Source organism: Suncus etruscus, chromosome 1 (assembly GCF_024139225.1).
Source record: "Suncus etruscus isolate mSunEtr1 chromosome 1, mSunEtr1.pri.cur, whole genome shotgun sequence".
NCBI lineage: Eukaryota > Metazoa > Chordata > Mammalia > Eulipotyphla > Soricidae > Suncus > Suncus etruscus.
In genome coordinates, this window is record NC_064848.1 from 83,930,664 (window position 1) to 84,219,021 (window position 288,358).

Genomic DNA, 288,358 nt, shown 5'->3' on the forward strand with positions numbered 1-288,358 from the left:
AGAACTTTAAGTATGCTTTAGAAGTATAAGCAGGAGCATTATCTGTCTTGATACTGCTAGGCATGCCTAATATAGAGAAGCAGGTTACTAGGTGCTGAATTACGTCTTTAACTGCTTCCCCCGACCTCACAGTAGCTACCATTGTGTGTGAACATGTATCAATAGTGACATGCACAAATGACAAGCGGCCAAATTTCTTAATATGTGTGACATCCATTTGCCACAACACATTAGGTTTCAACTCCCGGGGATTTACTCCCATTTGGGGTGAAGGTAATATTAGGACAGCTATTGCATTCTCTTACTATTTGCTGAGCCTGCTCTCTAGTGATGCCAAACATTATTTTTAAGGCTAAAGCATTCTGATGATGTATTTGGTGACTTTGTTGTGCTGCATCAATAATATTTCAAATATAATCCTTAGTATAGACATCTGCCAACCGATTTCCTTCAGCAAGATGTCCGGGAAGATTAGAGTGACCTTTAGTGCGTCCAATGAAAAACTTTTCCTGCCTAGAATGAATCAAGGTTTGTAACTGTAACAGTAAGTCAGAGACCATAGAACCAGCAGAGATTACTGCTGTTTCCACTCCCGGAAAAAGATTAAAAACATATAAAGAGTCAATATATAAATTAAATTTTAGGGGACACAATTTAAAAGCCTCTATTACAGCAATAAGTTCTGCCTTTTGGGCGGAGATGTCAGGGGTGTTTACAATAACAGGAGTTTGTCCTTCTATGATGACTGCGGAACATCCATTTGAGGAGCTGTCAGTAAAGGTAAGTGTGGCACCATCTGGAGGTGAGCGGCTAATCTTAGTAAGAAAAATAAAGTCTGCCTCTTTAAGAAAACTCAATAGGGGATATCTTGGTAAATGGAAAAGCACTTCCCCAGTAAAACCTTAAAAAGCTATGCCCATTGATCCTCTGTTTGCATTAATAGTTCAAGTTGCTGTTTTGTATTAGGAATAATGATATTTGCAACTTCGTAGCCTGTAAGATCTATACTTCTTAACCTTCCCTTGTTTATCACCAAGGCTACCATGTATGGATAAGAACAATTTGTCTTATGCGACGAACCAACCACCTTAGGTCCTGGGTCGACTGCTTGCAAGACAAAGGCCACTATGCTATCTCTCTGCCCCCTCTGGTTCCATTATTTTTATAGCAGTTTTGGTTGGTCTGTTCTCTCCCTTGATTTGTTTGGCCACTGGAATGTAGATGAGCTACTGTGGTCTAGAGATACCCATAAAGAGGTTTTTCTCTCTTTCCATGATACTCAGAAACCTCTGCAAGCCCATCTGCTCTAGGTCCAATTTTGTTCTATATTATTATTATTATTATTATTATTATTATTATTATTATTATTATTATGTCTTGATTTTTATTTTTTGGTTGGGGCAGGAAGTTACACTGGGATATTCAAAGTTTACTCCTGGCTTTCTGTGTTCAGTGTTACTCCTGGCAGTGCTCAGAGGAACTTATGAGGTACTGGGAAAATGGAACTAGGGTTGGCAGCATGCAAGGTAGTTCCTAAAGCTCTATATTATCTCTCATACCTTAGTAATTATATATATATATATATATATATGGTTTTTGGGTTGCACCCGGCTGTGCTCAGGGGTTCCTCCTGGCTCTGCACTCAGAAATCGCTCCTGGCAGGCTCGGGGGACCATATGGCATGCCTGGATTCAAACCACCATCCTTCTGTAGACAAGGCAAATGCCCTATCTTCGTGCCATCTTTCCAGCTCCAGTAATAATATTTTTATAAATGAAAGAGTTCCTTAATATTTGTAGGACACTGTTTGGCAAGAGGCTGCCACCTGGTAGATGTAGCACTAAGGAGTGGTACTCTAAAATAAATTTGATATCAAGCATTGTTAGGGTCTAGTCCAGAGTCGAAAGATGACACTCACAATTGGAGTAAAGTTAAAAAAGAAACTTTATTTCATCAGCCACAAGCCCCATACCGAATTGATCAGGGCCATCTCCCAGAGAAAAGGAAGGACTATGCCCTACATCATGTATGAGATTACATAGGGAGGGTCTAACTTCTGACAATCTTTAAAATGATTGTCTGTTGTCTAGGGTACTTTCCTACTGTTCTGGCACCAACTTGCACCAGTTTTGGTTTGACATCCTGACAATGAGGAAACGACAACAATTTGATCTAAGAACAGGTTACCCTATCTCATCACCTAGCAGTAGGATGAAATCAGAAGACACATTGTCCTTTGATCTGTGCAAAAACCAATATCGCTAACTACAGAAGACTGACTTTGACAACTGCTATTAAGCAGAACTTCTAGAGCCATAATTTAAAGACTATCTTAGGCTTTGGCCTAGGATCTGAGCAAAAATCAAAACCACTAATTACAGAAGATTGATTACAACAACAGTGATGTAACAGAACTTCTAGAACTGTAAGAGAGTCTCTATCCTAGACTTCGTCCTATGACCTGTGCAAATACCAAGATCACCAGCTACAGAGACCTGTACTGAGCAGAATGGAAAGTTGAACGGAAAGTTTACTGGCACCATAAAAAGACCTTGGGGTATGAAAAATGCGTGTATGAAGCCAGCAATGTGAGGCCTGCTGAGAGCTGAGACTCCTCCTCTCCTTGGCCCAAGTACTGGGGCTGCCCTAGGAGTGCAGCAAAGGGCGCTGGAGTGGGGCTCCTGCTTGCTTTTGTAGGGGAGCCTTTGGGTCGAGGGCCCGAGGGCCAGAGCTCTCCGACTGTGTCCAAAACCACAACCAACAGCCGCTGTCCACAGCTCACCAGGCCTATAGGACCTGCTGGAGTTTGTGACTTCTGCCTGGACACAAATGGGATAATCCCCATCACCTTCATAGATGCAAGGCTCTGAAGAGGATGTGAGGGGGCTCAAGAACTCTACAGGGTGGAACTGAGGCCCTTAGGCCCAGTGAGACCAGGCCAGGTATCAGCTGTCACTCACCCACTGTGGCTGTGTTGTGGCCAGTTTCTTTGGTAGCCTTTCTATTTTTGTTTGGGGGCCAGACAAGGTGGCCCTCAGGGGTTACTCCTGGCTCTGTGCTCATAAATTACTCCTGGCAGGCTCAGGGGATTATACAAGATCATGCATACCTGGGTAGGCTGCAACTTGCTCGCTTTAGTATTGCTCCAGCCCTTAGAGTCAGCAGCACCTTTGCTGCTGATTCCACCTTTCTCCTCCTGTCTTTCTATTTCATTTGTCCTGGGGGAGCTCAAGTGTCCGTCAAACAAGGGAGGGCAGAGCTGGGTGTGACCCCTGATTTATCCTGGGTGCTTCTCCCTCTTGGGGACCCTCTACTCACACTTCTCAGCACTCAGAAATGTGTTCCACTGGCCAAGGAGCTGTGATTCTCAGCCTGTTGTTTTTTTCAGAATTTTCTAAAGATGAGGAAGCAGCAAAGAAGAGAGGGAGTCCTACAGGCCTTTCTGCCCAGGAGCCTGCCCTCCTTGGGTCCTTTTTCAGTTTCTGGATGAGGCCTCTAAAAGCTTAAAAGCTTGTGGGCTCTTGGAAGAATATCTCTTAAGGAAGAAAGGGGTACGATACCAAGCGAACTTTTATTTTAATATCTATAAAAATCGATGCATTGCCTGGTTAGCAAACCTTTGATTTGTTGGGGCCAGAGAAGATATCACAGCAGGGAGGGTGTTTTTGCCTTTCATACTGCTTGCCCTAGTTTGATCCGTAGCATTCCATATGGTCCTGAGCACCACCAGGAGTAATTTCTTTGTTTTGGGTCACGCCCAGAGGCACTCAGGTATTACTACTGACTCTGCACTCAGAAATCACTTCTGACAGGCTAGGGGGACCATATGGTATGCCAAGGATAGAAGCTGGTCAGCCACATGCAAGGAAATGCCCTACCCACTGTGCTATTGCACACACACCTAACAGGAATAATTTCTGAGTGAATAGCCAGGAGTAACCTCTGAGCACCACTAGGGATAGCCCCAAATAAACAAACAAAAATTCACATTTCTTCAAGCAGCAGCTACCTTTTGTAATCCACCTATTGTTTCCCATAACTACCCTGCATCTACCATGATCTAGCTTGTGCCTGCTGCAGTTTCTTTTTTTTATTAATTTTTTATTTTTAATTATTAGAACAAAGATGCAAAGAAAGAGGACAAGGTAAAGTTACAGTGGAAGGACAATCACCTATAAACAGAATTCTCAGTAGACCCATTGCTGATATCTTAACTTTAAACTTAAAACCAAAGAACATTAAGAAAAATAAAACAGAACCCATATACAATTATTTTGTCCCTCAAGTCCCCAGATTGTAGTACATAATATTTCTTAGCAGCACACAAAGCAATCTAAAGACATAAAACTTATGTAACTCCTTAAACATGTAAGGCAAAGTACTTTTTTACATTTCCATGCACATGCATATTAGTTTAAGTTAACCTCAAAAGCTTAAGTGGGTTGTTTTCTTAAGGATTAGAGTCAAAGGAACACAGTGTATTACTGCTTTTCCCCAAATGTAAAGTAGTCTATTGCATCAAAAAAAAAAAACCACGGTGTTAGAGTGGCAATTATTGTTTGCATAGGCCCACCAAAATATGAGGGACATGGAAAGGAAAAGCCTTGGCCTAAATACAAGGAGACCCAACCCCTGAAGTTTCCTGGCATAAGACCAACTCTAGGCTCCAGGCAAACTAGTTTGTCCAATCCAAGTCATTGTCTGTAGTGCCAATACACTTTTATTTTTCACACAGACTCTTGTTGGTATCATGTTTCTGTATTAAAGATCCTGGAATCTGCATATTCTACATTGCAGTCAGGATGGTGCAGAGTGTCCTCTCGTTTCTCCTCACAATTAAAGGGCAATGCAGAGAACCTTGTCCTGTAAGCAGGTCGTTGTTGTTGTCAAGTCTTCTTTTTTTTTTTTTTTGGTTTTTGGCCCACACCCGTTTGACGCTCAGGGGTTACTCCTGGCTATGTGCTCAGAAATCGCCCCTGGCTTGGGGGGACCATATGGTATGCCGGGGGATCGAACCGAGGTCCTTCCTTGGCTAGCGCTTGCAAGGCAGACACCTTACCTCCAGCGCCACCTACCCGGCCCCTGTTGTCAAGTCTTCTTAGTGTTAAGGGAAGTCTCTTTTGAGCAGGTTGATGTCAGAGCAGTGGTAGGGTCTTCTCTGGTAGAGGATTGCTTCCAGGTGTTGTTATAAAAAACCTTGGATGTTTCGTAAATAGCTTCCCTGGTTCAGGAGTGAATGGAGGATGCCCAATCTTCTGAGGCCTGTGCCAGGTCATTATATCAATGTTCAGGATATAAGGTCCCATTGCACTACGAGATTTGTGTTTCCAATATCTATTAGATAAGAACTTATATGTATTTATTATATTTTCCCATTTTAATGTGCCTACGCAAACAAGGAACAATGCACGTGGCATTATCGGTGCTATGGGGGCCATAAGAACAAGTCCAACAATCCCTGTGACATGGTTCAATCATAAGCATTAAACTGAGGGAGTCTTCCACCAAAATTCCTTATTGAACAGCTCACAAATCGTCACAGTAAAAGAATATTTAGAAAGAGTTATAGCTGTTAAAGAAAATACACAAAATATTCAAAAGACATATGTGTCAATTTTATGTCTTTTGACATAGTTGGGGGTTGTTAAATCCAATGCACGACTTTGGTCTGTGATTAGGACTGTGTAGTACTGAAGTTAAAAAGGGTAAATGTGGGGTACTCATGATTGGGGCTGAGAGAGTTAAGGAGTAATAATGAGCTTTGTAGGGGTGTGCAAAAGGGCAGAATCTGTTGGGGCAGGAGGCTGGTCTTGGTGCCTAACAAATTAAAGAACTGGGGGTAAAGAGGGTTAATTAAGGGGAAGATAACAAATCCGGATTGGGAGATGAGGGAGTAGAAGGGGCTCTGGTGTGGGGGAGGGGAAATATATCAGAGGGGCTATATACATTGTATAGCTAAATTGTTTATGGATTAGACTTGGCAATCAGAGAGGACCACTGTATAGAAAGTCACGTCTACATATACACTGATTTTAGAGACCTATTTGAATATTATCCTCCAAATCTAGGGAATTCCATTTTTTTCCCTAGAAACAGTCAAGAATTAAGAATATGTTTGCTTTTGAAAATGAATATTAGTAAGAAAAGAATTATTGAATGGGGCCCAGTATGCATAGAAGAAGAATTTCTCTTCCCCACCCTCCCCCCAGGGCCCGATTTACCAGACATGGCCCTGAAGACCAGTCTGGCGTGGGGGGATCTCAGTTCCCTGGACTAAGTGGTCAGCCCAGGGGGGCCTATAACTAGCTGTCCTGCCCAGAGCCCCCAGCATACCAGCTGAAGAGAAACAGAAGAACTGGCATGTGAAGTCTTCTGGGTGCAGCCCCTGCCTCTATAGTTTATGTATGCATAGGGGAGGAATTTCTCTCTTCTACCCTCCCCCCCCCCAGGGTTCGATTTACCAGGCATGGCCCTGAAGACCAGTCTGGCATGGGGGGATCTCAGTATCCTGGACTAAGAGCCTAGGGGGCCTATGGCTAGCTGTCCTGCCCAGAGCCCCCAACATACCAGCTGAAGAGAAACAGAAGAACTGGCATGTGGAGTCTTCTGGGTGCACCTGCTGCTGGGACAGCTGTTTCTTCTTAGAGCCAAATGCAGGAAGGTGACCAGCTGTTTCAGGAAGGTGCCCCTGTTCTTCTGTGTTTGGCTAAGATACTGGTCCTTTGGCTCTAGAGACTGTGCCTTGGTTTTCTGCATTTCTATGTGTTGGCAGGATGCTGGCCATGAGCACAGGTGGCAGAGTCAATAAGTTCAAAGCCAGGAGATGTGAGGGTCAAGCACTGACTCAGAGACCCAAGGCAGGCAGAACCTTGGCCCTGTGTTCCCTACACAGACCCCAAGTGGTCTCACTCCCAAAACCTATGATATGGAGCCCCAGCCTGCCTCATGTCCCCACATTAATGGGGCCCAGTGCTGAGGTTAGGGGAGATCCTAGATATATGCTCGTCCTCATCTAGACACTAGAGGGATGGCACCCAAACAGCAAGGATAAGGGCAAGGTAGAAACTGTCATGGTGGGTACTGCAGAGGGGGCACAGGAAGAACAGGGGAAGGAAATGCCATGGAAGTGCCTGACTGGTAGGAAATGTTTAGGGCTACTATCACCCGACTCTCCCTCTTGAGACACTCGGCAGTTTGTGAGACTTATAACCAATAGTGTAGACTCTTCTGGGGCCCCACTATCAGGCTTCACCTGGGAGTGTGACACCACTCTCCCAAATCCTCAGAGTGTTTGGTATGAAACACAGACCCAGAACCAGCCCCCTCCTATTAGGAAGTAAATAATCAAACCCATATGTGGGTTTCAATATGGAATGTCTCAGATTTAAGAAAGTGTGTGAGACCAGAGTGGTGGCACAGCTGTAAGGTGTCTACTTTGCCCCACTCTAGCCTAGAACAGACTGCAGTTTGATAAGTCCCATATGGTCCAACAAACCAGGAACGATTTCTGAGCACATAGACAGAAGTAACTCCTGAGCATCACCCTGTGTGGCCAAAAATCAAAAACAAACAAACAAACAACAAAAAGTGTTCTCAGAGTATGGTCCACTTTCTCCATTTTGTGTTGAATTTCTTACAGCCTGGAGTGATGGTGGGTGGTGGACCCATAATAGTTGTGGCTAAGACCTGCCTGAATGCTTCCCAACTTTTATAGTGGAAAATGTGGTTGGATGAAGGACCTAAAATTAAGCTTAATAGCCTATAGATCACTCTGGAAGGATGGTTGCAGGGGTTACATTGTATTATGGGCTGTTAACAGGGCAAGGGGATTTCTCAGATACAAGCAAGCAGGTGAAATTACCCCATGCTGTTTTGGGATTCCTTAGAGAGATTGCATTGAAAGCTTGGGGGAAAAGCTGATGCATATGCCAAATTCAAGGGCAGCTTTACAAAAATCTTTCAGGCAAAGAGCCATATGCAGAATTTCTGGGGAAACTGACAGAGGCTATACAGAGGGAAATTAAAGACAAGAAAGCACAACAGGTCTGGATAAAAATGCTAGCCTTTGAAAATGCAAATGAAAATGGTCAGGCTATATTATGTCCCACTAGTAAGAAAGAAGATGTCATGGTATTTTACATGCTTGTAGAAATATTGGAACATGCATTCCTAACTCCCTTTTACCAGCTGTGGGGAGAGAGGCCGGGAAATAAGGAGATTTCTGTACGCTTGACTTGAATATAAAAGGAAGTCTCTGTTTAGAGACTTGTGTCCAAGCTGTTTTGAGTACAGGAGAAAGTCATCCAGGTCAAACAACCTGTCTAGGCTAATAATGCCACAAGCATTGTAACCGCTATCTTTACATACTTCCTGATTTAATGATGCCATGGGCATTGTAAATGCTATCTTTGCATATCATTCAAATCAATGATGCCATGTACCTGTGACTGTTGTCTCTGCATACCATCTTGTTGCTGTAATGTCTAAGCTGTATTACCCACATTCTGTTTCCTGCCTAAAATTTACCCTTAAAAGCCTTGTCCCTAACTTAAATAAATGAAGTCCATTGCTTTGACAATACTTCTCTGTGAGTGGTCTGTGGCTCACGGTCTTCTCTCTCTTTCCCGAGTCTGGCCTAGAGGCCACAGGCTGGAAGAGACCCTTACCCACCCTTGCATCGGCCTTGTTGGGGGACCTGGTGCCAGAACCCTACGCCCAGCCTATGTAATACAGAGGCAAACTCCAGGGAACCAGACAGAATACAATTATCCTGTTAGAGGATATGGTGGACTCCACCCAAGGAGAACACCTGGACTTTGCCCAAGATGTGGCAAAGGATTTCATTGGGTTAGAGATCGTTTCTCATTTTCTATATCTTTTTTTGTTTTGTTTTGTTTTTTGTTTTTTTGGCCACACCCGGCGGTGCTCAGGGGTTACTCCTGGCTGTCTGCTCAGAAATAGCTCCTGGCAGGCACGGGGGACCATATGGGACACCGGGATTCGAACCAACCACCTTAGGTCCTGGATCGGCTGCTTGCAAGGCAAACACCGCTGTGCTATCTCTCTGGGCCCCGTTTCTCATTTTCTTATTATGTCTTGAGCAACTGGGGAAGGGTGTAAATCCAGCCCCATGAGTTCAGGTCAGATGCTGTACTGGCTGCAAAATGGGACATTTACGTAGAGACTGTAAGATACTACAGTCTGCTCTGGCTTTTCTTCTCTGGCTTCCAGAGCCACCCCCTCAAGGCCAAGACTTAACCATCTCTTAATCATCCAGTCTTGGAAAACTGGGCCAGGAGTCAATTTCAGGCCCCACAAAAATCAGGGAACATTTTCATCAACAATTCAGCTCCCCAGACAATAAACACCTCAGAGACAGAGAACAATGAAGACCAAGACACCATTACATACTGGTTGGCATCAAGAGAATCTGGCATGAATGACCAGGTGACCAAAAGATGATTTCTAGTTTATGATTATACTTTTTTATCATATAAAACACACCCACCTGCTCCATGATGATTAAAAATTGTCACAGTTATGACTAAGTATAGTTAGAATCTGGATTACACTTTTGATTTTAGGAAATTTCCGCCCTACTGTCCACTTTATTGGCTTATATATCAAATACCTTACCCCTACTATACCTATATAAAGTAGAACATTGCATCAACATGACATGACTTTTTCTGGTATATTCCACTTCTGAATTTCAGATTAGATTATACTTTGAGGAAATTGTCTCACTTTGAATATGGCTGACTCAACAATTGCCTGTATACTGTTTCTTGAGTGTACACTATTTTTAATAATGGATTTTGGTTTGATCAGTGTGTGTGTGTGTGTGTGTGTGTGTGTGTGTGTGTGTGTGTGTGTGTGAGATACCTAACAGCCCTCAGGGGTTACTCCTGGCTCTAAACTCAGAAATCACTCCTGGCAGGCTCGGGGGACCAAATGGGATGCTGGGATTCGAACCACTGTCCTTCTGCATGCAAGGCAAATGCCCTACCTCCATGCTATCTCTCCAGCCCCTGAGTGTACACTATTTTTTTTTCTTTCTTTTGGGCCACACCCGTTTGACGCTCAGGGGTTACTCCTGGCTATGTGCTCAGAAATCGCCCCTGGCTTGGGGGGACCATATGGGATGCCGGGGGATCGAACAGTGGTCCGTTCCTTGGCTAGCGCTTGTAAGGCAGACACCTTACCTCCAGCGCCACCTTCCCGGCCCCCTCTTTTTTTTTTTTTCCTTTTTTTTTCTTTTTTTTTTTTTGGTTTTTGGGCCACACCCAGTAACGCTCAGGAGTTACTCCTGGCTATGCGCTCAGAAGTTGCTCCTGGCTTGGGGGACCATATGGGACACCGGGGGATCGAACCGAGGTCCGTCCAAGGCTAGCGCAGGCAAGGCAGGCACCTTACCTTTAGCACCACTGCCCGGCCCTGTGTACACTATTTTTAATACATCTTTTTCATTCTTTATTTCTCTAACTGAGGCTTAAATATTTTCTTCTGGTTCAAAGGAATATGGCTCTTGGATAAGGACCAAACAGCCATGATTCTGACTGTGTATATTCTGCATCTCATTTTTTTCTTTTTCAAAGCAGCCAGGAGGATGTCATTTACCTAGGTACCTGGCCTGCCTCAGTATCCAACACTTGGAGTAGTCAGTTTTGGACACACAGTAAACTAATTAACCCAACTTGGAATAACTTTGGGGGCTGGAGAAGGGTTGCAACTCCAGGAAAACTTCATCACTGTTTCCATTGTCCCCATACCTGTCTGCCTAATGCAGATCCTGAGTCTGGAGGTGGTGAGAGCTGGCTTCATACTGTGTTGAAGGAAGATACTATCTGACTAGTGACTTTGAAGAAGCAAGGCAGGATCCTTAGCATAGTCCTTCAGACTCTGGTATTCTCCTTAACTAACTTTCTCTCTTAACCCTCTCACCACTTGTGAGAGGTTCACCCAAACAACCTTGCACAACACTGAGTTCATTCTCTCTTCTCCTCCCCTCTCTCCCTCTTTTCTCTGATCCAGGACAAGTTGGATACAATACAATGGGTATTAGGATCTTTCTGACTAACTCGCTCATGAACCTGCTTGTGGAGGAGATGGACTAGTCACTGAGGTTTGTCCTGCCTACAAGATCAGTTCCTGGCAGTGACTGCCAAGATATTCTCTTAGAGGATTATTTTTTTAGCTGGTGCGTGGGACTTTCTTTGTGTTATCATTCCTCCCCTCATCTTTTCATACTAGTCTCTCCATTGCACTCTCTTGATGTTTGTGTTTCTGGTTTTTGGGCCACACCTTAGTGACACTCAGGGACTATCTCTGATCTGCACTTAAGAGTGATCTTGGAGTTGTCCAAGGGACCCTCTGTGGTACAGGGGATGAACCAGGATTACAGTTGATACATCCCCATGTATTACCATCTGTACCTTTTCTCTGGACTCGTGGATTTTGCTCAAAATAATCCATGAGAATTTGCTCAAAAATTCTTCATGAAAATTCTTTAAATTTTTTCCTTTTTTTTTTTTTTTTCTGGTTTTTGGGTCACACCCAGCAGCACTCAGGGGTTATTCCTGGCTTTACACTTAGAAGTCACTCCTGGCAGGCTCGGGGACCATATGGGTTGCCGGGATTTGAACCACCGTCCTTCTGCATGCAAGGCAAACACCTTACCTCTATGTTATCTCTCCGGCCCCGAATTCTTTAATTTTCACATAAATTTTTTTGTTTTTTGTTTTTTTTTGTTTTTTGTTTTTTTTTGGTTTTTGGGCCACACCCGGTGACGCTCAGGGGTTACTCCTGGCTATGCGCTCAGAAGTCGCTCCTGGCTTGGGGGACCATATGGGACGCCGGGGGATCGAACCGCGGTCCGTCTCCTAGGCTAGCGCAGGTAAGGCAGGCACCTTACCTCGAGCGCCACCGCCCGGCCCCTTGTTTTGTTTTTTTGGGCCACATCCGTTTGATGCTCAGGGGTTACTCCTGGCTAAGTGCTCAGAAATTACCCCTGGCTTGGGGGGACCATATGGGACGCCGGGGGATCGAACCGTGGTCCTTCCTTGCAAGGCAGACACCTTACCTCTAGCACCACCTCGCTGGCCCCCACATAAAATTTTTAAGTGTGGGCCGGGAAGGTGGCGCTAGAGGTAAGGTGTCTGCCTTGCAAGCGCTAGCATAGGACGGACCACGGTTCGATTCCCCGGCGTCCCATATGGTCCCCCAAGCCAGGGGTAATTTCTGAGCGCATAGCCAGGAGTAACCCCTGAGCATCAAACGGGTGTGGCCCAAAAAAAAAATTTTTTTTTTAAGTGAGTCCATCATCACTGTGACTATTTGTCTGCCAAATACCCTGGTCTTTTGGGTGGTTTGAAATACAATCTTTCATGTTATTTTACTTCCCCAAGTAAAGCTTCTCTTCTCGGGTCCCCATTCTAGCTACCATAATGTGACTAGGCAGTAGGTGATTTAAATCAATTTATTATTCTCCTTAAAAGTTGTTTTCAAAGGCCAGAGAGATAGCATGGAGGTAAGACGTTTGCCTTGCATGCAGAAGGAGGGTGGTTCAAATCCTGACATCCCATATGGTCGTGAGCCTGCCAGGAGCGATTTCTGAGCATAGAACCAGGAGTAACCCATGAGCACTGACGAGTGTGACTCAAAACAAACAAACAAAAAAAGAAAGTTGATTTCTTTTCTTTTCTTTTTTTTTTTTGGTTTTTGGGCCACACCCGGCGCTGCTCAGGGGTTACTCCTGGCTGTCTGCTCAGAAATAGCTCCTGGCAGGCACGGGGGACCATATGGGACACCGGGATTCGAACCAACCACCTTTGGTCCTGGATCGGCTGCTTGCAAGGCAAACGCCGCTGTGCTATCTCTCCGGGCCCAAGAAAGTTGATTTCATTGATACATGTTTGCGATGAGATACCAGAGCAATTAGATCACATCAGGCTGTAGGACAGCAAATTCCATTTGCCTTTACTTTTTGCACACAAGACAAGCATCAATTAATGAAAGCTTGAAGAAAAATATGCAGGAACCAGGGAGATAATGCAGATATTAAGGCACTTGCCATGTATGTGGTTGGACCCTGGACATTGCATATGGTCTCTCAAACATCTCCAGGCATGATCCCTGAGCACAAAGCCAGGAGTAAACCTGAGCAGTCAGAACCATATACATAACAAATCAATCCAGAATCTTCAGAGGAATCAGCTCTCTTGGGAACTGATTTCATTATCCAATCAACCCTTCATGATTTATAGATATTATGAATTTACAATGAGGTAAAAACTTTTTCACCCCCCAGCCACCTCAACTTTTGGGGGGGGTCACATCTGGCAGTGCTCAGTGGTTACTCCTGACCCTACACTCAGAATTGGCTCCTGGCTGGCTTGGGGGACCATATGGGATGCCGGGATTCGAACCACCATCCCTCTGCATGCAAGGCAAATGCCTTACCTCCATGCTATTTCTCCATCCCCCATCTCAACTTTTTTTTCTTTTTTTTTATTGTAAGAATTTATTCAAGAGACAAAATTGATTAACATAATGAGGTAAGCTAACATAACATAATATAGTGACATAACATAACATATAATATAATTGATATAATAATAATACATGTAAGTCAAAGAAAGTTTCTAATTAAAAACATATTTTTTTCCATAATGGCTTACATATCTTTCACAGTAGTGTTTTAGGTACATATTAACATTGAATCAGGGGAATACCCATCACCAACTATGTCCTCCCCCCTTCCAGTTCCCTTTCTACAACCCATATACCCCACCATCACCCCCCGGGCTGCTAGAGTAGGTGGACCCCTCTTTGTCTGGCTAACTATTAGTGATCTCATATCTGTTTGGTCCTGGAACCCTCGTTTCCCCTTCTATTTAAGAGGCAGAGCTAGAAAAATTGAGGTATGTGGTTTTGTTTGAAGGCAAGAAAAGCAATAGAATGGGGTACAAAATAAGAGGAAAAAAGAAAAAAGAAGAAGTCAAAAGTCAAATACGCTGAAAATGGGCTGAGTCTCTCCAGAGGCTTCCAACCTCAGTTTGAGAGTGGATGTGAAAAAGGTAATTGAAATACCACAAAAATACAGAAAAAAATTATCAAATTAAATAACCGGTGAGCACTACAGCAATAAAGATAGGCACCACACAATAGTCTCGGTTCTGAAATCAACTCATGCTCGAATGCAAAAAGAAAGAGAAAGACAAGACAAACACCTCAACTTTTTTATTTCTATTTAAACACCAGACTTTACAAAATTGTTTATAATACAGTTTTTTTTACATTCAATGTTATAACACCATTCCCATCACCAGAATAACATTCTCCCCATCACTGCCCCCAGTTTCCCACTGCCCCCTAAACTTGACCCCTTGGCAAGCACAAAATAATGTATTTAATATTGCCTATTACGGGACCGGAGAGATAGCATGGAGGTAGTGAGTTTAAAACTTTTTTGTTTTAAAAAAACCTTCCATAGGTGAGCAAATTTACGGGATAATAATATTTTTCTTATTATTTTTACTTAATAAAAACTGTCATTGAAAAAGTTCTCTAAGGTTGAAGAGTTAGCATGGAGGTAAGGCTTTTGCCTTGCATGCAGAAGGATGGTGGTTTGAATCCCAGCATCCTATATGGTCCCCCGAACCTGCCAGGAGCGATTTCTGAGCATAGTGCCAGGAGTAACCCCTGATCGCTACCGGGTGTGACCCAAAAAACCAATATATATATATTGCCTATTACAACTAAGTGCTCCTGAAATTATTGAAAAATACTTCACTAAAAGAACATTTGAGAGGCCGGCATGGTGGCGCTAGAGGTAAGGTGCCTGCCTTGCCTGCGCTAGCCTAGGACGGACCTAGGTTCCCATATGGTCCCCCAAGCCAGGCGTGATTTCTGAGCTCATAGCCAGGAGTAACCCCTGAGCGTCACCGGGTGTGGCCCCCCCAAAAAAAAAGAACATTTGAGAGGGGCCAGAAGATAGCACAGCAGTAGGGCGTTTGCCTTGCATGCAGCCAATGCAGGATGGATGATGGTTCGAATCCGGCATCCCATATGTTCTCACGTGGTTGCCAGGGGTGATTTCTGGATGCAAAGCACAGCGAGGAGTAACCTGAGTGCCACGGTGTGTGACCCAAAAACCACCGCCCCTCAAGAAAAGAATATTTGAGAAGATTATTATACAATGAGGTCAATAAATCATTTCCTGAGAGTTTACTAAGCTATTTGCTGTTAGCTGAGCCTTTTGTGTTATTGTTTTTGTTTATTGAGTTTAGTTGGCTTCTATGCTACTTTCCCATCTAATTTGCTTATACTCCTATTGGGTGTCAGTATTGAAGAATTTGGAAGTGTTGCATAGTCACTGTCACATGGCCACTGCATGACAGCAGGGCAGGGACCACGCTATCCCAAGTGAACCCCAGAGCTTTCAGCCAGAAGATCCGCATTCCTGAATTTTTGCGGCTTGGTTTGCATCTCTTTTGAGACTAGTCTTCAGTCTGTGGAGCTAGGCTGATGAGCTTATTGGATGGCAGCTGTGGGATGTGGGTGTGTCACAAACTTCTTTAAAACAACTCTCAAGAGTCACAGAGTTTTTGACAACAGGGATAAAGTTGAAAAGAATGAAAGAAGGATGCTGACAGGAAACAAAAGATCTCAATATTTAGCAGTGGCCGTGAACTCCCCATAATCTTGGGGATGAGACTCTGAGTTAGAATAACTCGAGCACACACCTACTTAAAAATTAGAGCTAGAATATTACCAGGCAACTCCACTTTTCACCATTAGAAAAACATGAAAACAGTAATGTGAATCAACACCAATATTTATTGAAGCTATATATATATATATATATTTGTTGTTTTGGGGGTAATTCCAGGCAATTATGCTATTTCTCTGTCCCCTGATGCTTGATTTATAATAATTAATATATGAAATCCACTAAAGTGTCTGTCAGTAGTCACTGGATAAAGAAGACACTTTACATTTAGACAAGGGATAAAAATGTGGCCATTTACAGCAAAATGAAGGAACTGGCTTTGTGGACATAAATTATACAAATTTATATATGCAGTGGAATACGTTAAAGAGAAAAGAACAAGTATTGAGGATAAATGTTGTTATAAAAAATAAATAAAATCAATGAACAAACAAAAAAATAAAAGTAAACCAGCGGGCATTAATAGCAAAACTATGGTTGTCTGAAATGTAGGCTGGAGGAAACAGTATGAGAAGTGTAAGGGATGGTAATTGGCTTGAAATTCAACAAGATATATAGATAGGCGGTATTACCCTTCTATCTATTACATAAAAACTGAAATCTCATACACCAAATAATTATTTTCTTTCTTTCTTTCCTTTTTTTTTTTTTATTTTATTTTATTTTTTTTATTTTTGGGCCACACCTGACGGCGCTCAAGGGTTACTCCTGGTTCTTTGGGATGCCGGGATTTGAACCACTGTTGGTCCTGGGTCGACTGCTTGCAAGGCAAACATCTTACCGCTGTGCTATCTTTTCGGCCCCCAAATAATTATTTTCAAAGAAAAGTGAAACCTACAAGTAAACCAAAACTGTCTAAAATTGCTTAGTCATCAGACATCTGTAACTGGTTGGGGTATAGCACCCTCTCTTGGATAAATTTGGAATGAGCATACATTCGGTTAGGATGAGAAGTGGATGAGGCATCTGTGCTGAGTCCTGCCTGGAAAAGTCTGTCTCCTTATGCTAGTAGGTTGAGGATATATATGTATTCGGAGTACACTGTGATCAGTGAGATTTTCTACTCACCCTAATTACAAATGTCAGAGAAGTGGAAAATCAGCCACATGGTACATCTTTGCAGAAGTAAAACATGTCCAAACAGTTAAGAGCGGTAAATATTAAAAATGGAACTATTCCCATTGGAAACCTCCCATCTTCCTACAATTCTTCAACAAGAGATTGTTCTTTCAGAATAAAGAAGCAGGTTGTTTTTGTTTTTGTTTTTGTTGTTGTTGATTTTTGGTTTGGGGATCACATTTGATGGCACTCGGGTTATTCCTGGCTCTGCACTCAGAAATCACTCCTGACAGGCTCGGGGGACCTTATGGGAATCTGGGATTCAAACCACCATCTGTCCTGGGTCTGCTGCATGCGAGGCAAATGCCTTACCGTTGTGCTATCTCTCTGGCCTCAAAGAAGCAGCTTTTTAAAAAAATAATTATCTTTATTTAAACAACGTGATTACAAATAGGATTATAGTTGTATGATTACAGTCATGTAAAGAACACCCCCCTTCACCAGTGCAACATTCCTACCACCAATTTCCCAGATCTCCCTCCCACCCCACCCCCCCACACACACCTGTACTCGAGACAGGCTTTCTACTTCCCTCATTCATTCACATTGTTATGATAGTTTTCAGTGTAGTCATCTCTCCAATTGCACTCATCACTCTATGTGATGAGCTTCAAAAGAAGCAGCTTTGAACAGTTTTTGTTGTCATTGTTGCTGTTGCTTTTTATTTGGTTTGTTTTGGGGTTTGTTTTCTTTTTTTAATTTTATTTATTTATTTTAAATGAATATATTTTTCTTTTTTTCAATAACTTCTTTATTTAAACACCCTGATTACAAACATGATTGTAGTTGGGTTTCAGTCATAAATAGTACACTCCCCTTCACCACTGCCACATCCCATCACCAATGCTCCCCATCTCCCTTTTCCTTCTCTCCCCTGTATTAGACACAGGCTTTCTATTTCCCTCATTCAATGACATTATTATGATAGTTCTCAATGTAGTTATTTCTCTAATTGCATTCATCAGTCTTTGTGATGAGCTTCATATCTTGAACTGGTCCTTCTGGTCCTCATCTCTGGGCATTATTACAATAATGTCTTTTATGTTTTTTAAACCCCATAGATGAGTGACACTATTCTGTGTGTGTCTCTCCCTCCTTCTGACTTATTTCACTCAGCATAATAAATTCCATATACATCCATATATAGGAAAATTTCATGACTTCATCTTTTCTGATGGCTGCATAATATTCCATTGTGTTGATGTACCACAGTTTCTTTAGCCATTCATCTGCTGAAGAGCATCTTGATTGTTTCCAGAGTCTGGCTATTGTAAATAGTGCTGCAATGAATATAGGTGTGAGGAAGGGATTTTTGAATTGTATTTTTGTGTTCCTAGGATATATCCCTAGGAGTGGTATAGCTGGATCGAATGGGAGGTCAATTTCCAGTTTTTGGAGGAATCTCCATATTGTTTTTCATAAGTGCTGGACTAGATGGCATTCTTACTAGCAATGAATGAGAGTTCCTTCTCTCCACATCCCTGCCAGCACTGCTTGTTCTTGTTCTTTGTGATGTGTGCCAGTCTCTATGGTTCAAGATCATTCTGGTTCAGCCTTTGGAGGTTGTAGGTGTTCAAAAATTTATCTATTTCTTCTAAGTTCTCTTGTTTTGTAGCACAAAGATTCTCAAATTAATCGCTGATTACCCTTTGTATTTCTGTAGGATTTGTAGGAGTATCCCCCTTTCATTTCTAATTCTGTTTATTATTAAGTTTCTTTCTTTCTCTTTGTGAGTTTTAAAAATGGTTTAGTAAGCTTGTTTATTTTTTTCAAAAACCAAATTTTTCATTGATCTTTTTGATTATTTTATGGAATCTAGTTCATCAATTTCTGCTCTCAGTTTTATTATTTCCTTCTGCCTGCCTACCTTTGGCTCCTTTTGTTGATCAGTTTCCGATTTCCTAAGCTGTGCCATTAAGTTATTTATGTAGGCCTTTTCTTCCTTCCTGATGAATGCTTGTAAAGCTATCCATTTTCCTCTTCATACCATTTTTGCTGTGTTCCACAAGTTCTGATAATTCATGCCTTCAGCTTTTTGTTTCCAGGAAACTTTTTTTTCCTCCTTGATTTCATCTTTGACCTGCTATTTTTTTTTTTCAAGTAAGTATGAGACAGAGGTAAAGAGAATAAAGAAAAAGACTAAAATACAGATACATTGGGGGCTGGACAGATAGCACAGCGGTAGGGCGTTTGCCTTGCACACAGCCAATCCATGACAGAAGGTGGTTCGAATCCCAGCATCCCATATGGTCCTCCATGCCTGGTAGGAGTGACTTCTGAGTGCAGAGCCAGGAATAACCCCTAAGCTCCGCCGGGTGTGACCCAAAAGCCAAAAACAAACCAAATCAAACAAAAATAACCAGATACAAGCAAAAGGAAGATACAAAGCAGATAGAAGTAAAAGTAAAGCGCAATGCTGGTTTTGATTTAGTTTCTGCTGCCCCTCCTTTATAGTCTTTATAAAAAAAAGTCTTGGGGCTGGAATGATAGCACAGCAGGTAGGGTGTTGCATGAAGCTAACCTGCATGGCCAGATGGTCCCCTGAACCATCCAGGAGTGATTTTTGAGCACAGAGCCAGGAGTAACTCATGAGCACCGCCTGCTGTGGTCAAAAAAAGACACTGGTGGAGGATCTTGAACACTTCAGAGGTGGTAAAGTTGCAAGAACTTTTCACATCAAAACCAAAAGGAAGGGAGAGATAAAGGAAGGAAAGGGAGAAGGGAGAAAGAAAGGGGGAAGGGAGGAAGATGGAAAGGAAAGGAAAAGGAAAGGAAAGGAAAGGAAAGGAAAGGAAAGGAAAGGAAAGGAAAGGAAAGGAAAGGAAAGGAAAGGAAAGGAAAGGAAAGGAAAGGAAAGGAAAGGAAAGGAAAGGAAAGGAAAGGAAAGGAAAGGAAAGGAAAGGAAATGAAAGGAAAGGAAAGGAAAGGAAAGGAAAAGGGAAAGGAAAGGAAAGGAAAAGGGAAAGAAAGAAGGGAAAACAAGGAACTAAGTAAGAAAAGAGAGGAGGGAGAGAGGAGGAAGGTAGGGAGGAAGGAGGAAAGGAGGAAGAAGGAAAGGAGGAAGAGAGGAAGAGAGGGAGGTAGGAATGGGAGAAAGAAGGAACAGGGGAGGAAGGAGTGGAGGGAAAGAAAAAAGGGAAGGGAAGAGAAGGGAAGGAAGGAAAGGAAGAAGAGAGCATTACTGCTATGCTGAATCACTACAGGTTTATCTAACTAATCTGTCTGTCTATAGTTTCCATAAAATATCAGAAGACTCATGATTTCTGGTAGTATAAATTTTAAAAGGCCTCCCACTTAAACAGAATATATTTCCTTCTCCCTCCCTCCCTCCCTCCCTTCCCCTTCCTTCCTTCATTCCTTCCTTCTTTTCTTCCTTCCTTCCTTCTTTCCTTCCTTCCTTCCTTCCTCTCTTCCTCCCTTCCTTCATTCCTCCCTCCCTCTCTTCCGTCTCCTTTTTGTTTTTATCTAATCTCCTTCCTCCTTCCCTCCTCTTCCTCCCATTCTTCCTTTCTTCTTTCCAACACAAGAAACTGCTTTGGGTTTCTCCTGGCTCTGTTACTGGGGCTGTGTCTTCATGGTGCTCAGAAACAACGTGGTACTGAGGACTGACCTAGTGCCTTTAGCATTTAAGGCATACACAGAGTCTTTAGGTGGCTATCTTCCTGGCTCTCTGAAATTTGTTGTTGTTCAGGTGGCATGAGTTGGGATCATGCCAGGCCGTGCTGAGGGGCATTAAAGTCTCCTCCTCCTACTGTATTGCAGTAAATGCCATCAGGCTTGTAGTAGTTACTTTATATTTTTTATGCTTTTTCATTTGGTGCATATGTTAATGTATATTAAGTCTTCTTTTTTTTTTTTTTTTTTTTTTTTTTTTTTTTTTTTTTGGGTCACACCTGGCAGTGCTCAGGGGTTATTCCTGGCTCCAGGCTCAGAAATTGCTCCTGGCAGGCACAGGGGACCATATGGGACGCCAGGATTCGAACTGATGACCTTCTGCATGAAAGGCAAACGCCTTACCTCCATGCTATCTCTCCGGCCCCATATTAAGTCTTCTTGACTAAGATCTTAATCATTACAGTCATTTACCTTTTGTTATATCTATTTTTTTTGTTTGTTTTTGTTTTTGTTTTGGGGCCACACCTGGCGGTGCTCAGGGGTTACTCCTGGCTGTCTGCTCAGAAATCGCTCCTGGCAGGCATGGGGGACCATATGGGACACCGGGATTTGAACCAACCACCTTTGGTCCTGGATTGGCTGCTTGCAAGGCAAACAGCGCTGTGCCATCTCTCTGGGCCCTATATCTATTTTTTTCTGACATTTCTAGGCTACCTCATTATATTTTACCTGCATGATTGTCTTTAAATCTCATGCTTTGAGCCTATATTTATTCATGGAGCTCAAATAAATCTCCTGTGGTCCACAGAGAAGGTTGGGTTTTGTTTCCTGCTCCATTCTGCCATTCTGTGCCTTTTTTATTGGTGAGTTCAGGATACTGATGTTTATGAAAGCTATAAAAGAAATTGCATCTGGAGCAAAAGTACAGTGGGTGAACAGGGCATTTGTCTTGCATGGATTTAATTTCTAGCACCCCATAGAGGCCCCTGAACACTGCCAGGAGGGATCCCCTGAGTACAGAGCTGGGAGTAAGCCCTGAGCATAAAAGCAAAAACCTAGATATATAAAATAAATAATATATAATAGACGTATATATTAAATATAATATACAACATTGTATATGACATACAATCTGTGGTATATGATAACTTTTATATATTAAATATATAATATAAAGTATTATATAGTATATACAATATATGGTATACAATGTATAATAATCATTATATAAACAAAACTTGTCATTTTCCTATATGATTCTTTGTGCTAATGCAATTTGTCTTTATTCCTTTGCTCTCCTCCTGTACAGTTTTAACTGTCTTATGTAGTGATTAGGTTTCATTTGCCTTTCTTTATTCATTTCTTCAAAGTTTTTTTTTTTTTTCTTTTGAAGTGAACAAGAAGTTTATATTTAGGGCTTATATCCCAATTTGAATTAAAAACAAGTAAATCTTGAGTTAGTTCTCAAAGTCCCCAATATTAAATTCCTTTCTCTTTCATTGCAGCATGTTTTTTAAAGGTGTCTTTCTATTTTTAAGTGCGGTTTCCTTTCCATTTAGAGAAAACTTATTTTTTCAGTTAGTTTAATGGCAATAAAGTTCTTAGCCTTTGTTTATCTGAAAGGCTTTCTATAACAAATAGAATATTCATTATTCTAAAGCATTTGAAAACACTTCAAATCTAAGTGAAAAAATTCTCACTATCATATTCTCAGTTGAACATTTTTGTCATTCAGCACTAAATATATCACACCATTCTCATCCTGCCTGTAGAATTCCAGTTGAATTCTACTGTGAATTCTAGCAATGTTCCTTTTAATGTTGAGTTGTTGTCTTTTTCCTTGCTTCTTTGAGGATTTTTTTTTACATGTCATTTAAGTTATAATATATCTTGGTGTATGTCTATATGGATTTTGGGTTTGTTTGGAAGTTTTGGGGCTCTTTCCTCAAGATGGGCAACCCCTTGATGATGATTTTTTCAATGAAATAATTTTTCCCCTTTCTCATTTTTTTCTCTAGAATCCTAATGATGCAAGTGTTATTTCTCCTGATGCTATCCCATAAAGTTGTTTTATTTAAAACAATCTCTCCCCATGCTAATTCTTTGGTGATGCTCAGGGGTTTTTCCAGGCTATGCACTCAAAAATCGCTTCTAGCTTGGGGGACCATATGGGATGCTGGGGGATTGAACCGCTGTCCGTCCTACGTTAGTGTGTGCAAGGCAGATGCCCTACTGCTTGCACCATCGCTCCAGCTTCATTCGCCAATTTTTTGTTTTGTTTTATTTGTTTTTGGCAAATTTCCAGGGTTCCTTGTGGCCCCTTATGGTCATATATTCTTAGGTTGTGTAGATCAGTGCTAGGGCCTGGTGATGTAGTGCTGGTTCTGTTGTGCTGAGAGCTACCCAACAGCAGTATGGCCTTCCAGAGATACATCCAGTGGTGTTTGGGGGTCATTTGGATTGGGAAATGAATTCAGGTTCTTGTACATTCAAGACAATTTGACCCCTGTATTAGATTGCAGACCACATTTCTACTCTTCTTTGATAATTTCCTCTATGTTAACCTTAAGTTCACTGATTTGATTTTCAGTTCTGTCATCTCTAGTTAAGTCTCATTATTCATTTTTTTTTTTACAATCCAGCTATTGTATATTTTTAGTGCAGTCATTTTAGTTTTTCAGTATTTTTCTACCCATATTAAATTTCTCTTCTGTAGGTTTCCTTGTTTCAGTGTTTATCAGTAGGATGGTTGCTTTGAATATGTATCAGCTATGACTCAACCGGGGGTTTTAACAGCTGTAACATCCAAGGAGGTCCTTCTCAGACTTTTATCTTCATCTACTAATGTGGGGTGAGAGCCTCTTTTTTCTCATTATACTTTATATGTAATGATCAGAAGTGTACATCCCTGTTTTATTTTATGGTGGTGGGGTGGGGTGGTTGTGGTTGTGGCGGTGAAGTCCTTGTTTTAGTGATCATGGGTGGCATAAGGTTTCATGACTGCAGCTGCAGATTACCTGGGCAGTGAACAGGAGTTTGAGCTCTTGAAGTGCCCTGGGGCACTTTGTGCACCAATATTGAGTGAACCTGATGGCTACATAGGATTCACTGTCCTGATCGCCCAGTGGTGGTTAGGCATCAAGTTTGAACAGGTCTGGTGAACGACTTAGGATTCAGGATCTCACATACCAGGAACCTCCAATGCACCAGAATTGGGAGGCTTTTGGTGGCAATCAGGAATTCAAGGTTACCAGTGCCTGGCAACCACAGACTGCCAAGGTTGCACAGATCAGGGTATGAGTGAGGAATCCATGCTACAGTGGAATAAGAGGAAGCTGAAACTGCCATAGAGCATGTCTTTGGAAGTTGGCAGGGAACATTGGCAGTAGTGGGGCTCCTTTGTTAATGGTCTGTGCTTTTCTGGTTTGTTTTGCTTTATAATTTTTTGGGCCAGACAAGAAATGCTTTGAGCTTACTCCTGGCTCTACACTCAGGGATCATTCCTGGTAGGTTCTGGGTACCATGTGGTATTCCAGGGAGCAATCCCAGGTTGGTTGAGTGCAAGGCAAGTACTCTACAAGCTATGACTCCAATCCATGTTGCTGTTTTGCTTTTTTTGTTTTGTTATCACATCTGAGATGTCCAGAACTTAATTCCAGATGTTCAGGGGTCCATATGGGCCTATATAAATTGCTGGCTATTAAAGATGGGTCATATACATGCAAGGCAAGTGTCTTATACTGTGTACTCTCTCTCCAGCCCCAAACTCACTGTGCTTTGGGAAGTCTAAAGAGAGCTTACTGACTGGTGTGTGAAAATAGTCATGGAAATTATCTCAGTCTCTAGCTAACAGAACTATTTCCTAGAAGTAGAAGAAGCTCTCTTCTGAATTTAACTTTGGGACTCTGTTGCAATGGAGAGGGAGATTCAAATCATTGACCAGAAAGGTTGTAAGATGTTTCCACAATAGTATCTACTGGTGATAATGACCCTTGAAAATAACCTATAATTTCTTGCTCTTGTTCCAGTAAATCCAGGATTGTAGGATCAAGTATCATTTGGTATCATCTCTTTTCCCAAGTCCCCAGGGTAGATAGAATTCCACACCTTAGAAATCTCTTCCCGAGCCTGGAGAGATAGCACAGCGGCGTTTGCCTTGCAAGCAGCCGATCCAGGACCGAAGGTCGTTGGTTCAAATCCCGGTGTCGCATATGGTCCCCCGTGCCTGCCAGGAACTATTTCTGAGCAGACAGCCAAGAGTAACCCCTGAGCACCGCCGGGTGTGCCCCCCCCCAAAAAAAAACCACAAAAAAAACAGAAATCTCTTCCCAATAGCAGTTCTCTGCTCAATGGTGACATTTCTTTTAATGATGAGGCTCCTCCTCTCCAATCCATGCATATGCTCTTCCTTTGTCCTTAACTATTAAGGCTGAGAGCTCAGGGGGCTTCTGTACAGATGAATCCAAGTTTTGGTAGGTATTTTGCCATTATCACAGTCAAGTACAAACATAGGTGTGCCTGATCTGGTCATCTTCAAGTTATTTATTCTTATCCTTCTTTTTTTGGGAGGATATGACTTTTATTGATCTTATCCGTATTCTTTTTGGGGGGCACACCCAGTGACACTCAGGGGTTACTCCTGGATATGCACTCAGAAGTCGCTCCTGGCTAGGGGGACCACTCAGAAATCGCTCTGGCTGGGGGACCTTATGGGACTTGGGATTGAACCAGGTCCATACTGGATCTTCTGAAGTGTGCAAGGCAAACGTCCTACCACTGTGCTATCACTCCAGCCCCCATATTTTTATCCTTTTAAGTCAATTGAGATGTTCCCCATCTAGATTGATATTAACAATCTAGTGGATTCTTTTTTTGTTTGATTGTTTTTGGGTCACACCTGACAGCGCTCAGGGTTTTCTCCTGGCTCTGCACTAAGAAATTGATCCTGGCAGGCTCTGGGGACCATATGGGATGTCGGGATTCAAACTGTTGCATAAAAGCCCTTTGGATGGGGCTGGATGGTGGTGGATGGTGATGGAGGGACGACAGGCCTTTCTCCTCCAGCCCAGAGCCATGTGTCTCCAACTCCCTTTGGCCAGCGGGTCCCCAACTTCTGGATAGCAGCTGGGAGAAAACTCACAGGCAGTCAGGCTTCTGAAGATATCATCTTTATTCAGTCGCCAACAAGTGTGGCCCATTATCTTAAACCTATTTAAGCAAGCTCTCCTCAGCTTGCCATGCATTTTAGCTTCTTTCAGCCATCTCTGCTCAGGTTCCTTCAATCCTCCAAAATCTTCTAATCCCCTCCTGGCCTTCCGGCCAAATCTTTTGAGACCTACCCAGGACTCCTCCCAGAAATAGGCAGGTCTTACTCTAAGGTAAAGTTATGTAGAAGATGGGGATGGGGTGATACAAACCACCCTCCATCATGGATTGGCTGCCTGCAAGGCAAATGCCCTACTGCTGTGCTATCTCTCTGGGTCCAATCCAATCCAAGAATTAAGTGGATTCTTAATAGGTTAGTTGAGTCTTTTCTGTTTCCATTAATTTTATTTCTCTTTGATGTATAGTACTTATTTTCATATATATATATATATTTTGTGATATAAAACAGACAATATATCTAAATATATAAAAAGGTACATATTTATATTAAAAAAGATAAATAATTTATATTTTTAAAAGAATTATATAAAAAAGATTATATATATATTAAACCTTGTTTCTTTTTTAGTTTTGTTTTTTTTTTAATTTTGGGTCAGCCTGGGTATGAGTGCTCAGGGGCTACTTCTGATTCTGTGCTCAAGAATGATCCCTGGAAGTGTTCATGAGGACCATGTGACGTCAGATAAGGTCAGATATGCACAGAGCAAGAAACTTACCTCCTAGCTTCCAGTCCCCTTTTCCATTTTCTTAATGTATTGTATCTTAAAGTTTATTTGCTTGCCACCAACCACCAGGATAGATGTTCTCTGAAGAAGAAGAGCACATGTTGCTCACTCTCATGCCCCCTATATCAACAATAATGACTTAAACTATATACCCAACAAATATTTATGGAGAAAAATGATAGGTACAATTTATTTGAGGCAGTGTTACAGCTCTTTCAGAATTTGTCCAGCAGTCCTTCTGGTTTCCACCGGAAGGCCCCAAGAAAAAGAAAAAGAAACAAAAACAAAAACAATTTATTTGAGGTAAGTTTCTTCGTGTTGTTGAATAGGACCACACACTACTTGAGACATTATACTGGAAAACATTTTCTAAAATTCAGATTATTTATTAATATTTTTATTTAATCACCATGGTTACAAACATGTTTGCAGTTGGGTTTCAGTCATTAAAAAATGTACATCCCCCTTCACCAGTGCAATCTTCCCACCCCCAATGATACCCATCTCATCTCAGATTTAACTGAGCAATGTATATTTTTTCTGGTAACCCTCAAGAGAACACATTTGTCAACAATCTGGAGTTCTTTTGTTTGTTTTGGTTTTTTAATGGTCATGGCTGTGGCAGTCGTATTTCTGGCACCTGGTGTGTACACCTTGGGGAGCTATGAAACAGTTTACAATGCAGGGAAGACACAACGTATTTTCCCATTAGAAATGGCAACAGCAGGGGCCGGACAGATAGCATGGAGGTAAGGCATTTGCCTTGCATGCAGAAGGCCAGCGGTTCGAATCCCGCCATTCCATATGGTCCCCTGAGCCTGCCAGGAGCGATTTCTGAGCGCAGAGTCAGGAATAGCCCTTGAGCGCTGCCGGGTGTGACCCCCAAACCATAAATGAATAAATAAATAAATAAATAAATAACTGAATAAATAAATGAAGGAAAGGAAAAAGAAAGGAAGAAAAGAAAGGCAAAAGAAAAGAAAGAAAAGAAGGAAAGGAAGGAAGGAAGGAAGGAAGGAAGAAAAGAAGGAAGGAAAGAAAGCAAGAAAGCGAGCAACAGTATCTCCCTCCTGGACCCACTGAGCCACGTCGTCGGTCCACGCTGCTTAGAACACTTTATTTCCTTGCCTTTTGCCTACTTTCTTTTAAGTTTTATTTTATTTAAACAATCGTGATCTACACAATGATATTTCCCTGCCTTTTGGAATTCAGAACCGAGCTGCAAGAAAAAGGAAGGCATCGCCCCTCTCCAGTCGCTCAGCATCACCAGCTGTCAAGCGCAGCCAGGCACAACCAGAAAAGAAAAGGATGCCTATACAGGGAATGGCATCCGCTCCTTCAGCTACGGAAGCCGCCCGGGGCCAAACCGGAAGCGGGACTCGGCGAGGCGTCCGTCTCCCTAGCAACGGAGGCGGGGCAAGTGGCGGCGGCCGCCTCCGAGCCCAGTGCGCCTGCGCGGAAGCGTCGCCCGCGACTCGGAGCTGGGCCGGCGTGGCCGAGGTGGCCGCGCCCGCCGCTGAGTGCGGGTCAAGCGGCGGCCGAGCTCGGCCGGGATGGCGCCGCCGCTCGCTCCCGGGCGGGGAGCCGGGGCTGCGGGCCGGGGCTGGTGCTGGTGCTGGTGGGCGCTGCTGGCGCTGCCGCTGGCACGGCCCGCGGGCGCGCTGATGGAAGGACTGTACTGCGGCCCGCGGGACTGCTACGAGGTGCTGGGCGTGAGCCGCACGGCCGACAAGGCGGAGATCGCGCGGGCCTACCGCCAGCTGGCCCGGCGCTACCACCCCGACCGCTACCGGGCCGAGCCGGGCGACGAGGGCCCCGGCGGGACGCCGCAGAGCGCCGAGGAGGCTTTCCTGCTCGTGGCCACCGCCTACGAGACGCTCAAGGTGAGCCTGTCGGGCGCGGCTGCACGGGCCGCGAGCATTCCGCCTGGCAGGCTGCAGCCGGGGGTCCCGAGCGAGAGCGAGCCCAGGGGCCAAGGTGGGCACCATCTCCTTGGGCCTGCTCCCCCTGGGACCCCCCTCTTTTGCTCACCCCCAAGCCCCTCCTGTTATTTTGCCCCCTCGTGTGAAGCTTTGGACACTGACACTTGGGGAAAGCATGTTAGAAGCATGTTGCGAGAAAGCAAGGTGGCTCGCAGTGGCAGTGGCAGGATCTGTCAGAAAAAGATAAGGCTGGGTTACGTGAGTGACAGTGTGAGCACGCCCCTTGGACGGGGCTGAAGCTTGATTTCTGGGCGTTCCTGATTGATTGTGACATTTAGCTGGGGCTTAAGGCTCTGAAGCTTACAATGAATCAATGGTTTTTTTTGACCCTTGGCGCCCACATGGCCCTGTAACCTTGGATCATGACTTCATATGGCCCCAAGTGCTTGTTTGTTCGTTAATATCGTGGTACCTCCTCCCAGGGTTATGATGGAGATTAAGTGACAAGTTTTAGGAGCCCCCCACCCCACACACAGAGGACGTGGAAGTGATATGTTTCATGGTTTGGGGGATCAAGATGTAGAAATTTCTGGTAGGAGACGTTTTGTGCTGATACATACTTATTTGACAGGTTTTGAATCCCAGGGATATAGGAGACTTGTTTTTGCCTTTTTTTTTTTTTTTTAATTCTAATCCTATATGCCGACTGCAAAATTCAAACATGTAAAAGATCACAAAGTATAAATCAGATTGGGTTAGATGTATGACATCTCCATGTGGAAAGCAACATTGGTTATAGTTGTATTTCCCACAAGCCTATTTTGTTTGAGCTTGTTTTGTTTAAACATACTCTTGCACTATAGGTCCTGTCCGCTTTTAACGGACTCCTCTGAGTGGGCATGCTATAAATTTAACAATGGATTATTTCTCCAGATTAACTTTCCAGAAATGAAAATACTGAGTCAAGGAGTGGAAGGTCCTTCCTGCATTTTAGGACAGTTTAGGTAACGTGAATTTTTAAAATGAGTGTACATAGAGCACTCATTGCTCACCGGCCATGGTGAGGTGGTGGTTTTGACTGACAGTTAACTCATATTGGCTTGGGGAGTTGGAAAGTGTTGTGGTCAAAGAACTTTTCCCATTTTTAGGATCAGGAGTAACTGGAGAAAAACTTTTAAAAAGGGGGTGGGCAAAGAACTTGATTACACGGGGCTATTCAGCATCTGAAACCCCAATCTGTTTTTCTGCAGTGGAAAAGTATAATGAACCAGACAAGTAGCCAGAAGGCCTGCTGATGGTCTTCTAAGGCCCCCTTGGTGGCACAGAAAGGAACACTGTATAGAGAACTTCCGGGGGTAGAGACAGCAGAAACATGGCAGCTGTTTCCTGTCTCATCCTGGGTTGTAGATGGGCAGGCCTGTGGTAAGAATCATAAGCATGTTAGTAAAATAAGTATCGAAAAATAGACAGTAGATATATTCTTGCTGAGAAGAACCCAAGACGCTAATATATTCTTGCATTTTCTTATGTGAAGAACAGACTGATCTGGCATATACACTAGAGGGTTCTTTCTTTTTTTGTTTTTTGTTTTGGGCCACACCCGGCGGTGCTCAGGGGTTACTCCTGGCTATCTGCTCAGAAATAGCTCTTGGCAGGCACGGGGGACCATATGGGACTCCGGGATTCGAACCAACCACCTTTGGTTCTGGATCAGCTTCTTGCAAGGCAAACAACTCTGCTATCTCTCTGGACCCTTAGAGGGTTCTTTCTAAAGGTTTCTATCTCTACACATTAGCATTGACTTTTCAGCAAATAAACTTGGTCTGCTCAAGAACTAGAAGCTTTTGGGCAATTAAGTATGCAGAAGAAAGTAACTCTGGTTCAACAGGTTTTGTGGTAGCAGTTGGCTTTAAACAGATTTAGCTTCCTAGCCCACCCAGTATGACTATAGGAGAATGAAAAATATTTTGTCAGAGAAAAAGGGTTATTGGAGTATGTATGTCCCTTGAAAATTAACTAGATGACCTCTGCGATTTTCATGTTAAACCTGGTGGAGATGACAGGTTCCAAGTGGCACATCTCCAGAAACATTATTTTGCTTACAAGGAATTTAATTTGTGGTGTGTGGAAAATGTTATGTGTAGCTATGTGACAGAGCATCTGCTTCCTTGCATGAGGCTCCAGGTTCATACATACTCGCCCCACCAACCATAAACATCCTGTTCCCCTGCCCTTCCAAAATCAACAGCAAACAAGTCTTAAATTGGATGGTCTGATATTACTTCTGTCACAGTGAAATTGTGAGGAGATTGTCAGAGAATATAATTTTTGTATATGCAGAGATTTAATGAGCGGAATATAGGCAGTCTCTGAAGGCCTTCCAGATTATTCCAAGAGGCAAGACGGATGCTACTGCTATTTGGTTTAGACTGTTTCTGGTAGGCTGGAATGAGAGCTTATGCAAGATAGGAGGTTCACATAGACTTAGCTAAGAGTCAGAGAGAATTATTTGAGAAGTTGATGAGTTCTAGTGGCTTTAGAATACAATCAGAGGAGCCTGTCTGGAATTCAACGTATCATGCACGAAGGCAGCTCTATGGACCGATATTTCATTTCTCTTTATTCTGTGCTACATCCTTGTATCTGTCTCCACAAAGAACAGTAAATTCTGTTAGAGGTGGCTTTATCCAGGACAGTTGTTTTAAACCTCTTGCATTATTGGCTGCCACTGTTGGATGACAATACCACAGTTCTAGTGTTGAAGAGATAGTACAACATAGGCTTGCTTGCCTTGCATCCTGACACAGTGACCCGAATTCCATTTCCAGCATTTCCTTTGGTCCCCCAAAGCATTCCCAGGAGTAATTCCTGAGTGCAGAGCACTGCAGGTATGTTCCAAAAACCAAAAACTAAAACCAATCAAATAAACAAATAACCTATAAAACTCCCCCCACAGTGCAAGACTGGTGGTTTCAACCCTTTTCTTTTATGGGGACTAAACATTTGGTCTGCAGAACTGTGGTTGAGAACTAATGTTGTACAAGGCAGCTAAAGAGGGAGTAGGAAAAGACCATGTCTTCTTTTGCAGCCAATTTTTCTGTAGCATGGAGGAAAATAGTTCTCCCTTGAAATCTGAAAATAATTAGTTGCAAAATTCACTGTAGTCAGGAGCCTCTCCCCCCACTATATTTTTGAATAACCTCTCTATTTTCTCTTATACTGGTTTGCTCAGTGTTTTTGATTTTTTTTTTTAATGTACCAGTGTCTGTAATATAAGAAGTCACAATCTATCTTCATTTAGCCTTACGGTCTGATGTTCCACCCAAACTTCCATGTTATTCATACATACATCACTGAAAGGGGGACTCAATTTGTGGAAGATACTGGGTTATGTCACTGAGGTTTATTTGGTCAAATAAATTTTATGTAACAAAATTATTAAAAAAATAAACACCATTGGTTAAGACATGGTGATATAGTCACACTTGGTATTGTTTATTTTAGCAACATAGATGCTTCCTGGGTATAGAGAAATATGGGATGGGAGTGGAGAGTAGTGGTTACCAGAAATGATGACAAGTTCGTAGGACCTTGTCAGATGATTTTACCAAATTATGCTTAGTTCATAATCTTAAATAATCTACACTTTCAGATCTCTTGGCAGAACTTCAAATAATTATGATTTTATACTGCTTTGCTCTTTTGCTTTCTAAATTACGAGTGAAAGAGTATTTGCAGCATCCAGCAACCTTGGGATTAAGGGAATTCCTGGACTCTGGGAGTTAAGCGAATACTTCCTCTGTCAACATTGGCTCTCAGAGGTGGGAAAAAATCTCGTCCCACTTCTCTATTTTTCTGTGGCTATAGCACTAGCACATTGTGTTAAAAATGCTGATAATAATAATTAATAATAATAATAATAATAACACTGAGCAAAAACTACTGCCCCCGATCATTTAGCTGTGGTCTTCAGTTTTTGTATGTCTGTCAGTTGTAAAATCACCCTATGCTCTTTATCTCCACCCTAGGTAAAAGAGTCTGAATCAGGGGTTGCACATGAAATAATCCAAACCAGGCGGGAGGTGAAACACGTGTAGTCTGGCAATCTTCTGCGGATCTCCCCTCAGCTGCCTGCCAGAACTGCTGTTTTTTATTGAGTACAGAGACCACCCTTGGGTGGGTCAGTAAGGACAGATAGCTCAAACTATCATAAGCCCAGTCCCACCCAGGTTCACAAGTAAGACAATCTATTTTTGGGGTAAATCTAAGTTGTAAATAAACATTCAAAGAACCAGCAATGATCTTTGTTTTAGGTAAAATAAGGTGTAATCTAACAATCAATGGTACCAAGCACTGTGTCTGGCACATGAGATAATGAATTTTAAATACTTGTATTTAACTTTTATCTAGAGAGTGATTTCAGAGAGAATGGACAGAGAGAATGACGTGGAAGTCAATTTCAGGTGTTTCAACATTGTTACCTGAAATCTTCTGTCATTTTACCCCCACCATTAATTTAGCTTTCAAGTGGCAGATAGAGTGAATGGCTATGAATAAAATATTAATGCAACAGAGGAAAAAAAAACTACACTTGTGTTTTTAGAGAAAGTGTGTTCCAAAGGATTTTAACTTAGAACATCAGTCAATTCTTTTTTTTTTTTTTTTTTTTTTTTTGTTTTTCGGCCACACCCGTTTGATGCTCAGGGATTACTCCTGGCTAAGCGCTCCGAAATCGCCCCTGGCTTTGGGGGACATATGGGACGCCTGGGGATTGAACCACAGTCCTTCCTTGGCTACCGCTTGCAAGGCAGACACCTTACCTCTAGCGCCACCTCACCAGCCCCAACATCAGTCAATTCTAATATGTAGGTATTGGATGGAATCAATGAAATTGAAGAGATGGCATAGAAAATAAGCAGATGAGAATAGATGGAAAGGATGCATTTAAGGAAAACTATTACCAGGAGGCATAGGAAAGCAGAGTTGGGCAGTATTTTGCAAGACTACGAAAGAAGAATATTGAAGAGGTCTTGGCATAAGTTATGTAAGTTGAAGAAGTTACAGAATGGGTCCGGAGCGGTGGCACTTGCCGGGTGCTAGCCCAGGATGGACCACGGTTCGATTCCCGGCATCCCCTTATGATCCCCCAAGCCAGGAGCAATTTCTTGAGCACATAGCCAGGAGTAACCCCTGAAGGTCACTGGGTTTGGGCCCGCCAAAAAAAACAAAAGAAATTACCAGACTTTTTGCCATAGCCATATCTTAGCAAGGAAGTGTCAAGAGAACACTTCGGTTTTTACCAGTTTGATTGATGTATCAGGAATGGAATACTTATGAAGACTTTACCACAGAGGATCCTGAACACCTTGCCCTGTTGTTTACCTTCCTGGTTTTTTGTTCTTTTGTACCTGTTCTCCCTTCATTCTTTGTCTTATCAGTACTGACTAGAGTGCTGTGGGTGGACCAAAACAATGCGAATAGCACAGTTCCTTGCCTCTAAGCTTTTAATATAACAAGTAGACTGATACTCATTGTTCGGTGATTATTTATTTAAACTGTTTAAAGATACGTGTTAGATTATGTTGCAGTACTGAGAGGACTCACATATATTCTTGGGGATTAGAGAATATACTCTTTGATTCGATTTATAACAATGTCATTGAGGTTAACAGGACTGGACATTTCTAGAGGAGGGAGAAGGGAAAACTTACCATCAAAACTAGAATGCCCATCTTTGTGCCAGACTTGTTCTGTAATGAGATACAGTTTGGAGAGGTATTTTAGAAATGAGTATTTCTTTACTAGGATCACTTTTTTTTGGGGGGGGGAGTGTGGGTTGGTTGTTTGGGGGCCATATCTGGTAGTTCTCAAGAGTTATGCTTGAATTTTTACTCAGGAATCACTCCTGCTAGTGTAGAGCATGCACCTTACCCACTGTACTATCTCTGATCCCTTCGAGATCCCTTTTAATTACTCTTACGAGCTTTTCTTAGGTGCAGATAAAATAAAAACTTAGTTACATGGGGTTTGGGGCATCTTGATGATGTTTAAACAAGGTCAGTCTCGGATCAGTTGCTTGCAAATTATATAAGTACTGTACATGCAACTGCTGTACTGTTGCTTATGCCCAATTCTTTTTTTTTCTTCTTGTAAATGGTTTTATTCACTTGAAAGAATCATGCAGCAATCCATAAATATTGCATCCTTGATGTCCCCCAGTCGTAGTCCAGGGATGTGAGGGGGACACGCTCGCATTGCACCTCGCATACACCATCCCATACGGCCATCACATACGGCCATCCCAGGGAGCCGCTTTGTGTGTGGATCTGTGCCACGGGTGTGTGTGCCCTTGTGGGTGGTGGCACGGTGGGGGTGGGACTGAGAGCCAAGGGAGCCCCTTCAGACCTGGGTGAGTTCCTGGGGACAGATAGGCTTTATCTGTCAGTTTGTTCCAAATAGGGGGCTGATTTTGGATAGCCCATTGGGGTTAGTCTGCTAAGACCTAAGGAACACAGGGAGAGTAGGGAGATGCCCAATTCTTATTATAATATTTGGGGGAGAAATTCAACTCTGCTTATTTATATTAGTTTTCCTTTTCTATTATTGGTCCAGATTTTAGTCATTTGTTGGGTAGTCAGAAAAGTAATATAGATGATAAAATAATGAAAGATAAGTGGTATATAAATATTAATTCATTATACTTATTATTTATATATGTAAATAATATATAAATAAATAAAGATAAATGCTGTTTTAGTCATGAATTATAAGAAACAGCCCAAATTCAGTAAACATGCATACCAGAAATGACAGATCATTTTTATACCACATCCCCAGAAATCTCGTAGTTCTGAAGTTCTTGTCTGGGTTTAGTGGGAAAGCTAACATATGACATACTCAGCAGTGATTTTTCTAATATCCCAGAAGGTGTGGGGTAGCTTATGTGCCTATGTATTTGCTGTTTTTTGCTGAGAATTCTGTTGTTTACTTTCCCGATCCCTTCATTTCAACTCTTAGCCCCTACTTATGGCCAAGGGTGATTACGGTATGCATTGAAACCCAGGCTGTGATTAACCAGAAACACGATGTCATCAGCATCTAATTGAGCTTTTGATCAGCACAGAAATTATTGAGCTTATGTAATTCTAAGCCAGAAACTGAGTGCTTGACATTTGGATTCTAGCCATGTTGGCCATTTCTCTTGGTAAAACAGAACATTTGGAGGATTTTCATGGCTCTAAAACCCTATTGCATTTTTCTCAATTTTAGAGAACCCTACTACTTTTAGATTAGGAATTTGTGAGATTCATGATAAGGAAACACTTTGCAGAGTTGGAAAGTTCTTTGAGATTAAATGATGAACCACCATTTCAGACATGCTTAGGAATTGAACTTTATGAAATGAAAAGTTAATAGGGGTTTCTTAAGTGGAGAAATAGAATTAAAAATATTTTTGGAGGCTGGAGAGATAGCATGGAGGTAAGGCATTTGCCTTGCCTAAAGAAGGACGTTGGTTCGAATCCCTGCATCCCATATGGTCCCCCGTGACTGCCAGGGGCGATTTCTGAGTGTAGAGGAGTAGCCCCTGAGCGCTGCTGGGTGTGACCCCCCCAAAAAATTTTTTTTTTGTTTTTTTTTTGGGTCATACCCACCAGTAAGCTAGGCGTTACTCTTGGACTCTGTACTCAGGTTCACTCCTGGCAGGTTCAGGGGACAACATGGGGTGCTCTGGATACAACGTGGATTGGCTGCATGCAAGGCAAGCTTTCTGCCCACTGAGATAGCATTTTAAAAGTTTATTTCAGAAAAAAAAAATTCTGGGATGTTATTGAAAATGGGTTGGGGGAGGCAAAAAGTTTCTCTTTGACTGACTTAGTTTTATTTTCACCTTCCGGGTTCCAGAATCTTCTGGAACTCTTCTGGAACAGACTCTTCATTTCTCACTACCCTTTGTAAACTTTATAAACAAGGAACAGGGCCCTCCCATAATGCTAGACTGAAACCCAGCTATGGGAGCCCTGAAAAGTTTGGTGCTAGGGATCAGCAACTATGTAGTTTGGGAATTCAGGACTGTTCAGTGCTTGAGTGACGTTCTTCAGGCCACCAGGGCCTATGTAGTGACAGGGTGTTGAAACTTGAAGTCTCTGTCGGCAAAGAGGGCACTACAGCTTTTTTAAGTGCCTCTCCCAACCTTTTGAGACTTGATGTTGTGGACAATATAATTCTTTTTTTGTTTGTTTGTTTTTGTTTTTGGACCACACCCGGCGGTGCTCAGGGGTTATTCCTGGCTGTCTGCTCAGAAATAGCTCCTGACAGGGCACGGGGGACTATATGGGACACCGGGATTCGAACCAACCACCTTTGGTCCTGGATTGGCTGCTTGCAAGGCAAACGCTGCTGTGCTATCTCTCCGGGCCCACCGACAATATAATTCTTAAGTTGTTCTCCTTTGATGTCATTCTCTCCCATTTTTTCATTTCTTCTAGTCATTTAATGATTTTTGGGTTCTTTGGTGTATGTGGGGAGTCATCCCAGCATTGCCCAGGTTACTTTCAGTGCCAAAGCCAGGAAACTTGGTCCTTCCACTGTAAAACATGTGCCCTTTGAACTTCTTTGAATCCTTTGAACTATCTCCTTTGGCCCTGTTTGTTGTTTGTTTGTTTGTTTGTTTTGGTACTGGTGTCAAACGAAAGACTTCACACCAGTGAGAGTCCTGTATTCTGCCACAGCCCTGTAGCCATCTCTCTCTCATTCTTACCACCTTCTGTTTCTGTCTGTCTGCATTTTAGATATTGACTTTAAAGTTCATCCCTTGAGTCCTCTTCTTTTCTCTGGGGTAAGCACTTCTTGATTTCAGTCACTACCTTTTCATTGATACCTCTAAAATCTGAATGCTCTCTGGTTCACTAGCTTCTTACCCCTGTCACACAGGTACTCAGAATTAAACATGTGGGACCCAATCTTGTTTTTGGTAAACAATAAGCTTTAAAAGAGGATTAATCAGACGTATGTCTCCTGGACTGATGTGTTGTTACTGTGTAGACGTGTGCGGCTGGCTTGCGCATATGGTGCCCAAGCACTTGTCATCCGCACCTCCTCTCTTGAGATGTGCACTTTCCTACTTACATGTTGGGTACTGGGGCTCCCTCTCTGCCATTGGAGAAAGGAGCCTTTCTTGGTACTTTCTTTCTTTCTTATTCTCCTACCTGTCCTTAGAATAAAGCCTGAAAGAGGGGAAGGAGAGGAGGGAGGGAGAGGGAAGGGGAGAGAGAGAGAGAGAGAGAGAGAGAGAGAGAGAGAGAGAGAGAGGAGAGATGGAGGGAGGAGGGAGGGAGGGAGGGAGAGGAAGAAGGAGAGAGAGGGGAGAGAGAGAGGAGAGAAGGAAGAAGGGAGGGAGGGAGAGGGAGAGGAAGAAGGAGGAGGGAGGGAGAGAGAGAAGAGAGGATGAGAGAGAGAGAGAGATGGAGGGAAGGAGGGAGGGAGGGAGAGAGAGAGAGAGGAGAGAGAGAGGAGAGAAGGAGGAAGGGAGGGAGGGAGAGGGAGAGGAAGAAGGAGGGAGGGAGGGAGAGAGAGAGAGAGGGGAGAGAGAGAGAGAGAGAGAGGAGAGAGAGAGAGAGAGAGAGAGGAGAGATGGAGGGAGGGAGGGAGGGAGGGAGGGAGGGAGAGGAAGAAGGAGAAGAGAGAGGGGATGAGAGGAGAGGAGAGAAGGAAGAAGGGAGGGAGAGGGAGAGGAAGAAGGAGGGAGGGAGGAAGAGAGAGAGAGAGGAGAGAAGAGAGAGAGGAGAGATGGAGGGAAGGAGGGAGGGAGGGAGAGGAAAGAAGGAGAGAGGGGAGAGAGAGAGGAGAGAAGGAGGAAGGGAGGGAGGGAGAGGGAGAGGAAGAAGGAGGGAGGGAGGAGAGAGAGAGAGAGAGAGGGAGAGAGGAGAGAGAGAGAGAGAGAGATGAGATGAGAGAGAGAGAGGAGAGAGAGAGAGAGATGAGAGGAGAGAGAGAGAGAGAGAGCTCTGCTAAGCAGTGAGCCCTGGTTTTGGGAAGGGGATTGAACTGGGTTCTGCTTCAGGAAAGACAAATTGCCTTACCTCTCTGTGTGTCCCAGCCAAGTTCAAATAGTTTTGTCTTTTTGATAAATAAAAACACATCTCTCCTATGATCAAATTATCCCCTCAAACTTCAGGGATTGAAAATATACCCCAGTGGGGGCCGGGCGGGTGGCACTAAGGTAAGGTGCCTGCCTTGCCAGCGCTAGCCTTGGACGGACCGCCGGTTCGATCCCCCGGTGTCCCCATATGGTCCCCCAAGCAGGAGCGACTTCTGAGCGCATAGCCAGGAGTAACCCCTGAGCGTTACCTGGGTATGGCCAAAAACCAAAAAACAAAAAAACAAAACAGAAAATATACCCAGTGGATTTTTTTTCCCATTTCAAAAATCCTCTGCATCTTCTCTAAACTTGTTCTCTCACTCTGTCTTGATGGTAAGAAACTTTGGCACCCATTAACCCTTTTTTTTTGGGTCATACCTGGTGACATTCAGGGTTACTCCTGACTATGCACTCAGAAATCACTCCTGAGTTGGGGAATCATATGGGACGCCAGGGATAGAACCTAGATCTGTCCTGGGTCAGCCTTGAAATGCCCTACCGCTGTGCTATTGCTCCGGCCTCCCACATTAACTTTTTAAATTAATTTTAGGCAACTTACAACCTCTAAAGTTTTAACTGAAAACACAAGAGCAGAATGTATTTTCCACACACATTAAAATTTGAAATAACTTAGAAGTGTTCAGGATATACCTTGGAAATTAGAGATGGAAAATTGTGTGAGAGTATAGGTATCTAATGATAGAGTAATGTTGAACAGATGATAGGGATATATATATATATCACCTATTTATATTAGGGTATATGTGATAAGTATAATGCTTGTTGCCTAAAGGTGAATAAGTGAAAGATCGTTACAAATTCATGTATGATCATGTTATGGGCGTAAGATGAATAGGGTATACTCTATGTGTCTCAGTGATACGATATAATGTATACAGGGGATATTGCACAAAGTATGTGTGTAGCTAATATAAATTATATTATATGGTGAACTAGTGATAAAGAATAGTGTTACAGGTAACAGTGTATAGGTAGGGAGTGTTTAGTATAAACCGGTATATATAGGTATATAGTATATAGGTATCTAGGTGAACAGTGATAGGGTGTAGTGTATCAATTATTATAGAGTAAAACAGGTTATTGTCAGTTAATGCATAGAACTGAGAAGAGAATATACTTGGTTTTAGTCTCTGATGGGCACAAACTAGGAAAGAAAACAAAGGTGAAAGAAGTTTTTTTTTTTCTTTTTAGTAGAATGTAATGGCCTGAAGAAAACCTCAGGGAACATACATATATAGATGTACATACATACATACATATATATATATTTGTATATGTGTATATATATGCTTCACCCAGCAATGCTCCGAGGTTACTCCTGGCTTTGTAGTCAGGAATCACTTTTGGTGGTGCTTGGGGAACCATCTAAGATGTCAGGAAACAAACCTGGGTGAGCCACATGGAAGGCAGGTGCCCTACCCCACTGTATTATCTATACCATTTTAAGAGACTTTTTTTTTTTGGTTTTTGGGCCACACCCGGCAGTGCTCAGGGGTTACTCCTAGCTGTCTGCTCAGAAATAGCTCCTGGCAGGCACGGGGGACCATATGGGACACCGGGATTCGAACCAACCACCTTTGGTCCTGGATTGGCTGCTTGCAAGGCAAAACTCCGCTGTGCTATCTCTCCAGGCTCGAGAACACATTTTAAAAAAACATATATGCCTCTTTTAAATATAAGATTAATACATAGTTTTGAGAATGACCAAAAATAACACTTTTCATGTATCAATGTTTTTCTGGCTTTTTACCATTCTAAATGGTTTCTGCCATATCTGTAATAGAAATTTCTCATGTAACAGCTCTAGGATCAACCAGTGTATTATGATTTATGTCATGAGATCAAACCACTCGTTATTTCAAGGCAAGAACGTGGTCTTTTGGTCCTTGGGAGGGGGCGGTGATCCATTTCCTAAGAGGAGAAAGGGTTCCATGCTTTCTTTGCTTGTGGGTTTCCTCTTGTTCACTTTTGATCTAGATATTGGTGGTTATGTTCCAGTCCTCCTGCACATGCCCGAGAGGATTGGGAATGGAATGGATTCCAGCAGAAGCACCAGTTTTTTCCCGTAGAGATTAGAAACAAGGAGATTATTGCCCTGCTTGCCAAGGTTCAGGGCAGAGAGGAGGAAGAAACGAGTATAAAGGTTATGGTTTTGGAAGAAGTTGGAATCTCCTGACCTTGGGACCTTAAGATCCACAAAATTGCTGAAAGAAAAAGTACTCCCCTTATTGAAAGGTAAGACATTAAACTGTTTTAAGGTTTAAGCCATGTCAGCCACTTCAGTCTATTTTTGTAAGCTCTGAACCCAAGTAATGTTCCTGTTGAGCCACGGTTTCTGTGACATAATCACCCATCCAGTCTTTCTGCTGAGTGGAAACCTGTGTGGCTGGAGAGCTGTTTAGAAAGAGACATTGTTTTTCAGTTGATAGGACATTTGGGGGTGTGGAAGGAAAATGTCAGGCACAATTTAGGCCTTGGATAGATGGAGATCAAGTCACTGCATATGCCTTCTAGAAATTCTCACTCTAGAATTTCTAGGAAAAGAAGAAAACTTAGGCCAGAAGTATAGTACAGAGGGTAGAGCACCCACCTTGCTTGAGGCTGACCTAGGTTCAATCCCTGACATCCCATATGGTCAGCTGGGCCTGCTAGGAGTAACCCTTGAGCATTGCCAGATGTGGCCCAAAAACAAACAAGCTATGATTCCAGTGTGACAAGAGCTATAATAAATTGTAAGAAATAGAAGAATGGGCTAATTGTTGAAGGCCGAAGCCTTTATATCCTAAAGGATTAATAGGAGCTCATAAAGTAGCTCCTATTTATTGGAAATAGGGATGGACATTTTTTATTAATATCTTTATTTAAACACCTTGATTACAAATATGATTATAGTTGGGTTTCAGTCATGTAAAAAACCACCACCCTTCACCAGTGCAACATTCCCATCACCAATAAGGGATAGACATTTTGAGTGAGAAATGATGTGTCTAAGATAGAAATCTGAAGGAACAGGTGCTATTAGGAGAACATACCAAACTCCAGAAATTGCTATTTGAAAATGTTTGCTTTGGGCAAAGGAAGGTGGTTAAGTTTGTGGAGAACAGGAAAATTTAATTCACATTCTGAGAAATTGGGAAGCATTGGTGATAAAACATGAAAGAGGGGAGCCCAGGCTGGAGTGAGAGCACAGCAGGTAGGACTAGGGCACTTGCCCTGCATGCCTGGATTAGATCTCCGGCATCCCTTGTTAGTCCCCTGAGCACTGTCAGGAGAGATTCCTGATTGCAAAGCCAGGAGTAACCTCTGAGTATCATGGGGAGTGGGGCAACTCAGAGTCAAAAGTTCTGCATGGCAAGTGTGAGGCCATGGGTTTAATCCATAACATCGCCCCACAAGTGCTTACTTTGATCCAATGTGACCCCCTGCCTCTCAATAAGTCACTATCACAAAAACGGTTGACAGGGAAACTGGAGCGAGTACAGAGGTAGGGTGCTTCCTCTGTACACACCCAACCCAATTCTCATCTCTAGCATCCCACATGGTCCCTCAAGTTCCACACAAGTGATCACCAAGCTCAGAGCCAGGAGTAAATCCTGAGCACAGTTAGGTGTGCCCCCCAAAAAACGTGGGGGTGCTTAGCAGAGAGGGGACTAAAGTAAAGGGAAAAAACTCGAACCTTAGTTCTTAATGAAGAGAAGAACAAATAAACACATTCTGTATCATTCAGAATATAACTGTTACTCTCTAATGGAGTCTTAAGCTCTCTCTCTTTTTTTTTTTTGGTGCTAATATTCTGAGTATCTTTATGATCTCCCCCCCCCATCTTTATGTTCTTAACTAGGTTAATTCTAGTTAATTCTTAACTAGTTTGATTCTGCACATTGTATAGGTCACTAATGCTCACCTTCAATTCTTGCTTTCTGAAAAACAAATGTTTTTTTTTTTTTTTTTGCATGCTCAACCTAAAGATTCTGTTCTTTTTTTCTTTTTTTTTGGTTTTTGGGCCACACCCGGTAACGCTCAAGGGGTTACTCCTGGCCTATGTGCTCAGAAGTCGCTCCTGGCTTGGGGGACCATATGGGACACCGGGGGATCGAACCGCGGTCCGTCCAAGGCTAGCGCAGGCAAGGCAGGCACCTTACCTCTTGCGCCACCGCCCGGCCCCAAGATTCTGTTCTTGATTATCTGGAAGAAAGCTGTGTGGAGGAGCAGAGATTCTGACTGAGGAAAGGTTCTGTCTAGGAGGGAGCTCAGTGAACTTCTTTCCTTGACCCAAATAGGGTTCTATATTTTTGGTCACTCCAAAGAAAAAAACTTATGAAATATCAGACTTGAACCTGAACCCATTTTCTGGACTGAGATTAGCCCGGCAACACCCTAGAGATCCCATTTCCAGCCCATCCTGGCTCTGGTGGCAGTATTGAGGCCAGACATAAGTTCTGGTGTGGGTTTACCTTGTGCTGGAGTCTTGGTCTAGGAAGCCTTTGAGATCTGTGTGAAAGGCTTGAAGAGGAATGCTTGTATGTTTGTGGATTCAATAAGATAAACACGAGAATAGTGGAAGAGATGGGTAAACCACTGAATGGTTGGTGCCTTTAGAGCGTGTCAGATTTCAGTGACACTTCAAGATCTTGGAGTATACTTGCACACTTGCAGTATACTGGGCACAGCACAATTTTACCAGGCAAAAGGTGCCATGGAGAAGATAGAGCTCCGATGCTGGGTGTTGTGGGAACCTGATCTCAGCTTGGCACTCTCAAAACTGTGTCTAGCTGGATCAAGAAGAACGTGTTTGAAAAAATTTCAAGATTGGAGAGACTGAGTTAGTCAGAGATTTTCAGATCCCAAATCCAAAGCTGAGCAGTTGATAAAAAAAAAAAAAAATCCTCCTCCCCCAAAATAGGAGAATGGAAAAATATTCCCAGATTTATAATTTAGACATTATAGAAGTTTTTCAACATAAGATGATTCAAGAAACTTAATCCGTGAGTCGTTTACATGGGCTACGGAAGTTTTATCCTCTGTAGCTTCAGAGGTCTGTCATATGATGATGGTTACAGAAGAAATAATGGTTGATTTCAAACAAAAAGTGTTCTGTTTTGATAGATGAGAACATCTAAAAAGGGTTTTGGAAAATCATAACCTGAGTTCAATTTTCCGAGTTGTATTTAAGTCTTACAGACAGTTCTCACGTTGGGGTTCAGGTAGTGCTGTGGAACTGACTTTTAATAGACACTGGATGTTAGTTTGTCTAGTTTCAAGTTTTTATCAAAGGTTGAAAAAAGAGTTTGAGTATAATTTAGGGGCCGGAGAGATAGCACAGCAGTAGGGTGTGTTTGTCTTGCCTGCAGCCAATCCAGGACAGATGGTGGTTTGAATCCAGCATTCCATATGGTCCCCTGTGACTGCCAGGAGTGATTTCTGAGCGCAGAGCAGGAGTAACCCTGAGCTCTGCCAGGTGAGTGCTGCTGGGTGTGACCCAAAACCAAAACAAACAGAAAAAGAGTTTGTGAGAGAAACAGAATTGTCACTGAGAGTGTTATCTTTCTTAAGAGTTTTAACACAAAAATACACAGTGATTTTCCTGGGTATAAGATAGATTTCATTATTTGAAAAACTAGTTCTTTTAAAAGCTAAAAAAACTGAGTATTCCAGGACTCAGGAGAAAGCCTAAAACTGACTTCAGATCATCTATTTACAGTGGCAAAGGTAAAGATTTTGGGGGTGTTTGGCCTATGAATCTGTAACTTAATTAATATTGAGTAATTTATTCTTGGCTAAGAAAGGTTTTTGGGGGCCAGAGAGATAGCGTGGAGGTAAGGCATTTACCTTTCATGCAGAAGGACAGGGCTTCGAATCCTGGCATCCCATATGGTCCCCCTGAGCCTGCCAGGAGCAATTTCTGAGCATAGAGCAGGAGTAACCTCTGAGCGCCTGCCGGGTTGTGACCCCCCTCCAAAAAAAAAAAAAAAGAAAGAAAGATTTTTGATTTTCTCATGATTTCTGTTACATTCACAGATGTATTAAGAAATGTGGTAGAGGGGCCGGAGAGATAGCATGGAGGTAAGGCATTTGCCTTTCATGCAGGAGGTCATCGGTTGGAATCCCATATGGTCCCCCGTGCCTGCCAGGAGCAATTTCTGAGCCTGGAGCCAGGAATAACCCCTGAGCACTGCCGGGTGTGACCCAAAAACCACAAAAAAAAAAAATAAATAAAATAAAAAAAATAAAAGAATGTGATAGAGGCTGGAACAATGGCATAGGGCACTGTCTTGCATGCAAGCCAACTCGGGTTCAATCCCTGGCACCCCAGATGGTCCCCCCGAGCACCACCAAGAGTAAGCCCCGAGTATTGTTGGATATGGCCCTTCTCCTCTTCCTTGCAAAAGAAATGTGTTGGTTGTGAACATCAGAGTGATTCTTCAGTGTTCTAATTTTTTTAAGTGCTTGCATGATAAGGAGTACATGTTGTTACCTCATTTTTGAACTGGGAGATGACAGTGTTTTAAAAGTAGATTATTAGATAATTGTTACATGCTTTTGCCTGATGAATGGTCAGTCGATACTGTAGACAATCCTGTAACAACAGCAGGGCAGGAATTAATCGCTCTGTAACACTGCCTGCTGCACACAGCTTGACTTGCACCCTTATTCCGCAGCTGTGGCTGATTGCATCTTCGAGATGAGCATCATTTACACTTCTACAGTCACAAACTGGCCTCATCTACTCTTTTGTGGTCTTAATCTTTGCTTTCAACAAAAATTTTTCTATACAGCTGAAAAAATGATTCTGAATTATATAGCAGAAAGAAACTTCACTTTCTCATAACCATTCTTTCCTTCTCCCTCCATCCCCCAACCTATTTTTTTATCTTCCTATCAGCACTCTCCAGAGGTGGTGTCAACATGCTTCTTAAGACAATCTCCTTGTTAAGCCAAAGCACTGATCAAAGAGACATGATTAATGGTTGTTAAAGTTTTTTTTTTTCCGGAGGGCTAGCAGTATTCCAGTAGTTTGGAGAAGTATTTTTTGTGGTGCTTAATACCTCCTACTAACAATTCTGGGTGCTGTTGAGGAATCAAGAGCTTTTTATTAAAAAAATATATATATATATATATATATATATATATATATATATATTTTTTTTTTTTCCTTCCCCACAGTTCTTTGACTTGGATTGCTCATGTATGATTATAAAAAAAATCTTAAGCCTGACTTAACAAATTGTAGAGCTAGGTCGTTTTGTGAAATGTTTTATGCAGTCGGATGTCTTTTGCAGGATGAAGATACACGGCGTGATTATGACTACATGCTGGATCACCCGGAAGAATACTTTCGACATTACTACCACTACTACAGCTGGCGCTTGGCCCCCAAGGTGGACGTCAGCGTGGTGATTGTGATCAGCGTGTGTGCCATATCCTTGTTTCAGGTACGGCTTGCTGGAACCGCTGGCAGCCACCAGGCAAGAAGACTGAGAGTTTTTTTTTTCCTTTGGTTTTTGGGTCACACCTGGCAGCATTCAGGGGTTACTCCTGTCTCTGTGCTCAGAAATCGCTCCTGGTAGGCTTGGGGGACTATCTACTGGGATTCGAACCACTGTCTATCCTGAATTTGTTGCATGCGAGGCAAATACCCTACTGCTGTGCTATCTCTCTGCCCCTTGGCTTTAGGTATCTTACAATAGAGACAGATTTAATTCAGCTTGATGGTAAAAAATGGAATTTTCTCTGTGGATATGCTGAATCCAAGAAATCGATGCTGAATGTCATTATATAGCTATCAGTATCTCCCCGAACAGGAGTCCCAGGGAGATAGATAGCTTGGGTAGTACTGGTGATGTCTTGGGTTTTTATAGCCCCCCCCCTTTTTTTTTTTTTTGGTTTTTGGGTCACACCCAGCAACACTCAGGGGTTACTTCTGGCTCTGCGCTCAGAAATTGCTCTTGGCAGGCATGGGGGACGATATGAAATGCTGGGATTTGAACCACTATCTGTCCTGGATTGACTGTGTGCAAGGCAAACGCCCTACCGTTGTGCTATCTCTCCGGCTTTTTTGATTTGGTTTTGGAGTCACGGTTCAGTTGTGTTCAGGGCTTACTTCTGGCTTCTGCACTCAAGGATCACTCCTGGAGGGCTCAAGGGACCAACCATATGAGATTCTGGGTGTTGCATTAATTATTAAGTATTGAGTCCTAGTGTGGTTGGTGGAATGGACGGATGGTGAAGCCTTTCCCAACCTGGTCCAGCTTTTGCAGCCCCTTCAGCCTGCAAGTCATAGATATCAGGGTGACGGCGGAAGAAATGATCCACAGCAGTCAAATGAAGTTTCAAGAGTCATCCAGCTTTATTACAAGGCTCTAACCGCCATGTACATATTCCTCACATGGCCCTCTAAGCTAACCAGCCTCTCTGCACCAAATCTGTGTCTTTTCTCTATCTGTTGCATCTTCCTTGCTGACTCTCTCCCTCAACCCCTCCCCTTAGGCCACTCTTAATTAACCACAGACCCCTCCAGCTGTGGGAGGTCTCCCTTCTCCCAGTGAGATAGGCTGGAAATTGGGGGAGGGAATAACACTGGGGAATCAAACCCAGGTGGGATGTGTGTGTATTATTTGATGTATTATCTTTCTGCCTTCCCTTTTTTTCTTTTTAAATAGGTAGTATTTATTGAAGCATTTTAGTAAAATATTTTATGTCCCTTTATAGTGATAAAGAGCCAATAAAATAATTGTGCATAATAGAAGAGGCTCCACTTGCCCTACCAGGGGTCCTCAAACTTTTTAAACAGGGGGCCAGCTCACTGTCCCTTAGACCATTGGAGGGTCTAACTATAGTAAAAACAAAACTTATGAACGAATTCTTATGCACACTGCATATATCTTATTTTGCAATGAAGAAACAAAACAGATACAAATACAGTATGTGGCCCGCGGGCCATAGTTTGAGGAAGCAAAAGAGTCTGAAGCAAGGGTGCTGCAAGGATTAAAACAAGACAGATTTAAGGGGCCAAAGCGATAGCACAGCTGTAGGGCTTTTGCCTTGCATGTGGCCAATCTGAGATGTCCTAGGTTTGATTCCAGGCATCCCAAATGGTCCCCTGAGCCTGCCAGAGTAATTTCTGAGCACAGAGCCAGGAGTAACACCTGAGTGCTGCCTGGTGTGGCCCGCAAAACAAAACACAACAACGAAGACAGATTTTTTTTTTTTTTTTTGGTTTTTGGGCCACACCCATTTGACGCTCAGGGGTTACTCCTGAGCTATGCGCTCAGAAATCGCCCCTGGCTTGGGGGGACCATATGGGACGCCGGGGGATCGAACCATGGTCCAGTTCGTCTTACTCTAGCGCTTGCAAGGCAGACACCTTACCTCTAGCGCCACCTTCCCGGCCCCACGAAGACAGATTTAAGGGAGTAAAGCCAGGGTGTTTTCAGCCTCAGGAATGAGCCCAAACTGTCCTCCTTATCTGGGGGATGCAGAGGTAGTTATCAGACAGACAGAAGTTATCCATCTAATACTAATCAAGCCTGGGTATCCTAGGTCTTTACATCTCAAGGGAAGTGGAAGCTAGGTCAAAGTCTCTGTTTTGGGGAAATCTAAGTGTGTGCTCTTGTGTGTTTAGCTACATACATACTTATAAAACTATTTTTATATATAAAGAGATTTATTATAATGAATTGACTCACAAGATTCAAAAGGTTTGTCAGACCAATCTGTAAAGAGTGAACAGGCAGGCTGGTGACCCAAGGAAGAGCCCTTACTCTGGTTTGATAACCGGCAAGCTGGAGACAAAGGAGAGCTTATGGGACAGCAGATGATTGTGTGCTGTGGAGTTCTCTCACTGTGGGATTGAGTCTTTTTTTCCCAGTTGTCTGGTGAGATGATAACCCCCTGTATCTCTCCCCAGCTCTGCTACATTTGGCCCTGGTGAACCCTGGACACCACTGGAAGTGAGAGCCCCAGGCTGTCACTCCAGCCATTGGTATAATCCCTTTTTTGGTTGTTTTTTGTTTGTTTTTGGGCCATACCCAGAGGCACACAAGTATTACTCCTCACTCTGAGTTCAAAAATTCTCCTGCCTGACTGGAGGGACCAAATGGGATGTCAGGCATCAAACCTGGTTCAGTTCTGTGCAAGGAAAATGCTCTACCTGCTATACTATCACTCTGGCCTATTATAATCCCTATTTAATAAACCCAGGGGCCAGCAAGATTGCTCACAGGGCTGGAACACTCATAGGGGCCAAGGAGATTGCTCACAATGCTGGAATACACATAGAGACCCCAGGTTCCATCCTGGCACTACAAGGCCTCCCCAGGCACTGCCCCACAGAGCAGTGCCACATCACTGGCTGAGCACTGAGCTGCCCAACTGGCACATCTAGGCTAAGTAGTGCCATAGTGGCTCCTGTGCGCCTCGGGGGGGAAATACAAACCCTAAATAGCTTTTTTTTCTCATTTTCCCTACAAAGTAATTTCGATACAGTAGCCAGAGTGAATGTTAACCATATCATATGTTACTTTTATAGTGCTTTTCATTGATTTCCCATTAAACTTGGGACCCATCTGAAATAAATACTCCAAGTCTTGGCACCTGTCCAGCAAATTTCAGTTTGTCATCTTCTCTAGCTTACTTTCAGAAAGGAGATTTAACTTTAATTTTGTTTTTTTAGGCCACACCTGGCAGTCCTCAGGGATTATTCTTGGTATTGCCTGGGGACCATACAGGGTGCTGGGGATTGAATCCTGGTCTGCAATATGCAAAGCATATTACTTGCTGTAATATCTCTCCAGCCTTAAGATTCACTTTATCTAGGCAGATGAATTCCCGTTATAAACTAAAGCTGTATATTTTAACTATATGCTTTTGATGAATATTACATGATGTGATACCCCTAAATGTTTTTGTTATTAGTCATAATAATTGTTACTCTCATATTTGGGGGATAGTTATTATTGGTATAACTTGTATTTATTCATTAAAAGAGCACAATTTGTAAATCCTTTGTAGTTGAGTAAATGTTGTAGAGTCAATGTTTTCCTATCCAAGTAGTTGATAATTCAGACATCTAAATGCTTTGGTTCACAACAGAGGCTCCCAGACTTAAGGTTTCTAAGCTTTGAACCCTTTTCAGAACAGAGGTACTTAGTGCCCCTCTTGGAAGTCAACCTTCTTTAAGTGAACGAGCAGAAAGTGTCCCCCAGTTTTATATACGGTCAGGACCATTCCTTGGATCATTTCTGTATCCCCCAGGTGGGTGGTATCACTCACTTTGGGAAATACTGGTTGAGAACATGACATTACTGTGGTTTATTTAGAGGGCTTTGGACAGAATAGGAATGTATAGAGTGTTTTACTGGACTTTTTGTGGGGAAAAGACACCCCTAGTAGTGCTCAGAGTTCCCACATACAAAGCCTCTGTTCCAACCCTTTGAACTGGCTGTGCTCAGGCTTTACTCCTGGTTCTGTACAAGGCCAGGAGACATTCCTGGTAGTTTTGGAGACCATATGCACTATAGGAGATTGAACTGGATTCAGCTGCATGCAAGGCAAGCACTTTAGGTCCTGTACTATCTCTCAGCCCCTGCCCGTCACTCCTAGATTTTTAAACATCGTATTTCTGCCAGCTAATTCTGTCGTTTAGTTTTTCTTCCAGTAAGTAGATGGTAGTCTTAGATCAAAAGCAAACAGATTTCTTGGTAGTACTCTAGGCAAGAGCCAAATAGTAAAGATGTGGGATTTGTCAGTATGGGCATTTCCAATCGAGCCATGCTCTGATCTTGAGTATTTCTCATTTGCATCAATGATTTGGGGGCTCAGCACAGGATTCCTAAATTATCTAGCCTTGGGATGCCTTGTACACATAGGCATCATGCTTAATTGAATATTTTTATTACAGAATCAGATGCTTCAGATTCCTGTTCTGTTCTTATTATTTCTTTCATTGAGGGGGCCATACTCGCCAGTGCTAGGAAGCCTTTCTGAATCCCCCAATTAAGGCTCTGTTACTCATGACACATCCTTGGCCCTTAAGGTCCCTGTGTTTTAATCAGAATGTATTCAGGCATCCCATATGGTCCCCTAAGCCTGCCAGGAGTGATTTCTGAGCGCAGAGTCAGGAGTAACCCCTGAGTACCACCAGGTGTGGCGTGGCCCAACAACAACAACAACAACAACAACAACAAATGAAAAAAGAGTATGTGTTCAGGCAGATGGTGTTCACCAAGATGACGTGGCCATAAATTGACCCATTTTCTCTAATTCTAGTTTTTCAGCTGGTGGAATAGCTACGATAAGGCCATCAGCTACCTAGCCACAGTGCCTAAGTATCGCATCCAAGCCATGGAGATTGCCAAGCAACAGGGATTGCTGAGAAAAGCCAAAGAGAAAGGCAAGAACAAAAAGTCCAAAGAGGAGATTCGTGGGGAGGAGGAGAACATCATAAAGAACATTATCAAAAGTAAAATAGATATAAAGGGGGGCTACCAGAAACCCCAGATCCGTGACCTTCTGCTGTTTCAGATTCTCTTAGCCCCCTTCCACGTATGCTCATATATAGTGTGGTATTGCCGGTGGATCTACAACTTTAACATCAAAGGCAAAGAATATGGAGAAGAAGAAAGACTATATATTATACGTAAATCTATGAAGATGTCAAAGTCTCAGTTTGATAGTCTAGAAGATCATCAGAAAGAAACTTTCCTTAAACGGGAGCTCTGGATAAAGGAGAATTATGAGGTAAGTAGTTACTTGGGTTATTTTCCTGAGTTAAAATTAGATCTGTGATAAGGCATCACACTATGTGCTCATATTTCTGAGATCTGAGTAAAATACATTTCAATTTATGTTAACTTTTATGAAAGTATGACTGATGATGGGGCAGTGACTTTTTTCTAAAAAAAAACAACAAAAAAACTTCACCAGTGCAACATTCCCATCACCAGTGTCCCAAGTGTCCCTCCGCCCCACCCCACACCAGCCTGTGCGCTAGACAGGCTTTCTACTTCCCTCATTCAGTCACATTTTGTTATGATGGTTCTCAGTGTAATTATTTCTCTAACTGCACCCATCACTCTCTGTGGTGGGCTTCAAGTCGTGAGCTGGACCTTCCAGTCCTCCACTCTTTTGTCTCTGAGAATCATTGCACAAATGTCTTTTATTTTTCTCAAAACCCATAGATGAGTGAGACCATTCTGTGTCTTATCGCTCTCCCTCTGACTTATTTCGCTCAGCATAATAGATTTCATATACATACATGTATAGAAAAATTTCATGACTTCATTTCTTCTGACGGCTGCATAATATTCCATTGTATGTATATAGATGTATATATGTATATATATGTACACACACACATACACACACATACACACACACACACACACACACACACACACACACACACACACATATACACACACACCACCATGTGCTCCCTTTCTGCTGAGCCTAAAGCCAGCACTGCCTTCTTTATTCAAAACAACTTCCAATACCGAGGTGGGAGTCACATAGAAAAGCAACTATCCAGTGGGCTTTTACATACCAAAAGAAGGGGTTAGGGAAAAAAGGGATTTGGGGGAACACCTTTGTTTAGGCTTTTACCTAGGTTCACATTACAGTTTGCAATACTTTTACTGAAAGGCTATTGTGTATCATTGCACCTCATTTCAGCACTCAGAATGATCATAATATGAGTTTTTTATCTCTTTGTAATATTTAGAAGTAAAATTGTTTCTAAAATTTGATGTGGAGCAAAACTGGTTCTGAAAATATATTCCTTTTGCTTCAGTTGCTGTCCACTAAAAGTTATCCTTAACCAATGGTCTTTAACCATCTTTGGAAATGTAATAAGAAAATATTTGGAAAACCAGTAATTATTTTTGAAGATAGAAGTATATAGATATGGGCCCGGAGAGATAGCACAGCGGCGTTTGCCTTGCAAGCAGCCAATCCAAGACCAAAGGTGGTTGGTTCAAATCCCGGTGTCCCATATGGTCCCCCGTGCCTGCCAGGAGCTATTTCTGAGCAGACAGCCAGGAGTAACCCCTGAGCACAGCCGGGTGTGGCCCAAAAACTAAACAAAACAAAACAAAACAAAAGAAATATATAGATATTAATTTGGAAACAATGTATTAATATATATGAATTTATCTGATAATTTTAGTATTGTTGATGTGTCCAACAGAATGACTTATTTATCTGTGTGAGTATATATATATGTACATATACATATTTATACACATTTTTTTTTTAGAAACATTTGCTTAAAAGTTGGATCTGAAAAATATAAATCATGACTGACATAAAACTAATTTTTTTCTCTTGGGCCATAAAGTCAGTTATTGGTATTTGTGCTTACAGATTTACAAACAAGAACAAGAAGAAGAACTTAAGAAAAAATTAGCAAATGACCCTCGCTGGAAGAGATACAGGCGGTGGATGAAGAATGAAGGGCCAGGCCGGCTAACTTTTGTGGATGACTGAGAGGTTAGGGGAGTGCTGGGCCAGGCCTTCCTTGTCATTCCTTTCATTACTCAGCTCTCTTAGACATGTACCAACTGCTCCTCAGCAAGGAATGAAAGTTCCTCAAGTCTGATTAAAACAAAATAACATAAAATTGTAAATTAACACTTAAAAATTTCTAAGACATTTATGATTATCCAGTTTTTATAATCAATTTGTGAATATTGTTAAAAGATTTGACATGAAGATTTTTCAGTTGCCATTAAAAAATATTTGTTTAATTTAAAGATTTGACAAAAAAAAATTGATTAGATATCATTTAAAATTTCTTCGTGTTAAGGTATTCTTCCGAAATGTTTCCTTAATTCTTTGTTATATAGTACATTATTTTTTTGCTTTCATAGCCTCTAATATTTTCACAGAACATAAATTATAGCAGCTTTTAATGATGTGATTGTGTCTTTTTAGACACAAACTTCTTCCTCAAATGATTTTGACTATCAAGCCATCTTCATTCCAGTCAATCTAGGATTGAAATATCTTCAAAAATCTCTCTCTGGGAGAGCTTTCTGCTAGAATATCTTTTACTCTTCCCCCACCAGTCATGAAATTCTTAAATAAGATCAGAAACTCTCCAGGAGAGTGAATCTGCCTTCATGTCCTTGTAGGATGAGCCTGGTTACAGTCATTATAGGACTATAATTGTATCCTCAAATATTTCTCCAGAAGAGATCTTGAGAAAAGACCTTGTGTATACCATAATAATGCTTTCTCTTCTTTCCCCTTGTCCCATTCAATTTCAAATTAAAAAGAAAATGTCGGAGCAGAAATAGCATCCTGAACAGTTGTTCATTATTATGAAGTCCCTGAGCAGTGAAAGATTCACCAAACCCTGAAAGAAGCACAATGGTTGTGTGCTGTGCTTTCAGACAATAAAATAGAAATGTTCTATGTGTGGAAGTAAAAGTAATTCACATAATTTTACTGAAGCAAATATGATACTAAGTACTGTGTCAATATACACTCATGACAGTAAATCAATATTCCTGTCAAAGGTTTGGTCCCATTGCTTCGTAGTAATCAAGTGGTTGCAGTGTCTCCTAGATTTGTTGGTCTGGCAGTTTAAGTCAAAGGTTCATAAAAGATTATTACTATTGTATCACAATTTTATTTTTAAAAATAAAAATTTATTTTTATTAATTACAATTTGATTCGTAACACTTGTTACTATTTGAACATGTATCCTTTACTTTTTATTGTGGTGGTTATGATGTCACATACTCAGCCATGGTACTTTTTATTTGTGCTTCCTGACACACTTACCTGGGACATTGGACATTCATATGACAGTGTTGCTGGGACCACGCTCAGTGTATACCTGGAAGTGCTCTGGCTGAACTCTCAGTCTTATGTTTACAAGGCGGAGCCTTTGCCATTGAGTTCTTCCTGGACCTGCCCTAATTACATCATTTTAAAAGTACTCTTGCATAGGATGGGGCCAGAGCGATAGTGCAGCAGTAGGGCATTTGCCTTGCACACCAATGATCCAGGACCCAGGATGGATCTCGGTTCAATCCCCCATATGGTCCCCAAATCAGGAGCGATTTCTGAGTGCATAGCCAGGAGTAACCCCTGAGTGTCACCAGGTGTAGCCCCAAAACAAAACAAACAAAAACAAAACAACAGTACTCTTTCATAGGAAGTACTTAGTTTATTTTGAACAGAATTAAATTTCTCCTCTTAAGAACTCAATTCAGAGATGTAAATATTAGAAAAAGTCAGGTGGGAAGAATTTTATCTTTGCAAACTTCTCAAAGATCTGAGGAGTTAATTTAATCTGTGAGACCCCAAGGGTCTCAGAAACTCTGGCCAGAATATTGCTTTGGGTTCAACTCTATACTTCTATTTTTGTAAACTTCAGAAGAAAGTATTTTAGGTATCTGCTATTTGTGAGTAGATAGGAACATTACAGCCCCAAATTATAGGAAGCTTTTGTTTCAAACCTCAAATGTTCAACTTTTAACCATAGAAGAATGCCCTTCAAAAGGCCATGATTATATACATATATATATATATATATATATATATATATATATATATATATATATATATATATATATATATATATATCTTGTCAGCAATATATCATAGCAAAAGCGTTGCTGTGTTCAGTATTTAATGTTCAGTAGTGGATATCTAAGAACAAAAGTATGTGTTACATGTTATATTAAGACCAAAAATACTGGGACTTGGCATTCTAAAAATTCCAAAGTAATCTTGATTGACCATATATTTTATTTTCTTTGACCATATTTTTAACCTAGCAATAAGGAAAAGCAATAGGACTGGATATGTTATCATTTTAACAAGTATGATAAGATTGTATCCTCTTGAATATTATTTTGTATAACTACTAGATTACTATATTATTTTGTATAACTACTAGATTACTATATTCCTGTCTTTTTTTTTTTTGGGCCACACCCGTTTGATGATCAGGGGTTACTCTTGGCTAAGTGCTCAGAAATTGCCCCTGGCTTGGGGGGACCATATGGGACACCCGGGGATCGAACCACAGTCCGCAGACACCTTACCTCTAGCGCCACCTCGCCGGCCCTATATTCCTGTCTTTTTAGAAAAATTATTTCTAGCCATGACTCCAGCAGGGCACTCACTGTTAAAAGTTTGGCATCTTGGGGCCGGAGAGATAGCATGGAGGTAGGGTGTTTGCCTTGCATGTAGAAGGACGGTGGTTCAAATCCCGGCATCCCATATGGTCCTCTGAGCCTGCCAGGAGCGATGTCTGGATAACTGAGCATAGAGCTAGGAGTAACCCCAGAGATCTGCCGGATGTGACCCAAAAACCAAAAAAAAAGAGGAAAGGTTTGGCATCTTGGATTAATGCCAAAAATGCATAAGCAATCCCACAAATAATCACAGGTTAAGATGAACTTTCCTTAAAGAGGAGTCCAGAACAATAGTACAGTGGGTAGGGTATTTGGCTGATCTGGGTTTGAAAACCTGCACCCCATACAGTTTCCCATGCACTCTCAAGCATCATAATAGGTCTATATGATTTAAATTCTTACATTAAAATAAGAAAGAGGATTACTATAAACAGAGCCCCAGGCTCCAAAACTAGGATCTGGTGAGACTCTGGCTTGGTTGCAAACATCATTGACTCAGGAAATAATCCATGCAGTGAAAGAGTGCAAGAATGGGTTCAAGAATTCCAATACTCAGGGTAGGAATGCTACCACACAAGCCTTCTAAAAACGGAAAGCAGCCTAGTGGAAGAAGACCTATTCCTTTCTCAAAGCCCAGGATTTTATTTGCAAGAACCAGGCCAACACCCTAGGGTGAAGAATGAGTGATCCAGTAATTCCATCCATAGGTCACACCCTAGGGTGGAATATGAATACTGATTAGGGTAGGACCAATAATCCAACAAATTACCAACCCTTTGATACTATAGATGTTCAGTGTGTGTTCTGCCTAATTAGGGGAGCACTAATGTTTAGAAAACTTTAGTTTGTTTCCTAGGACATTTTAGAGGGGCCTTGATAGGACAGACTTGACATAATACATGGTTAACACTTAACATTGCTTCAGTGAAGCTGCCACCGCACCCAACCAGCTAGTGCCATGGAGCAGTCTGCTGGCCTCACACAAACATTTTGTACAAATGAAAGAGAAATGATTTAAAACACAATAGTATAAACATTAAATTGGACATGGTTTCTGCTGAGTTATAATTATTGCAATTGAGGCAGAGAAATGTTCATTTTGGCACAAAGTGTTGTATATAGGTGAACTATAATCAACCTTATTTGTAAAATGTGATACACTTCATGTTTAAATATAATCTAGAGTCAAGTCTAGAGCCTAAGGAAAATAAATTTAAGTGTATTTATATGTGTGTATATATACATATATAAATACATATATATCTGGTTTCCTCATCATTGAAAAGGAGAGGATCTTTAAGTCAGGATATGAAATGCCATAAGCAGATTCTCATAGGTCTGAATGAAGATTAGCTTGCATCCATTTGAGAAATGTAACATGTATTTCAGTGAATAGACTTCATAGTTGTAAATTTATGAATTGCTGTCTTAGAGGTCTCAGCATCTTTGATAGCTGTGTATGGAAGTGGGAAAGTTCTACCCTGAGTGACATGGAATTCCTCTGATAACTCTAGGTGCCAGTTGAAGAAGTTGCGGTCTTGGCCATTTCCTCCTCTTAAAACTCCAAGGAGAGGGGCCCGGAGAGATAGCACAGCGGCGTTTGCCTTGCAAGCAGCTGAACCAGGACCAAAGGTGGTTGGTTCGAATCCCGGTGTCCCATATGGTCCCCCGTGCCTGCCAGGAGCTATTTCTGAGCAGACAGCCAGGAGTAACCCTTGAGCACCGCCGGATGTGGCCCAAATACAAAAAAAAAAAAAAAAAAAAAAAAAAACTCCAAGGAGAGAGAGCAGGAGGCCATAACAGCTCCAGCTTGATCGAAGTCAGAGAAGTTAAGGTTTGGTTTTTGGTTGCACAACTGCTTGTAGTGGACTGTGGACACAGTTTAATCTCAGAATTGAGTTCCTCATCTTCAATAGCAGGGATGGATACTAACTAGAGTTATGATGTTGAAATGTTCCCTGAAATGAACTTCCTTATCTTCAGCAGGAACAGGACAGAATCTCATTTGTTAAAATCCATGTACTGAAAGTGGTGTTTAGTTTGTGATGGTCAACCCCCTTGTTTGTTCTTTTTATGGGTGTTTGATTCCTTTGTGCAGTAAAAAGTGATTCCCCTTTATCTGGGCTGGAAAGCTACTGGGTATGCCTCCCTTCTTTTTCTTACCTTTTTGGGTTGTACTCCTGGCACTAAATGGGATGCCCAGGATCAGCCGCGTCCAAGGCAAATAAATGTCCTACCCGTAGTATGATCTCTGATTTCTCTTGACTTCAAGGGTGGCTTTTGTTAGCCTGGAATTTGTTAGCCTGGAAGAGGATTTAGTTCAATGCCTCCATTCAAAGGAGAACTTGGGGGGGGGGGGGGCTGTAATTTACCCTACTCCGGAGGCTGAGTCAGGATATCTAATATCTAATAATCTGGTCCTTCGGGCCCTGTCTCAAGGAGGGCTTGGGCTCGTGGCGCCCAGGAAATGTATGCTGATAAGGTAGAAAGCCAGTAGGAACTAGCCTTTTCCTGAGCTCAATCAAAGCAGACTGGCAACTGTGCTTCCCAACACCAGTGATGAAACGCGGCCCAAACTGAGGAACAAAGCCAAGAGTCGTCAGGGAATGGAGAGCCTGGAAGCTATTATTTAAGCAGATTCAACTCCTTAAAAGTCCCTGAGTTTTTCAGCTGCACAAAGCCAACATATTTCCTCTTCGCTGTACCACGCTTGGGCCAGACACAAAGGTCTAGCAGCATAAGGAGGAAGTATTTGGGAGACAGAGTGACCAAGCAAGCATCCACGGACCACTATTTTCTCCCGAGTCACGGTGCCAACCACGTCAACAAACGTGCGCGCAAGTTGCCAACAGAAAAGAAGGGGCGCACGGCCTTGCCCCTCGGCCTTTCGCCCCTAGTCCCTGGCTCACTCGGACTCCATCCAGCCGCTGGAGGGGCGCAGGGCGCGTGGCGGGCGGCCCGGGGCGCGGATCCGTTGGGCGCGGTCGAGTGGCGGGGCGGGCCCTGGCGCTTCCCCGCCCCGGGGCGGTGCCCGAGTTGGCGGCCCTTCGGCGGGGGCTGCCCGGCTCCCCGCGCCCAGAGGGAGCTTCGCCGCCGCCATGTCTTCCGGGGCCAGCTTGAGCGCCCTGCAGCGCCTGGTGGAGCAGCTCAAGCTCGAGGCGGCCGTGGAAAGGATCAAGGTGAGGCCTCGCGCGCCCAGATCGCGCGCTCCGGGGACCAGGGGCGGCCGGGATCACGGATGGAGGCGGCCGGGCCGGGCCGGGCCGGGCCAAACTGAGCACTGGGCAGGCGGCCCGGGCGGGGCGCGACGTCGGCGGGGATGGATCAGCCGGGAGTCCCCGGGGGGCGTGGCCCCTCCGGAAAGCGGCCTCGGGGGTCTCGGGCGGGGGTGGGAGTCGGCCGCGGATCCGGGTGATGGGAAGCGGGAAGATCGGGGAGCCCGGCGACGGATGAGGGGCCTGGATGTGCCAGGGGGAGAGAAGCTGGAGGCCCCACAAGGCGGAGGCGGCTGCCGGGTCGGGCCTGGGCGCGAGGGATAGGGCGCCTGGGCCGGAGGTGTAAGTTCTTTGGGGCCGGGTACGGCGGGATGAGAGCGAAAACAATGTGTGTATTGCAGATCGACACCGGAGTTGGGGAACCCAGGCCCCTCAAATAGCTGGCTGAAGAGAGAATGAGAAAAGGCAAGAGAGGAGGGAGTTTCCCAACTTTGGGGGGGCTTAGCTTGCCCCTGTATTTGTAAGACTAAAAAGGCATCTGCTGTCTGATTGTGTTCAGCAACCAGCATTGCAGTGTGGTGTGTATTGTGGGAATGGGGTTGTGACGACCTGGAACTGCAGTATAGCATAGGGGTGTGCATCCTAAGTGATTCTGGCTGGAAGGAAGATACACCAGAAACATACTAACCGGTGTGCCATAGACTTTTTAAAAAAAAAAAATACACATAGCCTCCAGCACAGTTCCTAACTATTGAGATCGGTCAAAGTGTTCTTCCCCATCTTAAGTGCTGGAAGTTGAAGGCATTGCACAGGAATTGGACTCAGACAACTCTGAGCTGATGGGGTGGAGTGTGGACCTGGAGAAAGCTGGGAAGCTCAACTCGCTTCTCCCACATCTTACTCTTCCCTTCTATTTGACTGTACCAGAATCATATACTTTTCTTTATTTTTACATCAGCGATCTAGCACATTCTTGTGAGTTCTGTGTGCCCATCCCTTCAGCACATTAACCAAACACAAGAAGGTCTCATGGGCCTGAGCCTTTTTATTTTAATTAAAAATATTTTAAATAATTTTTAAATTGAATCACCATGAGATACACAACTACAAAGATGTTCTTGATTGAGGTTCAGTCAAACAGTGTCTTAACACCCATCCCTTCAACCAGTGCACATTTATCCCCACCAATGTCCCTAATTTCTCCCCACCCTACTTCCCATGGCAGACTTTTTCTTGGGGGCCACCCCCAGACTTAAATGCGAGATGTCTCTTTCTCCCTCCGCCCTCCCTGTCCTCTTGTATCAATAAGATAAGTTTAGATAAGTGGTATGAAAATGACTTTTAAAACAGCGAAAAAAGAGCTAAAGAATGTAGAAGAGGTTTCAATAGCAAGGGGCTAAGGAAACTTTAAAAAGTCTACTTTGAGGAGGGCTGAGTCGTAGTACAGTGGCTGGGGAACTTGCCTTGTCCGCTGTCACTGGGCTTTACCTCAGGCATCCTATATAGTCCCCTGAGGCTGCCAGGAGTAACTCCTGAGCATTGCCTGTACCTCCCCACCCCACCCCCCAGTCTAGTGTAAAAGAGGAAACAAACTTAGGAAATGTAAAGTCATATGTTGTAATTAGAGGGAGGGAACAAACTATTTTTAGGCCCAGGGGACAAAACATGGAGAATTGGAAGTAGAGCAATTGGGGAGCCTGTGACTGGAGGGTCAACTTCTGAGAGTAGAAGAGCAGTAGGGAAAGAGAGTGTAAAGATTGATGTTTCTAGATAGGGATTCAGAACATGGTTGGTGTTTTTCTTTGTGAAACAGGAAGCTAAGTTTTCTTGTAGGACAAAGGAAAGGGAACTAACAGTCACAGTAGTGGGAATCACAAGAGGACTGAGCCCGAAAGTAGTAGAGACAGACATACCTTTAGATTAAATTTGTGAGACTGGAAGCTGATGTCCATTGAAGCATATTGTCTTTTACTGGTGACATATATATTCATTCTCTTCTATAGCACTTAGAACTGGGATGGGGGGCTCTTTTTATTTGGGACCCAGACCCAGTGGTGCTTAGGACTTGGCTTAGGAGTCTTGGCTCTGTGTTCCAGAATCACTGCTGCTGCTGCTTGGGAATCATTTGTCTTGTCAAGGATTGAAAGTGCCTTCTGTTCCTTCCTATACTGTCTCCTGGCCCCCATCTAGAACTCTTTTTTGGTTTTTTGGGTCACACCCGGCAGCGCTCAGGGGTTACTCTTGGCTCTACACTCAGAAATCGCTCTTGGCAGGCTCAGGGGACCATATGGGCTGCCGAGATTCGAACCACTGACCTTCTGCATGCAAGGCAAATGCCTTACCTCCATGCTATCTTTCCAGCCAGGAACTCTTGTGCTCAAGATGATGGTTGTTAAACTATGCAGTGGGTTGACAGGGCAAAGAGATGGAAGTTGGAGTGGGAGGAATAGTATAAGGATCTGACCAGAAAGAAGTTCAGTCCAGGTGGGATGGAGAAGCAAGAAAGCCAAAAACACCTGACTCTGGACGAGACACACAGATCCTGAGAGTCAAAGAGCAAGTGTTTTGGGAATAAAAGAATTGAGCCCTGAAAGAGAGGGGAGGTGATCAGGAAAAGAGCAAGTGTAAGATTCTAGCTACCCAGTTAGTTGTTAATGTGGAGGGTTTTTTTTTTTTTGTTTTTTTTTTTTTGGTTTTTGGGCCACACCCGGTAACGCTCAGGGGTTACTCCTGGCTATGCGCTCAGAAGTTGCTCCTGGCTTGGGGGACCATATGGGACACCGGGGGATCGAACCGCGGTCCGTCCAAGGCTAGCGCAGGCAAGGCAGGCACCTTACCTCTTGCGCCACCGCCCGGCCCGTGTGGAGGGTTTTTGAAGAGAAGGTTGGAGAACTGAAACTAGGCTGTTCAACATGCTCATGATATTGGAATTTACGGTGGGAAAGAAAATTGAACCAAATTCCTATCTCCTGTATTAAGTAGCTCGGAAAAGAAACTGAAATGGATAGTTGTGGGCAATGAAGCTGACTGAGACTTCAAGTGAGTTGCTCAAGGTCACAATAATTAATTTGGCGGAATGTAATAAAAACGTATACCTGTTATATATAACTATGATGATAACAAATATGAACATGTAAAGTGTCAAACTTCTGTTGAGGGGAAAACTAATAAAATGTTTTGTTTGTGTTAGGGGCCGGTGAGATAGCATGGAGGTAAGGCATTTGCCTTGCATGCAGAAGGACAGGGCTTCGAATCCTGCCATCCCATATGGTCCCCCGAGCCTGCCAGGAGTAAACCCTGAGCAAAGTTTTGTGTTAGAATATAGGCTAGTGTACATAGAATATAGAATAAACTTTTGGGGGGCCACACCTGGCAATGTTTAGAGACCACTCCTTGTGGGGCTTGGGGGACTATATGGGGTGTTGGGAAACTCACCTGGGTTAGCTTTGTGCCTAGAATAGACTTCTTAAACGAATGCAATCTAAATTTTTAAAGTAGTCTAGAAACTGAATAATTGTAACATGAAGTTAATTTCCTGATGACTGGGAGCTTGGAAATTTAAGACAGCCCAGTGGTAATACCTGAAGAGTAATCGGAGCCATTTTTATACAATATAGTGAGTTTTGAATGCAGAATTCATTTCCAAGGAAAATGAGGAGAGCCTCTACATGAATATGCATCAGTGAAGGCTTAAGAAGAGATGGACTGGGCCTGGAGAGATAGCCGCTCAGCGGCGTTTGCCTTGCAAGCAGCCGATCCAGGACCTAAGGTGGTTGGTTCAAATCCCGGTGTCCCAGATGGTCCCCCGTGCCTGCCATGAGCTAATTCTGAGCAGACAGCCAGGAGTAACCCCTGAGCACCTCCAGGTGTGGCCCAAAAACCAAAAAAAAAAAAAAAAAAATAAGAAGAAAAAAAAAAAGAAATGGACTAATACTGTATCTGTTTTTATTTCTTAACAAAACTCCAAAACTTGTTAAGTCAAGAATTCATAGGTCAACAGTTTGAGCTCGGTTCCATGGTATAGCTGACCTTTGTGAGCTCTTCTTTCTATCTACAATCAAATGGAGAACTGGCTGGAGGCTGATGAATTGGGATGGCCTCACTCAAGTTTGGGGGCATTGGTAGGCAGGTGACTGACTAAGGGCTGGCTGACTGATTCTCCTCCACAAAACCTCCAGGAGGCTAGCTTGGACTCCTTTAGGTGTAATCTTTGGGTTCCAGCTACAAGAGGGCAGAGCTACAATACAGCTTCAGGCTCTTGCTTTGCACACTGCTGACCTGGTATCCCCTATGGCCCCGAGTGTGTCAGGAGCAATTCCTGAGTGCAGAGCCAAGAGTAACCCCTGAGCACCACTAGTTGTGCCCCACAAAAATAAATAAAAAAATAAAAATAAAGGTAACAAGAAATTATTTCTGCCACAATTTTTTAATTTATTGTTTTGTTTTGGTTTTGTGGGTCACATCCAGCAGTGCTTAAAGGTACTCCTTGCTCTGCACTCAGTAATCAATTCTGGTGAGTTCAGTGGATTATATGGGATGCTGGGATCAAAACTGAATCAGAAGTATGCAAGGCAAGCACCCCAGTTGCTATACTGTCCCTCCAACCCCAGTTTTTCCGCTACATTGACATTAGTTCAAAGCAAGTTTAAATTCAATGCAAATCTAAATTCAAAGTGTGTGTTAAGATTCTACCTCTTGGGGCCGGAGGTAATGCATTTGTCTTTCATGCAGAAAGTCATTGGTTCGAATCCCAGCATCCCATATGGTCCCCGAGCCTGCCAGGAGCGATTTCTGAGTGTGGAGTCAGGAGTGACCCCTGAGCGCTGCCAGGTGTGACCCAAAAACCAAAAAGAAACTATTCCTTGGTGGAAAGAACAACAAAGTATTGTGACTTCAATCTGTCATAAATGTATTCATCACTATCAGCTCTATTCTAAATGTATTTCATGTGTCAACTTATTAATCATGTCATTCTTACAAAGAGTGGGTACATTTACTATAAATACATTCCATAGATTAGATAATAGGTAAATTAAGTAATTTACTAAATGCCTTTACAGATAGAAGCAGAGCTGAATTTGAGCAGACTGAATAATGCTCCATCCAACCTTAGAAACATTAAAACTGTGCTCACATGGCAAACTTCAATAGATCACTATATACTTTAAACTTAAATATTGCCGGTAGGGCATTTGCCTCACAAATGGCTGACCTAGGACGTCGCTCCCCTGTCATCCCATATGGTGTCCCCCAAGCCAGGAGTGATTTCTAAGCACAGAGCCAGGAGTATTCCCTGAGCACTGCCAGATGTGCCCCCTTCCAAATCTAAAATTGTAAAGCAAACACTAGAACTAGTAGTCTCAAACTTAGGATTTTAAGACCTTTTCTTTCCTTTGCTAAATAAGCAACTAACTCCCCCCAAATCCTTAATCAAAACTCATAGAAATTGTACTTGTCCCTGGGGCCAGAGCAATAATATAGCGGGTAGGCACTTGCCTTGCTTGCTTGCAGAGCTGGACTCAATTCCCAGTATCCCATATGGTCCCTAAGCACTGCCATCAATAATTCCTGAGTGCAGAACAGGAGTAACCCCTGAGCATCATGTGATGTGACCCTCAAAACAAAACAAACCCCAACAAACTGAAAACAATTTAAAAAATTGTTAACATTGTTAAAACTTTCAACCAAAAGGAAACAGGGGCTTATATCAAAGTATATCCTTTATAAAATTGAAAGACCAATTTCCAGACTATCAAATGCCTGTAAGCAGCTGCCAAGCTTTTTCCCCTTGTTTTAGGTCTCCCAGGCTGCCGCAGAGCTTCAGCAGTACTGCATGCAGAACGCTTGCAAGGATGCCCTGCTAGTTGGTGTTCCAGCTGGAAGTAACCCCTTCCGGGAGCCCAGATCCTGTGTTTTACTCTGAAGACTGGTGAGCAGAGCATTCATCATTCTCATGGGACTCTAGTTACTGAGCTTTGAATACCTACCCTTCTTGGGGTAATTAGAATAAGAAACAAAATGCACATCTTCCTTAAGGGTGGCTTCAGTTTGCCTGCCAGGGGAATACTTCTAATTAGGCAACCTCTTTGGCATTGACTCCTCAGATGTTAATATCTCTTTTGTACTGAGCTCTTTGAGTTGGTAATTTCTTGTATACTTCCAATTAAGTGAATCTCCATCCTCTTTGGCGCTTATTCATGAAATGTTAATATCCTTTTGTACTGAGCTCTTTGAGTTGGTAATTTCTTGTATGTGCATACTAGAATCCCAGGACCCTTTCACACATGTAAATCAAGTGCTCAACCACTGAACTTTAGCCCTGGTGCTGAGGTAATTTCCTTTTTTGTGGGGTGGGATGGTGTCTCTCAAGCAATTTTCAGGAGACCCTGGGGCCTCTCTTGGTGATCTCATTCAGCCAGACCAGTGGTCCTGTATAAGGCTACAGTGCTGTGAGCATTCTGCTAGAAATGCTTGGAGGACTTCAGGGCTGTGCCCAGAGATGTTTGGGAGCCATAGGGTGCTGAACATCAATGAGGTCTGCTACATGCAAGGAAAGCATCTAAGCCTTGTACTTTTCTCTTAACCCCTATTGGTAATTTCTTGACCATAATCCTACTCTCTCTCTCCTACCAACCCAGAGCTGTGATTTGCTAGTTGGTACTTCGAAGTGAATTGCTACTCTTGGAGCAAAAAAAAAAAAAAAAAAAACCACTAAAGAAAAGGAGATTTGTTCTTAATTCCAGTTCTGATTCTCTTGTAAAAAAAAATTGGGGGGGGGACGACGACACACTCTGTGACACTCAGGGGTTACTCCTGGCTTGGGGAACCATATGGGAGATCAAACTGAGGTCTGTCCTGGATCAGTGACGTACAAGGCAAATGCCCTACTGCTGTGCTACCACTCCGGCCCCTCTTCTAAAAATTTTAAAGATAAGTATCTGTTTTAATAAAGGGAGCACTGTAGATACAAGTGGGGGAGTACTTAGGTTAAAATAAGTTTTGACAACCTCTGGTGGCACGTTAAAAATTAATGTTCTAGGGCCCGGAGAGATAGCACAGCGGTGTTTGCCTTGCAAGCAGCCGATCCAGGATCTAAGGAGGTTGGTTCGAATCCCGGTGTCCCATATGGTCCCCTGTACCTGCCAGGAGCTCTTTCTGAGCAGACAGCCAGGAGTAACCCCTGAGCACCACCAGGTGTGGCCCAAAACAAAACAAAACAAAAAAAATTAATGTTCTAAAGAATCCTTTTCCATATACTTATAAAAGGAAATTGTTTACATTAAGGAGAAGGAAATGGTCAAACAGTCAGGTACTGTCATACTTTTAAATGGAAAATGTTACTTGTAGGCTAGGAAGGTGGCACAAAGAACTGGAGTGCCTGCTTTGCAAATGGGGCCCCAGTTTTGATACCCATCACTGCATGGTCCCCCAGGCACTGCTGGTATGATCAAAACAAAAATAGTTTTTTAAATTTACATTACATATATAGTTTTATTTCCATGGGTGCCATTGCTTAGATGTTTTTCTATTAACTTGCTACTTTCTATTTTGAGAATATTAAGGAGCCTATGAAATTACAGCTAGTTAATTTTATGTCTAAATCTTTCTAATATGAAACCTACCAAATTCTCTTTCCAGTACAGAAGAAGTTTGCTGAAGAATGTTTTCCAGTGCATATTATGAATGGCTGCCTCCAAGTTCCAAGAAAACACTTATCTCTCGTCAAATTACTTTAAGATATTTCAGACATTTCCTATGACTTAGACCTAGAGCCAGAATTATACAGAAATTTGCCCTAACCCAAACCCAATAAAACTAGAATAGATTTAAATAATAATGATTTGAATTTTGCGTGGGAGAGGGTGAGAGGCTAATACTCTGTACTTCAGACAAATACTTTATCACCAAAAATTCCAAAATGGACCTCTTTCATTAGTAAATTTGTATTTGTATACCTGGCATATTATGTATGTTTTGTTTACTGTATATTTACATTTTGGGGAATGAATACTTGTTTATTAAAAAATTTTTATCATTTGTTGTTCCTGAATAAGATTTTTGTATCATGGCAAGATTTTTTTTCTAGTGAACTTACAATTTCTAAATGAGACATAAAATTGGAAGAAATAGACTTCAATAATCAAATGATATCTTGAACTTTCTTAATTAAAATTTTGTTTTAATTTAAACACTATGAGAACAGTAAACTTTTTTTAGAAAGACTAGTGTTACAAGATTGTCCATCTGTGTATGAAGCCAAGTTAATCTTTGCCTTTTATAAGTTTCTTTTTTTCTTTTTTTTGGTTTTTGGGCCACACCCGGAGTTACCAGAAATAGCTCCTGACAGGCACGGGGACCATATGGGACACCGGGATTCGAACCAACCACCTTAGGTCCTGGATTGGCTGCTTGCAAGGCAAACACCGCTGTGCTATCTCTCCGGGCCCTTTTATAAGTTTCTTTACATTGTACTTATACTTCAAAAAAGAACTATTATTATCTCATCTTTTAAAAATGTTTAAAATATGACTTAAGGAACATTGCATATTATTAAAATCAAAGTAAAATGAATATCTTACAACATAAATGCATTCTTTTTTTGTTTGTTTTTGTTTTTTGAGCCACACCCTGCTGTGCTCAGGGTTTACTCCTGGCTCTGCTCAGAAATGACTCCTGGCTAGTGGGACCATATGTGATGGTCACAGATCAAACTCCATAAATGCATTCTTGATGGTAGAAGTGTTTGATGATGTGCCTTTAATTTGGGACAACTTTAATGGATATATTGTGTCTATAATCTTTAAAAAGCTTGGAAATAAAATTTGTTTAATTCATTATTTTCTGTCAAAGTAATTTTTTTGTTAAATTGTATGGGGTTTTGTTTGTTTATTTGGGACCACACATGACGGTGCTCAGGACTTAACTCATGGCTCTGCATTCAGGGATTACTTGTGGAGTTGGGTTGGCACACCATATGGGATGCCAGGGATCAAACTTGGGTTGGCCACTTGCAAAAGTCAAGTGCCCTCCCCGTTGAATTATCTATCATTCTGGCCCCCTGTTATGTGTTTTTAAGGCTTTCTGAATTTCTGTTTGCTTATGAGATTGATCTCTGCAGGTAGGTAAAATTTTTGTTTATATAAATATTTGTACAACTTACTTTTTGGTTAAGAAAATAGCTCAGAAATAACTCAATAACTGACAATATTTACTCTTTGAAAGTAGTATATAGGGGCCGGAGAGATAGCATGAAGGTAAGGCGTTTGCCTTTCATGCAGAAGGTCAGTGGTTCGAATCCTGCCATCACATATGGTCCTGAGCCTGCCAAGAGCGATTTCTGAGCATAGAGCCAGGTACCCCAGAGTGCTGCCGGGTGTGACCCAAAAACCAAAAAAAAAAAAAAAAAAAATAGTATATAAGATCATAAATATCCTTTTGTTGGGGAAAGTCAAAGAATCAAGATTGTAGCCAAGGTGATAGAAGAGAAAAATGTTTGTGTGAGAAACAAGATTGTTCAAGTATCCCTGGATACTCTTGGTCCTGAAGAAAGGATACAACCTGTTTTTATTTCCTCAAAAGTGGAAAATTGAACAAGCAAGAAAGCGGGTTTACACAAATAAAATTGAATTTAAGGCTTTTGTGTCTTTGAAGAACACGGGTTTTACACTACAACTAACTTTTGCTTCAATGTTTAACAATTTGGGTGCCTCCCATACATGAATTTTCTTTATCTTGTTTTCTTCTTTTTGTTTGTTTGTTTGGTTTTTGGTTTTTGGGTCACATCCGGCAGTACTCTGGGGTTACTTCTAGCTCTATGCTCAGAAATAGCTCCTGGCAGGCTCAGGGGACCATATGGGACGCCGGGATTCGAACCACCGACCTTCTGCATGAGAGGCAAACACCATAGCTCCATGCTATCTCTCGGCCCTTCTTTTTTTTTTTTAAATTTCTTCCTTTAAAGCAAATGTCTTGTTAAGTTTTAACCTGGTTGATCTATCATAAGGTGACAAAGTAATGTTTAAGTCTCCCAGTATTATTGTGTTGCTATTAATGTCTCCTAGTATATTATCAGGGTTTTTTTTTGTTTTTAATATCTATTTAAGCACCATGTTTGTAGTTGGGTTTTGAATTATAGAAAAGTACACTCCCCTTAACCAATGTAACCTTCCCACCACCAATGCCCCTATTTTCTTCTTCACCCACCCCTGACCTGTCTTCGAGACTGGCATATTCTATTTCTCTCACTCGTACCATCGTCATGAATAGTTGTCAGTGTAGTTATTTTTCTTTTTTTTTTTTTTTTTTTTTGGTTTTTGGTTTTTGGGCCACACCCTGTGATGCTCAGGGGTTACTCCTGGCTATGCGCTCAGAAGTTGCTCCTGGCTTCTTGGGGGACCATATGGGGTGCTGGGGGATCGAACCGCGGTCCGTCCTAGGCTAGCGCAGGCAAGGCAGGCACCTTACCTCCAGCGCCACCGCCCGGCCCCAGTGTAGTTATTTTTCTAACTGAACTCTCCACTCTGGTAAGCTTCATATTGTGGGCTGGTTCTTCCAGCCTTCATCTCTATTGTCTCTGGGCATTATTACAATTGTCTTTTATTTTTCTTAAATCCCATAGATGAGTGGATTATTCTATGTCTATCTCTCTTCCTCTGACTTATTTCACTCAGCATTTCTTCTTTTGACAGAAATCTTCACCACCTGGTTTTTCTCACTCTGATGCTCATAAGTCCTTGTCAGCTATTTTTTTTATGCACCAGTTTTTCTCGTTTCCCTCACATTTCTAGCTGTCACTTCCAAATCTAAATGATACAAATCTCTTCCATCATTATAATTTAGTTATCCCTTTTCCAATCCCTTAGTTCTCTGGATCTGTTTTACTTCTGAAATGTTACACTGTCAATTAGCCTCTCTCCTCTTCAATTTCTCTGTTGGATCCTTTCTTTATCGTGTTTCATTGTGCATCTTAATAATATGCATGTAAAGTGATTACTGTTATATTTTCTGTTTTATAAGATGAGCATATTGGAACCGGAGTGATAGCACAGCAGTAGGCATTACTTTGCATGCTGCTGACCCAGGACCGACCTGGGTTTGATCCCCAGCATCCCATATAGTCCCCTGGAGCCTGCCAGGAGCGATTTCTGAGTGCAGAGCCAGGAGTAATCTCAAAGTGCCATCAGGTGTGCACCTCCCCAAAATAAGACAAGCATATCCTATACCATATACTTAATATTCCTAAGAGGGTAGATTTTATATTGTCCTCTCTCACACCTCCCCTCCACCCCTCTCTCTCTCACTCACATACATAATGAGGAACTTTTGGTGATGATAATATTATAGCATAAATGTGAAGGATAGTTTCAAACATGAAGGATGGTTTATACATCTGTGAAACATTTCCGTGTATCTCAAATTCATCAAGTATTGCCTTAATTATTTATAGCTTTGGGGGGGACAAGGAGTGCATACTCATTGGTGCTCAGGGGTTACTCCTGGTTCTGCTCTGGAATAACTCCTGGTGGTGTTCAGAAATAGAACCCAGATTGGTTTTGTTACAAGACAAATACCCTACCTGCTGTACTATCTATTTGGCTCCTGCATAGCTTTTACTAGTATGTATCAAAAGGAGGGGAAGAAAAAACAACTTCTCTTGATTCACTTTCCCCTTTGGTAAAAACCTGAGAATTCAAAAAAATATATAGAAAGCTCACTTATGAATATGTATTGTGCCTTTCAACATTTTTAGTTGTTTTTCAACAAAAGATAAACTGTTGAGGTGAAATTGGAGATATTTGGACCTGGTTACATTATGCTAATTAGGCTTAAAAGGTGCAAATTACAGGGGAAAAATATGTACTAAGAATTAAAATATAGAAACACTGAAAACTAACAATCAGTTCTTTTACTGTTATCAACAAATATAAGTCTTATCAAAAGCAATGGATTATGATACGTCACACCTTTTTTCTCTTTCAAAAAAATGTTAGACGAGTTTGTCCATCAACTCTACCAGGGACTTTTTCATATATGAGTCGTCGTTTTTTGAATTGTAGTTGTGAGCACATGCCACCTATAAAGGAGAAAAATAAAGATCACTTTATTATTGGTAAAATGATCAAGCTATTTCCCCCAGACATTCAAATGAATCCTTTCATTATCTGTCTCTAAGGTGTTGAATTTTCAAATGAGTCAAATAGTGACTATTAAATATTAAATTTCTTAGTATAAATCATCTATACCTAGTAACCAAATGCTGAGAATTGATGCTAGACACATTCATTTGTATATTTGTGTTTTACACAGATACATCTAATTTTAAGCCTGTAATGTGTTCAAATATGAGCTCTGATAGAGATGGTGGTTATATATGGCATTAACTTATCTGACATTATGTTACATTAGCTTAGAGGACAAAGATGGCAATTTTAAAAACAGAAAGCTAAAATATTTAAAGAAGTTTTAGTAATTATTCCTGGGGTTATATAGTCTCATCATATCAACTGTTGGATGCCATTATTTGCAAATAAGAAAGCAATGTAATGGAAAATCTTAGCATAGGTATAACAAATTTACATCTATAGAATAAATGGAAAATTATCTCGAAATAAATTTTTGAAGAGAATATGAGGGGCCGGAGAGATAGCACAGCGGTGTTCGCCTTGCAAGCAGCCGACCCAGGACCTAAGGTGGTTGGTTTGAATCCCGGTGTCCCATGTGGTCCCCCGTGCATGCCAGGAGCTATTTCTGAGCAGATAGCCAGGAGTAACCCCTGAGTACTGACGGGTGTGGCCCAAAACCAAAAAAAAAGAAGAAGAGAATATGAAATCAAAAAGATGTAAATCTAAAATAACATTTTCTGGGATCTTAGGCTACACAAAAAAGTTTACAGAATAGAATAAAATTAAAGTTTAGCTTCTTTTTCTCATGGTAAGTCTACCTTTGACTATTTTTATCTAGATGCTCTTGCTAATGCAGTAAGAAATAATGTGGAGGGCCCGGAGAGATAGCACAGCGGCATTTGCCTTGCAAGCAGCCGATCTAGGACCAAAGGTGGTTGGTTCGAATCCCGGTGTCCCATATGGTCCCCCGTGCCTGCCAGGAGCTATTTCTGAGCAGATAGCCAGGAGTAACCCCTGAGCACTGCCGGGTGTGGCCCAAAAACCAAAAAAAAAAAAAAAAGAAATAATGTGGAAAGATATAATTACTAATAAAGAGAAAAGTCAAATGTCCTGTAGGAAAAAATATTACAAATAAATGTTCAGAGATGTTAATCTAAGGATTAAGGGTAGTGACTAATTTAATTATAGAAATAGTGGGGGCTGGAGAGATAGCATGGAGGTAGAGCGTTTGCCTTGCATGCAGTAGGACAGTGGTTCAAATCCCAGCATCCCATATGGTCCCCCGAGGCTGCCAGGAGTGATTTCTGAGCGTAGAGCCAGGAATAACTCCTGAGAGCTGCCGGGTGTGACCCCAAAACAAAAATAGTGGGTGGAGCACTAATATAGTGGGTAGGATGCTTGCCTTGCATATGACTGACCCAGGTTTGATCTCTGGCATCCAGATAGTCTCTTTTTTTTCTTTTTGGTTTTTGGGCCACACCCAGTAACGCTCAGGGGTTACTCCTGGCTATGCGCTCAGAAGTTGCTCCTAGCTTGGGGGACCATATGGGACACCGGGGGATTGAACCGCGGTCTGTCCAAGGCTAGCGCAGGCAAGGCAGACACCTTACCTTTAGCGCCACCGCCTGGCCCCCAGATAGTCTCTTGAGCACTGCCAGGATTAATTCCTGAGTGCAGGGCCAGGTGTGACCCAAAACAAAATAGAATTAAGTAATCCACGTAAATGACTCAGACTGGTTTCTAGTGTATTAAGTTCTTAATGTTAGCTATAGTCTAACACAAAGACTGATTTTCAAATGTACTGATTTCTTTGTTTTATTTTGGTAAGTTAGATCTTTTCCATTTTTCCATTTTTAATTTCTTTTTTTGTTTTTGTTTTTGGGTCACACCTGGTGACGCTCAGAGGTTACTCCTGGCTCTATGCTCAGAAATCACCCCCAGCAGGCTCAGGGGACCATATGGGATGCTGGGATTCAAGCCACCGACCTTCTGCATGAAAGGCAAACGCCTTTACCGCTGTGCTATATCTCCGGCTCCCCTTTTTTTAAAAATTTTTTGGGGGGGTTTGGGCCACACCCGGCATTGCTCAGGGGTTACTCCTGGCTGTCTGCTCAGAAATAGCTCCTGGCAGGCACGGGGGAACCATTTGGGACACCGGGATTCGAACCAACCACCTTTGGTCCTGGATCGGCTGCTTGCAAGGCAAATGCCGCCGCTGTGCTATCTCTCCGGGCCCCATTTTTTTAACTTCTTAACTGGAACATTTAGTCCATCCAAAACTACAAGAAATTGATGCCATTTTGATGAATATAATTATTTTTTAATTAAATTAAAATTTTCCTTTGAACTAAGGTATTGAAGATTTTTGAAGTATATTAATTAAGACCAAAATTTTTATTTTTTAAGTTGAAAATGTTGCTTTTCAAATTATATCTGGAAGTGGTTTTTTATCAACTTTTGGATAACTTACCTGTTAATGATTCCTTTTCCCTTGATGTAGATGAAAATTCAGAATGCCTTTTCTGTCCTAACCATTTCTTAGCACTTTGCTTGATATAAGAATTATTGAATTCTTTTTGATTTACGTGAGAATCAGAAGTATGAAATAAATCCAAACTGGAAAGAGATGGCAGTTCTCCACAGACAGACTTTTCAGCTCCACAACTGGAACTTTCATATCTGAAACCTCCCAATTCGTCCAAAACTTGTTTTTGATGGCTGGTGAATAAATTATCTCCCTGGAAGAAACTCTTGTTACTTGTAGTCTGCTCTGTACTGTATGGTAAATTGATTAAGTGATGTTCCTGAACATTCTTTGCGATGTTCCAATGAGAGCATTCTGGGGTTGGAGCAGATGCTTCTTTCTTTATAGATCCTTCTGCTTTATATATTCCCCTTTCCTGATAATTTATAAAATTGGGGATAAATCTCTCCTGAGTATCAGCTGATGATATCGGTTCACTATACAATTGCTTCAGACCCGAAGAAAATAAATCTGTCTCTGAGTTATTCTGATTAAAAAAGGAGTTCTTAGCCATATTTCTTGATTCTCTATTAATCAAAAAAGGATTATTCTGCATTGTGTTGGGATTACAATTGGAGCCTTTCCAGTAGCTAGCCTGATAATAAGTCACAGGTGGTAAAAGGCCTGGTATCTGTTTTAATTCCATATAAGGACTGTTATAATTTGAAGTCATGTTTGTATCTCTCTGTTCTGTGTCTCCTAAGTCTAAATATTGGTAATATTCATTAGATTCTTGAATGACAGAGTTTAAAGGACCAGAAGCTGAACTCTGAGAAGCAAAGTTCTGAATGTTATTTTCTGGAGGTGATGAAGTTTCAGATGGATTTTTCATGGGAGAAGAACTAATCTTGAATAAGGAAGTGATATCACAAAATTGCTAAAAAAAAAAAAAAAAAAGTAAAGACAGATATTTGTCAAGAAAACATAAATACTGGTGCCCATCAAAAAAAGAAATAATAAAAAAATACAAACAATCTATTCATAAGTATTGCAATCATCCATATATTAAGCATAATATAAATAACTTCTATTTATAAAAGTTTATTTTCTGATCCACCATAGCAGTTTTAGTTATACAATTTATTTGAGTTTTTTGTTTACTATAGATTTGAAAGTATTATTAATAAGGCTACAGTTTCTTCACTGTAATGAAAATTGCTTGAAGGATCATGTAAAAAACAAGATTGTGTTAGTGTGAGTGCAGTAACATTTCAAAATTATTTAAGTGTTCTAAACAGAATGCATTGTTTTATCCATATGTAATAGCTTTAAATTGTATATTGTGTTTGAGAATTTGATAAGAATTGTAATTCAAGGGGCCAGAACGGTGGCACAAGCCATAAGGCATCTGCCTTGCATGTGCTAGCCTAGGACGAACCATAGTTCAATCCCCCATTGTTCCATATGGTCCCCCAAGCCAGGAGCAATTTCTGAGTGCATAGCCAGGAGTAAACCCTGTGTGTCTCCAGGTGTGGCCCAAAACCAAAAAAAAAAAAAATTGTAATTTGAATGAATTATTTCTTTGCTACGTGAAGTCTAAAGCCAATGAATAACTTTCATTTTGAGACCCCTTATGTTAAAAATAGATACTCAAGTGGAAAGAAAATTTACTCATAAGCATTTCAAATAACTGACCTTTAACACTTTCTTTGGCACTTCAGGTAAGAGTTCCTGAAGTTGAGAAAGAGTTGCTAATAATATCCAGTGCAGTGAAGGTCCTTTATTTAACATGAGCTGTGCCACCAATGGATTAATACATGGAAAGTCAAGTAAGTATATTTCTTCCTAGATGAGAGGTTAAGGAATAATCAATCAGTGGTGTTTTGAAAGTGACCAAATTTATTATACTTAACACAGTATATCAAATGAATTTAGGCTTCTGCTACACATTTGAGATACCTGGCCAAGTATGGCCAGGATGGCAAGAAACTTCTTTGGGTGTAAAGACATACACTGTCAGAACTAGGAAAATACTAGATTTTAAAGTTCGTTCAATCTAATTATACATTTGAAACAGATTATTATAGTGTATTTTCTTCAAATGACAGTTTTTTATCTAACAGAAGATTCTCTAATGTGAATCCTCTTATGAGATTTAATTTTTATACCTGAACGTTTCTTTATTTAAACTACATACTATCATTGTTTGATTAAGATGAAACATGTTTGTGTTATCTAAGAGATATAGAAATCATTTTAGAAAAGCCTTATGAAGAATATAGAATGCTCTGAATAGGAAATTAACTCAAAAGTCTAAAATGTATGTTCGGAGACTTCTAGAAATAGAGCCATCATTATCTTTTTTGTTTGTTATTTTTTTGTTGTTGTTTGGTTGGTTTGGGGGCCACACCCAGCAATACTCAGGGGTTACTCCTGGCTCTGCACTCAGAAATCGCTTCTGACAGACTCAGTGGACCATACGGGATGCCAGGAATCAAACCCAGGTTTGTCCTGGATCAGCTGCATGCAAGGCAAATGCTCTACCACTGTGCTTTCACTCTGGCCCCCCATTATCATTTATTGCCAAATTCTCACCCCACCACCACCACACCAGATTACATGGTTTTTACATTTTTTGGTTTCATCTAATGGTAGACTTGTGAGTAGACTGGCATACTTTAGTAGGAAGAAAATCATATTCATATATACATATTATATAGGTACCTATACATACTGATAGTATTATGCACAACTTAGCATATAAAATTTCTGTGACTTAATACATGAGTGCTCTTGAGTTATTTTATAATTGCATATTTTTCAGTGATAAAATAGTCATATGTTTCAAAATTTAAAAACTTCTGTTTGTGTTCTTCTACACTGTAAATCTTATGTGGTTGGAGTAAATAAACCCCTAGGGTCTAAAGACAAATGATATCTGGAAAATAGATGTGAGTCATATTAATTTCTTTCTGAACAAGCCATATCTACATGTGGTCATTGATATGTATTCTAGTTTTATTTGGCCAGCCCTATGACATGGGAGAGGGCTAAAGTCATCCATTCTTTTCTTGTTACAATGTTTTCTTCTATGGAAGTTCCAAACACCATCAAAACAGACAATGGACCAGTTTACACCTGCAGAATTTTTCAATCTTTCTGTTATGAGTGGCAAATTAAGCATATTACAGGAATACCTCATAATCCTCAAGAACAAGGTATAGTTGAATGTATGCATAGAACTCTTAAAATCCAGTTAATGAAAAACGTAAAACGGGGAATGCCTCTACTTGATTTTTCTACCCTTATCTTCTTTTTCTCTACATTTTCTACATTTCTACAAGGAGAACCCTATACCACTGTGGAAAAACACTTCCAAGAAGATCTACAATCTCAAAACAATTAATTCACCTATTCAGGTGAAAATTGACAAAAAATGGGTAGCAGGAAACATCATTATAGGAAGAGGCCATGCCTATATTTCTACTGAGGACAGTCCCAAAAAGAAATTTTGGGTTTCACTACATCTTATCAGATATCATCAACCTTGATTACAGGAAACAACAAAAAATAGTTTTTATTTTCTTCTTTTCTTGTCTGTGTGTGTGTGTGTGTGTGTGTGTGTGTGTGTGTGTGTGTGTGTGTGTGTGTGTGTGTGTTTTGGGCCACACCCTGTGGCACTCAGGGGTTATTCCTGGCTATGCACTCAGAAATCTCTCCTGGCTTGGGGACCATATGGGATGCTGGGGGATGAAACTGTGGTCCATCCTAGGTTAGGTGTGCAAGGCAAGCACCCTACTGCTTGAGCCACTGCTCCGGCCCCAGATTTTGTTTCTATTTGTTATTCTTCCCTATCATTTATTAGGTATTAAGAAGTCAAATTCTGACTATTCCACATGCCCCATATCAACAAGAAGTAGCTAGAAGATAATACCTGAATTCCTAATCTTTCAGAGATTTCACTCTTAGTTAAAATTATATTTGAGTGCATTTATTTTCAAAAAAGGATATATAGTAAAAAGTCTCATTTCAACTCCATTATGCCAGATCTTTTGCCTGAGGCTAAATCAATGCTAGTATCATGATTTCTTGCTTTATGTAGATATATTTTACTCTTGTTTTATACATTGGTACATTGTTAGTATATTGCATGCTCTGTGTTGCAAATGTTGGTTTTGAGGGGGGTTGTTTTTGGTTTTTGAGCACACCCGGTACCTCTCAGGCAATACTTTTGGCTCTGCACTCAGAAATCACTCCTGGGGCCCAGAGAGATAGCACAGCGGTGTTTGCCTTGCAAACAGCTGATCCAGGACCAAAGGTGGTTGGTTCAAATCCCGGTGTCCCATATGGTCCTCCGTGCCTGCCAGGAGCTATTTCTGAACAGACAGCCAGGAGTAACCCCTGAGCACCGCCGGGTGTGGCCCAAAAACCAAAAACAAACTAACAAACAAACAAACAAAAAATCACTCCTGGCAGGCCAAGGGACCATATGGAATGCCGGGGATCAAACCTGGATCAATCCCAGGTCTACTTCATGCAATGTGTTATTGTTCCAGCCCACAGCTTTCATTTTTAACTTAATATTTCTTTCTCTTTCTTTTTGGTTTTTAGGCCACACCTGGAAGTGCTCAGGGCTTACTCCTGGCTGAGTTCAGGGATCACTCCTAGTGGGCTGGGGAAATCAGATGGATTCTTGGTATTGAACTTATGCAAGGCAAATGCCCTACTCACTGTACTATCACTCTGATAGTCAGAATCATTTTTTTTATAATGCAATGTATTGTATATAATAATATATTGTATATACATTGTATTCCATTATTGAATAACAATATTTTTTTTCTTAACACCACCCATCACCAGTGCAACATTCCCATCACCAATGTCCCAAGTCTCCCTCCTCCCCACCCGACCCCCGCCTGTACTCTAAACAGGTTCTCAATTTCCCTCATACATTCTCATTATTAGGACAGTTCAAAATGTAGTTATTTATCCAACTAAACTCATCACTCTTTGTGATGAGCTTCCTGAGGTGAGCTGGAACTTCCAGCTCTTTTCTCTTTTGTGTCTGAAAGTTATTATTGCAAGAATGTCTTTCATTTTTCTTAAAACCCATAAATGTGTGAGACCATTCTGCGTTTTTCTCTCTCTCTCTGACTTATTTCACTCAGCATAATAGATTCCGTGTACATCCATGTATAGGAAAATTTCATGACTTCATCTCTCCTGACAGCTGCATAATATTCCATTGTGTATATGTACCACAGTTTCTTTAGCCATTCGTCTGTTGAAGGGCATCTTGGTTGTTTCCAGAGTCTTGCTATGGTAAATAGAGCTGCAATGAATATAGCTGTAAGGAAGGGGTTTTTGTATTGTATTTTTGTGTTCCTAGGGTATATTCCTAGGAGTGGTATAGCTGGATCGTATGGGAGCTCGATTTCCAGTTTTTGGAGGAATCTCCATATCGCTTTCCATAAAGGTTGAACTAGACGGCATTCCCACCAGCAGTGGATAAGAGTTCCTTTCTCCCCACATCCCCGCCAACACTGTTTATTCTCATTCTTTGTGATGTGTGCCATTCTCTGTGGTGTGAGGTGGTATCTCATCGTTGTTTTGATTTGCATCTCCCTGATGATTAGTGATATGGAGCACTTTTTCATGTGTCTTTTGGCCATCTGTATTTCTTCTTTGTCAAAGTGTCTGTTCATTTCTTCTCCCCATTTTTTGATGGGATTAGATGTTTTTTTCTTGTAAAATTCTGTCAGTGCCTTGTATATTTTGGAGATTAGCCCCTTATCTGATGGGTATTGGGTGAATAGTTTCTCCCACTCAGTGGGTGGCTCTTGTATCTTGGGCACTATTTCCTTTGAGGTGCAGAAGCTTCTCAGCTTAATATATTCCCATCTGTTAATTTCTGCTTTCACTTGCTTGGAGAGTGCAGTTTCTTCCTTGAAGATGCCTTTAGCCTCAATGTCCTGGAGTGTTTTACCTACGTATTGTTCTATATATCTTATGGTTTTGGGGCTGATATCGAGGTCTTTAATCCATTTGGATTTTACCTTCGTACATGATGTTAGCTGGGGGTCTAAGTTCAATTTTTTGCAAGTGGCTAGCCAGTTGTGCCAACACCACTTGTTGAAGATGCTTTCTTTGTTCCATTTAGGATTTTTTGCTCCTTTATCAAAAATTAGGTGATTGTATGTCTGGGGAACGTTCTCTGAGTATTCAAGCTTATTCCACTGATCTGAGGGCCTGTCCTTATTCCAATACCATGCTGTTTTGATAACTATTGCTTTGTAGTAAAGTTTAAAGTTGGGGAAAGTAATTCCTCCCATATTCTTTTTCCCAATGATTGCTTTAGCTATCATTGGGTGTTTATTTTTCCAAATAAATTTCAAAAGTGCCTGGTCTACTTCTTTGAAGAATGTCATGGGTATCTTTAGGGGGATTGCATTAAATCTGTACAGTGCTTTGGGGAGTATTGCCATTTTAATGATGTTAATCCTGCCAATCCATGAGCAGGGTATGTGCTTCCATTTCCGCGTGTCCTCTCTTATTTCTTGGAGCAGAGTTTTATAGTTTTCCTTGTATAGGTCCTTCACATTTTTAGTCAAGTTGATTCCAAGATATTTGAGTTTGTGTGACACTATAGTGAATGGAGTTGTTTTCTTTTTTTTTTTTTTTTTTTTTTTTTTTGGTTTTTGGGCCACACCCGTTTGACGCTCAGGGGTTACTCCTGGCTATGTGCTCAGAAATCGCCCCTGGCTTGGGTGGACCATATGGGACTCCGGGGGATCGAACTGCGGTCCTTCCTTGGCTAGCGCTTGCAAGGCAGACACCTTACCTCCAGCGCCACCTACCCGGCCCCTGGAGTTGTTTTCTTAATGTCCATTTCTTCCTTATTAGTATTGGTGTATAGAAAGGCCATTGATTTTTGTGTGTTAATTTTGTAGCCTGCCACCTTGCTATATGAGTCTATTGTTTCTAGAAGCTTTTTGGTAGAGTCTTTGGGGTTTTCTAAGTAGAGTATCATGTCATCTGCAAACAGTGAGAGCTTGACTTCTTCCTTTCCTATCTGGATTCCCTTGATATCCTTTTCTTGCCTAATCGCTATAGCGAGTACTTCCAGTGCTATGTTGAATAGGAGTGGTGAGAGAGGACAGCCTTGTCTTGTGCCAGAATTTAGAGGAAAGGCTTTCAGTTTTTCTCCATTGAGGACAATATTTGCCTCTGGCTTGTGGTAGATGGCCTTAACTATATTGAGAAAGGTTCCTTCCATTCCCATCTTGCTGAGAGTTTTCATCAAGAATGGGTGTTGGACCTTGTCAAATGCTTTCTCTGCGTCGATTGATATGATCATGTGATTTTTATTTTTCTTGCTGTTGATGTTGTGTATTATGTTGATAGATTTACGGATGTTAAACCAGCCTTGCATTCCTGGAATGAAACCTACTTGATCGTAGTGGATGATCTTCTTAATGAGGCATTGAATCCTATTTGCCAGGATTTTGTTGAAGATCTTTGCATCTGCATTCATCAGCGATATTGGTCTGTAATTTTCTTTTTTCGTAGCATCTCTGTCTGGTTTAGGTATCAAGGTAATGTTGGCTTCATAAAAGCTATTTGGAAGTTTTCCTGTTTTTTCAATTTCATGAAAGAGTCTTGCCAGGATTGGTAGTAGTTCCTCTTGAAAGGTTTGAAAGAATTCATTAGTAAATCCATCTGGGCCTGGGCTTTTGTTTTTGGGCAGACATTTGATTACTTTCTTAATTTCCTCAATAGTAATGGGTGTGTTTAGATATGCTACATCCTCTTCATTCAATCGTGGAAGATTATAAGATTCCAAAAATTTATCCATTTCTTCCAGGTTTTCATTTTTAGTGGCATAGAGTTTCTCAAAGTAGTTTCTGATTACCCTTTGAATCTCTACCATATCAGTAGTGATCTCTCCTTTTTCATTCCTAATACGAGTTATCAAGTTTCTCTCTCTTTCTTTCTTTGTTAGTTTTGCCAGTGGTCTATCAATCTTGTTTATTTTTTCAAAGAACCAAATTCTGCTTTCGTTGATCTTTTGGATGGTTTTTCTGGTTTCCACTTCATTGATTTCTGCTCTCAGCTTTGTTATTTCCTTCTGCCTCCCTATTTTTGGATCCTTTTGTTGAGCACTTTCTAATTCTATGAGCTGCGTCATTAAGCTATTCAGGTATGCCCCTTCTTCTTTCCTGATGTGTGCTTGCAAAGCTATAAATTTTCCTCTCAGTACTGCTTTTGCTGTGTCCCATAGGTTCTGATAATTTGTGTCTCCATTGTCATTTGTTTTCAGGAAGGTTTTGATTTCCACTTTGATTTCATCTCGGACCCACTGATTATTCAGTATGAGGCTATTTAACTTCCAGGTGTTAAAATTTTTCTTCTGTGTCCCTTTGTAGTTTATATATAATTTCAGGGCTTTGTGGTCAGCAAAGGCAGCCTGCAAAATTTCTATCCTCTTGATATTATGGAGGTATGTTTTGTGTGCTAACATGTAGTCTATCCTAGAGAATGTCCCATGTACATTGAGAAAAATGTGTATCCAGGCTTCTGGGGGTGGAGTGTCCTTTATATATCTACTAGGCCTCTTTCTTCCATTTCTCTCCTCAGGTCTAGTATATTCTTGTTGGGTTTCAGTCTGGTTGACCTGTCTAGTGTTGACAATGCCGTGTTGAGGTCTCCCACAATTATTGTGTTGTTATTGATATTATTTTTCAGATTTGTCAACAGTTGTATTAAATATTTTGCTGGCCCCTCATTTGGTGCATATATTTTTAGGAGGGTGATTTCTTCCTGCTGTACATATCCCTTGATTAATACAAAATGTCCATCTTTGTCCCTTACAACTTTCCTAAGTATAAAGTTTGCATCATCTGATATTAATATAGCCACTCCTGCTTTTTTTTGGGTGTTGTTTGCTTGGATGATTTTCCTCTAGCCTTTTATTTTGAGTCTATGTTTGTTCTGACTATTCAGGTGCGTTTCTTGTAGGCAGCAGAAGGTTGGATTGAGTTTTTTGATCCATTTAGCCACTCTGTGTCTCTTAACTGGTGCATTTAGTCCATTGACATTGAGAGAAAGAATTGTCCTGGGAGTTAGTGCCATCTTTATATTAAAGTTTGGTGTGTCTGTTGGTAAGCCTTGTCTTAAAGTATGCCGTTCAGTTTTTCTTTTAAGAATGGTTTTGAGTCTGTGAAGTTTTTGAGCTGTTGTTTGTCTGTGAAACTATGTATTGTTCCTTCAAACCTGAAAGTGAGTTTTGCTGGGTGCAGTATTCTAGGCGAAGCATTTATTTCATTGAGTTTTGTCACTATGTCCCACCACTGCCTTCTGGCCTTGAGTGTTTCTGGTGACAGGTCTGCAGTAAATCTCAAGGATGTTCCCTTGAATGTAATTTCTCTTTTCGATCTTGCTGCTTTCAGAATTCTGTCTCTATCTATGGGATTCGTCATTGTGACTAGGATGTGTCTTGGGGTGTTTTTTCTGGGGTCTCTTTTAGTTGGCACTCTTCGGGCATGCAGGATTTGATCACATGTATTCATTATCTCTGGTAGTTTCTCTTTAATGATGTTCTTGACTGTTGATTCTTCCTGGAGATTTTCTTCCTGAGTCTCTGGGACTCCATTGATTCTTAAGTTGTTTCTGTTGAGCTTATCATAGACTTCTATTTTCATCTGTTCCCATTCTTTGAGTAATTTTTCCATTGTTTGATCATTTGCTTTGAGGCTTTTTTCCAATTTCTTCTGCTGTATGTAATTGTTATGTATCTCATCTTCTAGTGTACTGATTCTATCCTCAGCTGCTGTTAACCTGTAGGAAATCTCAAACATGTTTTTCTTCAATTCATCTACTGAGTTTCTCAGACCTGTTATTTGATCTGAAATTTCTGTTTGGAGTTTTCTCATTTCTATCTTCATATTCTCCTGATTCTTTTTAGTTTTCTCTTCTATACTTTGTTTGAGTTCTTTGAACATGTTCCATATTGCAACTCTGAACTCCTTATCTGAGAGACTGACTAGGTGGTTGGTCATGTTCAAGTCATCAGAGTTGCCATCTTCATTCTCTATGTCTGGCACTGGCCCGTGTTGTTTCCCCATTGTCACACTAGTACTGCGTGTTTTTCTACGTGTTGTGATTGTATTCATCGGCTAAATGCTGTGCACCTTCACGAAGGGGAGCGGAGCAACCGTGCTCCTCTGGCTTCTCCCTTTCTGGGCGTGTCGACTCACCTCCACGGAAGGCTCACAGGAAGGCAGGCTGGCAGATGGGCTGCACCCAGAATGAAATCAGGCCAAAAATGCAGGACAGCAGAGTAGAGAGGCAGAAGTGTGCTGGCATCTGAGATCCAGCGAAGTTCAGTCACAGAATCATTTTTATGGACTGTTTGAATTTTATAATTTTGGGGCCACAGACAGTGGGTACCTAGAGCCTACTCCCAACTTGTTGCTTGGTGATTGCTCCCAGGGGTGCTTGGAGACCATGTGGTGCCAGAGATTAACCTGTGCCTTCCCTGTGCAAAACATGTTGTCCTTTGAGATATCTATCCAGCCCCTTTCATATATTTTAAAATAAAGATAACATTAGTTGACTTGCAAACAATGCATTAAATATTATACTTTAACAAAAATATTTCTAAAAATTATCCCACATATATTTACAATTCTACTTTCAATTCAAAAGATTGATTAAGTCATGGAATAATAGAATTTTACTATTCTAAAATACTTAATATAGGTAGAAAAAGTTGTTTAAATTTTAAAAATATTAAATATGTTTAATAAAATGTGCATAAGAACATAAATCTAAATATATTTGTAAATATAATTAATATATAAATACAATGTATTAATGGATTATATAGTTATATAATATAAACATGGTTAACATAAAGAATGATAAATAAAATATTAAAATACTAATAATATTAATTTAATAAACATATTAAAGTAATGTTTAATATTACACATTGAAGTCATTTGACATCCTATAAGTGAGACTTAAAAGTCACTATGAAAGATGGAATTAAAATAGTTCTGTCAAATTTTTTCTTTTTTCTTGTGGGATTAGATATGGGGCCTCATGTAAGCAAGGCAAATATTCTATTGCTGAGCTGTCATTCCTGGCTCTAGTTCTGCCAGTTTAAAACTCCAGATGATTCTATAAAATGATCTACCATATTAAATGTTGAGCATATGGTTACGAATATTCATGCCAATAATATTGGATAAAAAATGTCACCAGAAAAATTTCAAGCACAATTATATATATTTGCAAACATCTCAAGTATTTATTTAGGTAACATACTGTGGATGGTGAAACTTCAAAACCGGATTTATCCAGATAGTCATAAGGATCTCTCTTCGAGGTCATTAAATTATGGTCAGCTATTTGTCGAATTAGCAGTGCAGTCTCTTTTACTCCTGGGGAAATTATAAGCTAAAAAATATTTTCAATATGTTAGAATATAAAAATATTAAAGGAGTAAACATAGAATAAAAATTTATCTTTGTAAGGAAAAAGTACATTCTATTTTTGAACATTATTTTAGATATAATTTATCAAATTATATAATATCCAGAACATTTTGTTTGTGAGGATAATCAATTTTTTCCCTACATATGCTTTTCTGTGGACTCAAATTTTCAAACAGTTTTTCTTCACTTTTATTTGGTACATATTAGCAGTCTTAAATATACATGGTGTTGCATTATATCTCTGATAGAAGAAAAGCAACTTAGGGGCCAGAGTGATAGCACAGCGGTAGGTTTGTCTTGCACGCTGCTGATCCAGGACAGATCTGGGCTTGATCCCCAGCAACCCATATGATTCCCCAAACCTGACATGAGCCATTTTTGAGTGCAGAGGCAGGAGTAAATTCTGAGTGCCACTGGGTGTAGCCCCAAAACAAAGACAAGCAAAAATAAGAAAAGCAACTTAATATCACTAATAATAGTAAATACTTTTCTGTTTCTAGACTAAACCTACTGTTCTCAAGTAAAAACAAAAATTTTCAATTTATATTATCTATTGCTTGTATTTTGGGAATTGTTCTTTCAGTTTTGGCTTTATTAACATTAAATGCCCTTCAAGAATGTGTCAACATGGGGGCTGTAAAGATAGCATGGAGGTTAGGCCTTTGCTTTGCATGCAGAAGGATGGTGGTTCAAATCCCAGCATCCCATATGGTTCCCTGAGCCTGCCAGGAGCGATTTCTAAGTGTAGAGCCAGGAGTAACCTCTAAATGCTGCCGGGTGTGACCCAAAGACAAAAAAAGTGTGTTCAACAGAATGAAATTTAGCACTAAAATATTATTTCTGGGACCTAAGCAATAGTTCAACAGGTAGGGCACTTGTCCTCCCAACTGGATTCAATTCCATATGATCCCTGGGATATCACCAGGAGTAATTCTTGAGTCCAGAGCAAGGAGTAAACCCTGAGCACTACAGGGTATGGTACCTGCCAAAAGCAAACACAAAAACCATAAAATACCATTTCTTAATATCCTGTCACTTGTGTTTTCTCCATGTTTCTTTTTTGATATGGCAGCTTTTCTCCCTTTCACTTCTACCTTTCTCATCTATTTCATCTTCTTGATTTGGATGAAGAAAAGACAGTTCATTCATGAATAGTTGAATGTGAACAGAGAAAAAGTGTCATAAGTAATCATCCTTAGAAATATAAGTATTTTGGGGCCAGCCAGAGAGAAAGCACAGCGGTAGGACATTTGCCTTGTAAGCAGCTGATTTGAACAGAAGATGGTTTGAATCCCAGTATCCCATGTAGAACCCCGAGCCTGCCAGGAGCGATTTCTAAGTACAGAGCCAGGAATAACCCCTGAGTGTCGCCAAACAAAACAAGCAAAAATAGAAATATAAGTATCTTGTGTTGTAGTGGAAATTTAAGAAATTTAGACATATGAACCCTATAAAGTAATTATGAGTTTCTAACAAGAAAAGATATAAAACGATTACACCCTGGAAAGGTTCTATTTATATATGTATATATGTATACACACTGGTGTATATACACAGGGTATATGATACATTGGTGCCATATACCTTGTGTAGCCAAGGAATAAAATAATTTTCTAAAATATACTTGGGGATGTGTGTCATATGGTTCTGGGATAGGCTTAGGAGCTTCCTGCAAGCAAAGAATGTACTCTACCTTTTAAGCTATTCTCCAAGCACACAATGGTATAGTTTTTACAAAGAAAAAGGACCAACTTACTTCTTACCCTCCAGGGTGGAAGTAATGTGAAGAACTGACTGTGTACAAAAAGTACAAAGTATTATTGGGAGAATGGGAGGAGAGGTAAATTTTCTTAAAGGAAGTAGTATTTGAACTGGACAAAAAAATATCTAGGAAGGATGGCAGTGAAATGAGAGTAACATTTTTGGTGGAAGACAGGCCAGAATGCCATGTTTGTGAAATGGCAGAGAAATAAGAATGTAGATTGTACAATTAGAAAATGATGGGTGGAGTGAGGTGAAAGGAAGGTATACTGGTGTGAAATTGGTAGTGAAGTCTGAATTCAAGCTGAGTTTCAACTCTATTTTAATGATCTAGAAAGTAATGGGAGGAAGGCATCTAAATGAAAAAATTCAACTTAATAACAAGTATTTTGGGGCCGAAGAGATAGCACAGCGATAGCAAGCAGAAGATTCAGGACCTAAGGTGGTTGGTTCGAATCCCGGTGTCCCATGTGGTCCCTCGTGCCTGCCAGGAGCTATTTCTGAGCAGATAGCCAGGAATAACCCCTAAGCACCACTGGGTGTAGCCCAAAAACCAAAACCAAAACAAAACAAAACAAAAAATAACAAGTATTTAACAAGAGTTGATTTAGTATGTACATACCTGGGATTATGCTGTAGTTAGGAATAAAAAAATGAATAAACATGTTCCTCACCTTGTCCCCCCAAAAGTAAATGGAATAATAATATTACCATAAAATAAGTTTGGAAGAGGGTAATAAATTGTTTTAGACATGCAGAGTTGAAGTGCCTATGGGACATTAATATGAAGATTTTCAGTAGAATGCTAGAATATAGGTACAGATTTTAAGTCAGAAAAAACTTTAAGAATCATATCCCAAAATAAAACTAAAATTGTGGGAAAATATGAGTTTATGGAGAAAAAAAATAAGTACAGGTAGTTAAAATAAAAGAGCTAAGTCCTGGATTCAAAAGACTTCATTTCAGAACAGGATGCTGAAAAAAAAAAAAACAAAAAAGACCCAGAAATGAGACTAATTCAACATTCATATCAATAGATTTGCTTCACATATCAGATAAGTTCTTTTTATATCTCATTGTTTTGAAGCCATACCAGGCAGGACTTGGGTTACTCCTGGCTCAGTGATCAGAGAACTATGCACTGCCAGTGTTTCAGCTCCAGCCTTGTGGGAGTTTTTCTTTGCTTTGAGATTTTTTAATCTTGGTATTTTGGGGCCACACCTGACTGACTGCTCAGGGCTTATGCCTGGCTCTTTACTTTGGGATCACTCCTAACAAGGGAACACATGTTGAGTGCCAGGGATTGAACCTGGGTCTTCCATGTGCAAGCCAAGTGCCCTACCTACCTACTGTACTATCTCTCTGGCTCCCAAGTCTTAGCCTTTTGTATGCCAGAAAAGCACTTTAACCCTTTGAGTTACCTCTCTGGCTCCTAGATATTGTCTGTTTTGTTTGGTTTGGTTTTGGTTTTGGTTTTGGTTTTTGGGCCACACCCGGCGGTGCTCAGGGGTTACTCCTGGCTGTCTGCTCAGAAATAGCTCCTGGCAGGCACGGGGGGACCATATGGGACACCGGGATTCGAACTAACCACCTTTGGTCCTGGATCGGCTGCTTGCAAGGCAAATGCTGCTGTGCTATCTCTCCGGGCCCTTGTTTTGTTTTTTAAGAACAAACATGATTATGCTCTGGGTTTACTCTTGGTTCTGTGCTCAAGGATTGCTACTGGTAGTGCTTAAGGAATGATATGGGGTGCCAGGGATCAAATCTGGGTGAGTTGTGTGCAACTGACCACTGTTCTATCTCTCCAGACCTTGGGACTTTGTCAATCTCTTACAAGAACATTTTTTCCTTGTTTCCAGTGATAGTTGGGAGCCATGGTCACATCCAACAGTGCTGGGAGATGATGAGCCTGCAGCTCTAGGGATCTAACCCAGGACCCCACACAGCATATGTTCTATGATTTGAGTTACATTCCTAGTCTAATAGAACAAATATATTTTAATTTTTAAGGAACATTTATTTTTAAATATTATTTTTCCTTACCAGTTTCAATTTATTTGTTTTTTGTTTGTTTGTTTGTTTTTTTTAATTTTTTATTTAAACAACTTTATTACATACATGATTGTGTTTGGGTTTCAGTCATGTAAAGAACACCACCCATCACCAGTACAACATTCCCATCATCAATGTCCCAAATCTCCCTCCTTACCACCCAACCCCCCCTGTACTCTAGACAGGCTTTCTATTTCCCTCGTACATTCTCATTATTAGGATAGTTCAAAACGTAGTTATTTCTCTAACTAAACTCATGCCTGAATGTGGTGAGCTTCATGAGGTGAGCTGTAACTTCCAGCTCTTTTCTCTTTTGTGTCTGAAAGTTATTATTACAAGAATGTCTTTCATTTTTCTTAAAACCCATAGATGAGTGAGACCATTCTGCGTCTTTCTCTCTCTCTCTGACTTATTTCACTCAGCATAATAGATTCCATGTACATCCATGTATAGGAAAATTTCATGACTTCATCTCTCCTGACACCTAAATACTTTATTCATTTTTTTTCCATGGTTAAAAAAATGTCTAAAAGAGGGCAGGGATGAAGCATAGTGGTGGAGTACATGTTTTGCAGTTATGAGGCCCTGGGTTTGATGCTTTGATCCAAAAAGAAAGAACATAATCTACATAGTAATTGGAAGTAAAATATGATTTAAATAAAGACTTTTAAAGGCTGGAGAGATAGCACAGTGGGTAGGGTGCTTGCTTTGCATGTGTCTAGCCTAGGTTTGACTCCCAGCACCAAAAACGGTCCCCAAACCCTGCCAAGAATGACCTACTGAGTGTAGAGCCAGGAGTAAGCCCTGACTGCTATTCCCCTTCCCCAAAAAACATTTAGAACAGAAGCTTTTTGTTTGTATAGTTTTGGGCCACAACCTCAATGATAAGGTGTCCCTCCTGGCTCTGCACTTAGGAATTACTTCAAGTGGTGCTTGGGGGACCACATGGGGTTGAACCCAAGTTGGCTGCTATAAAACAAATAGGTATCTGTGATACCTAGAACAGAAGTTTAAGGAAGGGGCCAGAGAGATAGCATGGAGGTAAAGCGTTTGCCTTGCATGCAGAAGGTCGGTGGCTCAAATCCCAGCATCCCATATGGTCTCCTGAGCCTGCCAGGAGTGATTTCTGAGCATAGAGCCAGAAGTATAGAGCCAGGAGTAACTCCTGAACGCTGCTGTGTGTGACCCAAAAACAAAATAAAAACAAAAAAAGGAAGAAGTTTAAGGAAGAATTTTAATTTTGAAATTGTTATTTATTTGGATTTTTAGCAGTTTTCAGTTTACCCATTTAATACTTTTTATTGCATACTTGAGTTGGAGTATAATTTTGATTTATGAACTATACTTGAGAACAAATATACATGAAAAATATACCTTGACATCCAGTTCTGATTTTAGCCCACATGAAGCCATAGCTGCATAAATCTGTGCTAGGTGCTGATGTGTCTTTTCTGTTAAATGGTACCTAAAAAGAATTACATTCCTTTATATGAACTCATTTGAAAGCTGATCATGCTAATTAAAAATTCATTAGTAATGTTCATACTTTAGTATCCCTTCCCCTGCAAAAAAATACTAGAATGAAGATTCCTTAATTCAGGCAATAACTATTAAGTGTTTAGCAAATGGAAACAATGTACTTAATTCTGTAGGGTTAGTACTCCAAAATTATAATATAAAACAAAATGTGACAACAGGAAAAAAATTTAGAATCAAGTAAATAAAAAAATGGGATAGTCAGAATTAAATACTTGTTTGTGATTAGTATATTTTGAAAGATTAAATAGAAAAGAGAATACTTGAGAAATTCTGAATAAATAGGCACAATAGTTGAAGAAAGTAGAGAGTACTGTTAAAATGTGAGAACATGAGCAAAAGTAGGAAGGAAAAATTAATTTTGCAAGTGAATAAGCAGTGTGGATGAAATGAACAACAGTTAAAAATTTGCTTGAAAATATGTGTTGGAATTATATTCTGAAGATGTTTAATATTAGAGTATTCTGTATGTATTCAGTAGGAAATAGGGGAGTCATTGAATATATTTTCTCAGAATGGAGTAATCAGAGCTTGGTGTTGAGATTATTAAGGGGCCAAAGAGGGTGCTCAGCTACCTAAAGCACATGCTTTGCATGTAGTAGGCCTGGGTTTGATTCTCAGCACTTCTTGGTCCTCCAAGCATTGCTTAGAGTGATCTAAGTACAGAGCCATGTGTAAAATTGTAAACCACCAGGTGTGACTCCCAAGACAAAACAATATTAATTAAATGTACAACAGATTATGGAGAGTTATAATGATCCATCTGCAGGTATAAGTCTATTATAATTGTAATTGGTGTCTATTGTAATGGTTCATATAAAATAATGAGATCTGAATTATGGTGAGGACAGAGAGAAAAGAAAGTTTAGCGGGCCCGGAGAGATAGCACAGCGGCTTGCAAACAGCCAATCCTGGACCAAAGGTGGTTGGTTCGAATCCCGGTGTCCCATATGGTCCCCCGTGCCTGCCAGGAGCTATTTCTGAGCAGACAGCCAGGAGTAACCCCTGAGCACCGCCGGGTGTGGCCCAAAAACCAAAAAAAAAAAAAAAAGAAAAAAAAAAAAAAAAGAAAGTTTAGGACCTGAATCAATAGAAATTACTTCCAATCTTGGAAATTAAAAGAAAGGCAATGGTATTAATAGCTGAAGGGCAAAAAAAAGGACAAGGTGCTTGTCTAACATGCACTTGACTGGATTTGATCCCTAAATCTTAATCTGGTCCATCAAGCTACTCTATGAGTGATCCCTTACCCTAGTACCATAAGTAAGATCTGAGCAACTCCAGGTGTAGTCTAAAAACAGAAAAAAGAGAAAATTAAAAAAAAAAAAAGAAAAAAGAGAAAATAAAGTTTTGGAGGAGATATAGAATTTTAATTATACATAAATATGTCACTGAAGAGCTGTGGAATAAGAGAGGGAAAATATATAATAAAATATGATTGGGCCAGAGAGATAGCACAGATAGATAGACTTGCATGTGGCTGATCTGGGACAGACCCATGTTTGATTCTCGGCATCCCATATGGTCCCCCAGCCTGCTAGGAGCGATTTCTGAGTGCAGAGCAAGGTGTAATTCCGGAGTACAGTTGGGTATGGTCCAAAAACCAAAAAGAAAAAAAGACAAGAAAAGATATGTGTAGATGTTTCAAGTGAGACTATAGCTCAATATATGAGTATACTAGTTTAAGTAGAAAGATAACTGAAATGTAGGTGGGGATAAGCCTTTCAATTGACAGGGCAGACAAAAAAAGAAAGCATATAGATAGAGTTGGACACCAATAAGGAAAAATAGGTAAATAAAGAAGGATTAGTTGCAGAAGACCAAAAATATCATGGAATTAGAATTCCTGAAAGTACTTACAATGGACCTATGTATTGCAGTAGTGAAAGATAAAATTATTTTTGGATGTTCTCTTAAAATAGTAACACTGTACTTAAAATATAAGCATTTTATATTAGGGAATAGTACAGCAAATAAAGCATTTGCTTTGCATGCAGCCAATTGAAATTTTATTTTCGGCATCCCATTTTGTCTCCTGAGTACTACAGAAGTAATTCCTGGGTGCAGAGCCAGCAATAACTCCTGAACATTGCCAGGGGTGGCCAAAAAATATTTACTCTTACAAACCATTGTTACCTCAATTTTAAAGAAATTAGAAAATACAGGGGGAAACTTAGAATACAAGTATAAATGCATTCAACTTTGAAAGTACAAAAGTAGGGGGGCCGGGCAATGGCGCTAGAGGTAAGGTGCCTGCCTTGCCTGCGCTATCCTTGGACGGACCGCGGTTCGATCCCCCTGGTGTCCCATATGGTCCCCCAAGCCATGAGCGACTTCTGAGCGCATAGCCAGGAGTAACCCCTGAGCGTCACCGGCTGTGGCCCAAAAACCAAAAAAAAAAAAAAAAAAAAAAAAAAAAAAGAAAGTACAGAAGTAGGAAGGAAATCTAGATTATAGAAAAGAAAAGGAGCAGTGGAAGCTGTATAGGTAAATACAAGATGCGGAAAAGAGACATTTAGTAACCCTTCAAAGCCAACGTCTTGACATGGATTTTTTTGGGATTATCAGTTAATTATCATCATTAATAATTATTATCATTAGCAGTGAAAGAAAGCATAGCAAGATGCCATTCAGTTAGCAGATTTAATAAATTGTTATTTGTTAATTTCTTTTGGTTTTTGGGTCACACTTGTCAATGTTCAGGGTTAATCCTAGCTCTTCGCTCAGGAATTACTCTTGGTGGTACTCAGATGTCCATATGGGATGAACCATAGAACTCATGTTGACTTGCATGCAAGGCAAGCACGTTAGCTGCTGTAGTCCCAGATTTAATAAAATTTTAGAATAATTGAAGGATGTTATCTTTTAGAAGAAATGTCTGAAAGAGAAGATACTTCTTTGGCCTACCATTCCCATTTTATATATATAAAAAAAACTCAATGATCCCTTAGAAAGTATCTTAAGCAGGGGCCGGAGAGATAGAATGGAGGTGGGACTTTTGCCTTGCATGCAGAAGGCCGGTGGTTCAAATCCCAGCATCCCATGTGGTCCCCCGAGCCTGCCAGGAGCGATTTCTGGGCATAGAGCCAGGAGAGACCCCTGAGCACTGCCGGATGTGACAGACAGGAAGGAAGGAAGGAAGGAAGGAAGGAAGGAAGGAAGGAAGGAAGGAAGGAAGGAAGGAAGGAAGGAAGGAAGGAAGGAAGGAAGGAAGGAAGGAAGGAAGGAAGGAAGGAAGGAAGGAAGGAAGGAAGGAAGGAAGGAATCTTAAGCAAACAAAAAGTAACCCTCAAATGTACCCAAAGTCACTACTGTTCAATACATTTTTCCTGTGTTGAATAGGGTGGAGAGAAGGGACTGTATCATATGTTTTGAAAAAGATTTGTCTAGAATTTAAAAGATATTAAGAGAAATACTTAAAAGAGCAATAAGATGAGAAGTGAGATGGAGGCTAGAAAATAATTTACAAAGAATGTTCAGGCAAGGGACCAGCGTGATAGTGATAATGAGTAGGGCCTTTGCCATGCATGAGGCTGACCCAGGTTCGATCCCTGGCATCCCATATAGTCCTCAGAGCCTGCCAGTAATAATTTCTGAGTGCAGAGCCAGAAGTAGCCTCTGAGCATCGCTGGGTGTGGCCCAAAAACAAAGCAAAAAAAAAAAAAAAGAATAAAAGGAAAAGAAAAAATGAATGTCCAGGTAAATAATAAAATATAGTTATAAGTATAAATAAAATATACCACATTTCCAATTTGTTTGCCTGTAGATATGCCCATGGGTTTAACTTGAGAATCTTTGAATTAAACAAATTGTAGGTGGAAAATTGGCACAGTTACTTATGTTCCAAGAGGAGAACTGAATAACTTAAATATGAATATGACTTTGGAATCAGAAATCTTTACTTACTCTGAGTTAAACCTTTCTTTGGTGTATAAAATTATCCAGCAATAGTTGTATTGGAATGATAATGCCATCAATCTCATAATGATATTGTCTGATGCTCTCTCACAATTTAATTCTTCAAGGTCCTGCCAGGAAAAAATTTTTTTTGTCTTGGTTAAAGAGATGTTATGTTTCATAAGGGAATAACAAAGTCCAAAAGGCACTAGAAATGAAGTGCAGAAGTGTTCTTCAGCAGGAAGCTTACTACAGGGATGGAGGTGGGAGGGGAATAAGTTAGGGAAGGGAACACTAGAACAATGGTAGAGGAGAAAGTATTTAGTCAACAGGCAGACTGGGGTCAGGAGGAACGAAGATGAAGGGATTGGTGTTGGAATATTGTAAGCCTGAAATTTAATAACGATTAATTTTGTAATAAGAGCTTCAGCAAAGATATGTTTCTCTCTCAAAGTGATACATGATAAAACAGCATACAGAGTACCTCCCTATTATGGATAAATTTGTAGACAAGTCTCTCCTATAGGGAGCAAAAAGTAGTATATGTTTTAAAAGCGTGAACAATTTACAATGAATGTTTTTTTCTTTACATTTTAAACAGCGTGATTAATACAATTGTTATTAATGTGATTCATACATAAAAATTCAAGCACCACCTGCTCCACCGGAGTGTTAACCTTACTCCACCATCATCCCATATCTTCTTATATCCTGCCCTCCTTTCCTCTGTCTTGTTTATTTGTATCCTACATAAGAGATAGCATTTTGTGCCTGTCCCATTCAATTAATCAGTATTATATGTTTTCATTTTTTTCTAACAGTCAAAGATATCCCACTGTATATAAGTACCATAGCTTCTTTATTTAGTTATCTGTTCTTTGCACTTGGGTTATTTCCAGATTTTGGCTATTGTGAATAGTGTGACTATAAAAATAGGAGTGCAGGGGTGGGGTAAAAAAAAAAAAGGAAAGAAAAAAGAAAATAGGACTGCAAGTGTCTTTTCTGCATTGTTTTTGGGCGACTGGGGTATAGTTTCAGGAGTGGAATGTGTGGGTCAATGAAAAATCAATTCCTCGTTTTTTGAAGAATGTTCATATTGTCTTCCAAAAAGACTTACAAAGTCACTTGACATTCCCACCAGTGAGAGTACCTTGCACTTTTTCTACTGCATCTGCACCAACACTGGTTGTTGTTCATTATGATGAATCCAGTCTCTGGTATATGGTTATGACTCATCGTAATTTTAATTTGCATTTCCTTGATAATTAGTGATGCAGAGCATTTTTTAGAATCACAATTTTCATTTATTTGTTTTTAATAATTTCTTTTTCTTTGTTTATTTGGGGGGCATACATGGCAGCACTTAGGGGTTACTTCTGGTTCTGCACCCAGAAATTGTTCCTGGCAGGCACAGGGGACCATATGCCATGCTGGGGATTGAACCAGTGGTGGTCCTGGGTCAGTCACGTGCAAGGCAAACAAACACCCACTGTGCTACCACTTTGGCTCCATAATTTCTTTACTTAAGCACTGTTGTTACAAAGATGTTCATAGTTGGATTTCAGTCATGAAATGTACACCACACTTTATCAGTATAACTTTCCTGCCACCAATGTTCCCATTTCCCCCCTCCCCATCCCCTGCCTGTCTTCAGGGGCAGGTATTCTATTTCTCTCTCTATCATTGTTATGGTAGTCCTTAGAGCAGTTATTTCTCTAACTGCGCTCACTGTTCTTTGTGGTAAACTTTATATCATGGGCTGGTCTTTCCAGCCTGCATCTTTATTGTCTTTGGGTATTATTACCATACTCTTTTTTATTTATCTTACATACCAATTACTATATACTCCACTATAAGCTGACCCGAGTATAAGTCGACCCCCCAATTTTACCCTAAAACTGGGAAAACTTAGTGACTCGAGTATAAGCCGAGGTGGAAAATGCCAGCCATTGGTAAATTTCTTTTTTTTTCTTTTAATTTTTTATTTTTAATTATGAGAACAAAGATGCAAAGAAAGAGGACAAGGTAAAGTTATAGTGGAAGGACAATCACCCATAAGCAGAATTCTCAGTAGTCCCATTGCTGATATCTTAACTTTGAACTTTCAGCCAAGAACATTAAGAAAAATAAAACAGACCCATATACAATTACTTTGTCCCTCAAGTCCCCAGATTGTAGTACATAATTGCACACAAAGCAATCTAAAGACATAAAACTTATGTAACTCCTTAAACATTGAAGGCGAAGTACTTTTTTACATTTCCATGCACATGCATATTAGTTTAAGTTAACCTCAAAAGTTTAAGTGGGTTGTTTTTCTTAAGGATTAGAGTAAAAGGAGCACAGTAAAAATGGTGTTAGAGTGGCAATTATTGTTTGCATAGGCCCACCAAAATATAAGGGACATGGAAAGGAAAAGCCTTGGCCTAAATACAAGGAGACCCTACCCCTGAAGTTTCCTGGCATAAGACCAACTCTAGGCTCCAGGCAAACTAGTTTGTCCAATCCAAGTCATTGTCTGTAGTGCTTCCAGGTGTTGTTATAAAAAACCTTGGATGTTTCGTAGATAGCTTCCCTGGTTCTGGGGTGAATGGAGGATGCCCATTCTTCTGAGGCCTGTGCCAGGTCATTATATCAATGTTCAGGGTGTAAGGTCCCATTGCGCTACGAGAGTCGTGTGTTCCAATCTCTATTAGATAAGAACTTATATGTATGTATAGTATTTTTCCTTTTTTTTTTTTTTGTATTTTCCCATTTTAATGTGCCCATGCAAACAAGGAATAATGCCACATGGCGTTATTGGCGCATATGGGGGAAATAAAGCGAATGGTAAATTTCAAAAATAAAAATATATACCCAAAATAATTACAATAATTGAAGGATCAGTAGGATAAATGTTTTTCAATACTTATTGAAAAGTACTTATACTTATTGAAAAATACTTATTGCTCGTAAACTAGCAACAATAACTTTAAATAAAGTGCAGAAAACTGTGGCTTAACAGGTAATCAAGATAAATCACAAAGTTTAAAATCCTTCAAAACTGGATTCCTCCTCCTCTGTATGTCTAAACAGAGTATCAGCTGTATCTGACGTAAGGGTATCAGCATAGACATTGTCATCATCACTGAGTTCGCAGATATCATCACTGCTGTCAGTCTCATACAAAGCACAGAATATTGTGGGTTAAATAGTTCAGTGGTACACCGAATCAAATAATCTGTATGACCTGAGTATAAGCCAAATTTGGGTTTTTGACACAAACTTTGTGCCCGGAAAAACTCGGCTTATACTCGGGTATATAGTTAATTGTAATACATTTTTTCTAGATAATAAAAGAAGCTATTGAAAATAATGAAAAGAAAAATAATAAAATGGGAAGAGAAAATAAAAAAAAAAGAACTATAGCAAGCTCATTTGTGAAAACTTGTAAATAGCACTGCAATAAACATAGGAGTGCAGAGGTCATTTTTGCATTGTGTTTCTGTGTTCCTAGAATATATATGTATATACCTTAAAAGTGCTGGATCATATGTGAGCTAAATTTCCAGTTTTTTGAGGAATATCCATATTATTTTCTAGAAAGGCTGGACTAGACGGCATCCCCACCAGCAGTGAATGAGAGTTCCTTTCTCCCTGCATCCACACCGGCTCTGGTTGTTCTTGTTCTTTGTGATGTGTGCCAGTTTCTGTGGTGTGAGATGATACCTCATTGTTGTTTTGATTTGCATCTCCCTGATGATTAGTGATGTGGAACATTTTTCTCATGTGCCTTTTAGCCATCTGCATTTCTTCTTTGAGGAAATGTCTGTTCATTTAATTCTCCCGATTCTTTGATGGGTTAGATGTAGTTTTCTTGTAAATTTCTGTCAGTACCTTGTATATCTTAGATATTAGCTCCTTATTTGATAGGTATTGGGTGAATAGTTCCTCCTATCCCTTGGATGGCCTTAGTATCCTAGTTACAATTTCCTTTAAAGTGCAAAAGATTCTGTTTAATGTAGTCCCATTTGTTTATTTCTGCTTCCACTTTTTTGGATAGTGTTTATTTCCTCTATAAAGATGCCTTTAGTCTCAGTGTCATGGAGTGTTTAGCCTACGTTTTCTTCTATATACCTTATAGTTTCAGACCTTATATCGAGGTTTTTAATCCATATGTTTTTGGGCCATACCCAGCAGCACTCAGGGCTTACTTTTGGCTCTCTACTCAGAAATCGCTCCTGGCAGGCACAGGGGACCATATGGGATGCCAGGATTTGAACCACTGTTGGTCCTGGGTCGGCCACTAGCAAGGCAAACGCCCTACTGCTGTGCTATCCTCCAGTCCCTTTAATCCATTTTTATTTGACCTTCGTGCATGGTGTTAGAGGTCATGCTTGGCTTCTTTATTTATTTATTTATTTTTTGCATGTGGCTGACCAGTTATCCCAACACCACTTGTTGAAGAGGTTTTCTTTGCTGAATTTTGCTTTTCTTGCCTCTTTATCAAAGATTAATTGATTTTATGTCTGGGGTCATTCTCTGAATACTCAAGTCTATTCATTAATCTGAGGGTTTGTCTTTATTTTAATACCAGTCTGTTTTTATGAATATTGCTCTGTAGTACAATTTAAAGTTGGGGAAAGTGATGCCTCTCATTTATTTTTCCCCTAAGGGTTGCTTTAGCTATTTGTGGATATATATTGTTCCAAATGAAGTTCAGGAGTGTTTGATCCACTTCTTTGAAGAATGTCATGGACATCCTTAGAGGGACTGAATTAAATCTTTACAATGCAATATGGGCCTGTCAACACTTGATAGGTCAACCAAATTGAAACCCAACAAGAATATATTAGACATGAAAAGAGAAATGGAAGAAAGAGGCCTAGTAGATATATATAGGACACTCCATCCTCAGAAACCTGGATACACATTCTTTTCCAACATACATGGGTCATTTTCCAGGATAGACCACATGCTGGTACATAAAACATACCTCCATAAAAGATAGAAATTTTGCAGGCTACCTTTGCTGACCACAAGGCTCTGAAGTTAGATGTGAACTACAAAAGGTCACAGAAGAAAAAATTTAACACCTGGAAATTAAACAGTCTACTACTGAACAACCAGTTGGTCCGAGATGAAATCAAAAAGGAAATAAAAAATTTCCTGGAAACAAACAACAATGAAAACACAAACTATCAGAACCTATGGGATACAGCAAAAGTGGTACTGAGAGGAAAATTTATAGCTTTGCAAGCACACATCAGGAAGGAAGAAGGAGCATACATGAATAGCTTAATGACACAGCTTATAGAATTAGAAAATGATCAACAGAAGAAACTAAAAATAGGAAGACAGAATGAAATAACAAAGCTGAGAGCAGAAATCAATGAAATGGAAACCCAAAAACAATCCGAAAGATCAACAAAAGCAGAAGTTGGTTCTTTGAAAAAATAAACAAGATTGATAGATCATTGGCAAAACTCACAAAAAGAGAAAGAGAAACTTGATAACACATATTATAAATGAAAAGGGGGAGATCACTACAGATACTGCAGAGATTCAAAGGGTATTCAGAGAATACTTTGAGAAACTCTATGCCACTAAATATGAGAACCTGGAAGAAATAGATAAATTTCTGAACTCATATAACCTTCCACGGTTGAATAAAGAAGATGTAGCATATATAAACACTCCCATCACTATTGAGGAAATTAAAACCGTAATCAAAAATTTGCCCAAAGACAAAAGCCCAGGTCCTGATGAATTCATGAATGAATTCTTTCAAACCTTTCAAGAGGAAGTACTACGAATCATGACCAGGCTCTTTTATGAAATTGAAAAAACAGGAACACTTCCAAATAGCTTTTATGAAGCAAACATCATCTTAATACCAAAACCAGATAGAAATGCTGTCAAAAAATTACAGACCAATACCCCTGATGAACACAAATGCAAAGATCCTCAACAAAATCCTTGCAAACAGGATCCAATGCCTCATCAAGAAGATCATTCACTATGATCAAGTAGGTTTCATTCCAGGAATGCAAGGATGGTTTAACATCCGTAAATCTATCAACATAATACACAACATCAACAACAAGAAAAATAAAAATCACATGGTCATTTCAATAGACGCAGAAAAAGCATTTGATAAGGTTCAACACCCATTCTTGATGAAAACTCTCAGCAAGATGGGAATAAAAGGAACCTTTCTCAATATAATTAAGGCAATCTACCACAAGCCAATGGCAAATATTATCCCCAATGGAGAAAAACTAAAAGCTTCCCTCTAAATTCTGGTATAAGACAAGGCTCTCCTCTCTCACCACTCCTATTCAACATAGTACTGGAAGTCTTTGCTATACTGATTAGGCAAGAAAAAGATATCAAGGGAATCCAGATGACATGATACTCTACTTAGAAAACCCTAAAGACTCTACCAAAAAGCTTCTAGAAATAATAGATTCATATAGCAAAGTGGCAGGCTACAAAATTAACACACAAAAATCAATGGCCTTTTTTACACCAATAATGATAGGGAAGAAATGGACATTAAGAGAACAAGCCCATTCACATTAGTGCCACACAAACTCAAATATCTTGGAGTCAACCTGACTAAAGATGTGAAGGATCTATACAAAGAAAACTATAAAACACTGCTCCAAGAAATAAGAGAGCATACACAGAAATGGAAACACATATCCTGCTCATGGATTGGCAGAATTAACATTATTAAAATGGCAATACTTCCAAAAGCATTGTACAGATTTAACACGATTCCTCTAAAGATACCCATGACATTCTTCAAAGAAGTGGATCAAACACTTCTAAAATTCATTTGGAACAATAAACACCCTATAATAGCTAAAGCAATCCTTGGAAAAAGGATAATGGGAGGCATTACTTTCCCCAATTTTAAGCTGTATTACAAAGCAATAGTTTTCAAAACAGCATGGTATTGGAATAAAGACAGACTCAGATCAGTGGAATAGGCTTGAGTACTCAGACAATGTTCCCCAGACATATAACCACCTAGTTTTTGATAAAGGAGCAAGAAATCCTAAATGGATCAAGGAAAGCCTATTCAACAAGTGGTGTTGGCACAACTGGTTAGCCACTTGCAAAAAAGTGAACTCAGACCCCCAGCTAACACCATGTACTAAGGTAAAATCCAAATGGATTAAAGACCTTGATCTGAAACTATAAGTCGTATATAGAACAACATGTAGGTAAAACACTCTATGACATTGAGACTAAAGGCATCTTTAAGGAGGAAACAGCACTCTCCAAACAAGTGGAAGAAGAGATAAACAGATGGGACTATATTAAGCTAAGAAGCTTCTGCATCTCAAAGGAGATAGTGCCCCAAATACACCCAATACTCATTATTCACCCAATACTCATCAGATAAAGGGCTAATATCCAAAATATACAAGGTACTGACAGAACTATACAAGAAAAAAACATCTAACCCCATCAAAAAATGGGGAGAAGAAATGAACAGACACTTTGTAAAAGAAGAAATGCAAATGACCAAAAGGCACATTAAAAGATGCTCAACATCACTAATCATCAGGGAGATGCAAATCAAAACAACTATGAGGTACCACCTCATGTCACTGAAATTGGCACACATCACAAAGAAGGAAAACAAGCAGTGCTGGCAGGGATGTGGAGAGAAAGGAACTCTTTTTCACTGCTGGTGGGAATGCTGTCTAGTCCAACCTTTATGGAAAGCTATATGGAGATTCTTCCACAAAATGGAAATTGAGCTCCCATATGATCCAGCTATACCACTCCTAGGAATATACCTGAGGAACACAAAAATACAATATAAAAATCCCTTCCTCACACCAATATTCATTGCAGTGTTATTTACAATAGCCAGACTCTGGAAACAACCAAGATGCCCTTCAACAGATGAGTGGCTAAAGAAACAGTGGTACATATACACAATGGAATACTATGCAGCCATCAGGAGAGATGAAGTCATGAAATTTTCCTATACATGGATGTATATGAAACCTATTATCCTGAGTGAAGTAAGACAGAGGGAGAGAGAAAGATGCAGAATGGTTTCACTCATCTATGGGTTTTAAGAAAAATGAAAGACATTTTAACAGTATCTCAGAGACAAGAGAGATGAGGGCTGGTAGGTGCAGCTCATGACATGAAGCTCACCACATAGAGTGATAAGTGCAGTTAGAGAAATAACTACACTGAAAACTATCATAACAATGTGAATGAGTACAGGTGTGGGTGGGTTGGGGAGGAGGGAGATCTGGGAAATTGGTGGTGGGAATCTTGCACTGGTAAAGGGGGGGTGTTCTTTACATGACTGTAATCATACTAGTCATACAACTACAATCATATTTGTAATCACGGTGTTTAAATAAAGATAATTAAAAATTTGTACAATGGCTTTGGGATTGTTGCCATTTTAATGATATCAATCCTCCCAATTCATGAACAGGGTGCATATGCCTTCATTTCCTTGAATCCTCTTTTATTTTTTGAAGCAGTGTTTTGTAATTTTCTTTGAGTATGTCCTTCACCTCTTTAGTTGACTTGACTACAAGGTATTTGAGTTTCTGTGGCATTATTGTGAATAGGATTGGATTTTTTCTCGTAATTTTTTGTGTAGAAGAAAGCCATTGATTTTTGCATGTTAATTTTGTAGCCTGCCACTTTGCTATATAATTTTGTTTCTAGAAGCTTTTTAGTAGAGTCTTTAGAAATTTCTAAATATAGTATTATGACATCTTCAGATAGTGGTATCTTGACTTCTTCCATTCTTATCTGAATGTCCTTGATTTTTTTTTTTGGTTTTTGGGTCACACCCATTTGACACTCAGGGGTTACTTCTGGATATGTGCTCAGAAATTGCCCCTGGCTTGCGGGGACCATATGGGACGCCGGGGGATCGAACCGCGGTCCGTCCTACGCTAGCACTTGCAAGGCAGACATCTTACCTCTAGCATCACCTTCCTGGCCCCGATTATCTTTTTCTTTTTCTTTTTCTTTTTTTTTTTTTTTTTTTTTTTTTTTGGTTTTTGGGCCACACCCGGTAACGCTCAGGGGTTACTCCTGGCTATGCGCTCAGAAGTTGCTCCTGGCTTGGGGGACCATATGGGACACCGGGGGATCGAACCGCGGTCCGTCCAAGGCTAGCGCAAGCAAGGCAGGCGCACCTTACCTTTAGCGCCACCGCCCGGCCCCGATTATCTTTTTCTTAAGGTGAGTACTTCCAGTACTATGTTGAATAGGAGTGGTGAGAGGAGGAAGCTTTGCTTTGCCAGAATTTAGAGGAAAGGTTTTTGATTTTTCTTCATATTTGCCATAGGTTTGTGTAAAGTTCCTTTCATTTCCATTTTGAGAGTTTTTATCATGAATGTGTTGTTGGACCTTATTGTTTTCTCTGCATCTATTGATATGATCACGTTTTTTTTCTTTTGTAGATATGATGTATTACATTGATTGACTTGTATATGTTAAACCATCCTTGCATCTCTGGAATTAATTCTACTTGGTTATAGTTTAATCCTACTTGAACCTTCTTTTTTTTTTTTTACTTGAACCTTCTTGATGAGATGTTGGATCCTGTTTGTTTTGAGGTTCTTTCCATCTGTGCTCATAAGGGATATTGGTCTGTAGTTCTCTCTTTTTTGTGTGTGCGTGGCATCTCTGTCTGCTTTCATATGCCTTCTGGCCATTTGTATTCTTCTTTGAAGAACTTTATTTCATCTCTGTTTTGTTGGGAATTGATGTTTTTATCTTGCAAAGTTCTACCAGTGCTTTATATGTCTTTATAAATCTTTATTGGATAAGTGGTGATAAAATAATTTCTCCCAGTCTGTGGACTGCCTTTGTGTTCTGTTCATAACTTCCTTTGACATGCAGAATCTTCCTAATTTATTGTAGTCCCATTTGTCTATTTGTTTCCACTTGACTGGTCAACGAAATTTCATCTTTTAAGAAACCTCTAGCTTCAATGAGATGAAGTTCTTCCTATGTTTTCCTGCCCTATGGATTCAGGTCTGAATCTCCTGATTCTATTGTTGTTGACTTTGGCTTAAGGTCATTAATTCATTTTGATTTGACTTTTGGTGTTAGGAAGGAGACTGAGATCATTATTTTGCATGTGATCATTATTTTGCTCAGAGATGTCAGCTGGAGACAGGCCTCACTTAAGATGGTAGAGCAGCAAGCAGAAGGTCTCAAAATAACTTTTAATAATGGATGTCTAACAGAGCTGTGTGGTTTCATACAACTTATATTTTAACATTTGGTCATCAAGTCATAACCATTAATTTTCCATTAATTTGCATTCCATACTATTAAGTCTTGCTTCTCTGAGAGCTAGTTTTCAGTAGGAAGCTTACCATAATGGGGAGAATGGTGAATATAGGGAAGGTGGAAAAATGGTGTACACTAGTGGAAAGTATGGTGCTGGAATGTTCTATGCATGAAATCCTACTTTTAACAGTATTATGATGGGACAGAAATAGCACAGCACTAGGGCATTTGCCATGAATGTGGCCTGTTTTGATTCCTGGCATCCCATATGGTCACCCGAGCCTGCCAGGAGCAATTTCTGAGTGCAGAGCCAGAAGTAACCTCTGGGTGCCACCAAGTGTTGCCCCAAAACCAAAAACAACAAAACCCCAGTATTATGAATTATGGTGCCAAAAAATTTTAAAACCTGGTTTCTGCTCCCTACTTATTAAATTCCAAACTACATGGATTTTTTGTGTATTTTAATTTTTATTTATCTTTGCTTGTTTACATTATTTTTAAAAACTACAGCAAAAAGAAAATGTGTAAAAACTATTATATATTGTAATGAGGTCATTAAGTCATTGTCAGGTTTACTACTAAACTAGTTGTTGCTAGTTGATCTTTATGATATTTGTATGGTTTCTGAACATTACATGGCTTCAAATACATGTTTGTGTTTAAATTATTATCTTTATTGGAATGACATTTTTGAAAAATTTAGAGTTGTCAGACAGTCCAGAACTTCCAAACTCTCAGGGCATGGTTTCGGCTGTCAGGCCTTCTGAAATTACAGAGTGCAAGAGAGGTTACATATACTCTGACAGGTCCTTGTGATGTCAGCCCAAATACCAGCATAGTTGAAGTTTTGGTTGGTTTGGCATCTCTGCAGAGATCAGTGGTTAAGTGGTGAAGCTGGGCCATTTGGTGGAGTGGCAATTGTGGGTTGTGGGTGCAGCTGGTTAGGTTTTGACAGGACAGGAGCCTAGCCATCCTCTCCCATCATAGATGGAATTTTTAAGAGAATGTCTTTCTCATCTAAAAAGCTGAGTTACTTACAAATAATACTTATTCATATCTTACAGGATATTGTCATCATAGATAAGTATATTTTAATAAGATATAGTGGATAGAATTGGATTTAATTTTTCAACTATAATTATTTTATGCATATATTTATAGCACCCAAGCATCTATATTTACTTTGCTTTACCTTTCATAATATTTTCTACATTTTTGTTTGTTTGGGTTTTTGGGGGTCATGTCTGGCAGCGTTCAGGGATTACTCCTGTCTCTGCGCTCAGAAATCACTCCTGGCAGGCACAAGGGACCATATGGGATGCCTGGATTCAAACCACCATCTGTCCTGGATCAGCTGCGTGCAGGGCAAATGCCCTACCACTGTGCTATCGCTCTGGCCTTTTCTACATTTTTTAATTTAGGTATGCGATTTGAACCACCGACCTTCTGCATACAAGGCAAGTGCCTTACCTCCATCCAATCTCTCTGGCCCCTTTTTTAAATTAATATATTTATTTAATACCATGATTACAAACATGTTTGTAGTTGGGTAATGTTATCTTCTTAAAGTATGCTAAAATAATAAGATCATCAATGAAGCTTAGTAATAATCATTTTACACAATAATTATTTTAGCGCCTGTGGTTCACTTGCAGATTTTTGAAAGAATCATTAATATATTATAGTTAAGCTATACATAAGGTATATATACTAACTATATTTGATATTTTTACTATATAGTTTACCTGCAAAATTATGGTAGTTTGTTCATCAATTGTCATTATTATATAATGCTCTGTGCTTCCAAAGAGTTTTAATGAGTTGTTGCAGCATCTTTCCACAAGGGTGATATTATAACTGTAAAATATAATCTTTGTAAGTAAAAGAATAAAATGAAAAAGAGGTTTTGGGGGGCTGAAAGGACTGTGCTCAACTTACTCCTGGTTCTGTGCTCAGGGATGGTGAGCTCAAATGACCATTTTTTAGTGCTGGGAATCAAACCAGGAAGAGGAGGAGGAGGAAATGCCTAATACCACTCTGGTACCAACTTGCACCAGTTTTGATATGATATCCTGACATGAGGAAACGGCAACAACTTGATCTAAAAGAGTTACCCTATCTCATCACCTAATGAATGGTATGATGAAATCAATTGCTCTATGCAAACACCAAAACCCCTAACTACAGAAGACTGACTTTGGCAAACATGGACTGAGCAGAACCTATCGTGGGACCGCTGAGAAAGATCCCAGCTTAGGCCTCGGCTTAGGATTCGTACAAAAACCAAGATCTCTAATTCCAGAGGTATGACTTTGACAACTGTGACTGAGCAGAGCTTGTGGAACCATACTGAAAGACTCTATCCCAGGCTTTGTCCTAGGATCTGAGCAAAAACCAAGACCACTAATTGCAGAAGACTGATTACAACAACAGTGATGGAACAGAACTTCCTTCTAGAACCGTAAAGAAAAACTGTCTCTTAGCTTTCATCCTATAACCTACGTAAATACCAAAATCTCCAGCTACAGAGGCCTGATGTTATCATTTACAACTGAGCAGAAAGTTTCCTGGCACCATAAAAAGACCCTGGGGTGTGAAAATGAGCGTGTATGAAGCCTGTAGTTGTTCCCATGGCTGTATGCTTCAAGGGCAGAGGAACCCTGTATCTCTTAGGCCAAGGGATTACCTTTCTAATTTCCCCGATGATAATGATGGTGGTGGTGGTGGTGGTGGTGGTGGTGGTGGTGGTGGTGGAGGAAGAAGAGGAGGAGGAGAAGGAAGAGGAGAAAAACATAAATCTTTTTAAGTAGTTGCTTATTTGTTTTTTTGTTTGTTTGTTTTTGATTTGGTTTGGGTTTTTTTTTTGCTTTGTCTTATTTTAGTTTTTTTGTTTTTTGTTTGTTTTTCATAGTTGCTGGTTTTGCTTTTTTGTTTTTTCTTTTTTTTGTATATTTGTTGCTACTGATTTTTTGTGTTTTTTGTTTTTGTTTTGTTTTGTTACCTTTTTCTTCTCTGTTTCCCCTTTCTTCTAAATTGATATTTATAACACCTAAATGAACTTCTCTTATTTTTTTCTTTTCCCTTTTCTTTTCTTATATCTTCAACAGAACCACATTACTGGAATCATCTTGTTCAACCTCATAATTTGAGGGGGAAATTGGATAATACCAGGACCAGACAGTTGTATGAACATTTAGTGGAAATAAAAAAAATGATCAGACATGAACACCAAACCCAAAGTCAAAGACAACAGAACTGATACCCAATCTACAACAAGCTGTACAAATAGGGTCCACTAGCATGGGAACAGGGGTGGAGGGAGGACAACACTGGTTGTTTGAATGTCCCTCATTCATTATCACTATGTGCCTTAAATATTACTATGAAAAAATTTTAATTTACGTTAGCCACAATAAAATAATAAAAAAAACCTGCAAAATGGCTGGAAAAGTTTTAGAAAAACATTTGAAAAAAAATATAGTCACTATGTCACTGCAATAAAAATGCAAAAAACTTGTAAAAATTTAAAAAATTAAATATACAGAGAGATGTTTTTATACAAAATTTGAATTAAGATAAAGCACTTACCTGGATTCTAGCAATTGAAGTATTTCTGGACAATTAAGAAGCCCTTCAGAAGCATAAAACACATATGGAATCTGAATTTCCAAAAGGAAACCACCAAATCTATCCAATAAGGTGCTTCCTAAGTAAGAGAAAATTTATAAATATTTGATTTTTTCTCATCTCCAGGTGTCACTTTTTAAAATAAACGAAAATAATAGGTATAAGTTCAACAAGAAAAATAGAAACAATATTCTCTGTAAAAATCAGAAATCTGAACAAGGTTTCAAGAATGAATGAAAACCATGTTATCCACTACCTAGAGAGATAAATACTAAAGCTTATCTATCTACTATAGATAAATATTATATTGAAAAAGCAAGTTTAGTACATATCTCCAGATATTTTTGCATGCATTTGCTTATCTATACTCACAAGTGTACACTCATTAAAAATGAAAAATGGAAAAAAAATGGAAATATAGGATAATGCTCTAACTTATTATTAAAGTTTACTTATTTAAGTATTGAATATTTGTTGTGTAAGTATGTACTGATTTATATAAAATTTAAATTGTTGCAAAATAATACAGAGGGAATAATACAGAGCAATAGGAAAAGAATAAATACCTTAATAGAGAAATGGAAAATTTCTTTTTTTTTTTTTTTTTTTTTTTTTTTTTTGTGGTTTTTGGGTCACACCCGGCAGTGCTCAGGGGTTATTCCTGGCTCCAGGCTCAGAAATTGCTCCTGGCAGGCACGGGAGGACCATATATGGGACGCCGGGATTCGAACCGATGACCTCCTGCATGAGAGGCAAACGCCTTACCTCCATGCTATCTCTCCGGCCCCAGAAATGGAAAATTTCTAAAAATTGGCAGTTTACCAAAATATAGTCACAAAAGAGCTAGGGAAATAGCTCAAAGGGCTCATGCTTATGCTTTGCATATGGAGGCCCAGGTTTAATTTCTGACACTACAGTCTCTAAAGCACTGCCTCGAGCAATCTTAAAAGCACCTTGGTAGGAGCTACCCCTGAGCACATTCAGGTGTGGCCCACCAACCAAATGCCACCGATTCTAAAAATCAAAGTTTCTTTTTTCTAAGTTAATAATTATAGAGACAATACTTTTAAAATTTTGCTGGGATATCTCAGAATTCCAACTCCTTACTCATACTTGAAATAGTAAGAAAGTAACTTCTGGCAAGAATTGAAAGAGATTCATCTATAAATATACTGCATGAACTTTTAAATTAATAAATCTGGGAATTTCAGCATTAGTCATATAAACTGCTACTGAAAACACAAAGAAACAAACTGATTTATGAAGTAGTTTTAAACTATTTTATTATTTGTAGTGTTACATATTAAAATTGTTCTAAATCAATGTATGATTACATTTTTCCTATAATTCAATTAACAATTACTATTGCCTTAGAAAATAGTTTAAGGTTAGATAGAATTGTAATAAAATTGTGCTGTTTATGTAAAATAGCCTGAAGGCTAATGGAATAAAAAACATAATAAGCAAAGTTTAATTTACAAATAAGAAATATGAGGTCTGAATTAAAACGATATTATCAATGTCACACAAATAGTGGTGAGATTAGAGCTTAAACTAGTCTTTTAATACTTTGTTCTCTTTCTTTAAATCAGAACAGAATAAAAATAAATTTTTTTAACAGAGAAAAAAAGAAATTTAGTTTATATCCTTACTCTTTAATACAGTGTCTGGAACAATCACTTTAAAGGCTGTGTAAGGAATATTCAATTTTTTGCAATGCTTAGTCCAACAAGAATTTTCTACATAATCATATTCTATCACGAATGAGAAATTACTCCAGGGGAAATCTGCTCCAATGTATTGACTATGTACAACTACACAGGAACTGGTACTGAAGAAGAAGAAAAAAAAAAAAAAGCCAAGAAAGTACTTGTGTAATTATAAAATTTTTTTGCTATTCCACTATTAAATCATGCATAATTATCTTAAAATGGCATATTGTATTTTTTACTATTTTGTTCTCCAAATATAGTAATCTCTTATATGTATATATATACATATATACATATATATATTTTTTTTTTTCCTGATAGTAAAACTTTTTTTAAAAGCAAAATATAAAATAATTTTACATCCTAAGGTCACAATGATAATATAATGGATTTGGTGCTTGTCTTGCATGTGACAGAACCAGGTTCTGGCATTACTTTTGGTCCCCCATAGCCCATCAGGAGTGATTCCTGAGCACTGTGCCAGGAAATAACCTTTGAGCACCAACAGGTGTGGCCCAAAAACAAAAAGAAAAAAAAAACTTTTCACATCATTTCGTTCAATTCAATTCTTTTTTTGTTTTGTTTGGTTTGGTTTGGTTTGGTTTTAGGCCACACCCGGTGATGCTTAGGGGTTACTCCTGGCTATGTGCTCAGAAATCTCTTCTGGTTTGGGGAACAATATGGGACACCAGAGAATCGAACCGAGGTCGGTCCTAGGTCAGCCGCATGCAAGGCAAACACCATACTGATGCGCCACCGTTCAGGCCCCTTAAATTCATTTCTTAACTCTATGTCAATAATAGAAAGATTTTCAGGAGAAATCAGTCTCTTTTTTTTTTTTTACAAATATGAGATTTTAACCTTTGAGAATCTATATAGTGATATAATATGACAACTTTGAAATATAATTACAGTTTTCTCAATGGGATCCATAGATAATTTAGCAATAAAAATATATTTAATTTTTAACAGAGAAAATTGAATATTTAAAATTGATTATTTAAATTTTAAGTTATCTTTTTGTTTTGTTTTGTTTTTTGTTTTTGGGTCACACCCAGCGGTGCTCAGGGGTTACTCCTGGCTGTCTGCTCAGAAATAGCTCCTGGCAGGCACGGGGGACCATGTAAAACACCGGGATTCGAACCAATCACCTTTGGTCCTGGATCAGTTGCTTGCAAGGCAAACGTCGCTGTGCTATCTCTCTGGGCCCTTAAGTTATCTTTTTTATCTTCAAATTTTATATACCTAATGATGGTTTCTATTTGTCAACCCAGAAATTAGATGCTATTTATGTATAACTTTACAAACTTCCATTTGACTTCCAACTTCTCACTATTTGGACCGCAAAATTAGAAATAATCTCTACATAAAATAAGCCAAAAATGAAAACTCTTTTAGGGTAGTGGGGGCCACATCTAACCATATTTAGGGATGTTAACATTTATGTTACAGGGATGCTACTCCTAGCTCTGTGCTCATGGATCACTCCTGACAATACTCAGTGGACCTTATATGGTATGAAAATCAAACTTGGTTGGTCATGTAAAAGAGAAATATGCTACCTTTTGTATTATCAATCCCCAAATCAAAAATTTTAATAACAACCAGTGTAAAAATTCATTATTAGCAGGATCTTTCTGAGATATCTACAAGGTGAATTTTAGGAAAAAGATAAATCAAAAGACAGACAATATAAAAATAATGTTGAGCAAAAAATGTATTATGAAAATAAGACTAAGTTTGGAGTTGGAGAGACAGTATTGTGGGTAAGAATGGTTGGCAAATGTCCAATCCAGATTTTATCCCCAGCATCCCATGGTCCCCTGAGCACCATCAGGAGTGATTTTTTATAGCAGAGCCAGGAATAAGCCATGAGCAACATTGGGTGTGACTCAAAAATGAAACAAAAAGATTAAATCTGAATAGGCAGTTTCTAATTACTACTAATCATAATCTGTAGATATTAAAATGAAGTAAAATTTTGAACACTAACATGTAATATATGAGGCAACGAATCATATAACTTGTCTATATAAACTATTTTTCAAATAAAAAAATAGCTTTTATTGATCATCTCTATAGGCCCATAACTACATCCAGATATTCTACTAACTCATCCTCCAGGCTCAAATCCACACTCCAGATCCTCTGGCTCACTACTTTGGTTGACGATGACCTGGTTCATAACACCAGGGTCTTTTCGAACCCAGAGTGGATTCCTTGGAGGGCCCAGGACTAGAAGCCTCCATACCTTATCTTTTTTTATCTCTAAAAGCCTCTATATACACCCCAAGCCATCTGGCCCTTTCTTCTCCACCCACAGGACACGCTCAAACCTACAGTGAACCCACCAGGTTTCAGGGTTGACCTAGCCTCAAAATCTTCACCAATAGAAATTGCAACCAACCTCTGTCCCCCACCCCACCCTCTGATCCCCACCTCCTCTGCCAAAAAAGTCCTCATAAAGCAGTGATGATAGCAGCCATAGATAAATAAAACCTATATATAGTATATAATATGATGATATATTGATATACTGATATAACAATAACTTCAGAACATCTGGAATTAGAAATTCCAACCCTAGTATCCTCGAAACATTAAGACTAGTGAAAAAAGAGCTGGAGCAATAGCTCAGCGGTAGGGCATTTGCCTTGCACGCGAATGTGGGTTTGAATCCTGGCATCCCATATGGTCCCCAAGCTTGCCAGGGGAGATTTCTGAGTGCAGAGTCAGGAGTAACCCCTGAGTGCCACAGGGTGTGCCCACCCTAAAATACAAAAACCAACCAAGAATTAAGGAATTCAGTGTCTTTAACAGAGGGGACAGAAGTCAAAGTATGTTTTCAAGTTTATCAAAATGCTCAATGCTGCCTAGGAATGACCTCAGAACAACTGTCTCATTAAGGGTAACTGAAATAATGCAATAATTAAATGAGAAACTCACTCAGATCAGAGAAAAATTGATACAAAATATTAAAGGATTCATTTAACTAGAATTGAAAGAATATGGTACAGTAACAGAATACAGGAAGCTGAAAACTGAGTTAGTGTGCTTGGAACTAGAAGACAACGTCAAAAGAAAGAAGCAATAGAAAGGAGATGGAAAATAAAAAGAAAGGAAATATAATACATCTAATGCACAATAGCAACAGGATTCATCTCTGAGTCACTATAATACTAGAAGGAGAAGGATGAGAGAAAGGGTAATAACAGCTAGTGGAAGAGATCAGAGCAAAAAAATTCCCCAGTCTGATGAGGGAGACCTGGGCACAGCTTCAGAGGCCCAAAGTGCCAAACAAAATAAACTCACAATACAACATCAAAATAAACTCTAACCAAAATAGCAAGAACTGAAGGGAGACAGATTACTTAACATGTAAGAGAGAAACAAATCCTCAAGTACAAAATACAAGAAACAACATGAAATCCACATCAAATCTTTCACAGAAGACCCTACAAGCAAGAAGAAAATTAAATGATATATTAAAAGTACTGAATAAAACAAATCTTCAAACTAGAGACTTTTATCCTGCCATTAGGTTGTCATTCAGATTCAAGGCAGAGATAAAAAAAATATTCTCAAACAGGAACTGATGACTTCACTGCATCTAAACCAATTCTGAGAGGAATATTGAATGATTCCTATAAAAAGTGCAAGAGAATAAAGCACATTGTTTTGTGTGCAGGAGACCTGGGATCAATGCAGTGTACTACATGGATGCCCAAATGCCATTAGGTCAGACCGTACAGCACTATACTGGGAGTAATCCCTGAGCACCAACAGGAGTAGTCCAAAGGCAACAAAGAAATTGCTGTTTCCAAATCTCTTTGTTTCAGCAGTTACTTCAGTGTCATCTTCTATATTCTATTGTTTAAGACAATTCAGCTTTTCTCAAATAATAGTTGCCCTTTGGTTGTCTGATGTGGACACTAACTGTAGACATGATCTATTTCCTGATCTATGATCAGGATGATCCTGGCCCTCTGTGACAAATATTTGTCTCTTGAGATCTAAGAGACATACACAAATATGTGTATATGTAAATGTGACAAATTATGTACTTATACATATGAACATTGTTAAATGATGCTAGAATATTTAAGAGTATGCATAAACTGTTAATATTAGAACAATACTATTAGAACAATAACACTGACTTTTTGTGTGATATTTTCATTGTCATGATAGTTGAATATATATTTTATTTAAGTTTTAATAATACTTAAGCTTGGGGCCGGCGAGGTGACGCTAGAGGTAAGGTGTCTGCCTTGCAAGCGCTAGCCAAGGAAGGAATGCGGTTCGATTCCCCTGGCTGGTCCATATGGTCCCCCCAAGCCAGGGGCGATTTCTGAGCGCTTAGCCGGGAGTAACCCCTGAGCATCAAACAGGTGTAGCCCGAAAAACAAAATAAACAAAAAAAAAATAATACTTAAGCTTTAAATATAGCTTTAGAAAAATCCAATGATTATATTCAAAAAAGTTTAATTTTAATAGAAATTTTAATAGAAATATCTTCTTACTAATAGTATTATTTTACTTTATCAATTTAAAATTAATAGTGAACATATAGATATACTACTAAAAATTGTACACATGAAATTCAGGAGCATATGTACAAAAATTCTGTGTATGTGTGTATAACAAACTGCAAAAAAAAATTAAATTATACAAGAATGTGAAAAATGGGGCCAGAGGGGTGTTGTGCTAGGGATGGACCGTGGTTCCCCCCAAGCCAGGAGCGATTTCTGAGCGCATAGCCAAGAGTAAGCCCAGAGTGTCACTGGGTGTGGCCCAAAAATCAAAATACAAAACCAAAAAAAAAAAAAAAAAAAAAAGGAATGTGAAAAGCTTGGTCAAAAAAAAAAAAAAAGGCAGAAAAGTTATCACTGGGGGCTGGGCGGTGGCGCTGGAGGTAAGGTGCCTGCCTTGCCTGCACTAGCCTAGGACGGACCGCGGTTCGATCCCCCGGCGTCCCATATGGTCCCCCAAGAAGCCAGGAGCAACTTCTGAGCGCATAGCCAGGAGTAACCCCTGAGCGTCACAGGGTGTGGCAAAAAAAAAAAAAAGTTATCACTGGCTGTCTTCAATGCTATTGTATGTCTCTGAGTTAGGAAAATCACTTCCCCCAAGTATTTACTAAGAATATACTAAGAATTGTTGGAAGTTAGGTCTAATGTCAATTTACTGTTTTTACTAAACTGCCCCCAGAACTCTAAATTATCAATAACCACTGAAACAAACAGACCTTCCTCCTGTAGTCACTCAGGAAGGACTCCAGCCAAACAGAGGTTTTTCTATAAAGGACTTAACAGGGCAAAACAAGTAGGAAGGGAGGTGAGGGTTTTACAACAATGCCCTTCAGAAAGCCCAGCCAGCCCTCAATACCACCGCTAATATCACTCCAAACAATAACTCCCCACCAATAATTACTCTCCATCCCCACAGTATTCCAGCAAGGATTCTTATGTGCCCACAGCAACTGCTTCTCAATTTGTCACTGGAGTTTCTAATTGATAGAACCCTTTCTTTATTTTTTTTCTTTTTCTATTTTTTTTTGTTTTTTGTTTTTGTTTTTCAGGCCACACCCGTTTGATGCTCAGGAGTTACTCTTGGCTAAGCGCTCAGAAATTAACCCTGGCTTGGGAGGGACCATATGGGATCAATTCGCGGTCCTTCCTTGGCTAGCAGACACCTTACCTCCAGCGCCTCCTCCTCACCCCCCTCCCCATAGAACCCTTTCTCTTAAAGTGACAGACCCCTTTTTGGGTATGGATCTCCAAGACACCTCCACCTTGGTATGTAATTTTTCCTTTTAGTCTTGAATAAAAAAGAATCAATTATTCCCTACTTCAAAGTTCATATGGGGACGAAGGAAGAAGCAATGGAACAGTAGCAGAGGGTGACTGACTGGTGGTGGGGGTGGTGAAGTCGCATCACAAAGTAAACCAGTAATATGGAAACTGTTATAAACTATGATATCTCAATAAAAATACGGAAAATAAGATTTATGCTAGAATTTAAATCCTAAACATTTAAAAATGTATTGATTTTTGTTAATATTTATAAGCATATATAAAGATGCATATATCAAACAATATAATCTAATACAATATTATTTTAATAAAAACATATTAATTAAAAAGTAATATTGGCTTATAACACTATATAGTTTCGAGTATACAGATTTCAGATTTTACATTTTACACATTTGTAAAAGTTAAATTCTAGAAGAAATGTGCTTGTCCCCATAGATGAAGAAATACATTTTTACCCTTTTAAAACATCTCCAGATTCCAAAAAACTTTTCCTTTCATTCAGATGCAAGACAGTCAAGTAAAAACCTGTGGAATAAAAAGGGGTAATACAAAAGGTTTCTTTCAGGGCTTTGATCATATGTATATTTTTAGTTTTTGTCATATATTTCACTACCTTAAAAATAAAATAAGGTCTGTGAACATATTAAATGTTTAAAATACAATTTGCTGAACTGGTTTTCCAAGTCTAGAATATCACAAAGTCTAAATCACAGATATTTCTCTTGTGTGTACATGTTGTCTGGAAATTCTGAATTTATTCTGTAAAATAGAAAAAATATAGAACCGAAAGCTTAAATTCAAGGCAACTAAATTAAACACTGACCAGCTCAGTGTAGTTACTTTTCTTTTTCTTTTTTTGTTTTGGTTTTTGGGTCACACCTGGCAGCGCTCAGGGTTTCCTCCTGGCTCTATGATCAGAAATTGCTCCTGGCAGGCTCAGGAACCATATGGGACGCTGGGATTCGAACCACCGTCCTTCTGCATGCAAAGCAAATGCCTTACCTCCATGCTATCTCTCCGGTTCCACTTTTATTTTTCTAAGAATCATGGTGTATTACCTCTTCCCTCCAGCCCAAAATTTAAGTGCATAATTAAACAGAAAGAAGCTGCATTTCAGTGTAGTAGTAATGCTTTTTTCCCCTTTTCTACTGGCAGCACAAGTATCACTATCTGTTCCTTAGATTTACTCATCTTAATTATAGTTTACAATTTAAAAAATTCAGACATAATTTTCAGGAGTCAATGATTTTACCTAAAATAAATTCTATGCTTTATTAGTGTACTTTGGTCAACTAAAAAGTTCACAAAGACTTTCTATAATAATAACAGTAAATGCTTGAAAATTTCATCTTTATTTCATTTGCTGTAATATTAGTTTCGATAACAATAAGAAAGTAGAAGTATTCTTTTTTATATTTATTAGATCATTCATATTATTTAAAATATAATATCCTATGAGGCAAGAGAGATAGTACAGGGGCAAAGCACTTGACTTGCTTGTGGCTAACTTCAGATAGATTTCTAGCACTACATGTGGTCTAGTGATTCCAGCAGAGTGATACCTGAACACAGATCTAACAGAAGTCCTGAGAACAGCTGAGTGTGGCCCAACCCTCATCTCAAAACATAGTATTCTTACTTATTTGTAGTAGATGTGATTCCAGAGCATATTACTTATTCAATGCATTAGTAGGATCTTGTAAATCTATATAAATAAAACCACATGGAACCACATTTTTAATTTTCTAACTTGACAGAAAAAAAAAAGATTTAACCTGAAGAGACAATGAGTAATTGTCAACCAGAGAAAGAATAAAAGCATTTATTTCAGGTTTTAAAGATAATATTTTTGTGTCAGTAGATCTCCTTGAAATAAAAGAAGAGTAATAATGATATAACTCCAGAAACCATAAAAATTAGGGTTGTTCAGCACTAAGTCTAAATAAGTAAAATTTTCACTAAAAATATGTCAAATAATTTTGTTAACTATGAAAGAAAAAGATGCTTTATTAAATTGATATTTTACTTTTTTTTTTTGGTTTTGGTTTTGGGTCACCCCAGCAGCGCTCAGGGGTTACTCCTGGCTCTATACTCAGAAATTGCCCCTGGCAGGCATGGGGGACCATATGGGATGCCGGGATTCGAACCACTGTCCTTCTGAATGAAAGGCAAACACCTTACCTCTATGCAATCTCTCCGGTCCCTGATATTTTACTCTTTAGGGAAAAATATTTCTCTAGGTTCTTAATAGAATTATTCCTTCAGTTACCCAAATCCTTTTGTTTTACAGTGTTAACATGACTCAGCACTTTCTTAATTAATTTTTCTTAATTAATACTTTCTTAAATTAACACTTCCTTAATGAATAATGATCGCAGATAACTGTGCCATTATTATTAACCCCACAATTGTTAACTATTGCTATAATATTTTGATACTCATAGAATCTCATTACTTTTGTGAGTATAAGTTGATCTTCCTAAGACTGAAAAACTAAAAGAAATAATAGGGCCCGGATAGATAGCATGGAGGTAAGGCGTTTGCCTTGCATGAAGGTCAGTGGTTCGAGTCCCTGAGCCTGCCAGGGGCGATTTCTGAGCATAGAGCCAAGAGTAACTCCTGAGCGCTGCCGGGTGTGACCCAAAAACAAAACAAAAAACAAACAAACAAACAAAAAGAAATAATAATATCTAAGTTTGCAAATTCTGACTCTAGGCATTGTACCTTATAAGTTTCTATTTAAAAATCATTATGATAATTTATCTTTACAAACTATACTGATAAGCTGGTATTTGTTTACATTGTTTATTTGTATTTCAATTTAGTGCTTTTCATTAGTTTCATTCTATACTAAATAAGAGGGAAGCACACATTGGCTCACTGATTTGTTTGATACTTTATTAAGTGCCTTCAGGAATTTCATGGGTGCTGAGGATACATAGGGTTGGTCCTAATTCTCCAGAAGCTGACATTTTGGTAAGGAAAACAGACTTGAGAATAGATTCTAATACCCAATATGGCAAATGTGAACAAATGGCCTAACTCCCCTCCCCCACACCTGGTGGTATTCAGGGCTTACTACTGTCATATGTGCAGACATTATTCTGGCAGTGCTCAGGGATCACACGTAGAACTGGGAATTAAACCAGGTCAACCCAAAGCCAGCACGTACTCTCTCTTTGTCTCTCTGACCCCAATTTAACTAATTTTTCAAAGAAATTTGAATTTAGAGAGACGGTAAATGATTTATAAAATTTAGGGAGATGGTAAAAGTTTATAGAGGGAAGCTTAATAGCAAAAGGTTTTTTTTTTGTTTGTTTGTTTTCATTTTGTTCTACACCTGAGGATGCTCAGCTCCTGGCTTTGCACTCAGACATCACTCCTGGCAGAATTAGGGCAACCATATGTGGTGGTGTCCAGGATTAAACCTGGGTGTCAAGTGCCCTATTCATTGAACTATCACTTTGGGTGATATTTTATTTTCCCAGACACTGAGTCATTAGAGAAGAAAGTAAGTTAAGGAAATAACTGTTTGAGACAGCAGAAAAAGATGGAATCCATAGCATAAGCAAAAGACTGTTTTTTGGTCTGGGGAGTACACCCAGTAGTACTCAGTTTACTCTTGACTACCCTCAGGAATAACTCTCCTCAAGAATAACTTCTGATGTGGCTTGAGGGACCATGTGTGATATTGAGGACTGAATTCAGGTTGGCTGTGTGCAATACAAGCATTTAACCCCCTGTACTATCTCTTCAGTTCCTAAAAGACTATTTTTGAGGAAAGACGTTTTACCTCCTCGATAAAGAAAGGAAGAGAAGATAATACAACAGAAGAAGTAAAGGTAATTTTATTGAATAGAAGGATACTGTGTAGATTTTAGAATTGGCTAATGAACTATAGAAGGCATAATTCTCTTCTAAAGAGCCATTAGGAGAATAGGAATGGGAACTAAGAATATATAGAAATACGGTTGGAAATATTAGACTTAAATTCAGAAAACATAAACAATATTTTAGTTTATGTTTAGTTTATATTTAGTTTGTAGTGGTGCCAATCTAAATTATCTTCTCCAATAAAGCACAAAAATTATGTATGCAGAATACAGAGGTTATATGAGTTGACATCTAAATGTAAAATGAGAACAAAAAAATTACAGGAATGTTCAAATCACTAAATCTGGAAGAAGAAGCAAGTGAAACTAGAAGAGTGTTGAGGTGTGGGTATAGTTTAGAGTACAGTATATTCCTTCCATATGTGAGGTGAGATCCTGGGTTCAATACTTGGCACTACAAAAAGGATAGATAAATTGTAGATCTCTAAAATCCTGAAAACCATGAAAGAGATAGAGAAGTTGCAGATAGAGAATAATGTATCAGAATTTATACCCAGAGGTAGAACAGTTTTGTACTGTCACATTGTCAAGTGCCCTGGCCAAGGAATGAGTATCATTTTTGTTGTGGCAGTCAATGAAACTTAGGTGAGCATGTTGAATGAAATGTTCCCATTCAAGACACATAAATTAGCACTAGGTATATAAGATAGCAGTATAATAATTGAAGAGAATACCATAAATCGCATGCACCATTCTTCCTGGATAGTGAGGCATTCAGGAAGTTACTGGGTGTTGCAAAATGGTACAAAGAATGGTACAAGAATATCACGTTTTTAATTTTGATTCCTGCAGTTAGTATCTATCAAATTTAATATCATAATCTTTATGATCTTTAGTTTATTTGTAAAACTAAATAAAATATTTTCATAATGTTCTGAATGTATTTAACAACTAAGAGACTGGAAATAAAAAAAGGATGTGAATGAATAATTATAATTTTATTTTAATCACAAAAGTATACAGATACATATAACTTTACTAAATTCATTATATACTTACATATATAACATACTGCAGCATAATATATACATTATTATATATTATATTGTATATATAATGTAAATATATTTCCTACCTTTCATTTTTTTAAGGGTTTTAATGAGTAAATCTTTCTCACTATCTGATTCCATCCTTATTATAATCAGCACCTAATCAAAAATAACAATCTCATATGTAATATGATTATTCTTTTTCTTAGTTTGCTATAGTGACTAAAATAGCGAATTTACTTTGCTACATGAAATAAGTGACAATAAGATTATAAAATGAAAAATCTTTTTACTTTTAGAAAGTATAAAATATATGCTTAAACTCAAGAATAAATTCTTATCAGATCAAATATAAATAAAGAAAATTTTGGGGTAAGGCATTCTGAATATTTTTCCACTTTTCCCAATTAAGTAATCCTATTCAAAAAAAAAAAAAAATATATATATATATATATATATATATATATATATATATATATATATATATATATATATTGGTTTTTGGGCCGCACCCGGCGGTGCTCAGGGGTTACTCCTTGCTGTCTGCTCAGAAATAGCTCCGGGGGATCATATGGGACACCGGGATTCGAACCAACCACCTTTGGTCCTGGATCGGCAAACACCAATGTGCTATCTCTCTGGGCCCTGATTTTATATATTCATATATTTTTTTAATTTTAATTTTTTGTATTTTGAGCCACACCTAGAGGTGCTCAGGCGTTACTCCTGGTTCTGCACTCAGAAATTGCTCCTGGCAGGCTCATGGTACCATATGGGTTGCCATGAATCTAACCAGGGTCCATTCTGTGTTGGCTGCATGCAAGGCAAATGCCCTACTGCTGTGCTATCTCTCCGGCCCCTTATTATATTTTTATTAATTTGACCTTTAGATGCTTGAGGTAGGGAAGGCAAAATTTCCAATAGAGGGCCATAGTCATAGTACTGGGGGTAAGGCACTGCTTTGCTCACTGTTGACTCTGACTCAATCATCAGCATTCAGCATTCAGTCCCCAGAGCACCACCAAGATCAGTTCTTGAGTGCTGAGCTAGTATTAACTCCTTAGTATCACCTGGTGTGACCTAACACCCACTCCAATTTCCAATAGAACCGAAGGCATAATAACCTAAGTACTTTTATGATATAATCATATGAGATCCTAGCTTAATCTCAAAAATCATAGTTTACCACTGTATATATGGGAATGTGCTCATGAGCTTTTCAGGTAATTGAACAATCAATACATAGAAAATTGCTTAATAGGGCCCGGAGAGATAGCACAGCGGCATTTGCCTTGCAAGCATCTGATCCAGGACCAAAGGTGATTGGTTCGAATCCCGGTGTCCCATAGGGTCCCCCGTGCCTGCCAGGAGCTATTTCTGAGCAGACAGCCAGGAGTAACCCCTGAGCAACGCCAGGTGTGGCCCAAAAAAAATAAAAAAAAGAAAGAAAGAAAATTGCTTAATAAAAATTAAAATTTACCAAAAAAAACCCCAAACAAATAAAAATTAAAATTTAAAAATTCAAGATACTTCCTGAAAAAAATTCAAGATACAAATTATGATACAAATCATCCTTTTTCTGAGTTTCATTTTGTGATATTTAACTTAGGGGAAAAATTGTGATGGGTCAAATCATATAGGTCAGAGCTTTTTAACTTTTGCCACTTGCAATCCCTTTTTACTTGAGAAAATTTTATGTGACTATATAAAATAGGTACAAAATAAAACATTTACTGATAATAAAAATTTTTATTTTAAAATAAAAATTTGAAGACCCCAACATTCACTTATATAGTTCCATGTGAGGTTGCTACTCATGATTTTAAGAAACCCAGGTTTATTTATGAAACCTGAGTTTCATAACTTAGTCATGCAAGTACTTATCTTACATCTAATTCTTATTTAAAGTTTATTTTCATCTTCTTTATTTTAGTACTTAACCTTAATTTGCTCTTTGCTTTGCATCCAATTTAGTAGGTGACATTGCAATTCTTGTAGTTTATGGTTGCTTTCAGGGCTTTTTTCTTTAATAAACTGTACAATCGTCAGCTGTCTCCATACATTATCTAAGTAAGAGCCTAAAATGCTTTGGTAGATATCTTTTGCATTTGACAAATATCCTGTTAAAAACAAAATTTTTTTAAATGTAAAAAGCATTTGTTTCTGTTCTTTGAGAAACTTTATGGTAAAATTCCAAAAGGAAATAGACAGTGAAATTTTCCTTGAAACTTTTTTTGATTTCAACCAAAGGTGTCAACTAATAAAACCTTAACCTTGAGTGAAACTAAAAAATTTATATCACTGTCTCTTTTTAAAGATGGACATAATCTTCAAATGTAATTTAATCTTTACTCTTAAAGAACTTGGTTTCAACAGTAAATTAGTTAATGCTTTTAATAGGCAGTCACTGGGCAAAGTGTGGGGTCACAAGGACCACAACTAGTCAATGCTGCTCAAGGGATGATGTGGAGCTAGAACTCAAATTTGGGGCCTTATGTTTGTGAGAAATTGAAATATGTATTCTACTGCTTGAGTTACCACCCGGTACCACAAGAATTTACTTTATAGTTTTTCTCAAGGAAGTCAAGTAGTAATAATGCCAAAGTTTGATTTAGTAAATGCATTTCATAAAAGAGCAAAAACAAATCTGTCTTGGAATATAACTCTCAATGGTCCCCTTAGTCCTAGCATAAATTATAGCATCCTTAACATGAATATCTATCAAATAATCTCCCATACATTATTTCTTTAATTCAAAATTTTGATTAATATGGAGAAACAATAAGTCAAAATTGCACTCTATATAAACAGCCCTGGGAAATAAGATATTCTAGAAACAGACAAAATGTCTTATTATTATTATGCTTAAAATCAGTATAGCTGTGGATAGATAATCTTTTATAAAAGCCAAAAAGAACTAAATAGAATAAAATGTAACAATGCACCTTTATACTAGCTCCATATACTGTAAAATGGGGCTCTAGCCCCAAATCTTTTGTTGTTTGGGGAGGGACATGAAATAATTTAATCTAGCTGAAATACTAGGGGAAAAAATGAAAAAGTACCCTCTGGTACTTTCTAAAGGTGATTATAACTTAGTTATAATTTTTAATGAAATAAAACTAAATAATAGTAGTCAATTACTATAACTCACAATCTTGAGAGGCATTAAATTGTGGTTTAATTATCATAATTGCTAATACTTATTAAAACCTTGAATTAGAGAAGCAACAATTTTTGTTGGGACATAGGTAAGAGATGATATCTAAATCAGTGATCAAAGGATAATTATTTCACTATAAAGTTTAGGATTAAATTAAATGAATTCTATAAATGAAATTATAAAATATTTTAAATATATTATTATTAAGTTCAAATAATTCTGCAATAAGGAATATTTTTAAAAGTCAAGAGTAATGTAGTAAGACATTAAATTGGCTTCAATATAAACTTTTTTGTTTGTTTTGTTTTGGGAACACACCAGTGGTGCTCACAGGTTACTCCTGGCTCTGCATTCAGAAATTGCTCCTGGAAAGTTCAGACACCACATTGGATGGCTAGGATCTAACCTGGGTTGACTACATGCAAGGCAAATGCCCTACCTATTGTGCTATCTCGCTCCAGTCCCCCTAATACAAGCATTTTCAATACATTCAAAATATTTTAATTTTGATTACTTAATATAAAACCTAATTTATATGTCCAACTAAAAACTTTTTTAAAAAAGGTTTACAACTTCTAAGGGGCCGGAGAGATAGCACAGCGGTAGGGCATTTGCCTTGTATGCGGCCATCCTGGGAGTGACTGATTCAATTCCTGGCATCCCATATGGTCCCCAGAGCCTGTCAGGAGAGACTTCTGAGTGCAGAGCCAGGAGTAACTCCTGAGCGCCACAGGTTGTGACCCCCCCAAAGCAACCCCCCCAAAAAAAGGTTTCACAACTTCTAATTTTGTTGTATTTCTTTTGTTTGCTTTTTTGTTGTTGTTGTTTGGGGGGGGGCATACCCAGCTATGATCAATGCTTACTCCTGGCTCTGAACTCAGAGATCACTCTTGTTGGAGTTCAAGGAACCTTATGAGATGTAGGGACTGAACCCAGGTTTTTTGTGTGCAAAGCAAATGCTTTTCTCACTGTACTATCTCTCCGATTTTAATTTAGCAAGAGTTCAAATTATATTCAACAACAACAAAAAAAAAAAGACACCTCAAATCAACGGGGCCGGGCGGTGGCGCTAAAGGTAAGGTGCCTGCCTTGCCTTCGCTAGCCTTGGACGGACCGCGGTTCGATCCCCCGGTGTCCCATATGGTCCCCCAAGCCAGGAGCAACTTCTGAGCGCATAGCCAGGAGTAACCCCTGAGCGTTACCGGGTGTGGCCCAAAAACCAAAAAAAAAAAAAAAAAAAAGACACCTCAAATTATATTCAATAAGGACCTGAAGCACATAAAGCAAAATGTCAAATCTTACACTAAAAGGCAGTACCTAAAAAAATATATATATATATATAATATGTTAGAGTACAGTATTTCAATAGAAAAAACATTAATAAATAATAAATATAGGACAAGGAGAGATTAAAGAATGGTAGGGAGATAAAATTATCAAAATAAAAATAGCTAAAAATAAAATAAATAAATAAAAATAGCTGAAGAATTTTGTTTGTTTGTTTTGGTGTTCAGTACTTATTCCTGGCAGGGATCCAGAAACCATATAATATTCTGGCGACCAAACCTGCATTGAACATGTACAAAACAAGTGCCCTACACTTTTTAAAAGTAAAGGTTGAAAAAAAAATAAAAGTAAAGGTTGATATTTAGATAATCAAGTCTGCTTAAGGCTACTAAGACTGTAATTTTAATCTAATTGACCATAGTTCATAAAGATAATTTTAAAAATTTATTTATTTGATAGGGGTTAGAGCAACACTCAGAAATCCTGATGTGGGGCCAAAGCAGTGACGCAAGCTGTAAGGCATCAGCCTTGTGCCTGCTAGCCTAGGACTGACCTCAGTTCAATCCTGCAGCGTCCCATATGGTCCTCCAAGCCAGGAACGATTTATTTTTTTATTTTTTTTTTTTTTTTTGCCAGGAACGATTTCTGAGTGCATAGCCAGGAGTAATCTTTGAGCGTCACTGGGTGTGGCCCAAAAACAAACAAACAAAAAACAAAAAACCAAGAAATCCTGATGTGTTCTGGGGACCATATGGGATACTGGGAATTGAACCTGGGTCAGCCACACAGAAGGTAAGTGTGCTACCCACTGTATTATCTCTCTGGCCCCTACTGTACTATCTCTGGCTCATTATGTTATTTTAATGAATATAAGAATAAAATGTATTTCATTGTAAATGTATATGTATTATAAAAGGATGTTTCATATGAAAGTAAAACTAGGCTACATATTTCTATATGGTACATCTTTTTCAGAAAATTAAAAGATACTTAGAATGAAACTTTTCAGTAGGAAAATGGAGAGAAGAAAAATTATTCCACCAACCTAAAGCTGTGCCCAAGTTACATGTTAAAAGTACATCTCTGATTGTTACCAGGAGGTGTAAGAGAGCAGCATACTTGTATGTCGTCTCACTTTCATCATTTGTGCCTAAGTAAACAAAACATATTTAAAAACATAGAATGAATAATCAAAATTTTAGAACATATCACAGAATAACTAACAATAGCAGCTAAAATTGATCTTATACTTACTATGTGTCAAGTATACTATGTACTTACTAAGCTTACTATATAGCTAAGCTTATTATGTAATTGAATCCATAACAACAACCCTATTAGGCAAGATTATGATGATGATAATTTTATGAATAATAATCTTAAAAATTAAAAATAGTATTTGTTCAAGGTAATTTTGTGACTAAATGATGTAGAAGACATTTAAGTTTAAACAGCTAGACTCAGAGTTTAGGTTCTTACTTTAATAATATATAATTATTTATACTTTAGTTGAAAAATAATGAGTTCTAGTTATGAAACAAGAAAAAAATCAACTGGTTAAAATAAAGTCAGAAAACTATAACATAAAACAATATCCTGAATTCAGCCTTTTGGTCAGAAAAGGTCTTTATTTGGGGCCGGAGTGATAGCAAAGCAGTAGGGTTTTTGCCTTGCACGTGGCTGATCCAGATTCCGGGCTTTCCATATGGTACCCCAAGCCAGGAGCAATTTCTGAGTGCAAGCCAAGGAGTAATCCCTGAGCATCACTGGGTGTGGCCCAAAAACCAAAAAAAAAAAAAAAAAAAAAAAAAAAGAGAAGTAGGTGGATTTTTTCCCTTTTAGTATTGTCTTTTAACTTGCTTTACTTCCAACAAGAAATCTATGTCATCCTTATTTCTGATTTTCACATGTAACATAACATTTTTCTTTTGATTGAGCCTATAATTTTTTTTTTTTTGTTTTTGGTTTTTGGGCCACACCCGGCGGTGCTCAGGAGTTACTCCTGGCTATCTGCTCAGAAATAGCTCCTGGCAGGCACGGGGGACCATATGGGACACCGGGATTTGAACCAACCACCTTTGGTCCTGGATCGGCTGCTTGCAAGGCAAACGCCGCTGTGCTATCTCTCCGGGCCCGGAAATCATTATTTCTTAAATATCTCTTATTTAAATATCTTCTTAAATATTTCTTAAAATATCTTTTATTTACCCCCTTTTGCCTCTGAGAACTCTAATTACTAGTATGTTAGTATGCTTGAAGTTGTTTTATAGACCACTGATGTTCTTTTTAAAACATCTACCTACTTTATTTTAGATGATATCTATTAACATCTTTCAGTTAATCTCTTCTTCTGCAATATTAAGCTGCTTACACTTATTGAAACTTTTTGTGTGAAACAAGGTAGTTTATTAGTTTTTGTTTTGGTGAATATATGACAATATATTTATCAAAATCTATAGACTGTACAACACAGATCAAATTCAAATGAGAATTTTGGGCTTTCATATTGATAATGTATCAATATTAGTCATGATAAATTTATTATGCTAATGTAATACTTAATAGGAATAAAACAGTCTGGTGGGAGCAGAGGCAATATCTTAGTCTTTGAGATCATACATTTTTTTGGTTTTTGGGCCACACCCAGTGACGCTAAGGGGTTACTTCTGGCTATGTGCTCAGAAATTGTTCCTGGCTTGGGGGCCCCTTTGGGGATCGAACCAGGTCTGTCCTGGGTCAGCTGCGTGCAAGGCATGCCCTACCGCTGCACTACCACTCCAGCCCAAAAACAAACTTTTGAAATTAAATTTTATTTTAATGTTTGCTTTTCCAAATGCATTTTTATAATTAAATGAAATTTTAATTTAAAGCATTGATTTAGAAAGTTATTTATAGTTAAGCTTTAGACATACTATATTTCAGCACCCAAAAATAGTTGAATTAATCAGCTGCATGTTTTTTACTACAATAGTCAAAATATGTACACCATGTCAACCTCCCTCATTAATGTTCCCAGAGTCCAACCAATACCTCCTTCTGGCCCAAGTTTGCCATCATAGCAAAGTACTTTGTACAATTTGTATGTTTATACATTTATTTATGTTTGAGCTATGACCTAAAATATGACCTATTCAGGTAATGTTACATGTGCACTAGAGAAGAATGTGTATTCTTCTTTTGGGGATGAAGAGCTCTGTATCTGTTCAACAATCCCAGGTCTTTTAGCTCCTTGTTTAGGTCTAGCTCTTGTCTTTTTATTGATATTCTATCTTGTTGATCTATGTAGTGGTAAAAGTAAAGTGCTGAAGTCTCTACTTTTGTGCTTCTGTCAATGTGTTTCTTTAGAGTTGTTAATATAAGCTTTACAAAATTTGCTGGCTCTTCATTTGGTACATAAATGATGATGATAGTATTTCTTGACTTACTTGATTTATTTTTCTCTTAACCAATAAGTAGTGCCTACCACTTTCTTTTTCCTCCCTATATTTAATAATCTTTGGTCTGTTATAAGTGTGGATGTCCCAGTTTCTTTTTATTCCATTGGTTTGTATGATTGTTTTTCATCCTTTCACTCTAAAGCTGTATTTATCCTGTGAGTTTAGGTATTTTTCCTATAGACAGCAAATGGATGGATTTTCTTTAATGATCTATCCAGCTACTCTATGCCTTTCATAGAAGAGTTTGTTTCACTGGCATTGAGACATTAATTATATATTATGTTGTGTTACTATTTTTTGTGTATGTGTTGTGCAATCTAGTTATTTTTAAAAGAATATATATATATATATATATGCCGCCCTTCAGTGATATAGTACTGAATAAATGGCCTTGCCTGTGAGATAACTGATGGCTTTCCAGGTGACACTGAATCGTAGACAGTCCATGTATATTTATTTGTTTCCTTATATGTTTGTCTATTTTCTGTGACCAGCCCTGTTGGTCAGGACTATAAAACAAATTTGGAAGGACTTAGGACATTTTACCTTTTCTCTTTATTTAGCTGATATACTGAACTTGGGTTATGACTTCATCTACAACTTCCACATTCAATTTTCACTAATTTGATACATACAACACAGAAATTTACATTCTATTAAATAATATATATTATTTTAAATAATCTGACTTTTTATTTGTACTCACCTTTGGGTAGAGTATCACTTACTATTTTTTCTTTTTCCTTTAAGAGGAACCTTGTTTGATCAAAAATTACAGTCGCAAATTTCCAATTAGCAGTCACATGAGTACAGAGACATACAAGTTCTTTTAAAATGGGAGTAGCTGCTGCTTCTAAGAGACAGAATGCTTGGCACTGACTACCTGTAAAAATAAAAGCATTATTTTTGTTTGTTTGTTTAATTTTTGGGTCACACCCGGCAGTGCTCAGGGATTACTCCTGGCTGTCTGCTCAGAAATAGCTCCTGGCAGGCACAGGGGACCATATGGGACACCGGGATTCAAACCAACCACCTTTGGTCCTGGATCGGCTGCTTGCAAGACAAACGCCGCTGTGCTATCTCTCTGGGCCCTAAAAGCATTATTTTATTAAGAATTAAGACAATGCTTTTATAAAAAAAATCTGCTCTTTTTTCTATTATTATTTCACAACTTTAATTCAAGCAAATATTTAGCCATTGCATATTAGTTCTGATTTTCAATAAATCAGTAATTTAAATATTAAAGATTTGCATAGTTACCTAAAGGTCAAAATAAAGTTTAACTATAATGATAAGATAATCAAGGACTAATGATAAATGATCTTATTGATTTTAATAATAAACATGCTGTTCTTAAAGAACTGTTCTTTAGGAGACATATATTCTTTACAATTAAATGGAAGTTTAATCAATCTGAAAATTCAAAACAGATCATTTTCATTACCCTGATAATAAATAAATGAACAGAGAGAGTGAGAGTTCATTTTCTAGATTAAGCACAAGAGTCTGAAAATGGACTAACATAACAGCCCCTGACATACGAAACTCTATCTTTATATCCCTCAAAGCCTGTCAACAGGAAGGAAACTCCTCTCCATTGTTGCAAGGGTTAGATGTAACCCATTAAAAAGTACAGCCCATAAACAAATTGGTCAGCTCTCAGAATCACTACCCACCAATTGTGATTGTCCCCTAGAATGGCAAATCAATTATATTTCATAACCATAGACAGCTTAATCATTAGCTAGCTTATTTTACTTCTGTAAGTTGCTTTGCTGACCAAAATTCCTGTAGCCCTTTACCTACTGTGTCCATTGTTGGACTAGGATATGATTTTTGCCTTTATAAACTTATCCCTGACTGTATTAGGGGCCACAAGTTCTTTTAAACACCAGTCTGCTGTGGTCCCCATTTCTGTAATAAAGATTCCCAATTTGCCCTCTATCAGTGGTATATTATCTGTGTCTCAAGAAACTCCTTTATAACAAGAAGTTGCATGTATTCTTCTCTGAATGTAGGGAAGCAGTGATTGAAACTAAGGAAGAAATAACAGTAGGTAAGAGCAGAGAATTGAGAGGAGCAGCAGCAGTAAATAGGGTATTCCAAGCTTTGAAATAAGTTGAATGCAGAAATGAAATGAGAAAATACCTAAAACAAGTGAAGATAAAGACATGGAAAAGGAAGTATTTGTCTTAGATTGAGGAAACGGTTTTGAATTTACAGAAAAAAATTTGCGGGGGGGGGGGGTCACACCCGGCAGTGCTCAGAAATCACTCCTGGCAGGCTCGGGGAACCATATGGGATGCCAGGATTAGAACCACCGTCCTTCTACATGAAAGGCAAATGCCCTACCTCCATGCTATCTCTCCGACACTGAATTTACTGAAATTTGAATGCACTTTATTTTTGTTTGTTTGGTTTTTGGTTTTTGGACCACACCCGGCAGTGCTCAGGTGGTACTCTTAGTTCTGTGCTCAGAAATAGTTCCTGGCAAGCTCGGGGGACCATATGGGATGCTGGAATTCAAACCACTGACCTGCACACGAGGCAAATGCCTTACCTCCATGCTATCTCTCCGGCCCCATTGAATGCACTTTAAATGCACTTACCTGATGCTTGAATTTCAATGATATTATCTTCAGTGACATTAACTTCAATTTTTTCCTGATCAATATTTTCTAGTATTTTATTTGTATTTTCTTCTTGAAGCATCCAAGAACATTCTTTACCTTGAAATTCTAATAAAAATATTAATTTTCATTGTTCAGGAAAAATATCATCTTACTTTAAAAGTTTCTCTAGATATGATCACAACTTTAAAGTTATTCTTCAAAACATATCAGTATTAAACAATTATTTTACTTCAGTGGGATTAAATCTATTGTAATATGAAGCTGAATGGTAATAATGGAAAGAATTCTAAGATTAGATCAGTGTTTCAAATCCATTCTAACACAAGTTTCAGTTTTCTTACAGGAAAATATGAACAATACATCTACTTTCAGTATTTTTATAATGATTTGTGTGTGGGAGAGAGATAGAAACAGAGACAAAGACTAAGACAGAGATAATGCTCAAAATGGCTGTCACTTGTGCTAAACCCCAATGACACCTAAAACTTAAAGACTTCATACTAATTTAAAGCCAATTTCAACTCTACAGAATTTAATACTAATTTAAACATTCGATCTCTAAGAAATGAAATCTTAGACCAGTTAATTAACTAGAATCAACTGGTGAGCACTTGTGAGATAATCTATGTCAGACCCCTGCCATTTCCAAAAGTGGTGACCATACCACAAAATTTGCTAGTATAGGGGCCAGAGCGATAGCATAGCAGTAGGGCATTTGCCTTACATGTGGCCAGCCCAGGACAAACTTGGGTTTGTCAACAAACAAACTTAGTATAACTTTCTTATCTAACCTGCCCTTTTATGCCTATAAGTCTTATTTTGTACAGTTCCTGGAATTCCCTTTGATCCTGCAAGATAAAATTGCTGCCTGAATCATCAACCAGTGAATAAAAGTTTGTAAGACCTTCAAAAATTATCCAGCTGCATTATATTATTTTAAAAATTTTAGTTATTATAGTTTATGTCACTGTTTATAATAGTGCCAATGTTTGTGTGTGTGTGTGTGTTTTTTGTGTGTGTGTAGTTTCTTTTTGGGTCACACCCAGCAGTGCTCAGGGGTTACTCCTGGCTCCACACTCAGAAATTGCTCCTGGCAGGCACAGGGGACCATATGGGACGCCAGGATTCGAACCAATGACCTTCTACATGAAAGGCAAACGCCTTATCTCCATGCTATCTCTCCGGCCCATGTGTGCGTGTGCATGTGTGTGTGTGTGTGCGTGTGTGTGTGTGTGTGTGTGTGTGTGTGTGTGTGTGTTTAGCTTAGTTTTGTTTAGGGGCCACACCAAGAAATGATGAAGAGTTATGCTGGGTCTGCACTCAGAATTCACTCCTGGCATTGCTTGAGGGACCATATGGGATTCTGGGAACTAACCCAAACCAGCAGCATGCAAGGCAAATGCCTAACCCATTGTACTATCTCTCCAGCCTATAATACTTATGATTTTTGATGTACACAATTACCTCACCTCACAACAACCAAAGTGCCAAAGATACTTCACCAGGGCCCCTGTGCTACTTCTAGTCAACCACATCATTCCTCTCCAACAACTTTTCCCCTTGCTTGGTATTCTAAATTCTGTAATCAGGACTAAACTGCTGTCATTTGACATTGTCCATTCCTTTGCTTTGTTTCTCTGTATATTACAGATAAGTGAGCAATCTAGTATTGTTCCTTCTTACTCTTACTAGTTTGCTTAGCACAGTAATCTCAAGATCCATTCCAGTTGCCACATACTCTGGAGTTTTTTGTATTGTATTCCTTTGTGTATATATACTACAACATCTTTTTTTTTTTTTTTTTTTTGGTTTTTGGGCCACACCCGTTTGACGCTCAGGGGTTACTCCTGGCTAAGCACTCAGAAATCGCCCCTGGCTTGGGGGGACCATATGGGACGCCGGGGGATCGAACCACGGTCCTTCCTTGGCTAGCGCTTGCAAGGCAGACACCTTACCTCTAGCGCCACCTCACCGGCCCCAACTACAACATCTTTTATCTGTCATTGACACTTAGGTTATCTCCATATAGTGGTTATATATCTTGGTTATATAACCATATATGGTTATCTCCATATACTGTTCTTTTTTTTTTGTTTTTTTTTGTTTTTTGGGTCACACTCAGAGGTACTCAGGGGTTACTCCTGGCTGTCTCAGAAATAGCTCCTAGCAGGCACGGGGGACCATATGGGACACCGGGATTCGAACCAACCACCTTAGGTCCTGGATTGGCTGCTTGCAAGGCAAACGCCGCTGTGCTATCTCTCCGGGCCCCATATACTGTTCTTAATGTCACTTTACCTCCTTTCAGCACCCAGTTCTTGTCCAGAGTCATCATTTCCCATTATCATACTAGTACCTTCCCTGACCAAGATCATTCTAGTACCAAGATCAGACTAGTACCTTTTCTCCATTTTTTTTAAAGCTAACATGTAGTAGTTAGAGACACTAACTACTCTCTCCATTTTTTTTAAAGCTTTCTACAAAGGACCAGTCCTCTTGGTCTTTGTTACTTTTTCTTTTTTTGGTTTTTGGGCTTGGTAATGCTCAGGGGTGACTCCTGGATATGCGCTCAGAAATTGCTCCTGACTTGGGGAACCATATGGGAAGCCAGGGATTGAATCCAGGTCCGTCCTGGGTCAGCCGCTTGCAAGGCAAACACCCTACCACTGCACTATCACTCCAGTCCCCTGGTCTTTGTTTCTATTGTCTTTTGGTATTTTCTCCTACTGCTTCTTTATATTCCACAAATGAGTGTGGCCATTCTGTGTTTGTTCCTCTCCCTCTGACTCACTTCACTCAGCTTGAGTGACATTTTACTCCATGTCCATGCATGTATCAATAAGTTCCATGACTTTATTTTTTACTAATGGCTTCATAGTATTCCATATAGCTTCTTTATTCTTTCATCTATTCTTGGGCATGTGGGTTGTTTCCAGATTTTGGCTATTGTGAATAGTGCTATAAAAAATAAGGAGTATGGATGCCTTTTCTGCACTGTGTTTTGGGGCTTCTAGGGTATATTCCCAGGAATGGAATTGTTGTAGTGTATGGAAGCTCAATTCCTATATTTCTGACAAATGTTCATTTCATTTTCTAAAGAAAAAATGGACTAGTCAACATTCCCACTAGCAGTGAATGAAGGTCTCTTCTTTCCCCAACATCCATGCCAACCTTGGTAGTTTTTGTTCTTTAGGATAAGTGTCAGTCTCTTTGGTGTGAGTTGGTATCTCATTACTTTGAATCATTACTTTGATTTGCATTTCCCTGATGATTAGTGACACAGAGCATTTTTTCATGTGCCTTCTGGCCATTATGCTACTTTGTTAAATTGGCTTATTCTAGGAGGCTTTCTTTTGGTGTGTGTGGGAGACATTAGGGTATTTTGTGTATACTAAACCATCTGCAAATAGTGACCACTTAAAAGTTTTTAAATTGGGGGCCGGAGAAATAGCATGGAGGCAAGGCATTTGCCTTGCATGTAGAAGGACGGTGGTTCAAATCCCGGCATCCCTGCCAGGAGCGATTTCTGAGCATAGAGCCAGGAGTAACCCCTGAGTGCCGCCAGGTGTGACCCAAAAACCAAAAAAAGAAAAAAAGTTTTTAAATTTGAATGCTTTTCAGTTTGTTTTCTTACCTGATTATTGCAAAAAGGTCTTCCAGGGGCCGGAGAGATAGCATGGAGGTAAGGCGTTTGCCTTTCATGCAGAAGGATAGTGGTTCGAATCCCGGCATCCCATATGGTCCCCTGAGCCTGCCAGGAGTGATTTCTGAGCATAGAGCCAGGAGTAACCCTTGAGTGCTGCCGGGTGTGACCCAAAAGAAAGGCCTTCCAAAACTATACTAGGTAACAGAGGAGAGTGTGGGCATTCAATTTCTTATTTTAGAATCTTGTTTCCTTACTTGTGTGTTTAGTTGATCTATCCAGTAAAAAAAAGTGAGGTATTAAAATCTCCCACCACTATTATGTTCCTACTGAGGTATCCTTTATGTCTAATAGTTGTTGCTCTAATTTTACTGCCCATTAATTTGGTGCATATATGTTGATCAGAGTTAAGTCAATCAGTTAAGTTAATCTCTTTAGCAGTATGTAATATTTATCCTTATCATTTTTGGGGAGTGGCCACACCTGGCGGTGCTCAGGGGTTACTCCTGGCTCTGCACTCAGAAATCACTCCTGGCAGGCTTGGGGACCATACGTGTGCCCGGGATCGAACCAGGTTTGTCCTATGTCAGCTGCATACAAGGTAGATGCCTTACCACTGTGCTATCACTCCGGTCCCTATCCTTATCTCTTTCTTTAGCTTGAACATATACTAGGAATTTTCTATAAGTTCTACATATAAAAGTTCTACCCACTCTACTACTTTTTAATATATTCAACATTCAGTGAATCCCTTTGCCCTGGCACTTACAATATCATATTGTAGTTATATATTTTCATATCTGGCACAGTCTATTATATGGTAAAATTTCTCAGGTCAGCACCATTATAATATTTACCTTAATATAACTTAATGCCTAATTATAATTTTAAATAAATGTTAGTTTTTGGTGAGAACTGTAGGGAAGTACAACTTCCCTAAGCATTACAGAAGATTAAAATATATAATGGGGCCTAGTGATATTATAGTAGGTAGGGTATTTATGTTGCATGTGACCAATGTTGGCTCAATCACTGGTATCCCATATAGTGCCCTAAGCCTGTCAATAGTGATTCCTGGTGCAGATCGAGGAGTAACCTAAGCATGGCTGAATGGTCCCCAAAAGACCAAATCAATATATACACATAGATATGTAACTAGAGACATTACTAATAATACGACAACAGATAAAAAATTTAGAAACACACAGTAGAAAGAAAGTGAGGCATACAGATCAAGTGGCAGTGGAATTCTCTTTGTACTTAGAGGTACCATTTTCACACCCAGGTCAGTGCATTCTGAGAAAAAGCATGGCCACTCTGATTCACTCCATGTTTATACATTTCTTCAAGTCAATGAGCCATACCATAATATATAATAAACACCTCTAGACTGCAATGGTAACAATGGAAAGCAAAACAGAATACCACCACATTTAGTAAAGATGGTAGCTCTAAAGACCCAACTAGTATCACCATCTATATAAACTCTCTGATTACTTTAGAGATAAAATGTTGAGAATGTTCAGGAAGTAAAAAAAAAATGGAGCAGACTGTCAATAAAATTCAAGAGGATAAGAAAGTAGAAATGAGAAAACTTCAAACAGAAATGACATAACTGAAAATCTTGGTAGGCAAATGAAAAACTCACTGGGAGGCCTCATTAGCATAGTAGCAATTACTGAATACAAATAAGTGAGCTTGAAGATGAGCTGCATAATACTTCCAGGCAACAGCAGAAAATGGAAGTCTTAAAATAGCTAACAGAAAATTGAAATGAATTCAAGAATAACAACATAAGTATCCCGAGCATTTCATAGGGCCAGGAAGACAGTCCCTATGAGAAGAAATAGTCAAAGATATTTTTGCTGAGAAGTTTCCAGAACTGAAGAGCACATGTACACATATCATGATATCCAAAGGGTACCACCTAAAAGAGATACAAATAAAAATACTCTAGGACACATCCTTATCAGGATGAAAATCATAGCAAGTTATAGAATACTAAAAGCAGTTAATATCAAAGACATAAATCACATACAAAGGAGCATCCTTAAGACTTACAACAATTTTACCAAAGGCAACCCTCCAGGCCTGAAGGCAGCAGTGGTATATAGTGAAAAGGATCAATAAAATGAATGTTTCACCAAGAATACTTCACCAAGCCAGACTCTCACTTAGATTTGAAGGAACTATACACAGTGTATAAACAACAGCTCAGGAACTTTATAGACTCAAACCTGGCTTTAAAAAAATAACTGAGGGGAGTACTTTAAGACAAGATAAACCCCCCCGCCAAAAGGTATAAAATTCCATGGCAATAGTCTGTTTCAATATCAGCAGACAAAATGCATTAATTAAGTGACATGAAGTGGCAAAATGGATTAGAAAATTGAATTCAACTTTATGCTGCCTGCAAGAAATACATTTGAACAGTCAGAGCAAACACAAACTCAAAATCAAAGCTTAAAAGACTATTTGGGTGACCATAGAAATATAAAATGACATAGAATTCAGGCCCAAAAAGATTGTAAGAGACAGATAGGGTCATTTCTTAATAATCAAGAAATATGTAAATCAGAAAGAAATCACACTCAAACATATATGCAAAGGAGAGGCCAACGAGAACAAAACTGCTAATTGACTTGAAGAGAGACATAAATAGCAACACAAGAGTAGTTGGAGACTTCAAAACCACTTTGTCAACTCTTGAAAGACCAAACAGGCAAAAATCAGAAAGGTTTGAAGGAAGAAATGAAAGAGAAGGCATTTAATATATATAATAACTTAAAACAGCTCACTATTGAACAACCAGTAGGTTATAGAGGAAATAAAAAGATTCCTGGAAAAAAATAAAAATGAGGATGTGAACTATCAAAATTTATGGAATACAGCAAAAATAGTGTTAACAGAACAGTTTATATCTCTGTAAGCATTCATCAAAAAGGAAGAAAGAGTCTACATAAATAATTTGATTGTACAGTTTAAGAAATTGGGAAATCAATAAAAGGAGCTGAAAGCAAGCAGGAGGAAGAAAATAACAAAAGTTAGAGCAGAAATTAATGAACTGGTAACCCAAAAATTTATCCAAAAGATCAGTGAAAGCAAACATTTGTATTTTGAAAAATAAACAAGCTTGGTAAACCTTGACTCAAGACTCAACAAAAAAGAGAAAACCATAATAACCCATAGCAGAAATTAAAGTAGGATGTCACAACAGGCACTACAGAAATTCAAAATATAATAAGCAGTTACTCTGAAATGTTTTATGCCAGAAAATGAGAAAACTAGATGAAATGGATAAATGCTTGGACTCCTATAATCTTTCAAAGTTGAACCACAATAATTTGATATACCTGAACATAGCTATTTCTATTGAGAAAATTGAAATGATAACCAAAAGTCTTTCCAATAAAACAAAAGCCTAGGTCCAGACAGATTCACTATTGAATTATTTCAAATCTTTAAAGAGGACCTAATAGTTGGAAATGATCACGCTGACAAGAATTGAGTTTTGAAAGGAGGTATGATACAACTTCACTAATAATATTGCAAAACACAATGCCTAAAGGAAAAATTGAGAGGGAGACAGAGACAGAGAGACAGAGAGAGAGAGGAGGAAGATGAGGAGGAGGAGGAGGAGGAGGGGAAGGAGGAAGAGGAAGAGGGGAGGAGAAAGAAGAAGTGGAGGGGGAAGAAGGGGAGGGGGAGGACGATGAGGGGGAGGGGGAGAAGGGGGAGGGGAAGGAGTGGTGGGGGAGGGGAAGGAGGGGTATGTGAGAAAAGAGGGGGAGGAGGAGAAAAATGTCTGCCATGGAGACAGGTGAGGGGAATGCAGTGGGAGGCTGGAGGGAAACCGAAGACATTGGTGGCAGGAAATATGCACTGGTGAAAGGATGTGTGTTGGACATTGTATGACTGACTCAATCATACTTTGCAACTGGATAAGAGTGATTAAATTTAAAAAAATTAGAAAAAAAGATTGGAGAGAGAGTACAGTAGGTAAAGTGCTTCCTCTGGTAAGGTGGCTGACCTGGGTTTGATTCCCTGGCATCCCATATGGTCCCCAGAGTACTGCCAGGAATTATTCCTGAGTGCAGATCCAGAAATAACCTCTGAGCATTGCCAGATATGGCTAAATATTTTTATTATTTTAGAAACACTACCATCGGGGCCGGACGGTGGCGCTAGAAGTAAAGTGCCTGCCTTGCCTGCACTAGCCATGGATGGACCGCGGTTCGATGCCCCGGTGTCCCATATGGTCCCCCAAGCCAGGAGCGACTTCTGGGCACATAGACAGGAGTAACCCCTGAGCGTCACCGGGTGTGGCCCAAAAACCAAAAAAAAAAAAAAAAAAAAAAAAAAGAAACACTACCATCTTGAAATATTTCAATATTTGAGCTTTAAGAGCAGGTGAAAAGAAGAGGCAAAATATTCTGTACTCTATTTTAATTTTGTTTTACTTTCAAGTAATATTTTAATAGACTATAACTAGCTATATTTTAGTAATGCTTGTTATTGGAGGTTTTGAGGAAGCCTAACAAGTTGCAACATTTCTTCTTGCCTCTTGATAAACTATAAAATAAGACTAGAAATAAAATAAGATAAATATTACCCACATTACTACTAAAATATGAAGTTATAATTGTGAGCTAAGAGGAAAAAAAGATGAAGAATGATCAGCAAAAGCTAGAAATACTATGAATATGTATAGTTAAGTTGTAGAAAGTAACTTTTATAAGCAGCAACTTATGTGATGCAAACACATTTTGAATTTTTTTTAGAAAATACATTATTTACATCTACTTATATTGCTTTCTATACACAGTTCCATGAATCTTTAACTTTGAAAAATATATATTGGGGCCGGAGAGATAGCATGGAGGTAAGGCATTTGCTTTGCATGCAGGTCTGTGGTTTGAATCCCGGCATCTCATATGGCCCCCCGAGCCTGCCAGGAGTGATTTCTGATATAATTCAACTGAGTTAAATTTATTTTATTTATATAAAAAATGATATCCACACCTAGTCACTGAAGCTATAATGTCTATGTTAAAATATTACTTAATTACCCACCATCTTTTTCATCATTGTCTGTGACTTCATTATAGTAATTTGTTGAAGTACAAGTCTCATTTTTTCTTCGCAGCATAATAAAATTGTTCAAAGGGTCCAAACTATTCTCACAATTTTGAGCAATCTTAAAAGACACTTTTTCAAGTTTTGCAGTGGAATGTGACTCAGTGTATGGCATTGTGTAGTTAAGTTTTTCATATTCTTGATTTTCTTCATTTTCAATTGTTTTATAATCTACCTCCATATCATTTTTTGCTTTCTCTTCTTTTGTTGCTGTCTTAATAGCAATATCATCATCAGAAAAACATAGGTCTGGTACTTCTTTTACCAAAGATGGACTTTTTTGTGGAAGTGATAAATGATCATTTGTAGATTTCTCATTAGTAAGTATAATAGATGAAGAGCAACCTTTATGTTCTTGCCATGCTGAAAATATAATAGAAGTATTAAGATGACTTCTATGACTAAATGAGTATTCTACTGAATATTAAGGTAACTTTTAGTTGTCGTTTTTTAATATAATTTGATCCTTAAGTATACCTTGCTAACTTCAGAGATCCTCAAACTTATTTGGCCTACTGCCCCTTTTCAGAAAAAAAAATCCTTAGATCCATCCTTTAAGTTAACAGAGTGATTCTTAGTTGCACCAAGACAAGTATTATCCCCATTCTACCCCTTCTAGTTCCAGTGCCCTTGAGGTTTGGAGTATGTACTATAATCTATTTTTAAAAACACTTGTTTACTGCTTCGAAAAATCTACTTTTAGTCTGAATAAAATATAATTTTTTAAATAATAAAAAGTAGTACCATAATTTCCTCCTTCAGAAGCTAGTTTACTAGGTAAAGAAATAATTTCACAAAAGTTCTATTGTTAAAAGCTGCAAAATATGTCATAGCCTTTGGAGTAACAGTTATTCTAGGGTCATAACCTTATGTCTGAAGCAAATTATAGACTAGAAGAAAAACTTGCAATACATATACTTTTAAAAAGTACTAAAACACAGGGCCGGGAAGGTGGCGCTAGAGGTAAGGTGTCTGCCTTGCAAGCGCTAGTGTAGGATGGACCACGGTTCGATCCCCCGGCGTCCCATATGGTTCCCCCAAGCCAGGGGTGATTTCTGAGCGCATAGCCAGGAGTACCCCTGAGCGTCAAACGAGTGTGGCCCAAAAAACCAAAAAAAAAAAAAAGTACTAAAACAACATACACATCAGTATATAAAAACCATGGCAATATTTCAAAAAAGTTTTGGCAGATATTTAAATGTGTATGTATAATAGAATATAATTTATATATACATGCTACAATGTGGATAAATATTTTTGGAAACTGGAAAATGAGCTCCCATATGATCTAGCTAAACCATTCCCAGCGATATACCCTTAGAACACTAAAACACAATACAAAAAAGACTTCTGCACACCCATATTCATTGCAATGCTATTTACAATAGCCAGACTCTGGAAACAACCCAGATGCTCAACAACAGATGAGTGGCTAAAGAAACTGTGGTACAAATGTACAAATGAATACTATTCAGTCATCAGAAAAATGAAATCATGAAATTTTCCTGTACATGGATGGACATGAAAACTATTATGCTGAGTGAAGTAAGTCAGAGGAAAAGAGAATAGTCTCACTCATCTGTGGGATTTTAAAAAAATAAAAGACAGTATGTTAATAATACCCAAAGACAATAGAGATGAGGAGTGGAAAACTGGCACATGACATGAAGCTTACCACAAAGAGTGGTGAGTGTAGTTAGAGAAATAAGTACACTAACAGCTAGCATGACAATGGTAGTGAGTGAGAGAAATAGAATGCCTGTTTTGAATACAGGCAGGGGCTGGGGGAGGAAAAATATGGGGGCCATTGGTGGTGTGAAGGTTGCATTGATGAAGGGGAATGTTCTTTTCTATAACTGAAACCCAACTACAGACTTGTTTGTAATCATGGTGTTTAAATAAATATATAATTTTTAAAAATGGTAAATAAAAGGAGACAGTCATGAAAGATGAAAACCACTAATGGGGTGGGAGTGACAGCACAGTGGTAGGGCATTTGCCTTGCATGTGGATGACTTTGACAAACCCAGATTCTATCCCTGGCATCCATATGGTCATCTAACCTGCCAGGAGTGATTTCTGAGTGCAGAGCCAGAAATAAATCCTAAGCACCACTGGATATGCCCCCCCCAAAAGTTAAAAAATAAAAGGAAAATCACATAATGAATGATTCCACTTACATGAAACATCCATAACAGACAAATATATAAAGACTAGATTCCACAGCTGGAAAAACATATAAAGTGATTGATCTTGAGTACTCATTTCTTTTGAGGAATGATAAAAATATTTAGAACTTGATTGTGGTGATAAATAAACTCTATGTATATACTAAAAACTATTTAGTGATTTCCTTTAAATCTATACCTCGAAGGTAAATGAGTTACATAATAGAGAGAGTTCAGTATATAGGATGCTTACCTGGTACACAGTCTACCTGGATTTGATCCCTGGCATCACATATGGTACCCCGAACACCACCAGGAGTTAAACCTGAGAGTAGAGCCAGGAGTAAATACTGACACAGTCAGGTGTGGCCCAACCAATGCCATACCCTCTTCCCAACCCAAAAAGGAAGATATGCACATGGTCAAGAAATATGTAAAAAGAGGACCCAGAAAGATAGTACAGAAGGTAGGACATTTGATTAGCATGTGTCTGTCCCAAGTTCAATCCCCAGTATCTCTATGCTCCCCTCAAGCTCTACCAGGAGTGATTCCTGAGTGCAGAGCTAAGAATAATCTCCTGAACATGCCTCTTCCCCCCAAAAAAAACTGAAAAAAAAAGTTGTAAAGATATGATATTTATCATTATCCATCAGGAAAATACAAATTGAAGCCATGAAATAGCACAATTTACACACATTAGAATGGCTAAATTGACTATCAGTATTGACAATTAGCAAGGATATAGTGACTAAACAACATTGCTGCAACTGTACAAAGATGCAACATGTAAAAAACAGTTTGATAGTACATTATAAAATTAAACAGTTCCAGTAAGTTCCAGTAATTTGATTCTTAGATATTCACTCAAGTAAAATGGTAACATATATCCATGAAAAAGACTTGAATAGGAACATTTATAACAGTTTTATTCATAATTATTAAGAAAAAGATAAGATAAAAGGCAGACTTGACTGTGGTACACCCATGCAATAAAATTTACTTAATAATAAAAATAAACATACGGTACTCTATTTATATGCAATGTCATAAGTGGATCTCAAAAATGTCATGCTGAGTAGATGCCAGATACCTTAAAGTTTATGCTGTATGATTCCTTAAAGTCTAGGATAAACCAAATGTAACAGAAAATAGACCAGTGTTTATCTGGAATCAAGGATTAGAAATTTATAGAGCAGAGAGATAAATAAAGGAAAATATAGAAAGCAAGTGAACACAAATAAACTTTTTGGCTCTAGAAGTCATCTACATATTTCTGTGCATGTGTGGCAAAAGAGATCTAATACAGGGCTTTACACAAGCAAGGAAAGCATTCTACCACTTAGTCACGTACCTGGTCTGAAACAGCTATGCCTTAATTATGATGGCAGATCTTGGCTATACATCTTTTTCAAAATGCATCAGATGGTACAGTTAAAACAGTTAATTTTATTTTAGGTAAAGTATACTTCATAAGGCTTTTTTGAGAAAAATGAAATGATTATTGGGCTAACTAGATAAAGTAAAATCTATGGCCAATGCTTAAATCATAATCTTTAAAAATCACATTCTAATGTAGCAAGGGTCAATATTAAATGCTAGAAATTAGTTATATTTTTCCTTTTTGAAAGCTGACATTTCTACTTTCTCATGTTAAAAGTGTTTAGACAAGGAGCCGGTGAGGTGGCGCGAGAGGTAAGGTGTCTGCCTTGCAAGCGCTAGCCAAGGATCAGGACCATAGTTCAATCCCCCAGCGTCCCATATGGTCCCCCCAAGCCAGGGGCAATTTCTGAGCGCTTAGCCAGGAGTAACCCCTGAGCATCAAACGGGTGTGGCCCGAAAAACCAAAAAAAAAAAAAAAAGTGTTCAGACAAGTGACATTTAGTATTACATTCCTTCTAACTGAAGTTCTTTTCCAGGGAAATGTATCTCCATTTTAGTATCAGAAGGTAGATTCTCATGACACAAATATATATTCGGATGTTCCAAAGTTTTAGTCACTATCAGATTTAGTCTGGTTTGTTTCCACCTCTCTGTGTTTGTAGGACTAACCACAAGACTTTTTTCTTTGTGAGAAAATGCCTTTTTCAAATTGATAGCTGAATCCTGGTTGATGGGCTCTTTAGTTTGTGGCACTTAAAAACATATCAAGTTCCAAATCAAATAGTCAGAAATAAAACATACAACAAAAAAAGGTGAATAACAATGAAAATAATTATTCTGGAAATTGCTTGTGAAAGATTTTCATGCATTGGAAGGAAAAGTAAAACTTGAATTATTGAGTGTTTTGTCTTTAAGATGCTGATATTTATAAAGTCTAAATGATTATAGCACAGAAGCCACATAAAAGTTTATTTAAATATACAGAATTACCAAGAAATCAAATTATTCTAAATTTAGTGGATGAAACAACTACCTTGACATTGCTAATTATTAATTATTAAGCTAATACATCTTATGATTCTCATCTGGTTTCATGAATTTTTAAAATAAGTACTCTCAATGGTACTCAGGCTCCATAATGCTTAGGTGCTACTGTGATAAATCCACACTTAGTGGTGATACTTAGATAGTGATATGGTTTGGAGACCAAACCCAGCATTGCATGTGCCAGAAGGGACTATTTAAGCACATTCCAAGACTTCTATCTAATTATTAAGCTTTTTTTTAAATTATTAAACTTTTAATCTAAGTAAGGAACAAATCATTCTGTATGGCCAAACTGAAGTAGAGCAACCATTTAATGTTATTATTTGCCTTATAATAAACAAAAAATTAGGATTATAAATTTTGAAATTCTAATTTTCAGTATGCTTATTTACTTATTCAGTAAGAATAAGTAAAATTGAAAATACATTTCTACTGTCTTACCTTTTCCTATATATATTTATATCTAGCATTCAAAATCAGTCTTTACCTGTAAGCAAAAAAGATATCAAAGAACTTCTGCAGCTTTGTAATTGCCACACCTTCAAGTATTTGTTAATCGATTCTTCAGCAGTAAGAAAACTATTGAAAAAAAAGTTTATTTAATGTGTTAAAATTATTGAGTCTTTGCATAACAAAATTTTCAAGTAAAGTATTTTCATGTTCTAAAGTGAAAACTTATCTATTTGACACATTTAAACTGAAATAGAGTATTTTACGAACTGTGCTAGCAACAACCCCACAAGTTGTTCCAAATAAGAAATCAATCTAGAGTCCAGAGACATAGTTAAAAGTGTATGTGTATATGGAAGGTCAATGTTGGATGCCTGGTACCACAAAATTTCCTGAGCGAAGGGTGGGGGGAAACCATGTAATGGGTAGTAAGTATCCCCTGCAAGGGGGAACAAGTGAAATTTCGGTTCTTATCATAAAAAATAGTAGCATCAATATAGAGCTTGATAAAATTATTCTCTAAAAATTTCTAAACAAAAATTTTCAGGTCTTTCTAAGAATCTGAACTATGGAAAAGTTCTGCATATCTTCTCAGGAAGTGACAGTTTTAAAATTTTAGTGGAATTGTTTATGTGTTTTAAGGTGGTAGGGGAGAAAGACGCTGTGATTCACACTTAGTGGCAATAGATGCAAGTGCCATTGAGAGAGGCCAATGGCAATGCCTGGCATGCAACCAACCAGGGTTCAATCCCGGCACCCTATGTGGTCCACCTGAGCCTGTCAGGAGTAATTTCTTAACTCAGAGCCAGGAGTAACCCCTGAGCACTGCCAGGTGTGGCCTGAAAACAAGAAACAACAAAAAAACCCACTAACAAAACAAACAAAAAACTCACCAAATATATACATACATTGATATAATTCACCCAATACTTAGAATACTATAAACATTGTTCTACTTTGTTTTTTCAAACTAGCTTCTTGGACACAGGTGCAGTAACACAGCGGGTAGGGCACTTGCCTTGCATGTGTCCTGCTCAGATTCAATCCGTGGCATTCTATATGCTCCCCAAGCCTGCCAGGAGTGATTTCTGAGTGTAGAGCCAGGAGTACTGAGCTCTGCTGGCTATGAACTAAAAACCAAAAACCAACCAACAAACCAACCAACCAGCAAAAAACCCACAAAAATACTAGTTTCTTGGAAATTGTCTTTATAGAGCATGATGTGATTAAAGTCTTCTTACTCTGAATTGCAATTTGAGTTCAAGATAAAATCTTTTTTTGTTTTAGGGCCATATTCAGAAATGCTGGTGGTCGTGCTCAGAGGACCATGTAGGATGTGAGGTATTGAGCTCAGATTAGCCACATGTAAGGCAAGCTCCTTATCCATTTTATTATCTTTATGGTCCCTCAATATATAATCATTACTCACATTTCACCAACAGGAGAAAATGAAAATGTCTGAAGTCGTGAACATAACGATTTCCCTGAAGAATGTTGATTTTTTAAGTTCAAGGGAATTAATGACATTTCTAACTCTGCAAGAATACATAAACATTTTTATCATATTATTGCATAAATATTGAATAGTATAATTACAAAAGTAACAAAATGAAAGCAATTTTGTAAGTAATTTGTAAGCAATTTTTTGTAAGCAATTACTATATTTGATAGTTACCACAAAAATTTCATAAATATCTGAAGTTATTTGAAATATGAAAAAAGTCTTAAAATTTCCACACATACAAGGAATTATACATGTGTCACAAGTCTTATATTTTACTAGTGAAAAAACTTTTGGGGGGGAACAGCCGGTGACGCTCAGAGGTTACTCCTGGCTATGTGCTCAGAAATCACTCCTGGCTTGAGGGACCACATGAGACGCCAGGGATCAAACCAAGGTCTGTTCTGGGTCAACTGTGTGCAAGGCAAATGCCCTACCACTGCTCTACTACTCTGGTTCCACTTGTGAAAAAATTTTAATAAATAATAGAATAAAAACTAAAGCATATAGAGTTTACTACTATCTGAGGTGAATTTAAGAGATTCATGTCTAATAATGTTTTAAATTCTGACAGGTTATTATTAATTAACGAGATAATACTATTTATCTCTGTAGTAAATATTGATAATGCCAAACAAATTGTATTTGTATGTATGAAGCAAAATGGTTTTTATTGAAACTTATTTATAAAGATATAAGATGTAAGAGGAAAGAAACAGAGAAGAATATGTTTAAGAGAGAACATGGGCTTCTCCAGAGTGGAAAGAAACATAGAGACAAGCAAGAGATACATGTTGAAGGGAGAATACAAGATAAAGAGTAAGCCATCAAACAAATAGTACTAATGGAAGTTTAACTTTTTATCTCCATAGGGATGGAGAATTGGTGCCCTATAATGAGTTATATTCCCCCCCCAATGAGTTATATTTTTATAGGGTATACTTGAAAATATATAATTTACTTATTCATAAGTAGTCAACATGTTCCTATCACTTTTACTAATGAATGACCTAATTTCCAAATGACTAATGTGATCCAATTTAAATGTAACTAAACAGTAGTTCCACCAATATGTTTGTTTGTTTGTTTGTTTTGGGGACACACCCAGTTATGCTCAAGGGTTACTCCTGGCTCTGCACTCAGGAATTACCCTTGGCAGTACTTGGGGGACGATAGGGATGCTAGAGATTGACCTCAGGTTTGCTGTGTGCAAGGCAAGTGCCCTACCACTGCACTATGCTCTAACTTCTTTCCACTAATATACTTAGGACACACATTATATTGAAACAAAAGGTGATTCCGAGATTCCAAATTTCTTAGAATAATATTAACAATAATAATGAATAGTTTGGAGGAGGTTAAAGTTCTAATTTACAAAAGTATAACAAAGGTCAGCAAGGTTGCTAATATTATCATAAAACCAAACATTTATTTACTGAGATATATTATCAAATTCATATTTTAATGCAAATGCTATCCTCTAATCCTCTTCCTCAATTTTAATGAATCTTCTCTATACATAATTGGGTTTGGGTATTAGAATAATTAGTTAATTTGAGTAACAAATAGAAAGGAACTATATAAAAGCAAAAATAATAGATTACAATGATGAAATTTTAAAGAAGTTATCTTATAAGACTTGATATTGGGGCCAGAGAGCTGGTGCTAGAGGTAAGGTGTCTGCCTTGCAAGTGCTAGCCAAGGAAGGACCATGTTCGATCCCCCCGCGTCCTATATGGTCCCCCCAAGCCAGGGGCAATTTCTGAGCACTTAGCCAGGAGTAACCCCTGAGCATAAAATGGGTGTGGCTGAAAAAAACAAAAATAAAAAGACTTGATATTAAATGTAATAATCTTTTACATCATATATATATATATATATATATATATAACCCAGATAAGCTTGATAATTTATTAAAATAATTTACCTGGTTCACTGTTCTTTGGTTCAGTCTGGCTTTGAGTGGCTAAAATCTCTATGGAGCTGCATTTTATATCTTCATTTTCAATGTTTTGCTTTGTAGTAAGATCTGAAAAAAAAAAGAAGAAGAAAGTCTACTTTCAGCAGTAGGGCCTTCATGATAGAATCATTTTGAATTTTGTTCATTAGGAACAATAAATTATTTTGCAAAATCAAAATTTAAAGATAAAAATTGTCTCAAGACTTTGTATATAAATTTATTAATCTTTAAACCCATATATAGAAAACCTTAATACATTTGATTATTTATTAAAAATTTTTACCTGGTTCATTGTTCGTTGGTTCACTTTGAGTTTGAGTAGCTAAAATCTCTATGGAGCTGCATGTTGTATCTTCATTTTCAATGTTTTGCTTGGTAATAAGATCTGAAAAGAAAAATAAGGAAGTCTACTTTCCAGCAAAAGGACTTCTATATTAGGGTTATCTGTATTTTGTTTACTAAAAATAACTTATATTGCAATATTAAAAATTTTAATATGAAGGGCCCGGAGAGATAGCACAGTGGTGTTTGCCTTGCAAGCAGCCGATCCAGGACCAAAGGTGGTTGGTTCAAATCCCGGTGTCCCATATGGTCCCCCGTGCCTGCCAGGAGCTATTTCTGAGCAGACAGCCAGGAGTAACCCCTGAGCACTGCCGGGTGTGGCCCAAAAACCAAAAAAAAAAAAAAAAAAAAAAAAATTTTAAGATGAAAATGATCTCAGATGACTTTGTAACATAAATGCATTTATTAGTCTTTAATTTTACTATAGGTAACCTTAATAAGCTTGATGATTTATTAAAAAATTTTACCTGGTTCACTGTTCTTTGGTTCACTTTGACTTTGAGTGGTCAAAATCTCTATGGAGCTACATTTTATATCTTCATTTTCAATGTTTTGCTTGATAGTAAGATCTGAAAAGAAAAAGAAAAATGCCTACTTTCAGCAGAAGGGCCTTCATAATATAATCATTCTGAATTTTGCTCATTAGTAACAATAAATTATATTGTAAAATCAAAATTTAAAGATAAAAATCGTCTAATAAGACTGTACATTAATGTGTTAATCTTTAACCTATAGAAAACCTTAATAAGTTTAATGATTTATTTAAAAAATTTACCTAGTTCACTGTTCTTTAGTTCATTCTGGCTTTGAGTGGCCAAAATCTCTATGGAGCTGCATTTTATATCTTCATTTTCAATGAGTTTCTTGATAGTAAAATCTGAAAAGAAAAAGAAAAAAGTCAGGGCCCAGAGAGATAGCATGAAGGTAAGGCATTTGCCTTTCATGCAGAAGGTCATCAGTTCAAATCCCGGTGTCCCATATGGTCACCCCGTGCCTGCCAGGAGCAATTTCTGAGCAAGGAGCCAGGAATAACCCCTGGGCACTGCCGGGTGTGACCCAAAAAAAACACACACACACAAAAAAAAGAAAAATGCCTACTTTCAGCAGAAGGGCCTTCATAATATAATCATTCTGAATTTTGTTCATTAGTAACAATAAATTATATTGTAAAATCAAAATTTAAAGATAAAAATCGTCTAATAAGACTGTACATTAATGTGTTAATCTTTAACCTATAGAAAACCTTAATAAGTTTAATGATTTATTAAAAAAATTTACCTAGTTCACTGTTCTTTAGTTCATTCTGGCTTTGAGTGGCCAAAATCTCTATGGAGCTGCATTTTATATCTTCATTTTCAATGTTTTGCTTAGTAGCAAGATCTGAAAAGAAAAATAAGGAAATCTACTTTCAAGCAAAAGGACTTCTATATTAGGGTCATCTGAATTTTGTTCATTAAAAATAACTTATATTGCAATATTAAAAATAAAATTTTTTAAAGATGTAAATGATCTCAAATAACTTTGTAACATAAATGTATTAGTTGTTAATTTTACATATCAATAACCTTAATAAGCTTGATGATTTAATAAAGAAGTTTTACCTGGTTCACTGTTCTTTGGTTCACTCTGGCTTTGAGTGGCCAAAATCTTTATGGAGCTGCATTTTATATCTTCATTTTCAATGTTTTGCTTGGTAGTAAGATCTGAAAAAAAAAATAAGAAAGTCTACTATATTAAGGTCATCTGACTTTTGTTCATTAAAAATAATAACTTATGGGCCCGGAGAGATAGCATGGAAGTTAGGCGTTTGCCTTGCATGCAGAAGATTGGTAGTTCGAATCCTGGCATCCTATATGGCCCCCTGAGCCTGCCAGGAACGATTTCTGAGCATAGAGCCAGGAGTAACACCTGAGTGCTGCCGAGTGTGACCCAAAACCCGATAATAATAATAATAATAATAATAATAATAATAATAATAATAATAATATAACTTATATTGCAATATTAAAATTTTAAAGATGAAAATTGTCTCAGATGACTTTGTAACATAAATGTATTAGTCTTTAATTTTTACTATAGGTAACCTTAATAAACTTGATTATAAAAAAAAATTTACCTGGTTCACTGTTCTTTGGTTCATTCTGGCTTTGAGTGGCCAAAATCTCTATGGAGCTGTATTTTATATCTTCATTTTCAATGTTTTGCTTGGTAGTAAGATCTGAAAAGAAAAATAAAGGGGCCCAGAGAGATAGCACAGCGGCGTTTGCCTTGCAAGCAGCAGATCTAGGACCAAAGGTGGTTGGTTCAAGTCCCGGTGTCCCATATGGTTCCCCATGCCTGCCAGGAGCTATTTCTGAGCAGACAGCCAGGAGTAACCCCTGAGCAACGCCGGGTGTGGCCCAAAAAAAAAAACCCAAAAAACAAAAAACAAAAAAAAAAGAAAAGAAAAATAAGGAAGACTACTTTCAAGCAAAAGGGCTTCTATATTAAGGCCATCTCAATTTTGTTCATTAAAAATGATAACTTATGGGGCCGGGCGGTGGCGCTGGAGGTAAGGTGCCTGCCTTACCTGCGCTAGCCTAGGAGACGGACTGCGGTTCGATCCCCCGGCGTCCCATATGGTCCCCCAAGCCAGGAGCGACTTCTGAGCGCATAGCCAGGAGTAACCCCTGCGCATTACCGGGTGTGGCCCAAAAACCAAAAAAAAAAAAAAAAAATGATAACTTACATTGCAATATTAAAAGTTTAAAGATGAAAATGATCTCAGATGAGTTAGTAACATAAGTGTATTAGTCTTTAATTTTACTATAGATACCCTTAATAAGCTTGATGATTTATTAACATTTTTTACCTGGTTCACTGTTATTTAGTTCACTTTGAGTTTGAGTAGCTAAAATCTCTATGGAGCTGCATTTTATATCTTCATTTTCAATGTTTTGCTTGGTAGTAAGATCTAAAGAAAAAAAAGAATATGTCCTGCTCTAATCCCCTCCACCAAGCGTGAACAGGGGCCTTCTTTCCAGTCTTCCTTCAGCCTCCTTCTGGGTTCCAGTGCTATTCTGAAAATCCCTCTCCTTTCTATCAGCCCTTCTTTTCCCAAACTAAAGTCATTTTGATTTATATCATAGAGCTACTGGCAGATTGAATCTACACTTCTTTCTCTCAGAAAATATACAGCTCATATTTAGCTGAACAAATCAATAAACCATATGCTGTATTTTTTATCATATTTAGACAATCTTGCTATTTTAGAAAAATAACATCTAAAGACAATACACCTCAAGCTACATTTCTTTCTTTTTTTTTTTTTGGTTTTTGGGCCACACCCGTTTGACGCTCAGGGGTTACTCCTGGCTAAGCGCTCAGAAATCGCCCCCTGGCTTGGGGGGACCATATGGGACGCCGGGGGATCGAACCGCAGTCCTTCCTTGGCTAGCGCTTGCAAGGCAGACACCTTACCTCCAGCGCCACCTACCCGGCCCCTCAAGCTACATTTCATACAAACAATTCAACAGATCACTTTCTTAAAACATCCTGATACTACAGCAGTCCAACCACTAAATGCAAAGATCAGTGGGGAAACTAAAGATAACATCTATCGTGGGGAATATGGAGACAAATCCTGGCAAATCTCCAAGTCTATCCAAATGCCTGAACTTTATAGATGAGGACCTTAGATCATCACTTAATGGCTTAGCAAGGAGTCACTGACCTGCGAAATTAAGAAATCTATAAATGACCAATTCAACCAACTCAAAGAAAAACTCTTTCAGAAGATGAGAAAATTCACAGAAATGGAACTGACAAAACTAAAAAACATGTTAGCAAGCCATAATAGTATTACAGAGATGGAAAATCTTATAGACGAACTTGAAGACAAATTACAAAACAGCAGTGATAAAGAAGTCAAAAAAGAAAGGAAAGAGAAAATCCTGGAAGAAAATGTAAGGTACTTAATGAACAAAGACAAGAGAAATAATCTCTTAAATATAGGAATACCAGAAGAGGAAGAAAATGGGAAAGGGGAAGAACAAGTTGTGAGGGAGATAAGAGCAGAGAACTTCCCCACCCTTGGGAAAGAGGTTTCTCTACAATTCCAAAAGGCAAAAAGAGTGCCAAACAAGGGCCCGGAGAGATAGCACAGCGGTGTTTGCCTTGCAAGCAGCCGATCCAGGACCAAAGGTGGTTGGTTCGAATCCCGGTGTCCCATATGGTCCCCCGTGCCTGCCAGGAGCTATTTCTGAGCAGACAGCCAGGAGTAACTCCTGAGCACCGCCGGGTGTGGCCCAAAAACCAAAAAAAAAAAAAAAAAAAAGAGTGCCAAACAAAATAGACCATAACAGAACACCACCAAGACATTTAGTAATCCAAATGGCAAAAACAAAGAGAGAGATGAACTCTTTAAAGCAGTAAGGGAGAAGAAAAACCTCAAATATAAAGGAAAAAACATAAGAATCAAACCATATCTTCCTTTTGAAACAATCCAGACAAGAAAAGTGTGGGATGACATATTCAAACTACTAAATGAAAGAAACTTTCAACCTAGAGTCTACCACCCAGCAAAACTCCCCTTTATATTGGTGGGAGGATTAAAAACATTTTCAGACAACAAAACAAAACTTGCAAATATTTGCGCTAACCAAACTGACCCTAAATGAACTATTCAAAGAGCAATTACACAAACCAAACCCCCAATTATAACAACAACAACCCTACACAATATAATGTCACAACAACCCTTTCTGTCAATAGTTTCCTTAAATGTCAATAGACTAAACTCTCCCATCAAAAACGAATACAGCTGTTTAGATTGAGCCGGTGTCCAATCAACTGCTTTTTATAGAATGCCTATAATAATGTTCTAATGCTTTTATCCACAGAAATGGGTACAGAATGTGTTTGGAAGCCAAGGATTCCCACTGCAGTGCTCGCTATAAGAAGTTTTTTTTTTTTTTGTAGTTGATGTTTTTTGGGTCACACCCTTTGGTGCTCAGGAGTTGCTCCTGCTCTGTGCTCAAAAATCACTCCTGGTAGACTTGGGCGACCATATGGGATTCCAGGATTCGAACCAGGCTCCATCCCAGGTCGGCCACATGCAAGGCAAACACCTTGCCACTGTGTTATCTCTCCGCCTCCCTCGCTATAAGAAGTTTTAATGTCTTAATTTTACTATGTTTATAACTCCTTGATCTTTTTGTCCACAGTGATACTTGGAGATATAGGTTGGTTGCCATAGTTCCACATTGCAATGCTATACTATATTAAACTCAGAAATCATTGCTCATTAAGATAATGTTTTGACAAAAATTCTAATCTATTAATTTTCTATTGATTATGCCTGCTAATATAATCTAATGTTTATATCCACAGATAACAATGAAATATGCAACTGCATGTCAAAAACTCCTGCTACAGAGCTCATTCATTGAGTATGCTATTGTAATTTGATTTCAATTTCAGGTAGTTTACCATTATGCCATAATGCTCATGATTTTAGTTTGCCTTTAGGAGAGGAATCTGGATGTTCAAGACCCTATAGATGATTCTTCATGTTGCAAACTCTTCTTACAGAACTCATTACCATATCACTTAATTTTCTAGACTTGAAAATTATGATTGTTTTTAAGATTTCTCTATACATAATCTAACCCTGAAGTTTCTTCAGTAAAGATTACCCTCACCAATGATAATTGGCCTGGAAAATGGAAACCTTTACATCTGACTTGCCAGCTTTATATTTTTTAAGCATTCTTACTCATTTCATCTGGGTCACCTTTTCCTCTGTACCCCATGGACAGATTCCCAGTGTCTGTCTATGTGTGTGCATGAGTGTATGTGTTGGCCACCTCAATGTCTGTCTAATGTTTGCCTGTAATATACAAAATGTCCATCTATGTTGTATATTGTACTTCACCCTGTTATATATTTCATCCCTCCCTCCCCATCTATGCTTACCACCTTACAAACTCTTTTCTAGACCTTCACTCTCTCATCCATGATCCGTTATTTCCCCCCATTTAACCTTTTTTACATTTAGTTCTTAACTCCTCAGGAAGCAGAACATTTCCCCACCCCAGCCAGCTACCAACCAGCTCAAAAATGAAAAGAAAGATTCCAAGCCTGCTTTGCCTCAGCCCGAGAAAAAGCTGCCACTGTCACTGCTGCTGATATGCTCTCAGTGGCCCCTTCGCCCCCACCTCCCTTTTCTTTAGACTGTTGCTTACTACCCGATTCCTTTTCTGATAAGCCCCCAGCTTGAGGACTGCTGGGAGTCATTTTTCAGACTTCACAAGATCATATCACAAACTGAAGCTGTGTTCTGGATTTTATCCCTTCCCCCACACTATTTCAAAAGATTTAAAGGGGACATGTATATCTTCTTCAAATATTTCTTTAAATGTATTTCTTTAGTAGGTATAACTTTTATTGTCTATCTTATTATGTAGTCACAGTTTCCCCCATTAAGAAAACAACCCCATTCACATTAGTGCCACACAAACTCAAATATCTTGGAGTCAACTTGACCAAAGAAATGAAGCACCTATTCAAAGAAAACTATAAAACCCTGCTCCAAGTAATAAGAGAGGATACACGGAAATGAAAACACATACCCTGATCATTATTGGCAGGATTAACATCATTAAAATGGCAATACTCCCCAAAGCATTGTACAGATTTAATACAATCCCTCTAAAGATACCCATGACATTCTTCAAAGAAGTGGATCAAACACTTTTAAAATTCATTTGGAACAATAAGCACCCTCTCTACCAGGGGTCCTCAAACTTTTTAAACGGGGGCCAGTTCACTGTCCCTCAGACCATTGGAGGGTCTGACTATAGTAAGAACAAAACTTATGAACGAATTCTTATGCACACTGCATATATCTTATTTTGCAATGAAGAAACAAAACAGATAAAAATACAATATGTGGCCCGAGGGCCATAGTTTGAGGACCACTGCAATAGCTAAAAAAATCATTGGGAAAAGTAATATGGGAGACATTACTTTGCCCAACTTTAAACTGTATTACAAAGCAATCGTTATCAAAACAGCATGGTATTGGAATAAAGACAGCTCCTCAGATCAGTGGAATAGGCTTGAGTACTCAGAGAATGTTCCTCAGACATACAACCACCTAGTTTTTGATAAAGGAGCAATAAATTCTAAATGAAGCAAGGAAAACCTCTTCAACAAGTGGTGTTGGCACTTGCAGAAACTGGCTAGCCACTTGCAGAAAATGGAACTTAGACCCCCAGCTAACATCATGTACAAAGGTAAAATCCTTTTTTAGTAGGAAATTCTAGTAGATAAATTTCTCTAGTGTTCCAACTTAGAATCAGGTTATTGGGATTGTTTAGCTTGTTATTTTTACCCCCATATGCACCAGTAGTACCATATGGCATTGTTCTTTTTTGCATAGGCACACTAAAATGGAAATATTATATGTGCAAACAATTTCTTATTTAATAGAGATAAGAACACATAAATTTTCTATTGCAGTGGAACCTTATACCCTGAATACTTGTCATAGTAACTTGGCTTAGGCTTCAGAACATCAGACACTGGGACTCTTGCTATGTGCTCTGGCACATGGCAGACATTGTGAACTCTGTCTTCTCTGCTGTGCTGTGTCCTGGACTTTGAACCTCCTAACCCAGATCATTTCCCGAGGGCACTTCTTTAGAGGTGAGCTGTCCCAGCCCACAAAGGGTTTAGTCAGAGGGCTTCGCAGCCACGAGCATCTTCTAGTCAATGAACCCCACCATAACACGTAGGGAAAAAAACCATACTACAAGCATGACAATGGGGAAACAACGCAGGCCAACACCATTCATAGAGAATGAAGATGGCAGCTCTGATGAACAGAAAAGTGCCAACCACTTAAGTTAGCCTCTCAGATAAGGAGTTTAAAGAAAAAATATGGAGAATGTCCATAGAACTCACGTATAGATCAAACTGAATGGACCACAAATAAGAATCAAAAGGATATAAAGATAGAAATCAGAAAACTCAAAACTAAAAATAACAGGTCTGAAAAATTCAGTAGACAAAATGAAAACCTAAATGGAAAGCCTCTCCAATGAGTAACAGCAGCTGAGGATAGAATCAGTGAGCTGGAAGATGAGATGCATAACAACTCCATACAACAGAAGAGATTGGAAAAGAGCCTTAAAGTAAATAATCAGACAATGGAAAAAATAGTCAAAGAATGTGAACAGATAAAAATAGAAGGGCCATTCACCCCTGAACATTGGGTCCCATCTATGGAACCAGAATGGTTTTCTACACCAGCACCTGGCATCGACTTGCTTCAGAGTGGGTTCATATGATATCCTGATGACTCGGTAATAGCAATAACCTGCTTTCAGGAAAGGGTTCTCTGCTTTGTCACCTAATAGTGAGATAAAATCAGAAGACACTCTGTGTTACCCTGACTTTGATCTGTACAAAAACAAGGATCTCTAACTACAGAAACCAGTCTGCAACAACTGTGATTGTGAAGAAATTTTACTGGGACCACAGAGAAAGACTTTATGGTTAGACAACTTAGTATGCCCAGAGCCTATAGTTGTATGATGCATCATGGGTAAGCTCTCCCTGCGTTTAGGCCAAAGATTTTTCCTTTCTGTTTCCCCATATTTTACTATGCCTATGCAAAACAAAACAAAACAAAACAAAAACCCTGCCATGTACACTCTTTTTATTTATTATTTATTGTGTTTTAATCTTTTATCTTTCAAATTGGGGCTCCCACTTTTTTTATCTAGAACCTTGGGACACTGGTTACTTTATTTACCACATATTCCCACATTTTTCTATAAAACTACAAAAAAAAGGGCCCGGAGAGTTAGCACAGCGGCATTTGCCTTGCAAGCAGCCGATCCAGGACCAAAGGTGGTTGGTTCAAATCCCGGTGTCCCATATGGTCCCCCGTGCCTGCCAGGAGCTATTTCTGAGCAGACAGCCAGGAGTCAACCCTGAGCAATGCCGGGTGTGGCCCAAAAAACAAAAACAAAAAAACTACAAAAAAAAAAAAAAAGGAATAAAGATAGGCTGGGGACCAGGGACTAAGCGGTCTTAAATACATTGGTGGGAAAATAAACAAGGACAGAACTAAATAAACAAATCAAAGTCAATGATGATAGGATCAAGGAACCTAAACTTTAACAATCTAAACTCAAATAGGCCTGATACACTGGCAGACCACAGGGAAAAGGGTTGTGGGATAGGATGCACTCTGGATTCATTGGTGGAGGGACGTTGACACTGGTACAAAGAGGCCTGACTCATGTATATCTGAAGTTAAACTATAAAGGACTCTGTAGATCACAATTGTTTCAACAAAATGAAATAAAAAAAGGAATATCTGATTTCAGCAAAAGAACTTTTATATTAGGGTCATCTGAATTTTGTTCATTAAAAATAATAACATTCCTTTTCCAAAGGATTGCTTTAGCTATTTGAGGGTGTTTATTTTTCCAAATGAATTTCAGAAGTGCTTAATCTACTTCTTTGAAGAATGTCATGGGTATCTTTAGAGGGATTGCATTAAATCTGTACAATGCTTTGGGGAGTATTGCCATTTTGATGATGTTAATCCTGCCAGTCCATGAGCAGGGTATGTGTTTCCATTTCCATGTGTCCTCTCTTATTATCAAAACAGCATGATATTGGAATAAAGACAGACCCTCAGATCAGTGAAATAGAGTTGAGTACTCAGAGAATGTTCCCCAGACATACAATCACCTAATTTTTGATAAAAGAGCAAAAATCCTAAATAGAGCTAGGAAAGCTTCTTCAACAAGTTGAAGTTGATGTTGGCAAAACTGGTTAGTCACTTGCAAAAAAAGTGAACTCAGAACCCCAGCTAACCCATGTATGAAGGTAAAATCCAAATGGATTAAAGACTTTGATATCAGACCTGAAGCCATAAGGTATATAGAACAAAATATAGGTAAAACACTCCACGATACCAAGACTAAAGGCATCTTTAAAGAGGAAACAGCACTCTCCAAACAAGTGGAAGCAGAGATAAACAGATGGGATTATGTATTTTTTTTATCTTAAGTTTCCTCTTCCTTCTCCTGCCCTCCTTTGTTCTCTTTCTTTTGCCAACTGCCATTTCCTTGCTTTCCTTCTCAGTTATTGAATAACTTCCATAAGGGACTATATTAAGCTTAGAAGTTTCTGCACCTCAAAGGAAATAGTGCCCAGAACACAAGAGCCACCCACTGAGTGGGAGAAACTATTCACTCAATATCCATCAGATAAGGGACTAGTATCCAAAATATACAAGGCACTGATGGAACTTTACAAGAAAAAAATATCTAACCCTATCAAACAATGGGGAGAAGAAATTAACACACTTTGTCAAAAAAGAAACACAAATGGCCAAAAGGCATATGAAAAAATGCTCCACATCACTAATCATCAGGGAGATGCAAATCAAAACAACTATGAGGTACCATCTCACACCACAGAGATTGGCACACATCACAAAGAATGAGAACAAGCATTGCTGGAGGGAATGTGGAGAGAAAGGAACTCTTATTCACTGTTAGTGGGAATGCAATCTAGTCCAACCTTTATAGAAAGTGATATGGAGATTCCTCCAAAAACTGGAAATTGAGCTCCCTTACGATCCAGCTATACCACTCCTAGGGATACACTTTAGGAACACAAAAATACAATACAATACTCCCTTCCTCACATCTATATTCATTGCAGCACTATTTACAATAGCCAGACTCTGGAAACAACCAAGATGCCCTTCAACAGATGAATGACTACAGAAACTGTGGTACATATACACAAAGGAATATTATGCAGCCATCAGGAGAGATGAAGTCATGAAATTTTCCTATACATGAATATACATGGAATCTATTATACTTAGTGAAATAAGTCAGAGGGAGAGAGATAGATGCAGAATAGTCTCACACATCTATGGGTTTTAAGAAAAATAAAATATATTTTTGGAATAATTCTCAGAGACAAATGAGAGGAGGGTTGGAAGATCCAGCTCACGACCTGAAGCTCACCACAAAGAGTGATGAGTGCTGTTAGAGAAATAACTACATTGAGAATTATCCTAACAATGTGAATGAGTGAAGAAAATAGAAAGCCTGTCTAGAGTACAGGCGGGAGTGGGGTGGGGAGGAGGGAGATTTGGGACATTGTTGATGGGAATGTTGCACTGGTGAAGGGGGGTGTTCTTTACATGACTGAAATCCAACTACAATCATATATGTAATCAAGGTGTTTAAATAAAGATATTAATAATAAAAATAATAACTTACATTGCAATGATAAAAACTTAAAGATGAAATTAATCTCAGATGACTTTGTATGTGAATGTATTAGTCTTTAACTTTACATAGAGATACCCTTGATAAACTCAGTGATTTGCTAAACATTTTTACCTGGTTCACTTTTTTTTGGTTCACTTTGAGTTTGAGTTGCTAAAATCTCTATGAAGCTGCATTTTATATCTTCATTTTCAAAGTTTTGTTTGATAGTAAGATCTAAAAAGAAAAATAAGAATGTCTGCTTTCAGCTAAAGGACTTTTATATTAGGAATTTTAAAAATTGTTCATTATAAACAATAATTAGATAAAATAATACAATTTAAAGATAAAAACTGTCTCATAGACTTTATAAACGTATTAGTCTTTTTTTTTCGGGGGTCACACCCGGTGGCGTTCAAGGGTTACTCCTGGCTCTACATTCAGAAATTGCTCCTGGCAGGCTCGGGGGACCATATGGGATGCCGGGATTTGAATCACCGTCTTGCTGAATGCAAGGCAAATGCTCTACTTCCATACTATCTCTCCGGCCCCACATATTAGTCTTTAACCTCATTTATAGATAACCCAAATAATCACAATGATTTATTAAAATGTTTACCTGTTTCACTATTCTTTCGTTTACACTGACTTTGAGTTGCCAAAATCTCTATAGAGCTACATTTTATATCTTCGTTTTCAATGTTTTCCTTGATAGTAAGATCTGAAAATAAAAATAAAAATGAGAAAGCCTGCTTTTAGCAAAATAACTTTGATATTAGGATTTTGGAGTTTTGGTTATTTTGTTTATTTATTTATGTATTATAATTATTTATTATTTTGTGGCAATGGTATACTTAGTGCACCAACTGAAGCCAACTGAAGACTGAACAAAATTCATAAATTCACATCTTCCTAACAAACCAACAAACCACCATGTAGTTTTGATCTCTATTATATTTAGAATTTATGGTTGCATTTGCTCCATTTACTCTAAATTGACATGTTGGCTTTTCATTTCCTTGTTCTGAAGGAACAAAATTTCCTTGTATAGGTTTGATTTAGTCATATCTGAAGAATTCAGTCATATTTGAAGAATTTCTTCAAGTCTGTGATCTAATAATGGCAGGCATTTGTACTATCAATAAACATAATAATTCTCTCTTTATAGGCCGGAATGATAATGTTTCCCTTGCATGCTGTTGGCCTGGATTTAATTCTTGGCATCCTATATGGTCTCTTGAGAACAGCCAGGAGCACTTTATTATCACAGAATCATGAATCATGATTCATGAATCATGCCTAAGCATCTCTGGGTGTGGCCCAAAAACCAAATTTAAAAAATCCCCTCTTCATGCCTATCATGATATATACTTTTGATCATTTCAACTGAACTTTATAAGAATACAGTTAAGTACTTTAGTTCATATTGTCATATTCCCATGCTGCAAAAATAATCGAAAAAATAATTGTAATCAAAGGTCATTCTGAGATTTTGTTATTGAAGAACACTTTTTATTATTTATTTTACTTATTTATCTATTTTTGACAAGTATATTTTGGTTGTTTTGGAGCAGGGTTGGAATTGGGACATACCCAACAGTATTCAGAACTTATTCCTAGTTTTGTACTTCAGAGATTACAACAGGTGGAACTTGGGGGATCATATACAGTGCTAAGAACTAGGCCATGTGTGAGCAAGGCAAGCACCTTACCTGCTGTACTATTTTTCTAGCTCTGAAAACACTTGTTTAAAAAAATTGTGAAGTTCAATCACCAAAGGAATGTTAAGGAAAAAAGAACAAAAAAACAAACAAACAGAAGATGGGCAGTATTACATTTACTAGTTTTAAATTTTATTACAAAGTTATAATAGTGAAAGCTATTATAAAGAGACTTGTAGATGAATAGAACAGACTTGAGAGTCCTGAGTTAAACCCATGGATTTAGGAGAAGTTTATGACAAAGGAGCTAATTATATAAAGTGGAAGTAAGGAAAGTCTCTTCAACAAATGGTGTTTAGAAAACTGAATAACAACACATAAAACATGAAATTGGAACCAAATTAAACAAGAATAATTACATACATTGAAGGAAACATAAAACTTTCTATGAAATAGACCCCAGAAACCTCTTCAATGAAATTACCATAAGGTAAAGACAAAAAAAATAAAAATAAACAATAAGATATCAAATTAAAAATCTTTTGCACAGTGAAGGAAACTCAATCTAATATAAAAAGATACAGTACTGAATATTGGCACACAATGCCTGCAATAAAGGGCTAATATCCAAGATCTACAAATCATTCATTATGCTCAAAAATAGAAAACACAAAACCCCATCCAAAAATGAAAAGAAGACATAATAAACAGACACTGCCTGGAAACTATTTTAGGATGGCCCATAGGCATGTGAAAAGTGCTCACCCTCACTTATAATTAGGGAAATACAAATCAAAACAACAACGAGATAGCATTCTCACAGAAGTGAGAATGGCTTATATCAAAAAATCTGGACACAGTGTCATTGGAGTTTTGGTGAGAAAGGAATACTCATTCATGTTGGTGGGCCTGTTGTTTGCTTCAACCTCTACAAAAAGCAAAGGCAAAATTTTATAAAAAGTAGAAATAGAATTTACAAATAATCTGTTAATACCATTACTTGGAATCTACTCCTTAAACTAAAAACTTTTAATTCAAAGGACATAGATAGGCACATTTATGTTTACTGCAGCACTTAGCACAATAGTCAAAATTTTACTAACTGCTCAAATACAGATAAAGAATCTGTGGTATAACACAATGAATACTATTAATCTGTAAACAAGGAAAAAGTAGTGCAATTTGCCACAACATGGATGGTACTAGAGGGTATCATGCTAAGTGAAGTCTATTGGAAGGAAAAAGATAGGTACAGAATGATCTCTCTCACATGTGGAAATTCCAGATACATAATAAGAGTGCAACAAATGGCCAAACGCAAGAACAAGAGAGACAGTACTCAGAACTTAGCTTATGGTAAGGGGGCCTGGGAATTAAGCAGAAGGTACCTTAGTGAAGGGAGTACTTGATGAGCACCCTAGTAGTGGGTGTGAGGTTGATATGATATATGCATGAACCTACCATGTGCAGTATTATAAATCATAATACCTCAATAAAGATTTTTAAAAATCGCAAGTACAGAAAAGTTTAGGGAATACTAATTTTACTTTTTATTTTAATACTGAGGCTCAAATTGGGGGCTCCACATACGTAAGCATTTATTCTACCTCCCAATGTCCTAACCCTCAAGAATATAAAGTTTATGAGAATATAATTTAAAATCAGTTCTCACGTTTTGGGGAAAGCTTTTCATTATTTACTTCTTCTAGTTCCAAGTTCAGTGATTCCTTCAGTTCTGAGATCGTTGAAATGTCAGCTTCTTGACAGAAACTTGAAGATATTAAGATTTCATTCTCAGGCAAAATAGATGACTGAAATAATAGATAAGTAAAAGGTTTTACTGAGGTTTTCTAAATAAATATTTTAAATTTACTTAAAGTACCAAACTTTAAGCTAAACTTCACTAAAAATTTTAATACTATGCATACCTTTAAACAGAAGTATATCAGCCTAAATATATTACATTTTGAGCAATATTCTTTGATTAATGCTCGTTGAAAGGTTCTTGATAATGTTAGTGCTATATAATATCTTTCAGTGCAGAAATACCTTATTTTGAGCTGACAGAAAACTTTAAAAATTCTAAATTAAAAAACTTACACAACAGATGAGAAGAGATAGAAAATGGTGGGAAATGAAAAGGGTAGTAGAATGAAACAGAATTTTTTCCAAATGTCTAAAAAATTTCCAGTCAACTTTGTAAGTGCATCTAATTATATAAACTAGATATTTTGTGCTTGTTAAATTCATAGAAAGGGTTTTGTGCTTTCAACTTCTAGAATACTTAGCATAGTAAAGTCATAATAATAATTTGTATGCTATTGGAGCTAAAAGACCTGTAAAAAAAACTGGTCTTTAATGAGCAAAAATTCTTTTTTCTTTTTAAGCATTGAGAAGCCTAAAATGCAGTCTCAGACCATCATTTTTCTTACTCCTTCAATGAAATTACTTCTCTTCTAGTTCAAGTACTATCTCTTTTGTATATAGTAACTAATAAACATTTCTAACTCTAGTCTTCAATTTTTAGTTAGGCCATGGTGTTCTATCAGAGCATATTGATTAAAATAAGTGGGTGAGGTTTCAAATTTGCTTATACTTGGATTTGTCAGATGCAGGCATTAGTATTTTATTACAATTCTCAATTAATTCCAATGTATAGCAAAACTAGAACCAATAACTTAGAAATAAATTTTATTCCTTATTGTATATGCATTTAATAAGTTGTAAAGTCTTTTATACTTTACAACAATGTTAAAATTAGTACAATGTTAAAATTGTAAAAATTGGTATAAGTGTACTATATTTGTTAAAATATTATCGAAGGAAAGTGAAACAAAAACATACTATATTTTCTAGATTCTTCTGGCAAAAGTTTTCTTCATCCACATAAAAATCTTCCTTCATAAAGCTTTCCAAATCTTCTTGCAAAAAGAAACATTCCCTTGACAAAAATAAAAAAATTAGTATTCACTAAATAGGTAATATAAATGTATAAAATCAAAATGCATAATTATTAATATTAGAGGTGATATATGCAATTAAATATTATTGATAATATATAGACTTGTGAGCATATAAAGAATTTTTCTCAACTTACAAATATTTATAATATTGTGCAACTAAGTACCTGAAAGAATCTGCTTCCATATTTTGTCTTTTGTTATCTACAAGAGGTTCTTCAACCAAACGTAATTTCTGACTACTTGACGGAGTATCTGAAGTTGGCAGCTGACTTTCATAGGTCATCAAATGATCTATAGAGATAATCTCTTCATTAGTAGGCAAATCTAAAAATACATACTAATAAGTGAATAAGATAAATCTGAAGTTATACAAAGGAATCTAGAGAATTACTGTCGATAACCATTAGATAAAATGGGGTTTTTCAAGTACATTATAAATTCTTTTTTTCCTTTTTTTTTTCTTTTGGTTTTTGGGTCACACCTGGCAGTGCTCAGGGGTCATTCCTGGCTCTACACTCAGAAATCTCTCCTGGCAGGCTCGGGGGACCATATGGGATGCCGGGGTTCGAACTACCATTCTTCTGCATGAAAGGCAAATGCCTTTACCTCCATGCTATCTCTCCGGCCCCTAATTTTTATTTTGTTAAAGAATGTTTTTAGTGTTGAGTTTTAGGCATATAATATTTCAACATCAAACTCTCAACATCAGTGTTCCAATACTCTATGATCCCCTACCTACCCCATCTCCCCACCTTGACAAGCACATTAAAGTTCAGTGGTTGCAGCTTAGATCTTAGGTTTTCAGTACAACAGATATACCATAGGTAATCGATACCATCGTGTTTGTCTTTCTTCTTTTGGCTTACTTCACTCAACATCATATCTTCCACTCCCAACTTGGTTAAAGCAAACTGCTAATTTCATCATTCCTTACAGCTGCATAGGACTGCATTGTGTATATTTACCATATCTTCATAATCCATTCATCTATTGTTGGACAACTAAGTTGGTTCCATATCTCAACTATTGCAGTAAGTGCAGCTATGTTCTTTTTAAATCAATTACTTTATTTAGACACCTTGGACACAAGTTTGTTCATAATAGTTCCCCCCACAATTATTAATTATTTTCAGACATGCAATGTACAGGACCATTTACTAGTGCACATTTATCACCACCAATGGCCCCAATTTCCTTCCTGTCCTCCTTCTGCCTGGGGTAGACATTTTTCTTCTCTCTGTCTCTGTTTCTCACTGTCTCTCTGTCTGTCTCTCTCTCACTCTCAATCTCTCTCTCTCTCTCTCTCTCACACACACACACACACACACACACACACACACACACACACACACACTACTTTTGCTTTTAGACACGTTATACTGTGGTTTGCAATATTGTTACAGAGGGTAACATATCTATTATGTAAGATATCTTCTACATCACTAATCATCAGGGATTTGTAAATCAAAACAACAATGAGATGTTATCTCACACCGCAGAGATTGGCACACACCACAAAGAACAAGAACAACCAGAGCTGGCATGAATGTGGGGAGAAAGGAACTCATTTACTGCTTTTATGAATGACATCTATTCCAGCCTTCTGAAAAACAATATGGATATTCCTCAAAAAACTGGAAAATGAGCTTTATATATTCCTTCCTTCCTTCTTTCCTTCTTCCTTCCTTCTTTCCTTCCTTTTCCTTCCTTCCTCCCTCCCTTCTTCTTTCTTTCCTTTCTTTTCTTTCTTTCTTTCTTTCTTTCTTTCTTTCTTTCTTTCTTTCTTTCTTTCTTTCTTTCTTTCTTTCTTTTCTTTCTTTCTCTCTCTCTTTCTCTTTCTTTCTTTCTCTCTTTCTTTCTTTCTTTCTTTCTTTCTTTCTTTCTTTCTTTCTTTCTTTCTTTCTTTCTTTCTTTCTTTCTTCCTTCCTTTCTTTCTCTCTTCTTTCTTTCTCTCTCTCTTACTCTTTCTTTCTTTCTCTCTTTCTTTCTTTCTTTCTTTCTTTCTTTCTTTCTTTCTTTCTTTCTTTCTTTCTTTCTTTCTCTCTCTCTCTCTCTCTCTCTCTCTCTCTTTCTTTCTTTCTTTCTTTCTTTCTTTCTTTCTTTCTTTCTTTCTTTCTTTCTTTCTTTCTTTCTTTCTTTCTTTCTTTCTTTCTCAGGGACAATGTGGGGTGCCAGGGATTAAACTCGGCTGTATGCAAGGAAGGATCAGTATTATCCCTCCAGCTCCTCTAGCAAGCATTTTTTTAACCTGAGTAGTGGTATATCACTTAAGAAATTATAGAATGGGGCTGGAGAGATAGCATGGAGGTAAGGTGTTTGCCTTTCATGTAGAAGAATGGTGGTTCGATCCTGGCATCCCATATGGTCCCCCATGCCTGCCAGGGGCAATTTCTGAGCATAGAGCCAGGAGTAACCCCTGAGCGCTGCCGGGTGTGACCCAAAAACCAAAATAATAATAATAATAATAAAGAAATTATAGAATTATATGTTTTAGGGATAACACAGAGTGATATATTTCAAGACAGAGAATCACTGGGATACATATGTATATATGTATGTGTATTATATACACATATATAAAGCATACTGAGAGAACTTGTTTTATAAGCTAGACTACTAGAAATAGTTTATTTTAACTCATTACTAATAATCTCATGGCCAAGAGTATTCCATGGCATATTTTGATGTATTTATTTTATGTACCAAAGAAATTTAGCCAATTAGTTTCAGTTTTAGCAGGATTTGTATGAAATAATTAAAATATGGCTCATTGGTACATTTTTTCTAAATTATTAATAAAGTAGGAACAGTAAAAACCCAAACATAATTGTTAATACTCCCATCTCTATCTTCTGCTTCCAAACATTTCACAAAGTCATCTTTTCCTAGGGATCTTTAATTGTGAGGGCTTTTTTTCCCAACACTTTAATGATGAAGCCACTTGAGGGCAGCATCACACCATTGTGTTACACAAAGATGTCACCAAAAAATGGCACTTACATTCTTAAATCTATAGCACATGCTGGAGTTTTCAATTTATTATAGCTATTATATTAATCAATGCAAATTTGAGGAGATTAACTTCCTCTTCCATAAAGGAGTGTTACATCACAATATGAAACAAGTTTTTGAATCAGTATAAAAAATGCAGAAAGAGGGCCCGGAGAGATAGCACAGCGGCGTTTGCCTTGCAAGCAGCCGATCCAGGACCAAAGGTGGTTGGTTCGAATCCTGGTGTCCCATATGGTCCCCCATGCCTGCCAGGAGCCATTTTCTGAGCAGACAGCCAGGAGTAACCCCTGAGCACCACTGGGTGTGGCCCAAAAACCAAAAAAAAAAAAAAAAAAAAAAAGGCAGAAAGAAAAAAAAAGGTTTAATCTTGGTGGAAAATATTTTTTCTACTAGATCAACCAGCATAACTAAACAGAAGTTTTACTAAGGTGTATGATTAAAAAAATACACATCAATGGTCTTTAAATATAAATAAAATTTTGGTCCAAAAAACAATTTAGTCAAAACTTAACAGAAGTCCCAATAGGGCTTGATCTCTGAGTACATAGCCATGTAAGGCCTGAGCATTTCCAGGTATTGCAACAAAACAAACACAAAAAAAAGTTGGTGGAAGAAAATACTTCTTTTTTTTTATGTGAAACATTTTTTATTTTAATAATTTCTTGATTTAAACACCGAAATTACAAACATAATTGTAGTTGGGTTTCAGTCTTAACAAGAATACCCCCCTTCACCGTGCAACCTTCTCATCACCAGTGCCCCCTTCTCCTCCCTCCCCACCTTCCACCTGTATCCGAGACAGGCTTCCTACATCCCTCACTCAATGACATTTTTATGACAGTTCTCAGCATAGTTATTTCTCTAATTGCAATCCCCACTTTTTCTGGTGAGCTTCATATCTTTTTTTTTTTAATTTATTTAAACACCTTAATTACATACATGATTGTGTTTGGGTTTCAGTCATGTAAAGAACACCACCCATCACCAGTGCAGCATTCCCATCACCAATGTCCCAAGTCTCCCTTCGCCCCACCCGACCCCCGCCTGTACTCTAGACAGGCTCTCCATTTTCCTCATACATTCTCATTATTAGGACAGTTCAAAATGTAGTTATTTCCCTAACTAAACTCATCACTCTTTGTGGTGAGCTTCCTGAGGTGAGCTGGAACTTCCAGCTCTTTTCTCTTTTGTGTCTGAAAATTATTATTACAAGGGTGTCTTTCATTTTTCTTAAAACCCATAGATGAGTGAGACCATTCTGCGTTTTTCTCTCTCTCTCTGACTTATTTCACTCAGCATAATAGATTCCATGTACATCCATGTATAGGAAAATTTCATGACTTCATCTCTCCTGACAGCTGCATAATATTCCATTGTGTATATGTACCACAGTTTCTTTAGCCATTCGTCTGTTGAAGGGCATCTTGGTTGTTTCCAGAGTCTTGCTATGGTAAATAGAGCTGCAATGAATATAGGTGTAAGGAAGGGGTTTTTGTATTGTATTTTTGTGTTCCTAGGGTATATTCCTAGGAGTGGTATAGCTGGATCGTATGGGAGCTCGATTTCCAGTTTTTGGAGGAATCTCCATATCGCTTTCCATAAAGGTTGAACTAGACAGCATTCCCACCAGCAGTGGATAAGAGTTCCTTTCTCTCCACATCCCCGCCAACACTGTTTATTCTCATTCTTTGTGATGTGTGCCATTCTCTGGGGTGTGAGGTGGTATCTCATCGTTGTTTTGATTTGCATCTCCCTGATGATTAGTGATGTGGAACATTTTTTTATGGGTCTTTTGGCCATGTGTATTTCTTCTTTGTCAAAGTGTCTGTTCATTTCTTCTCCCCATTTTTTGATGGGGTTAGATGTTTTTTTCTTGTAAAGTTCTGTCAGTGCCTTGTATATTTTGGAGATTAGCCCCTTATCTGATGGGTATTGGGTGAATAGTTTCTCCCACTCAGTGGGTGGCTCTTGTATCCTGGGCCCTATTTCCTTTGAGGTGCAGAAGATTCTCAGCTTAATATATTCCCATCTGTTAATCTCTGCTTTCACTTGCTTGGAGAGTGCAGTTTCCTCCTTGAAGATGCCTGTAATGTCCTGTAGTGTTTTGCCTATGTGCTGTTCTATATATCTTATGGTTTTGGGGCTGATATCGAGGTCTTTAATCCATTTGGATTTTACCTTTGTACATGATGTTAGCTGGGGGTCTAAGTTTAATTTTTTGCAAGTGGCTATCCAATTGTGCCAACACCACTTGTTGAAGAGGCTTTCCCTGCTCCATTTAGGATTTCCTGCTCCTTTATCAAAAATTAGGTGGTTGTATCTCTGGGGAACATTTTCTGAGTATTCAAGCCTATTCCACTGATCTGAGGACCTATCCTTATTCCAATACCATGCTGTTTTGATAACTGTTGCTTTGTAGTACAGTTTAAAGTTGGGGAAAGTAATTCCTCCCATATTCTTTTTCCCAATGATTGCTTTAGCTATTCGAGGGTGTTTATTGTTCCAAATGAATTTCAAGAGTGTCTGATCCACTTCTTTGAAGAATGTCATGGGTATCTTTAGAGGGATGGCATTAAATCTGTATAATGCTTTGGGGAGTATTGACATTTTGATGATGTTAATCCTGCCAATCCATGAGCAGGGTATGCATTTCCATTTCCGTGTGTCCTCTCTTATTTCTTGGAGCAGAGTTTTATAGTTTTCTTTGTATAGGTCCTTCACATATTTAGTCAAGTTGATTCCAAGATACTTGAGTTTGTGTGGCACTATTGTGAATGGGGTTGTTTTCTTAATGTCCATTTCATCCTTATTACTATTGGTATATAGAAAGGCCATTGATTTTTGTGTGTTAATTTTGTAGCCTGCCACCTTGCTATATGAGTCTATTGTTTCTAGAAGCTTTTTGATAGAGTCTTTAGAGTTTTCTAAGTAGAGTATCATGTCATCTGCAAACAGTGAGAGCTTGACTTCTTCCTTTCCTATCTGGATTCCCTTGATATCCTTTTCTTGCCTAATCGCTATAGCAAGTACTTCCAGTGCTATGTTGAATAGGAGTGGTGAGAGAGGACAGCCTTGTCTTGTGCCAGAATTTAGAGGGAAGGCTTTTAGTTTTTCTCCATTGAGGATAATATTTGCCACTGGCTTGTGGTAGATGGCCTTCACTATATTGAGAAAGGTTCCCTCCATTCCCATCTTGCTGAGTGTTTTGATCAAGAATGGGTGTTGGACCTTATCAAATGCTTTCTGTGCATCTATTGATATGATCATGTGGTTTTTATTTTTCTTGTTATTGATGTTGTGTATTATGTTGATAGATTTACGGATGTTAAACCAGCCTTGCATTCCTGGGATGAAACCTACTTGATCGTAGTGGATGATCTTCTTAACGAGGCATTGAATCCTATTTGCCAGGATTTTGTTGAGGATCTTTGCATCTGCATTCATCAGTGATATTGGTCTGTAATTTTCTTTTTTGGTAGCGTCTCTGTCTGGTTTAGGTATCAAGGTGATGTTGGCTTCATAAAAGCTATTTGGAAGTGTTTCTGTTTGTTCAATTTCATGAAAGAGTCTTGCCAAGATTGGCAGTAGTTCCTCTCGGAAAGTTTGATAGAATTCATTAGTGAATCCATCTGGACCTGGGCTTTTGTTTTTCGGCAGACATTTGATTACTGTTTTAATTTCATCAATGGTGATGGGGGTGTTTAGATATGCTACATCCTCTTCCTTCAACCGTGGAAGATTATAAGAGTCCAAGAATTTATCCATTTCTTCCAGGTTCTCATTTTTAGTGGCGTAGAGTTTTTCAAAGTAGTTTCTGATTACCCTTTGAATCTCTGTCATATCAGTAGTGATCTCTCCTTTTTCATTCCTGATACGAGTTATCAAGTTTCTCTCTCTCTCTTTCTTTGTTAGGTTTGCCAGTGGTCTATCAATCTTGTTTATTTTTTCTTTTTTTTTTTTTTTTTTTTTTTTTTTGTGGTTTTTTGGGTCACACCCGGCAGTGCTCAGGGGTTATTCCTGGCTCCATGCTCAGAAATTGCTCCTGGCAGGCACAGGGGACCATATGGGACGCTGGGATTCGAACTGATGACCTCTTGCATGCAAGGCAAACACCTTACCTCCATGCTATCTCTCCAGCCCCCTCTTGTTTATTTTTTCAAAGAACCAACTTCTGCTTTCGTTGATCTTTCGGATTGTTTTTTGAGTTTCCACTTCGTTGATTTCTGCTCTCAGCTTTGTTATTTCCTTCTGTCTTCCTATTCTTGGGTCCTTATGTTGAGCATTTTCTAGTTCTATTAGCTGTGTCATTAAGCTACTCAGGTAAGCTCCTTCTTCCTTCCTGATGTGTGCTTGCAAAGCTATAAATTTTCCTCTCAGTACTGCTTTTGCTGTGTCCCATAAGTTCTGAGAGTTTGTGTCTTGATTGTCATTTGTTTCCAGGAACCTTTTTATTTCCTCCTTGATTTCATCTCGGACCCACTGGTTATTGAGCATGAGGCTGTTTAACTTCCAGGTGTTAAAGTGTTTCTTCTGAGTCCCTTTGGAGTTCACAAATAATTTCAGAGCCTTGTGGTCAGCGAAGGTAGTCTGCAAAATTTCTATCCTCTTGATCTTATGGAGGTATGTTTTATGTGCCAGCATGTAGTCTATCCTGGAGAATGTCCCATGTACATTGGAGAAGAATGTGTATCCAGGTTTCTGGGGATGGAGTGTCCTATATATATCCACTAGGCCTCTTTCTTCCATTTCTCTCCTCAGGTCTAGTATATTCTTGTTGGGTTTCAGTCTGGTTGACCTGTCCAGTGTTGACAAAGCCGTGTTAAGGTCCCCCACAATTATTGTGTTGTTGTTGATATTCTTTTTCAGATTTGTCAATAGTTGTATTAAATATTTTGCTGGCCCCTCATTTGGTGCATATATGTTTAGGAGAGTGAATTCTTCCTGCTCTACGTACCCCTTGATTAATATAAAATGTCCGTCTTTGTCCCTTACAACCTTCCTGAGTATAAAGTTTGCATTATCTGATATTAGTATGGCCACTCCAGCTTTTTTATGGGTGTTGTTTGCTTGGATAATTTTTCTCCAGCCTTTTATTTTGAGTCTATGTTTGTTCTGACTATTCAGGTGCGTTTCTTGTAGGCAGCAGAAGGTTGGATTGAGTTTTTTGATCCATTTAGCCACTCTGTGTCTCTTAACTGGTGCATTTAGTCCATTGACATTGAGAGAAAGAATTGTCCTGGGATTTAACGCCATCTTTATTTCAAAATTTGGTGTGTCTTTTGGGTAGTCTTGTCTTAGATTAGGTCTTTCAGTTTTTCTCTTAAGACTGGTTTTGTGTCTGTGAAGTTTCTGAGCTGTTTTTTGTCTGTGAAACCATGTATTCTTCCATCAAACCGGAAAGTGAGTTTTGCTGGGTATAGTATTCTGGGTGAAGCATTCATTTCATTCAGTCTTGTCACAATATCCCACCACTGCTTTCTGGCATTGAGTGTTTCTGGTGACAGGTCTGCTGTAAATCTCAGGGAAGCTTGCTTGAACGTGATTTCCCCTTTTGATCTTGCTGTTTTCAGAATTCTGTCTCTATCTGTGGGATTTGTCATTGTGACTAGGATGTGTCTTGGGGTGGTTTTTCTGGGGTCTCTTTTGGTTGGTACTCTTCGGGCATGCAGGATTTGATCACATATATTCTTTAGCTCTGGAAGTTTCTCTTTAATGATGTTCTTGACCATTGATTCTTCCTGGAAATTTTCTTCCTGGGTCTCTGGGACTTCAATGATTCTTAAGTTGTTTCTGTTGATCTTATCATAGACTTCTATTTTCATCTGTTCCCATTCTTTGACTAATTTTTCCATTGTCTGCTCATTTGCTTTAAGTTTTTTGTCCAATCTCTCCTGCTGTATGGAATTGTTATGTATCTCATCTTCCACAGCACCAAGTCTATTCTCAGCTTCTGATACCCTGTCCCAGAGCTTATCCATTTTGTCATTCACTTCGTTTACTGACTTTTTCAGTCCTGTTAGTTGACATGTTATTTCAGTTTGGAGTTTTGTGATTTCTGCCTTCATATTTTCTTGGTTCTTATTAGTGTTCTGTTCAACTCGATCCATGGTTTCTTGGAGTCTGTTGAGCATCTTCCATATTGCTAGTCTAAAGTCCTTATCTGAGAGGTTGATTAGTTGGTCAGTCATTATCTGGTCCTCAGAATTGTCATCTTCATTCTCTATGTCTGATGCTGGCCTGCGTTGTTTCCCCATTGTCACACTTGTATTGTGGGTTTTTCTACGTGTTGTGGTGGTATTCATTGTCTATATGATGTAGGCAGCACACTCCTCTGGCTCCTCCCTTTCTGGATGGGCTGACTTGCCTCTAAGGGAGGGGAGTCCTCCGTGGATGAAGCCTCACACTGGGTCAAATCTTAGGCCCGAGCATGCAACAGAGAAGACAGTCCAGAGAGAAATGTTTGCTTCTGTGATATAGCGCCGTTCTTAGTGTGATTTTTCCTTCTTGTTGCAATGGAGTTCTTTCCTTAGAAAGAGTGCACGGCCGCGTAGCGAAGCGGAGCGGCCGTGCTCCTCTGAGCCTCTTTTTGCCCCACTCGCAAGAGTTTCACGCAAGAGGACAGTAGACAGACATAGACAGGTCACACTCACAGTCTTTCACAGTTGAGCCCCACTGGGCCGGTGTACTTCCGCGGATTTTCCCCGCCTGGTGTCACACACAGGGAGCCCGAAAATACTTCTTAGTGGCCATATATGTATTAATAACAAGGAACAACATAAAGAAGTGTGCCAAAAGATATGGAAATTCATAAACTTTAATGAACAACATTAAAAAATCTTGTCAAAAAGTCAAGATAAACCACTGTTTCATGATTAAATCTAGCTAAAAATAGGTTCTGAAGACATAAATAGTATAGTGGGGATGGCAGGAGGTGACCCAGGTTAGATAGCTGGCACCCAAAATAATCCCCAGAACCCCACTAACAGAGTATGGCTTACTGAAAACCAAAAAAAGTAGCTGGATTAACATCTATGTAAGATAAAACAAACAAACAAACAAAAACCTAAGGTAAAAAACTTTATAGGTTCTAATAAAAGTTCATTCTCTTGGGTTTTAGATATTTTTGGAACTTGGAAATTCATTGCAGAGTCTAGGGACATGTAAATCAAAATGAGATCCCACTTCACCCCAATATGAATGACCGATATTTTAAAAAGGACTAGACACACGAGTATTGATGAGGATGTGATGAAGACACCTGGTAAGAAACCTGGTTTTCTGTTAGTGGGACTATTATTCAGTTCGGCCTCTATGAAAAACAGATGAAGATTTCTCTAAAAATGTAAGAATTTCTATATGACCTAAGCAATTCTACTTCTTGGTATCTACCCCTAAAACACAAAAACATTAATTTGAGGGCCGGAGAAATAGCATGGAGGTAAGGCCTTCTGCCTTGCATGCAGAAGGATGGTGGTTCAAATCCCGGCATCCCATATGGTCCCCTGAGCCTTCCAGGAGCAATTTCTGAGCATAGAGCCAAGAGTAACCCATGAGCGCTGCCGGGTGTGCTGCCAGGTGTGACCCCCCCAAAACAAAACAAAACAAAACAAAAAACATTAATTTGAAAATCTATGTTCACTGCAACACTGGCTACAACACAAATGTCCAACAACAGATGAATAGTTAAAGTAGTTATGGTCTATATACACAATAGATTACTACACAAATATAAGAAAAGATGAAATTTGAAGTACATTGCAATGTGGATGAAACAGAAGATCATTTCAAGCAAAGTGAAACAGAGGGTGAAGGACAAACACTGGATGATCTCACTCATCTGTATATAAAGAAACAAAGGAATAGATAGTATTAAACAAAGACAAACCCTTAGTCTTGGATTGTAAAACTAAGTTTACTAAGCATGGGGAGTGGAGATATGGGAGGAAGAGGTGGTCTAGAAGCGACATGAAGACAGTGGTGGAGAGTCTTAGGTGAAGAAGTCTTAGGGTGGTGAAGAAGATGTAATATCTTTGTACATCACAATTTATAAATGTTAACTCAATTTTAACCATGTTACAGTAAAAATAATAAAGAAATCAGTTTGACACCCAAATAAAATTATTTTAAAGTTTAGTGCAGCACAAATGGATTGAACCTGAGATCTCAAACATTCAAAGCAGATGTAAGCTATAGCCTCAATGCTGGCAAGTTTTTGTTACTTTTATGTTTTGGGTTGTTGTTGTTTGTTTTTTGTTTTTGTTTGTTTGTTTTTGTGGTGCTCAGGGGTTACTTCTGGCTCTTCACTCAGAAATAACTCCTGGCAGGCTCGGGAGACCATACGGGATGCCGGGAATTGAACCGGGGTCTGTCCAGGGTTGGCTGCGTACAAGACAAACACTCTAGCGATGTGCTCCAAAATCTTTAATGTTCATTACAGCATATCTTAAAACATTATATAAAACAAGCTATGGTAACAACATTTTATTTAAAAAGAAAAGCAGTTATACATGGTTAAAGTAAAGCGAGTAATTTTAATATAATTTGGATAAACTATTTATGGTAAATTTATATGATATAAGTGATGTCTTGATGTAATAATGCAAATATTCAATTTTACTTTGAGTAAGATTTCATATAAATTAGAAGAAATTAAAATATTTAGCATATTTTGGAAAATAAGATAATAATTACTAATCTAATTTCATGCCAATTTGAGTTATTAGGTTGTACACAAATTAATATCATTTCGGTGACATTCTTTGAGTACCATTGAGTACTATTTGGAATCCTAGAAGACTTAAAAACCCCACCCAAATAATTTCATTTACAAAAGGGGGTTAATATCAAAGATAAAATATTGTAACAAAACTCAGAATTATAATTTATAGGCAAATTTTTAAAAAATAAAAAGTAGTGTTTCTAATAAAACAAAAATTCACTGAAAGAAAAAACATACAGTAATAATGTTTTATACTAACAAAAGTAATACATTTTTACCTTGGTTCTCTGCTTGAAGTGCAGGATATATTACTAAAGGGTTAATGGGTGTAAAAATGTCAATGTAGTCTTCATAAGTATATAAGTTGGTTTCCTCTACTTCAGTTGGGGAGTTTGGGTTTGAACTTGGAATAACTTCATCAAATTCATTGTTAATTGGGGTCATCATTTCTGTAATTGGTTTTCTATGACATCATAAAAATAATGATTTTATATGTTGTATTTTAAAACATCTTTATTAACAAATAGTATATATTATTCTAGAAGAATGACCAAATTCTAAGGCAGAGAAAAGTTACATATAGTCCTGCCACTCAAGATATGAATCTTTAAGAATTTTTCTCAATTATTTTTGAACTATAAAGCAAAAATAAATTCATGTGCATGATTTTCTGTAATCTTTCATTTTATGCAAAAAAATGAAGCATAAACCCATCTCTATTTCAATCAACGTATATTCACTTCATTTTCTTTTTCTTTTTGGTTTCTGGACCATACCACACTCAGGGCATTATCACTCTGGTCCCTAATTTCATTTTTAAATGACTGAACAGGAACCTATTGTAATGGTATATACTAATTTATTCAACCAGTTCCATATAGTTGGAAATTTAAATATTATTATTGTTTGCTACTAGAACACAGGAATATCTTCTTGCATTTGTCTCAGGGTTTTTTTGTTTGTTTGTTTTGTTTTGGGGTCACACCTAGCAGCACTCATGGGTTACTACTGGCTCTACACTCAGAAATCGCTTCAAGGTTTTTTTTTAAATATCTTTCCTAAAAATAAAAGTGAAGAGGCTACATGTATGTAGAGTTTTAGACTTTGTCATGCATTGACAAACTGTCCTCATGCTAAATATTCAATATCTGTTTTTCTTATTATTACTCAATTTTTATATTCTGTTCTGCAAATAGGGAGACTGATCCCTAAATCTACAAAGCTCTATGGCTTCTGGTTGAGTTCAATGAATAGGAAACATGTCAAAGTTGGGAGAAGACTTGATAAAACATTATCCTCCCAAATTCTTCCTCTCTGGTCACAGTTTTAAGTGGATGCTTTCCTCTATGGATCATTTTGCCAATGATCCCCTGCTCAGATCACTCACTGATTCTTCAAGTTTAGTATGGTAACTTCTTACTGTTACTGTTTTTATAGGTCTTTATTGATGCTTTGGCTGTTATCCATACTTTGCTGTGTGCTGACTGATGCAAATATGCAGTTCACTGGGTTATTTGGCATTACAAGAGATCTTCCTAATACTGATAAATTGGCCATATATCCTAACATATATGTTTATGTCATCCTATTTTAGCCTTAAAAATTCTGCCTACAGACTAAAGGAATCTAATATTGGGGCTATTTTAAATAATTATATTTTATTATTTTATAAGAAGTGACATTTTGAAACCACTCCTTTGCCATTTAAGAGAATACAAGGCACAAGAAAAACATTTCAACTTTACCAGATTCATTTTACTCATAAGAAATTTATTTCTAGACGGAGAATTCTAAACATAGTGCTTATATAGTTGTTATCTTATTCTAAAACTAAATGTTATTGACAGCTAACATTTTATAATAATCTTAGCCCTGCAGTCTTGCCAAAATTCACTAAATTCTATCTCTTAGATATAAATGTTTGAAAGGCTGAATTTCCTGAATATTGTCCAATGTACCTGTCTAATATTATATATTCTTTGTTCACTGTTGCCTCCTCTTCTATCTATTCTATAGATACTGATATTTTCTAGGTGGTCAATTTAGATTATTCTGTTTCTACACAGCATAATATTTTTTGTATTTTCATTTACTCTCAAAAATCAACTCCTTAATTTAAAATGAGTACATATTGAGCACTTGAAATGTAGTAGTACCATTTCAGGCACTGAAAATGGAGGTGATAAACAGATTAATTTCTTACTCCCATAAAGCTTATCTGATAATGGGAAAAAAGACTAATAAATATATAATGATCTCAGGTAGTAAAATTTTTATGAATGAAATAAAATAACACATAAGTACATCAAGTAACATTAAGAGGTCAGATTAGTAGAAATATATTTCAGAGAGAGGCATTAGTGAATGAGCTTATAAGGAGCTGATAATTTTTCAGCTGCCTTAATAATGGTAGGGGGCAACCAGACAAAGGCCTAAAATGGGGGAACAATATTGGCATAATCTAAGGAAGAAGAAAGTTCAGGGTGACTGGAAGAGAATACGTTTATATTGGGAACTAGATCATGTTACATTTTGTAACACTCTACTATAAACAACTTTTTAACTGTATTTCACAGTGGTATATAATTTAAAAAAGAAAATTTGTTACATTATAAAACAAGGTATATTCTAGTGTTCATTCTCTTGTTTATATAATTTTTCTTCTAGATGTAAATGGAAAAATTTAGGGTAAGGACACATACTTTTCAAAGAAATCTTCCACAAGGAGATCTTCTTTTTGTTGATCCAAGATTAAATCTGTCATCCCCAAAACTGGAACAGTTGACACTAGAAAGGGGAAAGGTAAACATCAGTTCCTAGAATTTTCTTTTATATTAATAAAAGGATACTAGATAGCTCTAGTGCATATTATTCCTCTAAAGCCTTTATTAGCCATTTAAGTTTACTATGCTCTATTTCCCTTGAAGACATAATACTAAGAGTAGCATTATTTAATCATATTTGCATATATTTTAAAAATTATTTTGGCTGAAAAGCTATCAATTTATCATAGGACAGTTCAAATGATATTTTTTTACTTTGTCCATTTTCTGACCCAAATTCAGTGTTTTTGTGAAATATTGCATCAGTTTGTTTGACAAAAGCCAAAGATGTACCAAATGGCACAAAGTTCTCCAACTGTGAAGATTCCAATCAATCACTTTAATGATGACATCGCTCACTACAGATGTGTCTTTACCAGGTAGCTCAGATCTAACTCAGCTACTCTTGATTCACATTTTAAAACTTTTATCTAAAGTCTTATCTATAACTTATTCCCAAAATTAAACCCATGATTCTTTATGAAAAAAGGACCACACTAATGGTATACTAATGTCAGAGGAAATGTCTGAGTCACTGAGTATATTCTATAAGAATTATAATTATTAGGGCCAGAGCAATAGCACAGCATTAAGGCGTTGCACATGGCCAACACAGGATGGATGGATGGATGGATGGATGGATGGATGGATGGATGGATGGATGGTGGTTCGGATCCTGGCATCCCTGGAGCCTTCCAGGAGCCACTTCTAAGCTCAGAGCCAGGAGTCACCCCTAAGCACCGCTGGATGTGACTCGCCCCCCAAAAAAGAATTATTATTAGATTTGTTACCTTGATGATATCTCTTAATATATAGTCAGTGCCTCTTAAATACTTTTATAACCCACTAATAAGATGACATTGGGTATAATTTTTTTGGGGGGGTCACACCCGGTGGTGCTCAATGATTATTCCCTGCTCTGCGCTCAGAAATCGCTCCTGGCAGGAATGGGGGACCATGTGGAATGCCGGGATTCGAACCACCATCCGTCCTGGATCAGCTGTGTGCAAGGCAAACGCCCTACCACTGTGCTATCTCTCTAACCTCAATTCTTTTTTTTTTTAATCCACAGTTCTTCCCATTTCTGCAGAGATACATTCCTAACTCTCTAGATAAGTCATTTTTACAAATGGCAAAAAAAAAAAAAGGTTATTTTTAGTGGCAAAAAATTTATTTTCATCTGCTTGGTGTGACAGCCAGTATATGAACTGAGCCAGGTAATGCAAGTCTACCTGCAAAGGGCAACGCATTAAGTAACTGGTATAATCCTGCTTCAGTTTCCCTCAGCAGACTCTGAGGCAATGATTTGGGTGCAAACTATTTATTTTGGAAGTGGTCCCCGAAACTTCATTCAAATAGTGGGAAAGAAAACAAGGAAGATAATCAGTGAAGTGGGTGCTGTTGAACCAGATAACATAGTGAGTGGTGGAGGCTTAACCTCACTGAGAAACACAGGCAACCTATGCGGAAAAAACTCTGTGAGACAACCTATGTGAGAGCTGAGATACTAATTGAAGTCCTGAATCATTAGTGGTTGGAGGCTACTTCAGATGGTAATCCGCTGATCTGCTACATAGGGTCAAAGCAGTTTTCTTTGTTTCCCAGTCCTGATTTTTGGATCACAATCGAACATGCTCTGGTGACCATGTGGTGCCAGTGATCAAACACAGGACTCCTGCATACAAAGGATTCAATACAATCCTTTGGGCCATTTCTCCAGTCCCCTAAAATAGGTTTAAATACGTTTAAAAAAAAATACCTCTTGTCCTTGGTCTCCTATATTTATCATCAAAAACTTCTGAAAATTTTTCATCTTGACATAAATATGAAGGGATTCGAAGCATTAAAGCATTTCTGCAAGCCTTTTTAACTAAATTCTGTGTAAGGAAATAAGATTATATAATAATTTAATATATTTGCAAATTTTAATGTACTAATGTGCATAATATTAACATTTTCTATTCTTTTATATTTATATTAGTTTTGTTTAAAGATAATAATATCTTGCTATAAGATATCAAATCACAACGGAGAGAGTAATATCAGTAACAGTTCAGTGTATTTTTCTACATATTTTATTTGTTTGTTTGGTTTTATTTGCTTTATTTTCCAGAAGTGCTCTGAGGTCACTCCTGATTCAGTTCTCAGAGGTCATTTCTATTGGTACTTGGGAGACCATGTGGAGCCAGGGACAGAACACAGAGCTCTAGTATGCAAGGCATGTGCTCTAATTCTTTAAGATCTCTATCCATACCTACAGATTTCCTCCTAGGTCAGACTAACATTTATGTGACTTGTGAATGAATGTATAGATGTGTGTGTTTGACAAAAAATATACTTAGTATATAACTTGCTTTATTTCATTTAAAAGTATCTTTATGTTATTTCAGAAAATAAAACTGATTTCGTTTTGGTTTTGTTTTTTTGGGCCACACCCGATGATATTCAGGGGTACTCCTGGCTATGCTCTCAGAAACTGCTCCTGGCTGGGGGACCATATGGGATGCCAGGGATCCAACCAAAGTCTGTCTTGGTCAGCCGCATACAAGGCAAACACCCTACTGCTGTGCTATCGCTTCCAGCCCCAATAAAACTAATTTTTAAAGCGAATATAAAATTAGAAAAAACTATTTTCTAACATTTATTTTCTAGCTTGATTTCCCATTTCCCTTTAATACTGACTTTTTTAAAATATAGGCCTCGCCCTGCCATGTTTTTTATCTCAAGACCATGGCTTTTTTTGTGGTGCTTATCATTGTTATTGTTGGAGTGCTCACTGGATATTTGACACTTCTTTTTGTACGGTTGGGGTGTTTCACCTTATTTTTCTCCTTCGTTTCTCAAACCGATGATGAGAGCCTCTAGAAGGATTACACCCATTTTCAGCGTATTAGACTTTTACGCCAGTTTATTACTTTTCTTCAAACAAAATCACATATCTTGAACTATCTAGTCCTGCCTCCCAGTTAGAGGGGAAAATGGGGAGGCACCAAGACCAAACAGGTGCAAGACTACAAAGTAGTAAACTAGGTACAAAGCAGACCACATATTCTAGCAACCCAGGGGTGAGGGAGGTGGATATGGGAGGTAGGACGAAAACGGAGGTGTAGGGAGGACAAATCGCTGATGGGAATCCCCCTGATTTTATGTAAATATGTACCTAAAATATTATTGTCAACAATATGTAAGACACTATGATGAAAATAAAAACTATATTAAAAATGAAAAAAAATAAAATAAAATATAGGCCTCTCCTTACTGTTCCCATTATATTTAGCAATCGCTTCTTCATTGACACTGAGGCCTACAGTGCATCTCTGAAAAATGTCCAGCTATTCTTATTTAGTTATCAAAATCCTATCATTTTTTAAGGTGTATTTTAAGCAATATCCCCTCTGTGAAACATTTTCTATTACTCTCAACTTACCACAAAATAAATATTCTATATATCTGGGTAAATGACTACTTATTACATTGTTTTCTAAGTTTTATGTCTGCATAAGTTATATTAAATATAAGGTCTTCGTTATCCAAGAATACATGGTATAATAAAAAAACTCAGCTAATTTATATAAAAAGAGAACCAATGTTCCATACTGTAAAAAAACACATGACTCATTTCTAAAAGAACTAATTTATGAAACTTAAAATTTGTTACTAGCAAAATTTCATTTATAATTCATTTATGACTTCATAATTTTCTCACAAAAATTAATATATAATATGCATCACATCAACAACTATCTCTAAGTATAGTTTTTTAAAACTATAAAGATTTAGACAAAGTTTCCCAAGGTATATTAAAACTCCTTTAATATTCAAAGTATTTTATTGCTCTTATACATTGATTTGATATAATCTTGCAGTAACTTATTTTATCAGTAATTTGAATGATTCTTTGATACTATTTCCATAAGCTTTATTAGTTCTCTTTTTTCATGATTTGCCATTGATTTCTATCATTTTTTTACTATATCATAGGGAAAGTATAGCAGCAAAAAAGTAAAGTACTTTTTAAGGATAAAAGTTTCAAGATAGATTAATTTTGCAAGTGAATAATACCTTTGCACATACATACACACTGACACATTAATATATATTGGGGGCACATCTGAAAGTGCTCAGTCTTCACTTTATGATACTCTTGTTGATACTCAGGGGAATATGAAGTGCCCAGCATAGACCCTAGGCCTCTGGATTTGTGACCATTGAGCAATCTCTGTAGTGCATTCACAAATGTTTTTATATGGCAAGGACTTCTTATTTTCAACCATGTATGTTATAATGACACATTTGCTTTCCTCAATATAGAAGAATGATAATATCTGAATATTCCCTTTTACTTACTATACAGTGTTTCTGTTTATAAAATAAATGAATAATAACAAGTAATGAAAAATATTAATAATTTAAATAATAAAAGTATTGTTAATTTCACAAAAATATTTTATAATGTTCCCTTAGTATATATATATTAAAAGCTATAAAGAAAATCAGACTTTAATATGTCAATAAGAAACATAAGAATGGGGCCGGGAAGGTGGCGCTAGAGGTAAGGTATCTGCCTTACAAGCGCTAGCCAAGGAACGGAACGGACCGCGGTTCGATCCCCCGGCGTCCCATATGGTCCCCCCAAGCCAGGGGCGATTTCTGAGCACATAGCCAGGAGTAACCCCTGAGCGTCAAACGGGTGTGGCCCAAAAACCAAAAAAAAAAAAAAAAAGAAACATAAGAATAACAAATTGTTAGATGATAACTACTATTCTAGTTAGTTTCTTCAAAAATGTGCCTTGATACTCTGCTTTTCACGGGTCTTTTAAACATCAGCCTCATAATCTACTAAATCCCATATGGTCCTCCAAACCAGGAGCGATTTCTGAGTGCATAGCTAGGAGTAACCCCTGAGCATCACCAGATGTGGCCCAAAAAGCAAATAATAATAATAATAATAATAATAATAATAACAACAACAGCAACAACAATAATAATAGGGCCAGAGAGATTGCATGGAGGTAGGGCATTTGCCTTGCATGCAGAAGGATGGTGGTTCAAATCCTGGCATCCCATATGGTCCCCGAGCCTACAAGGAGTGAGTTCTGAACATAGAGCCGGGAGTAACCCCTGAGCTCAGCCAGGTATGACTCAAAAACCAAAAAAAAAAAAAAAAAAAAACCACACACACACACACAAAAACCCCATCAAAGCAATTTCTAAATACAAAACAACAGTAGTTAAAAATAGGTATTGTAGGGGCCGGAGAGATAGCATAGAGGTAAGGCGTTTGCCTTTCATGCAGAAGGTCATTGGTTCAAATCCTGGCATCCCATGTGGTCCCCCGAGCCTGCCAGGAGCAATTTCTGAGTATAGAGCCAGGAGTAACCCCTGAGCGCTGCTGGGTGTGACCCCCCCAAAAATAAACACACAAAAAATAGATATTGTATTGGGACAAATATAGGTGTGCATAGACCAGTGAAACAGAATAAAGGCCCTCCAAGCAAACTATACATACATTTAGAATTAAATAGCCAACATAGCCTCAACTAAATACCCATCAACAGATGACTGGATAAAGAAACTGGAATGCTATAGTGATTGTTTAAGAATATGATGAAATCATATTCTTCCAGGAAAAAATTGATAAATCTTGAAGAGATTAGGCTAATTGAAATAAGGAAGATAATTACAAAATGTCTGACTCAAATGTGAAATATAAACACATAAATCAAGCCAGGTAGCTAAAAATAACAAACCAACTCATTAATTTGGTAAATATTATGGTGATTAGAGAAAGGAGAGGAGGTTGGAAAAATGGGTAGAGAATGGCACTGAAACTTTTCGGGTGGAAGTGGTGATATCTATGAACATATGAAGCTCTGAAATTCAACAATAATCAAACCAATGATAAATCTATGGAAATTTAATGTGAAAAATATGGTAATTGGGATTGCTTATCAACCCCATTCCTTTTGAGAAAGTTCTTTCAAGATTCATATAAACAGCCCAAAATCTGTAATGTTTCTATTTTCATTCCTGATAGCTTCAAATTCAGGTCAAATTATTAAGAAATTTCTTCCGGGCCCGGAGAGATAGCACAGCGGCGTTTGCCTTACAAGCAGCAGATCTAGGACCAAAGTGGTTGGTTCGAATCCAGGTGTCCCAGATGGTCCCCCGTGCCTGCCAGGAGCTATTTCTGAGCAGATAGCCAGGAGTAACCCCTGAGCACCGCCAGGTGTGGCCCAAAAACCAAAAAAAAAAAAAAAAAAAAAAAAAAAGAAATTTCTTCCATAAGAAATGTTATTTAGGTAAATTAGAAGTAGGAAGTAACTTTACAAGACTATCAAAGTATTGAAAGATTAATCTGAAGACTGCAAAATTATAATAATCATAATGAAAACAGAGAACACTTTTATATCACAATTCTTTGTAAATAAAGTGGTAATACAATAACACTCACCTCATATAAATAATCTATTGCACAATATTTGAATGATGAAAACATACCTTCTTTCTTTAAAGCAGTAAAAATTTTAATATCTGGAAATACAAAAATAATTAGATAATGGTAAAATATCAATCAAGTACATAGTACAAATCTTATTCACATAGCTATTGTTCATTCATTTATGCCTTTAAATGAATAAAAATGCCTTCATATAATTTATAATATATAATAATATATATTATACAATATATTATAATATATAATTCATAATAATTTAATGCCTTTCTAGGAATAAAATTTAATTTAAAATGAACAATACTAACTTAAATATATAAAAAATATTGACAAAAATGTTCATATATATTTATATATATTGGTTTTGGGGACACACCCGGCATTGCTCAGTGTGTACTCCTGGCTCTGAAACACTCCTGGCAGGTTCAGGTGACCCGGGATGCTGGGGATCGAGCCCAGGTTGATTGCATGCAAGGTGAACACCCTATCTCCTGATCTATCATTCTGGTCCCCTGTTCATACATTTTTAAATATTGTTTAATATGTGCAACAAAAAATTGGTGTACTGAAATATTTTTAACATGATCACTTTGTTGCTAAAGCTCACAAGTCTGAAGAATGATTTTCTTAAGATAATTATCTTTAGTGCTCGCTTCGGCAGCACATATACTAAAATTGGAATGATACAGAGAAGATTAGCATGGCCCCTGCGCAAGGATGACACGCAAATTCGTGAAGCGTTCATATTTTTTTTTAAAAAAAAGATAATTATTTGAGTTTGTGTGACACTATAGTGAATGGAGTTGTTTTCTTAATGTCCATTTCTTCCTTATTAGTATTGGTGTATAGGAAGGCCATTGATTTTTGTGTGTTAATTTTGTAGCCTGCCACCTTGCTATATGAGTCTATTGTTTCTAGAAGCTTTTTGATAGAGTCTTTGGGGTTTTCTAAGTAGAGTATCATGTCATCTGCAAACAGTGAGAGCTTGACTTCTTCCTTTCCTATCTGGATTCCCTTGATATCCTTTTCTTGCCTAATCGCTATAGCGAGTACTTCCAGTGCTATGTTGAATAGGAGTGGTGAGAGAGGACAGCCTTGTCTTGTGCCAGAATTTAGAGGAAATTTAGAGAAATTTTCCTATACATGGATGTACACGGAATCTATTATGCTGAGTGAAATAAGTCAGAGAGAGAGAGAAAAACGCAGAATGGTCTCACACATTTATGGGTTTTAAGAAAAATGAAAGACATTCTTGCAATAATAACTTTCAGACACAAAAGAGAAAAGAGCTGGAAGTTCCAGCTCACCTCAGGAAGCTCATCACAAAGAGTGATGAGTTTAGTTGGATAAATAACTACATTTTGAACTGTCCTAATAATGAGAATGTATGAGGGAAATTGAGAACCTGTTTAGAGTACAGGCGGGGGTCGGGTGGGGAGGAGGGAGACTTGGGACATTGGTGATGGGAATGTTGCACTGGTGATGGGTGGTGTTAAAAAAAAAAAAAGAAAAAGTATAAAAGATGCACTACAATTTAGGATTAACTGGAAAAAAAAAAGAAATTGTCATAATATATAATAGAAAATATTCTTTCAATTTTATAAAGTCCACCATGAGGTATTAGAAAAAAAAAAAAGAAGAAAGTGCATCCCCCAAAATACCAATATCCCTGATGAATGCTGATGCAAAGATTTTCAACAAAATCCTGGCAAATAGGATTCAATGCATCATCAAGAAGATCATACAGTACGACCAAGTAGGTTTCATCCCAGAAATGCAAGGGTGGTTTAACATCCGTAAATCTATCAACATAATACAAAACATCAATAACAAGAAAAATAAAAATCACTGATCATATCAATAGATGTAGAGAAAGCATTTGATAAGGTTCAACACCCAAAAAAAAAAAGATAATTATCTTTAAATTGGTCTTAAAATCAGGGTCTGGAGTAATAGAACAGTGGGAAGGGTGCTAGCCTTCCACCACATATGATCTCAAGAGAACTACCAGGAATGATCTCTGAGTGCATAGCCAGGAATAAGTTTTGAGCACAGCCAATGTGGCCTCAAAAACAAACCAAACAAACAAACAAACAAAAAAACTAAAATCAAGTAGCCAAGGATAAAACTGTACTGAAGTAGTAAAGTAGAATTTTGAAAGTTACACTTACGCTCACTTTGGCAGCACATAGACTAAAATTAGAAAGTTCTACTTTATTTTTAGAAAATAAAATGCCTAAATTCCCAAATAACTAACATTTAGAATAGTCTTAACACATTTTTATATATTTTATTTAAACACCTTGATTACATACATGATTGTGTTTAGGTTTCAGTCATGTAAAGAACACCACCATCACCAGTGCAACATTCCCATCACCAATGTCCCAAATCTCCCTCCTCCCCACCCAACCCCTGCCTGTACTCTAGACAGGCTTTCTATTTCCCTCATACATTCTCATTATTAGGACAGTTCAAAATGTAGTTATTTCTCTAAGTAAACTCATCACTCTTTGTGGTGAGCTTCATGAGGTGAGCTGTTACTTCCAGCCCTTCTCTCTTTTGTGTCTGAAAATTATTATTGCAAGAATGTCTTTCATTTTTCTTAAAACCCATAGATGAGTGAGACCATTCTGTGTTTCTCTCTCTCTCTCTCTGACTTATTTCACTCAGCATAATAGATTCCATGAACATCCATGTATAGGTAAATTTCATGACTTCATCTCTCCTGACAGCTGCATAATATTCCATTGTGTATATGTACCACCGTTTCTGTAGCCATTCATCTATTGAAGGGTATCTTGGTTGTTTCCAGAGTCTTGCTATAGTAAATAGTGCTGCAATGAATATAGGTGTAAGGGAGGGATTTTTGTATTGTATTTTTGTGTTCCTAAGGTATATTCCTAGGAGTGGTATAGCTGGATCATATGGGAGCTCAATTTCCAGTTTTTGGAGGAATCTCCATATGGCTCACCAGCAGTGGATGAGTTCCTTTCTCTCCACATCCCCACCAACACTGCTTGTTCTCATTCTTTGTGATGTGTGCCAATCTCTATGGTATGAGGTGGTACCTCATAGTTGTTTTGCATCTCCCTGAGGATTAGTGATGTGGAGCATTTTTTTCATATGTCTTTTGGTCATTTGTATTTCTTCTTTGTCAAAGTGTCTGTCCATTTCATCTCCCCATTTTTTTGATGGGATTAGATGTTTTTTTCTTGTAAAGTTCTGTCAGTGCCTTGTATATTTTGGAGATTAGCCCCTTATCGAATGGGTATTGGGTGAATAGTTTCTCCCACTCAATGGGTGGCTCTTGTATCCTGGGCACTAAGGTCTTAACACATTTTAAACCTTGGGCAATACAATATTATTAGTAAACTCATCTAACAAGATAGTAGAAAAAATTTATAAAGTTGACTTAGTACAAGATTGCTTTCATATATGCTAAACCAAAGAAAGTAACTTTAAGAGAGAGCAGATTATCAAATGATCTTAGTCATTTTGATCTGTGATTGAAAATGTCTTTGGAAATTCAGATGTAAGTTCAATATTTTTATACAATACTTTGTCAATAAGTACAGTACTTTTAGTTGATGATGTATCTTAATCCAAATGATCTTAGTTTTGTTTCATTATTATCTTTAACTTTTTGGTGTTTTTCTGTTTTTGGCTGATGGCAAGAGTGCTGTACCAGAAAATTTGAAAATCTCATCTATAGTTATAAATATATTTTTAATAACAAACATATCACTACTGAGTTAAAAAAAACTAAGAGCAAATTCCTTTTGAGGAGGAGGACACTCCAGGGAGTCCTGGGGATTATAAAATGCTGGACATCCAATTCAAGGCTTTGGAACACAAAAAATTAGTCTCAATCTTTTGGACAATCTTCCACCAAAATACACTTCTTAATCCAGAACACAATTAGTTTATCAATGAATTACAAGGGATTTTGGATATTACAATAAACTTTGGAATAAAATCAGTCTCTCCCTAATCATCCAATTTTGCTTTTGTTTTGACGAAACTCAGCAGTGCTCAAGGTTTTTTTTTCTGATTGTACTAAGGAATCACTTTTGGCAGGCTTGGGAACCATAACAGTGATCGGGGTTGAACCCCGTTTGGTTCATACATGGCAAGTGCCCTACCTGATGTATTATCACTTCAACCCCAACTAAATTATTATTACTATTTTTATTATTATTATTATTATTTTGTTCTTTGGATCAAACCAAGCAGCGCTCAGGGGTTACTCCTGGCTCTACACTCAGAAATCACTCCTGGCGGGCTCGGGGGACCAAATGGGATGCCGGGATTCGAACCACCATCCTTCTGCATGCAAGGCAAATGCCCTACCTCCATGCTATCTCTCCGGCCCCAACTAAATTATTTTTAATAATGTCAGATTCCGTTGTATTAATCAATGTGAGGAATACATGTTTTCTTTTAAAAATAAAAAGGCAAGGTTGGTGTCTCATTTTCACACTCAAATAATGCTCACAAAGTATTTTTTATAGGTGGTTTCTTCTCTGAAACTATTCCACAAAATATTCGCACATTTTTCCATTTTCATTGATTTTGGAGCAAATATTGATTCTAGATTTTCCATTTGCTAATTCAAGAAAATTATGAGTCCACATTCTAGTAGCCATTTCAAAAAAATTAAAAGACCAATTCTAGTCTATCTGGGTATTGTCAGCATTTCTCTTAAATTTTCCTTTAATTTCTATCAGCTTCAGCTTCGTCCTTGTCATCAACTATTGTAAACAATCTTCCTTGTTATATTGAAGCTAATCATTTCAACTCATGTTAAATAACTCTCATGACATAATTACACCATTAAAATAAGATAACTAATAGACAACCTTAGAATTTCCTCTGTCCTCTAGAATTTCATCGGTCCTTGGAGTTGGAGAGACAGTACAGCAGGCAGAGTTGGCTTGTGCCTTGCCAACCAGAATTTGATCTCCAACAACTCATTTGATACGTCTTTTCCCGAGTTTCTTCAGAGCAGGAGCAAGCCCTGAGCACCTTAGGGTGTGCCCCCAAACCAAAAATAACAGTTATCATTATTATTATTATGGTTTTGGAGCCACACCCTGCGGTACTCAGGGATCCCTCCTGGCTCTGTGCTTAGAAATCGCTCCTGGCAGGCTTGGGGGACCATATAATAGGATTTCCGGGTCTGTCCAACCCAGTCCGTCCTGGGTCGGCCAAGTGCAAGGCAAACGCCCTACCTCTGTGCTATTGCTCCGGCCCCTCATTTATTTATTTTATCTATCTATCACACTCCATCTCAGCATGATAGATGGCTAGGAAGAGAGATCAAATTGTCTAATTTGTAACATCAAGGAGGAAAAACAAAAGCAGGGTTAAAGCGAAGATATTTTAAGATAGTGTGTTTAAATCGCAGCAATTGCTGAAGTTTCTTCTAAGCTACCTTTGAATTAATGAATTTAGTTTTTTTGGTATCTAGGTATGGATCAAAACGAAAAAAACACCATCAAGTCAGGTTCTTACGGATGCAACCCAGTGAGCTTTCCCTCAAGACCCCCACCTCTCTTTATAAGACAAAATGGGTTAGTGGAGCGGCCCATACTTCGAAATATCTTAATCCAAATAAAACACCTGGATTATTTGCTCCCAATTGCTTAAGACCACCTGGACTCCTCAGACAGGCTTCCCACCCCCTGCCACCAGCCTAAGATTCAAATTTCCCTTCCTCGACGCCCCCCCCCTCTTTTATTTAAAGAAAAAATCACACCTTAACAATGTGAAGTCGCAGGGGACACAAGGTTCAAAGATCAACCCCCCCCCCCAAATAGTCAATGAGACAAATTCTAGAAGTTCGGGATGGAAACCCCGCTGGAGTCCAGAACTTCGCGCTTCCTGCCTTTCTTCAGCCACAGTTTCTCTCCTGAGGTAACTAAGAGCTTCGCCTCCCAGACTGGGCGGAGCAAGCCTGCCGCCCGCCCCCGTGACCCCTGACCTCAAGCCCCAGCAGCGCTCCCATTGGCCACTCAGACTTGGCCACGCCTCCTGCCGCCTCGTGCCTCCCGCCACTTCCTGTTTGGCCTGCTTACTTGCCTCCCAGCATCCCAAAGCTGAAAAACCCGGATGGAGTGTGCAGGGAGAGAGTGAAGGAGGGAATAGGAAACTAGAAAGTGTCTGCAGAGGCAAATGACCACCGACCCTTTGCAGCTGTTCTGCCTGCCTTAGGGCAGCTCCAATGTCACTGAACTAATTCCTGGTGACCCAAAACCAGAGAGCCAAAGGGAGGACAAGAAGAGAAACATAAAATTGAGAGGATTTGGGGCCGGGCGGTGGCGCTGGAGGTAAGGTGCCTGCCTTGCCTGCGCTAGCCTAGGACGGACCGCGGTTCGATCCCCCGGTGTCCCATATGGTCCCCTAAGAAGCCAGGAGCAACTTCTGAGCGCATAGCCAGGAGTAACCCCTGAGCGTCACAGGGTGTGGCCCAAAAACCAAAAAAAAAAAAAAAAAAAAAAAAAAAAAAAAAAAAAATTGAGAGGATTTAGCTATCATATCTTAAGAGGAAAGCAAAAGGGAGGTGCACCCCTGCCTCAGTGCCTCAGTTGTCTAGAGGAAGAACATTCGAGAAGGAGCAGGAAAAGGACGAAATAGATTGGGACAGGCAGTTTGAATTTCTTGTTCATGTGCTCCTTGTACACATTCTTGTACACATCCACCCACCTGATAAGTAATGAGAATTGCATTTTTTGTTTGTTTTGTTTTGGGGCTACACCCAGCTGTGCTCAGGGGTTACTCCCGGTTCTGCGCTCAGAAAACGCTCCTGGCAGGTGGGGACCATATGGGGTGCGGGGAATCGAACCTGGGATCGTTCCAGGTCAGCCGCATGCAAGGCAAATGCCCTACGGCTGTGCTATCTCTCCATTCCCAAGAATTGCATTTCTAACTAATTACATTTCCAACCTTCCTCAGGACATGACTGGCATAAAGTTTCTTCTCAGATGATTTCAAGAAGCAACCTGTATTTATCTATAACTTTACCAAATAATCCTAATACTTTATTTGGATTAAAATATTTCTAAGAATGGGCCTTTCAACTAACCATTTTTGTCTCGTTAATTATTAACAAAATAATAATTATGAAAGTCAGTGGATAAAACCATCCTTTTTTCTTAAGTTCTCTACTTTGTTCTCATAGTACAGAAGTGGCAAACAGGATTTTTACCCTCACTCAAAATGGCAAAATGCAATATGTGTTTTTAATTTATTATTGTTAAAATTATATGCTTTTGTGTGTTTGTTTTGGCAGGTGGCTCTCTGACTCTCACAGTTTAAAATTTTGGCTCTTTGTGTCGAACATAGTACATAACAGTTCACACAGTTTGCTTCAGTTATATGGATTAAATGCATCACCACAATCAATTATAAAGACATACAGGGGCCGGAGCGGTGGTGCAGTGGTAAGGTTTGCCTTGCAGGGCTCTGACCTAGATCAGAAAGTGGTTTGATCCCCCGACGTCCCATATGGTCCCCCAAGTCAGGAACAATTTCTGAGCGAATAACCAGGAATAACTCCGGAGTGCCACTGGGTGTGGACCAAAATAAAATAAATAAATAAAAATAAAAATGTTTTGGTGCCAGAGAGATAGCATGGAGGTAAGGCGCTTGCCTTTCATACAAAAGGTCGGTGGTTCGAATCCCGGCATCCCATATGGTCTCCTGAGCCTGCCAGGAGCTATTTCTGAGCGTAGAGCCAGGAGTAACCCCTGAACACTGCTGGGTGTGACCCAAAAACCAAAAAAAAAAAAAAAAGTTAAAAAAATTAAAGACATTATCAGGCATTAGGCACATTCATTAATTCACCATGCATATGATTATTTTGACCAATCTTAAATATTACATCTGAATAACATGAATATATATACAATGTCTGTATACACACACACACACACACACACACACACACACACATACACACACACACACTGCAACCGGTAAAACAATTAAAAAATCAACAGAGAAAGTAATCTTCTTTACCATAAAGGAACTGATGTTAGCAACCTAGGATGCACTTTTCCATACCTTCCTGTATGCTATATACAAATTTATACAAAGTAGGATGATAAACTATATAAAAATAGGTAGCTTATTTTCCTCAATAAATAATATGTCAGGAACCAGATCACTATAAATTTAACTCACTAGAAGAATCAGCATAAGGGCCTGGAAGGATAGCACAGTGGTAGAGTGTTTGACTTGAACCTGGATGGATCCGGTTTCTATCCCGGCATCCCATAATGTCCCCGCCTGAGCCTGCCAGGAGCAATTTCTGAGCACAGAGCCAAGAGTAAACCCTGAGTGCTGCCGTGTGGCCCAAAAGTGAAAGAAAGAAAGAAAGAAAGAAAGAAGGAAGGAAGGAAGGAAGGAAGGAAGGAAGGAAGGAAGGAAGGAAGGAAGGAAGGAAGGAAGGAAGGAAGGAAGGAAGGAAGGAAGGAAGGAAGGAAGGAAGGAAGGGAGGGAGGGAGGGAGGGAGGAAGGAAAGTAGGGAGGGAGCGAAGGAGGAGAAAAAAGCATATTTCATAATAATGATATGTCATCATTTATTCAAATGTTCTATTACTAGTGAATTTAATTTTTTCTTAGTATTTTTGTTTGGTTTTGTATTGAGGTTACACTCAGAAGCTCTCAGAGATTACTCCTAGCCTTGCTCTCAGAAATCACTCCTGGCAGACTTCAGGAACAACTGAGGACAGACCCCGGTTTGCATCCTGGCATCCCATATGATCCCCTGAGCCTGCCAGGTGCAACTTCTGAGTGTGGAGCTGGGAGTAACCCCTGAGCGCCTACAGGTGTGATCCAAAAAACAAAACAAAACAAAAAAAATTATGGACATACTATATAGTTCTTTTCCCACCCCTCCATCACTCTTAGCAAATAACACAGTGCCTCATGTGTGCTAGGAATATGCTGTACCACTGAGGTATATCCTGCTATCCCCATCCAGTTCTTGTTTTCTGTGGTATGGATTTGTGCTGCTTTTTTGGAAGGCAACTATCGTCACCACTATACTACCAACACAGGTACAATCATGTTGCTTTTTTTGATTTAAAATTTAAATCAAAATTTAACTTAACTTTCCCAAATTTAATATTCAACTTCTCCAAATTTAATAGCCAACTTAATTTCCCCAAATTTAATAGCAATTTATGTTAGCAATACATGACTTACTTTCCTGACTTATCAACAGAAAGGATTTAAAATGTTTGCTTATATGATGCAAGAAAAGTATTCTTTGTTGTTTTAATTTGCATTTCTTTGTGCCTGGGGAGATAGCTCAAAGGGCTAGCTCAAATACTTAGGATGCCAGAGGCTCAGGGATACAGGTGTGCTGATACCCAAATAAAAATTTACATTTCTCTGATAATACTGTGATAAAAACATTTTTTAGATAGTTTACAAGCACTTTGGTTTCTTTTTTTATGAAATATATGTCTAGTTGTATTACCATATCTGTGTGTGACCATTTTTTTGGAAGATATAGTATACATTAGTTACATCAGGTTTGACCATATGAATAATTGAACATTCAAGTATCTTCTAATTTATTACACTGATTTGTGTGGGTGATCCTTGTTCTTGTGACCTTGGATGTTTAGGCAGCAGGATGGAGGAAAGAAAAAAATCAAGCAGCCAAGGACTGATGTGTTTTATATATATAAACATAACATATATATAATATATATTATTGAAATCATTGCAATTTACAAAGTTCTTCATATTTGGATGTTAGACATACAATGTATCAGGGCCAACCCCACCATTGGAGTCAACCTCTCTCCACCAGTGTTACCAGAGTGTATCCCCTGTCACAACCCTCACCCCCAGCTGGCCAGCATAACAAGCCCATTTTAAGTTTTGATTTTAAAAGTTTGGGTCTCATGATATCATTGTTATTGGTTTTGGTTTGGATATTTAATTCTGTCCTCTTATAATACCACCAATGCTCTGAGGCCACTTGGCTCCTACCCTCCACTATTTCATATTTGTGTTTCTCTTCCTCCATTCAATTTCTTTCCTTCTCCTTGCTATACTCTGGGCCAAGAGTAGATGAGATGACTCCAATATAAACCATTGCATTTCTTTACATGGTTATTCTAAATACCATATATAAGTGATTTTATTCTGTATTTATCCTTCTTCTTCTGGCTTATTTCATTTAACACAATATCTTACAGTTCCATCCATATTGCAGCAAATCATATTATTGAAACAATCCTTACAACTATGTAGTGTTCTATTGTATATATGTGCCATAGCTTCATGATCCACTCATCTTTTGTTGGACATCTAGGTTGATTCCAATTCTTAGCTATTGCACTAAAAACTGCAATGAATAGCAGTGTGCATACATTCTTTTGGATCAGTTTTTTCTATCCTACGAATAGATACCCAACAGAGGGATTTCTGGGTCTTATGGAAGCTCAATTTTGATTTTACTGAGAACCCTCCATACTATTTTCCATAGGGGTTGGACCAGGCAAAATTCCCACCAGCAGTGGATGAGAGTTCCTTTCTCACCACATCCCCACTAACACAAATTGTTCCCATTATTTTTGATATGTGCCATCCTCGCTGGTGCAAGATAATATCTCATTGTTGTGTTGATTTGGATTTCCCTAATAATACATGATGATGAGCATTCATATTTTTAAAGCAGGATATTTGTATAGAAAATACAAATGAATCTTTTAATTTAAGAAGTATTCTTGGAACTTCCAATTGAATGAAGAAATAGCATTGCAAGAATTTCATAATCTCTCTTTCCTTTGTTTTTGTTTTGGACCATACCCAGCAGTGCTCAGGGCTTACTTCTGGCTCTGTGCGTAGGGATCATTCCTGGTAGGGCTTAGAGAACCATATGCAGTGCAGGAGACTAAACTCCAGTCAGCAGCATGCAAGACCAGTGTGTTACACACTGTACTATCTTTCCAAATCCTCTGTTTCTTTTTCTAAGCATAACTCTTCTGAGAGAAAAGGGAAGAATATAAAAGAGTTGGTGTTTTTCTAGAAATTCATTAGCATAATTACAATTTGGAGATCTTATAAAAATAATGAGACATATTTTTGGAAATAGCAGTTACATTAAGAATAGTAGCTTATGGCCAGAGCACTAGTAAGTGGGTAGGGCATTTGCCTTGCATATGGCCAATCCATGCTCAATCCCCAGCATCCCATATGATTCCCTGAGCCTGCCAGGAGTGATTCCTGAGTGCAGAGCCAGGAGTAACCTCTGAGAACTGCTAGGTGTAGCCCAAAAATAAAAACAAAAAGAATAGTAATTTAAAAATATCTAACTTTTGGGGCCAAAACGATAGAAAACACAGTGTTTAGGAAGTTTATCTTATATGTGACTGACCTGGGTTTGATCCCCAGCACCCCATATGGTCCCCTGAGCATTACCAGACTTGATCCCTGAACACAGCTGGATGTGGAACCCCCCCAAAAGTAAAAATAATAAAAATACCATATCTTCCGACATATGAGACGACTTTTTTTTTGTTTGTTTGTTTTTTGTTTTTGGGCCACACCCGGCGACGCTCAGGGGTTACTCCTGGCTATCTGCTCAAAAATAGCTCCTGGCAGGCACAGGGGGACCATATGGGATGCCGGGATTCGAACCAACCACCTTAGGTCCTGGATCAGCTGCTTGCAAGGCAAACACCGCTGTACTATCTTTCCGGCCCCATAAGACGACTTTTCTATACACGAAAAACTTCTTAAAAGTCAGGGTCGTCTTATATGCCAGAATACAGCATGTTGAAACTTACTCCAACTTCAGGGACAAGTGATCCTTACTGCCACATCCCATCCAGCTGCCAGGCATCATCACTCAGTCCTCTGCTTGTCCTGATTCATCTTTCAGGGCACACAGAGGAGCTGAGTTACCAAGCGCCACAACTCATCCAGCAGCCTGGTGTCATTGCTGGTATGCGGCTTTCCACTGCTTAGTTCTTTGTTCAGCTTTTATGGTCTAGCTGTCCTACTAATCACTGCACCCCAGCCAACTGCTCTTGGAGGAGCAACTCTCCCTGCTCTCGATGTAGATTGCAATTAAAAAATATCACAGTCACTCACTACAAATGACAAATGTAAAATGACTGTTGGCACTCCAAAGTCTAGCTTTATTAAAAATACACTGTTAACCTCTGAGGGTTCTACTCTGTTTCTCTTACGTGTTTTAATTTCCATTTGGTGTGCGTTAAAAGAGAGGTAGTTTTATATAGCGAATATAGCCCAAACCCTATATATATATTTTTTTTACATTTTTTTTTTTTTGGTTTTTGGGCCACACCCTGTGAGGCTCAGGGGTTACTCCTGGCTATGCGCTCAGAAGTTGCTCCTGGCTTCTTGGGGGACCATATGGGACGCCGGGGGATCGAACCGCGGTCCGTCCTAGGTTAGCGCAGGCAAGGCAGGCACCTTACCTCCAGCGCCACCGCCTGGCCCCCCAAACCCTATATTTTAACAGGAAAAGCTACAACCCTAGGGGTTGCCTTATATGCCCAGTCGTCTTATACGCCGGAAAATACAGTATATCTGCTTTACTATCTCTCTGGCCCCCCCAACAATGCTTATTTTAAGTACAATACTAAAATTGGGGAAGTGAGCATTAACTCTTGGGGTGCCAGTGGAACTCAAGAACTTGGACAACTTACATGGTACATAGCTGAAAATACCCCTTATATCTCTCCAGCAGGTACTAGTCTAATACACTTTGGCGAATGAAGCTGTTTCAGTAAAATGATCAAAACCAGCACACTACAAGCCCACTTAAATCCAGGACCTAGAAAGGCCAGGTCCATGTGGTGCTTTGTCTCAAGCTGGGTTTGGGTGGGGTCAGATTTCAGGAGATCCCAGGTCTGAGGTGAGGCCACAGGACAGACAAGCAGCTCAGCTTAGATCTGCTTTCTCCTGGGGTCCCTGGAATTCCCCATATGATTCCATGGGGGAAAAACAGAAGCTGTTACGCAAACACAGAAAAGGCACTGGAGACAGCGCAGTGGGGAGGGCACTGGCCTTGCACGAGGCTGGCTGGGGTTCAACAGTGGCACACTCTTTACGGTTCCCCCAAGTCAGTCAGAAGCGATCTCTAAGCACCACTGGATGAGGCTCCAAACTGGAAACAACTGAAGTGTCCCTAGTGGACTTGGTACAGTCCATCCACTAGGTGAAGAACGACATGGCCATGGACAGGACGTGGGTTGTGCATGCACCCTCTGAGGAACACAGGAAACAAAGAAGGAAGAGGGAACAGGGAACACATATCCGAGCTGAGACGCCTCCCCCAGGACACTGCACCTGCTCTGGGTGGGGGGACGGTGCTGAGTTCCAACTCCAGCACTCCTGGGAGTCCAAAACATCACCGCACCTCTAAAAGACAGCTGGGTCCTTGGCACAATGCTAGGGAGGACCCTGCCCTGTATGTAGGAGCTGGTGGCTTCTGAGGGCAGATGGTGGGTGGCAGGCCTGGCTGATGAAAAGGAGGAGGAAAGCCTATGGCAGCTGAAAAAACAGTGGCCACTACTGCCTACAGCTGAGAGCAGGGGGCTGGATGACGAGGAATGGGGAACCTTCATGCACCCCACAACCAGCACTGGCTGGGTTCCATGCATCCCACAAATGGGCTATGCTGACCACAGCAGCCACCGTGGAAGGAATGTGGAACTGGAGTGCAGTGAGGAGCCAAATCCATATGTATTGCCAGTGGGCCTGGGCCAGAGCCAGCTTAGGAAAGCTTCAAACCAGCAGGAGCGACACAGGCAGGGTGCCTGGGCAGAGCGAGGCTGGCAAGGTCTGCCTATGTCCCTTCCTTAGTTCCCACTGAGACCACCATGTTCTTCTGAGCACCTCTCCCGCCCACTGTCCCAGGAGCAGGCACCAAAGGCCAATGCCTGTTGGACCCGAGGCCACTGGGACTATGGGCGTGAGGTTCTGCCCTACCACTGCACATTCACTCTGGCCCCTAACCAGCCAGTCTTAGGGCTCAACCTAATAGGAGGGGTTTATTTATTAATTTAGTTATATTAATTTATCAGAGTGAGGTCAAACCCAATTAATGGTGCTCAGAGATGAGTCCAGCTCTGTGCTCAGGGGTTGTCCCTGGCAGTGCTTGGGGATCATATAAAATGCTCGGAGAGAGAGAGAGATATTTCTTTGTATGTGGCCAACCTGGGTTCAATCAGTGGCAACCCATATAGTTTCCCCAAGCTCTACCTGGTCTCTGGTGGAGTCAGGGACCAGATAGATGTGTTGCTGGGGATTGGCCGCATAAATGTGAGAGGCAGAATGCCCCAACCTCTGTGCTCCCTTTGGACCCTGCATTAAGTAGTTTAGGTTGTTGGCTTGCTTGTTTGTATTTTGTGGGTATACTTGGCATATCTCAGGGGTCAATGCTGATGGTGTTCAGGGGCCATGGGTTGCAGGGATTGAACTCAGGGTTCCCACATGTGAAGCCTGAACTCTAGCCCTCTGAGCCAGCTCCAAACCCTGCATTTCTCGTGCTTTGCTTTCCACTGACAGCCTGAAACTTCTCAGGGAGGGCCTGGGACAAGCCCAATACCAGGCATCTTCAGGCCCACACCATGCCCAGTGAGTACAGGATCAATACTCTACTCCACCGTGATCCTTTATGTTGGGTAATGGTAGGTCTCCCTACACACTCCCATGCCCCTTAGGAAGCCCATCTGTGTCAGGAAAGCCTGGCCCCTAAACCAGAAAACACTTGGCATTCACAGAGTGAACCAGAACTCACCCACGACTGCTACTCACCAGGGTGTGTCAGGATTGGACTCAGCCCTGAGTGTCTCCCCGAGGCTGAGGAAGGGCTTCACTGGGCAGATTGTCACTTCCAAGAGGCAACTTGTCTTCTAGTATATCTGGTTCATCTTCTCCTCCCTCTTCCTCCTCCTTCTCCCCTTCCTCCTCTGCCCCTCCTCTGTCCCCCTCTTCCTGAGTCCCCCTCAAACTAAACCCTTGTAGTCATTATCGCTGAAGTCTGGCTGCCTAGGTCTCCCCCTCTTCACTGCTGGAGTCCTCGTCTTCCTCCTCTTCTTCCATGTCAGGGTCTTCCTCTGCTCCCAGGTCTTCGGGCTGAACTTGCTCTTCCTACTCTGACAATGACATGGAAGACAACATCTGGCCTGACTCTGGGGAATGTGGAGCAGAGCAGTGAGCAGCCTTGTCTGGGGTCAGGACAGCTCTGAAGCAGGGGAAGGAAGGACCCAGCTCCTGGTAGGGCTCATCCTAGACCCAAGCCCCAAGTTTGAGGGAGATCCTCAAACTCGTTTTAAGGTTCAGCATTTCACAGGCAGTAAAACTGGCCAGCGGGCAACAGTGGTACAATTCTGAGAAGTTTGGGGGTGCAAGATGGGCTTGTCACCCCCAACCCCCCCAAAGATGGATTCCAGGCCACCCCTTGCTCAAGGGCTTGGAGCTCATTCCCTGAAACCCCTTCTCTGCGAGGCACATACTTCCAGAATCTGGGGCGCTGGGGGGGGGGTGTCTCAGGCATGCCCAAGGGCCACAGCTGACAGTTGTTTCTGTTTTTTTATGGTTTGTTTTGGCTTTTGGGCCACCCCGGAGGAGTTCAGTGGTTACTCCTGGCTCTGTGCTCGGGGGACAGGTTCAGGGGATCATATGGAATGCCTGGGATTGAACTTGGGTCCATTCCAGGTCGGCAGCATGCAAGGCAAACGCCCTACTGCTGTGCTCTGTGGCTCCAGTTTCTTTTTCTTTTTTTTAATTTTTGGGCCACAACTGGTCGCACTCAGGATTATTCCAGGCTCTGTACTCAGAAATCACTCAAGGGACCATATGGGATGCCAGGGATCAAACCCAGGTCGGCTGTGTGCAAGGCAAATGCCCTACCTGTTGTGGTATGGCTCCAGCTCCCTTTTTTGTTTTTGGGCCTAGGAGGTGTTTAGTGGTCACTCCTGGCTCTGCACTCAGAAATCGCGCTGGCAGGCTCAGGGGATCATGTGGGGTACCGGATATCGAACTCGGGTTTTTCACGGGTCGGCTGCATGCGAGGCAAACGCCCTACCGCTGTGCTATCTCTCTGGGCCACTGACAGTTGCTTCTGCTAGCAGGAGCCAGGCCCCCGGAATGCAGGGCTGTGAGGGCCGGGCTAGGGGCTGGGGCTGGCTGGGGCCTCCCCAGGGCCCTCCAGCAACACTTGGACTCCCAGAGCGCACACACGCGGCCGCCTGGACTCTTCCGGACCTTTTCCGGGGTCTCTGGGAGCGGCTATTTCCGTCCAGAGGCTTCCTAGTAACGGTTGCTACGTACGCTCCCGTCTCCGTGGCAACAGTAGCCACGACAGGTCGTAAAGGAGGCTGCGGGTGGGTCACGTGGTAGGCGTAGCTTCTGGCAGGGCTGGCGCGCCCCTTGCTGGTTTCCAATGGAGCTGCACCGCCCCGGACGCTTCTCTGGGCCTCCTACAAAGCCCAAGCTCGGTCCTTCACCCACAGCAAAACTGGGTGTCAGGTGCTCTCCCCTGCTGTGTAGTATGGGCTACATCCAGTTGGCTGGGAGTCAGCACCGTGCTCGTAGGCTCTTATCACGTACTGAATCTTTCTGCAAAGCTTGTTTTGTTTTAATAATCCATGTAGCCTTTGGCCCCTGTGCACTTCTGCACCCTGACACTGCTCTGCCCTGCCCTGCCCTGCCCGGCCCGGCCCTGAGCAGAGACTGCAGCTCACATATACTAATTTCATGGGTGTACACACACACACACACACACACACACACACACACACACACACACACACACACACACACACACACTGAGTGTCCAACTGTCCACCTACAACCCACCTCTTTGCTGCTACCACTCTGGAGCAGTGTGGGAGAAAGAAGGTCATTTCAGTAGGCCCAAAAGCTGATTTTATTTTATTTTTTGGTTTTTGGGCCACACCCGGAAGCACTCAGAGGCCTAAGAAGAAGATAATTAACGAAATAATCCCTAACCTGGCTCTGTGAAAAGAACAAAAATTTCAAGGGTACTATCTATGGTATCTTCTAAGAATTCCTACAAGTAAATCTAAAGAAAAGGGGGAAAGCTGTAACTACACAATGAAATACACAATAGAGAATATACAGGTTGAAGAGATACACTTAAAAACTATACAAAGAAGGACCGAAGTGATAGCACAGCAGTAGGGCATTTGCTTTGCACAGACCCGGATTCAGACCTCAGTATTCCATATGGTCCCCCGAGCCTGCCAGGAGCGATTCTGAGTGCAGAGCCAGGAGTAACCCCTGAGCACCACCGGGTATGCCCCCCCCCCCAAAAATATACAAAAAGAGTATACATATCCCCTAAGTCTTGAGATAGTCTGAGAAAAGGATAAATTTCAGATCACAACTTCAGTCGACAACACAGTTTTGTGGAGTCTGAAAAATGGCTTGCAGCAGTCATAGACCAGGAAATGTCCTAGAGCTGAGGATCTCTCAAAAGCCGAAACCAGCTGTGAGCAACAGTCTATATGAAATGTAGTAGTAGAAAGTGACCACCGAGAACATGTCAGCTACAGCGCTGTGACTGCCTCCTTCTTTGAGGAAGATTCAAGTTCAAAGACTCGAGTGACTCTGACAGCAGCAACAGTCAGGGTGATGACATAGAACAGGAGACCTTCATGCAGATGAACCGCTGGAGAAGATCATGAGCAGTTCACATGCCATTGGCACTGCCTGAGCCCACTATCCATGCAGTGGGTGTTTCGTAAAAAGTTCAGCTGGGTTGATTTATATTGATCCTTCAAACTTACACCTGAGCAGTGCCATAAGCACCAGTGCAACTGCTGTGGCAGCCGTGGCATCACTTCTTCCTGGGAAAAAGAAATGGTCATATACAAGAAGGAAGCGCTAAATACAATATAGACAGACATTACATATACTATGGACAGACATTAAGCATAGAGTTGGCCACCACACACACTCACACATAGACAAACAAAAGGATTGATCCAGAGAAAAAATGGGCCCAGGTAGAATGGGTCAAAGCACGAGGACAAAACCAGTTGGTGTGATTTCAACAGGGCGGCTCAGGTCTAGGCACGCTAGCGTTGTGTGCTGTGAGATATTGTCTGTTGTGCCATGGGGAAAATTCCAATTTCATCTATAACATGTGGCTTCAGCATGATTGGTCTATTTGTGAGCTGAAGCGCATGTTACAGACTATATATACAAACTATAAAAACTAAAGACAGAGAGACAGAGACTGTTGACAAAGAGCTACGTGTGTGTCTTTCTTCGATTCCTGCCAGAATATCAGCTTTGTGTTCAGCCAAACAGGCCCAGGTTTCACACTGAATAAGTGAACAGAAATATGAACAATTATAAAACAGTTTATTATGTCATAATAAAGTAATTATAAAATCATCTCTTTACATTTATTTGATTCCTATTCAAGAGAATTACTTTATATATAGTCAATATAGGCACAGAGTTTAATTTTTTAACATTTTTGGAGGCCAGAGAGATAGCATGGAGGTAGGGCTTTGCCTTGCATGCAGAAGGACAGTGGTTTGAATCCCGGCATTTCATATGGTCCCCTGAGCCTGCCAGGAGCGATTTCTGAGTGTAGAGCCAGGAATAACCCCTGAGTGCTGCCAGGTGTGACCCAAAAACCAAAAAAAAAAATTTTTTTTAACATTTTCTAATGGTGATGTGCCTTGTGATTTTTTTTCCATGAAGGAAGTGTGTCTTTGAACAAAAAGGTTGAAAAACACTGAGCTAGGTGACTTCTCAGCCTCCAGAGCCCACAGCAGGAGGTGCTACCCCAGCTCCATGTTGAAGTGGCTCAAGTTTCCTTCATCCCGTACTTGAACAAGACTTGTGCAAGACTCACTGGTGCCTGCTGGAATGTCTCAGCCTTTGCCTGGAGCTTCTTTTTCCAGTGTCCCCAATCAAAGTGGTGCCACTGAGAGAGGGAGCAGACAGTCAAAGCCTCCAGAGTCTCCAATACAACCCAGCTTTTGTAGTCTGAGGCCCCAACTCTAATTCCACCCTGGCTTTCTTGGGGAAGCCATGACTTCTCACACCCTCTGAAACTCTAGGCTTCATAGCAAGTAGAAGCTTCACTTGGGAGGGTTAATCTAAGGTCCTCCTGGCAGTGCTGGGGAGGGGACCCAGATGACAGGGATAAATGCAGGTTTTCATCTCCTGGGCCTCAGAGTTTTCTGTCCTGTCCCCCAAACCCCACCTGCAGCCCTGCAGTGATGACACTGAGATGCAGAGAGAAGACAAGACTCACCCATCTACTGCACCAATTTTTTTTTTTTTTTTTTTTTTGGTTTTTGGTTTTTGGGTCACACCCGGTGACGCTCAGGGGTTACTCCTGGCTATGCGCTCAGAAGTCGCTCCTGGCTTGGGGGACCATATGGGACACCGGGGGATCGAACCGTCGTCCGTCCTAGGCCAGTGCAGGCAAGGCAGGCACCTTACCTCTAGCGCCACTGCCCGGCCCCTGCACTAATCTTTCTCCCTGGGTCACAAGGCCCCATCACCAGTGCCACCACCCATGGCATTTTACAAGCCTCTGCCTGGTCCTTTCCTATGTCACAGGCTTGAAATGCCTGGTCCCACACTTTGCCAGCCCCCAAACTCACTCCTGAACTGAGCATGAGTTGCTTGCAATTTTTGAATTGTCTTCGTGGCTCTCTCCTTTTCTTTTTTTAACCTCGTGCACTGCCAAAAATAGGGGAAGGGTGGTAGGATTGGGTGGCAGAATGATAGCACAGGTGGTAAGGGGTCTGAGGAAAGCACAACTCTGTCTTGAATTCCAGCATCAAACTAGGGCCTCAAGAGCACCTCTGGAGCTGATGGTGTTACTCCTTGTGTACTAAGATCTGGGCTGGGCTGGAATAAAAGGGAGGCAGTGGGCAGTGTTGACCCCTCATGATGACCCCATTGGCCCATTGGCCTGGTCTCCCTTGTTTGATCCCTCCCATTGGAAAACACTTCTGGTCAACTCTTTGGGGTTCTTCTCCCTCCTCCCTGGTCTCTCTCCCACATTTATCTCCCTGAGTCTGGACAACCAGGGTCCAGGCTTAAGAAATCTTCACATTTGTTCCATTCCCCAGAGAGAGTGAATGGCTCACTAAACACGCCTGTCTCTGATCTTCAGGCCTCTTCCCTCCCCTATGGGATTCTGCCTTAGTCTCTCTGCAGCCCTCGCTTTTCACCCTCCACAGAGGCCCTGGTGTCTTCGATCCCATAGAAATGAGCCCATTAACTTTTGGTGTCATTTTACAAATATTCACCATAGAAGCTGTTTCCCCAGCAAGGTGGTTTCTATTGGATGTTGCCATGGATGTTGCTGGCATGGTCTGGGTGCCAAGTGTCTAAGAGGTAGAGATGTACAAAGGTCAGTCAAGTTCCAGGAAACCAGCAGGTTGGCAGTTTGTTCCCAAAGCCTCTCAGCTGCCTAAATCTCAAGGAATACCCAGGGCTTTGTCTCCTCACCCCAGCTATCCTCCCCAATCCTGGCCTCAATTCCCATCAATTCCCAACAAAAGTGATCGTGAAAGACCACTTCACAGCTTGAGGCATCACCCCCACTCAGGGGGCAACCTATCTTCAATGTCTGCTGTGTGGGGCTCTGAGCTCTGTAACCCTGCTGGCTCCTGTCCCTTGAGAGCTACACCCCCCGCTTCACCTGAGAATCTGGGAGGCTGCAAGGCAGACCATCCCCCCCAAGGGTCTCTGGTCTTTTTCTTAGGCCTTCACTATGAACACAACCATAGAGGCCTGAGTGTCCAGATGTCTTGTGAAGTAAGAACAGAGAGTGTCCTGGTCATTTCTCTGTGGCTCATGAACCTCCACCCTCTCCTATTCAGTTCTGAAACACACCTCCAAACTGTCTCCTTCAGACTCCTTACCCCTTGCCACTGCAAGTTCTCTTCTCAACTCGAAGAAATACACTAATTTTTTTTTTTTTTTTGGTTTGGTACATTGTTATGGGGGCCACACCCAGCGATGCCCAAGGCTTACTCTTGGCTCTGCACACAGGGATTACTCCTGGAGGTGCTGGGGATTGATATCAGTACCTGGGATTGAGTCCAAGTCACCCCCAGGCAAGACAAGTGCCTTCTTTGTTAGACTTAACACTCAGGCTCTAAGCTTAGCACCTTTGTAAAGTTCACTTGTCAGGGATCTGTCCCACACACTACTCAGAGAGCCCTGATTGAGGCCATGAAATGAGAATGAGATGAAAAATCAGGCAAAAATGGAAAGGCTTTAGAGACAAAACTGCATACGAACACGACAAAATTGTCCTCTACGGATCAAAGGGAGTCATTCAGATTAGGCAGTCTAGGCTGATCCTACTTTGATCCTGAGCATAGCATAGTGTTCCTGGAGCCCCAATAGAAGTGACCCTTCAAAAGAAAACATTTGCCCAGAGATGTAGCTAAAGAGTTGACCACTATAAAGTCCAAATATGGGCCAGAACCCCACAAAAAGTGGTACCCCAGTTCCTAGTCACCTTCAAACTGGACATGGTGCCACCAAGAGAAACAAAAAGGGGCTGAAACCCTTGGAGATTGCGGGCTTAGGACCTTGGATGTAAGGACCAGTTCAAGAATCTAGGCTTTGGGCAGCTATGACAGATGCAGGGGACAGAGTCCTCACTCCTCCCATTCCCGAGGCCACAGTGGCTGCCCCACAGTGGAGAGGGGACATGAGGGCCAGCCCTGAGGTCTTTGGAATCTGAAACCCTGAAGGTCCACTTCTCTGGGCCAGGAGGGGTCCTGGAGAGGGTGGCCTGGGGAGTCACCAGTACAGAGTCCCGGGAAGTCCCTGGAGAGGGCAGAGACTGCAGGCGTGAAAATGCCTGCGGACTCAGGCAAGGGCAGGACGTGGGCTGAGGGGCTCATTTTCTGACCTCAGGGCCACACACACTGACCATTGCAAGATTATGGCCTGGCCAGGATAGCAAGTCACCAGACTTCCTTCGGATGATGACTTTGTTGACTCTGGGATTCCTCAATTTTTGACCCTCAAGGGACAAGATGGGAAAAGGGAGTTGGGGCCATATCTCACTCTTTCCAGAGTAAACTGGGTCGCTGTGAGAGGGTGCCATAGAGGCATGGGCTTTATAAGGAGGCTTGTGAGCGTGGCCCAGATTTCTCCAGAGAGAAATCCAGAACCCCACAATGACAGCACAATGAAGGCTGTGCCTGTAGGTGCTTTTGAGTCACGGTTTCCAGGGTGTCCTGAGGGACTACCCCCACCTCCACCTCGGACCTTCCTGCACTGCAACCCACCCAAGATGAGGCTTAGAAACCAGCACATACTTCCATGCATAGAACCTTCTTGCTTGTGCCTAGGTGGCTCACGACTTTCCTGTATCAAGAGATCTTGCAAAAAAAAATTTTTTTTTTTTTTTTTAGTTTTTGGGTCACACCCGGCAGTGCTCAGGGGTTACTCCTGGCTGTCTGCTCAGAAATAGCTCCTGGCAGGCACGGGGGACCTTATGGGACACCGGGATTCGAACCAACCACCTTTGGTCCTGGATCGGCTGCTTGCAAGGCAAACGCCGCTGTGCTATCTCTCTGGGCCCAAAAAAAAAATTTTTTTTTTTAAGAAAAGAGAGAGAGTTCTCATCCTGAGACCCCAGCCTTGACTTTCAAACCTGAAGTCCCTGAGCACTTGCACCTGTAACCCTGAAGATCCTCCCCTCCCAGAGCACCTCTCCAATCCCTTGGCCAACTGTATCCCTAACTGCTCCCACTGTTCTGCTGCCCTTTACACTCCTACCATGCTGCCTGCCTACAAACCCTGCGCTCTGGTCTGACCTTCCCTGTTTTGTCTCCTAGACTCACACAGGCCTTTCCAGAAGTGGCTAAGGGATCTTATAGTCCCCATCCCTGGTAGCTATAGCTGTGCTCAACCCTTTGCCCTCGACCCTCCTGTGTGTAGCTGTTAAACCCAGACCCTCAGCAGGTCCATCCCCACAGGTGACATTCCCTTCCAAGACCCTTCAATACTCTTCACTGTCACCTTCTTTTGCCAGGTGTGGTGAGCAGCTGAATCTGGGGATCTGGGGTCTGTTGGGAAACTGCCCTTGGGCTGCTTCCCCTTAGAACTGGTGACAGAAATGTGCTTGCCCAGCTCTCATGGGCATGACCTCATGTGCTGCCCAAGCATGGCAGAGTTTCATGATTTCTGGGGCCATTCCTGACCGTATCTGGGAGAGTGGACTAAGGGGGAGGGAGGGGCTGCAATCTGGGTGCAGAACAGTGTGACAGGGAAACCCCACCCCTCTTCTGAGGCAGGACCCAGCAGTTACTACTGAGATCTGGGACAAAAGATGTGCATTCAGTTCTCACCACTGCCACTGCTTAGCTATGGGACCTTAGACCAGTGCAAGATCTCTTCTATCCCTTCTAAGCTGTTTTAATTTCTCATAGGGTCCAATTTCAGGGCCAAACTCTTAAACAAATCACAGATGCTTCAGCACCAGAGTCAACCTTAACTTCCTGCCCTGAATTTCAAGAGTTAACATTGGATATTCCTCTTTAAGCTTAGCAGTAAAAGCTATAAATGCATTAGCAGAAGCCTCAGGTTTAGTCCTTCTAAAGCCTCCTTCCCTGATGCATTCTGATTTTCCAGGAACAACATAGGAAGCAATAAAATTCGAGCTATGTTAAAAGTCTATACTGTGGGTACTGAGACAAGAAATATTATTTCCCCTACATGGTTGGTATCTCTAATCCTCAGGTGAATTACTATTTCTTTGAGCATTAAACTGCTTCTTCCTAAAATCATCCCTAAAATCCTTGGAGATATTGGCCCTGTTATGCCAGACCTAATCTTATAAGGACATTGATCCAGGAATAAAATGATCAAATCCACCAGACATGGGATATCTTAACTGCAGCTTCCTAAAGTGACAAGCTTTAATGAGCTTACTTCGGGGTTTGCTTGGTCTGGGCTAGGAAGCTGAAAGGAAGATGAAAAAGTTTCCTTATTTTGGGGGGCCGGGGAATGGCCCCAGACTATTTTCTGAGACAGGTTGATTAAGTCTTGGTCTTGAGAGGGCAGGTCCCTGAGCTGGAACAAAAAGAGGTTGTGACCTGCATTGTTTTTGTAAATGCCCATATTGCCACACTTAAAGTATCTGACCTGACCGCGTGAGACAGTCTTTGGACCTCTCCCCCAGTTGTTGGGAAGATGGGAAGGTACTGAATGACATCCCACACCTCTGGCAAAGACCAGGTGATTTCCTTGGGAGAAAGCCACTCATCTGATTCCCTGGACTTTTTTTTATCTGAATAACATATGTTGTTAAAGGTGCATCAGTGGGAGGACTGAGGGGAATAATCGTAAGTTCCAGCATTTCTACGATCATGTAGAAATCCCTTGACATCTTCTCTCTCCCTAATTGGGCATAAGATAGCCTGATAATATTCATTGGCATTATCAAAGGCTAAAGTTTTCATCAGGAGTTTTTGAATTTCTGTATCTCTAACCTGCTTTTTAATCTCATCTGTCAATTTCCCCACAAATTCTGCATATGGCTCCATAGATCCCTGAAAAATCTTTGTATAACTACCCTTTTTTTTGGGGGGGGGTCACACCTGGTGGCTCTCTGGGTTACTCCTGGCTCTCTGCTCAGAAATCGCTCCTGGCAGGCATGGGAGACCATATGGGATGCCAGGATTTGAACCATTTTCTATCCTGGGTCAGCCGCTTGCAAGGAAAATGCTCTACTGCCGTGTCATCTCTCCAGCCCCTAACTTCCTTCCTTTTTTTTTTGTTTTTTGGACCACACCCGGTGATGCTCAGGGGTTACTCCTGGCTATAGCTCAGAAATCACTCCTGGGCTCGGTGGACCATATGGGACACCAGGGCACTGAACCACAGTCCATCCTAGGTCAGCCATGTGCAAGGCAAATGCTTCTTCACCGTTCCAACCCCAATGTATAACTACCCTTGTACTTGGTATCCGAGTTATTTTTTTCCCAAGCCTTCAAAGCAAGTTCCTTGACAAGTCTCAAAACAGCATGGTGGTAATCTTGCCTGCTCATTTACTTCTGTGTACTCCCCTTCTCCTATCAGTATCTCATTAGACGTGACTCCTGCAACCATCCTTTCAGAATAATCTAGACTATTAATTTTAGTCTTAGAGTTTTCAGAAATCCACATCTTCTACTGTAAATATTGAGAAGCAGTCAAACAGGTCTTTGCTACAGTGTTGAAGTCCTGGTAAGTCCAACACCCACTATCACTCCAAATACCAAGGAATTCAACACATAATGGAGAAAAAAGATCATACTCCGTACATGCTTTCTTAAATCTATCAAGGTAATCCATGTTTAAAATCCTTATAGATTGAAGTTTGATTGCTTTTTTGATGGGGAGAATTTGTTTCTGAATCTGTGTTAGCACACATTTCCCTAAAAACTAGCCCTTGTGAGGGATGTGGTTTCATTCCACACTAAAATGCTGAGGTGGAAGGTGGGGGGTGAGAAACTTACAGATCCGCCTTCTGATTGGGCTATTTCAATATCATTTGATTGACTCTCTAAGCCAATATTGAGTGAAACAACTAGAGGATCTCCTGGCTTAGAGCCCGGAGGGGATTCAGAACACCAATCTCAGAGCATGTGTGATCATTGAAAAGGCCATTCTAATTATTGGTTTTATAGGCCTTTCAAAAACATTAGAAAGCACTTCAGAAATTTTCAGTGCAAGGTTAGAGAATTCAGCCCTTATCTTTTGATTCTCACAACATATACGAAATGAAAAGAAACAAGAAAAGCCACCAGTAATGCAATTTGCATGAGGAGAAGCTAGGGTCCAATCAAAGCCCAAGCCACTGATATCACTTTGAACCAAATAGCCATAAGTTTTAAGAAAAACAGAATGGTAAAATCCACTTAAAAAGCAATGAAATTAAGATCTCCATAATCTTCGGCAGAGTCCCTGTTCAGGCCTCATCTATAAGCAGCCCATGGTTCCCAAACCAGGACCTGGAAGCAAATGTTGATGCAGGAAATAATCCACACAGTGAAAGGATGCAAGAACGGGTTAAGGAATTCCAATACTCAAGCCAGGAATCCTGCCACACAAGCATTCTGTTCCTGAGAAGGAAAGCACCTGAGGGGAGGAAGACCGAAGAATGAGCCCTTTCCTTCCTGAAACCCAAGCTTTTATTACAAGAACCAGACCACACCCTAGGATGGAGAAGAAAAACCAAGTAGGGAGGGATCTGGTATCCCATCATTAGGGTGATGACATACTAGGGTGCAGTATAAATACTGACTAGGGTAGGGCAAGTAAACCAACACTCAGGGACAATCATCTTTGTAGAGGAATAATGTTGAAGCTGGAAGAAAAAAAAAGAGGGTATAAGAGGAGATCCCTATCTATGACCAGTAAAGGGCGCTGGTTCCCTCCCCAAGTGACTTTTGGGAGTTCTACGGTCCCTCCTTCCTGCCCAAACATGAGTTTCTACATATAGACATTCAATCTGGGGCACCCTGTAGCTTCGGGGGGGGGGGGGGGCAATCCCTAGCTATAGCAGGGAAACCGGAAAAAGGCACCTTACCCCAGCAGCCCTCGTCCTGTCCAGTGCTCAGGGATGAGTCTTTGTGCTGGTGCTGTTGGCTGCAGCAAACCACATCACATTCAAGGGCCTCTGCAACAACTGACTCATTCAGGTCAGCTGTACCCAGCTCAGAGTGGACACTGGTTCTTGCACAAATCCAGATCTGGTAGGCCGCTACTGCGCATATCCTTTATTGGTTTCTTTTGATTGGGGGCCACACCCAGTGATGCCCAGGTCTAATTTCTGGCTCTGCATTCAAATGGGGTTCAGGGAACCAAATAGGATGCTGGAGATTGAAGCCAAGTTGACTATATACAAAGCAAGCACTATCGTATTTTCCAGCATGTAAGACAACTTTTTAAACCATGAAAAACTTCTTAAAAGTTGGGGGTCAGGGGCCGGTGAGGTGGCACTAGAGGTAAGGTGTCTGCCTTGCAAGCACTAGCCAAGGAAGGACGCGGTTCAATCCCCCAGCATCCCATATGGTCCACCCAAGTCAGGGGCAATTTCTGAGCATTTAGCCAGGAGTAACCCCTGAGCATCAAACGGGTGTGGCCCCCCAAAAAAGTTGGGGATCATCTTATATGCCAGTCTACGGCATGCTGAAATTTACTCCATCTTCAAGGATGAGTGATCCAACCCCCCTTACCACCGCATCCCATCCAGATGCCAGGTGTCATCACTCAATCCTCTGTCCTGATTCATCATCTTTCAGGACACACAGAGGAGCTGAGTTACTGAGCACCACATCCCATCCAGCCGCTGATGTCATCACTGGAATGCGGCTTTCTGGTGCTCAGTCCTCTGTTCAGCCTTTATGGGACACAGAGGAGGAGCTCTGTCTCCCTCTAGCTTTTTTATTGATCACTGCACCCTGGCCAGCTGCTCTTGGAGGAGCCCCCTCTCCCTGCTCTCAATGTAGATCACAATTAAAAAATCACAGTCACTAACTAAAAATGACAAATGTAAAATGATTGCTGGTACTTTATTAAACATATACTGTTAACTTTTGAGGGTTCTACTCCTTTTCTCTTACATTTTTTAATTTCCATTTGGTGTGCATTAAAAGAGAGGTAGTCTTATACGGCAAATATAGCCCAAACCCTATATTTTAACAGGAAAAGTAGGAGGTCGACTTATATGCCCAGTCTTCTTATATGCTGGAAAATACAGTATTCCTAACTTTTATTGAACATTTACTATGTGCTAAGCACTATTCTACTTTGCAACTACTTACAAATTAGTTTCTATACTAACAACACACTGAGGTTTTAAGTACCTTGCCCAAGATTGAACGCCAAGAAAGTGGCAACTCTAAACTCAGACAGTCTGAATCAGAATCTATATTTGTGGGGCCAGAGAGATAGAATAAAGTTAAGGGCATTTGCCTTGCATGCAGAAGGATGGTGGTTCGAATCCTGGCATCCCAAATGGTCCCCTGAGCCTGTCAAGAGCGATTTCTGAGCATAGAGCCAAAAGTAACACCTGAGCACCAAACAAAACAAAATAAAAAAACAAAAATAAAAAGAATCTATATTTGTATATGTGGGAGGGGCGGGGCAGATACTGGCTATCAAACCCAAAATCAAAAATGTCAGGCAAATATTTTGCCAGTGAACTTCATTTTTGACCCTTATTTCCACTATTAAATGAGTCATACCTTTAATTTTTTTATTTATTTTGAATGATTTATTTTAAAATTTGTTTTAATTAAAATAATATTGTATAAGAGTGCATATATATCAGGGGTATAATTTCACCCTTTTTCAAATATATACTAATATATTTAGAATATATATATACATATATATATATTTAGAAAATAGATACCATTTCTATTTTCTAAAAAAAATCACTAGAATACTATTAGTCTTCCACCACAGTTCATTGGATGTTTTTCCTTTTGATGCCTTTGCTTTTCCAATACCTTCTTTAAAAGGTATTATTTGCTCTCCAGGGCTGCCATACTTTTAAAAAATTATTTTAAAAAAATGCATCACATAGCTGACATAGTTGACCATAATACATTTAGTCTCGTATATTAAGTGAGAGCAAAGTTATTTTAAAAATAATAGAAAGTGGGGCAGAAGAGATAGCATGGAGGGTAGGACATTTTCTTTGTGTGCAGAAGCGATGGTGGTTATAATCCTGGTATCCTATGGTCCCCTGACGCCTGCCAGGAGCGATTTTCTGAGTGTAGAGCCTAGGAGGTAACCCCCTTGAGCATTGCGCGGGTGTGACCCAAAACCCCCCCCCAAATAGAAAGTGCTTTCTCTCACCATTCCTATTCAACATAGTACAGGAAGTACTTGCCATAAATGACTAGGGCAAAGAAAGAAGATATTAAGGGCATCCAGATAGAAAAGGGAAGAAGTCAAGCTCTTACTGCTTGCAGATGACATGATTACTACATTTAAAATTCCTAAAGACTCCTGCCAAAATGCTTCTATAAACAATAGATTCATATAGCAAAGTGGCCAGGCTACAAAATTAACACGCAAAAAGTCAATTGGCCTTCATTATACACTAATAATGATAAAGAAAGAAATGGAGGGGGCCGTCTGAGGTGGCACTAGAGATAAGGTGTCTGCCTGGCAAGCGCTAGCCAAGGAAAGATCGCGACCGCGGGTTCGATCCCCCGGTGTCCCATATGGTCCCCCCCAAGCCAGGGGGCAATCTTCTGAGCTCTTAGCCAGGAGTAACCCCTGAGCCATCAAAACGGGTGTGGCCTCAAAAAACCAAAAAAAAAAAAAAAAAGAAGAAGAAATGGACAATAAAAAAAATCCCATTCACATTAGTGGCCACACAAACTCAAATATCTTGGAGTCAACTTAACTAAAGAGATGAAGAACTGGCTCATCTCCTTCCAGGGATGGCCCTGGCTGGCCAGGCTGGGGGTTCTTGTTGACAGACGGATTAAAGTATTAAACTTTATTCCAGTTGTGTGGTCTATTCCTTCTACTCTGGAACCCCACATTTGGGTGCTCTGCTGGGATAGAACTGACATGACCAGTCACCAATCAGGCTTTTCAGGTCCCATAAATATACCAAGACACCCTTGAGATAACAAGGACAGAGCTGTTCCATTTACTGATCCAGGGCCTGATTGGGGAGAGACTACAGTCCCTTACCAGCCTAAAGTAGCTACAGAAAATTGACCTTCGGCCACACTCCCTTTTAATGACTTCTACGTGGTAAAATCTCTAGGGAAAATATAGAGCAGAATGGTCATCAGGAAAAGCTTCCAGGGAAATAAGCGGGGGAAAGGGCCACAGGAATTCAATGAGCTAAGTTGAAAATGGAAAATTACACTATGTCTATCTAGTCCAGAGATGGTGCAAGTAGCAAGAATTAACCAGACACCGACATTTAACAAGGATGGGTGGATGGGTGGTATAAGGCAGTGGTCGGCAACATTTTTCTTCAACTGAGCCAAATTTCACCAAAACCACAACTAAAATTTATTTTGAGAGCCACACAGGACGCGCACTGACAGAGGCTAGGAGCAAAGTCCTGACTCCTGGAGCAACTGCCTGGCACACAAAAGAGCCAAATTAAAAGTGTAAAGAGCCACATGTGGCTCGTGAGCCGCAGGTTGCCGACCACTGGCTAAGAAAAAGAGCAAAATCTATGGCTTCCCTTGGTAATGTTAAGGGTAAGAAGATTATCTCTGTCTGTCCCAGTGCAGAAAAGGCAACTGGAGTTTAGGGCCCTATGTTGTTCTTTCCACCCCAACAGCCATTTAAGTTGCAGGATTGAAGAGGAAGCAGGAACCTCCTTTTCTTCGTGGTGGAATCACAGATCCACCTGACTCAGCTGACAGAACCAGAACAGAAGGCAGATAGTCCTGGTGCTCCTGTGGCAGTGACTGCAATGACTGCAGGATGACTAGCAAGAATGACACCCTCTTACCCAGACTGTGGATGTGCTGGGCAGGGTTGTTGTCACCAGGGGATTCCTCCCCGAAACTTTGACTTGGTGTGATTTGTTTGGGGTTTCTGGGTATACTCTACAAAATCTGCTCCTACTGAGGTGTGTTAAGAAAAGTGGATACCGAGGGAGGGACTTCAGAGCATAAAAACCGGCTAACCTTTGCAAAAGCTGGCTCCCTGTGTGTGACACCAGGCGGGGAAAATCCGCAAAAGTACACCGGCCCAGTGGGGCTCAGCTGTGAAAGACTGTGAGTGTGACCTGTCTATGTCTGTCTACTGTCCTCTTGCGTGAAACTCTTGCGAGTGGGGCAAAAAGAGCCTCCAGAAACCTCGCTCGCCCAGACGCCATTTTCAGGGAGGGACTTCAGAGCATAAAAACCGGCTAACCTTTGCAAAAGCTGGCTCCCTGTGTGTGACACCAGGCGGGGAAAATCCGCAAAAGTACACCGGCCCAGTGGGGCTCAGCTGTGAAAGACTGTGAGTGTGACCTGTCTATGTCTGTCTACTGTCCTCTTGCGTGAAACTCTTGCGAGTGGGGCAAAAAGAGGCTCAGAGGAGCACGGCCGCTCCGCTTCGCTACGCGGCCGTGCACTCTTTCTAAGGAAAGAACTCCATTGCAACAAGAAGGAAAAATCACACTAAGAACGGCGCTATATCACAGAAGCAAACATTTCTCTCTGGACTGTCTTCTCTGTTGCATGCTCGGGCCTAAGATTTGACCCAGTGTGAGGCTTCATCCACGGAGGACTCCCCTCCCATAGAGGCAAGTCAGCCCATTCAGAAAGGGAGGAGCCAGAGGAATGTGCTGCCTACATCATATAGACAATGAATACCACTACAACACGTAGAACAACCCACAATACAAGTGTGACAATGGGGAAACAACGCAGGCCAGCATCAGACATAGAGAATGAAGATGACAATTCTGAGGACCAGATAATGACTGAACAACTAATCAACCTCTCAGATAAGGACTTTAGACTAGCAATATGGAAGGTGCTCAACAGACTCCAAGAAACCATGGATCGAGTTGAACAGAACACTAATAAGAACCAAGAAAATATGAAGGCAGAAATGACAAAACTCCAAACTGAAATAACATGTCAACTAACAGGACTGAAAAAGTCAGTAAACGAAGTGAATGACAAAATGGATAAGCTCTGGGACAGGGTATCAGAAGCTGAGAATAGACTTGGTGCTGTGGAAATGAGATACATAACAATTCCATACAGCAGGAGAGATTGGACAAAAAACTTAAAGCAAATGAGCAGACAATGGAAAAATTAGTCAAAGAATGGGAACAGACGAAAATAGAAGTCTATGATAAGATCAACAGAAACAACTTAAGAATCATTGGAGTCCCAGAGACCCAGGAAGAAAATTTCCAGGAAGAATCAATGGTCAAGAACATCATTAAACAGAAACTTCCAGAGCTAAAGAATATATGTGATCAAATCCTGCATGCCCGAAGAGTACCAACCAAAAGAGACCCCAGAAAAACCACCCCAAGACACATCCTAGTCACAATGACAAATCCCACAGATAGAGACAGAATTCTGAAAACAGCAAGATCAAAAGGGGAAATCATGTTCAAGCAAGCTTCCCTGAGATTTACAGCAGACCTGTCACCAGAAACGCTCAATGCCAGAAAGCAGTGGTGGGATATTGTGACAAGACTGAATGAAATGAATGCTTCACCCAGAATACTATACCCAGCAAAACTCACTTTCCGGTTTGATGGAAGAATACATGGTTTCACAGACAAAAAACAGCTCAGAAACTTCACAGACACAAAACCAGTCTTAAGAGAAAAACTGAAAGACCTAATCTAAGACAAGACTACCCAAAAGACACACCAAATTTTGAAATAAAGATGGCGTTAAATCCCAGGACAATTCTTTCTCTCAACGTCAATGGACTAAATGCACCAGTTAAGAGACACAGAGTGGCTAAATGGATCAAAAAACTCAATCCAACCTTCTGCTGCCTACAAGAAACGCACCTGAATAGTCAGAACAAACATAGACTCAAAATAAAAGGCTGGAGAAAAGTTATCCAAGCAAACAACACCCATAAAAAAGCTGGAGTGGCCATACTAATATCAGATAATGCAAACTTTATACTCAGGAAGGTTGTAAGGGACAAAGACGGACATTTTATATTAATCAAGGGGTACGTAGAGCAGGAAGAATTCACTCTCCTAAACATATATGCACCGAATGAGGGGCCAGCAAAATATTTAATACAACTGTTGACAAATCTGAAAAATAATATCAACAACAACACAATAATTGTGGGGGACCTTAACACGGCTTTGTCAACACTGGACAGGTCAACCAGACTGAAACCCAACAAGAATATACTAGACCTGAGGAGAGAAATGGAAGAAAGAGGCCTAGTGGATATATATAGGACACTCCATCCCCAGAAACCTGGATACACATTCTTCTCCAATGTACATGGGACATTCTCCAGGATAGACTACATGCTGGCACATAAAACATACCTCCATAAGATCAAGAGGATAGAAATTTTGCAGACTACCTTCGCTGACCACAAGGCTCTGAAATTATTTGTGAACTCCAAAGGGACTCAGAAGAAACACTTTAACACCTGGAAGTTAAACAGCCTCATGCTCAATAACCAGTGGGTCCGAGATGAAATCAAGGAGGAAATAAAAAGGTTCCTGGAAACAAATGACAATCAAGACACAAACTCTCAGAACTTATGGGACACAGCAAAAGCAGTACTGAGAGGAAAATTTATAGCTTTGCAAGCACACATCAGGAAGGAAGAAGGAGCTTACCTGAGTAGCTTAATGACACAGCTAATAGAACTAGAAAATGCTCAACAAAAGGACCCAAGAATAGGAAGACAGAAGGAAATAACAAAGCTGAGAGCAGAAATCAACGAAGTGGAAACTCAAAAAACAATCCGAAAGATCAACGAAAGCAGAAGTTGGTTCTTTGAAAAAATAAACAGATTGATAGACCACTGGCAAACCTAACAAAGAAAGAGAGAGAGAGAAACTTGATAACTCGTATCAGGAATGAAAAAGGAGAGATCACTACTGATATGACAGAGATTCAAAGGGTAATCAGAAACTACTTTGAAAAACTCTACGCCACTAAAAATGAGAACCTGGAAGAAATGGATAAATTCTTGGACTCTTATAATCTTCCACGGTTGAAGGAAGAGGATGTAGCATATCTAAACACCCCCATCACCATTGATGAAATTAAAACAGTAATCAAATGTCTGCCGAAAAACAAAAGCCCAGGTCCAGATGGATTCACTAATGAATTCTATCAAACTTTCCAAGAGGAACTACTGCCAATCTTGGCAAGACTCTTTCATGAAATTGAACAAACAGAAACACTTCCAAATAGCTTTTATGAAGCCAACATCACCTTGATACCTAAACCAGACAGAGACGCTACCAAAAAAGAAAATTACAGACCAATATCACTGATGAATGCAGATGCAAAGATCCTCAACAAAATCCTGGCAAATAGGATTCAATGCCTCGTTAAGAAGATCATCCACTACGATCAAGTAGGTTTCATCCCAGGAATGCAAGGCTGGTTTAACATCCGTAAATCTATCAACATAATACACAACATCAATAACAAGAAAAATAAAAACCACATGATCATATCAATAGATGCAGAGAAAGCATTTGATAAGGTCCAACACCCATTCTTGATCAAAACTCTCAGCAAGATGGGAATGGAGGGAACCTTCCTCAATATAGTGAAGGCCATCTACCACAAGCCAGTGGCAAATATTATCCTCAATGGAGAAAAACTGAAAGCCTTTCCTCTAAATTCTGGCACAAGACAAGGCTGTCCTCTCTCACCACTCCTTTTCAACATAGCACTGGAAGTACTTGCTATAGCGATTAGGCAAGAAAAGGATATCAAGGGAATCCAGATAGGAAAGGAAGAAGTCAAGCTCTCACTGTTTGCAGATGACATGATACTCTACTTAGAAAACCCTAAAGACTCTATCAAAAAGCTTCTAGAAACAATAGACTCATATAGCAAGGTGGCAGGCTACAAAATTAACACACAAAAATCAATGGCCTTTCTATATACCAATAGTAATAAGGATGAAATGGACATTAAGAAAACAACCCCATTCACAGTAGTACCACACAAACTCAAATATCTTGGAATCAACTTGACTAAATATGTGAAGGACCTATACAAAGAAAACTATAAAACTCTGCTCCAAGAAATAAGAGAGGACACACGGAAATGGAAACACATACCCTGCTCATGGATTGGCAGGATTAACATCATCAAAATGTCAATACTCCCCAAGGCATTATACAGATTTAATGCCATCCCTCTAAAGATACCCATGACATTCTTCAAAGAAGTGGATCAGACACTTTTGAAATTCATTTGGAACAATAAACACCCTCGAATAGCTAAAGCAATCATTGGGAAAAAGAATATGGGAGGAATTACTTTTCCCAACTTTAAACTGTACTACAAAGCAACAATTATCAAAACAGCATGGTATTGGAATAAGGATAGGTCCTCAGATCAGTGGAATAGGCTTGAATACTCAGAAAATGTTCCCCAGAGATACAACCATCTAATTTTTGATAAAGGAGCAGGAAATCCTAAATGGAGCAGGGAAAGCCTCTTCAACAAGTGGTGTTGGCACAATTGGATAGCCACTTGCAAAAAATTGAACTTAGACCCCCAGCTAACATCATGTACGAAGGTAAAATCCAAATGGATTAAAGACCTCGATATCAGCCCCAAAACCATAAGATATATAGAACAGCACATAGGCAAAACACTCCAGGACATTACAGGCATCTTCAAGGAGGAAACTGCACTCTCCAAGCAAGTGAAAGCAGAGATTAACAGATGGGAATATATTAAGCTGAGAAGCTTCTGCACCTCAAAGGAAATAGTGCCCAGGATACAAGAGCCACCCACTGAGTGGGAGAAACTATTCACCCAATACCCATCAGATAAGGGGCTAATCTCCAAAATATACAAGGCACTGACAGAACTTTACAAGAAAAAAAACATCTAACCCCATCAAAAAATGGGGAGAAGAAATGAACAGACACTTTGACAAAGAAGAAATACGCATGGCCAAAAGACACATGAAAAAATGTTCCACATCACTAATCATCAGGGAGATGCAAATCAAAACAATGATGAGATACCACCTCACACCCCAGAGAATGGCACACATCACAAAGAATGAGAATAAACAGTGTTGGCGGGGATGTGGAGAGAAAGGAACTCTTATCCACTGCTGGTGGGAATGCTGTCTAGTTCAACCTTTATGGAAAGCGATATGGAGATTCCTCCAAAAACTGGAAATCGAGCTCCCATACGATCCAGCTATACCACTCCTAGGAATATACCCTAGGAACACAAAAATACAATACAAAAACCCCTTCCTTACACCTATATTCATTGCAGCTCTATTTACCATAGCAAGACTCTGGAAACAACCAAGATGCCCTTCAACAGACGAATGGCTAAAGAAACTGTGGTACATATACACAATGGAATATTATGCAGCTGTCAGGAGAGATGAAGTCATGAAATTTTCCTATACATGGATGTACATGGAATCTATTATGCTGAGTGAAATAAGTCAGAGAGAGAGAGAAAAACGCAGAATGGTCTCACTCATCTATGGGTTTTAAGAAAAATGAAAGACACCCTTGTAATAATAATTTTCAGACACAAAAGAGAAAAGAGCTGGAAGTTCCAGCTCACCTCAGGAAGCTCACCACAAAGAGTGATGAGTTTAGTTAGAGAAATAACTACATTTTGAACTGTCCTAATATTGAGAATGTATGAGGGAAATGTAGAGCCTGTTTAGGGTACAGGCGGGGGTTGGGGGGGGGGAGGGAGATTTGGGACTTGGGTGATGGGAATGTTGCACTGGTGATGGGTGGTGTTCCTTTTATGACTGAAACCCAAACACAATCATGTATGTAATCAAGGTGTTTAAATAAAAAAAAATTAAAAAAAAAAAAAAAAAAGAAAAGAAAAGTGGATACCAACCAATCCATGGGTTCGAGTTCTGGGAAAGGGATTTTCTCTGCTGGATATAAGTATGTGTCAGAGTAGCCATCTGGCAGCCCAGAGGGAGCTGGACCCTGAGGCTAAGGCTGGAGGTTTCAGGCAGAGTTTTAGGAGTGCTGTCAACCTGAGCTGTTTATCCCAAATATCAGTAAGACCTTTAAGAGAATGTACCCCGACTAACTCTAGTGGGGAGCATTAGTTAAAGCAAAAAGGAGGGAGTCAGCAACTTAACTGCCTTAAGGTTCCAATGTATGCCCCATAACCCTATACCTCTTCTTGGCCCAATAGAGGGAAAGAGGCACTCAGGACCATAATAATGATGGCAGCAGACTGGCTGCTCCTGGACTGAGGGAAGGACCACCCTGCAGGGAATACAAGGTTTGGGCATGTGCCTCTTACCCACCCCTGGAGGGGCCACCAAGGTCTCCTTCCCTTACATTGACTATTGCAATGAGGCTGCAGAGGCCAATATAGTTGCATGGGGGAAATAATCACCCTCAAGGCTAAATGGGACATGGCTTTGTGTGTATCAAGAAACTGATCCCCTGTATGTTTCCCACTGTTTTTGCACACCCAGATTATTTTTCGCATCATCATTCTCCCACCCAGGTGTCATACTTGGCAGGAGAGGATGGATGAGAACAAGATAAATTCTCCCATCAAGTGGATGCTGATAAGGATGCTAGCTGAAGTTTCTGATCAGGATGTTAGCTGAAGTTGCTTTCCAAAGCAGGTGGGGACAAGATTTAGGCTCTGGGGGAATAATGTATCCATGATAACAAGTCAGAAATCAGCCATGAGACACTGCAGCAGGTGAAGGCTAGTTTGCAAGAGTGAAAAAGGCAACAGAAAGTTTCGGTGGTTCAATATCACCCTGGAAAACCTCCCTGATTAAGATGCCTGTGCTAAGGTCCCAGTCTGTGCCCACAAGTAAGGACAAGGATGAGGAACCTCAAGGAGAGTCAAAGATTTGACTCAGTTCCATAAGAAGAGGAGGAAATGTTGAGACCTGAATTCTGAAGAAGAAGGGATGCCATTTTGTAAAAGCCACATGGCTGGCTTCTTAGGTTCTGAGCACGAAGAGACACCATTTTTTAAGGACCACATGGTGTAAGCCACATGTTAGGTCTTTACAAGCCTATTTCCATAGATCCCGTCTCAAGTTACCTGGCTATACCAGATTGCCTATCAGAGAAGGACAAGGGAGCAGTAGGAAGGTAACCCTAGACAAGAGCCAATTATTTTAAGGATCATCAGAAAGCTGGAACCTCCCTCCCTATATCACTTCCCTATATAATCCTCATCAAGACCTTGGGCAGGACTCATCTCCTTTGGCGGATGGCCACTGGCTGGCTAGGCTGAGGGTCTTGTTGACAGATGGATTAAAGTATTAAACTTAAAAAAAAAAAAAGAGGTGAAGAACCACGGGTTGAAGAGATAGCATGAAAATAGTGTGTTTGCCTTGTATGCAGAAGGATGGTGGTTCGAATTCCGGCAATCCATATGGTCCCTCGAGCCTGCCAGGGACGATTTCTGAGCATAGAGCCAGTAGTAACCCCTGAGCACTACTGGGTGTGACCCAAAAACAAAACAAAACAAAAATACAAAAGCATGCTTCAAGAAATAAGAGAGGACACAAGGAAATGAAGACACATACCCTTCTCATGGATTGGCAGAATTAATATCATCAAAATGGCAATACTTTCCAAAGCTTTGTTTAGATTTAATGCAATCCCTCTAAAGATACTCGTGACAATCTTCAAAGAAGTGTATCAAATATTCCTAAAATTCATTTGGAACAATAAACACCCACGAATAGCTAAAGCAATTCTTGGAAAAAGGAATATGGGAGGCATTACTTTCCCCAATTTTAAGTTGTATTACAAAGCAATCGTTATTAAAACAGCATGGTAGGGGCCGGAGAGATAGCATGGAGGTAAGGCGTTTGCCTTTCATGCAGGAGGTCATCGGTTCGAATCCCAGCGCCCCATATGGTCCCCTGTGCCTGCCAGGAGCAATTTCTGAGCCTGGAGCCAGGAATAACCCCTGAGCACTGCCAGGTGTGACCCAAAAACCAAAAAAAAAAAAAAAAAACAGCATGGTATTGAAAAAAGACAGACCCTCAGATCAGATACCTTGAGTATTCAGAGAATGTTCCCCAGGCATACAATAAACTAATCTTTGATAAAGAGGCAAGAAATGCAAAATGAAGCAAGGAAAGCCTCTTCAACAAGTGGTGTTGACACAACTGGTTAGCCACTTGCATAAAAATGAACTCAGACCCCCATCTAACACCATGCACAAAGGTCAAATCCAAATAGATTAAAGACCTTGATATTAGGCCTGAAGCTATAAGGTAAATAGAACAACACGTAGGTAAAACACTCCATGACATTGAGACTAAAGGCTTCTTCAAGGAGAAAACAGCACTCTCCAAACAAGGAGAAGAAGAGATAAATAGATGGGACTGTATTAAGCTCAGAAGCTTCTGCACCTCAAAGGAAATAGTGCCTAGAATACAAAAGTCAACCACAGAATGGGAGAAACTATTCACCCAATACCCATCAGATAAGGGACTAATATCCAAAACGTACAAGGTACTGACAGAACTTAACAACAACAACAAAACAGCTAACCCTATCAAAAATTGGGGAGAAGAAATGAACAGACATTTCCTCAAAGAAGAAATACAAATGGCCAAAAGGCACATGAAAAAATGCTCCACATCACTAAGCATCAGAGATGTGCAAATCAAAACAACAATGAGGTATTATCTCAATTCATAGAGACTGGCACATATCACAAAGAACAAGAACAATCAGTGCTGGTGGGGATGTGGAGAGGAAGGAACTCTAGATGGCTTGTGGAAATGTCATCTAGTCCAGCCTTTATGGAAAACAATATGGAGATTCCTCAGAAAACTGGAAATTGAACTCCCATATGATCTAGCTATACCACTCGTAGGAATATACCCTAGAACACAAAAATACAATTCAAAAATCCCTTCCTCACACCTATATTCATTGCAGTGCTTTTTATAATAGCCAGACTTGGAAACAACCAAGATGCCCTTCAACAGATGAATGGCTAAAGAAACTGTGTACATATACACAATGGAATATTATGCAGCCATCAGGAGAGATGAAGTCATGAAATTTTTCTATACATGGATGTACATGGAATCTATTATGCTGAGTAAAATAAGTCAAAGGGAGAGAGATAGACACAGAATAGTCTCACTCATCTATGGGTTTTAAGAAAAATAAAAAACAGGGCTGGAGCAATAACGCAATGGTAGGTCTTTTGCCTTGCACGTGGCTGATCCAGAACGGACCTCAGTTCAATCCCCAGAGTCTCATATAGTCCCTGAGCGATATCTGAGCATGTAGCCGGGAGTAATCTCTGAACGTCACCGGGTGTGATCCAAAAACACAAAAAACAGACAAAAGAAAAAAGAAAAAAAAGAATAAAGAAAAAAACATTATTGTGATAATGCCCAGAGACTCTGGAAACAACCAAGATGCCCTTCAACAGATGTGTGGCTAAAGTAACTGTGGTATATATACACAATGGAATATTATGCAGCTGTCAGGAGAGATGAAGTCATGAAATTTTCCTATACATAGATGTACATGGAAACTATTATGCTGGGTGAAATAAGTCAGAGGGAGAGAGATAGACACAGATGAGTCTCACCAATTTATGGATTTTAAGAAAAATTGGGGACATTATTGTAATAATTCCCAGAGAAATAGAGATGAGGGCTGGAAGGACTGGTTCACAATATGAAACTCACAACAAAGAGTCGTGAGTGCAGTTAGGGAAATAGCTACATTAACAACTATCATGACAATTTTAATGAGTGAGAGAAGTAGAATGCCTGTCTCAAATACAGGCAAGGGTTGGGAAGGAGGGAGGGGGACATTGGTGGTGGGAATGCTGCACAGATGAAGGGAGGTGTTCTGTTTATGACTGAAACCCAACTACAATCATGCTTGAAATCATGGTGCTTAAATAAAAATTTTATAAGGCCCAGAGAGATAGCTCAGCAGCGTTTGCCTTGCAAGCAGCCGATCCAGGACTTAAGGTGGTTGGTTCGAATCCCAGTGTCCCATATGGTCTCCCGTGCCTGCCAGGAGCTATTTCTGAGCAGATAGCCAGGAGTAACCCCTGAGTGCTGCCAGGTGTGGCCAAAAAAAAAAAAACCAAAAATAAATAAATAAATATTTTATAAATAAAAAGAATAGAAAGAAAATTTAAGAAAAGAAAGAGGGGGCCTGAGAGATAGCATGGAGGTAAGGCATTTGCCTTGCATTTAGAAGGATGGTAATTTGAATCCCAGCATCCCCTATGGTCCCTCGAGCCTGCCAGGAGCAATTTCTTTTTTTTTTTCTTTTTTTATTATTTTCTTTTTTAATTATGTTATTAATTACTTTATTTAAACACCATGGCTATAAGATTGTTCATAATACATTTATTGTTTTTTCCACAGTTAAAGTCATACAATATACAAAACCCTTTACCAGTGCACATTTCTCACCACTGATGTCTCCAATTTCCCTCCCATCCTCCTTTATGCCTTCTCCCCTGCCTGTCTCTGGGATATACATTTTTTTTCTTTTCTCTCCTCTCCTCCACTCCCCTACTCTCTCCTCTCCTCTTCTCCCTCTTCTTCCTCCCTCTCCCCCCCATCCAGAATGTCTGGACTAATTTTAACTAAATTGAATCATCCAGAGGAAATAAACATAGTTTTAGAATCTCACAGCCATTCAAGACTTAATGGAACAAATAGCAAAAAACACCAACAGACATATTCAAGAATGGAAATTGAAACTAAACAAAAACAAAAGTGCAGTTCCAGATGGTTTTACCAGTGGTTTCTTAAAGGTTTAGAGTCAGTGTTAGAGTGGCAATTATCATTTGCATAGGCCCACCAAAGTATGGGGGACATGGAAAGGAAAAACATTGGCCTAAATACAAGGAGACCTTACCCCTGAAGTTTCCTGACATAAGTCCAATTCTAGGCTCCAGGCAAACTAGTTTGTCCAATTCAGGTCATTGTTTGTAGAGCCAATACAGTTTTATTTTTCACACAGTCTCTGTTGTTGGTATCATGCTTTTGTATTGAAGATCCTGGAATCTGTATATCCTACATTAAAGTCAGGATGGTGCTGCGGAGTGGTGTCTAATTTCAACTCACAATTAAAGGGCAATGCAGAAAGCCCTGTTCAGTACACAGGTCATTGTTGTTGTTTAAATCTTCTCAGTGTTGAGGGAAGACTCTTGAGTAAATCTATGTCAGAGCAGCAGTAGGGTCTTCCCAGGTAAAGGATTGCTTCCACGTGATGTCATAGACAACTTTGGATGTTTCATAGATGGCTTCCCTGGTTCAGGGGTGAATGGAGAATGCCCAAACCTCTGAGGCCTGTGCCAGGTCATCATGTCAATGTTCAGGGTGTAAGGTCCCATTGTACCACAGGATTTGTGTGTTCCTATCTCTATTAGATAAGAACTTATTTGTATGTATAGTATTTTCCATTTTAATGTGCCCATGCAAACAAGGAATATTGCCACCTGGCGTTATCAGTGCATAAGATGGCCGCAAGAACAAGTCCAACAAATCCCCGTGACCTGGATCAAACATAAGCATTAAACTAAGCGACTCTTTCACCCAAATTCCTTATTGAACAGTTTACAAAGAGAAAAAAAGATAAAAAGTGGGGAAAATAAACAATCTAACTTAAGACAGTGGACACAATTGTCACCATTTCAATAACAGTTATAGCAGTTGAGGGAATATATCTACAATATTCAAATATGGTACCCCCACCCGAACTGGTCTCTTCCCAGCCTGAGAGTCCATCCTCCCATTTTTATTTTAAATATAAATGGTACCCCCGCAAGGTTTTTGAAATGGAGACCAATGAGAAAAAAATACCAGTGAATGTCATAACATAATGTCCCAACATACACCAGTGCTGCATCAGCCCGCCATCCACCCCATGTGTCCTCCCCCCCCCCTTAATGTAGGGAGAGAAAGGGGGAAAGCCTGAGGACCACTATAGAGTCCACCTGGGGCGGCAACCAGGGAAGGCCTGGAGTAGGGGAGAAATAGGGGAACGGCTGGGGGCCTGCCAAGCCTCCCAGCACCCACAAGCTAGGGTGCTAGCTAGCAGTTTCTGAGCATAGAACCAGGAGTGGCCCCTGAGTGCTACCGGGTGTGATCCAGAAACGAAGGAAGGAAGGAAGGAAGGAAGGAAGGAAGGAAGGAAGGAAGGAAGGAAGGAAGGAAGGAAGGAAGGAAGGAAGGAAGGAAGGAAGGGGGGAGGGAGGGAGGGAGGGAGGGAGGGAGGGAGGGAGGGAGGGAGGGAGGGAGGGAGGGAGAGAGGGAGGGAGAGGAGGAAGGGAGACAAAGACAGAGAGAAGAAAGAGAGAAGAGAGAAAGAAAGAAAGAAGAAAGAAAGAGAAAGAAAGAAAGAAAGAAAGAAAGAAAGAAAGAAAGAAAGAAAGAAAGAAAGAAAGAAAGAAAGAAAGAAAGAAGAAAGAAAGAAAGAAAGAAAGAAAAAGAAAGAAGAAAGAAAGAAAGAAAGAAAGAAAGAAAGAAAGAAAGAAAGAAAAAGAAGAAAAGAAATTTCACAGTGATGAAATTTGTGAAAATTATGTATCTCCAATAAAGTTATTAATACAATGACAGAAGGTTTAGTAAGCTCTTTTCCTTAGCTGTACATTCTATTAAAAGTTGTGTGTTCCTATAGACATCATAGCATCAAACAAATGAAGTTGTCCGGGAATTCAAAGCATTATTATTCATACTGTAGTTTTTGTGGGGCATGCTTTTAGCTGCTGGGCCTCCCAGGAGAAGAAGGATGTAGGAGGGGCGAGTGATTATCAGCCCAAATGCCAGCATACTTGAAGTTCGGTCAGATTGGTATTTCCAAAGAGAATTATAGAAGAATAATGAGATGAGCCATGGGTAAAGCAGTGATTGTGGGTGATGGATGCAGCAGGCTTGGCTGCAGCAGGGTGGGAGTTTGGCCCTCCATCTCCTCTCAAGATTGCCAGCTTTCTGCTGTGTGGCTGGTGTACCTTGATTTTTCATGGCTTGGTTTACATCTCTTTTGAGAAAAGAATAAATCTTTTATTTATAAATACATCTGGGCTGCCCTGCTTTTAACAAAAATATTTTTTCTCGCTTATGTTAGATAATTTCTAAGAGTTTTTATATCTATAGAAGATGTATATTTAGAAATAATTCATAGTTTTAATAGAGTATTTTGGTATTGTTTCTACAATTATACTTTTGGTGTTTTTTAACTTTTTATGTAATTATCATTAAATTATAAAGTTTTTCATGATTAGGTTTCAGACATACAATGTTTCATTATCCCCTGACCAGTTTCCATTTCCTTCCACCAATGCCCTCTCTAATCCCCATTGGCCAGCTATCCAAGTTTGCTTCTTTGAAAGTCCCTTTTAAAAAAAAATAAAAGCTAAGTTTTTGCATTGTGGTTTACAGTATGGTGCTAAAAGGGTTTAATGAATAACACTTTACTACCTTTCAGCATCTCCTCCTCCTGATTAAATACTTTTCTCTACCATAGATATTGCCACCTCCCTGTCCAATCCAGTTCCCTCAAATGAAATGGTTAATTGAATATCAGTTCTCATGTTCTTTGTTCCCATTGTTTTTGGGTATTGATTATTCTACCTTTATGTTTTTTTATATCCTGCATATGGAAGAGATCATTTTGTGGCTGTCTCTATTTGTAGATATTTTAGAATATTCTCCTATTTGTTTAATTCCTATAATTTGCATTATTGCTATTTTTGAATCTAAATAGAAATAAAATAAGTTTAGATATATCTGGAATATAAACAAGGGAGTCATAATTTCATAAATTTGTGGAAGTCTTTTGTAATGACACTAAAGCTCAAATCCTTTTGTTTTCACATGCTTTGCTCGGGAGGCCATCAAAATTTGATATATATTGAGAACATGCATCATCATACTATTCATAACTTGAAACACTGACACTGCCAAGATTAAGTAAATAAATTTTCATCTTTGAGAAACTCACAAATCCTTGAAGCTACTCTTTTGCTTTATTTTGGGGCCATATCTAGTGGTACTCAGGAATTTTATTTGCTAGGTACTCAGGAATCAGTCATGACAGGCTCCAATCCAGGTTGATTGTGTGTAAGTCAAATTCCTTATCTACTACTGTACTATCTCTCTAGCTCCCTTGACATTACTCTTATTTTTCATGTCTTAAAAAAATTCTACCTATCTGCCAGTTTGATATTTCTGAAACAATAAACTGAGAAGAGCCTCCCTGACCAAATTCTTTAATGTTTTATCACACACAACATCAAGTTCTAAGATATTTAACCAATCCCATTTTCTTTAGAACTCTAAACTACTGAACATTTTATAAACATTCCTGATGATAGCTTTTATAATCTGATTATATTTTGAAACCCTATTTAGTTTATAGTGTTTAATTTAAATGTTTCTTCTTCTTAATGATATTCTTTTTTTCTATTTAAAATATTTTTAATATCTTTATTTAAACATCTTGATTACAAATATGTTTGTAGTTGGATTTTAGTCATACAAAGAACACTCACCTTCACAAGTGCAACATTTCCATCACCAATGTCCCAAATTCTTAGTGGGAATTCATTGCCAACTTTTTGTTACTTTTATATTTGTGAGTGGCAGTCTCCCACTTGGGGAAGGTTTCATGTTGGGCATATTTGTTTTGTTCAGGTGTACTTACTCGAAACGATGATAATCTTTTTGAGATCTTATCTTTATTATCCTCTATACACTAATGAAAGTAGAATACCTTATCTGGAATAAATTCTGAAATGAACTTTTTATTTTATTTTACTTTTTATATAATCACTATGAAATTAGAGTTACATATGATTTTTTTTTGACATTAAAACCTTCACCAGTGTTCTTTTCCCTTCACCAATATCCCTCACCACTCCCCATTTGCCTCCTAGACCAGTCTGCTTCTATAAGAACTTTTTTTGAGGGGCTCAGACCCAGCTACTCCTGGCCCTGTGCTCAGAAATCACTCCAGGCAGGCATGAGGACTATATGGGATGCCTGGATTTTAATCACTGTCTATCCTGGATTGGCTGCGTGCAAGGCAAATGCCCTACTGCTGTGCTATCTCTCCAGCCCCAAGAAGAACTTTTATTTTAATACATATTTTTGGACTGTGGCTTACATTAATGAAATAAAGTTTCATTTAATTAACTATTAAAATCTAGTCCTCAGTAATGGAAATAACAACTAGCATAATTTTTACCTTTATAAATTGTTCAGTGTGTAGTGTTTTTTGAGGGTCGTGCAAATATCAAAATACTCCGTGTCATTCAAAGTGAACACAACGTTACTATAGCAGATACTCATCTTGAAAAAGAATTACAGGCTAGCCCAAACTAGATTGTGCAGAAAATCTGGATCTATGGAATGAAAAGAACATTGCACAAATAAGTTTCATAAGTTACTTGTTTTATGGATGATAATTTATGGGTGTAGTCTTATATCTTTTGATCAGTAAAGGGACTATTTCACATCAATAGATTGAGAGTAAACATTTTAGCACAACATATTTAATCAAATTAGATTAGAAACTGATGTTAGAAAAGAGATATAGAAGCATCGGCATTAAAATATGTCTCACTAAATATTATCTCATTATCTCTAAATATTATCTTATTAAATATGGATGAAAAGATATTTATATTCATAAATTTTATTTTTTCAAATAAAGAAGCCCAATATTATTTTATAGCTTACTTTTTGCAAGATTTGTTCTTTTAACACTCTCACTTTCTTTGTTTTGTTTTTGTTTTTGTATTTGGGTCACAACCGGTGGTGCTCAGGGATTACTCCTTGCTTTGCACTCAGAAATCGCTGCTGGCAGGCTCAGGGGACCATATAGGATGCCAGGATTCGAACCATCGTCAGTCCTGAATCGGCTGTGTGCAAGGCAAAATCTCTACAGCTACTTTTCTTTGTTTGTATGTTCAACTTCAACATTTTTTTTGATTGAGAGACATTTGATATACTATATATTTACGGAATATTTAAACACATGGAGAAATTCACTTAACTAAGTGCCTGATGAGAAAACATGCTTGTCTCCTTTTTTTTTCTTTTTAAATAATACCTTTAAGCACCATGATTACAAACATGACTGTTCGGCTTCAATCATAAAAAGAACACCACCACCCCAACCACCCACCACCAGAGCAACATTTACGCCACCATGCCCTCATCTCCCTCCTCTGCTACCCCCTACCTGTAACAGAGACAGGCATTCTATTTCTCTCATTAACGTTGCCATGATAGTTGTTAGTGTAGTTATTTCTGTAACTGCATTCACCACTCTTTGTGGTGAGCTTCATATCATGAGCCTGATATTCCGGCCTTCATCTCTATTGTGTCTGGGCATTATCACAATAATGTTTTTTTCTTTATTCTTTTTTTTTCCTTTTTTTTGTTTGTTTTTTGTGTTTTTGGATCACACCCGGTGACGCTCAGGGATTACTCCCGGCTGCATGCTCAGATATCACTCCTGGCTTCGGGGACTATATGAGACTCTGGGGATTGAACTGAGGTCCGTTCTGGATCAGCCACGTGCAAGGCAAAAGACCTACCATTGCGTTATTGCTCCAGCCCTGTTTTTTATTTTTCTTAAAACTCATAGATGAGTGAGACTATTCTGTGTCTATCTCTCTCCCTCTGACTTATTTTACTCAGCATAATAGATTCCATGTACATCCATGTATAGAAAAATTTCATGACTTCATCTCTCCTGACAGCTGCATAATATTCCATTGTGTATTGTTGTGTATGTAAATATTTTGGGGGATTACTATGTTGCTCACCCTAAACTGATTAGGTGATTGTGCCCTACCCTAGGGTGTGACCTGGCATTCTGCCCCCACCCTAGGGTAGGACCTGATTCTGCTTTCACCATTGGTTGGTATCTGATCCCACCATTGGGTGGGACCTGATTCTGGAGTATAAAAACAGGAGTCTGGGGCCGGGCGGTGGCGCTAAAGGTAAGGTGCCTGCCTTGCCTGCGCTAGCCTTGGACGGACCGCGGTTCGATCCCCCGGTGTCCCATATGGTCCCCTAAGCCAGGAGCAACTTCTGAGCACATAGCCAGGAGTAACCCCTGAGCGTTACTGGGTGTGGCCCAAAAACTAAAAAAAAAAAAAAAACAGGAGTCTATGGAAGGCCGGGGGCTTTTGGCTGGCTGGAACTGAATCTGAGTCTTTGGACTTCAGTTTTGTCCATCCGAATAAAGCAAATATTTCCACGAGCCTGATTGTCTGCGAGCTGTTTACCCGCCGTTTCACCTCAGAACCGTGGGCTAGACAGGGTGGCAGACGCGTACTACGAGCTGGAAGAAAAGGGCCTCATTCTCCATCCCACCATCAGTCAACCTCTTCAGGGGCTGACTTGCTACAGTGTATATGTACACAGTTTCTTTAGCCATTCATCTGTTGAAGGGCATCTTGGTTGTTTCCAAGTCTGGCTATTATAAATAGCGCTACAATGGATATAGGTGTGAGGAAGGGATTTTTGAATTGTATTTTTGTGTTCTAGGGTATATTCCTACGAGTGGTATAGCTAGATCATATGGGAGTTCAATTTCCAGTTTTCTGAGGAATCTCCATATTGTTTTCCATAAAGGCTGGACTAGATGACATTTCCACAAGCCATCTAGAGTTCCTTCCTCTCCACATCCCCACCAGCACTGATTGTTCTTGTTCTTTGTGATATGTGCCAGTCTCTATGAATTGAGATAATACCTCATTGTTGTTTTGATTTGCACATCTCTGATGCTTAGTGATGTGGAGCATTTTTTCATGTGCCTTTTGGCCATTTGTATTTCTTCTTTGAGGAAATGTCTATTCATTTCTTCTCCCCAATTTTTGATGGGGTTAGCTGTTTTGTTGTTGTTGTCGTTGTTGTTGTTAAGTTCTGTCAGTACCTTGTATGTTTTGGATATTAGTCCCTTATCTGATAGGTATTGGGTGAATAGTTTCTCCCATTCTGTGGTTGACTTTTGTATCCTAGGCACTATTTCCTTTGAGATGCAGAAGCTTCTCAGCTTAATATAGTCCCATCTGTTTATCTCTGCTTCCACTTATTTGGAGAGTGCTGTTTCCTCCTTGAAGATGCCTTTAGTCTCAATGTCATGGAGTGTTTTACCTACGTGTTTTCTATATACCTTATGGTTTCAGGTCTGATATCAAAGTCTTTAATCCATTTGAATTTGACCTTTGTGCGTGGTGTTAGATGGAGGACATGTCTTTTTAAAATTGGAAAAATCATAGGGTAGAATAAACAATAATACTCAAGTTTTTGTTTTCTTTGGAAAATGCTAGAGATAAAGCTACCCTTAAATATTTTCCTGAGTAGCATTTACTCTAATACCTATTATATTTTCATCCAGTGAGGTAAAGCAATTTGTTTAAAATCATACAGATATGTGAAGAATGGTCTTTTAAATTCCACCGGATGAAAATACACTCATTGATTTATTATCAATTATATTAAGATAATATTATGTGCAAAGAATTTGGTAGTTGAAGAAAATAAATAAATGTATCCTGAAAATGTGGCGGAAATAAGATTCTTGCAAAAATGACTTATTCACTAGGGAAATTAATGACAAGCATTATGAAAGTGTAAAAAAATTAAGTTTTATTGCTTTACAAATGTATAAATACAAATGTAACTGAATTTGATAAATTATTTGAATATTATATGAGATTAACCCCACCTTTGGGAAATCTAACTGTTTAAACTAAAATGGTCACAATAGCACCATTATGTACCTAAAGAAAAATGAACCAACTGGCAAAATAAATAATTTTCCTACTTCTAAACTTTCAACTATAAGTTACAATAAATATCACCAATATCAAGGGTAATCAACATCATTGTTATAGAAGATGGAAATCTATTATTTCTCTATCCAGAGTAAGTTAATCTTGTTTAAAACACTCTTGTTTATATTTATGCTGAGCATTTAAAAAATTGATATAGTCTGGCAGAGAGATACTGCAGCAGGTAGGATGCTTGCCTTTCATGTGATCTATGTAGGTTCAATTTCTAGTATCCTAAAACTGGTTCCCTGAGCATGCCAGGAGTGAGTACTGAGTGCAGAGCCAGGAGTGATCACTGCCAGGTGTGGCCCAAATCTTTTTAATAGTGAAAATAGAATTATTGTGTTAAATTGGATAAAAAGGGTATTTCCATTAATAAAATTTTACGTGTAAAAAAAATCTTAAAAAAAGTTTTCCATACATCAGAACATTTTGTTAGCAGCAATTTGTGTCACCTTTTTTTAAATTTTAGACCCAATCTTGTAATTCAGAAGATGAATTAGTTTAATGCATTTTGAACACCTATAATGTGCTTCATATATGAAAATTTAATATAAAATCAAAGAATTTATATAATCTCTCTAACAAAATATAGCTAAAAACAATTTGACACTGGTGAAAATTTAACACCTTAAATATAATATAGAGGAAAAAAATAAAGGTGGATCATTTGGTTTCTAGCTTTGTCATTTCTAGTACTTATTCTTTATCTGAAGTCTCTATATGCTTGACAAAACCTGCAAAAACATGGGCCAGAGAGATAGCATGGAGGCAAGGCATTTGCCTTGCATGCAGAAGGACGGTGGTTTGAATTCCGGCATCCCATATGGTCCCCCGAGCCTGCCAGGAGTAACCCTGAGTGCTGCTGGATGTGAAAGAAAGAAAGAAAGAAAGAAAAGATAGAAGAAAGAAAGAAAGAAAGAAAGAAAGAAAGAAAGAAAGAAAGAAAGAAAAGAAGAAAGAAGAAGGAAAGAAAGAAGGAAGAAGAAGGAAGGAAGGAAGGAAGGAAGGAAGGAAGGAAGGAAGGAAGGAAGGAAGGAGGAAGGAAGGAAAGGAAGGAAAGGAAGGAAGGAAGGAAGGAAGGAAAGGAAGGAGGAAGGAAGGAAGGAAGGAAGGAGAAAGGAAGGAAGAAGAAAGAAAGAAAGAAAGAAAGAAGAAAGAGAGAAAGAAAGAAGAAAGAGAGAAAGAAAGAAAAAGAAAGAAAGAAGAGAAAGAAAGAAAAAGAGAAGAAAGAAAGAAAGAAGAAAGAAAGAAAGAAAGAAAGAAGAAGAAAGAAAGAAAGAAGAAGAAAGAAGGAAGGAAGGAAGAAAGAAAGAAAGAAAGAAAGAAAGAGAGGAGGAGAGAGAAAGAAAGAGAAGAAAGAAAGAAAGAAAGAAAGAAAGAAGAAAGAAAGAAAGAAAGAAAAAGAAGAAAAAGAAAAGAAGAAAGAAAGAAGAAAGAAAGAAGAAAGAATGAAAGAGGAAGGAAGGAAGGAAGGAAGGAAGGAAGGAAGGAAGGAAGGAAGGAAAGAAGGAAAGATAGGAAGAGAAAGAGAAGAAAGAAAGAGAAAGAGAAAGAAAGAAAGAAAGAAAAAAGAGAAAGAAAAAGAAAGAAGAAAGAAAGAAAAGAGAAAGAAATTGCAAAAACAATAAAAATTAAACAGTACATTTGTTCCCAGTATGAATCTACACTATGCAATAGGTCTTCAGTCCTATTACAATGTATCATTTGCCTTCCTTATATATGCATATATCTATAAATCTAACTATAAATCAAGATATTATTTCCTATAAAGATTCGAGCTTTATGTGAGAAAACAATGCTCACATTTTTAGACCCCTTAACATTCCATTAAAACCTATACCAGGGGTCTCAAACTCAATTTACCTGGGGGCCGCAGGAGGCAAAGTCGGGGCAAGGCAGGGCCGCATAAGGGATTTCGCTTACCATTTATTCGCAATAAAAAATGGCATTAGTAAGAAAAAAAATCGCATTAAACATTTGCATACCCCTGACGGAACTGCTCGGGGTATGCGAATGTTTAAAGCTATTTTTTTCTTACTAATGCGATTTTTCAGTTTTATAATTTTTTATTATGAATTATGAGAACAAAAGATGCAAAGAAAGAGGATAAGGTAAAGTTACAGTGGAAGGACAATCACCCATAACATAATTATCAGAAGAAGTCCCCTTGCTGATATCTTAACTTTGAACTTTCACCAAAGAAAGTTAAGATAAATAAAACAGAATCCATGTGCAATTACTTTGTCCCTCAAGTCCCCAGATTGTAGCACATTATAATATATTCTTAACAGCACACAAGGCAATCTAAAGCCATCAAACTTACGTAACTCCTTAAACATTAGAGGCATAGTATTTTTAACATTTCCATGTACATGCATATTAGCTTAAGTTAACCTCAAATTTTAAGTGGGTGTGTTTTAAGGGATTAGAGTCCCAGGAGCACAGTATAAAACGGTGTTAGAGTGGCAATTGTTGTTTGCATAGGCCCACCAAAATATGAGAGGCATGGAAGGAATAGCCTTGGCCCTAAATACAAAGAGATCCTACCCCTGAAGTTTCCTGGCATAAGACCAGCTCTAGGCCTCAGGAAAGTTATCGTTCGCTCCAAGACATTGTTCCGTAGCGCCAACACACTTATCACACAGTCTCTGTTGTTGGTCTCATGTTTCCTGTATTAAAGATTCTAGGAATCTGCATGTCCTATATTGAAGTCATGATGTGGAGTGCCTTCTCGTTTCACTCTCACCATGAAAGGGGAATGCAGGAAGCCCTGTCCTGTAAGCAGGTTGTTGTTGTTAAGTCTTCTCAGTGTTAAAGGGAAGTCTCTTTTGAGCAGGACGATGTCTGAGCCAGTGGTAGGGTCATTCCGTGGTAGAGGATTGCTTCCAGGTGATGTTATAGACAAACCTCTCCATAAAGGAGGCAATACATGCAAGCCCCTGTACATGTAAGCAGGTTATTGTTCTTGTTGTCTTCTCAGTGTTAAGGGATGTCTCTTTTGAGTAGATCGATGTCAGAGCAGCTGTAGGGTCGTCCCTGGTACAGGAATGCCTCCGGGTGATGTTATATACACCCCTTGGATGTTTTGTAAATGTCTTCTGTAGATCAAGGGGTAAATGGAGAATGCCCATTCTTCTGAGGCCTGTGCCAGGTCTTTATGTCAATGTTCAGGGTGTAAGGTCTCATTGCACTACAAGATTTGTGTGTTCCCATTTCTATTAGATAAGAACTTATTGGTATGTATAGTATTTTCCCATGTCAGTGTGCCTACGCAAACAAGATATAAAGCCACGTGGTGCTATCAGATATATGGGGGCATAAGAACATTTCCAACAAGACCCATGACTTGGTTCAAACATAAGTATTAAACTGAGGGATTCTTTCACACCAAATTCCATATTGGAGCAGTTCACAAAGAGAAGATAAAAAACATGGGGGGGGGGATCATCACTGTATAAGAAAGTATTTAGCAAAAGTTATAGCCATCAAAGAAAACACCCATAAAATGTTGAAAAGATATGCGTCATTTTTATGCCTTTTAAAATAGTTGTGTGGGTGTTAACTCTAGGGCACCACTTTGGTCTGTGAATTAGGACTCAACAGTACTTAAGTTAGAAAGGGTAAAAAAAGGAGTAATGATGATAGGAGATAAAGAAGTTAAAGAGAAATATGAACTTATGAAGGGGTATGCAAAAGGGCAGAGTACAAAATGGACATTCTGCATACATAAAAACATAATTCAATGATAGTGAGTACTATTAATGTTTCTTGTGAGAGTACTATTAATGTTTCTTGTGCGCGCGGGGGGCTATTACCCCCGCGCGATTTTGAGAATGTACACTGGACAGAGATTACCAGTGCCAGCCAAACCTCCTCCTGCTAGACTCCCGACTCCCAGGAAGGAGAGATCCTTCAAGAAGCTGGGAGACCAGAGGTTCAGAGCCCCACCCAGACCCTCCCTAAGGAGCCGCATGGATAGTGGGGGAAGGCCTAGGGTACCTTCAAGCTCCACCAAGGGACCCAACTCACCGGCTTGCCCAGGCGTGTGGCCCGGGGAAGCCCTGGAGATCTGGAGCAAGGCGGCAGAGGGGTGCTGGGGTTACCCAAGTCCCCGCACCCCCCCTAGGCCTGGCCAAGCAGGCCTCCGGCAATGGCGTGGGGCTTGCCAAACCTCCTCCTGCTAGACTCCAGGCTCCCAGGAAGGAGAGATCCTTCAAGAAGCTACTAATGCGATTTTTATTGCGATTATTCGGTAAGTGGATATAGCGAATACTGCGATATTTGAAGGCCTGCTGCGGGCCACAAAATGTTGTATGAAGGGCCGCAAACGGCCCGTGGGCCACTAGTTTGAGACCCCTGACCTATACCATTGATTCTCAGGAAATGATTTTGTCCCTGGGGCTTGTCAAAAGACATTTTTGGTTCAGACATTTTGGTTAGAAGAAAATTGGCAAGATTGATACTGGCATATTAAAGCAGAGACCAGGAGTCTGCTAAGTGTTTACTTTTTTTTTTTTTTTTTTTTTTTTGGTTTTTGGGTCCCACCCAGCAGTGCTCGAGGGTTACTCCTGGCTCGGTTCGGGGGACATATGGGATGCCAGGATTTGAACCACTGTCCTTCTGCATGCAAGGCAAAAGCCCTTCCTCCATGCTATCTCTCTGGCCCCCAAGTGTTTACTTTATTTAAAAAAAAAAGGAAAGGCCCCATCATCCCCTTCTTAAAAAAAATAAAAGATTATCTTTCACAATATATTATAAATGCCAATGTTACAAAATCCTGGTGTAAATTAAAAAATAATTGTGCTCGCTTTGGCAGCACATATACTAAAATTGGAACGATACAGAGAAGATTAGCATGGCCCCTGCGCAAGGTCAACACGCAAATTTGGAAGCGTTCCATTTTTGTTTGTTTGTTTGTTTGTTTGTTTGTTTTGGGGGGGCCACACCCAGAGGTGCTCAGGGGTTACTCCTGGCTGTCTGCTCAGAAATAGCTCCTGGCAGGCACGGGGGACCATATGGGACACCGGGATTCGAACCAACCACCTTTGGTCCTGGATCGGCTGCTTGCAAGCAAACGCCGCTGTGCTATCTCTCCGGGCCCTGCGTTCCATATTTTTAAAAATCATTTCCTAACTGTTTTTTGTTTTTGTTTTGTTTTTGAGCTACACCCAATGACGCTCAGGGGTTACTCCTGGCTATGCGCTCAGAAATCACTCCTGGCTTGGGGACCAGAGTGGACGCTGGAGGATTAGCGCGTGCAAGGCAGACGCCCTACCGCTTGAGCCACTGCTCCAGCCCCATCCAAACCTTTCTATCTCCACAGTCTCTCCTGGATCTTTTACAATCTCCATAGTCATGCATGTACATATGTATGTACATAAATACATATATTACTGCGTGTATAGCCTTACCCATTTTCTAAAAATCACTTCAGATTACTTTATCGATAAGTTCTGGTCTCTCAGTTTCTTTTGTCTTAAAATTTCTATACAGCATTACTTGACATTTTGTTACTCTTTATAGCTTATGATTTTTCTTTCTAATCCTATTCTCTTTTAATACTACATCATACTAAGTAATTTCTAAGTTATTTGTGCTACCTACAAATATTCAGGATATCATTTTGTGATATAAAATGAAAACAAATTATAAATCAAGAAAAGATATACCCCCCTTTGAATTATTATTTCAGTCCCATTTGCCTTTTCTTGGATTTAGTTCCTATGTTATTTCTGTCCCCCAGAATAAATTTTTCTTGTTTTGTCTAAAAGATACTTAACTACAGTCTATACTAAAATATTATCTAAATTTCTAATTTTAAGTCTTCTGATTTCTAAATTTGGGTGTCTGCCAGAATTTCAAGATTACAGTCATTCTCTTTTAACTATTCTCCCAGCCTCTAATATAGTCTACATAGTGAGTAAATTATAAAAAATTTTAGTCTGTGTCCTTCATATCAACCTATTTATATATGTATATAAAGCATCTTTCACTAATAAATAACTATGCTTGGAACTTGACTTGTAAATTTTAGTATATTATATAAACAAGAAACTAAGAGTTTAGAGAGGTTAAGTGACTTGCTTAAACATATAGCTAAGGGGGCCAGAGAAATAGCACAGCAGTAGGCAGGCTCGGGGATGCCAGGACTCGAATTACCATCCTTCTGCATGCAAGGCAAAAGCCCTACCTCCATGCCATCTCTCCGGCCCCATTATACAGCTATTTTTAACTCTAAGGCATGAATTTCAAATTCCTTAGCTTGACCTTCACGACTCTGAAGGTGCCAAACTTTTTCCAGCTACTGTTGGCCCTAAGTAACCTCAGTCTTGTGAAGATACTGTTTTTCTCTGCACATTCTTTTTGCTTTCTTTTATTTGTGACCACACATATTCTCTTTTGTCTTTCTTATTCATCTCTCTAAGTAAAAAAAAATCTACCCACCTTTCACACCTAGATCAAGCTGAATTTCTCAATGCAAGGAAAGACAGTAGCACAGTTTTATGCAGAATTTTTATAAACTATTGTACATACATTAAAAACCTGGCGAAGTGTAGGAGCTCAGCAAATGATTACTTGTTTGGTTCTATTTTTATAGGAACTTTCTCTGAGGTGCTGTCTTACCTTACTAAAATAATGAGACTGAGTCTTAGAAAGATTAAGTTATCTGCCAAAGGGCAGACATACTCAAGAATGATCCAAGTTTCAGACCAAGAGTTCTCTCTCCATCCAATTAATTATTTTCTTCTATATAACCTATGGCATCAGAGATTTGTTAACCCTATATATCTTAGCTTTAAGTCTAGTTGTTAGTAGACTTTGTTTACATGACAAATATATAGCTAGAGTCTATTAAGAATATATTCGTTCAAGATATTAGATAGAGGAAAACATTGACAATTCATTCAACCTTAGAGATCTTAGAGACATCTTTTAAGATTGACACCAATGACAAAAATAGACAAGCAAGACTGCATCAAATTGAAAAGCTGTGCCACAGTGAAGTATGATGATCAATCTTTACTAAATTGATTGAATGGAAGAGAATATTACATAAATACCATACATCTGACAAAGAATTAATATCTAGGATATTTAAAGAGCCCATACAACTGAGCAACAAAAATAACAACGAATGAAATTTGAAAAAATCAAGCAAAAGATATGAATAGATACTTCTCCAAAGGGCCTACAGACACATGAAAAAAAAAAATGCTCACCCTCACTTAGTCCTAGGAAAATGCAAATAAAAATCACTATGCTATACTTACCTGGCAGGGGAGATACCATGATCATGAAGGTGGTTTTCCCAGGGCGAGGCTCACTCATTGCACTCCAGGTGTGCTGACCTCTGCAATTTCCCCAAATGTGGGAAACTCGACTGCATAATTTGTGGTAGTGGGGGACTGTGCGCACGCTCTCTCCTGGAAAAAAAAAATCACTATGCTATTACATCAGAGCTGTGAGAATGGGCTATTGTCAAAAAGTTAAAAACAAGTGGTGGTAGGATATGGAGAAAAATGTAAGTACCTGAGAATATAAAGCAGAATGAACCCTGTGTTAAGGCGATACCCAGGCTATCCTGGAGATGCTAGGGACCTTCACATTTGCTCCTGGTGATGCTTGGGGGACTGGCCATTATGGTATGGGTACTTACGCCTAGATCAGTCTCATACTAAACATGTGCCCCAATCACTGTGCCACTTCCCATCTTATCCCCTACTATTTTTAAATATATACTTTAAAAATATATAGTTATATATTTTTATTTAGATACTATGATTCCTAAAGTTGTTTAGAAATAGAATTTCAGCTTCAATTGAAGCTGTTGTCCCCAGATATACCTATTTTTCTCTCTTCTTCTTTTCTTTTCTTTCTTTATGGGCTATGTCATGTTTCTTATCTCAAGACCATGGCAGTTTTTTGTTTGTTTGTTGTTGTTTTTTGTTTTGTTTTGTGTGTGTGTGTGGTGCTTACCATTATCGTTGGAGTCCTCACTGGATATTGGACACTTTTTTTTTTTGTACTGATGGAATGTTTCATTTTCTTTTTTCTCCTTCACCCCTCAAATCGATGATAAGAGCCTCTAGAAGGACTCTGCCCACTTTCGGAGTATTAGACTTTTACCCCAGTTTACTACTTTTCTCTTCTTCAAACCAAACCACGCAAATTTAATTAGCTAGGCCTGCCTCCCAGTTAGAGGGGGAAATTAGGGAGGCACCTAACCAATCAGATGCAAGACTACTATGTAGTAGGATAGGTACATAGGGGACCACATATTCTAGCAGCCCTGGGGGTGAGGGAAGAGGATACGGGAGATAAGACAAAAACGGAGGTGTAGGGAGGACAATTTGGTGATGGGAATCCCCCCTGATATTATGTAAATATTTAACTAAAATATTATTGTCAACAACATGTAAACCACTATGAGCAAAATAAAAATTATATTTAAAAAAAAAAAAGAAATAGGATTTCAGGCATACAGGGCTCCCACCACTCTGTAACCTTTTCCCTCCACCAATGACCCCAGGTTCTCTCCCAGCTCATTAATTTTTTTTTTGGGGGGGGTTGTTTTTGGGTCACACCCGGCAGCGCTCAGGAGTTACTCTTGGCTCCATGCTCAGAAATCGCTCCTGGCACACTCGGAGGACCATATGGGATGCTGGGATTTGAGCCAATAACCTTCTGCATGAAAGACAAATGTCTTACCTCCATGCTATCTCTCTGGCCCCAGCTCATTAACTCTTTAACTGATTCATTTGTCCCCTGTTGATTTTAAAATCAGATTAAAAAAAAAAGCTATAGTGTTGTATGAGTTCTAATTTTTTAATATTGACCACTTATTAAATATATGATTTGCAACTTTCTTTCAACCAGATATTTTGATTATATATTTAGAGGTTTTTCTAGTTTAATACAATCCCACTGTGTATTTCTGCTTTTGCTTCCTTTGCTTTTATTAAAATCCAAAATTATGGTTAAGACTGATGATGTTGAGGGGCTGGAGAGATAGCATGGAGGTAAGGCATTTGCCTTGCATGCAGAAGGTCAGTGGTTCGAATCCTGGCATTCCATATGGTCCCCCAAGTGTGCCAGGAGCGATTTCTGAGCGTAGAGCCAGGAGTAACCCCTGAGGGCTGCCTGGTGTGGACCCCCCCCAAAAAAAGAAGACTGATGTTGAGGGGCTGGAGCTATATAATACAGTAGGTAGGGCATTAACCTTGCATTTGGCTAACCTGGGTTTGATTCCTGGCATACCATATGGATCCCTGTCACTGCATTCAACATGAATGTCTCCATTATTAAGGAAGCACACACCAGATGTGTCTATTAGCTTTCCTGGTGAAGTGCCTGATTTTCCCCAAGAAATATTTCAGCCAGAAGGCCTGTCAATGGAAGTCAATGATAACCCCTGCGTGGATTACTGGCTATATTTCTGACACAGCGGTGACATTATATTTCTCTTTTTTTCTTTTCTTTTTTTTTTTTCAGGCCACACCCATTTGATGCTCAGGGGTTACTCCTGGCTAAGTGCTCAGAAATTGACCCTGGCTTGGGAGGACCATATTGGATGCCAGGGGATCAAACCATGGTCCTTCCTTGGCTAGCCCTTGCAAGGCAGACACCTTACCTCTAGCGCCACCTCGCTGGCCCCAACATTATATTTCTCTTTCTCTTTATTTGGCTTCGTCTCCCATACTAAACTACAGAAATTCGGCCTCAGTCAATATGCAGTCAAAAAAAATTTTAGTACCAAAGAAAGCTGCTAAAGTTCCCCACTGGCTAAGTATATTTGCAACTCAAAGATTGAGTCCAGCCAGTTGCCAGCTACCTGTCAACAGAAAGCTACTGTCTTTCTGTCAGTCTATTTACTTCTTAAGGCCTAGTCAAAACATAGCTTCTTCAAGACAATGTCTTCTCTCCTTGTCTTTGAGCACCACAGCAGGATAACTTTGCCTCAGGGACTTTTCCTGTCACTTTGAATACCTGCTTACAAAAAGGTTTGGCCAGTGTAGAATTAGGCTTTTTTACTAGGTATAATTCTGTACCCCTTTCATATAAGTTTTATCTCTTTCCATAACCAGGCCATAGGAAGTGGGTCTTAGCCCCTAGCTAGAAAACTATTCCCTCAGGTTAAGGATATTTGTTATTAGGAGAAAACCAGGATTCCTGCTATCCCTTAATTCACATCAGTAATTAAATTAAATTAAAAGTTAAATCAGTAACTTAGGACCAGGAACTACTTTGATATATAAGAAATTAGCCTTCCTTTTATCATCTGACTCCTAACTGAAACCTATTCTATTCTAAGATTACAAACCACCTAAAGCCATGTGTATTTGTTTTAAAATCAAACAATGTACATTGCATTCCTTTCATGATATGACTGCCTCTTTTTCCCTTTATATACTCCCAGCCTGGAGATTAAATTTGTCTTTCGTCTGTCTCACAATTGATGCAGACACGGGTCCCATACAATGTATTTTGTGTGGCCTCAATTATTTCATATTCCATATTTGTCCGTTCGTGTACCCATATTCCTCTCATGAAAGGACTCCATCCCACTAGGATTGCTGAGACTCAAGACGCCTGCAACAGATCCCCTATGAGTAATTCCTGAGTGCAGAGCCAGGAGTAACCCCTAAGCATTGCTGAGTGTGGCCCCCAAACAAACAAAACAAAATATGACTCATGACAAGAAGCTTACCATCTACTTTCTTCTAGAAGTTTATGGTTGCTGGTCTTATAATCTACGACTAAGTATTATAATATACATTTTTGGTTTGGGGACTACACCAAGTGGTGCTCAGGACTTACTCATGGTTCTGCATTCAGAAATCACTTCTGTTGGGACTCGGGACTATATGGGTTGAGCCCATACAAGAAAAATGCCCTAGCTGCTGTACTATTTTTCTGGCCCCTAAAATTCTTTTATAATTCAAGGTTTTATTTCATTTTGAATTTTTTTTGTGTATAGTTTAGGATAGTTTTGCAGTTCTATTATTTTACATGTGTGCATCTGGTTTTCCCAACACAAAATTATGAAAGAGATCATTCTTTTCCCATTGTATGCTCTTGGTTTCTTTGTTGTAAATTGATTTGACCCAATGTGCATGAATTTAATTTTGGCTCTTTGTGTTTCATTGATTAATGAGTCTGCTTTTATGCATTTTGATTACTTTAGCTTTGAAATATTGTTTAAATTAGGAAGCACAATGTCCGGACTTTCTTTTATTTCAAGATTGCTCTCATCTTTGAAAGGAATTCTCTAAACTCAAATCTTATTAAGAAAAAGTTATTTCTTATCTTCTTACATATTTTCATCTTTGTGTTTCTCTCTTATTTCTAGTCTTAAATTTTTCCTTTCTGCTTATGTTTCTTTATTAACTCCTCCCCACCCTCAATATCATTATAATTTCTCCTCTATTTATTTAACACAATAATGGGTTGCTTCTAATTTAAGCAGAAAAATAAGAGAAAAACAAATGAAACTGCAATGAAATTGAGTATCAGGAATCGATGTTGGAGAGTGTAGGGAGTGTATTGAAAAATGCAATGAGCAAAAGCCGGCTCCCTGTGTGTGACATCAGGCGGGGAAAATCCGCGAAAGTACACTGGCCCAGTGGGACCCAACTGTGAAAAACTGTGAGTGTGACCTGTCTATGTCTGTCTACTGTCCTCTTGCGTGAAACTCTTGCGAGTGGGGCAAAAAGAGGCTCCAGAAACCTCGCTCGCCCAGACGCCATTTTCAGGGAGGGACTACAGAGCATGAAAACCGGCAAGGCTTTGCAAAAGCCGGCTCCCTGTGTGTGACACCAGGCGGGGAAAATCTGCGAAAGTACACCGGCCCAGTGGGGCCCAACTGTGAAAAACTGTGAGTTTGACCTGTCTATGTCTGTCTACTGTCCTCTTGCGTGAAACTCTTGTGAGTGGGGCAAAAAAAAGGCTCCAGCGGAGCACGGCCGCATATGCGGCCGTGCACTCTTTCTAAGGAAAGAACTCCATTGCAACAAGAAGGAAAAATCACACTAAGAACAGCGCTATATCACAGAAGCAAACGTTTCTCTCCGGACTGTCTTCTCTGTTGCATGCTCGGGCCTAAGATTTGACCCAGTGTGAGGCTTCATCCACGGAGGACTCCCCTCCCTTAGAGGCAAGTCAGCCCATCCAGAAAGGGAGGAGCCAGAGGAGTGTGCTGCCTGCATCATATAGACAATGAATACCACCACAACACGTAGAAAAACCCACAATACAAGTGTGACAATGGGGAAATAACGCAGGCCAGCATCAGACATAGAGAATGAAGATGACAATTCTGAGGACCAGATAATGACCAACCAACTAATCAACCTCTCAGATAAGGACTTTAGACTAGCAATATGGAAGATGCTCAACGGACTCCAAGAAACCATGGATCGAGTTGAACAGAACACTAATAAGAACCAAGAAAATATGAAGACAGAAATCACAAAACTCCAAACTGAAATAACATGTCAACTAACAGGACTGAAAAAGTCAGTAAACGAAGTGAATGACAAAATGGATAAGCTCTGGGACAGGGTATCAGAAGCTGAGAATAGACTTGGTGCTGTGAAGATGAGATACATAACAATTCCATACAGCAGGAGAGATTGGACAAAAAACTTAAAGCAAATGAGCAGACAATAGAAAAATTAGTCAAAGAATGGGAACAGATGAAAATAGAAGTCTATGATAAGATCAACAGAAACAACTTAAGAATCATTGGAGTCCCAGAGACCCAGGAAGAAAATTTCCAGGAAGAATCAATGGTCAAGAACATCATTAAAGAGAAACTTCCAGAGCTAAAGAATATATGTGATCAAATCCTGCATGCCCGAAGAGTACCAACCAAAAGAGACCCCAGAAAAACCACCCCAAGACACATCCTAGTCACAATGACAAATCCCACAGATAGAGACAGAATTCTGAAAACAGCAAGATCAAAAGGGGAAATCACGTTCAAGCAAGCTTCCCTGAGATTTACAGCAGACCTGTCACCAGAAACACTCAATGCCAGAAAGCAGTGGTGGGATATTGTGACAAGACTGAATGAAATGAATGCTTCACCCAGAATACTATACCCAGCAAAACTCACTTTCCGGTTTGACGGAAGAATACATGGCTTCACAGACAAAAAACAGCTCAGAAACTTCACAGACAGAAAACCAGTCTTAAGAGAAAAACTGAAAGACCTAATCTAAGACAAGACTACCCAAAAGACACACCAAATTTTGAAATAAAGATGGCGTTAAATCCCAGGACAATTCTTTCTCTCAACGTCAATGGACTAAATGCACCAGTTAAGAGACACAGAGTGGCTAAATGGATCAAAAAACTCAATCCAACCTTCTGCTGCCTACAAGAAACGCACCTGAATAGTCAGAACAAACATAGACTCAAAATAAAAGGCTGGAGAAAAATTATCCAAGCAAACAACACCCATAAAAAAGCTGGAGTGGCCATACTAATATCAGATAATGCAAACTTTATACTCAGGAAGGTTGTAAGGGACAAAGATGGACATTTTATATTAATCAAGGGGTACGTAGAGCAGGAAGAATTCACTCTCCTAAACATATATGCACCGAATGAGGGGCCAGCAAAATATTTAATACAACTGTTGACAAATCTGAAAAATAATATCAACAACAACACAATAATTGTGGGGGACCTTAACACGGCTTTGTCAACACTGGATAGGTCAACCAGACTGAAACCCAACAAGAATATACTAGACCTGAGGAGAGAAATGGAAGAAAGAGGCCTAGTGGATATATATAGGACACTCCATCCCCAGAAACCTGAATACACATTCTTTTCCAATGTACATGGGACATTCTCCAGGATAGACTACATGCTGGCACATAAAACATACCTCCATAAGATCAAGAGGATAGAAATTTTGCAGACTACCTTCGCTGACCACAAGGCTCTGAAATTATTTGTGAACTCCAAAGGGACTCAGAAGAAACACTTTAACACCTGGAAGTTAAACAGCCTCATGCTCAATAACCAGTGGGTCTGAGATGAAATCAAGGAGGAAATCAAAAGGTTCCTGAAAACAAATGACAATAAAGACACAAACTATCAGAACTTATGGGACACAGCAAAAGCAGTACTGAGAGGAAAATTTATAGCTTTGCAAGCACACATCAGGAAGGAAGAAGGAGCTTACCTGAGTAGCTTAATGACACAGCTAATAGAACTAGAAAATGCTCAACAAAATGACCCAAGACTAGGAAGACAAAAGGAAATAACAAAGCTGAGAGCAGAAATCAACGAAGTGGAAACCCAAAAATCAATCCGAAAGATCAACGAAAGCAGAAGTTGGTTCTTTGAAAAAATAAACAAGATTGATAGACCACTGGCAAACCTAACAAAGAAAGAGAGAGAGAGAAACTTGATAACTCGTATCAGGAATGAAAAAGGAGAGATCACTACTGATATGACAGAGATTCAAAGGGTAATCAGAAACTACTTTGAAAAACTCTACGCCACTAAAAATGAGAACCTGGAAGAAATGGATAAATTCTTGGACTCTTATAATCTTCCACGGTTGAAGGAAGAGGATGTAGCATATCTAAACACCCCCATCACCATTGATGAAATTAAAACAGTAATCAAATGTCTGCCGAAAAACAAAAGCCCAGGTCCAGATGGATTCACTAATGAATTCTATCAAACTTTCCAAGAGGAACTACTGCCAATCTTGGCAAGACTCATTCATGAAATTGAACAAGCAGAAACACTTCCAAATAGCTTTTATGAAGCCAACATCACCTTGATACCTAAACCAGACAGAGATGCTACCAAAAAAGAAAATTACAGACCAATATCGCTGATGAATGCAGATGCAAAGATCCTCAACAAAATCCTGGCAAATAGGATTCAATGCCTCGTTAAGAAGATCATCCACTACGATCAAGTAGGTTTCATCCCAGGAATGCAAGGCTGGTTTAACATCCGTAAATCTATCAACATAATACACAACATCAATAACAAGAAAAATAAAAACCACATGATCATATCAATAGATGCAGAGAAAGCATTTGATAAGGTCCAACACCCATTCTTGATCAAAACTCTCAGCAAGATGGGAATGGAGGGAACCTTTCTCAATATAGTGAAGGCCATCTACCACAAGCCAGTGGCAAATATTATCCTCAATGGAGAAAAACTAAAAGCCTTCCCTCTAAATTCTGGCACAAGACAAGGCTGTCCTCTCTCACCACTCCTATTCAACATAGCACTGGAAGTACTTGCTATAGCGATTAGGCAAGAAAAGGATATCAAGGGAATCCAGATAGGAAAGGAAGAAGTCAAGCTCTCACTGTTTGCAGATGACATGATACTCTACTTAGAAAACCCTAAAGACTCTATCAAAAAGCTTCTAGAAACAATAGACTCATATAGCAAGGTGGCAGGCTACAAAATTAACACACAAAAATCAATGGCCTTTCTATACACCAATAGTAATAAGGATGAAATGGACATTAAGAAAACAACCCCATTCACAATAGTGCCACACAAACTCAAATATCTTGGAATCAACTTGACTAAATATGTGAAGGACCTATACAAGGAAAACTATAAAACTCTGCTCCAAGAAATAAGAGAGGACACACGGAAATGGAAACGCATACACTGCTCATGGATTGGCAGGATTAACATCATCAAAATGGCAATACTCCCCAAGGCATTATACAGATTTAATGCCATCCCTCTAAAGATACCCATGACATTCTTCAAAGAAGTGGATCAGACACTTTTGAAATTCATTTGGAACAGTAAACACCCTTGAATAGCTAAAGCAATCATTGGGAAAAAGAATATGGGAGGAATTACTTTCCCCAACTTTAAACTGTACTACAAAGCAATAGTTATCAAAACAGCATGGTATTGGAATAAGGACAGGTCCTCAGATCAGTGGAATAGGCTTGAATACTCAGAAAATGTTCCCCAGACATACAACCACCTAATTTTTGATAAAGGAGCAGGAAATCCTAAATGGAGCAGGGAAAGCCTCTTCAACAAGTGGTGTTGGCACAATTGGATAGCCACTTGCAAAAAATTGAACTTAGACCCCCAGCTAACATCATGTACGAAGGTAAAATCCAAATGGATTAAAGACCTCGATATCAGCCCCAAAACCATAAGATATATAGAACAGCACATAGGCAAAACACTCCAGGACATTACAGGCATCTTCAAGGAGGAAACTGCACTCTCCAAGCAAGTGAAAGCAGAGATTAACAGATGGGAATATATTAAGCTGAGAAGCTTCTGCACCTCAAAGGAAATAGTGCCCAGGATACAAGAGCCACCCACTGAGTGGGAGAAACTATTCACCCAATACCCATCAGATAAGGGGTTAATCTCCAAAATATACAAGGCACTGACAGAACTTTACAAGAAAAAACATCTAACCCCATCAAAAAATGGGGAGAAGAAATGAACAGACACTTTGACAAAGAAGAAATACACATGGCCAAAAGACACATGAAAAAATGCTCCACATCACTAATCATCAGAGAGATGCAAATCAAAACAACGATGAGATACCACCTCACACCCCAGAGAATGGCAGACATCACAAAGAATGAGAATAAACAGTGTTGGCGGGGATGTGGAGAGAAAGGAACTCTTATCCACTGCTGGTGGGAATGCTGTCTAGTTCAACCTTTATGGAAAGCGATATGGAGATTCCTCCAAAAACTGGAAATCGAGCTCCCATACGATCCAGCTATACCACTCCTAGGAATATACCCTAGGAACACAAAAATACAATACAAAAACCCCTTCCTTACACCTATATTCATTGCAGCACTATTTACCATAGCAAGACTCTGGAAACAACCAAGATGCCCTTCAACAGACGAATGGCTAAAGAAACTGTGGTACATATACACAATGGAATATTATGCAGCTGTCAGGAGAGATGAAGTCATGAAATTTTCCTATACATGGATGTACACGGAATCTATTATGCTGAGTGAAATAAGTCAGAGAGAGAGAGAGAGAAAAACGCAGAATGGTCTCACTCATCTATGGGTTTTAAGAAAAATGAAAGACACCCTTGTAATAATAATTTTCAGACACAAAAGAGAAAAGAGCTGGAAGTTCCAGCTCACCTCAGGAAGCTCACCACAACGAGTGATGAGTTTAGTTAGGGAAATAACTACATTTTGAACTGTCCTTATAACGAGAATGTATGAGGAAAATGGAGAGCCTGTCTAGAGTACAGGCAGGGGTCGGGTGGGGCGAAGGGAGACTTGGGACATTGGTGATGGGAATGTTGCACTGGTGATGGGTGGTGTTCTTTACATGACTGAAACCCAAACACAATCATGTATGTAATTAAGGTGTTTAAATAAATTTAAAAAAATGCAATGAAAAATTAATTTAAACCAAGATGAAAGAATATAAATATATGTTTAAATATATAAAAATATACATATATAAATATATGTGGCAAAAGTTGGGGCCACACCCCACAATTCTCAGAAGTTACTTATAACAGTGCTCTGGAACTATATGGATTGCTTGGGATCAAACCTGGGTCAGCCTAGTGCAAGACAAACACACTACCCACTATACTATCACTCCAGCACCAAAATGGAAGGTAATATAGCCTGGCAGACATTTTCTTTTCTTTTTTTACTTTTAGACACTGTGGTTTGCAATATTCATATTGAGACGTATTGTGTATAATATTACCTCCCTTCAGCATCCAGTTAAGACCATATTTTTGACAATAAATTGTAAAAGTTATGATATAATTTATTTTCCAAATCTGACACTTTTGAGAATAAAAATTATTAATCATATTAGGTAAATATGAACAAACTATGTCTGTCCCAGAAAAGCTAGAGAATATGGCTCCTGTAATAATTATAATTTACATTTTGTACAAAGTAGCCAGGATTTTTCAGGTAGAAGGGGAAGAGTCTGGATGTTATGAGAATATTTCCCTACCTCTGCTGTCTCATTTTTGTTACACATTTCTCCATATTTTCCCTTATATTCATAGCCACATTATTTGTTTTTTTCTTTATGATGCTGGGAATTGAGACTAGGGTCTCACAAAGGCAAGGCTAGTGCCACTTGCCTATACTTAGCCCTTTTTTCTTGTTCTTATCTTTTAGAATGTGAGCTGAATTCAACACAACAATAACACTTTTTTTTTTTTTTTTTTTGGTTTTTGGGGCCACACCCAGCGGTGCTCAGGGGATACTCCTGGCTGTCTGCTCAGAAATAGATCCTGGCAGGCACAGGGGACCATATGGGACACTGGGATTCGAACCAACCACCTTTAGTCCTGGATCGGCTGCTTGCAAGGCAAACACCGCTGTGCTATCTCTCCGGGCCAACAATAACACATTTAAACTAATTTCTCACATACTTGAAATTCATTTGCTGTCTATACTTAGCAGCAAAACAGGTGGAGTGGGGGGTGGGATAACTGGGGAGTGCACCAGTGGCTACCAGTGTGTCTGCTGTAGGTACAAACTTATATAAGAAACAAGTCTATGTTTTTTTTTTTCATATAGAGAAGGAGCTTTATGCCTCTTCTAGTATGTAAAAAAATCAAGAGTGTTTTAATTAGAAACTGCAGAAGGTTTTATTAGTTTATATAGATCAATAAACTTATCTTGAGCTTTTAATTGATAATTACATGGGAAATTTTAACTGAGATATAATTGACATATGGCTTTCCTTATTTATGTTTAATTATACAACATGTTAATTTGAAATATTTAATATTGCAATATTATTGCAATAATATTATCTGTCACATGGTTTTAATTTCTTTTTATGAATAAAAATGCTCCTGATTCTTAGGATAGAATATGACACTCACATGACTTTTCCTATTTTCACCCCAAGCAAAAAGAGAACAAGTTTGCCTTCTTCATAGCTTTGTGCATCCATGCTGAATGCTTTAGATGCACACACCATGTATATCACAAGACATAACCAAATTTTCAAAAGGTTAAAGAAAGAAGTAAATCTGTGCTTGCTCTTCCAGTGCCCTCTGGGGACTTTAAGAAGATGTCACTAACTTTAGATAGAAAGAGCAGTAAGGCACAAACAGTGGGAGGAAGTTATGCTCTCAAATAATTTTTAAAAACTGGTTTTTAACGTGAAAAATAAGATGTCCTCGCCTATAAATTGGACAAATATTTATTCTCAAGTCTCTGTGAAGAATGTCAAATTTAGTTACCCATATTGTCTCTAGCACAGGTAGGTGATCATCATCAGAAGGAGAGAACACACTTTTGAAGAACATTCTTATGTGTATAAATCCACATAAAGAATCATCAAGATTTATATAGAAACAGGAATTGTTCTGAATACTTTGCAAATATGACCTTAGAGGAAAAAAACACAACTAGGTATTGGTCTTGTTACTTTTGTTATCAGAGGAAGAAGATTCTAAAACTATTTGTGGGGGGGGGGGGTTGAGACCATATCTGGCAATGCTCAGGTTTTATTCATGGGTCTGCACACAGGAATTGATCCTGGCAGTGCTTGGGGAACCAGAGAGGATACCCAGACTCTAACCCAGGTAGTCTGCATGCAAGGCAAATGTTCTACCCACTATACCCATTATATTTGACTCCTCGAAAGATTTTTATTTTAGTTTTTAGGCTACACCCAGTAACACTCAGGAGTTACTCCTGGCTCTGCTTGGGGACAATATGGGATCCTGGAGATCAAACCCAGGTAGGCTGCCTTACCACTGTGCTATCTCTCCAACCCCAGAGTCTTAATCTTTTAATGTTAATTTTTCTTCAATATGAAGTACTCTTTGGGTTGTTTATAAAATTTTGGCACCAAGTGCAAAAGAACTAGAAAGGTGCTGACACATACTAGTTCTTTTCCTCTTGTGCCTTCAGTCAACACAAAGTAGTACCCAGGGAACATTTCTGAAGACCTGTGAACATTTAGCCATTATGATTTCACATGATATAAAAAATTCATATAGATGCCCTTTAACTTTAAGAAGACTGTATACTGGGGCCGGAGAGATAGCATGCAGTTAAGGCATTTGCCTTTCATGCAGAAGGACGGTGGTTCAAATCCCGGCATCCCATATGGTCTCCTGTGCCTGCTAAGGGATGATTTCTGAGCATAGAGCCAGGAGTAACCCCTGAGTACTGCCAGGTGTGGCCTAAAAAACAAAAAACAAAACAAAAAAAGAAGAAGAAAAAGAAGACTGTATACTTATTTCTGTGGGGAAATGTGGAAGCAAAGATATTGGGAGAATTACATGGTTTCATGGTTTCCTTTACATGGTTCCCTTTTGTCAATACTTCTATGTGATAGCTGAATCTCAACCTTTTTATTTTATTGCCAGTGAAGATGATATAAAAATTATTGTATTGGTATATTTATTGGTATGTTGGTATTTGGGTTATTAATTGGCATATTTGTATATTGGTATTTTATGGTATATTTTATATGGTATAATAATTATTTTATTATTATATTACCAGTACAGATGGTAGCTGTTTTGTGTTGATAGTGCTGAATTCTAGAAGATGCTAATTAAAAAAATAGTTAACAGGCCAGAGGGATAGCACAGCAGTAGGAAATTTGCCTTGCAAGCTGCCAATCCAGGATGGACCTGGGTTCGATCCTTTGGCGTCCTATATGGTCCCTCAAGCCAGGAGTGATTTCTGAGTTTATAGTCAGGAGTAACCCCCTGAGAGGTCACTGGGTATGGCCCAAAAGCAAAAAAAAAAAAAAAAGTTAACAATCACTAACCGTTTTGGGAGTGAAACAGGTCTTTATAATTAACCTTGCTTCATGTAGCAAGGGAAGAAAGAAACATGAGCATAGGAAGAGACCATGTGACCTCACCACAGCAACAACTCCTAAAGAGCAAGAATAAAGACTAGAGCTCAATGAACACTGCATCTCCAATCCTGAGGCTATACATTCAACTTGTTAATTTTCATGGTTATTTTTTTTAGAGTGGGATGGCGGGACATATCTGGTAGTATATAGATTTACTCCTGACTCTGCGCTCAGGGATCACTCCTAGTACTCTGGGGACCATATATGATTTCAGGAACCAAACAGGCTATGTACTAAGTATCTTAACCCCTGTACTTTCTCTCCAGCCCTTAATGATTCTTTCCTATGGTTGTATATATGGAATTCAGACATGAGCATTGTTTCTGAGTTTGTATGTATTCATGTGTGTATTAAACAAGAAAGTCAATTATATTGGAAAACCTCTTTCATAGACAGGCAAAATCTATTGAAAAATTTCTTCCTAGGATAGGGACATAGTACAGCAGTTTAGGGTACTTGCCTAGCTATTCCCAATCCAAATTAATTTTTTTTCACACATAGACCCACCAATATTGCTGGGTGCAGCCACAGAGGCCCCCAAGAACTACCAAATATGCTCCTAGAGACTCATAACTAAGGGTTATTTGGGTGTCCCTGACACAATGGGGCCTGAGCAGCATCACATCATTGGCTCCTTGCACTGAGCTGTGGACCCAGTTGGCAAGAATTGCTAGATCCCCTTCTCACTGCACTGCCTCCTCATTCCTTCCTAAATAGTGACCTTCTAATAAATATTTTTAGATAATGTAAATGCATCACAAGTATACATTGTTCCTGCTGAATTCCTTCCAGGAATTACAGACTAAGGTGCTGTATCGAAGAATGTCAGCAAAATTTTAGAATGTTAGGTGGTTGACTTCTATGTTGTATGTTTCCCTATTCATTGCTTTTACATGTTAGCCTGCCCAACAAAGAGCTTGTTGACATTAACCAGCAGTACCAACAATTACTGCTATTATTTGTGGAGCATCCTGGCATTTGACTAGGATTTCTATCCCAGTTTTCTCAGCTCTCTTTGATTTGTTATACTCTGGCTTTGGGAGAGGACCTGTAGAGCCAAGGAGGAAATGTCAAGGTGTTCTTTTTGTGACTAAAATCAAACTATAGTCATGTTTGTAATCACGGTGTTTAAATAAAGCTATATTTTAAAAATTAAATTAAAAACAATTTTTTTGGTTTTTTTTTTTGGTTTGTTTGTTTTTTGTTTTTTGGGTCACACCAGGCAGCGTTCAGGGGTTACTCCTGGCTCTATGCTCAGAAATCACCCCTGGCAGAGACAGGGGACCATATGGGATGCCGGGATTCCAACCACTGTCCTTCTGCATGCAAGGAAAATGCCATACCTCCATGCTATCTCACTGGCCCAAATTAAAAACAATTTTTGTTCATGGCTGGCAATGCTTAGGGGACCAGTTAGGGTGCTGGGTATGGAAACCACGTTGGCTATGTGCAAAGCAAGCACACTACCCACTGTACTCTAGCCTCCAAAATGTCAAATTTTTGGCTTTAAAGCTAAGGTATGCTCTAAAAATTAATAACAGAGACAATGGATTTACAAGCAGAAACTTTTAGGTTAAAATAGTTGGGCTGTCTGAAGGTCAAGTATGTTTAAATTTAAAAGCTTGACTCTGAAAAATAAGAACCAAAACCTAAATATAAAGTTATACCATAAATATCAGACTTTGTAACAATATAAGATGATGTAAGAGCAGTTTTTCTAGCCAAAAGGAAAGAAAATATTTGTTATTTGGCTTGAGAAAGAAAATTGGGGGGATCTAAAACGAACTTGGCTTCAGGGATCTAGTTTATATTCTTTACAGGCTAAATTTCAAGAGCAATATTAAAGAAATATCCACTATTCCACTAAACCTCAGGTGACTTCAGATAAATGAAAAAGTATCTGCAGATTAATGAAAGATCAGTAGCAAATTTAATATTAGCAATTATGAAAGGCAAAAATGATAATGGAAGTGCTGATAAGAGATAATGGAAGTGCTGATAAGAATTTATCACATACATAGAAATTTTTGAACTTAATGTACAAAGGATTAAAACCATGCTCAGATGTACAAATACCAAAATAATTTATTTTCCACTGTAGTACATATACACAGTGAAATACAAGAATAGAAGTTATTCATAAGAAAAGATAAAATTATGCAATTTTCAGCTCCATGGAAAGATCTGGAAAGTATCCTGTTGAGTGAAGGCTGTCAGAGGGAGGGAGGACAGACACAAGAATGATCTCTCCATATGCTGTATATAAAGAAACATAGTTGGGAACAACAATGTCTAAAGGCAAAATAAATGAAGGGCATGAGAACTGGTCTTCATTAGAAAGTTTGTCACTTGGGTGGCTCTGGAAAAGATAGGTCAGGGAAGACATTAAGACAATGATGGAAGGGGAAAAAGTCTGTCATTGAAGACATTGGTGGAAGGGACTGAACACTGGTAAAGGCATTGGTGCTGGGCCATTATACACCTGAAAACATCATGAATAACTTTTCTTTTTTTTTTTTTGGTTTTTGGGCCACACCCGGCTGTGCTCAGAGGTTACTCCTGGCTGTCTGCTCAGAAATAGCTCCTGGCAGGCACGGGGGACCATATGGGACACCGGGAATGAATAACTTTTCAAAGTTGTAAATTCTTGATGATTAATTTTTTTAAAAAAATGTAAATAAATTGACATTCCTAGGTTGTCACTAAAAGTATTTTAGTGAAAATACACCGTATTTTCCGGTGTATAAGACAACTTTTTTTTTTGTTTGTTTTTGGGCCACACCCGGTAACGCTCAGGGATTACTCCTGGCTATGTGCTCAGAAGTTGCTCCTGGCTTGGGGGACCATATGGGACACCGGGGGATCGAACCGCCGTCCGTCCAAGGCTAGCACAGGCAAGGCAGGCACCTTACCTTTAGTGCCACCGCCCGGCCCCATAAGACAACTTTTAACCCATGAAAAACTTTTAAAAATCAGGAGTCGTCTTATACTTCAGTATATGGCATGATGAAACTTACTCCAACTTCAGGGACAAGTGATCCTTACAGCCACATCCCATCCAGCTGCCGGGCATCATCACTCAGTCCTCTGCTTGTCCTGATTCATCTTTCAGGGCACACAGAGGAGCTGAGTTACTGAGTGCTGCATCCCATCCAGCAGCCAGGTGTCATCTCTGGTATGCAGCTTTCCAGTGCTTAGTCCTCTCTTCAGCTTTTATGGGACACAGAGGAGGTGCTCTGTCTCCCTCTAGCTGTCCTATTAATCACTGCACCCTAGCCAGTTGCTCTTGGAGGAGCCCCGTCTCCCTTCTCTCAATGTAGATCACAATTAAAAAATCACAGTCACTCACTACAAATGACAAATGTAAAATGATTGTTGGCACTCTAAAGTCTAGCTTTATTAAACATATACTGTTACCTTTGAGGGTTTTACTCTTTTTCTCTTACTTTTTGTTTGTTTGTTTTTGTTTTTGGGCCACACTCGGCGGTGCTCAGGGGTTACTCCTGGCTGTCTGCTCAGAAATAGCTCCTGGCAGGCACGGGAACCATATGGGACACCAGAATTCGAACCAACCACCTTAGGTCCTGGATGGGCTGCTTGCAAGGCAAACGCTGCTGTGCTATCTTTCCAGGCCCTTCTCTTACGTTTTTAATTTCCATTTGGTGTGAGTTAAAAGAGAGGTAGTGGGGCCGGAGTAATAGCATGGAGGTAGGGTGTTTGACTTGCAGGCAGAAGGAGCATGGTTTGAATCCTGGAATCTCATATAGTCCTTCGAGCCTTCCAGGAGTGATTTCTGAGCATAGAGCCAGGAGTAACCCCTGAGAGCAGCTGAGTGTGACCCAAAAACAGAGAGAGAGAGAGAGAGAGAGAGAGAGAGAGAGAGAGAGAGAGAGAGAGAGAGAGAGAGGTAGTCTTTTTTTTGGGGGGGGGGCCACACCCAGTGGTGCTCAGGGGTTACTCCTGGCTGTCTGCTCAGAAATAGCTCCTGGCAAGCATGGGGGACCATATGGGACACCGGGATTCTAACCAACCACCTTAGGTCCTGGATCGACTGATTGCGAGAGAGGTAGTCTTATGTGGTGAATATAGCCCAAAAGCTGTATTTTAACAGGAAAAGTAGGGGGTCGTCTTATACCCCAGTTGTCTTATACATCAGAAAATATGGTACGTTAGCTGAAGTGTGTCAGAAAGTAAAAGATAAATTACCAGATAATTCTATTTATATGTGGAATATAAAGAAGCAAGAAAGGAAATAGACAATCTTTTTTTTTTTTTTTTTTTTTTTTGGTTTTTAGGCCACACCCAGTGACGCTCAGGGGTTACTCCTGGCTATGCGCTCAGAAGTCGCTCCTGGCTTTGGGGGACCATATGGGACACCGGGGGATCGAACCGCGGTCCGTCCTAGGCTAGCGCTGGCAAGGCAGACACCTTGCCTTTAGCGCCACCGCCCGGCCCCGGAAATAGACAATCTTTTTTTTTTTTTTTTTTTTTTTTTTTTTTTTTTTTTTGGTTTTTGGGCCACACCCGGTGACGCTCAGGGGTTACTCCTGGCTATGCGCTCAGAAGTCGCTCCTGGCTTGGGGGACCATATGGGGCGCCGGGGGATCGAACCGCGGTCCGTCTCCTAGGCTAGCGCAGGTAAGGCAGGCACCTTACCTCGAGCGCCACCGCCCGGCCCCCATAGACAATCTTTAATGCAAAGAACCCATGGGGCATAATAAGTAGAACTGGGTACTGAGGAGACTGGGGGAAGGAAGGTAACACGAAAACCTTGGCAGGATCTTGGAACATTGGTGGAGAGATTGATACAGTAGCTCTGCAACTATAAAACAACCCCAACGGTATTAAAACTATTAACTGTTACATATGCTGCCTTATAAAAATTAATCATAAATAAAATCAGTACCTTGACATGCTGGGAAAAATAAAGATGAACTTTATCAAGAAACAAAGAAAACATGGTATATGAGAAACTATGCATAAAAATATAAGTAAAGGGACTGAAGCAATAGTGCAGCTGGTAGAGTGCTTGTCTTGCATGCAGCCAAACCCAGTTTGATTCCCAGAACCCTACATGAATCTCTGAGCACTGCCAGTAGTGATCTCTGAGTTCAAAACTAGGAGTAAGCCCTGAACATTACCTTTTGTAGCCCAAAAACAAAAACAACCAAAAAAAAAAAGTTAGTTATCTGTCAAAAACTACAGCGCTCATTTGTGTGGATTTTAAATTAAATTCAAAACTGTAATTCCAAATAATAAGAGGAGAGGGTGATTCAATGAATGTAACAATTTTAGAACTGTTGTTTGTATAAGGAAAAATACTGAATTTTTATCAATTTAATTTAAAAAATTGAAATTAGCTGTATAAAGTTTAAAATTTACAAATAGAAAAATCATGAATGGTGGAGTATAGTAGATAATGGCAGAGGTTGTGATACTGGATATGTTTTATATATATATGTATATAAAATCATACTAATAACAGTTTCAGTATATTATTGTGTTGATTAAAATGGTATGTTATAGGGGCCAGAAAAATAGCATGGAGGTAGGACATTTGCCTTGCATGCAGAAGGACAGTGGTTTGAATCCCCGCATCCCATATGGTCCACCAAGCCTGCCAGGAACGATTTCTGAGTGTAAAGCCAGAAGTGCTGCCAGGTGTAACCAAAAAACAAACAAACAAACAAAACAAAACAAAAAAGGTATGTTATTGTGGTACCTAAAATAACTATGAAGTCTAAAATAAAAATTTAATAAAAGAAAATCATATATAATAATGAATATTTCTTTATTAGAAAAGTTAACAGTGAGGGAAAATTAGACAACATACATTTAATAAAGGCAGGAAAATAGCATTAAAAAAAGGGGGCCGGAGAGATAGCACAATGGCATTTGCCTTGCAAGCAGCAGCCCCAGGACCAAAGGTGGTTGGTTCAAATCCCGGCGTCCCATATGGTCCCCCGTGCCTGCCAGGAGCTATTTCTGATGGCCAGGAGTAACCCCTGAGTAAAACTGGGTGTGGCCCAAAAACCAAAAAAAAAAAAAAAAAGATAACAAGGGCCAGAGAGATAGCATGGAGGTAAAGCAAATTTGCCTTGCATGCAGGTTGGTTCGAATCCCGGCATCCCATATGGTCCCCCGAGCCTGCCAGGAGTGATTTCTGAGCATAGAGCCAGGAGAAACCCCTGAGTGCTGCTGGGTGTGACCCAAAACAAAACAAAACAAAACAAAAGAATGATAACAAACAGCACGCATTAAGTTAACAGATTTGGGGCTGGAGAGATAGCACAGCAGTAGGATGTTTGCCTTGCACACAGCCGACCCAGGACAGACTCGAGTTCGATTCCCCACATCCCATATGGTTCTCCGAGCCTGCCAAGAGTGATTTCTTTTCTTTTCTTTTCTTTTCTTTTCTTTTCTTTTCTTTTCTTTTCTTTTCTTTTCTTTTCTTTTCTTTTCTTTTCTTTTCTTTTCTTTTCTTTTCTTTCTTTCTTTCTTTCTTTCTTTCTTTCTTTCTTTCTTTCTTTCTTTTTAAATCTGGTCCTTCAGGCCCTTATCTCAGGGCATTATAAAAATAATAATGTCTTTTATTTTCCTTAAAACCCATAGATCAATGAAATTATTCTCTCTCTCTCTCCCTCTGGCTTATTTCACTCAGCATAACAGTTTCCATGTACATTCATGTATAGGAAAATTTCATGATTTCATCTCTCCTGACGGCTGCATAATATTCCATTGTGTATATGTACCACAGTTTCTTTAGCCATTCATCTGTTGAAGGGCATCTTGGTTGTTTCCAGATTCTGGCTATTGTAAATAGCACTGCAATGAATATAGGTGTGAGGAAGGAATTCTTGTATTGTGTTTTTGTGTTTTTACAGTATATCCCTTGGAATGGGGATATATACATAGATATACATATCTATGTATATATACATATCTATGTATATATACATATATATAAAAGAGTAAAATTTAAAGGCTGGAGCAATATAGCACAAAAGGTAGGGTGTTTTGCCTTGCATGCAGTCAACCTAGGTTCATTCTCTGGCATCCCACGAGGTTCCCAGAGCCTGCCAGGAGTGATTTCTAAGCATAGAGCCAGGAGTAACTCTTGAGTGCCATCAGGTGTGGCCCAAAACAAATAAACAAACAAACAAACAAAAAGTTGGACTTTTTTAGTTTTAAGAAACTAAAATTGAAACATATTATTGTTATTTTATTGTTTTTTGCTTTAAAAAAAAGTAAAACAACTCCCAAGTAGTGCTCTGGAGGCTTCTGTGATTCTCAGCTAGCTGTGCATGTTATTCAATACAAGTGTCGGAGAATGTGGTGCTTTCTTGAGCTCCAGGGGTCAGGGAATTAACCAGGGTCATCCAAAAGGTGCTGGAGGACCATGTGGTTTCAGGGATCTTACTGGGGTTGACTACATGAAGGGCATGTCCCTCCTATTCCTAAGCATATTGTTTTGGGGGGGGTGTTTTTTGTTTGTTTGTTTTGGGGGGCTTGGGCCACACCTGGTGACATTCAGGGATACTCCTAGCTATGTGCTCAGATATCGTTCCTGGCTTGGGGACCATATGGGATGTCTGGGACAGACATGTACAAGGCAAATGCCCTACTGCTGCACCACCACTGCAACCTCATTTAAGCATATTGTTTAAAGATAGACACATAATAAACAAAAGAACAATATATGATATAGGTATTCACAATCCAGAGAATTGTGAACCGAGTGAGTGGGAATCCTAGATAATGTCTAGAATTTATACATAAGTAGAGATATATAAGAATGTTTGTATAGGGCCGGAGTGAGTGGTGGCACGGAACAGTAAGCCTTCTGCCCTGCCAACGCTAGCCTAGGACAGAGCACGGTTCAAAACCCCCCCCCCCCCCGCATCCCATGTGGTCCCCCAAGCCAGGAGCGATTTCTGAGCCCATAGCCAGGTGTAACGCTTGAGAGTCATCGGGTGTGACCAAAAAAAAAAGAATGTCTGTATAGTATGGTTGGAGTAACAAGGTTTTGTTTGTTTTGAGACCACATATGGTAGAGCTCATGGTGTACTCTTGGCTCTCCTCGGGGGCCATGGGGGACTTAAAGTTTTAAACCCTTAGAAAAAGTTGCTTCCTGAGAGCAGAACTAGGGATGAAATGGAGGCAATGTAGAAGATAATTGCTTTTTCATCAGAAGAACTATGCCTCTTAGAAAGAAAATTAACAGAGACAAAGGGCTTTTTGGGGTACTTTTCAAATTGGGAGTATAAATTTTCTTCTCTATCTAGATTCTATAGGAATTTTTTTTGCAGTAATCTCTGTATATTATAAGGACAGTAGTACTTAAAAAAAAACTACTATTTTAAGGCTTCATTCTGTAAGAGTTATCTGGTTTTGTTTTTGAGTCAAAACCTTCATCCAAAGATCATATTGATGATTTAAACTCATAGGACCACAAGGGATATTTGCTGATGCTGGAGTTGTTCTTGCTAGCAATAATTAAAATAATGTCAACAATGATATGAGCAAGAGCCTATTGCATCATCCACAAGTCAGAGCATTAGAACTTCTTGAAGTGTCAACATCCTGGTTTCTTTAGAATGGCATGTGTTGATAATGACACTGTCCTATCCCTCAGGACTAGGGACTACTCTTAACAACTTCCACTTCCTCTACAGTCTCTCCTCTGTCTTCTCTCAATATATAACTCTGACTCCAAAAGTGTTCTCTGAGCTTCAGATCCAGGAGCCTAGAAACTTAAAAGTCTTTTCACACTGTCAATTGGGGAAAAAACTGACATTTCAGTAGTAGTACTCACTACTCAATCGAGCATTGTGTACAAAACATGTAATTACTTGAGGTGCTCTTATCTCTCAAACACATCCACTAAATCATTGTTCAGCAATTGCAGACATGCAGGCTGAGAGCAGGAGATAGATTTATAGAGTTCATTACTACCTAGCATATCATTTAGCCCAGTAAATCACGCATTTGCTGTCTGAAGGCATGCAGGCCCAAAACTGATCCTGGAATTCTATTGTCTTCCCCTCATAGACATGATCTTTGTCAGAGGAATCTCCATCCCTGTCTATCCCTCACCTGCAATCCTCCCTATACCCTAGTCCTAACCCCTCTTCCTTTTATTTAACTCTCACATCCCAGACATCCTTTGAGCGCTGTGTGTCAGACATAGCTCAGGAGTTACTAAGAACCTTTTGCCTACTTCAGGGGTCTCAAACTCTTGGCCCGCGGGCCGTTTGCGGCCCTCCGTACAACATTTTGTGGCCTGTGGCTGGCCTTCAAATACCGCAGTATTCGCAATTATTCGCTTACCGAATAATTGCAATAAAAATCACATTAGTAAGAAAAAAAATCGCATTAAACATTCGCATATCCCGAACAGTTTCGTTCGGGATATGCGAATGTTTAATGCGATTTTTTGCTATTCTTTTCTTACTAATGTGATTTTTTATTGCAAATATTCGGTAAGCGAATAATTGAGAATACTTTGCGCCTAGAGCAGACGTCATTTTCGCTGCTCCTGCCCACTGTCCCTTGCATTATCGGAGGCCTAAGGGAGAGGAGGGAGAGAAGTTTATTACAGAATTATATTCTGTCATACCTTCATCATGACTTCATCAAAGCCTGCAGTGAAGAGAAAGATTGATGACGAGCACAGACAATTTCAGGAAAAGTGGGAGACGCAGTATTTTTTTGTTGAGCACAGGGGCATCCCATATGTCTTATTTGCTCAGAGAAAGTTGCAGTGCACAAGGAATACAACTTGAAACGCCATTATGCAACTAAATATGCTGAGGAATGTGCAAAATATCAAGGAAACGAGAGAGGCAAGCGGGTTGCCAGTCTTAAAGCATGTCTAACGAGGCAACAAGATTTCTTCAAGAAAGCAACCATAGAGAATGTTGCATCAGTCAAAGCTAGTTACATGGTTAGTGAGATGATTGCTAAGGCAGGAAAACCATTCACAGAAGGAGAGTTTGTTGAAAAATACATGTTACAGGCTGCAAGTATTATCTGTCCAGAAAAGAAAGGTCAGTTTAGCAAAATCAGCCTTTCTGCCAACACTGTGGCAGAGCGCATTTCTGACATGTCAAGTGACATTTATCATCAACTGTGTGAGAAAGCCAAATGTTTTGATGCATACTCAGTTGCTCTTGACAAGGGCACAGATATAACAGACACTGCACAGCTCACAATTTATGTCCGTGGTGTTGATTGCAATTTTGAATTGACAGAGGAGCTGTTCACAATAATTCCAATGCATGGCCAGACCACCACTAATGAGATATTTTGGTGTCTGTGTGATGCCATTGAGAATGAAGGTTTGCCATGGAAGAGGTTTGTTGGAATAATAATCGATGGCGCGCCATTGATGACAGGGAGGAAAAATGGACTGGTGGCACTTGTTCAAAAAAAAAAAAAAAACTCGAAGAGGAGGGTGTAGAGAAGGCCATTGCTCTTCACTGCATTATCCATCAGCAGGCCCTTGCAATAAATGCCTGCCGTGTGACAATGTGATGTCTGTTGTTGTGAAATGCATCAACCAAATCAGATCCAGGGGCTTAAAGCACAGGAGGTTCCGTGTTTTTTTTTAGAGGAAATGGAGTCAGAATATGGAGATGTGCTCTATTTCATCAAGGTATGTTGGCTCAGCAGGGGAAATGTCCTGAAAAGATTTTTTGAGTTGAGAGAAGAAGTGAAAGCCTTCATGGAGAAGGATGGGAATGCTGTTTCTGAGTTGAGTGATCACAAATGGCTCATGGACTTAGCTTTTCTTGTTGACATCACACATAAGCTGAATGTACTAAACAAGATGTTACAAGGCCCAGGGCAGCTTATCAGTGCTGCCTATGACAACGTGACAGCATTCTCCACAAAACTTGTGTTATGGAAATCCCAGCTCTCTCAGACAAACCTTTGCCATTTCCCAGCATGCAAGGAACTTGTGGATGCAGGCATACCATTCAGTGGTGAGAAATATGTTGATGCTATTTTTAAGCTCGAGAAGGAATTTGATCACAGATTTGCAGACTTTAAAAAGCACAGAGCCACTTTCCAAATTTTTGTGGGCCCCTTTTCCTTTGATGTGCAAGATGCCCCTCCTGTGCTTCAAATGAAGCTCATTGACCTGCAATACAACTCTGATCTCAAAGCCAAGTTCAGGAAGATTAGTGGAAAAGCAGACATTCATGGGCAATTTTTAAGAGAATTGCCCCCCAGCTTCCCTGAGCTTTCCCGAATGTTCAAGTGCACCATGTGCCTTTTTGGGAACACATATTTGTGTGAAAAGTTATTCTCCACATTAAACTTCAATAATTCAAAGTACAGGTCTAGACTTAATGATGATCATCTTCAAGCCATACTGAGGGTCTCAACTGCTTCCTCTCTAAAGCCAAATGTGGTTCAGATTTGTGAGAAGAAGTGCTGTCAAGTCTCTGGTATCAAGGAATAGGCAAAAGATGCCATGTTCAGAAGAACTGTTCATGATCTTCACTCAATGTTCTATTCATGTTCAGGAGAAATAATTAAAACTGTTAATAATGATGTTTGAAGACTTTTTTTTTTTTGTGAAATCCCTTATGTGGCCCTGCCTCACCATGACTTTGCCTCCTGCGGCACCCAGGTAAATTGAGTTTGAGACCCCTGGCCTACTTTAATTTAGTAGACCCCCCCAAAAAAACCCAATTGAATAGCTGAAACGGATAATTGTCAGTTGTTAGTTGAGGACAAGTGGAACAATTTCATTAAAAATTGGAACAAATTCCATTAAAAATATGCATGATAGTCCTTCAGTAACAATATTACAAACCACAATGTCTAAAAGTGAAAAATGAGAGAGAGTGAAAGAGAGAAGTAAAGAAGAAGAAGAAGAAGACGAAGAAGACGAAGAAGAAGAAGAAGAAAGAAGAAGAAAAGAAGAAGAAGAAGAAGAAGAAGAAGAAGAAGAAGAAGAAGAAGAAGAAGAAGAAGAAGAAGAAGAAGAAGAAGAAGAAGAAGAAGAAGAAGAAGACTGTAACAGAGGCGGCGAGGGGGAACAGAAGGGAAAAATTGGTGTTGGGAAACATGTACTTGTGAAGGGTACCTTGAATAACTGAAACTCAATCATGAACGACTTTGTAACTGCATATCTTATGGTGATTGAATTAAAGAACTTATTTATTCTAAAAGTAAAAAATTTATTCTAAAAATGGAACAAATTTCCATCATACATCTGCTGGGGTACACCTCTCTTCTATGCCCTCCCCTGATTTGATTGTAAGATTCTCTGGGTGATTGAAAGTACAACAGAAGGGAAGATTTTTCTGACTCTTCAAAGGAGGAACATAAAGGGACACTGCACATTATGGACTCTGCAAAGGAATACCTGCTGGAGGAGAATGGGGAAGAAATCTAGCCCATTCTTTGTTATGCTATGAAACCATGGGGTCTCTCATAGTCACAAAGGTGGTTGGTGATTGTCAGGAGCATTTATCTTTTCTGTGTTCTTCTGGTGGTAAGACAGGGTTTAAAAACTAGAGTGAATACACAGGATAGAAAAACACAAGTTTGTCAAACAGGTTCAGAAAGAACATCAACATTCACATCCAATTCCCTGGTTTGAAACCACCTAAGAATGGGGGCTCTCTGGAGATCCTGGTACATTTATATCTTGGGATGCAGACTCTTACTATTTGTTCTACCTAATCTTGTCATAAATCTTTTGATGTTTTTCCCAAATAAATATAACTACTGGATGCAAATGTACAGTCTTCATCCTCTTTGCATTTTCCTATGGGAAATTTCTACAAAGCTCTCAGGAAGATGCAACTGGACTTGGATTTGAACTCTGCTGATTAAAGGAGATGAAGCCTGGTTCTCAGGGCCAGACTTGTCACCTAGAAAAAAAATGGAAAAAAAGTTTAACTTCCAACTGTACTTTTCTTTCTCTTTTTTTTTTGACTACTCTTGAGTAAGTCTTCACCTCTTTAGGCTCAGTCTCTTTGGCTGTGCAATAAGAGAATTGGTTCTCTATTGTTCTCTGAGATATGGATATACACAGTTCCCTTTTCAAAGGTGGAACCACCAGGGACTTTGGCAGCAAGCCCTAACATGTAGCCCCAGAAAGACTGTGAAGAGGAAAACGAAGAGGATTGGAAGGCACAGAGCCCTAGGCTTTTCTTCCTATTCAGCTCATCCCAAGTGAATCAAGGCTATAATTGCCCTTGGCATACAACACTGATTGCACTGACTTCAGTTTCAGCTTCTCCATTTGTTCAGTAAGCCTTTGTGGAAGTTGCCTTCCCTCCCACCTATATATGACTATGCAGGATGCTACAGTAAAAACCAGGACCTTTGAAGTCCGGGCTCCACCCCTCATTAGCCCTGTGACCAATTCCTAATTTCTTAATCTGTAAAGTGGAAAAAATAATGCTTAGGTCATAGGTGGTTGTGATGATGAAATGAGCTTCAGTCCAAAACAGGATCACAGGACTTAGCTGATACATAGTTAGCTCAATATTTCTTGCTAATACCCAACATCACCCACCCACCCACCCATGTATATGTCAGCAAAGACTATGGCAATTTTGCACCCTGGAGAAGTGGACAAGTGATTAATGACAAAATGTGGACAGAAATAGGAATGTTCTTGTCTCTTTATGGGTGAAAATCTCACCTCTGTCATATTTTCATTGTTCCGAATTTTCTCTGAAGATATGTTTAATTAGAATTTTATCTCTGTAGTGGTCAGTACCTGGAGGTTGCTGAACTTTATCATCCTGCATGCATATGCATAGAAGCTTACTCAAGTGGGACTAGTAAGTCCCCTCAAGTTCAACTTTGGTGCTGGCTAATAAAATGACCATCTCTCCATTCTCTCTCTATGATCTGTGATCCATGTGTTGCCCTGGACATATGATTACTGCCTGAAGAATTTTACCAACTCACATAGATCCTACATATTTTATTTTTTGTTTTTATTTTGTTTTGTATTTATTTTGTTGTTATTATTTTTTGTTTTTGTTTGTTTGACTGTTTTTCTTTTAGGGTCACACCTGGCAGTGCTCATAGATTACTCCTGGCTCTGATTTATGACTCAGAAATCACTCCTGGCAGGTACAGGGGACCATATGGGATGAGGGATTCGAACCATCTAGATCAGCTGCCTGCAAGGCAATCACCACAGCTGTGCTATCTCTTTAGCCCCAAGACCTCACTTTTAGTATAAAAGAATATAGCAATGGCAACAATGGTACCTTATCTCTAAATAAAATAAGTGGTTGTATAATGTACTAAGAGGAAAGTCTCCTTGTTCAGATAGATTGATTTTTTTTTCATCTGTTTTTGTGGGAGAAGGGTTTGGGTCACACCCAGAAGTTCTCAGAAGAGCTTACTCCTAGTTCTGTGCTCAGGTATCACTCCTGGTAGTGCTGGGATAGGACATTCATGCAAAGTCTTAGCTTTCTCTCTCTCTCTCTCTCTCTCTCTCTCTCTCTCTCTCTCTCTCTCTCTCTCTCTCTCTCTCTCTCTCGGAGCTACTTGACTTTTGAAGACTTTTTGCTACTTACTAGCTTTGGGACATTGTATGTAGTTCAATTTTCACTTCCCTTGTCTGAAACATGTGGTCAATGGGATTAATCTGATATGGTTGTTGAGGAGATTAAATGAGTCAATAAATACAGCATGTTCAAAATAAATCAGTTCTCATAAATGTCCATTATTAGTAGTAATGATAATGATTTCATCTGCACATAAGTTGTCATATTCTGGAATGAAGTTGAGAATGGCCCAGTTAACTTAGTAGAACAGGCTAGGTAGGGAGGAGCTGTACTTGAATCATTATCTTCAGAAATCTGTTGGCTGTAGGACCTAGAAACTTTTTCTTAGCATAGGCCATTCAACTACAGGGAAGCATCACAGACAACAGGTGGAAAATATTCAATACCAAAGTCAGTTTTCTGCCTGTGGTTCTTCTGTCTTATTATATAAAGGAAGTAAAGTCTTTTTCACTAGCAGGTGGGCTATCTGAATAAAATAAGGTCAGAATGGCTGAGAATAGTTGATCATTTTTGCATTGTTTGCTTGATAGCCATGACCAGTGATCTTCTCAATTGTAGGCTTTATCTAAGAATGCTTTGATGAGCAGTATATGCAGTGTATGCCATGATCAAAGTCTTCAGCAAGACATGAAACATCAATAGAGATCATTTTCTAGAAGAAAAAAAAAGCTCACCCTGGATCTTCTCACCTAAATTTTAAGAATATGATTAATCGGGACTTTGGTTTCAAAAGTCCAGATCCTTTGAAAGGATATGATAGACTACTCTTTGGCAAAGTTATCTCTGACTTTTTTTTTGGGGGGGGGCCACACCCGGCGGTGCTCAGGGGTTACTCCTGGCTGTCTGCTCAGAAATAGCTCCTGGCAGGCACGGGGGACCATATGGGACACCAGAATTCGAACCAACCACCTTAGGTTCTGGATCGGCTGCTTGCAAGGCAAGCACCGCTGTGCTATCTCTCGGGGCCCTATCTCTGACTTTTGGTTTAGCTTGATGTACCTCCCACTACAGAGGAGAGGAGCAGTCAGAATCTGATAAAAATTATTAGTACTTCTTGGCATTAAGAATATATTAACTATACAGTGTTGACCATGGTTAACTTACTGGACCAAACATTGAAAGCTGAGATATTTGGTGTTTGAATTTGGTATTTGACCTTATCAGAATCTGGGGGGGTGGGGGGAGGGCTGCCTGGAAGGTAGCATTCTACAATGACTCAGACATTGAATATCAGGGGATTCCCTGAAATTTCACTGGAAGACATTAAGTTTTATAAACATAGTCTTTAAAATGAAAATGAACAAAGAAACAGAAGCAAGCAAGCAAGATACTGTACAAGGACTTGAATAACAAGAATGTCTTTCTGGGGCCCGGAGAGATAGCACAGCGGCGTTTGCCTTGCAAGCAGCCGATCCAGGACCAAAGGTGATTGGTTCGAATCCCGGTGTCCCATACGGTCCCCCGTGCCTGCCAGGAGCTATTTCTGAGCAGACAGCCAAAGAATGTCTTTCTGGAAGAGCTTTACACAATTCTTTCAAATTGGTTTTTGTTTCTCTGGCATTTTGCATATATAGAAGTTAGTCTGGTCTTTGTCACAGGAAAGCCTTGCACCATTGATGATCTTCTCATAATCTCATCTCCTGCACTGTTGATTATCTCTTCATAATCTCAGATTCTTAAAAAGCTTCTCCTTTTCTTTTTTCTTTTTTCTTTTTTTTTTTTTTTTGGTTTTTTTTTTTTTTTTTTTTTTTTTTTTTTTTTTTGGCCACACCCGGCAATGCTCAGGGGTTACTCCTGGCTGTCTGCTGAGAAATAGCTCCTGGCAGGCACGGGGGACCATATGGGACACCGGGATTCGAACCAACCACCTTTGGTCCTGGATCAGCTGCTTGCAAGGCAAACACCGCTGTGCTATCTCTCCGGGCCCAAGCTTCTCCTTTTCTGAAGAGTCCACCCTTCTCTGAGTGGGGCCTTGGATTCCTACATTGGGTGGTGCCTAAGATTCTCCTCTTCAATGATTTTTTGTTTCTTATAGGAATGTGGTCTTCATATTACTTCCCGGACTTGGGGACTTCTTGTTATCTTTTATAAGTCTTCAAAAGTACATTATCAGGTCCTCCCTAGGTATCTGCTACATAATGATATTTCAGCAAAGTAAAAGAAGTCCTTAGTTTGAATCCTCTTAGTTCTCTTTTTAGTAGAAGCTTTCAGTGCTGATAAACACAAAATCTGGTCCCAGGCTGGAGAGATAGTAAAGCTGATGAAGAGCTTGTCTTGCATATTGTTGACCCCTGGTTCAATCTATTGTACCCCATATAATTCCCTGAGCTCCATCAGGAGTGGTCCTTGAATAAAGAACCAGGAATAAACCTTGAGCACTTCAGTGTTAGTCCCAAGCCCCACCTTACCCCCACAAAACATAATTTAAAAATTTTAAATAAACAAAAACAAACACAACAAAAGCTCATTCCATGTCACTTAAGCACAAATAACGCAGTAATAAGAAAACTGAGAGAAATGCAAAGAAGATTTTTCTTATTTTTTCTACTTTGCATTGTTCTTAGCATTTGCAGAAGGCAATAGTATTAGTAACTGTTGAGGTAATAATTTTTCAAATACTCTCAGGTGATTTGCCTGGCAGATTTATTTTATTAAAATTATAAGGGAGTTACTTATTTTTGCAAAATAAGATAAGAAAGTAATAATAATAGCAATTAGAAGTTAAACCAAAAAAATTCCAAGTTGGTTTGCATGATTAACCTCAAAAAACACTGATTTAGCCTCATGTGACCCATCAGTCCATTTATTATGCAACTGAAAAGACTAGTGACAAGTTTCATTTTTCATTGAAAGGCAATCGTGAAATGTCCTAAAGCAAGGTGATATGATCTTTGCATATGTCAGAATATCTCTCTCCTATACTCCTCCTTCTTAATCTTATTTCTTTTAACGTTTACCTTTGCCCATTCTCTTTCACTTTTGTCTTCCATTTCTTTTCCTCCTTAATTATTTTGTCTTTGTTCTGGGAATTTGGTGTCCTCGCTTGGCTGTGTTCAGGGCTTACTCCTGGTTCTGCTCAGGGATCACTCCTGGAAATGCTCAGAAAAGTATATGTAGTGCCAGGAATTGAACAAGAATTGGCCACTTGCAAGGCAAGAGCCTCAACTCCTGTACTTTCTCTCTAGCCCTTTTCTTTCATAATTTATATCCAATGTCTACCATATATCTGCCAAGATAGTTAGAGTTTTTAATACTTTCTCTTAGAGAAGATTTCAAATAACTTTTCAGACTGCTCACTTCGAAAAGAATGTCAGATCAGTTCCTTTTATAATTCTTCGTACACTCCCACTCTTATCAGGGGCACTTTTATCTAAAGGCATGAGATTACTGTCTATGTCATTCAGCAGCAAGTTTCTGGTGGCAGATTCTGTCTTTGGCCTTACCCCGATTCAACATCTTCCACAGGAATGGTATGAAGACAGAGATGACAGAACTACCAAACTAAAGATAACTTGAAGACAGCTTAAAATAGAGATGGCAGAATCATATTATGAAATAATTTTAATGGACTGGAATGCAGTGATGAAGCCAATGAGCTGAATTTAAATAAGGTCTGTGTAAAATTTCACGCAATTGAATTTAAAACAAATCTGTCAAAAAGTAAGACCTAATTTAGTTTTAGTTTCTGTGAATTAAATTGATGGGTTTTACTAGAATATTAATTCAATATAAGCTCCAAGCAAAAAGTAGTTGTCCAATACAATGCACTATGAATTAAAAGTAGGATCTATTCAGATGTTTCATAATGTATTTGACTCCTCTTCAGAAAAAAAAATCACTCAGTGACTGATCTGAGAAACCAACCTTCCTTGAACAAACATAAAGTGTCACCCTACATTGAGCTGAAATATGCTAACAACCTATACCATCACCACCAACCCATCACTCCAGTCATCCCCAGAGGAGTAGAACCACCCTCTTTGGGACACTCTGATCTAGATCACTGGAGAAAATGTGATATTTTCTGTGCATTGTTATATTATATCTGAAACATTATTTTCTACAGTGAGGCAGAACATATGAAATACACAGAGGAAAGAACATGAGTGCAGGGTTCCAGAGTAGGACGAGACCACACAACTGGAATAAAGTTTTTAACACTTTAATTGTCCAGCCAACAAGATTCCCCAGCCTGGCCAGCCAGGGGTCATCCCCTGAAGGATATGAGCCCCGCCCAAGGTCATGATGAGGATTATATAGGGAAAGGATATAGGGAGGTTCCAGCTTTGTGAAGATCCTTAAAATAATTGGCTCTTGTCTAGGGGTATCTTCTACTACTCCCTTGTCCTTCCCTGATAGACTACCTGGTACAGCCAGGTAGACTGAAGTGGGTCTATGGAAATGGGCTTCTGAAGTCCCAGCAAGTAGCCCACACCATGTGGTCTTACAAAATGGTGTTTCTCCCTGCTCAGAACCCAAGAAGAAGCCTGCCATGTGGCTTTTACAAAATGGCATCCCTCCTTATTCAGAATTCAGGTCCTAACAATGAGAGGTCACAAAAGCTGACGATCTAGAAAGCTTGTGGGCAGAAGCAAATAGGAGAAAGCCTACTAGATGAATTCACCTATATTGCAAGATAGGGTTTAAGCTAAAGAACAGCTCAGGGGAATGTAAAGTGTCTGTAGATGAACCCCCCTCTGTCTTATTTGTGTTCCCTCTCCCCATGATTTCTAATAATTCCATATTTCTTCTATCACCATTCTTACCGTATTTTCCGGCGTATAAGGCGACCCCCTAATTTTGCAGTTAAAACATCAGTTTAGGCCTATATTCGCTGTATCAGACAGAACGTTCCTGTGCTGCAACTGTATGTACCACAGTGAGACAATCACAACAAGCAAAGGTCCAAAGGTTATACTGTCATAGACTTCCTCTCTGACTCTGGCCAATCTGAGCAGCTTTTTACAGTGTAGATTCCGGTACAGAACACTGTATAAGTTGCATGCATAAAAAGCCTGCTTGGATTGGCTGAGTTAGAGAGGCGGTCCGAGCAGCCTTGCAGTGATTGGTGCAGGATCGAGTTGGAAAATTCGTTTTGTGGCAATATTCAGACAATTTATGTTTACCGTCATATTGAAATATTTTTTGAGATATACTCGGTTTCAGTTGACTTTGTTTCAAAAGTCGTCTTATACGCCGGAAAATATGGTATCTCAAATGTACATGTGTATCTTTCTGTCATGATTAAAAATCAACAAGGATGATTTCAAAGGTATCTGTATGTTTTCCAGGGTCCTATACTTTAGAAGGTCCAGGTGCTCAGTCTCCTTAAAGATCTAGAAGTTCCAGAAATTTTTTTACATAAAGCTTCACAAATGATGTAGCTTTTCTTGGGAGTTGAGTTTCCTCCTTAAGCCAGCAAGGATTTTCCTAAAGAAAGTTTTTCTATGAAAGTAACAGATAATGATAGTCTTTCTAATACAAAGCATAAAATTATTCATATCAGGTTAATCCTAAAGTGAACCAAAACTTCAATTAAAATTGAAATCATTCAACATGCCTAAAATATCTAGGTTATGACTTTCATCTTATTTTGGGAAGCCCTAAATGCTAAATTAAAAAAAATATTGCACATGAAGAGGTGATTCAAAGGACAGTGGATGAGGACAGGGGGAATATATATTGGCTTTTGGGTGGTGGCTTGTTCAATACAGATTGAAGATGTATGATCTTATACCCCCCCCAAATAATCACTCATTTCAACTATGCTACCTCAACAATAAAATTATAATAAAATGTGCACATGAGTCAGGGATAAGTTTTGCTCTGGCAATAAGACCAACTAGTAAGATTGGTAGGTCTAGTTCCTGACTAGGAACAGTTAAGGTCATGAATTCTAATTTTGGGTTTTTTTTGGATTTTTTTAACTTTTTTTTTACGGCCCAAGTCTCTGTTTCCTACCTCCTCTTTCTGTTACTTTCCATGCATTGGGACTCTCCGGGACTCCAACTTCTTAATTTTGACTCAATTATCTTTTTGTCTGTTTAGAAGTCCATTTAAAGCACCATCAGGAGTGCTTACCCCAATTTAAAGTACCGTATTTTCTGACGTATAAGACGACTTTTGAAACAAAAAAAAGTCAACCGAAAATCGGGGGTCGTCTTATACATCCGGTATATCCCGAAAAATGTTTCAATATGCCGCTAAACGAAAATTGTCTGAATATTGCCACAAAACGAATTTTCCAACTCGATCCTGCACCAATCACTGCAAGGCTGCTCGGACCGCCTCTCTAACTCAGCCAATCCAAGCAGGCTTTTCACGCATGCAAATTAGACAATGTTCTGGACCCGAATCTACACTGTCAAAAGCCTGCTCAGATTGGCCAGAGTCAGAGAGGAAGTCTATGACAGTATAACCCTTGAACCTTTGCTTGTTGTGATTGTCTCACTGTGGTAGATACAGTTGCAGCACAGGAACATTCTGTCTGATACAGCGAATATAGGCCTAAACCTATGTTTTAACTGCAAAATTAGGGGGTCGTCTTATACACCCAGTTGTCTTATATGCCCGCAAATACGGTACACACACACACACACACACACACACACACACACACACACACACACACACACACACAGAGCCTGCTCTGTTGAATTTGAATTTTGGATAAGCATGAGATAATGTTGCATGACTAAACTTACACTATAAATTTTTTTGTTTAGCTAAAATAGAAGATGATTTGCATATCATATGTTTTATCTTGGTTCCCTAGAATTATTAGTACCCATTGATCTGGGTAGTCACTAGCATCCAGAATATGTCTATTATCTTGCCTACTTGAAGTCTACTGACTTCCCTTAAATTTTCTCTGGCTCCAAAACTGTCCCCTGCTCTTCTTGTAACCTGCAATGTCTGTCTCCTCTCTAGAGGTCATTTCATCAAGAGAGCAGAAATGACTAACAGAAACTGAGCTTGTTGAACAATAATGAATCTTTCTTAATTCACAGTACCAGTTCTTTCTTGCTCAAGATCCATTTCATAATCCCTTTTCCAAAGATCCCCAGGGAAGTCACACTAGCTTTTGCAATTAGGTCTGAAGTTAGTTTTCTTACCATTAATGAATGAATCCAGCACACTGGATGATCTTAAGAAAGAAGAGACCTCTATTGACTATTTATTAGAATAAGAGAATAAATGTTTCATTTTATTCTAGAGATAAGTCTAGGAAGGAATATTATCAATAATACCTAGGAAATAGTTTTGGTTTCAAGATTCAAAAACTTTCCTACTTTCAGAGGGAAAGGTGATCATTGTTCAGAATTTATGAACTACTCAACTAAAGATGTGGTGAAAAAGGAACCTTCACTGTTGGTCAATGGGAACATCATCTGATTCAGTGTCTATGTAAAATGGATATTTCTCAGAAATGTAAGATCAACTTCCATGTGAACCAAATATTCAACTGCTTGGTAATCTATCTCCAAACACAAAAAATATTAATTCAAAAAGATATAGGCATACCTATGCTCATTGCAGCACTTAATACAATAGCCAGGATATGGAAATAATTTGAATGTCCAACAAAAATGGATAAAGAAGCTTTGGTATAGATACACAATAGAATACTGCACATTTATGTTACAAAAAGTTACAATCGTGTAGTTAACTACGATATAGATGGAGCTGGAGGGTGTTGTGTTAATAGGTAAAATAAATTAGGGCAAAAGACAAATACAAGGTGATGTCACATATCTATGGGAGAGAGAGAGAAACAGAGAGACAGAGAGAAACAGAGAGACAGAAACAGAGAGACAGAGAGAGAGAAACAGAGAGAGAGAGAAATGTGAATAGGCAATATCAAATGATGACAAACCTCTGCTCTTAGATTATAAAACTGGGATTTCCAAGCAATGGAGAGTGAGTGGAGAGGGTAGGGAAAGAGAGCAGGTGGACTATATAGAAACAATGCTGGAGGGTCTTGGGCACTTTGATGGTTGCAAACTATAAACAGTAACACTAATGTACCTATGCTACCTAAATATAATAATAATAATAATAATAATAAATAATAATAATAATAATAATAATAAGAAGAAGAAGAAGAAGAAGAAGAAAGGGCTATCCAACCTTGGCAACATTTAGCATGTGGCTTAGTCTCCACTGGTAAACAATTGCTGCCACAGACAGAATTCTGGACTACTGGCAATGAGAATTAATAGTTATATAGCATTTAAACCTAAAATTCAAGAATGTTAATATACTTACTTCTGCACATACTTTTTTTTGTTTGTTTCAGTTTGGTTTGATTTGGGGTTATACTTAAGTGGTGCTCAGGGGTTACTCCTGGTTCTTGACTCAGGGCTCACTCCCAGTGGACTCCAGGAACCATATGGAATGTTGGGAATCAAACTTTGGTCAACCACATGAAAGGCAAGCAGAATACCACTTGTTCTATTGCTCCAGTCCCCACAAATATATTCTTTTCCAGCTTTCAAGTTGCATATGTTACAGCATTCTACTTGTCTAAGACCAAATTACATCATTGTAACATGTACATATTAGCAATGTGCCAACTATCTTTGGCTTCAAACCTTGCAGGATATAAAAACAAAGAAGTGGCTCCTTCTTTTATTATAAACCCCAGTGATTTACAATACTGTTTGTTTCTTTGTTTGTGCACCCCTCCAACAATACTGCATGATTTCATGCATACAACATTCCAACACCACTTCTCACCAGAATGTCCTCCTCCCCCAGAGATGGCTCCTCTTAATGAAATGCAAAAACCCTAATATTTTAATTTACCTTTAATTTATATTTTTCTATGATTATATGTAACCAGGATTACCTTTCATTTTCTCAAAAGTAGCATGATACAGTGATTGAAAATGTATGGTGACTGACTAATGGAAACACAATCTACTTCTATAACATTAAAGAATAGTATAAGTAGGCAGAGCAAATATAACCATTTCTCCAATAATCTTGTAATTATTAATTATCTCCTCATTATTTTAATTTTTGCCATATTTTTCTGTGCTCAGGGTTTAGTCCTAGCTCTGTGCTCAAAAATGACTCCTCCCTAAAGACTCTACAAAAAAGTTTCTAAACAATAGATTTTTTTATAGTGAAGTGGCAGACTACAAAATTAATACACAAAACTCCATACTTTTTACATATTTACATATTATACACAAATAATTATTATACAAATAATTATTTACATATATTTTTGGGGTTTTTTTTGGGGGGGGCCCACACCCAGCGTTGCTCAGGGGTTACTCCTGGCTATCTGCTCAGAAATAGCTCCTGACAGGCACGGGGGACCATATGGGACACCGGGATTCGAACCAACCACCTTTGGTCCTGGATCGGCTGCTTGCAAGGCAAACGCCGCTGTGCTATCTCTCCAGGCGCAATTATTTACATATTATATACAAATAATGAAGAAGAAGAAAGAGGTATTAAAAAAAAAAAACAATCCTATTCACAATTGTGCCTCAGAAAATCAAGTACCTCCGAATCAACTTTGTAAAGAGGTAAAAGACTTAATACAAACAAAACTATAAATCATTAAATTAAGAAACAAAAGAGGACATAAGGAAATGGAAACACCTCTGCTCATGAAATGAGAGGATGAGCATCAATAAAATGGCAATACTTTTCAAGGTATTGTATAGTTCTATGCATTTTCTTTCTTTTATTTGTGTGTATGTCTCTCTCTGTGTGTGTGTGTGTGTGTGTGTGTGTGTGTGTGTGTTTAGACCACAACCAGTGACGTTCAGGGCTTACTACTGGCTATGCACTCAGAAATAGCTCCTGGCTTGGGGGACCATGTGGGATGCCAAGGGATTGAACCACGGTTTGTCCTAGGCAAGCTCATGCGAGGCAGATGCCTTACCAGTTGCACCACCACTCTGGCCCCTCTACGTATTTTCTATTTTTGTTGTTGTAGTTTTTGGTATGTTTTTTGGTTTTTTTGGGGGGGTCACACCCAGCAGCGCTCAGGGGTTCCTCCTGGTTCTATGCTCAGAAATCGCTTTTGGCAGGCTCAGGGGACCATATGGGATGCCGGGATTCAAACCACTGTCCTTCTGCTTGCAAGGAAAATGCTTTACCTCAATGCTATCTCTCCAGCCCCTCCCTCTATGCATTTTCTATGAGGATACCCATAATGTTTTTCAAAGAAACTGATCAAGTACTTCTGAAATTCTTTTTTTTAAATATCTTTATTTAAGAGATTGGAACACACAAATTTTGTAGTGCAACAGGACCTTACACCCTGAAGATTGACCTGAAGATAATGACCTGGCACAGGCCTCAGAAAAATGGGCATTCTCTATTCACCCCTGAACCTGGGAAGCCATCCATGAAACATCCAAGTTTGTCTATAACATCACCTGGAAGCACTTCTCCACCAGGGAAGACCCTACTGCTACTCTGACATCGACCTGCTCAAAAGAGACTTCCCTTAACACTGAGAAGACTTAACAACAACAATGACCTGCTTACAGGACAGGGCTCTCTGCATTACCCTTTAATTGTGAGGTGAAACTAGAGGATGCTCCACATCCTGACTTCAATGTAGGATATGCAGATTCCAGGATCTTTAATACAGAAACATGATACCAACAACAGAGACTATATGAAAAATAAAAGTGTGTTGGCACTACAGACAATGTCTTGGATTGGACAAACTAGCTTGCCTGGAACCTAGAGTTGGTCTTATGCCAGGAAACTTCAGGAGTAGGGTCTCCTTATATTTAGGCCAAGGTTTTTTCTTTCCATGTCCCTCATAATTTGGTGGGCCTATGCAAACAATAATTGCCACTCTAACACCGTTTTTACTGTGCTCCTTTGACTCTAATCCTTAAAAAAAAAACACTTAAACTTTTGAGGTTAACTTAAACTAATATGCATGTGCATGGAAATGTAAAAATATACTATGCCTTTAATGTTTAAGGAGTTACATAAGCTTTATGGCTTTAGATTGCTTTGTGTGCTGCTAAGAAATATTATAATGTATTACAATCTGGGGACTGGAGGGATAAAGTAATTGTACATGGGTTCTGTTTTATTTATTTTAAAGTTCTTTGGCTGAAAGTTCAAAGTTAAGATATCAGCAAGGGGATTTCTGAGAATTCTGTTTATGGGTGATTGTCCTTCCTCTGTAACTTTACCTTGTCTTCTTTCTTTGCATCTTTGTTCTCATAATTAAAATAAAAAATATCTTTATTTAAACACGTGATTACAAACATGATTATAGTTGTGTTTCAGTCATAAAAAGAACACAATCCTTCACCAGTGCAACAGTCCCACTACCAATTCCCCTTATCTCCCTCCTCCCTCACCCCCTGCCTGTATTCAAGACAGGCATTCTACTTCTCTCACTCATTTACATTGTCATGGTAATTATTAGTATAGTTATTTCTCTAACTGCACTCACCACTCTTTGTAGTAAACTTCATATTGTGAGTTGGTCCTTCCAGCCCTCATCTCTGGGCATTATTACAATAATGTATTTTATTTTTTTCTAAAACTCATAGATGAATAAGACTATTCTATGTATATCTCTCTTCCTCTGACTTATTTCATTCAGAATAATAGTTTCCATGTGCACCCATGTATAGGAAAATGTCATGACTTCATCTCCCCTGATGGCTGCATAATATTCCATTGTGTATACGTACAGTTTCTTTAGCAATTCATCTGTTGAAGGATATCTTGGTTGTTTCCAAAGTCTGGCTATTGTAAACAGTGCTGCGATAAATATAGGTGTGAGGTAGGCATTTTTGTATTGTGTTTTTGTGTTCCTAGGGTATATTCCTAGGAGTGGTATAGCTGGATCATATGGGAGCTCAATATCCAGTTTCTTGAGGAAATTCCATATTGTTTTCCATAATGGTTGGACTAGCCAACATTCCCACCAGCAGCAGATGAGAGCTCCTTTCTCCCCACATCCCTGCCAACACTGATTGTTCTTGTTCTTTGTGATGTGTGCCAATGTCTGTGGTGTGAGATGGTACCTCATTTTGTTTTGATTCATCTCCCTGATGATGAGTGATGTGGAGCATTTTTTCATGTGCCTTTTGGCCATTTGTATTTCTTCTTTGAGAAATTGTCTGTTCATTGTTTCTCCCCATTTTTTGATGGGGTTAGACTTTTTTCTTGTTAAGTTCTGTCAGTACAAAGTAATATCTTTGATATTAGCCCCTTTTCTCATGGGTATTGGGTGGATATTTTCTTCCATTTTGTGGGTGGCTTTTGTATCCTAGGCACTATTTTCTTTGAGGTGCAGAAGCTTCTCAGCTTACTATAGTCCCATCTGTTTATATCTCTGCTTCACTTGTTTGGAGAGTGCTGTTTTTTCTTTGAAGATGCCTTTAGTCTCAATGTCATAAAGTGTTTTACCTATGTGTTGTTTTATATACCTTATGGTTTTGGATCTGATATCAAAGTCTTTAATCCATTTGGATTTGACCTTTGTGCATGGTGTTAGATGGTTTGAGTTTGCTTTTATGCAAGTGGCTGACCAATTGTTCCAACACCACTTATTAAAGAGGTTTTCCTTGCTCCATTTTGCATTTGTTGCCCCTTTATCAAAGATTAATTGATTGTACATCTGGGAAAGTTGAAATTCTTATGTAACAATAAAACTCCATGAATAGTGAAAGCATCCTTGGGGGAAAGAAAATGGTAGGTATAACTTTCCCCAACATAGATTCAAACAGCATGGAATAGAAATAAGACAGACTCTCAGATAAGTAGAACAGAATTGAATATACTGAGACATATCTCCAGATATACAATAAGTTAATCTTTGATAAAGGAGCAAAATATTATAGTGGAGCAAGGAAAGCCCCGTAAACAAGTGGTGCTAGGAAAATGGGTGAGCTACATGCAAGAATATGAATTCAAACCTCTTTTTAACACCATGCACAGAAGCCAAATAAGAATGGATTAAGGACCTTGAACTCAGATTTGAAATCATAAGGTACAAAATGTAGGAAGAAATTTCCATGACATTGAATCTAATGGCTTCTTCAAGGATCATCAAGCAAATGGCAGCAAAATAAAATGATTTTTTTTTTTTTTGGTTTTTAGGCCACACCTGGTGACCCTCAGGCATTACTTCTGGCTATGCATTCAGAAATCGCTCCTGGCTTTGCGGGACCATATGGGTCACAGGGGGTCGAAAGGAGTTTCATCCTGGATCTGTCATGTGCAAGGCAAATCACTTTACTTCATTTCAGTTGTTTCTCAGTTCTTGTCCAGAATGTTCATTTCCCACTATTATTGTCATAGTGGTCCTACAGCTATGCTATTGCTTCGGCCCCAAGATAAACAAAATGAGACTACATTATATTAAGAACTTTCTGCATCTCAAAAGAAATGATGAGCAAGATACAAAGATTGAATGGCAAAAAGTGTTCACCTGATACCCATCAGATAAGGGTGAATACTGAAAATATTCAAGGCACTGATAGACCTTAACAAAAAAAAAAAAGCATCCAGCTCCATCAAAATAATGGGAAGAAGATATGAACAAGAAATTCCTCAAAGGAAAACATACAGATGGCTCAAAGACACTTGAAAAAACGCTTTACATCATTAATTATCAGGAAGATGAAAATCAAAACAAGAATAAGATACCATCTCACATGATATAACACATATCACAAAGAATAAGAGCAACCAGTGCTGGTGGGGATGTGGGACAGTGCTGATTAGAATGTCAACTGGTCTAGTATTTGGAAAACTATATGGATATTTCTCAAAAAAATTAGAAATAGAGCTTCTGTTTCACCAAACAATACCAGTCCTGGGAATATACCCTAGGGGCCCCAAAAGCATGCATAACAGCATCTGAACTCCTATGTTGATTGCAACACTATTCACAATAGCCAGCATCTGGAAACAATTCAAGATAAATGGTTAAAGAAAGTCTGGCACATCTACACAATGGAGCTATTAGGAAAAATGAAGGCATGAAATTTGCCTCTATGTAGATAGACATGCTATGCTGATAGTATGTAGATAGTATCATGCTGATTGAAATGAGTTAGGGGAGATGGACAGAATGATCGCACTTATCTGCATGATATAAAAAATAGCCCATAGTATAAGAATGATACCCAAAGACAATGGAAATGATTGAGGGGGGGTGTAATTAGGACAGAGAAGGGACCACTATGACAATAATAGTGGGAAATGAACATTCTGGACAAGAACTGAGAAACAACTGAAATGAAGTAAAGTGATATGCATGATATGAAAACCATGGTGTCTAAAAGGAAAAGTGGGAGGCAGAGGGAGATAGAGAGACAGAGAAGTATCTGTCTGTTATAGAGGCAGGCTGGGTAGAGGGGTGAGAAACAGGAGGATAACTGGGGAAATTGATGGTGGGAAATGAACACTGGTGAAAGAAAAGATGTTGGAATATTGTACAACCCAAACTCAACTATCAACTATACTTAAATTCTATATTTCAATGCAATTTAATAAAAATGAAAAAAGAAATCACTCCTGGTAAGGCTTGGAGGACCATATGTTATGCTGAACATCAAACCCTGATCAGCTACATACTAAGCAAGCACATCACCCATACACTATATTGTTGCCTCTCTCCTTTCTTTTAATGCTGCAATGTATGTATGTGAAAGGGATACAAAATACTTGAGGTGGGGCCGGAGAGATAGCATGGAGGTAAGGCGTTTGCCTTTCATGCAGGAGGTCATCGGTTCGAATCCCGGCGCCCCATATGGTCCTCTGTGCCTGCCAGGAGCAATTTCTGAGCCTGGAGCCAGAAATAACCCCTGAGCACTGCCGGGTGTGACCCAAAAACCACAAAAAAAAAAAAAAAAAAAACCCAAAAACCCAAAAACCCAAAAACTTCAAAATACTTGAGGTAAAGTAATGCATATATGAGTAGTGTGTGTGACCTTAGGTGAATGAGGGTGATAAAAGTATAAAGCTGAATAAGGATCAGATGTATGATGTCCATGGCTCAGGGTGGGAGTATGAGAGGACTAAGATGTGTATGTCAGATATGGAGGCTGAGTAGAGTTGTGTGTATGTGTGTGTGTGTGTGTGTGCACATATGTGTGAAATGAAAGGGCTGATTGGTGGGAAGAAAGTATATAGGGGAAAATATATAATATATAATATAATGTATACACAAAGAGTTTCTATGCAGTTTGAATGGGGACGTATAGAAGTAGATATGGTATAAATGTGTGTGTTTGTGTATGTGTAAGGAGAGGGAAAGAGAGAAAACTATATAGTTTTGAGACATTTGTGCCTATTTATAGATAGAATATGTTTATAAAAGTGATTCATGTTCATTCAAATTATATACACAGGCTTGGAAATGGGGGGTTGTGTGCCCGTGTATGTGTGTGTGCTAGACTACATGCCTGTATATTAGTAAGTGACAGATAAAGGCATATATGTTTAGGACAGTGTGATAAGCATGTGTGTGACATGGGCTCCATGGTGACATTCTTCCCTACAAGAAGGAACGCCAAGCTACCCATCATTTAATGTTTCTGTTAGACCTGCTTATCCTGTTCCCATTGTCTCCAAGTACCATGGAATGGTACTGGCTCAGAGGAAACTCATTTGAACAAAAGGTGGCATTTGGATTAGTCATGACACAGGACAAGTGGGAAGTGAGAATCCAAGAGTGATTCCTCAATTGTGCTCTATCCCTGGCTTTTCATCTGGTCTCAGTGAGAAAAGGGCTTCTCCACAATATATCTGCACCTCAGAACTTTATGGGAACATCCTCGTAGCATCCTTGAGTCTGAACCACGTGATAGACCAAAGTCTCCTATTTAGATATAGGATCCATGTTTTATTCACCCTATCCTAAAGCGTGTAGACTCATAGAATGTTAAATGCTAAATGATGCTCAGAGATACTTACTCTAGGTAATGGTTCTAGGTAGTGGTTCTTTAGGATAATGGGGGAAGGGGAGTAAATATAATTGAATCTTAGACTTTACTAAGAGTGGCAATGGGGGAATTTCCCAGAGAAAAAGTTTTAGGCCCCTGGAAGGAGCTAAAGCAGCAGCTCAACAAATAGGGCTCTTGTTATATATGCTGTCAACTTGGGCTCTACGCCCAGTACCCCATCTCTTCTCTCAAGGACTGCCAGGTCTGAGCACTACCAGGTGTGGCCAAAAAATTAGTTAATTAGTAAATTAAAAAGATAGTTTGATGCTTTTTTCTTTGCTTCCTAACTGATAAATACTGCTTAGATCCACCCATTCTTATTCTAGCGATGAAGGATCTCAGACATTCTTATCTAGTTTTTCTTAGTTTGATGTTCTATTCAAAGTGAAAGAGCCTGTGGTCAGGCATGAAATTTCCAGCTTGAGGTTTTTTTTGAGCTGCTCATTTAGGACAGTTTCCTTTTCTAGGTAGTTTATATTCATTCATCTCATTCTATCTGGAAGATCCTAAGCATGGTATCTGTGCAATTTAGAGCTGAGAACAATCCCATTCCTTTTGTTTTCACTCCTAACATGGAGCTTCAGATTTAGGTAGAGAATTTAGAGAAAATAGTTTTCTGAATACCCTTAAAATGTACCTGTTTTTCCTTTCTGCTTCCTTTGACTTTTTGTGGGGGGGGGGAGGGGGTACACACCCGGCAGCGCTCAGGGGTTACTCCTGGTTCTATACTCAGAAATTGCTCCCGGCAGGCTCAGGGGACCATATGGGATGCCGGGATTTGAACCACCATCTTTTTGCATACAAAGCAAATGCCTTGCGTCCATGCTATCTCTCTGGCCCCTCTGCTTTCTTTGATCCCAAATTTACTTTGTTTGATGATCAGAAAAGAACAATGGGAATGAACTTATAATTTAGAAACAAATAGGTTCTCTCTTTAAATCTTGGTCCCATCTCTCATTTGCGGCCTTGGACAAATTTCTTTGGCATTGCTGGGGATCAAACCCACCTCTCAGGCATATAAAGCACTTAAATATTGAGCCTCCTTTCCAGTCCTGGACACATTTCTTTTTTTTTTTGTTTTGTTTTGTTTTGTTTTGTTTTGTTTTGGGGCCACACCCGGCGGTGCTCAGGGTTACTCCTGGCTGTCTGCTCAGAAATAGCTCCTGGCAGGCACGGGGGACCATATGGGACACCGGGATTCGAACCAACCACCTTTGGTCCTGGATCGGCTGCTTGCAAGGCAAACGCCGCTGTGCTATCTCTCCGGGCCCCTGGACACATTTCTTGACCTCTCTGAGCCATAGTTTCCCCACCTATTAATGACTGTGTTATTTAATTATAAGAAAAATATCTTCCTCTGCAAACTTCATGACCCAGGGCTCTTCTTTAATAAACCCTTAACTGCCTTGATGACAAGTACGGATTTTTAGAAAGAGACACAGAAGACAGAAAATGCCCTGAATTTATCTGGAGGCCAAAGAAGTGAAAACTGAGCTGAGGGACCAGAAAACAGGTTTGATCTCTAGCACTGCATTTGACCCCCTGAGCACCTGCAGGAAAAAGCCCTGAGAAGGAAGGAAGGAAGGAAGGAAGGAAGGAAGGAAGGAAGGAAGGAAGGAAGGAAGGAAGGAAGGAAGGAAGGAAGGAAGGAAGGAAGGAAGGAAGGGAGGGAGGGAGGGAGGGAGGGAGGGAGGGAGGGAGGGAGGGAGGGAGGGAGGAGAAGTGAGGGAGAGGGAGGGAGGAGGAGGGAGGAGGAGCGAGGAATGGGGGAGGGAGGAAGGCAGGGAGGGAGGCAGAGGGAAGGAGGAGAGAGGGGGGAGGGAGGAAGGGAAGAAGTGTAGGAAAGAGGGAGGGAAGGAGTGTAGGAAAGGAGGGAAGGAAGGAGTGTAG

General features: G+C 39.4%; 3 protein-coding genes and 4 non-coding genes across 7 annotated transcripts; 6 read left to right on the forward strand and 1 right to left on the reverse strand.

The window, feature by feature from the left end:
* The first annotated feature begins 26,557 nt into the window (after window positions 1-26,557).
* On the forward strand, window positions 26,558-26,619 carry LOC126030134 (U7 small nuclear RNA). The gene has a single exon (XR_007503078.1). It is a non-coding gene; the product is annotated as a U7 small nuclear RNA (small nuclear RNA).
* A 1,217-nt stretch (window positions 26,620-27,836) lies between these two features.
* Window positions 27,837-53,077, forward strand: DNAJC25 (DnaJ heat shock protein family (Hsp40) member C25). The gene is made up of 4 exons (XM_049784805.1): window positions 27,837-28,241; window positions 45,720-45,872; window positions 50,707-51,177; window positions 52,801-53,077. The coding sequence occupies exons 1-4, from the start codon at window positions 27,912-27,914 to the stop codon at window positions 52,921-52,923; spliced, it is 1,077 nt and encodes a 358-aa protein (XP_049640762.1). The 5' UTR covers window positions 27,837-27,911; the 3' UTR covers window positions 52,924-53,077.
* Window positions 53,078-58,656: 5,579 nt separating this feature from the next.
* Window positions 58,657-66,988, forward strand: GNG10 (G protein subunit gamma 10). Its single transcript, XM_049785147.1, has 3 exons — window positions 58,657-58,768; window positions 64,602-64,733; window positions 66,443-66,988. The coding sequence occupies exons 1-2, from the start codon at window positions 58,688-58,690 to the stop codon at window positions 64,725-64,727; spliced, it is 207 nt and encodes a 68-aa protein (XP_049641104.1). The 5' UTR covers window positions 58,657-58,687; the 3' UTR covers window positions 64,728-64,733; window positions 66,443-66,988.
* A 3,791-nt stretch (window positions 66,989-70,779) lies between these two features.
* On the reverse strand, window positions 70,780-185,575 carry SHOC1 (shortage in chiasmata 1). Its single transcript, XM_049774727.1, has 38 exons — window positions 185,531-185,575; window positions 180,836-180,953; window positions 178,957-179,041; window positions 176,533-176,717; window positions 164,688-164,847; window positions 164,405-164,501; window positions 163,233-163,371; window positions 160,519-160,620; window positions 160,035-160,136; window positions 156,907-157,003; window positions 154,738-154,870; window positions 151,460-151,547; window positions 150,725-150,826; window positions 150,210-150,311; window positions 149,887-149,988; window positions 149,384-149,485; window positions 149,076-149,177; window positions 148,550-148,651; window positions 146,235-146,340; window positions 144,843-144,934; window positions 143,817-144,060; window positions 140,505-140,533; window positions 139,698-140,123; window positions 130,958-131,077; window positions 129,055-129,231; window positions 125,957-126,061; window positions 122,403-122,581; window positions 120,548-120,620; window positions 116,035-116,104; window positions 109,701-109,879; window positions 108,010-108,127; window positions 106,167-106,278; window positions 94,150-94,271; window positions 90,082-90,172; window positions 84,725-84,856; window positions 75,086-75,235; window positions 73,397-74,327; window positions 70,780-70,877 (listed from the first exon to the last, which is right to left on the reverse strand). The coding sequence occupies exons 1-38, from the start codon at window positions 185,573-185,575 to the stop codon at window positions 70,780-70,782; spliced, it is 5,517 nt and encodes a 1,838-aa protein (XP_049630684.1).
* A 603-nt stretch (window positions 185,576-186,178) lies between these two features.
* LOC125996085 (U6 spliceosomal RNA) lies at window positions 186,179-186,285 on the forward strand. The gene has a single exon (XR_007491212.1). It is a non-coding gene; the product is annotated as a U6 spliceosomal RNA (small nuclear RNA).
* Window positions 186,286-239,868: 53,583 nt separating this feature from the next.
* LOC126027246 (U6 spliceosomal RNA) lies at window positions 239,869-239,974 on the forward strand. The gene has a single exon (XR_007502232.1). It is a non-coding gene; the product is annotated as a U6 spliceosomal RNA (small nuclear RNA).
* Window positions 239,975-242,331: 2,357 nt separating this feature from the next.
* On the forward strand, window positions 242,332-242,495 carry LOC126028172 (U1 spliceosomal RNA). The gene has a single exon (XR_007502396.1). It is a non-coding gene; the product is annotated as a U1 spliceosomal RNA (small nuclear RNA).
* Window positions 242,496-288,358: the final 45,863 nt, after the last annotated feature.

Excerpts from the sequence above, each read along its gene's own strand:
- DNAJC25 (XM_049784805.1), top strand. The coding sequence starts at position 27,912 with ATGGCGCCGCCGCTCGCTCCCGGGCGGGGAGCCGGGGCTGCGGGCCGG. Across the intron at positions 28,242-45,719 it reads CCGCCTACGAGACGCTCAAG|GATGAAGATACACGGCGTGA; the intron begins GTGAGCCTGTCG and ends TGTCTTTTGCAG. Across the intron at positions 45,873-50,706 it reads GTGCCATATCCTTGTTTCAG|TTTTTCAGCTGGTGGAATAG; the intron begins GTACGGCTTGCT and ends CTCTAATTCTAG.
- GNG10 (XM_049785147.1), top strand. The coding sequence starts at position 58,688 with ATGTCTTCCGGGGCCAGCTTGAGCGCCCTGCAGCGCCTGGTGGAGCAG. Across the intron at positions 58,769-64,601 it reads CGGCCGTGGAAAGGATCAAG|GTCTCCCAGGCTGCCGCAGA; the intron begins GTGAGGCCTCGC and ends CCCTTGTTTTAG.
- SHOC1 (XM_049774727.1), bottom strand. The coding sequence starts at position 185,575 with ATGTTTTCATCATTCAAATATTGTGCAATAGATTATTTATATGAG. Across the intron at positions 150,312-150,724 it reads ACCAAAGAACAGTGAACCAG|ATCTTACTACCAAGCAAAAC; the intron begins GTAAATTTTTTT and ends TTTTTTTTTCAG. Across the intron at positions 144,061-144,842 it reads GATATCTTTTTTGCTTACAG|TGCCACAAACTAAAGAGCCC; the intron begins GTAAAGACTGAT and ends TATGTTTTTAAG.